This window comes from Triturus cristatus, chromosome 4_2 (assembly GCF_964204655.1).
Source record: "Triturus cristatus chromosome 4_2, aTriCri1.1, whole genome shotgun sequence".
In the NCBI taxonomy this organism is placed as follows: domain Eukaryota; kingdom Metazoa; phylum Chordata; class Amphibia; order Caudata; family Salamandridae; genus Triturus; species Triturus cristatus.
This window is the reverse complement of record NC_140586.1, coordinates 288,882,100-289,170,457: the sequence shown is the minus strand read 5'-3', so window position 1 is coordinate 289,170,457 and position 288,358 is coordinate 288,882,100. Positions and strand designations below refer to the sequence as shown.

At 43.8% G+C, this 288,358-nt stretch overlaps 1 pseudogene; it reads left to right on the top strand.

Moving 5' to 3' along the window:
* Positions 1 to 94,322: 94,322 nt before the first annotated feature.
* Positions 94,323 to 241,072, top strand: LOC146833666 (reticulocalbin-1 pseudogene; annotated as a pseudogene).
* Positions 241,073 to 288,358: the final 47,286 nt, after the last annotated feature.

Below are 288,358 nucleotides of genomic sequence, written 5' to 3'. Positions count from 1 at the left end.
CACAGTAGAAGAGGTCACGGAGGTGATTAGGTCGCTGCCGAATGGTAAGGCTCCAGGCCCAGATGGGTTCACATGTGAATTTTATAAGGCCTTCGTGGACCAACTGGCCCCTCGTCTGGTGGAGATGTATGGCAACGCCCACGAACAACAGCGCCTGCCGCCATCCCTACGGGAGGCATTGCTATTGGCGCTGCTCAAACCGCAAAAGGATCCGGAGCTCTGTGACTCGTACAGACCCTTATCCCTTATAAATGTGGACAATAAGATCCTGGCCAAATTGCTTGCTGCCCGACTTAACCTTTTAATGCCCAACCTGATCCTCCCCGATCAATCTGGGTTCATACCATCGCGCTCCACTGCGCACAATACACGAACACTGTTCGCGCTGTCGCACTATCTAACACCCGAGACAAAGGCGGCGGCGGTCTTCTTGGACACGGCCAAGGCCTTTGATTCATTGGAGTGGGCATATCTGAATGCGGTGCTGCGAAGGATGGGCTTTCCGCCCATGTTCCTCCAATGGATACAACTATTATGTGACGCGCCAGTGGCACGGGTTCGGGTGAATAATTATATTTCAGACTCCATCGACATTCGGAGGGGGACGAGGCAGGGATGCCCTCTGTCCCCTCTCCTGTTCGCGCTGGCGTTGGAACCGCTGGCGTGCAAAATCCGGCAGGGGCATCATTACTCGGCTCTGCAGTTTCCGCAACGGCCGCTGCACATATCGCTGTATGCCGACGATATGTTGCCCAAGGGACAACTTGAACCCGTTATTGAGGGACTATATTAAATTTGCGCGGCACTCGGTGTCACTATAAATTGGACCAAGTCCATGATCATTCCCTTGACGGACAGCACGCAGCCGCACCCCATGGACTACCCTCTGTAGTGGAAGACTGACCCGATAAAATATTTGGGAGTGTGGTATCACAGAGACCCAGAAATTGTGATCCGGACTAACTATGGGAGAGCGATCGATGCATTGGAGGAGAAAGTGGGGAGATGGATCCAATTACCACTTTCTCTGGCAGATCGCATTGCCATTGTCAAAATGGTAGTGCTGCCTAAGCTGCTCTATCTTTTCAATAACATCCCCATCCACCCTCCAGCAGAGGTATTTCGACGTATTACCTCGATGGTCCTCCGGCTCATCTGGGCGGGAAAGACGGCTAGGGTTGAGATGCGTACACTTACACTGCCGTACAGCCGGGGAGGGTTCGGAGTTCCCGATTTTTTACTTTACTACCTCTGTGCGCAAGCGCAATATGCGCATTTTTGGTACCACAAAGTCCCATTTCTCACCCATACGGCGATCGAAGAAGGAGACGCTCTGCCAATCCCGCTCGAAGCGGTTATAACCCATCGTAGGCCTCCCTTACACAAGAAAGACATTAACACAATAGATGCCACAAACAAAGCATGGCATATTATGGGCAGGAAAGCTAACAAACTACCGCTGTATGCCCCGGCGCTCCGGCTCAAATGGCACCCGGAAATTTCAGTCACGCAGGAGGACGTGGGGTTGGAATTGCTGCGCCAGGTGGGCATTGACACGTTGGAGGATTTGTACGAAGATGGGACTTTTAAAACTCTAGATCACTTGACATTCATTAGTAATATGACTGTACTGTTCCGATTTAACTATCACAGGCTGCAAAAAGCTGTGAAGCAGCTGTACCCAACATATCCGGCGGAACCTCCGGAATTGACCGCTCTGCAGTGGCTAATCACCACACCCGCGGCCAAGCACCTGGTATCTACACTGTATACGAAAATCCAAGCAGACATAGCGGCAAATACGAATGCCTCCATGGAGAAGTGGAATAGCTGCTTAGACACTCCACTAACAGAGGATGAATGGGCTACTGCCTGTACATTAACTGGCATGTTAACACCTAATGGCAATCTCCGCATCCTACATTTCAAGTATCTACACCAGACGTATTACACACCTGCCAGGCTACACAGATATGGGCTGCAGTAGGATTCTAGATGTGGGCGCTGTGGTGCAGAGGGGGCGGACTTCATTCATCTGGCATGGTCGTGCGGGGCAGTTGGGGAGTACTGGGCACAGGTGACGCAGCTGCTGGGGGCTATGGTGGGCGGGGAGGTGTGCTGTGAGGCCAAAACCTGTTTGCTGGGACTGCTGCCCGGGTTTAGGGCCTTATAGCGTAGATTCTGTGTGATAGCGCTGCTAATGGCCAAAAGGAGGGTCTCGCTCTGTTGGAATGGCAGGCAGATCCCGACATCTAAAGAGTGGCTTGCGGATTTAACGTACTGTAGAGATACCCTAAGGACCTATGAAGAAGAACTTCCTACCAGATCGAAGCCAAGAGACTACTGGACGTACCTAACCCAATATTTGCAATTGCACCAAGGGAACTAACCGCTGTTATTACAAGCGATAAGGGGCGGTGGGCGCGGGGGACCTCTGATAAGGAATGGTAAAGCAAGAATTGGACGACGGATGCTGTTGTACTGTGACCAAAATGTTATGGTTGTATTTGATTGTACACAATTCAAATGCTAATAAATAAATAAAAAAATAAAAAAAAAGATTCCATCAGACAGGCTGACACCTCTTAATAAATTCAGTATCAATGGATGTTCACCTACTGAAGTGCAGCCCACAGGAATGTGGCTGCAGCGATGGCAGACCTAGTAAGAGTAGACCACCCTGTAAGCCAATCCGTCTGGACCAGTTGCTACCCAGAGATTTGTAACATGTCAAGCAGCGCACTGAGAAAAGGTCACACCTTAGTTCAAAATATCCCCTTGCACCTCTAGTACAAAGCACTGAGCTCACACAAAACAAGCTAGGCACGATTGAGTTTCAAAACCCAAAACCAAATAGAGCATGGAGCCATAAACCAGAAATATTACATCTCCCCCCTGAAGTAACCCAGTATGTGATTATCTTAAAAGGAGCCACCCAAGCTAAAGAATCCTGGAAAGAACTAATAAATAAAGTGGTACACCGGATGGCTAGCTTTAATCTAAACACCAATCTACTCTGTGAGGAAATCATAATGGTGAGACATGTGAATTGGGTGGTATCTACTGAAAAAAGGGTACTGGGGATTGCATAGTCATTAACTTTCGACACCCACAGGTGGTAAGTTTTATACTAAACAAGATCCAATCTAGACAACAGCATATGACCAATTGGGATGAACTAGTGACTGCCGTCCCCCCTATCTGTTAAACCTTTCACTTCTAGAATGCCAAACCCGGTACAAACATTTAGTATGAGACCTAGGGTATCCTGCTTTAACCGCTATGCTCCACTCTCTAGTTTAGCTGAACAGGATTGACAAAATGATCAGGGGGAGACAGTAACAAATCGTAGAGGGATTACCCCACAGAAGTACACTAATGATGAACATCAGTTAATAGCTACCGAAAAAAGAACACAATTTAAGACTAGGTCATGGAATATAGCCGGGATCAAAAATAAGTTAAAAGATAAAGAATGGCTTGATAGCATTAAACCACTCCAATTATTATGCCTATAGAAGACCTGGCATACCCAAGAGCCATATATTGATGGCTTTGCCACCGTCTCAACCCCAGCTGCACTATCAGTCTCCGGCCGAGCAAAGGGAGGTCTGGCAATTTTTATTTCTACCACAGCACCAATAGAACTCAGAAAGATGTATATTGGCTCCCCTTATTTCCAATTAGTCCTATGAATAATGGAGAAAAATCAACCCTTTATTGTGGTGAACTTTTATGATAACATATTTAATGCTACCCGTTTTGAAGTTGTGAACAAATTGGAGAGATTACTGGACACGTTTATAAAGGGAGTGGACCCCTCATACATATGTATCTGGGTGGGGGATTTTAATACCTGTAAATGTAGTTTTTCAGGAATGAATGTCTGTGGATTCTCAGATATAACGGGGATTCATTTACAACATTTCACTCATGATAGTTATGGAGAAGCCCTAAATTAACTCCTATGTAAGCATAGCCTGGAAATATTAACTTCAAAAGGAGATGATGGAGAAACTACATATCCAACTTTCCAAGGCAGTGGAAATCCAGCATGTATCGACCACATCATAGTGTCCACTTCTGGCTTTACATACTGTGGCTTACCAGATAGTGAATTCACTAGCTTTAGCGACCACACTTCGCTGACTCTGCCCATATATAATATAACTACCGGGCCTGAGGATAAATTAATGTTGCCTAATGTAGTGGCGACCGGAAACAAAACTGTTAGTATAAAATAGACAGGTATCAATGAAGACACTATGCTGCAAAAGGTAATTAATGCTAATAATTACATTTTTTCCATCTGCACTGACAATAATTCCTCCCCCAAAATGATTAGGACCACCTATGAGAGAATCACTGCGGCAATATCTAGCAATTTAAGAAAAGAAATTATAACAGGTTAACGGCTGGTTTAATCATGATTGCACGCAGGCAAAACAAGACTTAAATAAGGCCCTACATACAATACCTAGAGATAAAACAGAAACCAAGCAACTTAGATTTTTATATAAGCAGGCTTTAAAAAACATGAAGTGGGAGGTGCAAGAGGAGGTCTGGTCGAAATTGAACCAAGCCTCAGACACTTGGGATTCTACCCTTTTCTGAAAAGTGATAAACTCACCTATGTGGATGGATGATTAAGATACCATCATTGTAACAGTTATCGCCCCAAATGACTGGCTTACCCATTTTAGTGGGATTTTTAATGCATCTACTAGTATTATAGAGTAGCCCCTTTCTATAGCTAGGATACTCCTCCAATAAATTAGGCTGTAGGAGGTAACCAAAGCAATAAATAAGATGAAACAGGGCAAGGATCCAGGACTCAACGCGGTCCCAGCCGATGCATATAAAAAATATGCACAGTTTTGGGCACCCATTTTACCCAGGTGTGCAATGCAGCTCTTAAAGGCTGCGTCCCCAAGACTTGGACAGATAGTGTTATCATCCAAATTTTTAAAAAGGGGAGTCAGGGAGGCGCGAGATGCTACCGCCCCATTTCCCTCATAGACTCATCGGTTAAGATCATGGGGCGAATAGTTCTCGAAAGACTAGAGAACTGAGTCAATGATAATAATATCTTGACTGAAACCCAATATGGCTTTAGGGTAGGGGTGGGCGGAATTTGCGAAATTCACTTTCGCAAATTATCGCGAAAATGTTAAAAATCTCCGCAAACACGCGGTAATATCGCGAAGATGCAGAAGTTTTTTTCCCGCCCGTTCGCTGTATTTTCTACGTGGTCGCGGCTCGCCAACTTACCCATGCGGTTGCTCACGGGCGCGGCCATCTTGTTTTCACTTGTGTCGCCGTGCATGATCGCGAGAAGAAAGACGTGATCGCGCGACGAATGACGTTACTGCGGGCGCGAACTGTCGCGAGACATCGCAAATGGCTACCAACAATCCAACATCTCGTGGAGAACGCGACCGGATCGGGAAAACTTGTCGGCGAACGCGGGGATAGAGGTAAGGCGATCGCGCGCACGCGATAATGTATTATTTTACAGCGCGAGCAAGCAAAAAAGTTACGGTAAAATGCGGATTGTGGAAATTTTGACATTTTCGCGCTCTCTGCGGAACGCGAAAATGTCAAATTATCGCAATTTCCGCTGAATTTTAGCCCAGGCCTCTTTAGGGGGAGATGGGGACGGTAGAACAGTGCATAAATCTACATCTGATTATTGATAAATACACGATGTCTAAGGGAGAACATAGCAAAAGATGTTCAAACAAAAAGTTTGAAAAAAGGCGCACTATCCACCTGCCCTATAAGGTGCACTAGTAGATCTGTACAAGTGAACAAGTATATTGGTACATCGCTGTACTAAACAAAGGTAAACGAAGAGCACCTAATGTGCCTTTTTTGATTCAAGTGTCATAGGTAAAGAATAAGGTGAACTAAACCCCAGGTATGAGTTGAAACAATTTGACAATTGGAATTGCATCAATAACAGTAGTAAAGATAACTTAGAAACAAAACAGTAGCAGAACAGTAGTTTGTGAATCTTCATAAATTTCTGAGATTCATCTTTATTTTCTTAACGTGTTCAGAAAGAAGAACGTCTGGTGTCCCAATGCATTTCGGTGTGACACACACCTTCTTCAGGGGAATACTGTAACAATATATACATGTAGGTATATGAGTCACTTCAAAATGAACAAAATGCAAGTATCACAACAAAATTATATATATGTCTAACTATAACATTGTTTGGTATTTTATGAACCTTAATATCCAGTATCTAACCAGCCATTGTCAGCATGCAACTGACGTAAGAACCGTTTTTTAAAAAACTAAGGAAAGGATATAAAAAGGAAGAGGAAGAAGATAAAGTTTACTGAAGATTGACAACCGATAAAAAGACAAAAGGGGAATAGAAGATACCAAAGTGACACCAGTGGGTGTTGAATCGAGATGTCTATTACGAAGCGACTAACTGTCTCGCAAGGTGCCTATCCAAGTGAAAAGTGAATTCTAATGCATCAAGTGCTCCAGTGAACCAAAAGAAACACCGTGGTCTGACCATAATAACCTGTGGAGGACTCACCTCCCAACGTTCAAGTGTAAAAAACGAAACACAAGAAACCGATCGGGTCATCGCTCACACAACCTGAGTTTCAGAGATTAAGAAAAAGAAAAACGTTCTAGTGTTACCAAAAATAAAACAGTAAAAAGAAAACAGTAAAAAGAAAACAGTGTGCTCGACTCAAAGTACAATTTACTTCACCTCGTTCATAATGAGTACGCATCCACCTTCAAAACGACATAAGCGCTGTAATTAACCATGTCCAAAGACGTCTAGAAGTGAAAAAATAGTGCAAACATGGTGCCGTTAGCTTGCTACATATAACGACCAGGCTTTAAAACAATTAAGGTTATCCATTGAAGACCAGTAAATCGCCCCCACTACACATACCTTTAGGTGTGCTGTGCGACCTGGAAAGAATCCTATCTTGGAACGGCAAAGATTCGGTGTTGCTAGACGCGTACGGGTGAATATGTAAAAGCCGCAGTGCTCACGTGACAAAGAGGAAGCTAGTGAACATCGAAAGAGGACTATTTCGGGCGCCATGTCTAAACGGTCATAACCACAGTCCCAGTGAAAAGTGAAAGTGGACAATAAAGTGTGAAAGGAACAAAAAAAACCGTTTCAAAGGTATCTAAAAAGCCAGAGAGCTAAGTACAGAGTTTACTAAAGTAAGCAAACCAAACACATGGTTGAGATAACAATAACATACATGGAGCAAATGTAAAACAAATATGAAACAGCTATAGAGCAGCTATAAAGCAAAATGCAATCTTCAATATTTGACAGTAAAATGACTATAAGCTGTTTTAATCATGCAACCATACTGTATCACAGAAAATGTATCAATTCTATTTTGTCATTCAAACCCCCGGGGCTCATGGTCTGTAAAAAACGTATCCAGAATGTTTCTCTTTGAGCCAAGTGCCTATTGGGGTCAGCATGTGAAAAATCGGATATGTGCTCAAGAACAGTAAAACGAAGTTGGGGTATGGTATGCTTATGTGTATTCCAATGTAATGCTAAACACGATTTCTGATTGAAAGTGCGAATGGCACTTTTGTGTTCAGTTACCCGTATTTTTACTTTCCGGGTTGTTCTCCCCACATAAACTTGGCCACAGGGACATTTGATAGCATATACTACCATAGCTGTGTTGCAATCTGAAGAGTGTTTTAACTTAATAGATTTACCCGTATGTGGATGTGTAAAGGTGTCGCCCACCATGACATTCCCACAGTGACCGCAGTTGTAGCATTTACGCATCCCTGAGTGTTTAAGCATGTGTGATTCGGGAGTTCTTTTGGCCAAAATTTCTCTGATGTTCTTAGATCTAGAAAAAGCAAAAATAGGTTTGGCATGAAAGACGCTCATGAAATCATTTTCTTGCTCTATAATCTCCCATCTCCTCATAATGCTGCGTTTGATCGCCATAGCTGAAGTGGAAAATTTTAAAACACAAACTTCACGTTTAGACTCAGGTTTTTCAGTTCTTTTCAATAATTGCATTCTGTCCATACTGTAAGCCTTAAGTTTCGCCGAGTCCAGAACGGGTGCTGGATAACCTCTGTCTAAGTATTGTTGATACATGATATCAGTGTCAATTTTCCCTTGGTCATCATCAGAACTGATTCTACGCACCCGGATAAACTGAGATAAAGGTAAGTGATTTTTCAGGGATTGTGAATGAAAACTCCGGAAATGTAATGCATTATTTCTGTCGGTTGGTTTCTTGAAGATCCTAGTTGTTAATGTAGAGTTACGTTTTTCAATCTGGATATCCAAATAATTGATGGTGGTGTCACTGATGGAGTGTGTAAATTTGATGTGAGGATGACAGTCGTTCAAGCTTAGAATTGCATTCTCCAAAGATTCTTTCGTACCCCGCCATAAAACCAAGATATCATCAATGTATCTGAGATACAATAGTAGATGTTCTGTCCATGAACTGTTGTGCAAGACGTGCTCATCCTCGAATTTGGCCATGAAAATGTTGGCATACGTGGGTGCCCCAGTAAAACCCATTGACGTGCCAGTCTTTTGCAGATAGAATTGTTGCTTCCAGGAAAAATAGCTGTGGTATAGGCTGAATTGAAGTAACTCCAGCAAAAAAATGTTCAGGGTTTCTGCGTAGTCATAACGAAGCAACATCCATTCAACCGCCTCAATTCCTTCCCCGTGGGGGATTGAGGTGTAGAGGGCTGTAACATCTATGGTAGCCAGGAGCACATCTTCTGTGTTGGGTAGTATGACTTTTTGAAGTTTATTGAGACAATCCGTGGTGTCTTGTACATATGTCACCCATTTCTGAACCAACGGTTGTAAGAAATGGTCGATGAATTTACCTAATGGTTCATGTAACGACCCGCAGCCTGCCACAATGGGGCGAAAAGGGGGGTCTACCGGGTTCTTATGCATCTTGGGAAGCATATATATGTGTGGCCTTTTGGGGTAGTTGTTACTTAAGAATCTGAAAGTATTGTCATTGATCCAATTTAAATCTTTGGCTTTTGTCAGTATCAACGACAAAGTTTTTTGAAAGGTGTCAGTGGGATCTGTGTCCAAAACCAAGTACGTGTCAATATCCGAAACATGCTGATCCACTTTGGCCTCATAAAAAGTAGTGTCCATAATTACTAGGGCACCACCCTTATCTGCCGGTTGAAAAGTTAGACTTCTGTTGGAGGCTAAGTTTCTGAGTGTTGTCCATTCTTTTTGACTTAGGTTGCTCTTCATCGTTGTAGCTTGATGAGAATGTAGAAGGTCTTTTTTCAAAAGAGTTTCAAATAAATCAATAGCCTTGTGACTGGTCGGTGCCATGAAAGTGCTTTTGGGCCTGAATTTTTTTGATGCGATATCCTCTGCTAAGGTACTGGATGAATCCTGTGCGATGTTATGAAAGAACCACCGTAATCTTAGTTTTCGGGTGAATTTGAAAAGTGCAATTTCTGTTTCCAGTGCATGAGTGCGATAGGTTGGCACGAAGGACATACCCTTATTAAGTAAGGTTTTCTCGATGGGTTTCAGATGGACACTAGAAATGTTCATGATTAATTCCTCCGAGGATTCCGTCGACCTCCGTTTGTTGTTGTCTTTTTTAGTGCCTTTTCCCCTCCTGATTCGCCTGTAACGCCTCCCGTTGTTGAGGTACTCTCCGGGGGATGGTTGGATGTCCGACCCAGGTCTAAAAAAGGTGTTTGTTTGCTCGTACCGCTGGTGGAAGGAGTGCTCTCAGTAGTGGTAGTGACTAAAGGAGTGCGAGTGGGAAGTGTGTCTTGTTCAGTCGCAATGCTCTCTTCAGAGGTAGAGGCCTCAGGTTTACGGAAAGTTCTTCTTTGGGCGTACACCTCTGCCCAGGTGTACACCTCATCGAGCTTATAGTCAATAGTGTCCCTGCGAAATTTCCGCAATTTGCGGTCATGCACTTCTTTTGCGTGTTCATCCAGTTTATCGTTCATATCTTTTAAGGTTTGTTGTAATTCCTCAGACGTTAGTCTTTGTGAGAGGTCATCTTTTAGGTCCTTAATCTCTACTTCTTTTAGAATGACTGATAGTTCCTCAACTATCAATAAAATCAGATCTAAGGAGCATTTATTCAAAATTGCGAACCATTTATTCATGAACGGTTTATTGAATTTGAATAACATAGGTCTCAGTGCTATGCGTAATCCTCTTGGGATCCGCTTGGCCTTGTGATACTGGATAAGTGTGGTTGCATGTAGCCTTTGGTTAATTTCCCGCCTTAGTGTGTAGTGTAGTTGTTTGAGTAATTGGCTGGTCGATCCGGATGGGGCTTGAAAGGCCCGTGTCTCATCTATGAGGGAATATATGTTTGCTGCTTCTTCAGCAGAATAGCCTTTCGTCTCTGCTTGGTTAGTGGTTAAATGGGAAATGTCATCGAAATCCATGTTGGGTGCTAGTTGTCAAAAGGGAGGCTGATAAGTAAATGACAATAATAACAGATTTAGACAAACTGCACACCTCCTTTTAAATCCTGATTAATCAAAGAGTACTAGCAGTAATCATAAGTTAATCAAAGGTGCTGCCTTTTTGTAGCCAGTGCAACCCCTACACTGGCCCTAGAAAAATAGCAAAAGATGTTCAAACAAAAAGTTTGAAAAAAGGCGCACTATCCACCTGCCCTATAAGGTGCACTAGTAGATCTGTACAAGTGAACAAGTATATTGGTACATCGCTGTACTAAACAAAGGTAAACGAAGAGCACCTAATGTGCCTTTTTTGATTCAAGTGTCATAGGTAAAGAATAAGGTGAACTAAACCCCAGGTATGAGTTGAAACAATTTGACAATTGGAATTGCATCAATAACAGTAGTAAAGATAACTTAGAAACAAAACAGTAGCAGAACAGTAGTTTGTGAATCTTCATAAATTTCTGAGATTCATCTTTATTTTCTTAACGTGTTCAGAAAGAAGAACGTCTGGTGTCCCAATGCATTTCGGTGTGACACACACCTTCTTCAGGGGAATACTGTAACAATATATACATGTAGGTATATGAGTCACTTCAAAATGAACAAAATGCAAGTATCACAACAAAATTATATATATGTCTAACTATAACATTGTTTGGTATTTTATGAACCTTAATATCCAGTATCTAACCAGCCATTGTCAGCATGCAACTGACGTAAGAACCGTTTTTTAAAAAACTAAGGAAAGGATATAAAAAGGAAGAGGAAGAAGATAAAGTTTACTGAAGATTGACAACCGATAAAAAGACAAAAGGGGAATAGAAGATACCAAAGTGACACCAGTGGGTGTTGAATCGAGATGTCTATTACGAAGCGACTAACTGTCTCGCAAGGTGCCTATCCAAGTGAAAAGTGAATTCTAATGCATCAAGTGCTCCAGTGAACCAAAAGAAACACCGTGGTCTGACCATAATAACCTGTGGAGGACTCACCTCCCAACGTTCAAGTGTAAAAAACGAAACACAAGAAACCGATCGGGTCATCGCTCACACAACCTGAGTTTCAGAGATTAAGAAAAAGAAAAACGTTCTAGTGTTACCAAAAATAAAACAGTAAAAAGAAAACAGTAAAAAGAAAACCGTGTGCTCGACTCAAAGTACAATTTACTTCACCTCGTTCATAATGAGTACGCATCCACCTTCAAAACGACATAAGCGCTGTAATTAACCATGTCCAAAGACGTCTAGAAGTGAAAAAATAGTGCAAACATGGTGCCGTTAGCTTGCTACATATAACGACCAGGCTTTAAAACAATTAAGGTTATCCATTGAAGACCAGTAAATCGTCCCCACTACACATACCTTTAGGTGTGCTGTGCGACCTGGAAAGAATCCTATCTTGGAACGGCAAAGATTCGGTGTTGCTAGACGCGTACGGGTGAATATGTAAAAGCCGCAGTGCTCACGTGACAAAGAGGAAGCTAGTGAACATCGAAAGAGGACTATTTCGGGCGCCATGTCTAAACGGTCATAACCACAGTCCCAGTGAAAAGTGAAAGTGGACAATAAAGTGTGAAAGGAACAAAAAAAAACGTTTCAAAGGTATCTAAAAAGCCAGAGAGCTAAGTACAGAGTTTACTAAAGTAAGCAAACCAAACACATGGTTGAGATAACAATAACATACATGGAGCAAATGTAAAACAAATATGAAACAGCTATAGAGCAGCTATAAAGCAAAATGCAATCTTCAATATTTGACAGTAAAATGACTATAAGCTGTTTTAATCATGCAACCATACTGTATCACAGAAAATGTATCAATTCTATTTTGTCATTCAAACCCCCGGGGCTCATGGTCTGTAAAAAACGTATCCAGAATGTTTCTCTTTGAGCCAAGTGCCTATTGGGGTCAGCATGTGAAAAATCGGATATGTGCTCAAGAACAGTAAAACGAAGTTGGGGTATGGTATGCTTATGTGTATTCCAATGTAATGCTAAACACGATTTCTGATTGAAAGTGCGAATGGCACTTTTGTGTTCAGTTACCCGTATTTTTACTTTCCGGGTTGTTCTCCCCACATAAACTTGGCCACAGGGACATTTGATAGCATATACTACCATAGCTGTGTTGCAATCTGAAGAGTGTTTTAACTTAATAGATTTACCCGTATGTGGATGTGTAAAGGTGTCGCCCACCATGACATTCCCACAGTGACCGCAGTTGTAGCATTTACGCATCCCTGAGTGTTTAAGCATGTGTGATTCGGGAGTTCTTTTGGCCAAAATTTCTCTGATGTTCTTAGATCTAGAAAAAGCAAAAATAGGTTTGGCATGAAAGACGCTCGTGAAATCATTTTCTTGCTCTATAATCTCCCATCTCCTCATAATGCTGCGTTTGATCGCCATAGCTGAAGTGGAAAATTTTAAAACACAAACTTCACGTTTAGACTCAGGTTTTTCAGTTCTTTTCAATAATTGCATTCTGTCCATACTGTAAGCCTTAAGTTTCGCCGAGTCCAGAACGGGTGCTGGATAACCTCTGTCTAAGTATTGTTGATACATGATATCAGTGTCAATTTTCCCTTGGTCATCATCAGAACTGATTCTACGCACCCGGATAAACTGAGATAAAGGTAAGTGATTTTTCAGGGATTGTGAATGAAAACTCCGGAAATGTAATGCATTATTTCTGTCGGTTGGTTTCTTGAAGATCCTAGTTGTTAATGTAGAGTTACGTTTTTCAATCTGGATATCCAAATAATTGATGGTGGTGTCACTGATGGAGTGTGTAAATTTGATGTGAGGATGACAGTCGTTCAAGCTTAGAATTGCATTCTCCAAAGATTCTTTCGTACCCCGCCATAAAACCAAGATATCATCAATGTATCTGAGATACAATAGTAGATGTTCTGTCCATGAACTGTTGTGCAAGACGTGCTCATCCTCGAATTTGGCCATGAAAATGTTGGCATACGTGGGTGCCCCAGTAAAACCCATTGACGTGCCAGTCTTTTGCAGATAGAATTGTTGCTTCCAGGAAAAATAGCTGTGGTATAGGCTGAATTGAAGTAACTCCAGCAAAAAAATGTTCAGGGTTTCTGCGTAGTCATAACGAAGCAACATCCATTCAACCGCCTCAATTCCTTCCCCGTGGGGGATTGAGGTGTAGAGGGCTGTAACATCTATGGTAGCCAGGAGCACATCTTCTGTGTTGGGTAGTATGACTTTTTGAAGTTTATTGAGACAATCCGTGGTGTCTTGTACATATGTCACCCATTTCTGAACCAACGGTTGTAAGAAATGGTCGATGAATTTACCTAATGGTTCATGTAACGACCCGCAGCCTGCCACAATGGGGCGAAAAGGGGGGTCTACCGGGTTCTTATGCATCTTGGGAAGCATATATATGTGTGGCCTTTTGGGGTAGTTGTTACTTAAGAATCTGAAAGTATTGTCATTGATCCAATTTAAATCTTTGGCTTTGTAAGCATAGCCTGGAAATATTAACTTCAAAAGGAGATGATGGAGAAACTACATATCCAACTTTCCAAGGCAGTGGAAATCCAGCATGTATCGACCACATCATAGTGTCCACTTCTGGCTTTACATACTGTGGCTTACCAGATAGTGAATTCACTAGCTTTAGCGACCACACTTCGCTGACTCTGCCCATATATAATATAACTACCGGGCCTGAGGATAAATTAATGTTGCCTAATGTAGTGGCGACCGGAAACAAAACTGTTAGTATAAAATAGACAGGTATCAATGAAGACACTATGCTGCAAAAGGTAATTAATGCTAATAATTACATTTTTTCCATCTGCACTGACAATAATTCCTCCCCCAAAATGATTAGGACCACCTATGAGAGAATCACTGCGGCAATATCTAGCAATTTAAGAAAAGAAATTATAACAGGTTAACGGCTGGTTTAATCATGATTGCACGCAGGCAAAACAAGACTTAAATAAGGCCCTACATACAATACCTAGAGATAAAACAGAAACCAAGCAACTTAGATTTTTATATAAGCAGGCTTTAAAAAACATGAAGTGGGAGGTGCAAGAGGAGGTCTGGTCGAAATTGAACCAAGCCTCAGACACTTGGGATTCTACCCTTTTCTGAAAAGTGATAAACTCACCTATGTGGATGGATGATTAAGATACCATCATTGTAACAGTTATCGCCCCAAATGACTGGCTTACCCATTTTAGTGGGATTTTTAATGCATCTACTAGTATTATAGAGTAGCCCCTTTCTATAGCTAGGATACTCCTCCAATAAATTAGGCTGTAGGAGGTAACCAAAGCAATAAATAAGATGAAACAGGGCAAGGATCCAGGACTCAACGCGGTCCCAGCCGATGCATATAAAAAATATGCACAGTTTTGGGCACCCATTTTACCCAGGTGTGCAATGCAGCTCTTAAAGGCTGCGTCCCCAAGACTTGGACAGATAGTGTTATCATCCAAATTTTTAAAAAGGGGAGTCAGGGAGGCGCGAGATGCTACCGCCCCATTTCCCTCATAGACTCATCGGTTAAGATCATGGGGCGAATAGTTCTCGAAAGACTAGAGAACTGAGTCAATGATAATAATATCTTGACTGAAACCCAATATGGCTTTAGGGTAGGGGTGGGCGGAATTTGCGAAATTCACTTTCGCAAATTATCGCGAAAATGTTAAAAATCTCCGCAAACACGCGGTAATATCGCGAAGATGCAGAAGTTTTTTTCCCGCCCGTTCGCTGTATTTTCTACGTGGTCGCGGCTCGCCAACTTACCCATGCGGTTGCTCACGGGCGCGGCCATCTTGTTTTCACTTGTGTCGCCGTGCATGATCGCGAGAAGAAAGACGTGATCGCGCGACGAATGACGTTACTGCGGGCGCGAACTGTCGCGAGACATCGCAAATGGCTACCAACAATCCAACATCTCGTGGAGAACGCGACCGGATCGGGAAAACTTGTCGGCGAACGCGGGGATAGAGGTAAGGCGATCGCGCGCACGCGATAATGTATTATTTTACAGCGCGAGCAAGCAAAAAAGTTACGGTAAAATGCGGATTGTGGAAATTTTGACATTTTCGCGCTCTCTGCGGAACGCGAAAATGTCAAATTATCGCAATTTCCGCTGAATTTTAGCCCAGGCCTCTTTAGGGGGAGATGGGGACGGTAGAACAGTGCATAAATCTACATCTGATTATTGATAAATACACGATGTCTAAGGGAGAACATATCCACATTTGCTTTGCAGATCTAAGTTCTGCTTTTGACTGTGTAAATCATGCCAAATTGTGGGAAGCTATGATGGATATGGGCGCTCCTGACGATATTATTTCCTTCCTATCACAATTATACTCGAGACAGACATCCAGAGTGAGGTATGGAAGGGGAGGTGAGTGCACCCCAAACTTCAAGGTATCCAGGGGAATAAGAGTGTTGTGTCATCGCACCACTTTTATTTTCATTATATATAAACGGGATCGATAAAACCCTTCAGAATTTAAACACAGATGCCCCGAACATAGATGCGAGACCAACCCCGCTGCTTCTGTATGCAGACGATGCAGTTCTAATCTCGAGAACTGCAAATGGACTACAAGAACTAATTGAAGCCTTCGTCTCATACATGGAGCAGAGAGATTTAAAATTAAACCTTTCCAAAACGTTTGTGATGACCTGCGGCCAAGGTAGGGCCAAAAGAAAGTCCCACTTTGTTAGGAACTACAAGTTAAAAGAAGTCAAGAATTTTTCCTATCAAGGAATTTCCTTTTTGTTTAGCAGTAATTGGGCTTACCATTTAGACCAGTCTAGACTTAAATTCATCAGAACCATAGAGGCAATTTTTAGATTTTGTAATAAGATATGTAGTAAACCAATCCATGATATGCCTAAAATTTATGGTAGTAAATGCCTATATGTAGCAACCTACGGCTCTGTAGTGTGGGGCAATGCTAATCTTAATGCATTGCAATTGTGTGAAAACTATGGGGCCGATTCACAGAACTAACTTAAGATAAAATCCTAAACTTACTACTTTTGGTATTCACAGAAGTTAGGATTTTGTCTTAAGTTTGTCTTAAGACAAACTTAAGACAGACTTAAGACAGTCTTAAGACAGACTTAAGACAGTCTTAAGACAGACTTAAGACAGACTTAAGACAAACTTAAGACAGACTTAAGACAGACTTAAGACAGACTTAAGACAAACTTAAGACAAAATCCTAACTTAAGTCTGTCTTAAGTCTGTCTTAAGTCTGTCTTAAGTCTGTCTTAAGTTTGTCTTAAGTCTGTCTTAAGACTGTCTTAAGACTGTCTTAAGATTGTCTTAAGTCTGTCTTAAGACTGTCTTAAGTCTGTCTTAGGTTTGTCTTAAGACACACTTAAGACAAAATCCTAACTTCTGTGAATACCAAAAGTAGTAAGTTTAGGATTTTGTCTTAAGTTAGTTCTGTGAATCGGGCCCTATGTTCTTTGTCGTATACTGACCGTACCAAGATCTATGTCAACTTTTCTCTTACATAAAGAATTGTATGTATCATATGTCACCGACTTAATCAAGTAAGAGCGTTGTGCTCATGTCACAACATTTGGTGCAAGGAGGGCCCAAAGTTTACCAGGGATATTATTAAGGACTGTTTGGCTCTGGAACACACTAATAAAATCCCTTGGCTAGCATACATGGACAACCTACTAAAGAATATCGATAAAGATCTATCAGCAAAAAATCCTACAGCTATTTTGCAATTTAGCACAAATGACAATAAAAAATTGTATATGGAGAAACTAAGCCAAGAAAGAGCTAGGAGAGAGGAAGGTAAAACAAGCGTAGTAAGAGATATGGCTAGCATTGAGTTGACTGGTCTACCAAACTACCTGGTAAAAGTTATGAATACCCAAGATGGATTTTATTTGACAAGACTGTGTCTGGGTACAGTTCATGAACTAGTGGCTTTCCCAAAACTTGAAAAATGGCAAAAGATTGTACACAAATGCCCATGTGATGGAAAAGCTAACCAGACCACTATGCATTTTATGCTGTTTTGTAGGTTTTATCAAGATATTAGAAAAACTTTTTTATGGCCAATTTTTATTGTACAGAATTTTTTTTTTTATAAAAAAGCTATGAAATTCATCTGTACCCTTGATAATGAATTAGCCTGTTGTGCTGCTGTCGGTTTTATAAGCCGGGCCATACAAAGAAGAAAATCTCTTATACTTTTAGATCAATTAGTTTATGAAACTGAATGAAGGATGACCCCTGGCCGAAAAGTAATAATATAAATTGGGACAACAAGGTGATGTGTACAGATGAAGATTTAAATGTAATATTATGAAGTTTTAAATGTAATATCATGTAATATATAATATCGAAAATAAGATCTAAATTGTTTGTACTTTTATGAATCGAAAAAAGATATGAATAAAGTTAAATGAAAGAAAGAAAGGGGCATATTATCAACAGTTGTATCGCCACATTTCCTGCACTTATCGTTGGAAAATCTGTGCTTTTCCTATCGCACAATCATCAAGGCGTCGCTAACATGCATTAGCACATGTTAGCTGCCGTTTTTGTAACGCTTCTCATGTTAGCGATCTACATCGCTAATGAGATGCAAAATAGGCGTTCCTACGAAAAACAACATGAAAAAAGTTGTAAACACGACTGCAGTATTTACAACGCGGTCCCGGAACCGCGGAGCGATAACAAAAGCCGCGGTAATCGCGGTTATCACCGGATTCTTACGCCTGGTAAAAACTTTACTTAAGCATGTTTTGTATGGGAGGTGGATTGTCTGGTTAATTCCACACTCCCCTATAAACAAGCTTTTCATTAGCGCTGTGAAATCATCGCTGGATTTCACACGCTAATGATGATTATCGCAGTTTATCGCTGGATTGTACATCGCCTGTTAGAACAGCGTTGCTAATACACTGCTAACATGGCGATGTAATTCAGTGTTAGAGGGCGATAATGAAAAACGCGCTAAGCGCGATTTGCTATATTTATCGCGTGTTCTTGGTTATATGCCCCAAAGAGACTAAACAGCATATCTCTTCCTTCTCCCAATCCAAAGCAATCACTTATTAAATCTAATAAGGTAACGGTAACCCAGTGTTATTCAAGGGAGGGGTAGGCCTTACAGTAGTAAAAATGACTTTGGGAGTTTTTCACTACCAGGACTTGTAAAACTTAAACCCACGTGTCCTACTTTTTCAATACTCTGCACCCTGCCCTAGAGCAGTTAGGGCCTACATAAGTGGAGACTTATAAAGGAAGGTTTAGACCTGGCAAAAGGTTTATTTTGCCAGGTTGCAATGGCAGTTTAAAACTGCACTGCAGACGTCAGTGGCCTGAGACATTTTTCAAAGTGCTACTTTAGTGGGGGGCACAATGAGTCCTGCAGGCCCACTAGTAGCATTTGATTTACAGAACTGGGGTACATGCAGTACAAATTACCAGGGACTTACATGTAAATAAATGTGCCAATTAGTTGTAGTCCAATTTTACCATATTTGGAGAGAGCACACGCACTTTAGCACTTGTTAACAGTTCAAGACATCAGGAGGGGTGAAATCAAGAAGTCTGTGGTAATACCATGCCAGTGATGTCATGTCTCACAGGGATGAATATTAAACAAACACTGTTGTTGGGCCTAAGAACTTTTTAACACTGTTTATTGGTATTTGGAAAGCACAGGGGATTCCAGTCTGAGAGCAAAGAATGATTCGAGCCTGTACATCTTTGAAAGATGCCAACGCTGGAGAACTAGAATTACAGGTAAATAAGTATTTTCATATTTGGCATGGATCCAGCCATATTTGACCTTTGTTTGACACTCCAGTTAGAAGACGCTGATTTAGCCAATAGGACTTTATAGGCATGCTAGCTTCCTTGCCCCACACCCACAAACACATATCCCTATAAAGACTACTTGCTGTTGTTACTTGGCTCCTGACTGGCAGATGGACTATGGGGCTGGCCGGATATGGGTCAACTAATCAGGAGTTCTAGATACAAGGGCAACAGGTCTTTTCTTCAAGGAAAGAAGTTGAAGGTGAAGGTAGTGGTCCATTTGTGAAAGCATTACATTATTTTTCAAATCCTTTCACCAGAAGGTTCTCTTTGAAGGTTAGGTTCAAAGTGATTTAATGTATTGTGGGTTGATATGTTTATCTTTTTCTAAGCTTTAGAGCCAATGGAGGTATACCGACAATGCCACTTTCTTACTGAATATTTGTATATGAGTCAAGTCACGATTAATGGGCTTTGGTTTGGTGTTTCTCATTCTCTTCACCAACTTCATCAAAGGTACTCAAACAAAGCCCTTTAAATACTATACAGTTGAGCAACCTTCTTAAGCAACAGTCATACAACCTCCAACCATGGTACGAAAAGGTGCTGTGGGTAGGTGAATTGCATGCAGAAGAGAACATATTATCCACATACCAACTAAAGCCTCAGGTCACCACAAGGTATTCAATGTTCAGCTGGGGCACAAACCCTCACACCTTTTTTTGAATGCTGAAGCTTAAAATGCCAAACCCAAAAGAAACAGATAGCATTTGGCAAACATTAGGGCTACTGTTCGGCTTAGAAGCTGAAATAACTTATTTCTTCCCTCTATTTTAGGCTTAGGTTCACCCACACAGGTATCTGCAAGACATGTTACTTACAATTTATCTACAGTGGGCTTTGAGGCATCCCCTTCAACCATTAACTTAGTTGGAACTGCCTCTTTCAGCCATTGGCTTGAGACATTGCCAAGACATTAGCGCAGTCCAGTACTTCTTGCTCACCTTCATGATATTTGCTGTTTGTGCATAAATCCACTGTCTCTGAAGTGCTTAAATTGCAATGCATGAAGGATTATTTGAGATCTAAAAAGTACTTTTTGTTACATTCAATTATTTATCTCAAACATGCATTGTACACAGGAGCAATCTTTTTCTAACTGCATCAAATGTTCTATAATGCTTTTGTTAGGACCTTCTAGTCAGGATGACCCTAACATGGCCTTCTCTTTGATTTTTGTGTTTATAACATTAGATATGAAACTCATAGAAGGTGTTGGGAGTAATGCTTGCAATTTGACTAACCACTGGCGATCTTTGCTCAGGTTGGCATTGCAACCCATTGTTCTTTTGATCACCATGTCACCTCTGTTAGGATCCCCGACATATGCAAATCACTCTTGAACTTGGAAACAGTCCAGCCCAAACATCCAGACCTGGTCTTACCTGAACCAAAATACAAGCAGTCTAGGACTGGTTTTGCCCTAGTTATGGGCTCATCAGCCGGGTACTGCTTGGTTCCAGTGAAAAAGTGAGCACAGGACCTGCGTCTGGGCACACCCATGCCACTTAGGGTGGAACATGAAACAAACAAAAGGTGATGGGAGGAATGCTTGCAATTTGCCTAACCACTGGCACTCGCTCAGGGTAGCATCCCAACCCATCGTTCTTTTGCTCACTATGCCACCTCAGTTTTGAACCAGCCCATATCTGGGGTGAAATCAGTCCTGGGTTGCCACTAACACCATTACCACACCACCACCAGTAATACCACCACTAATCACACCACCACCATTACCACTACAAATACTACAATACCATCACTGCCAGTACATCACTAAAATTACTAGCAAGACCGCTAACAATACCACACCAGCAGTGCCACCATCATCAGCCAATAGCAGCACTACCAATAACACCACCACCAGTATCACCATCAATGCCACCAACACTACCACAAATTAACCACCACCAATATCTCCACTACCTCCACCACTGCTACCACTCATATCAGTAACCTCTCCACCAGTACAATTACCACCAAATAAAATTCCACATCATCACTACCAACACCTCTAGCACTGCTACCAATATGATTCAAATACCGTGTCACCAACACCACCAATAATTCCATGTCCACTTATGCCCTCACCAACAGTACCAGCACAATCAACACTACCACTACCAATATCACCACCACTACCAATCCCACACAACCATCAAAACCTAGGATTAGCAAGGCAGTTGGTAAGTGTGAGAAAGTGCCCTCTTTCTTGCATGGTATGCCCATGCTTTTTGCTGAATTGCTGATGTACTTTGACTGAGTGTGCCCTGGGCTCCTGCCAATCAGGTACCCAGGGCCTGGTAAATGGTACCATAGGTACCCAGGGCACTGTGACCAGAGAAGGCCCCTAAGGGCTGCAGCACTTATTGTGCCACCCTTAGAGGCCCTGTACCCTGACACACACACACTGCCTTTACAGGCTGAGTTACAGGCTGAGTGTCTGGGTGCAGAACAAAACAAAGAGACAACATGGCACACAGCCCTGTGTAATATACTATGAATGGATGGGCCTGCACTCCTGTGTAACAGTTCTATTATGCTGTTAGTGTAATATCAATGGATCGTGTGTCTCCTTGTTGGCGTGCTATCGCGTTGTGGGCTTTTAGCCCTGACCCCTATGTGGTAATGAAAAAAACTCAAAGTTTGGGGTAACCCAAACCTACGTGATGCACAGCTAAAGACGCTAAGGTCTCAATGGGTTTTACAAAATTATTTTAGAAAAAACTTAATATAACAATGCGTGCAAACAAACTGAACCACAATTTCAGTGAAAATTAAAGAAGAAGACTTATATTTTTCATGAATGCAAATGACATTATTCAAACATAATTGCATCCTCATGGGTTGATGAAATAATGCCATACAAAACTCATTATATCAATGATACAAGAAGATGAAATCCACATTTCAACATAAATTCCATTTTTAAAAAAAGTCCCAATGCATTTCGGGTTATTATAAACCCTTCTTCAGGGATTTTTTGACATCATCGAAAGGAAGCTGATTCTGAGGGAGTCCACTGTTCAGAACTACAACAAAAATGAGAATCACTCATGAGGGTTCCTATATAGTACAATTGAAATATCTGAATTAGGATTTGCACTCAAAGTACAGGACTATTCCACTTATCCCCGTGCGTGAACAAAATTATGTGAGAATGTGCTCAGTGCCACTGAAAGTGAGTCATGCATGACCTAAATATCTAGCGAGAAAAAAGGGAAAGAAATCAGCTCGTGAGAGTAAAGCGGTGCTGAGATTACAGAGTCCCTTGTGCATGTTATCGTGCTTATCCGACGGAAATAGAGTGCTAAAAAATCGTTGTATGTGGGATCTGCGTATTAAGACGTCTAGGCACGAAACGCCTAGAGTAAGTTAGTGCAAGAAGAAGAAGGACGAGAAGCCGTGCAGAGCTAACAAGAGGACGACGCCCACTGACTTGGCCCCAGCCCTACAGGCCTGTCTCCCCTCGAACGTGCTCCTGCAAAAACCCAGCGTGTCCAGCAGCCAGCAACCTCAAAAACCCCAGAGGACCTGCCTGCATTCCTTTTCCAAGCTGTTTCTCCCGTGAACACCGGACGTGTTTGAACTGCAGCTTCCGGTGCCAGCCAGGACCCGCAAATCCAGCCCACTCTGCACCCGCGGAGCCCGGCTCGTGTTTGAGTGAACAAACACCACGAGGAGGTGCCCCTGTCGATCCTGACCCGAGATCGGCGACCCCTGACCTACCTCAAGCCTCCAGACGTCGCCTGCAGCCCCAATCCAGGAGACCCCCCTACCGCGACCAGAGCAGGTAAGAAAATCCGGCGTCCAAAGGCACCCCTGCACCCGTCGCCCCACGGCCTTGTGTGCCCAACCCAGAGGTGCCTAACCATCCCTCTACATCCCAACTTACCCCTCGAAGTGGTGGTCACTCTTGGAAGATCTTCGTCCCCGAGCCTGCAGTTTTTCTTTGTCCCGGAAAATCTCCATTGAATTCAACGGGGCACCCGACCTCAAAACTGCACCCTGCACCCGGCTGCCCTAGCGCCGCTGAGGGTGTCCCTTTGGTGCTAACTTGGTCCCAAACGTGCCCTGAGCTTAACCCTAGAATAGCTTTGCTCCCACAACCCTGTGGCCTGCTTGCCAGCAGCCTCCAACCAGAGTCCCCCTATCCCCCATAGGATAACATTGGGCCTCAACACTCTGCAACCGGCTGCCCGAGTGCCGCTGAAGGTGCAACAACAGTGCATCACTGACCCTGGGAGACCCCTGAGTCTAACCCCAGAACCCTAACTCAAAAGACCGATTACTTACCTTGAAACCGATAACTCATTTTTCCTCATAGAATAACATTGACACTTTTTTCTCTCAAAAAGTTTCTAAGTGTCGACCTTTGAAAACTGCAAATATTCCTTAAAAATCAGCCAATTAACCAAAACGCACTTTCTCAACTGTTTTCAGGAAATGTACCAGTGCTGAATCCAGGATCCAGCACTGAGTAAGAACAAGTAACGATAACCTAACTTACCTGCTAAGTGAATCTCCTCCCATAGGATAACATTGGTAATTCTATGTGAAAAAGTGACAACTTTTGAAATACAATAATATTCCTTAAAAATCATACCTTTAACCAAAACACATTTACTTAACTGTTTTCAGGAAATGTCCCAGGGCTGAATCTATGATCCAGTCCTGTGGTTAGAAAAGTAATCTGAAAAGTAATTAACTGCATTTTACTTAAGAAGCCCATTCAATTGAATGTACTACACCTGCAATGTGTTGCAATCTGCTTTCTTAAACCTGTAATCAAAACCAGTACCAGTTATACTGCAATTCTGAACTGTGTTCAAACAAGTCAATTACTTCTGCAACGTTTTATATGCTTACCTGTACCAGGCTTGCTTGGTTCTAGAAATAAACAACAGTATATTTGTTTATACAAAACAATTGGCCTAGAGTTCAGTTCTTGAGTGTGTGAGACCATTCGCTGACTGAGTGTGTACATCAAATGCTTTACACTGTCCTCTAATACTGCCTTACTGCTCGACCAAGGTACCACTTTAGAGAGTCAGGTTCTATCTAACTTTACCTTCTGCCAAACCTCTGGAGACTCTTGGACTCTGTACACATTATACCTCACTTTGGTGCAGTATATATAGAGCCAGTTTCTTACAGTAAGGCATTGATGTGCTGTTGCATTGAAACATCATTTGGCCATGCCTGTGCCAGAATAAATTCAGACCTAGTGCCTTTGCTAGTCCTTGCTTTGCATCAAGAGTGATGTAAGGGGCAGCACGTACTCTAACCGCACTTAACAACTTTTTCATTTTTCATTTCTTTGTAATCAGGGTTACGCCATCCATTTATGCAACTTATAACTTTTTTAATGAAGCCCTTTCCTCCACCCCCTTTGCTTGGTTGTGAACAAAAAACACTAAGGGCCATATGCACAAAGCATTTTTGCGGTTGAAAACGGCCTGATCTGGCTGCTTCTGACCGCAAAAATGCTTTTACAAATGTTCAAAGCACAAATGGGTATTCATTACTGTTTTGCAATTTGCGTTCGTGATTCGGTATTGGAAGGGGCGTATTTTGGGTGTCCCTTCCAAATACCAAGTCTGAATGGGATGTATTAATGTTTTGCAAACACATTCCGTTTGCAACACAATAATACTTTACTGATTCCTTGAAGGAGGTGGTAACCGAATCGGAACCGGTTCCAATGGGACCCTTTCCCCTTACAGAATAAAAAAAAAAATTTAAGATCATGCAGTGGTCCCACGGACCACTTCCTATTCTTACAAAATGAAACTTCAAAGATTCGTTTTCTTTTTTTAAACATATCCTTTTTCCTTTAAGGCAAACGGGTTGCATAAAAAAAAAAGATTGCTTTATTAAACAAGCATTTTCAATGCAATAGGTCTTGCATTTACTAGAGTTTGAGCTATTGGCATTGTAAATGACAATACTTTTTATTTACTTGTTGAATATTAAAACATAAATAAAATGCATTGTTATTTACAATGCCAATAGCTTAAACTCTCACAAATGCGAGACCTATTCCATTGCAAATGCTTGTTCCTCATATGTCATTGAGTGGACGGCAGACAAACGGGAGATAAGCACTTTCACCTCCCCCTTTGACATAACCCACGTATCAGGAATGTGCCAGCAGCTTCCAGTCTGTGGATAGATGGGCGGATCCCAGTGCATTAAACCAACCAAGGCACTTGTTTGGTCTACCCCCCACCCCTTCCGCCACCTGTTAAACCTCCCAACCCCTTCTTCCCCAGAGTTGCCAGCACCCATGCCCCCTCTGTCTCGTGTTCTGTCACTTAGCTTGTATAAATCGGAGGGGGTTTAATAAAACTCTACATTTAAGATGCAGAAATGTGCCCCATTTCATCCAGGTCCCCTGCTCTTGGGTCCCAAGAGTCACTCCACGAGGAGAGATTTCACGCCACATAAACGAGACTCCTCTGCAGTCCGTGTCCGCATTTGTGTGTGTGCATGCATGTGCATGTACTTGCACGTGTCTGTGCATTTGTGTGTGTGTGCATGAGTGTGCGTGCATGTATGTGTGCATGTGTGTGTGTGTGCGAGTGTGTCTGTGTAGGTGTGTGTATGAGTATGTGCATGCACGTGTGTGTGTGTGCGTGAGTGTGTGTTCATTAGGGGTGGGCGGAATTTGCGAAAGCGACTTTCGCAAATTATCGCAAAAATGTTAAAAATCTCCGCAAACAAGCAGAAATATCGCGAAGATGCGGAAGTTTTTTTCCCGCCCGTTCGCGATATTTTTTGCATGGTTGCGGGTCGCTAACTTACCCCTGCGGTTGCTCGCGGGTGCGGCCATCTTGTTTTCAGTTGTCTCGCGGTGCATGATCGCGAGAAAAAAGACGTGATCGCGCAACACATGACGTCACTGCGGACGCGAACTGTCGCGAGACAGCGCAAATGGCTAAAACAATACAACATCTCAAGGAGAACGCGACCGGATCGGGAAAACTTGTCGGCGAACGCGGGGATTCAGGTAAGGCGATCGCGCACGCGCGAGAATGTATTATTTTACAGCGCGAGCAAGAACCAAATTATCGCAAAGCTGTGGAATGCGGAAATTTTGACATTTCCGCGCTCTCCGCAGAACGCGGAAATGCCAAATTATCGCAAATTCCGCGAACGGAACGGAAATTTTGCCCAGGCCTAGTGTTCATGCTTGGGTGTATGTGTGTGCATTTGTACGTGTGTGTGTGTGTGCATGAGTATGTGTGTATTGTGTGCGATGCCGCGAGCTATCTCCTAACCACGCTTCATCCCTTTGTCGGCCGGGCCAAGAATGATCCATCACACACTGTTTTATCTGTTGCTCAGGAATGTGTAATCATAAAAAAATCACAAAGGCTACAAACCCTTAAATCATTAAAAAGTACTCCGCTTGAGTTTACAAGGCAATAAAGCACACTCAATATTAAAAATGCTCGTGTTAGCCCCCAGTTGAAAATGAGACACCACTAATAGCCATCCGTTTTCCTGCACTGTTGTATCTGCAGTTCTACCAACCTCAGTAATGCAGGTCCCCTGCTCTGTGGTCCCAAGAGTCGCTCCACGAGGAGAGATTTCACGCCACATAAATGAGTCTCCTCTGCAGTCCGCGTCCGCATTTGTGTGTGTACATGCATGTGCATGCACTTGCGCGTGTCTGTGCATTTGTGTGTGCGTGTGTGTGTGCATGTGTGTGTGTGTGTGCACGAGTGTGTCTGTGTAGGTGTGTGTATGAGTATGTGCATGCACGTGTTTGTGTGTGTGATTGTGTGTGTGTGTTCATGCTTGGGTGTATGTGTGTGGGTGGGTGTGTGTGTGCGCATGTATGCATTTGTATGTGTGTGTGTGTGCGTGAGTATGTGTGTATTGTGTGCCATGCCACAAGCTATCTCCTAACCACGCTTCATCCCTTTGTAGGCCGGGCCAAGAATGATCCATCACACACTGTTTTATCTGTTGCTCAGGAATGTGTAATCATAAAAAAATCACAAAGGCTACGAACCCTTAAATCATTAAAAAGTACTCCGCTTGAGTTTACAAGGCAATAAAGCACACTCAGTATTAAAAATGCTCGTGTTAGCCCCCAGTTGTAAATGAGACACCACTAATAGCCATCCGTTTTCCTGCACTGTTGTATCTGCAGTTCTACCAACCTCAGTAAAGCAGGTCCCCTGCTCTGGGGTCCCAAGAGTCGCTCCACGAGGAGAGATTTCATGCCACATAAATGAGTCTCCTCTGCAGTCCGCGTCCGCATTTGTGTGTGTGCATGCATTCGCATGCACTTGCGCGTGTCTGTGCATTTGTGTGTGTGTGCATGTGTGTGTGTGTGTGTATGCACGAGTGTGTCTGTGTAGGTGTGTGTATGAGTATGTGCATGCATGTGTGTGTGTGTTCATGCTTGGGTGTATGTGTGTGGGTGTGTGGGTGTGTGTGTGTGCACATGTGTGCATTTGTATGTGTGTGTGTGTGAGTATGTGTGTATTGTGTGCGATGCCGCGAGCTATCTCCTAACCACGCTTCATCCCTTTGTAGGCCGGGCCAAGAATGCTCCATCACACACTGTTTTATCTGTTGCTCAGGAATGTGTAATCATAAAAAATCACAAAGGCTACGAACCCGTGAATCATTAAAAAGTATTCCGCTTGAGTTTACAAGGCAATAAAGCACACTCCATATTAAAAATGCTCGTATTAGCCCCCAGTTGTAAATGAGACACCACAAATAACCATCCGTTTTCCTGCACTGTTGTATCTGCATTTTTACCAACCTCAGTAATGTAAGCATGCACAAACCTTACCGTATCACAAAGAAGCGCCTCTGGTCTCGTAAAGTATGTGAAGCACTGTGCTGATAACCCGGGCAGATGCAGAGTAACCTATTGCGATACAGATCTGTCAGTAATAAGACAAAGTGACATCTGTCGACCGCTACATCGCTCATAGTAACTCCAGAGAAGAGCTCTTGTGTTACATAGCTCTGGAACATTCTCTGCAGACCAGGGCTGCCCCTCAGTATACAAAACTTTAAATAAAGACAGGCAGCTGGGCTTTCTCCGCTACAAAATAAAAACATGGCCAGAGTCCTGAGTCCAGTTCTAAACTTTCACTCAGAGTGACTCTGTGCTTTCGCCTTTTATTATGTAATTTTAGTTTCCAATTGCAAATGCAGAGAGCTGCAGGTACCATAATACGAAGCAGCACATGCTAAGAAAACAAGCGGCAGTGAAATGTAAGAAAAAAAAAAAACCACTGCGAGGCACATGTTTTCAATTATCGCGCCCGTGTATGGGCACGATAATTGAAAACATATGGGCTTTGGTGCACGTAACAGACACCAATAGGCCATCGGCGGAGCAATGCACCCGCCTTTGGCCTATTGCGTGCTCTGTTAACAAAATACACGCACTCAAAGCCCAATCACAGAAGAGCAGACAAAAAAAACACGCACGAGCGTGTGCGATTCCAGGGTCCATTTCTGAACCCCGGACAAAAAGACTCTCGCCTGCACGAGCACTGCTGCGCAGTGCAACGTAGGTCGCGAGACCTAAAAACGGTCACAGAATCACAGACATGGTGGTCTGCTGACCCCAGCAGGCCACCATCCCTGTGATGCCTATCATTCTTAATGGGTCTCAAATTGCGACCTAACTCATTAATATTCATGAGGTAGGTCAATTTGCGACCCACTGGGAATCGCTATTTGAAAGATGTGTGTTTTCTTACATCTGGAATTGCGATTTCTTAATTGCAATTCGGTTAAACTCGCAATTTAAACATTTTGGGCATGTGGCACTAATTTCTGATTTTAATGCAGTAATTTTGCAGCCCATCCCACAAAAAAAAGGAAAATAGAATTCTCTTTTCAGTCGTTTTGCTTTCAAGATTTTTTGAGGGTGGTGTCTGGTTTAATCCAGAATTCCTCGCACGAGGGCTAAGGAGGTGTTTAAAATAGGGGAAAGAAGATAGCTGAAAGATCGTGCTTACTTGCGGCCCTAGAGGGACAGCCTTTGCATCCTGTGTTGCTCCTATCGAAGAAGAGTGATGCCACAGAGGAACTGCTTGTGAAGCCTGTCTAGTCATAGAAATGGGCACCAGTACTGCAGTTCAGTTCGCGTCTCTGCAGGCACAGTCTGCATCTGTTGACTTTATAACAAGCGAAGGAGGAGGGCAGAATGGGGACCTTAGACACCCCTCCCATTCCCTTTTGCTTGTTCTTTATTCCTGCTAATATTAATTTCTTCAAATTTGTGGTGCCTTCATTCTTACACAATGATTGCTTATTGACATCTCCCATTTTATTAGAAGACTGGAGGTTCTGTTAAAACTTCTTTAGTCACCGCTTTATTTTGGAAGTTACCTGTCTTTGACATTGTGGCTGTACATCAAATTTTTGATATCTGTGCCAAAGCAATCAAGATAACCTTTTCACTTTTTTAGATCTCGATATTTCTTGGTTACACCTTAGAGGAAAAGTTCAGTAATTTGATAGATCAGGATATCAAATTGGAAGCAGAGTCAGTAAAATTTAAATTATACACTTTTTGGACCCCTTATTGTCTCAATCCACACAAAAAGCTATGTCATTGCCTTTTAAGTATGTGCCTTCTGACATAGGTACGTCCATAGCCAAGGTGCTTTCTAACAAGCTGACCCTACCTGCTGGTAGTAGCAGGTTTCAAATACACCAAAACCTATATCACCTGGTGGGCTAGTGCAGTGTATAATGAAGTGCACTAGTACGCAGGAATGGTAAAACAACTCCGATGTTTATTTGTAGATGTAGAGTTCTTCAATAATGTCGCCCACGAAGAGCAGGCAGGAGCCTCTGGGAACGCTGCTGTCCTGGCCAAATATCCAAAGAGAATGTCAGAGGCATGGCAGCGGCAACCAAGGCAACAGAATACACAGTTAAATGTAAACATGTAAAACATTGCGTGCACATTAGTAATGGAAGCCAGATTCATTCATGCTCGCGTGCTTAAATGATATAAACCCCAATACAACAGCTAACCACTACTAAAAGTGGGAGTTTTTGGTTGTAAGTGCTGAACCTTTCATTAAGGTATCAATGCTTAGACTACAGGGTGTGACTGGCGACCACCAACCGCAAGATGATACTGACTTTGATCTCAGTTTCTAACCTCTGGCCTGGAGATTGAGCGCAAGGCAAGTAAGCATCCTAGAACTTCAATTAAGAAGTCAGTGTTATCTGATGGTATTTTGTGTGATGATGCTGATGTTTTTGGCCTGAAATGCTTGAAAAGTAGAGATTGTTGACTCGGTCTTTTCATAGTAGTGTTGGCACTCAAAACTAACCTGTGATACCTTTTGGTACTAGCTTCCATTTTATGTTTGTCTCATACTTTTTTCAGCATGCTAATTCTTCACAATGGATCATTCCTGACCATGCGGCCAAATATTCTAGGAGCACATTGAGGCGCCTTTCGTTAAATCCACCTGATCTAAGACGAGGGGCAAGTGTCCACAACTTCGGATTCCAACTATACCAAATCTTGACCAGTAGATGATAACTTATCTCACCAGAGTGATTCTAGGATAGGTATCAATAGTGGACACAAGTTTGTGGGTGCTGTGGATCCTCTTATCAAAGTTCTGTTCCTAGTTAAACAGTCTAAAGTCAGTGAAGGCAGCGGATCTTGACATAATGTCTGATTGGGCTACATGTTTCTTGGAGAAGACCAACTCAGTTATGTCACTTGAAAGAAGAAAATGCTTGTTAATCAAAATTCACCCAAAATTGGTAGATTTAGCAGGCACAGAGTTTGGTCTAGAGGCCATTTTGGGGATCACTTTGTCAAGGACGTGGTCAAATATGGTTAGGCTTTTTCATCCTTGGATAAGGCACAGGTCTCCTTGGACCTTCTTTTTGGTAGATGAGTTTTGCCCAGGGACTGCAAATAAAGGAGCTGATTTGCTCGCCCTGCGCCTTCGAACACAGGTTCAAGTGTGGTGCCCAGTATTTCCAGTGTCACTGTTTTTTCCCCATGAGGAAAATGGCTGGTCAAAGAAGAAATAATACCACAAAAAAAAAAGCAAAATTCCTGTCACTGCTCTTGAAATAGAAGGCAGGATAGCTTCATGTATTCAAAACAGTCAGAAATTTCTGAAAATTCCTTGGTCCTTCAACCTGTCCAAGGATTTCACAGAGAGGTTTAAGCATGTCCAATTCACGATTCTTTTCCAAAACCTAATTTCTTGGAAGTAAAAATGAGTCTAATATGAAGGGAGATGGAATATTTAGTATTAAAAGGTGCAATAGAAAAATTTGCTATTAGTCCAAGGAAATTTGTGGAAAAAATAACAAGAAATTGAGTTGTGTCATAAATCTGAATGATTTCAATCAAACCATATTGGATCACCATTTCGAAATAGAGACTATAGTACATCTCAGACACATTCTTCTCCCAGTGCATTTGATTGTAGGGATAGATCTGAAGGATGTATACCTCTCAGTTCCTATTTATAGCCGACACAGGAACATTTTCCAATTCATCAGGCAGGATCAGGTGTACAGCCTTATTTCCCTTACCTTTGGTCTGCCTCCACTCCTTGGTGTGTCATCATGTTTCTGAAACCTTTTTTTGCAATACTCAGAGCACAAACTCTTCGAATAGGGCGAAAGGATGATCTTAGCCCAACATCAGATAACACTGGGAAGGCATATTCAAATAGCTATTCAGCTAATTCAGCATTTGGGTTTTGTGGTAAATTGTGAAAAGTTTGCTCTTTTCACGTTCCAAGAAATGGCATTCCTAGGTTTAATAGTAGTTTCCAAGGCAGACGTATTACTATTATGGCATGCCCCGCTTAGTCTATGCAAGTAACTTCATAGTGAGTAAGCCCGTAACTCTTAGTATGTCTGTGATTCACAGGTTCTCACTTTACTTCCAGGCACGTCAACATAGTGACCCTTCCCTAAAACTACCCAACTCTTCTAGTGCCAGTGTCATGACCTCTAGCCCCCATCTGCACTGGTACAAGAATCAACATTATAAATTGAGTTTCTTCTTGCCCTTCAAAAAACCCCTAATTTCTGAGTAGAATTACTGGCTCCGTGTCCTCTCACATCTCTGGTACAGTGGGACTCAAAGTTGTGTGAAATTCTGTGAGATCTCCAAATCCTGCGACGTATGGCAGCCATATTGAGCGCAGTCAATAAACACCAAACCAAGACCATGAAGCCCTGCTTGACTTCAAGAGTTTCATGTGTAGGAGGACCATGCAGTTCCTCTCTGGTGAAACTTACTTTTTCCTGGTCCAAGTCAACGTTGACGGGTAAGAAATTACTCTCCTGACAATGCCCACAGTGGTTCGGCCTTCTGAAGATCCAGTTTTGACTCTGATAGAAAGGAAAAACAAGAAAGAGCAAAGTCTAGTCAATGAAGAACACAAAAGACGACTTAAGGTCACTGCACTGAATCTTATAAGAGAATTCTTCTCCCGCACTAAAAAGGCAATTTTTCTGCTGTGCTTATTCAACTGTAAAGGATTGCAAGACAAATATAGATATATTCACTACTAGGACAATTTCCTTTATGATGTGATAGAGGGAAGATACTTCTCCATGTAAAATGGTATGTTGAGTTGTGATTAGTATGGAGTAAGCAATGAGGGTTATAGTGACATGATAGAGGTTCTTTTAACATGCTGTGGAATCTAATGTTGCCAATCTAGGTGCAGATGTGAGGTGAAAGCCAGTAGGTGCTGGTAGAATCCCCGAAGCCCTGTTGGGAAGAAAACAGAATTGTGCTCGGACCTTGAGGAGAGAGGGCAGGGCATCTTCATCAGCTGTCACCCAATCCCCAACCCACTTTCCCATAGGAATTAGCTGCCGACACTTGCTACACTTGTGTGTTGGGGTTAGTTTCAAAAGACATTAGGTGGACTTTCCAGCAGAGACCTGGTGTTCGGGTGAGTCAAATCTTGGCAATTATTGCTTCCATTGCCTAAATTGATCTTGATCAAAAGAGAACTGAAATGAGTTCAAAGTTTCTTTGTTATTTCTCTTTACCAGCTAGCCAAGTGGTAAGTCTGGTAGCCTCCTCTATACAGCAGTATTTAAGGGGCATCATTATTATCAGGCCGTGCAGCATCAGAAAATAAGCACATAGAAAAAGGCCTTTATTACTCAGAGCATATCCCTTTGAATTGCAAAACTCAAGAGGAACTAGCTTGGTGGCGCAATCTTTCGAGGCCTGGAATGGTTAAACTATTTTTTTTAATTCTATTTTTATTACATCATTATCAACTAACAACGTAATAGTGCATGGAATGTCATGACAAGGCATAACCTTCAAGCAGCTCATCTGCTCCAGTTGGTCCATCTGAAGAGATCCATATACTAATACAGCACCAGTCCGTCTATGTCGGCAAATCTCTGCACACTCCGCTGGCGGAGCAGAGTTCTCTGCCCGCCCTTAGAACTAAGTAGGAATCTAGAACTATGGAAAGAGCAGGTATTCTGGGGGTGCCTTTGTAGAAATATGTGTATATTCATGGAGGTTGTGTCATTTTTATATGTGCAGAGTAAGAGGTGTGCTCATTTAAGTGCTGGGTGATGGTAAATAGTGTGTGAGTGCAGCATGAGTGGTGCGAGTGTAGCATGAAAAATGTGCCGATGTGAGGGTCGGGTGAGCTGCATGTAAGCAATGTGAAAGGCGAGCTCATGTGTGTGTCGGGTGAGAGGAGTACATGCAGAGTGAGAGGAGTGAGTGCAGGGTGGTGTGAGTGGTGTAAATGCAAGGTGAGTGGTGTGCCTGAGTGTGGTGCAGGGAGAGTGAAGGGTGATCTGTGAGAGTGACTGGTGAGTGCACTGTGAGAGGAGTGAGTACAGAGTGAGGGGTGTGTTACTGTCCCTGTGGGCAGGCCCGATGAAGCGAGTGCCTGTATGAATGCAGGATGAGAAGTTTGTCTGTGTGAGTACAGGGTGAGAGGAGGAAGTACAGGGTGAGTGGTGTGACTCCAGGGTGAGTGATGTGCTTATTTGTGTGGTATTAGTGTAGGGTGAGTGGTGTGCCCATGTGAGTGAAGGGTGAGCTGTGCGAGTGACAGTAGTGTCTATGTGAGTGTACAGTGAGCTATATGACAGTGTGAGAGTAGGGTGAGAGGAGTGACTGCTGGGTGAGTGATGTGACATATCAGTTTGTGTGCGGATGAAAGTGCAGAGTAGGAAGAATGAATGCATCATGAGGGATGTGCTTGTTTGAGTGCGATTTCAGAGTGAGCAGTGAGAGGGACAGGTGAGTGAAGTGTCACATGATTGCAGAGTGAGTAGTGTGCCCGTTAAAGTGCAGGGTGAAAAGCGCAAGTGCATGGTGATAGTGTGAGTGCAGTGTGAGCGGTGTGTTCATATAACAGCAGGGTAAGTGGATGGAGAACGGTGTCAGTTTATGGCAAGGGCATAAGTGCCATGTGGTCGCTGTGACTGCAGGGTGAGTGGTGTGCCCATGTGAGCACAGGGTAAAAGGAGGATGAACAGTGTGAGTGTAGTCATCTCTGTGAGTGTAGAGTGAGCTGTGAAAGTGACAAGTGAATGGAGTATCATGTGCGTGCAGGGTGAGAGGTGTGCTTGTGTGAGTGCAGGGTAGGAGGAGAATGAATGGCGTGAGTGCATGGTGAGCAGTGTGAGTGCAGTTTGATTGCTGTGAGTGCAGGGTGGAGTTGAAAGTGAAGGGTGGGCGGTGAGAATGAGGAGGGAGTTGCAGGATGTATTCCCAGACACCTGGAGTAACTCAGCATTGTACTGACGACTGGCATAGGGTTTCAGATATAAGTTAAAATATTGCTATTATGGCATCAATCAGGGATTGAGGGTGGAGGAAATAACTAATTTTCTGATCCTGAAACAAACTTTCAGTCTCCTTAGGGTATCAGCTGATCAGATTTATACTAGCACCAATGGAATATTGATGTTCCAGCCAGAACAAAAATAAGCAATAACCTAAAGCCAGTATTTATAGCACTTATTTGTTCATACTTCAAACAGAAAATATAAATAGTACTTTTAAATGTGTTCTAAGGCTGCATTATTGATCCATGACTAATAATTAACCCTGGGCGTAGTTCGCGAAGTAGCACTTCGCGAAGCTACGCAAAGTGCACTTCGCACTACGCGTAGCACTTCGCGAACTGCGCAGTACCTTGTTCGCACTGTGCCAGATGTCGTTTTCAATGATTGCACAGTGCAGACAAGCAACCGGCACTGTGCAATCATTGAAAATGGCATCTTGCACAGTGCGAGCTGTAGTTTTCTGCTGCTCGAGTAGACTTTTACTCGAGCGGCAGCTTTCTCAACACGAACTGGTAGTTTCTCATCGCGAGCGGTCGCGTGCATACGCGACCACTCGCAATGAGAAACCTGACCTCCTCGCGTTGGGAATCTCGCCGGGAGGTTTATTTTCCATGCTTGCGATCGCCAACTTGATGTTGCTGATCGCGAACAAGGAAAAAGTCTCGCCGAGATGTCATTTTGCTTGCTCGCGGTCGCCAACTTGACGTTGAGGACCGCGAGCAAGCAAAAAATGACCGCAGCACTACGCAACACTACGCTACGCATGTTCGCCCTGTGCTACGTGCAATTCGCGTAGTGCGAAGTAGCGCGAACTTCGCAAACTGCCCAGGCTTACTAATAATTAGGGAAACAAAGATATAAAAGTCATGTTGCAAATTGATACATATCATTTTATTTACAGCCCGGTTTAGTGTCATGGCAAGGCCTTTGCAGACTCCTTAATAACAAATGGTTGCTATTTTTCTCTAGCAAAGGTGGCATCCCTACTCGTGAGATGCCTTTTCACTAAATGCTTCCTCCCACTGTGGCAGTAAAAATGAAATACAAATGTAAGGAATGTGCAGAGAGCAGACTCAGTGATACTGGAACCAGTGAAAAAACCCAAAGCCTTGTTAACTGGTTCACAGGGGCATGTAAATGGTCTTTTAAAGACCAGAGAAAACTTGGGTGTGGCTGAGGTAAGACTCCAGACACTGCCCAATTGAGTCCACAGCAGCTCGAGCTGCAACAACCTGGGCTGAGACACATGACAGGGGAAGGGGGGGGCTAAAGCCCTTGTAGCCCTATCGGCATTGCGCGCCTGCCCAAAGCTATCATAATGATGTGCACAACAGGTGTTATACATTTTTAATGTATATTGACTTATTAAACACTGCTTATCTCAAAATTTGACAGACAGATCCACTATGTGGTGGACTGTCACTAGAGCCCAAGCCGACAGTTAAGTGCCGGTGCTGAGCACTGGAAACACCAGCTCAAATTAAGCACTGTATATTATGCGCTTCATGAACGGGGCCGTGCTGGATGGATCTCCGAAAATATTTGGCTTGTTGCTGGGTAGTGCCAGGGATGTCGACTAGCTGGAGCTTGTGTTTGAGCGTCAAGTATTCTCAATTCTCTGTTTGAACCTCCAGGGTGAAATCTGGAAAACTGGAAAGGGTGTTGCTATCGTGGATCAGGTCTTGATTCTCCATTGCCTTGGGTAGAACAGTTTCACAATCCTTGAAGTTGAGGACCTTGCTAATATTGGTCTAGAAGGAAGCCCAGAGCGGGGGACTCGCTTCTCTATTGCAAAGTGGGGTGAGAAACAGGCTGCCCCAAATAAAGCGATGAGGAGGATCTCTATGTTTTCTGCCATATTCCTGGTGTTGTTGAACTCAGGTGCCAAGCAATCTAGTTTCTTGCGGTGCAACCTGACTTTCAGGTCTTTGTTCTTTGCCTGGATTGCTTTCAAGGCTTACGTCATGTCAAGGAGTTTGGCTCCGTGGCTTTCTGTGTCATCCTCCAGGGTTATAATTCGTGTTTCTGCATCCGAGAGGTGCTGCTTCTACCGATCCAATTTAGCAGATATCTTACACACCCTGGTAGCAAGAATATCCAATTTAACATCTATGGAAGTAAGGCTCTTTTGCCGCCTCAGTCGCTTGAGAGGACTCCCTCCCTCAGACAGGCAGCCCCTGCAGCGCTTCATGTCAAACTGCAGCTTGGCTTGTTTGTGGTTGCCATTGCCATTTGCTATGCTATGTTTGAGTTTGTCACTATTGTGGTGAGCCTTGTCAAGTCTGTATGTGCCACTGCAGACTGCCTGTTTGTGTGCCAAGGTGGATCATAGTACAAGCTATGTTGTGCTGTCAAGGGGTGCCTCTCAGTTCTAATATACAATTGCTGGCATACCCTTTGGCGATGTCCTCGCAGCACATTAATATCCCCCTTGTCTCATCAACTGCTCATAGTCCATGGGCTGGGGCCTCATTTTGCTGCCTCCTCTATGGTGGACCCAATTTCCCCAGTGGGCCTGGCCCCTGTGCCATGGCAGCAGCGCAGGCCCAGGCTCCTGCATTCAGACAACACAACTGCCCAACGTGAGTCACAGCCTACTTCGCTGCCTTTCAGCCGCCACCCAGCTGGCCCCTCCCACCTCCGCTCCTTTAAAGCGTCATGCAGCTCAAGGGTTGTGCTCCGTAGAGCCAAGCCAGTGAATAAACTCCACGCTGCCGTCACCTCACGGGCCACCATTTTGCCTGGGCCCGGGACAGTCACCAGCAGCAGCTCGATGCGGGCAAACCTGTCCCACTCAGCACTTCCTTGCGGCTCCACTGATCCCCAGAATCCTCATGAGAGGGCCACCGGCCCCTCACCTGTTGCAGTGTTTGACTTTAATGCACTGAGTTACAGTACGATACACTGCAGGCGCCATAATTCCTGTCTGAATTAATACACTCTTTTGGTCAATATCAATTCTGATTTGCATATGGATGGGTTCAAACTGGAATGGCATGGCGAGCAAAAAAACGATGGATTTATGCCCAGATCTCTGTACTTGGGTGAATCTATGACATTATTCTGCATTCTGTCAATCAATTGTTGTTTTTGCATTTGTCACCCAGAGTGGGACGGATATACCCAGACGAGGGTCCCGTGCTCTCCATGTCACTGGAGTCAAACTATCCTGGCTCATGAGGGGTGAAACCCCAAAACCGGTCCTAGGATGCTTGTTTCCAGTCCAGGGAGGACCTGGCGTGGCAGTTCGGGCTGGACTGTTTCCATGAGGCACAGGCTCAAGACTGATTTGCATATGGCTGGGTTCAAACTGGAACGGCATGGTGAGCAAAATAACGATGGATTTAGGCCCAGATCTCTGTACTGGGGTGAATGTATGACATTGTTCTGCATTCTGTCCATCAACTGTTGTTTTTGCATTTGTCACCCGAGTGGGAAGGGTATGCCAAGACGTGGGTCCCGTGCTCTCCATGCCATTGGAGTCAAGCTATCCTGGCTGAAGAGGGGTGAAACCCCGAAACCGGTCCTAGGATGCTTGTTTCCAGTCCAGGGAGGACCTGGATTGGCAGTTCGGCTTGACTGTTCCCATGAGGCACAGGCTCAAGACTGATTTGCATATGGCTGGGTTCAAACTGGAACGGCATGGTGAGCAAAAAAATGATGGATTAAGGCCCAGATCTCTGTACTGGGGGGAATGTATGACATTGTTCTGCATTCTGTCCATCAACTGTTGTTTTTGCATTTATACACCTACATATAAACAACAACTCCTCATCATTGAAAAGGTTCAACCTTTCTATACCCACATTTCCAGCTGTCATCTCTTCCAACTCCACTTTCAATCTGTAAATATCTAAGATCTTTGGTGTTGAGCTTTGTTTTTCTATTACCTGTGTCATTCTTTCTAAATCTTCTGGAGTGACCCCTGTTGAGCTTCTAGTTCCTAAAGGTACAGTAGACCCTTTTTCTTTCGAATTTCCAGGTATGGCTCTTTTTGGGGTTTCAATTACAGGTTCTCGTATTAGAAGGTCCATTAAGGAAATGACTGAATTGCACTCACTGGCTTTGTTGTTACAGCTTGAGGTTTTGGGCAACTTATTTTATCTCCATATAAAGGGATAACAGGACCTATAGTCACTGGTACTGTCAAAGCTTCAGTATTTAAATTCAATTGGCTTATTTTCTGTACTACTTCTTCCCTAGTTCTATTCAAGGCTTCTCTTTCTTTATCTTGAAGCACCCTATTAAATGATGTATCATGTAAAATTTGTGGAATTAAGGGTGTTTATTTTTTTTAATTTTTATTTATTTTTATTTCTATTGTTTTATAGAGCGCGAACTTGACCCGTTAGGGTGACAGAGCGCTTTACAGGGGATCATCGCAGTGTACAATAGGCACGGAATCACATTAAGGGTAGAGGACACGTATGTACAGTTTACATTTAAGTTACTTAAGATAAGGCCCCAGATTTCTTGAGGAGGTAGCTCTGTACCCTGAAGGGAGGCGCTAGTCAGTAGTTGGTCAGGGTCTCTGTGTTGGTAGGAGGCAGCATTTAGGAGAGGAATTTACCCATGAGGAAGGTTTTGGCCTCCTTTTTAAAACGTGCCAGAGAAGGGATTCTTCTGATGGCGGGCGGGAGAGAGTTCCATATTCTTGGGGTGGCTCCAGAGAAAGCCCGGTTAAAAGTTTTTTTTTCCGGAACCGTGCAGGTGGAGTTAGAGGTCTCTGGTGGACCGGGAGTTTCTGATTCCGCCGGATACCATAAGTTTCTGTGCGAGATAAGCAGGGGAGTTTGAGTATAAAGCCTTGTGTGTAATGCAGACCAGTTTGAGTTGTATTCTGGTCTCGAGGGGAAGCCAGTTCGAAACTGTCAGGTGTGGAGAGATATGGTCACATTTTTTTGAGCTGTAAGAAGTCTGGCGGCAGCATTAATGGCAGGCTTTTAAGAGTGCCAGGGAGATCTTGGGTTAACCTGAGAGAGAAGAACAGCCATATTCCAGTCCGGAGATTACTAGCGCTTGGACTGCGCTTTTTAGGTCGGCAGTGTCAAGGAAGGGTTTCAGTTTCCTGAGGTAGCTCAAGTGGAATCTGGCTGATTTGGCCATCGATTTGATGTGGTCTTGCATGTTCAAATTGCAGTCAAGGGTTATTCCCAGAGATTTTGCTGAGTCCACGATGGTCTGTGGGCAGTCTAAGGCTGTGATAGCCTTGATCCATATCTGCATCTCGGGATTGGTTTTTGGAGAGGAAATTAGGAAAAATTCTGTTTTCTTAGCGTTGAGTTTAAGTTGATTGGAGGTGAGCCAATGGACGGTTGATTTCAGGGCCTCATTCAGGGAGAGAATCTCCTCGAGAGAAGAGGCTTTGATGTAGAGCTGAGTGTCGTCAGCATACATATGGTAGGAGATATTTGCTGTACGTAGTACTTCGGCAAGTGGTTCAAGGTAGAGGTTGAAGAGGGTGGGGGACAGGGTTGATCCTTGAGGGACTCTGACCTTGACCAGTGAGGGAGCAGATAGGTTGCTGTTGATTAGAAATCGCTGCGATTGGTTTTGGAGGAAGGATCTAAACCATTCTAGAATGGAGCCATCCAAACCCATCCTGAGTTTGAGGCTTTCGATTAGTTTTTAGTGGCTGACCATGTCGAAGGCAGAGGATAGATCTAGGAGGATTAGAAGGCATGATTTCCCTTGGTCCAGGGCTTGGAGGGCATCGTCAACGATGTGGAGCATGGTCGTTTCAGTACTGTGCCCGGGTCTGAATCCAGATTGGAAGTCATCGAGAAGGTGGCAGTTGTTGATGTGCTGACTTAGTTGCTGTTGTACACACTTCTCCAACACTTTGGCTAAGAGGGGGATGTTGGAGATAGGTCTGAAATTGCCAGGGATGGCTGGATCCAGCGACGGCTTTTTCAAAATGGGGAGGACTAGGCCGGATTTCAGAGAGTCAGAAATGGAACCCTGCTGGAGCGAGTCCAGCTAGGAATAATGGATTGGACGACTGTCGCTAGGCAGTTGGAGGGGAGCGGGTCGTTGAAATGGTTATTCGGGTTTTGGGACGATAGGATTTTAGAGACGGAGTCTTCGTCATAGAGGTTGAAGTCAGTTAATTTCCTAAAGCTGTGTCTTTGTCAGCGAAAAACGAGGAGAATTCCTCAGATGATATTAAAGACTTGGGGGTTTCTTTCGAAGTTTTGGCCAGTTTATTGGATTGATGTTTGACCAGATTAAAGAGCTTGCGAGGACTGTTCTTGGCGTTCTCAAGTTCGGATCTGAAAAATTATTTTTTAGAGTTACGGATGTTCTTGTTGTAGGCATTTCTGGCCTGGCGGAGAAGTTTTAGATGTGCGGCGGAGGGTTGCTGTCTCTAGATTCTTTCGGATTGCTGAAGGCATCTCCTCTCATTGTTGAGGGATCCAGTGAACCAGGGGTTCCTGTCTTTGGATTGGGTTCTTTTTAGCTTTAGTGGGGCTAGGCCATCCATAATGTTCGAGATAGTTGCAGAGTAGTGATTATTGAGGTCATTGACCATTGAGAAATGCGAGGGGGGGGAGGTCAGATTTGCAGCAAGCCTTCAGTTCATTGTGGTCCAGGTTTCTAGTGTCTCTAATCCGGCATTTAGGAATCACTGGTTGCGGCGCACTTATCTTGTGGGTGCCAGGTAGTAGGAATGCGATGGCGTGGTGGTCAGACCAGTTGCAGGGGTCTATGGAGATAAGCTTGACTGTTGATTCCTTAGAGATGATCCAGTCGAGGATGGCCCCTTTCGAGTGTGTTGGGAGTGAACAGGCTTGGGTCAGGGCTTGATCGGTCAGGAGGTCTTTGATGGCATTGACATTAGGGTCCTTGGGGTCATTCCAATGCAGGTTGAAATCACCCAGGAAGATATCTTTAGAATTTAGGGGAGAACTTAGCAGTAATGAGTTCCTTGAGGTGGTCAGTGAAGGACTTGTTCGTGCCAGGGGGATGATAAATGATGTGTAAATTGCACAATAGGGTGGAGTTGCAACAAATGGAGATGAAGAAACGTTGAGCCATGATTCTGTTAGAATTGCTAAGTCGAAGTTTTTGTTCAGGATGAGTGCAGCAATGTCAACGGCGTGCTTTAATGGCGATCTGCAGTTGATTAAGAGGCCAGACAGAGAGGAATCAGGGGGATTGTCGGGAGTCAGGGTGGACAAGTGTACAGGCGCTAGGTTGCTCTTGACCACACTTCTGTTGTGGAGGGTGGTAGATCTGTTGGTGTTGCTAGAGACCGTGCGGATGGCATGTTCGGCTCTCATGTCTAGAGGGCAAAGGGTAATTGGGGCAGAGTTGTAGTCACTGAGGATGGCAAGGATTTCCTCTTCAGTGAGGTCTAGCGGACTTGGGGTGGCATGCGTGGAGTTGTAGGAGAGGGCGAGAGCTAGGGTTTCTTCCTCCGAGAGGTGGCATGGTTGCTTGCGAGGGTGAAGATGTCTCAAGGGTAGAGGTAGTGGGTGCTTGGGGATCTCTGTGGTATGGGGAGGGGTGGAGTTTCACTGGGTTTTGAGGTTGGCGAAGGAGAGTTCAGCGAGGGGAAGGAGGTTCATTAGATCTAGTATGGATATATGGATACTCTGAGTTAGTTTGGCAGCTCTCGAGTGCAGGGTTTCGAAATCCCTATAAGAGGGAGGCGTTAGTGGGCAGGGGGAAGTAGCTTTGGGACAGTGCTATCAGACTCCCTGTAAGGGGGAGGCGTTAGAAGGCAGGGGGCAATAGTTCTGGAGCACTAGTATCGGCATGCATAGGAGACTGGGTAGAAAGGGCAGTTCGACCTGTATCGTGGGTTTCCAACGGCAAACTGGTCTCGTGGTCAGCGTGTGGGGCTGGCGGGGAGTAGACCAAAGGTCTTGAGACAAATCTATAGGCAAGGCTAGGAGATGAGTTAGTGAGGTTCGGAAGAGCGGTGGTGGAGACTCTTAGAGAGGTGGTTTGTGGGCTGGGCGGGCAAGTTCGATCTGTGTCACAGGTGTTTGGAGGTGTATCAGACTCACAGTTAGAGTGAGGAACTGGCGGGGAGGAGATCAGAGGTGCAGGGATGATTCTCCTGGTATGGTCAGGAGCTGTGCAAGAGGGGATGAGATGATCTGTGTTGGGAACCCTTGGAAGGGTGATTAGTGGGTGGCTAGGGACGCTAGGCAGGCTGGTCAGAGGGTCATAGGGGCAAGTGTTAGTTACCTTGTTAGTGTCACGCACATGGTTACTGAGGATGGTAAAAATGCTCACAAATTTGTTAAGGTTTCTGGATGAGGCTTGGATCAAGACAATGCCGCTTTTGTAGAGGGTGATTGTGAGGGTTGCAAAGGGTGCTATTGTAAGCTTGGTGCCGTGTGGAATGTTCCTGGTTGCACGTATGTTGAGGAGGTGCACAAAGGTTTTGCGCCAGTAGGGGGTTCTTCTGGAGTAGAAGATTAGGTCATTGATGACTGTGCCATTGTCCGTGCTATAACGTCGGTCGGAGATCAATGTCTCAGGGTGACTCTTCAGGGTGGAGTGTTTGAAGGTTTTTGCAGTGGCTTTGGAGAGATTGGGAGGGTAAACCAGAGTAAGAGGGATTTCCCCACTAGCACATAGGCTGAGGCCCAGCCATGCTGGCTAGAGTGGGTACTATAGAATCGACACAGGTCAGTTAAGCAGTTGAGCCGCAGTCTGATCGTTGGGGCAAAGGTCCACGCCTGCTAGCGATGATCTTAAGAGGCCATCTGCAAGGGTAGGGCTACAGTAGAGAACTGAGAGACTAGTCCAGTCACGAGGCCTGAGTCCTGGGTGATGCCAGGGCGGACAGGGGCTACTAGGCGTCGGAGCTCACCGGACCACAGGGGGTGCCGGGGTCCAGTTCCGGGGCAGTGCAGCAGAGGCACTAGGGAATCGTGTTTATAAGGCTCAGGAGACAGTTCATGGCTTCAGCAACTAACTGGGCTTGAGAAGCTGTTAGATACAGTAGCGATTCCAAAGGATAACAGGAGTGAGGGTAGTCATGTTGACTTATTACGCCGCCATTTTAAGGTCAGGCAATGGGAGGCAGTTACAATGTCCTCGTAAAGCCGCCATCTTAGGGTCAGGCAGTGAGCGAATTGCGGTGTTAGTTGGGGCCAGTCCTCGGTATGTGTCACATTCACAGAGGCTGGTAACGTTAGTGTCTAGATATTTGCTATTGTCTTGTTAAGTATGCGGCGACAGTAATGAGGGAAAATGGAGATCCTCGTAATGGCGAGGCGCCATTTTGGGTCCAGGTAGCCATCAACCAATACTCATATTAATAGCAATATTCCTCATTCACCCACCTCTGGTCCAGATCGAGCGCCAACCTAATCCACGGGAGCGCTGGCAGGGGGAAAGCCGCAGAGAGACGCAGGCTCCAAGGGGAGTTTGCCAAGAGCTTGCCGCCAGGGGTCACGCACTGTAGTTGCACAGTAGTGTTCCCCTTACTGGTGCACTTGGGGTGATTCTACAGGGTCCTTCTTGATATGGCGGAGGATTTTTAGTTAAAATTTCCTCCAATAATTCGTCATCTGATTCACCATATGCTGTCACATTCATGTGTTTTGTTTCTCCTTACACTTGCTTCCAGACTATTCCTCAGCCATTAACACTGGGTATAAACCTTCTGATACCATAGCTCTTCTCCATTGCTTAATCTGACCTTTGCGTGACTCATGCAAATATCTGGGAAAAAATCCTCTATATGTCTTACCACTAGGCCTGGGCGGTAAATTCCGTTCCGCTCGCGGAATTTGAGGAATTTGGGTAATTTTGCGTTCCGCGGAGAGCGTGGAATTTCCCAAAATTCTGCTTTCCGCAGCTTCGCGGAATTTTTTGCTTGTTCACGATCTCAAAATGCGTGTTTGCAAGATATTTCCCCCCGAGCATGTAAACAGCGGTCGCGAACAGGAAAAAAGCATTGCGAACAAGCAATGCCGCGTGTTCGCGGAATTTCTGCGTGTTCGCGGAGATTTTTAACCATTTCGCGGAGATTTGCGTAGCGCGACTACGCAAATTCCGCCCACCCCTACTTACCACCTCTGCATTTCCCTTGTTCAAATGACTCAGTCTCCCATTCTTCCAAAGCCTCATACTGAGTTAACCTAGGTCTTGGTTCCAAATCATTCATTCTCATCCTCAAATTCTGAAGAATTCTCCCATTAAACATACCATGTTCTGAAAAAGCTAGAACTCCATCACCTTTTGTATATTCTATCCAATTCTCCAGCCATACACAAGTATGATATCCTCTTTCCACCATCATAAAGGAAGCAGGTGTTTTTGGTGGCGGAATGGGAATTCCCTCTCTAGTCAACACAGGCTTATCTTTCTTAAAGAAATTCTTTATTTTCTTTCTCTTTTCTTCATACATTCTGGATGAACGATACGTGAAAGAATATTCCGCAAACCCTTGAACTCTGCTATCGGTGCGACTCACACCGGCAGTCAAATCAGAATCCAACATACAATTCCTTTTCGGCCAATCCTGATGCGGCTTCTATCTATTAACCAATCAGACTCAGGCTCACGCTTGTGGTCTGACCAATTGCAGCGCAGCCTTTTGTGACGTCAGTATTGCTCCTCACTATGGACCCCTCCTTTACAATCTGCTTCTGTCTCACACCCGCTGTTTCAACCAATCCCAGCGCAGCTCTCTGTGACGTCAGCACAACTCTGGCGACTGACTCTCCCTTCACAAGGTAATACGAAAACTTATTTCTTTACTTTTCTTAAAATAAAATCCGTTAGTAACAACGTAAAAACATTCGCTACTCTGTCTTTTCCACTAAACAAAAGATAGATTTCAACTTATTCTTGAGTTTCAGAATTACTCCTCTTCTACTGCGAGTAAAACCACTGTTTACCCTTCATTCAAGCTCGGGAGAACCTGTTACTCCTTCAGTGTTACCCCTACTGGGAAATAAGACCAAAGTTTCACCAGCAAACCCTCTGCTATCACTCACACTCTACTTTTATACAAAATAGTCCCTAGTTTAATACTGCAGCCCTACGTAGCTTCTCAGTATTATTCCAACAGATGAGTAACCTCACTGCAGTGTGGATTCTGTCACCACCCACTATTCATTTTCCCGGGATTTCCAGACAACATAAAACAAGACGCAAACTCTTTTGTTAAACATAAATCAATAATCAATATTTAGCACCAAACTAGTCAATAATAACCATAGCTCTGCTACCAGAAAACTGATCCAGCGGTTCAACAACAACAGATACTCTATTACCATATACTCACCTGGGCCCATAAACTCACAAGTAGTTAAAGCCGCTGGGTGTCAAGTTTATAATTTCCACAGTGTTCAGGATTAGTTACTTAATATTCCTACCTGTCCTTTCACTGATCAAAAAGTTATTTCCTCTGGTCGATGGACCATTATTTGAACTAATTGATAAATGACATGATTCAATGTAAATAACCACAAACTCAGGAAAGTTTTAAATCTTTATCTAAAATTTCAAACGCATGTGAACCATCTCAAATACACAGTGCAGTCACCATCATTCTTAGGAGAGAAAATTCAATTAAATCATCAAACAAATAACACACGGACTTACTCAATGATCAATGTCTAAGGAAAATGGAGAGGATAGAGAGAAAAGAACATCTGCAAAATAAGGCGAAATTATAATTACCAAGAATGGTATGAAGACCAACCCACTGGCCAAAGGGCTGGTAAGAGTCCCCCAGGATAGATCAGGCGACAAAGACTTCAGGACAGAAATCAGGACAGGATAGATGACCTCTCTAGAATACTGACGATTGCGTCGCACCCCTCTCTGACACTCTCTTCCTCCTCGATATTCTTCCGCAAATCTTCTGATCTAACCCAATTAAATTCGGATAGAAAGTTCTGCTTCAGGTTCTCCATTCGATTCTTCACCAGCATCTCACAGAATCTCTCCCAGCAGCATCTTCCACAGCAACAACAGCATCCCGATCTCTGCTAACTAACTAACTAAAGCTATCTCAATTATACCTTTCGTTCTTCATGTTCCACCCACTAAAGTTTCAATATCATGAAAACATGAAATCTAATTGGTCAAGATCATCACACCATGCTTACATGTCATTTAATTCAGTTATACCATTTTTCGCAAACCCATCCCTTTAATTCTTTATTCAAAATTCCATTCCCATCCACTACATGTATCCACTTAGAGACATTAATGACACTACAATGAATGGAACATCTCATTGCTGAACTCTGTACCATCCGTTCCCAGGATAGGACACTCGCGACCTTGGCATCTATTTAACCTCTTAAGTCATCATTTCGGGTTAGCTTTCAGTGGTCATGCGCAGTCTTTCTTTTACTTGGCTTACTTCAGTTATACATGAGGCCCAAATGCGCGCTAGTGATAAAGTCAAAAGACAGATGTTACTTTCACAAATAAAATGGTCACATTGTATACCACCCACCTCTACTCTATCCCAGTTTATTTATTAATCCTTTCCCCGCGTTAGCTTTACTAAAAACCACTCGATTTAGTTCAAACAAGCAGATGCCATGCACGCGAATCTTCAAAACTCCATTTTAGTATCTTCTGCTCATGTGCAAGAATTTCCCTCCAAGCGATAGCTCATACTGTGTAGATGCAGTTGACGCATGTGCAATAAAGATTCCCCATTTAAAGCGGTTTTAGTCCTTTGTTCATGTTATTCATATTAGTAAACACAAAAGCTAGCTTCACTAACCCGCGTATTCATGTGGTGCGCATTAGTTTTACACAAAACAATTTTAATAACTTTTTAGTTAGTTAAAGGAGCGGATTGCTTCTGAGCAAGTCTCTTTTCTATGAGTCCTTGCTCCATCTCACAATTGAATCAAGCAACCACTGAGTTATTATCGTCTCAACCATCACTTAAGCTGACATCTGATCCTTCTCAGGCCTCGAACCGGAATGGAATCAGTCAGCAAGACTTAGCCACACCTGTTACTACCGCATCTACCACATCTTCAATAGTTAAACCCACATCCTTACTATGTTCTGATTCATCTCCATTATCGGCACAACCTCCTCAGCCCCTTCCAATAGAGGCAACATTGCAGCAAATTCTAATTGAACTACAGGACATCAAGATGTCACAAGAAAAGACTCACATGAAAACTAATGAGCAGCTTGAACAGAATAATAATAACCTCCTCCAATTGAGTTCGCGCATGACCCAGGCAGAGTCTCGAATTTCTTCTGTGGAGGACTATTCTATGACTCAAGGTACAACAATAAACAAGTTGTGGTCAGATCTCAAAGAACTCCAAATTAACGTTGATGATGTTGAAAATAGGGCACGGCGCACCAACCTTCGGTTTGTGGGAATTGCAGAGGAAGCAGAAGCCGGATCTTCATCTATAAAGTTGATCACATGTATTGGTAGATAAGGCAGCTGTGGCGGAAGATCTCACTATCGTCAGGGCTCATTGCGTTCCTCCAACGCGTTTTTCCAATGCCAAATATCCTCGGACTATAGTGACCAGCTTTGGAGATGTGCGAATAAAAGAGCAGATTCTTTCTCAAGCTATCTCCAAAAAATCCTTTTCAACATCGGAGAACTTTTAATTTTGGATCTTTACGGATATGTCGATATTCGCGGCTCGAAGACGAAGAGAGTTTGATCAACAAATTCGAGAATGTGGGGGCACCTGCTGGAATTATGCAACAATCGAAATTAAGAGTGCTGTTCAAAGGACGGACACATTTTTTTCTATCCGTAGATCAAGCCAAAGAATTTCTACATTTAATTAAGCAGGGTGGCGGGTAAAAAGGAGCAGGGGCTCTTTTTCCTGTCTTTCTTTCTTTCTTCTGAGCCATCAACTCCTCCTCCAGGAGACAAGCTTTGACTACCATACTAAAGTACTCACTTAAGGGATGTAGGGGCACAGGGGGTGGGGGCGGTAAACCCTTTTTTCCCGTGACGGGTTGGGCAGTTAAAGAGGGGTCGGGTGGAGGGGGTGGGGTGCTTCACTAGGGTGTGTGGGGCAGGGGGTAAAAACAGAAAAATTGCAGCTAGTAAAAAGTTTGCTTACTATTTTTGAAAACATTATTTCACCAAGATATAAAATCATTTTGAACTCTGAGTTTTATTTTTCTGGTTTAATTTAAAATCCATATGTCTACATAACAAATTATTAGATTGGCTTCATGCAATATTAATGGGGCTAACAACCAGATTAAATTGAAGGCCATGTTACAATGGTTGGTCTCTGCACAAATTCAGATTATCCTTCTTAAGGAGACACATTTAAAAGGAGAAACATTTCCATACAAACTACCAAGTTTCATTTCCCAGGCCTTTTTTGCTTCTGCAGGGGTTACTGTTAGAGGGGTAGCAATATTGTTTATGCATCACTGTGTTGGGGAAATTTTACAAATTCAAAAAGATCCAAATGCTAGATGACTTATTGTAAATTGGAAGATGAGTAATCCAAACTTTTCAGATAGTTAGTTTTTATGGTCCAATTACGGATGACACATTCGCACTGGAGGGTCTTCAAGACGTTCTTTCTCCACTTCCAGGTCATATTATTATAGGGGGTGATTTCAACCTAATTCAGAATCTACAGCTCCACTCTTTCCGAAAGAATAAAGCTCAAAATAAACCGAGAGTAGCGAGATGTGTCACCACCTTTATACAAGAATTTGCTCTGTTAGATCCTTGGCGAATTCAGCATCCTCAGGTACACAAATATATTTTCAAATAGTTTGAACTTCAAAGTTGAAAACTGCCACCAATGAAGTGAAGCTAAACAGTGTGTGTTTTAATCGGAAACAGCCTTCTAGTGAATTAAACCCTGTAAACTTCCTGCTCTCTGCTTGCAAAGGTATTTGATGATGAGCTGATGGCGATCAGTCTTAGAAAAGTATTTTGCCCCCTTCATCAAACTAAGCATTTCAGCAAATGTTAGGTAGGGGGAATTGATGTACAATTATGTTGTTATTTAAATGTCAGAGGTTGATGCAAAGTTTAATTCTCCCATTGCTTCTGCGTGCTGTTCCTACAGGAGAAATCCAGTCAGTATCTTTTACTGTTTCATTAATATCAGATTCAATTAGTATATTTAACTCTTTGGAAACTTCATCCCTTACTGATAAGAGAACACAACTGACTTGATGTACTTTTGGGACTGCATTCTCTTTTAATATAATTTTAAGTTCTACATCAGATAATTCACCTTAAAGCCCACTAAACACTTTGGGAAATTTTCATTTGTTTTTCCAACCCTCCCCCAATCATCCACTATCAACATTTACTTTTTATTATTTGGGTCTAACACAATGTGGATTGCTCCTTGGTCATGCCATCCCAACACCGCTCGTCCCTTCATGGCTACATAAAATTTGCCAATATAGGAGCAGATTTACAAGCCCCGTACGCCACATTTGCGCCGCCGTTGCGCCACTTTTGTGCTGCAGCGGCGGCGCAAAGCCAGCGCCATGCTGCGGGGTATTTACATTGTGACGCATCTAGGGAGATGCGTCATGTTGTAAAGCCGTGCGCCACATGTGGGCGTTCCGGTGCAGGGGTTACTTGAAAAATGAAATGTACAACAGTGTCTCAGACACTGTTTGGAATTCCCAATGGGGTCGCAAATGACCTGCCTCCTTTTTATTCATGAGACAGGTTGCAATTTACGACCCCATTGGGAATGGCCAGCACTCAACAGGGATGATGGGCTGCCGGGATCATAAGACCACGATGTCTGTGACTGCTTTTTAAATAAAGCAGTTTTTTGTCAATGCTGCTCGCTTTCCTTATAGGAAAATGGGATGTATTTTAAAAAGAAAAATTAAACGTTTTTGTTACATTTTTTAAGTGTAGGCAGTGGTCCTTGGGACCGATGCCTGCTCATAAAAAATATTTTCTCTGCCAATCACAAAGGGGAAGATCCCCTTCTATTTTGCGAGTGGCTTACCACCTACATGAAGTAGGTGGTAAACTGCGAGTGTTTTGCAATCACAAATGCGGTCCCAAACAATGGTACATACCATTCTGACTTGCTATTAGGAAGGGACGCCCTTGCACACCCATTCCTAATAGAGACTTTGAAACACTATTTGGCGAGTCACAGACTCACAAAATAGCATTTGTACATAACACCACCCTTTTTCGCAGTCGCAAACGGTCCGATTTCCTGTTTAAGACCACAAAAAATGGTCCTACATCTGGCCCAAAGTTTTATACCAGAGTAATGCAATTTTTCACAACTAAATATTTATGGAAGTATATCTGGATTAAGTAACTTGACCGAGTTTTCTTTCTGAATTTATTTCTCCATATCTCCTCATTTATTATAGTATATGGAGGGCCAGAATCAGCATACATCATCAATTCAACTCCCCCAATACTTATGTTACAAATAATCTCATTCTCTTTATAATTTTCTTATGATATGTTCAAAAATAATATGTTCCTTTCAATATTTCCAACATTGCTTACTGTATTATCACATCCCTCGTTTTATACTTTACTTTCCAAAATCATCACTCTCTCACCTTTCTTTCTACATACCTTGTCAAAATGTTCTACTAAACCACAATGTATTCATTTCTGTTTGACAGCCGGACAATTCTTGCTAGAAGCAAGGTGACATCTACTGTCACATCTGTAACATCTAGCCTAATTTTTCATCTTTATCTCACCATTAAACGTTTAGTAGTCTTAACCAACTAGGCCATCTTCTCTACGTTTTACTTTCCCCACTTTCTCACACTCATTCATACTGTTTTTTAAATCTTTCATTACAGCCTTGGCACATCTTCCTGAGTCTTCATCTTTTCTAACAACCGCTAAAACATCCTTAAATTCAGAATACCCTTTAATCTATAGTCTCTTCTGAACAGTTGGATCCCAATTATGCATAACAACTAGGTCTCATCAATTCTTCATATATATTGCCAAACCTACAATTCAAAGGAATCTTTCTAAGAGCTGAAATACATACACCAATAGATTCGCCCTTTTCCAGTTTCCTATGAAAATAATGATATCTATTATTCCTATACAAAACTTTGGGACAAAGTATTTATCAAAATAAGCAATAGCTCTACTGAGAATATTGCTGTCCCCAGCTGCACTCCCTTTAGTCATATCATTGTAAACCTTTCACCCAGTCCGCTCAATTGTGTGTAACAAAATAGTTCTTTTCTGAGTTGCACACATGGCATTTCCTTCCTACAACACAGATAAATAATTTTTTTTAAATCTTTCCATTTTTACCACTTCATGTAGGGTCCACTCCATGCTGGCTAGAATAGTTGAGGTGGTGATATAGAAAAACTCAGAAAAGTCATGCTAATTGTCCTAATGGATTTAGTTCGATGTGCATGCTTCACCTTTTAGCAGAAAATGGACCAGCTCACTGTTCATTCTTCACCACCGGGTGAAAATTAACATGCCGGCATGAAAATAAGTATTTGAAACCAACTATAGTAAATGTAACGAATTCCTCAAATGTTAAATATGAATTTCTAATGCTGCAACAAAAAGAAAATGCATTATAAAGCATCCCACGTAGTACTTCACTATAGGGCATAGAGCCTTGAATGCGCTCATTATCTTCACCTTCCAAATTTTATGAAGTGCTCAACAGTAAATCTCTTCAAATGAACTGTTTCCCATGCACGACAAAGTATTGTTAATTTTACAATTAAAAAAAAGAACTTTCATAGAACTGTCAAGACTATTATTAATAAAGTCCAGCAGGAGGGGAAGCAGTAGGCGCTGGAGGACCTGGATGCTTTGGGTAGGAATAAAAGAAGATCCCGCCATCTCCTCTCATTGGCTAGCCTTGTTATGGGTCAGCCAATAAGGGGAGGTTTTTCCCTCACTCGTCAGAGAATGGGATGGAGTCAGTGAGAGCTGCTGCCTACACCCCACTCGTGATGAGGCGTCAGTGATTGACAGTCAGCCCTGGGCACTTCAGGATTTAAAACTGAGGCACCCAGGTCTGAGTCTATCACTGACGTGCCACTCATCATGAGGCTGAGGGGGTGAGGACCTCAAAGAGCTTTTCTGGGCTGAGGAGGTCATGCCCTCAGGGTTGCAAGATCCTCATTCCAGGAAAGTTTGGCTCAGGCTGCCAGGCACTTGCATATGTAGTGCATGTACAGCGCCTGGATGCCTGACCCGAACATGATGAGTGTTTGTCAGGCTGACCCTTACTATAGCCTTATAGCCCACCGTAGCGGGCTATACCGGCTATTAAAGGCCCGCTGCAGCGTTAAAGGCCCGAGCCGGAGGCGAGGGCCTTTAACAAAAGCAGCGGGACTTTAATAGCGGTATAGCCCCGCTACGAAGGGCTATAAGGCTATTAGAACATTCTGCCACTAGAGGGCAGAATGTTCTAACAAATTAAACAAAGGCTTCTCGAAGCTCGAGGGGATTTAAATCCCCTCGAGCTTCGAGAGGCTTTTGTAAAACATTGGAATGTTGCTCTGCGGGCATTTACCGGCCCGTAGAGGCACGGAGCACTCCATTGTCTACAATGGAGTGCTCCACATTCCAATGTTCTAATCAGCCTTACAGATACTCTCCATGCTTTGCAAAAGAGTGGGGGACTGGAACCTCTGCCCTTAATGACAGGCTGCATATGAATATTTTATTTACAATAAAAATGTACAATATCCTGATACTCTGCATAGTGCCATACAATCTCATCAAATTTTCATCCCTCCATGAGTTTTGTGGAAAATAAATCCTACGCTAAAGGCGATATCCTGCATGTGAAAATGTTGTTTATTTCAAGTGAAAATCCCATCTCCAAGCCAGAAGGCTTTTCAAGTTATGTGGGGTTTTTAAAGAAAAGTGGTCACTTTGTGTTAAAACTTTCTACTTGTAGTTGTGCCTTTAAAAAACAAGTGGAGTTTGCTTGCTTACAATTGTTAACAACTTTAATAACTTTGTCACACAGACAAATGAATGCTCTACTATTTCATGCCTGTGGTACATTTGGGAGTAAAAGCCAGTAAGAATAAGTAGGCAAGAATAGCTAGGTATCTAAAGGGCTGGTGCCATTACGTCCATAGTGCTTAATGGAGGTTTAGTGTTTCAAATATAAGCATCAAGTTTGGCTTGCTACAACATAGAATCTTTGCTCCATATACGTTCAACAAGCAATTTATTTTCAGAAACAGTAGCAATATTTTTCATAAATCAAACGCCAAAACCTACTAATTGCATTTGGATAATGCCAGGTTTTTGAAATACTTTTAAACAACTTTAATCATTTTAGAAATAGTAATTTTTTGTTACAACATTTTAAATCACCGTCATAACTTATATAAGCCAACATTTCTAAAATCTCCAAATAACTTTGATAGGCTTTTAGATAACACATCAAAGCTTGTTTAAAGTTCCGAAACCACAAGAATAAGGGCATTCTGTTTTTTCCCCTTACATGACAGTAGACCGCGAATAGAAAAAAGAGACATTCTCCAATCCTGCTTTGAAGAAACACTTTACCATATTTTGGCAGTATCCCTGTGGCGTTGTTGGTAGCTATTTCCATGTGTGGGTAGCGAATAAGCCATGCACAGCCAAAGGCCCTTTGCTCGTTCCTGAAGACGCCATATCACATCAGTATATGGGATCACCTCAGTCTCTCTTTTCCATCTGACATTCCGGCCCCAGCTCAGGATACAGAACACAGAACACCCACACATCATGGTGTCACAATATACTGTTGTGATCTTGCTTGTACAACTATGCTTATGTCAATATGTAGAACCTTCATGCACGGAGGTTCTGTTGTCAAGGTGCTCTCCTCGCGACTAGGGCAGCTGTGTCAGTTGCCGCTGGCCGTGGAGAGGAGCACCGCGTTATTCATGTGCTGTGTTTGAATAAACCTGTGCTTAATCGCTTTAGCCTCCGTGTTACTGGCTACAACATAATTTGGCGACGACCAAGAGCCAAGTGGGTGTGTAGCACATGACGCGTGTTGGTGGACCTTCGTGTCCAGGGAATCAGCAGTTAAGTGTTTAAGCGCGTGCAACGCAAGGGGCATTGACCGTGCATGCTCTTGACAACTGCTGTGCAGATAACGCATTATGGGCACTGTCCCGTCACGGAGCAATTAGTGAGTGAGCTCCGAGTCCCAAGAAGGCAGAGCAATGCATAGAAGCCGTGTGGTATGGCGTTAGCGAAACATTGGAATGAGGCCTGCCATTGAGGATGAAATGAGAGCGCCAATGAATGAGCCACCGTTGCGCAGAAGTTTACAGTAACACGCAGCGGCAAGGAAGCCGGTGTTCGTGGGAAAATTAGGCAGCTCACCTGCGTGTAGTGATGAGAAGCCGTGTGGTGCTGCCGAGCAGCTCAATGGCTAGAGCTGAATAGACACACGCCCACAGGGGGTGGAGCCAATATCCTCAAAGGAGCTTCATAAAATGTGATATTTAGAGTGCAGGCAAGCTGGCTGTGTGAGGCATCAATATCTTAAAGGGGAAGTGCAACTTACTTACACAAGGGTGTTTTTTTTCCATTTTTCCCCTTTGCTAGCTTTATTTGTATCGACATCCAGAGAAGTGGAGGGTTGGCAACCTATTTTGTTTTTATCATTTGGTAACATACTTGCCATCCTCAATCCTTGGAAATACACAATTGAGATGGATGTTACTGCTTTGGATGTCACAGCTGTTTCTGCACCGACACATTTTTTATCACAACCCGGCACTCCTTCCATTGAATGGAATGAATGGGTGGATATTTTTGACAACTATTTGGAAGCCTTGGATGCACAAGATTTTAGCTCAAGTAGGAAATGGGCGATCCTGCTTACAAGTCTGCGGAAGGAGGGTCAGCATCTATTTAAGTACCTCCCAGTGGCTGTGAATGATCGTGGACAACTTAACAAGGATATTTTTGAGGAGGCGTATAAGAGATTGGAGAAGTGATTTTCAAAAGAGACGAATGTAGTCATGAGAAGATTTACATTTTATACTCAACCTCAGAGAGTTGGAGAATCTATTGATGAATTTATCACAAGGCTACGAGAACTTTCACTCAAGTGTAGGTTTTGTGCGGTGGCCGATGAAATGATACGTGATCAGTTGATAGTCCAGTGTAGAAGCAGGAAAACACAGGAGCGGTTGTGGGCTGCCAAAGATCCGACATAGAAGGCTACAATCGAAATTGCAAAAATAGTGAAAGAATCTGAGTACTGTATGAAGGAGATGAACCGTAGAGACTCTAAGATGCGCACCACAAATGAGGCGGGAGCATTTGTGGTGGAGAGGGTGGATGGAGATGTAGCTGTGTTAACAAAACCTAATACAAAGGGGGAAAAGTAGTTTTCCAGAAATTAGAACTTTTCAAACAAAACAGGGGGTAGGATGTGTGGAAAATGTGGTAGTAGCAACCATACAGGGAATTCAAAACATTGTTGGGCTATTGGAAAGGATTGTAGGAGGTGTGGCCGTAAAGGTCATTTCACTAGGATGTGTAGAGGAACTAATAAAGGTAAAGTAGCCATGATGTCCGAAGAGGCATCAAGTGGTGACTAAACTGTTAAGCCTGATAGAGCCCTTTGGGTCAGATCACCCCAGGAGGATGAGGTGCTCAAGGAAGAGGTTTTGATGTCAGGAGGGTCAAGTATAGAGGACCGACGAAGGAACAGGCCAAGGCAGAGTTTTTCATCAGAAACAGGAGAGTTGACTTGATGGTGGATTCAGGGTCGTTAGATACCATAATACCCATAAGAGTATTTCAGGGAGAATGGCCCAATGTGAGGTTGTTGCCGAAAGACATAAATCCTGGTGGGTATCAAGGGGAACAAATAGATACTGTGGTCTACATGCTTACAGATATTTGTTTAAAAAAACAGATCAGTTAAAGGCAAAATTTGCATAGCTGAGTCAGGGCCACCTATATTAGGTTGGTACCAACAGTATGGTCATCACATTAAGATTGATCCCCACGCTGCAGAACAAATATTGATGGTAGACGACCTGACAGTGGACGATATTCTAGAGGAGGCTAAGGAGGTGTTCAGGGAAGAGCTAGGAAGCTTGAAAGTGTATTAACACAAATTAGAGGTCAGACCAGGAGCTGTACCAGCTCAACATAAGGTTCGGAGGGTCCTGATCCAAAGTAAAGAAAATGTTGGATGACATGTTGAGAAATGGTGTCATATAACCCGTGGAAAGTTGTGCTTGGAATTCTCCCATATTCATCATTGAGAAGGCTAATAGCAAATTGCACTTCTGTGTCAACTTGAAAAGTCTCAATCAGAACATAATTTCTGACACATTTCCATTACCTAACATAAACAAGCTGGTTTTAATGTTTTGTTTTTTTTGTCTTCAATTGTCAATATGCATGAACCATCAGGAAAGGAGTCCATTTCTACTAGAGCAGAGGTACCCAGTCACTCCGTAAGGAGGAGATGATCTAGATCATCCTGAGTAGCCATATAAAGGTTTTCCCCCCTGCCCGGTCGAAAAAGGCTAACTTCACTGACACTGGTAAAGATTGAGGTATAGACAGAAAGTATACAAGCCTATACAGCATATTCTTAATCATAGGACTAAATGATTTTGCAGAGGAGGGAAAGGATAGATGACAGCAGAGAAAGGTTATCTGGAATCCAATACTTATATCTGCATTCTAAATTGATAGCGAACATATCTACAGTCTATCTAATTTCTATAGGTTCCTATCCATTTATCCCATAGTTCCCAGAATTTTGTTTTTTTACTTAACTTAATTGCTCGGTCTAGACTTGCCACTCTTTGTACTGAAAGGATCCATTTCACCTCTGTCGGGGTACATGGAAGTATCCACTTAATGCACAATTCCCTTCTTGCCAACAATATTAAAACGAATATGACCGTTTTTTGATAGATATTAAAGCTCCCATTATCAGCCAATCCTGTTAAAACCCCAAAAATAATAATATCTAGGCTCACCTCTTGTCCCGCATGACCTGCATGTTCGGCTTGATGGCTTTTTGTGTATTCCCGGGGCCCTGGAACTCACGCGCCATAGCGAGTACCTGGCAAAGACACTCTCGGACCACAATCCCTGTCTGATAACGATACTCTGGTCACGGCAGCGGCAAGTGATTCCGACGTGGCGTCTGATTCTGCTAACGTTGGAGGACCCTGTGTTTAACGCGGAGCTCGGGGGGGGGGGCGTAGAGCGCTACTTTGCAGGCAATGCAGGGACGGCAACGAGCAGAGCCCATGAATGGGACGCGCTTAAAGCGGTGGTTAGAGGGATTTGCATTTCGGCTGTCGCCGGGACGCGCAAGGTACTGTTACAGGATATTGATCGAGCTGAGGCTCAGCTGCGCCAGGTGGAACTCGATGACCACACAAATGGGGGCGCCCGGGAGGAGGTGTTGGCGGCGCGGGAGAGGGTGGCCACTAAGGTGGAGCGGCTTCGTTGCTACGACTATAGGGAATATATGGTTCGAGCACACGCTGAACGGGACAAAGTAGGGTCATTGCTGGCCTGGCTGGCTAATCCGGTTGTTCGGGGAACCCCGATAGTGTCTCTATCGACCCCAGCATGGGGCCTGGTCTATTCGCAAAAGGAGGTCAATGACCAATTCCTGGATTATTACACTCTGCAGTATCAGAGTAGAATGAGGGACCTGCCTGACGGTCTGGATGCTTATTTAGAGGAGGCAGGGTTGCCGCACTTGGACCCGGACCAGGGATCTGCATTGGGGGCGGAGATCTCTATGGGAGAAATCAGGGCAGCGGTTAAACACATGACCAGGAAAAAGACTCCAGGGGCTGATGGCCTTCCAGTGGAGTTCTATGCAGCATATTTGGATACTTTGGCTCCGCGTTTGCAGGCAGTGTATAAGGAGGCGTGGGACTTGGGTAGGCTACCAAGCACTATGAGAGAAGCGATCATAGTACCGCTGCTGAAGAAGGATGGGGTGCCCACCTCCAGGATGGCGTACCGGCCACTTTCCATGCTCTCGGTGGATTATAAGATCCTTAGTAAGATCTTGGCCACGCGCCTCATGGGCCACATGAGCACATTGGTACACCCGGATCAATCAGGCTTCATTCCCAAGAGAAATACAGCGACGTGCATTCGACGGTTGGTGCGGATCCTGGGGGAGAGAGGGGAGGGCACATCGGAGGCCGTGGTGCTGTCGGTGGACATCGAAAAGGCATTTGACAGTGTGGAGTGGCCATATCTGTTTAGGGTGCTGAAGGGGTTTGGCCTGGGTGATCACTTCGTGCGATGGACCAGATTGTTATATAATTCCGCAACAGCGAGGGTCTGTACGGGACGTACTATCTCAGCGGCTTGCCAGGTGGGGAGGGGCACTCGTCAGGGTTGTTCTCTGTCCCCACTTTTGTTCGCGTTGGCAATTGAACCGCTTGCTGCACATGCACGGACGGGGCGCTCCTATGAGGGTGTTCAGCTGCGTGCAGAGCTCCATCATATATCCCTGTACGCGGATGATCTCCTGCTGTATCTAGCTGATGCGCGGGACTCCTTTCTGGGCGCCAGAGCCCTGCTCCGGGAGTTTGGCCGCTTATCGGGGTTGCAGGTGAATTGGGCTAAGACCTGCCTGTTCCCTCTGTCCTCCGGAGCTCGGGCGCCCTTGGCGCTTAACGAACTGCGTTGGGAACCTACCTGCCTACCGTATCTGGGCGTTCGCATATTTCATGCTCCTGCCTATCTGTTTGAGGGAAATGTGGGCGGCGCGTTGCGGGGGCTCCGGGGGAGTGTGGCGTTTTGGCGCACTCTCCCACTGTCGGTGGCCGGGTGGGTAGCACTGCTGAAGAAGGTAGCGCTGCCCCGATTGCTTTACTTTTTCCGTACCCTGCCGATATGGATTCCGGTCTCTTTTTTTAAGACGCTTCGGGCACTGATGACAGAGTTCATCTGGGGATCTAGCAGGCGGCGGGTGGCATTGGCCACTCTGATGAGACCAAGGGAGGAGAGAGGACTGGCGGCCCCAGATTTTGAATGGTATTATTTGGCGGCACAGCTACAATGGCTTACACAGGCTGTGGCGCGTGAGTTTAGAGGCTCTGAGGGCCCGCAGGGCAGGATCATCCCGCGGCATGTGTTGTCATTCATTGTGCTCCAGCAGAAAATCAGGCTGGACCAGCTCACCCTCGAGGAGCGCACACTCCGGCTCTGCTGGCTCCGCAGTCAGAATCGGGCAGGCTCCGTGGTCCCATATGCCCCGGAAATCCCTTTGGGCATGTGTACAGCCCTCCCACATGGTGGGGATTGGTCAGCGTTGGCGAGCTGGGAAGAGTGCGGGGTACGCATGGTCGGCGATTTGTACAGGGATGGTGTCTTGTTGCCATTTCAGGAGTTGCAGAGAGCCTTTGATTTGCCGAGGGGGGATTTTCTTCTTCACACCGCCTTGGTGTCAGGGATTCGGAAACACTGGAAGATGGGGCTGTCGGAACCCCCAACATCCCTGGGGTGTCAATACGTCACTATGGCGGCGGGTACATTTAAGGCCATCACCTGTCTCTATAGGCGGCTGTCCACGGAGAGGCTTCCTCCCCTAGATGCTTTGCGGGAGAAATGGGAGGGGGATCTTGGTAGGCCTATTCCAGAGACGACGTGGTCGCAGTTGTTGCGGCGAGCCTGGAAGGGCACGCGCAACGCTAGGTTTCAATTGGTCCAATTCTACACTCTCCACAGAGCCTATTTAACTCCGGCAAAGATATTGCGGTACTTTGGAGGGTCCCAATCTCCGTGTCCTAGGTGCAGTGCGGAGGGGTCTGATTTCGGGCATATGTTTTGGTCATGCCCGGGATTGGGTTCTTATTGGGTAGATGTGGTGACATGTTTGAATCAAGTGACAGAGCGTGCGTTGGAAGTGAAGATGGGAACTTGCCTTTTGCTTTGGTTTCCGCATACCCCCAGTACCAAAATCACGAGCAAGTTTTATGATTTGGGGTTGATAATGGCGAAGAGGGAGCTCACCATGCATTGGAAGGCAAGGGCTGGCCCGAGCTTTCGAAGGTGGAAGACGAGCTTCCTGGCCTGGGCAGGGAGTGAAGGGACGCTTTGTTTACAGCTGGCCAGGCGTGCCTCTAATGACAAGGCGCTGGACGCTGCCCGGACGTGGGGAGCGTTGGTAGAGGGGCTTCGTTGTCCGGAGGAACAGGATGGGGGGGACAGGGCTCCTGTGGGAGTGGACCAGAATGCGGAGATTGCGGTGGGAATCCCTGGGGCTGCTGGGGAGACTGCCCAAGATGAGGTCACCTAAGCACTTTCAGCGAGGAATCAGCATCTGCCCAATATATTGAGAAGGGTCGAGGGGTCAGGATGGGACCTTGGAGAATGCATGGGTGGCAGTGTAGAGCCTCCTGTCTCTTGTGAACGAGGATAGGGCCCGCACCATTGTTCTGAAATAGGGTTTTCTTGACGCACGGGGCGTTATATGCCCCAGTATGGGAGGGATTGATGCAGGCACACTGACAAGGGGGGGTGGGGGTAGAGAGGGGGCGGGGTGGGGGTGTTAGGGAGAAAATGCTGAAGATTGATTTCTCCTGATATGTCTTCTGATGATTAAGCCTCTTGCAAGAGGCCATTGCTTGAAACGTTGCCATTTTGTTATATTGGATGGAGGAAAATCAATAAAAATCTTTTACAAAAAAAATCTAGGCTCACCTCAAATTCTTGTGCCGTTACCTCTGAAATAATCTTACCCACTTTCTCCCAGAAAGACTGGATCGAGGGACACTGCCAGAACATATGTGGTTCATTCGCGTTGTTTTCACCACATTTCGGGCATTTTCTTACTGACCGACTTCCCATCTTTGATAGCCTTCGGGGAGTCCAGTATGCCTTATGGACAGTAAAGAGATGGTTTTTTCTTAATGGGGCAGATCTCACATAACGCCATAAGTAAGCCATTGATACTTGCCATAATATTTCTTGGTCTTTTTCAGGCAGTTCCCTTTTCCAGTTTTCCATCAATACTTTCTGGGGCCCATCTTCTTCCTGAATAAATATCCAGTACCATTCTGCTATTTCTTTGGGAGCTTTGGGTCGTGATTTTATTCTTGTTTCAACCTCCGAATTTGAATCACCCTTTTTTTCTATTGTCTTTGTCCAACTAGCCAGTTGGTAGTACTTGAATTTAGAAACAGTATTATTGGTTGTCTCGGACATTCTCTGCCATGGAATTAAGTTGAAATCTTCCAAAATTTGACCCCACAACTTGAATCCATTCTCTCGAAACGGAGTTGCTAAAGAGTCTAAAAGGCAGGCTGGCGTACCCGGGGAATCCCAAATAGGGGCAGAATCACTATAATAGGGTATTTGTAGGGTAAGTCTTGTGTGGTACCAAATCTTAGCTGCATATTGCAGAATCTTTAATTTAACCTTTTTAAAGAATTTGGGGTGGCCAAATTTACACAAAAAGAATTCAGGATGGACTTGGGAATCCTTTACTTGTGCTTTTAGATAAGGGGTTAGACAGGAACTATCATTTAACAGCTGACGAAAATTCTTTAAGTTAAAGGCTCGGTAATATTGATACAGGTCAGGAGTAGCTATACCGCCTTGCTCTTCTAAGTTTTTGGAGGGAAATTCTAGGGCATTTATTACCCCAAATAAACCTGGTAAATTCTCCTTGAATTTTTTTAAACCATATTTTATTAAACTCCAAGGGGATAGTATTAAAAAGGAAGGAAAACTTTGGAAGCACAGACATCTTTAAAAGATTAGATCTGCCAAGAAAAGACAATGGCAACACATCCCAGGCCTGCAGTTGCTTGTTTACTGAAGCCACTAGCTTATCAAAGTTTGTCTGTGCTAACGTTTCCAGATTTTGGACAATTTGTATCCCCAATTATTTTATTTCTTTCCTTGCCAAACTATTACAGTGCTGTATGTTCCATTGCATCAACTCCGTTTTTTGTTGGTTTACAGAGTATCCTGAAAATCCTGAGAAACGATCTAATGTTTCTCAAATAGCCTGAAGAGAATTGGGGAGATCACTTATAAAAATCATTAAGTCATCGGCATACAGACCAATTTTTTTTGACCATCCGTTACAGGAGAAAGTATGGATGTTTTGGTTTGCCCTCAGTTTACAAGCCAAAGGCTCTATATACATGTTAAAAAGAAGAGGGGAAAGAGGGCAACCCTGTCTAGTCCCTCTCTCTATTTTATTTGGTTTAGTCAGATTCCCGTTTACCAACACCTTTGCGACTGGGTTGTCGTATACTGCTTTAATTGTTTTAAAAAAGTTTTCCCCAAGGTTAAGGCGTTCTATTGTTTTATACAGGAAAACCCAGCTAACTTTATCGAAAGCCTTGGCCGCGTCCAAAATCATTATTGTGAGGGGATTCCCACTCGCTTTCGCCAAGTCGATGGTAGCTATCAGTTCATGGGTTAGCTCATGAAGCTGCCTTCCCCGAATAAAAGCTTTTTGGTCAGAGTGGATTAAAGACCCTATCACCTTATCCAATCTCTTGGTTAAAGCCAAAGTGAAGATTTTATAGTCACTGTTGAGGAGAGAGATTGGCCTATAGGATTCCCATGCCCTCGGATTTTTATTTGGTTTTAAAAGTATGTGTATTGTGGCCATATTCCAGGACGCTGGAGGGCTCTGTTCGTCCAAGAAAATAGGAGTAGATTTCATTAGGGATGGCATCTGGTCCTGCAGCTTTCCCCTTTTTTAGACCCTTAATGATTAAAGTGATCTCTTCCAGACTAAAAGGACTATTTAGTCTCTCTTTTTCCATTTCTTTTTTCGATATCGTTAAGGTATTCTTCGATTTTTTTATTTTCAGCGTTGACATCTTCTTTGTAAAGGTCTTGAAAAAAGGAGACAAATGCGTCCTCAATCTCTTCTTCATTCGAGATTATGTTGCCCGAGTTTTGACATCTAAGATCTCTTATTTGGTTTCTTGTCTGATTCCCTTTGGCTTTCCATGGCAATAATTTACCACATCCCTCTCCATAGTCGTAGTTTGAAATTTTACTGGCTTCCCATTTTAAAAAAATAATTATTTCAAAATATTCGCTTAACTCCGATTTTGCCTCTTACAATTTTATCTTTAACTGTGCCATATTGGTATCACCCAAGTTTTGTTCAATTTGGTCTTGTATATTTTGGATAGTATATTCTAGTTTATTTATAGCACGTTTGACCTTTTTGTTGTGATCAGAAGCTAGGGACATTACCATACCTCTTATATAGGCCTTATAGGTATCCCAAACAATTCCAAGTGGAGCTGAATCCTTATTAAACGAAAATAATTCATTAGGGGACTTTTTTAGTTGTTCCACCACCCTCTGCTCTAATAGCAAAGATCTATTTATTGTCCACCTACTAGAGAGTGATCTTGATTTCAGTGTTACCTCTAGAGTGACTGCTGAATGATCCGAGAGATGTTCTGGGGCGTGAGTTACATTATTTGTTATTTTACTAATGTAGTTATCAACAAGAAAACAGTTGATTCTAGATCGATGGTTATACTTTTTATTATGAAAAGTGAAGTCACCCCCGCATGTCTGGGCATTCGTTTTCATCAACCTCCATATATCTATGAGGCCCAAGTCAGACATTAATTGCATTAAGCTTCTCCTCACCCCGTGAGTTGCCTCGCTTCTTTTTGAGGTAGTATCTGTGATTTGATCTAAAACCACATTGAAATCACCACCAAGTATAATGGGGGTTTTAATATCTACCAATTGCAACAGTAGAGATTGTAAAGGGGAAGACTCGTCTATGTTGGGGCCATAATACCCCACAAAGGTCAACCAGGACCCCTGTATTTTAACTGTGGCTATAACCCATCTGCCCAGAGGGTCGACCCTCCATTCTCCCAGTGTAGTTTGATTGGATTTTTTAAACAGTAAGGCAACTCCCTTAGTCTGGCATGTTTGAGTGGTACACACATAATGTTCCACCCACTTTTGTGTTTTAAGTATTTCGGACCATTCTTCTCTCAGTAAGTGGGACTCTTGTATTATAAACACTTCACTATCAGAAAGTCTCAAGAATTCTAAAATCTTCTTCCTTCTTGAGGCTACTCTAAGACCATTAACGTTCCACGATAGAACTTTTAGTTTCTTTGGTCTGTCTAAGTTGGCCATGCAACTCCAAAGATTTTGGTGTGGCACAAGCAATTATATATCCTTAAGAAGACGGAATTGTGCATACTTCTGACTAAATCATTTTGACTAATGAGGTTTTTTTAAAAAATTTTATCCTTATGCTCCCCTCCCCTATATGTGCGCTTAAAACATTTTTTGTTTTTTATTATACGCTAGTGACCCTTCATCCCACCCCCCTCACCCACCCTAGGGAACCCTCCTACTACTACTAGAGGTATCTTGAGGATTACCCCCTATTTGAACTCCATTACACCGGGTGAAGATAATGGTGTGTATGTATATATATATATATATTTTCTTTTTATTTATGTTGTGTCTTTATTTGTTCGATAAACTTGGAGCTCTAAAATTTTGCATTTTGTTATCCCACATCACTTTGAGGGCAGCTGGAAAACGTAAGTTAGCGGTGTCACCCAGACCTCTCAACTCAGGAATAAACCTCCCCATCTCCCACTGCTTATCTTGGGTTGCACGAGAAATATCGGATCTCACCTTAAAGGACCAGTCACCTTTCTTATAGATGTTTGCTTTGAGGCCTCCTGATAGTATTTTTTCTTTCAGTGAATAGGATTTAAAACTAACCAGAAAAAAAAAGCTGGTTTTAATGTTGCTAGGTGGAAAGTACTTTTCCAAATTGGATCCCCACCATGTGTGTCATCAAATTAGATTGCATTACTCTTCTAAGCATCTAATAGCTTTCATTACAATGGAAGGCAATTTTCAGTTTACCAGGATGCCGTTTGGGCTATCCTCAGCTGCAAGTGTTTTTCAGACAATGGTGCCTGAGGTGTTGAAAGGTCTAAAGAATGGCATCTATTTCTAGGATGATGTCTTAGTATTTGGCGATAGTGTGAGCACTCACAATGTGGCTTTAAAAGAAACACGTGCAAGGCTGTTGGAGTCTAGATTAACACTATGCTGGGAGAAATGTGCATCCTTAGTTACTGAGGTGGAATATTTAGGACACAATATTTCTTTAGAAGGTGTGAAACCCAAAACAATATACTTGCCTCAATAAGATTGGCTCCAGTCCCTTGCAATTAGGACCGGTTGCGGCCATTCCTCGGACTAATCGAATATTACTCAAAGTCTGTAAAAAGATTTGCAAGTAAAACCAAACTATTGAAAGTAGTCACGAGGAACGGTGCAAACTTTTCATGGGGACCGGGACAGCATGAGTGTTTTAAATCCATAAAAGAGGAGATCTGTGGTGCAGGCATTCTTGTACCTTTAAATGTTAGTGGTAACACTATTGTGACAGTGAGTGGATGCAAGTGATAGAGGCATTGGTGCAGTTTGTCTCAAAATGTGGATTCATCAGAAAAAACAGTGGCTTTTGCTTAGCGCACACTGACTGCTTGTAGTAAGGTTCTTGATAAATAATGAAGGAACTCCTTGTAGCTTGAAGTATAAGATTTATTCAAGTACAACAGACCCACAACAGCTCCCACAGGCAGCAGGACAGCCAATGAGAAAAGCACTTAAAGAATCTAGAATCACTGATGACTGTGACCCAATACATTCAAAGGGCATCACATTCTAAGAGCACATAACTAAATGGCTAGCAAATACAATATGTAAACACAATGTACCAACCAACATACTACACACCCCCTTCTTATAATAATACAAATAATATTATATATATATATATATATATATATATATATATATATATATATATATATATATATATAAACAATTACCGTCAGGTCCTTCCGGGATGAAAACCCTTGTCAGGTGGTGCGTTGTCCGGTGAACCCACGCCTGGATAATCCAACAAAGTTCAAGGAACAAGAAAAACGCACACTCGGAGGTTATACTCGTATTTTACTGAGCTATCGTTCGTTACGCGTTTCGACACAGCAGTGTCTTGGTCACACGATATCAACAAAGTTTTCAAACAACCATATATGCACACAAAAATAGAAGAAGTACTACCATTTCCTGTGATTTCAATATTGCAACTGGTCGCCATTTTGGAATGGGTTACAAGCTAGATCTCCTACCGAGATTCATGCGTGTTCTTAAGTTAATAAACCAAAAGATCTTTACAAAACATGATATAAAACCAAATGTATCATAGTATTTGTACATACATATTTGCATATTTCATAAACGAGTCTTGTCCCATGGTCTACATTACTTGAAGTTCGATATAATTGAATTTGCCAATCTTTATCGATTCAAACACACATGATAACAGACCAAAGCTATAGCAGCAGTATATTCCGGTACAGAGCAATATGCCAGTCGGACTAGTGCCATGAAACGTAAGTGCAAGTAGGTGTCGTGTGAGCATGCTGTGAGTCTCTGGAAATATCCAGGCTATATACACACACACACACACAAGAGGCACTACGACAACTATCTGATACAAAATGTTATACCGGAATAACTAAGGATGAATATGTGGATAGGATCAAACAATATCATGTGCTGATTCAGAAATGGGCAGATAAACACATGCTTGACGACAATGAATATACATTTCTGACGTGCCCTCATCCTGTGACATCATCATTTTATCACCTGCCGAAGATACATAAGGACGCCCTTCGACCTTCGACCACCAGGTGCCCAATTGTTTCTTCGAAGGGGTGCCTGACAGAATCAATGTCCCAATATATTGATTTCTTCTTTGCAGAGTTTGTGAAGATGTTGCCTTCGTATATACGAGACACCACTCATTTCATCAGGAACATTATGGATATATCTTGGGAACCAGACATCCTGATGATTGTTCTCGATGTTCCAAGTCTATATACCTGTATTGAACATACCAACGGACTACGGGCCTTAAGGTATTTTTTAAAGGGAAGATCATTGAGGTTCACGGAACATAATGAAATGTTAATTGAATTTGTATGGTTCTGTTTCACAAATAATATATTTCTATTCAATAAGCAATATTATCGTCAAATACAGGGCACGGCCATGGGCACCTGCTTCGCCCCCAGCTAGGCGAACTTATTTGTTGGCTGGTGGGAGAAGCAGGTGGCCTGGGCTGACAAATACAATCATTGTGTCAGATGCATAACAGGATGGTATAGATATATCGATGATCTATTCATATTATGGAAGGGTCCCCAAACTGATGCAGAGAATTATATAGCAGAACTTAACAATAATGATCTGAATCTACAATTCAGCGGACATTGCAGCACCACAGAAGTATCCTTTCTAGATCTGAAAGTTTTTGTTAGGGATGGAAAGATATGTACCTCCCTATTTAGGAAGGAAACTGCGGGTAATTCCATCTTGGAAGCACATAGCAGCCACCAAAAATCTCTGAAGAACAGCATACCGTATGGTGAGCTACTTCGTTTAAAAAGAAATTGTTCCCTAGAGAGTGATTTTTATGCTGAAGCGTTACCAGCTATAGAGAGATTTAAGATACATGGTTACTGTCCAGATCTATTAGCGAAAACTCTATCTAGAGTAGAGAACATTCCGAGACACCGTTTACTACGGGACAAAGAGAAATCTAATAGCAAAGAAGGTGCATCCTTCAGATTTATCACCACTTTCTCGAACGAGGCAGGCACATTAAGAAAAATATTGTGTCGCAACTGGCATATTTTACAAACCGATTTGGTGATAGGGAAAACCCTGCCGGATTATCCACAAGTGACTTTTAGATGTAGTAGATCGCTAAAAGATGAACTCGTTAGAAGTCACTACGAACCCATTCCGTATAATCCCAGAATAAGTACACTAACAGGTTTTTTCCCATACTCAAAATGTAAAGCATGCAGACAGAGTTCCAAAGTTTTAACATACACAATACCTGGTATGATACAACCTAAGGTCATTAATACATTTTGACCTGTAATACTCCATTTTGCGTGTACTGCTTGCTATGTCCTTGTGGGAAGCAGTACATCGGCAGCACTATACACCCTACAAACAGGAGAATTCTAGAGCATGCAAGAGCAATAGAGAAGAAAGATTTCACTTATCCCGTAGCGCGGCATTTTGCTAAATTTCACAACAGCGAGAGAAGTTTATTGAAATGTTTCTGTCTAGATCATGTACCAATGAGTGACCAGGGAGGAAACCGCAAACTTAAACTGCGTAGGCTGGAATCTAGATTCATAATTGATATGCAAACTACCATCCCGAATGGTTTAAACACTGAAGAACAACTTGCAATCCATTTAGGGTGAGGACCTATGATGCTATGTCTCAATAATTTTCTGTATATTCAAGTTGGTTTTAATAAGAGTACTGTAATGGAGAATGTATATAACTGTAGAGTGATCACACATCCGCCATATAGCCCACTTAGGACTCATATTTTGTATATAATTTTGAGGCACTAATTGTCATGTATGTATTTGGATGTGCAGAATAGGATGTAATGAAGTGTCATATATTGATACGCAATAGCACTAAATATAGAGTTAGTGCTAATGGAATGTGCTAAATTGTTTTTCTTGATGAACTTTTTCTTTTTCTTAATTCTTTTTTAGGGTAGTGCCTCGATTTTGCTCATCCAGGGCTCTATGTTGATATATTGAGGTTTACCTTTGTGTGAGCGAAATGGATACATAAATTGATGAATTGAATGAATTTCATGCTCACTAGCCCGTCCAGGGCTCAATTGTGGTATAATAAGAGGTATCTCACTAAGGGAGCAACAAGAATCATGAATTAATGAATTATGGTAGAAGGATTACTGAATGTATTAAGGTTTTTCAAATATATATGTAAATAATTTCGAGTATTTTTCTTTACTAACTAACATGTGTTAAGATGGCATCTCCCTTTACCTTATGATTTGGAGTCCGTTGTTTGTGTTGATGTAGATTGCACTGGAAGTCTGATGTGCATAGCAGGATATAATTATGTTTGAACTTACGGCACTTTTTGAACAGTGGGAAAAAGGCGTGAAGCCAAAATGCGTCCTGTGTCTTGTCTCGGTGAAATAAAATAACCGAGCTGCAACCTCGACTGAGTGCGGTCCCTTCATTTTCCTTCCGGGGATGATGTTTTGAATTTGATATATGTATATATATATATATATATATATATCAAGTCACGTGGGGTGTTCTAAAGAAACGAGCAGCACTCGAGACACGGACCTCTTGTTCCCCAGCAAGGCATTTAATGGCATTGGCAGAACAGCAAACCAGTTCATTCAAAGGCAGCTGACCGCCACCTGACGCGTTTCAAGTCAATCTCTTCCTCAGAGGCGGTTCCGGTCAGAAGGCACAAGGCGGGCTGCAAACTCCTTAATTAGCAATATCGTATGTCCTGATTGGACGGCTCTAATGAGGCAATACGTGGCATTATGGGAGTTGCAGTCCCAACATTCCTTGTCCCTTAAAAATGTCTGCCAAATCTCAAGCTCTGGATAAGCCCCAGCCAGCATTTCTGCCATTAATCCATAGTCCGTGCTCCACAAGCAACCCCCGCTGTAACGAAGATCTGTGGCCCCCTTCACCTGGGGTGGTGCCAGCTCAGCGGCAGAACAACCGCTCATACATCAAGTCACGTGGGGTGTTCTAAAGAAACGAGCAGCACTCGAGACACGGACCTCTTGTTCCCCAGCAAGGCATTTAATGGCATTGGCAGAACAGCAAACCAGTTCATTCAAAGGCAGCTGACCGCCACCTGACGCGTTTCAAGTCAATCTCTTCCTCAGAGGCGGTTCCGGTCAGAAGGCACAAGGCGGGCTGCAAACTCCTTAATTAGCAATATCGTATGTCCTGATTGGACGGCTCTAATGAGGCAATACGTGGCATTATGGGAGTTGCAGTCCCAACATTCCTTGTCCCTTAAAAATGTCTGCCAAATCTCAAGCTCTGGATGAGCCCCAGCCAGCATTTCTGCCATTAATCCATAGTCCGTGCTCCACAAGCAACCCCCGCTGTAACGAGGATCTGTGGCCCCCTTCACCTGGGGTGGTGCCAGCTCAGCGGCAGAACAACCGCTCATACATCAAGTCACGTGGGGTGTTCTAAAGAAACGAGCAGCACTCGAGACACGGACCTCTTGTTCCCCAGCAAGGCATTTAATGGCATTGGCAGAACAGCAAACCAGTTCATTCAAAGGCAGCTGACCGCCACCTGACGCGTTTCAAGTCAATCTCTTCCTCAGAGGCGGTTCCGGTCAGAAGGCACAAGGCGGGCTGCAAACTCCTTAATTAGCAATATCGTATGTCCTGATTGGACGGCTCTAATGAGGCAATACGTGGCATTATGGGAGTTGCAGTCCCAACATTCCTTGTCCCTTAAAAATGTCTGCCAAATCTCAAGCTCTGGATGAGCCCCAGCCAGCATTTCTGCCATTAATCCATAGTCCGTGCTCCACAAGCAACCCCCGCTGTAACGAGGATCTGTGGCCCCCTTCACCTGGGGTGGTGCCAGCTCAGCGGCAGAACAACCGCTCATACATCAAGTCACGTGGGGTGTTCTAAAGAAACGAGCAGCACTCGAGACACGGACCTCTTGTTCCCCAGCAAGGCATTTAATGGCATTGGCAGAACAGCAAACCAGTTCATTCAAAGGCAGCTGACCGCCACCTGACGCGTTTCAAGTCAATCTCTTCCTCAGAGGCGGTTCCGGTCAGAAGGCACAAGGCGGGCTGCAAACTCCTTAATTAGCAATATCGTATGTCCTGATTGGACGGCTCTAATGAGGCAATACGTGGCATTATGGGAGTTGCAGTCCCAACATTCCTTGTCCCTTAAAAATGTCTGCCAAATCTCAAGCTCTGGATGAGCCCCAGCCAGCATTTCTGCCATTAATCCATAGTCCGTGCTCCACAAGCAACCCCCGCTGTAACGAGGATCTGTGGCCCCCTTCACCTGGGGTGGTGCCAGCTCAGCGGCAGAACAACCGCTCATACATCAAGTCACGTGGGGTGTTCTAAAGAAACGAGCAGCACTCGAGACACGGACCTCTTGTTCCCCAGCAAGGCATTTAATGGCATTGGCAGAACAGCAAACCAGTTCATTCAAAAGCAGCTGACCGCCACCTGACGCGTTTCAAGCCTTCTGACCGGAACCGCCTCTGAGGAAGAGATTGACTTGAAACGCGTCAGGTGGCGGTCAGCTGCCTTTGAATGAACTGGTTTGCTGTTCTGCCAATGCCATTAAATGCCTTGCTGGGGAACAAGAGGTCCGTGTCTCGAGTGCTGCTCGTTTCTTTAGAACACCCCACGTGACTTGATGTATGAGCGGTTGTTCTGCCGCTGAGCTGGCACCACCCCAGGTGAAGGGGGCCACAGATCCTCGTTACAGCGGGGGTTGCTTGTGGAGCACGGACTATGGATTAATGGCAGACATGCTGGCTGGGGCTCATCCAGAGCTTGAGATTTGGCAGACATTTTTAAGGGACAAGGAATGTTGGGACTGCAACTCCCATAATGCCACGTATTGCCTCATTAGAGCCGTCCAATCAGGACATACAATATTGCTAATTAAGGAGTTTGCAGCCCGCCTTGTGCCTTCTGACCGGAACCGCCTCTGAGGAAGAGATTGACTTGAAACGCGTCAGGTGGCGGTCAGCTGCCTTTGAATGAACTGGTTTGCTGTTCTGCCAATGCCATTAAATGCCTTGCTGGGGAACAAGAGGTCCGTGTCTCGAGTGCTGCTCGTTTCTTTAGAACACCCCACGTGACTTGATATATATATATATATATATATATATATATATATATATATATATATATAATGTATGTATATATATATGTAGATATATCTGCAAATATCACACGGTGTGTTGAAAGTATCAAAATGTGTGTTTGGCATCACAGGAATCCATATTTGTACTCGTCACAGATACAAGCGTTGCAGTGCAGGAATCCAAATGTGTGCTTGTCACAGACACCAGCGTTGCAGTGCAGGAATCCAAATGTGTGCTTGCCACAGACACAAGCATTATAGTGCAGAAATCGAAATGTGTGCCTGTCACAGATACAAGCAAGGCAGCAGAAAATACTAAGTGTAAATGAAACAGGCGTTGTAAACAAATGTCAAATGTGTACCTGTCACAGAAGAAGCTTCATAAGTAATACAAGTATGCAGGAAGACAATAAATATCCAAGCAGGCAAGCGTTCCAGTAGGATGCGAAGCAACAGTCAGCCGGTTGCTAAACAACGAAGTCAGCAGGAAGAGAACAACGTATGTGCCACAGAAGTAAATGAGAACAGCTCACACACTCAAGATGGCCGCCAAAAACGTGACACGTGTGTGATTCACATAGTTTCTAAGGCCGATAGAAGTTGTACAGGGTGCATCACAGAGGAGCTGCTGCCCAGGAAACACAGAGTGCACACACACATTGGAACTCAGGCGAAAAAAGACATCATGGCATCACAGAGGCCATGGAAACATCAGCGGGGTGATTGCCTCTCAAGTGCATGCAGCTTTCAAAAGCAAATACCCGCAAACGGCTGAAGACAAACAGACGCTGCGGTGAGATCCAAAGTCAGAGGAAAGACATTTTAGGCAATTTTACACATAGCAAAGACACACGCATAGAGAACGTGAAACGAGAAACATAAAATTCACATGTCTCAGACGGTGATCAAGCGTAGAATCCGAAATCTAGTGGAAATCTATAAAAGGAGTATTTCTGGTGGTCGGTGGGTCCGCCTTTGAGGTAAAATCGTCGACAATAAATGGAGTAAGGTTCTTGATAAATAATGAAGGAACTCCTTGTAGCTTGAAGTAGAAGATTTATTCAAGTACAGCAGACCCACAACAGCTCCCACAGGCAGCAGGACAGTCAATGAGTAAAGCACTTAATGAAAGCAGAATCACTGATGTCAGTGACCCAATAGATTCTAATGACATCACATTCTAACTGCACATAACTAAATAGCTAGAAAATACAATATGCAAACACAATATACCAACCAACATACTACACTGCTGCTGAACAACACTACTCTGTTATAGAGAAGGAGACCTTAGATGGGACTTGGAGTGTAGAACATTTTAGGCCATATGTGTGGAGATTCAAAATTATTATTTGCACTGGTCAAATGCCTCTGTTAAAAATGTTGTCACCAGGTGAGGTGGGCAAAGGATCGCTGATTTACAATGATACTGTGCACCCTGGTGTTTTCCCTAGCGCTGCCACAAATTTCAGTTGCTTAACGTCAACGCAGGCACCATTGCACCATAGTGCAAGGGTGCCTTCGTTAAATGAATGATAACACATAAACAATCACTAATGGTGATTTGTAACTCCCATGTGTGCTGCATTGTGCAGCACACATGGCAGTTGAAAATCGTCATTTTTTTAACGATTGGTTATGTGCAGGAAGAAACACTTTCCGGCACATAAACAGTAATTCATGGCAATTTGCTGTTTCTTTGCAGGCCGCACAATGCAGCACACATAGAAACAGCAAAATCGAGGAGCAATTGATCATCTCTCTGCGTTTTGCCATGTTAAAACCATGTTTTTTAGGGGGACTGCCCCATATTTACACCACCTTTGTACATAGGGGGCAGTGTCAAAAAGCAATGGGTGTTGTGGTGGAATGCCCACCACAACACCCATTGCTTGCCCCTTTTGTGCTAAGTGCTGGGTGAATGGGAGCCTTATTAATAAGGAAGCATTAAGCCACGTTAAGTGATGTGTCAGCTTCCCAGATACAAATGGTAGTTGTCGAACACGCACTACAGCATAAACTAAATGATTAGTTTGTCGTGTGCGTCAGAGGTATCACTCGCTGATCCTCGAGTGTGAAGCAAATAACTGGAAGGTAGCAGTGCCTGGGTTAGGCACCGTCCCCCTGAGCACAGCGGAAAATCGCAGGAGGGGTGGACAGAATTTGCGAAAATCACTTTCGCAAACTATCACGAAAATGTTAAAAATCTTCGCAAACACGCGGAAATATCGCGAAAACGCAGATGTTTATTTCCCGCCCGTTCGCGGTATTTTCTGCGTGATCGCGGCTCACCAACTTACCCATGCGGTTGCTCACGGGCGCGAGATCTCAATCATCTCATACTCTCGCGGTGCATGATCGCGAGAAGAAAGACGTGATCGCGCGACGAATGACGTGATCGCGTGACAAATGATGTTAATGCGGGCGCAAACTGTCACGAGACAGCGCAAATGGCTACCAACAATCCAACTTCTCATGGAGAACGTGACCGGATCGGGAAAACTTGTCAGCGAACGCGGGGATTCAGGTAAGGCGACCGCGCGCACGCGAGAATGTATTTTTTCACAGCGCGAGCAAGAAAAAAATTTCCGGTTATGATGCGAATTGCGGAAATTTTGACATTTTCGCGGTCTCCGCGGATTGCGAAAATGTCAAATTATCGCAATTTCCGCGAGCGGAACGGAATTTTAGCCCATGCCTAGTTATCAGAGGGATTTATACAAATGTGTTGACTCCAATCTTCAAATGAAATTTTTATTTAATATATCGATATTATAATCATCATAATACAGATTCGTTTATATCAACTTGACAGCATGATTGAGAACGTTCGGTGTCACCAAATGCATTTCGGGCACTTGATGTCCTTCATCAGGGGAAAATTTCTGCGAATAATAATGCAAAGTAAATTCAGAAACCAGTTGAAAAAATGGCGGTTCTCCATCTTCTCCCAGGTGTAATAGAGAGTGTTGCATGCAGCGAGCACTAAGCCGTGCTCGTGAATATCTACGAACTAAGAGTATAATAAAAGAGGAAAGAAAACGTTCACAGGACAAGTCCGAAGTTCATGGGCTGCGTATGTAATGTCATGACTAATGGACAAAGTATGAAGTGAAGATAGTATTAAGCGTGACACATGCTGTAGCTTTTACTGATACCTCCAAGATGTGTATTACTCTGCAATCACGGATCTAATGGGTGCAAAGGTAGGCGTTCACTTTATACATAATACTATGTGTATACTAAAAAAAGTGCTGTGAGGCGTGCTGTGAAAGTGACAAATTATATGGATGGATTTACTTACAAAGACTCGGTTGATGACTCGCACCAAAACGCCAGCAGTGTGTGTGCGACGGTTGTAAACCGGACACTATTATTTAGCGCCGTTGTGAATGACGGATTGGCTGTTCAGTGAAACACGTGGTGATAAATGTGAACGCCATATTGGAAGGGTGTAATACATACGTGAGAAACCAATAAACCTGGGGCGAAAGGCAAAATTCAAAGGGGTTTGGTAAGGTAGCAAGTCAAATAAATGGTGGATGCTAATGAACAACCAACGATGCATAAATCACTAAACATCGTGATAAAAAATTTATTAACGAGTGTGTGTCACACTGAACTAATATGCAACAATGATATTTATGATAAATATATGCAATACCTCAAGCGGATGGAGAAAAAATGTATCATCCTAAGAGCATGACTAAAGAATTGTATACCGACTCCAGCGGATTGTCATAAAGGATGTGGAAAGTAGGCAGAAAAAGTTGCAGACTAACGATATTACGACAGGCACAGAATGTCATAGTACCACTGTTGGACTTGACCCTTTTTGCAGGGTCATCCCTGAACGTTTTGCCTTCCTCCTAGCCCTTTTTTCTGGCATGGTGTTGGTGGTTCTAGGACTCTGGGCACTTTAGCACTGCTGTCCAGTATAAAGTGCGTGTGCTCTCTGCGGTAAACAAAGTAAGATTGTTCTACACCTGTTTGGCATATTTAATTTACCTGTCAGTCCCTTGTAAAGTGGTATCTCGGATACCCGGGGCCGGTAAATTAAATGCTACTGATGGGCTTGCAGCGCTGATTGCGCCACCCACCAATGTAGCTTTTCAAACCTATCCCAAGCCTCTGCCATTGCAGGTCCTGTGGGCGCAGTGTTACCGCCACTGTGGCGTGGCACCTAAAGTGTGTACCATGTCTGTGACCCCCCTTTTACTGCATGTCAGTCACCCCTAAGGTAGGCCCTAGCTAGCCCTATGGGCAGGGGGCATTGTAGGTAAAAGGTAGGACATGTACCTTAAGTGCGTGACATGTCCTGGTAGTGACAAACAGCCATTTTTGGTTTCTCACTGCTGTGAGGCTGCCCTCTCATAAGAATGCATTGGGAATTTCCTGATAAGTCTTTCAGCGGTAATTCTTGCTATGAGAGGAGCAGCGTGGTCAAGTTCGGTATGGTTGGAATAGTAATAATAAATGCTGCGCAATGGTGTGCGCAGATTTATTACAAAAACTCCTAGGCAATATCAATAAAGTAAACAAATTACACAATATCTACAACAATAAGAAGACCAAGGAAGACGGAAAAAGTATGTTAAAATTTGTTACTATTTTTATAATTTCTGCTCATATTATTTAAACAAATGATATTTATACAAAGCATCTAAAAAATGAAACAATATTTAACACATTACATTTAATCAATATGTATAAATAAAAAGTTAAAAAGTGGCAATATCTTTATTAACTCGACGCGCGTTTCGACGCATCCAACGCGTTCTTCAGGAAAGCCACACAATTATCTAAAAATAAAAAACATACTCAGATTTCATCAGTGGTTGTCCATATCTTGTTATGTATTCTCATGAATAACATCTATTTAAACAATACATATCTTTTTTTAAACATATATCATAAAAAGCACAATATGTATCAATAGCAACAATCTATATACATAATCTGACGGTCTTCCTATGTATCACACATTACGATTTTATTTTTATTTACGGTGCTATATCTGAGTGCTCAAAAATGAAGTTTAATGAAAGAGGTCTATTAAATAGAAAAGGCCTGTAACATTATATAATCCAGAAACAATAAGATAGAAAATAAGTAGCCAATCACTCACAGATCCCGTTTCAAGGTGATGAGTTCCTAGTGATTAAAACTTGCAACTCCATAGTTGGTGGATGTCTTTAATTCTAATAAATGGCTGAAAAGAATGTATGTATCACCATTATTATAGACCTGTATGATAGGGTCTAATCATTAATGTACATGGTAGCTGCTGTTTGTATACGCTATTTATATGATTTCATTTTGGGAAAGAAATCTAACGAGATTTATGCTCGTAAGATATGCAATTAAAACTAATAAATCAACATTAATAATTCAATAAGATCACAAAGAAATAAGAACTGTACTCTATTCAGTAACAGTGTGAGCAATCATCGTGCTCCAAAATTCGGACTGATGTTAGCGGACCGGAAAACTGAGATTTGTTATGAAAATCAAAGTATCTAGCATTAATCTATCACAATCGGTCTTAATTCACTAATATTATGAATGTTCATTAAGAACAGATAGACCACAATGACGAAAGGGATTACCCGATTAAAATGCAATGCACCGGATGTGCAACGATGTCTTATTAATTTTAAAATCAACAGTTTCTCGAAAAGGTCTGATGTCTACGAAAGAGAAGAGTAAAAAACGACTATTTTTAAAAGTAATTAGATTACAAAGAGATAAAAATATCCTTAACATTAAATAACTGTAGGTTTCTATTATCTTTTGATCTAAAACGAATTTTAAAGGTCAATACCTGGTTGTCAAACAAGCTTCATATAGGTATATTGGAAAAGCGGCCTGGTCCTACTTAATGATAAAATCAGTAAAATTATACTCTGGAAAGCCTCTGAAAAAACAATTCACAATCTATTGTCAAAATCAAGACCTTATAAAGGAAAAAAGGATACATTATAAATCGGAGTAACAATGAACCCCGTAATTACCTTGCAATAGAAGAAATTCAACGAAGAAACTGGAACAAGCACTGGATATGTGATAGTGTTCCAAATATGTAGCTCAATAAGCATACGCAGTAAAGGACTTATCTAAGAAGGAATGTAACAATATATATCTATGCGCGTGTAAAACTACAGCTTCAGAGTGAATCAAAGTTCCTATAGCTACAAACTAGTAAACATCTGATAAAAGGAGGCTTCAAGTAGGACCAGGCTAAGGATGGCTGCCGGTGATGCCTTCGGAAAAGAGTATCAAATGTGTTGGTGCCATTCTACACATTATATACTCTATGGCTAGTCACATGATAATCATGTGATTCTAAAAAGTTTCATGTGACCAAGTTGGTGGTGGTCAGAGAAGACAGACTGAAGTGAAAATGGTCAAAGAGAACAGACTATATTGAAAACCATGGAAACTTTGTTGTTCTGTCTGACAAAATTTCAAAGACTTATCAAACTGTTTGGTATTATAGATATCAATTACTATAATAACCTTGTATTATTTCAAAAACCTACTGGCCTGATATATATTATGTAACAATGAGTGATATATGATAAGTTGAGAATTATGAAGATAGTAACCAAAACTTTGTCCGAGTTGTAAAATCAACACAACTAAACGAAAGTTAAATTCAAAAATAATATCAAATGTCGGATGATGTTTTAAAGGTATCTACCTATCAGATTTGACTGGTATTTCCATAAATGTTTATATTGATTAAAAACGCAGTGGCCTAAACAACTTGAATTTGTTTCAGTATATCCAACATCCTATTATAAGATGCGATCCCCACTCAGGATATTTCACTATTCAGGCCATTCCTAAAAGTGTTAAGAGTAAAAATCCAAAAAACTTCTAGTTTTTTACGTATTTTGAGACCCCCTTTATTGTAGCCATAGAGTATATAATGTGTGGAATGGAACCAACACATTTGATACTCTTTTCCGAAGGCATCACCGGCAGCCATCCTTAGCCTGGTCCTACTTGAAGCCTCCTTTTATCATGTATTTACTAGTTTGTATCTATAGGGACTTTGATTCACTCTGAAGCTGTAGTTTTACATGCTCATAATATTGTTACATTCCTTCTTAGATACGTCCTTTACTGTGTATGCTTATGGAGCTACATATTTGGAACACTATCACATATCCAGTGCTTGTTCCAGTTTCTTCGTTGAATTTCTTCTATTGCAAGGTAATTACGGGGTTCATTGTTACTCCGATTTATAATGTATCCTTTTTTCCTTTATAAGGTCTCGATTTTGACAATAGATTGTGTATTGTTTTTTCAGAGGCTTTCCAGAGTATCATTTTACTGATTTTAACATTAAGTAGGACCAGGCCGCTTTTCCAATATACCTATATGAAGCTTGTTTGACAACCAGGTATTGACCTTTAAAATTCATTTTAGATCAAAAGATAATAGAAACCTACAGTTATTTAATGTTAAGGATATTTTTATCTCTTTGTAATCTAATTACTATTAAAAATAGTCATTTTTTACTCTTCTCTTTCATAGACATCAGACCTTTTTGTGAAACTGTTGATTTTAAAATTAATAAGACATCGTTGCACATCCGGTGCATTGCATTTTAATCAGGTAATCCCTTTCGTCATTGTGGTCTATCTGTTCTTAATGAACATGCATAATATTAGTGAATTAGCACCAATTGTGATAGATTAATGCTAGATACTTTGATTGTCATAACCAATCTCAGTTTTTCGGTCCGCTAACATCAGTCCGAATTTAGGAGCACAATGACTGCTCACACTGTTACTGAATAGAGTACAGTTCTTATTTCTTAGTGATCTTATTGAATTATTAATGTTGATTTATTAGTTTTAATTGCATATCTTACGAGCATAAATCTCGTTAGATTTCTTTCCCAAAATGAAATCCTATAAATAGCGTATACAAACAGCAGCTACCATGTACATTAATGATTAGACCCTATCATACAGGTCTATAATAATGGTGATACATACATTCTTTTCAGCCATTTATTAGAATTAAAGATATCCACCAACTATGGAGTTGCAAGTTTTAATCACTAGGAACCCATCACCTTGAAACGGGATCTGTGAGTGATTGGCTACTTATTTTCTATCTTATTGTTTCTGGATTATAAAATGTTACAGGCCTTTACTGTTTAATAGACCTCTTTCATTAAACTTCATTTTTGAGCACTCAGATATAGCACCGTAAATAAAAATAAAATTGTAATGTGTGATACATAGGAAGACCGTCAGATTATGTATATAGATTGTTGCTTGTGATACATATTGTGCTTTTTATGATATATTAAAAAAAAAAAAATGTATTTTTTAAATAGATGTTATTCATGAGAATACATAACAAGATTTGGACAACCACTGATGAAATCTGAGTATGTTTTTTCTTTTTTAGATAATTGTGTGGCTTTCCTGAAGAAGGCGTTGTATACGCCGAAACGCGCGTCGAGTTAATAAAGATATTGCCACATTTTAACGTTTTATTTATACATATTGATTAAATGTAATGTGTTAAATATTGTTTCATTTTTTAGATGGTTTGTACAAATATCATTTGTTTAAATAATATGAGAAGAAATTATTAAAATAGTAAAAAATTTGAACATACTTTTACGTCTTCCTTGGTCTTCTTATTGTCGTAGATATTGTGTAATTTGTTTACTTTATTGATATTGCCTAAGAGTTTTTGTCATTACTATTCAAATCCCTGTTCTAGGAATTGAACTATCCATTGTTCAGGGGGTCCTTGTTTTTTCTCATTTGTGCGCAGATTTATTACCACTATTTTAGAAATGCCACTTTTGGAAGTTGGCATTTCTGTGTGCTATGTGTCTGCCTGCCTGATGTGTATTGCATGTCTGGCTCTGAAGTGACAGGGGCTGGTGAGGTGTTTGTGGCTCCAGGGAGGGCAGGGTGAGTCAGCGTGAGGCTGAATAGGAGATCTGCATTTGAAGTAGTGGGAGGAGTAGTCCCCTGACCCTGAATAGGTCTGTGCCTGCCTGGGTGAATGCTGGCTCTGCCCCCATATGGTGGTCTAATGACTGATCCCCCATCTGACAAAGGAGGGTGTGAGCACTGTACACAAAGTGCTTCAACACCCCCAGAACCAGTTGAGGCTGGTTCCCAAAGCCGCGTGCCAAGGACCGACCAAAGAAAAATGTAGTATAAGTACTGGGGTTGTGGCCCCATGTTTTTTGTTCTTTCTTGTGACTTGGAGGGGACATGCTGCTGCTGGGGCCCAGGAGGAACCGCTACGAGGTACTGCCTCCCTGCTGGAGGGCCCTGTGAGCTGGTCTGTCTGGGCCCAGCCTTGTACCCCTGAAGCCTTTGCCTGAGCACCTTGTGGGCACTTTATTCTTCTCTACCAGGACGGGGAGAGTGCTGGTGCGTTGCAGCGGTGAAGCTGCAATATATGGAGAGGGAATCCCAACGTGGGGATTCCCCTGCAATTGCTGCCTTGAAAGCGGGAGCCCACCCTGCATTGCCGTCACTGAAAGCGGGAGCCTACCCCGCTGATTTGGGATCCTGACAGCGGGAGCCTACCCCGCATGGTGGGTGCATCTGCAGCACAGCGGGAGCCCACCCCGCACTGCCGCTGCTGAGGAGAGCGAGAGCCCACCCCGCACTGTGGTGAGCTGAGAAGAGGAGTGGGAGCCCACCCCGCGTTTGTGCATTTTTAACGGCGGGGGCCTACCCCACATTGTGCGCTCCTTTTGGGAAAACAGGAGCCTACCTTGCACTTGAGTGAGGAGAGGGAACTGCCGTGGCCCGAGACGGAAATCAGGCAGACTACCTGGTTGTGGGCGGGGCCCCCTTCCATGCCAGTGGACCACTCTGGGCGAACGCAGTGGCAGGAAGTCAGGCGACACATTCCTGCTTGTAGGCGGGGCTCCTGTTTACCGGTGGGAGCCCCACAAGTCATATCCTGCTAGAGTGCGGGCGCCAGAAGAGACTGGGGAAGTGAAGAGAGGCCCTGGGAGCAGGAGTCTGCCGAGGCACATTGTCGGTGCCTGGAGCCAGCCGCGATCTGTCCCGGTGAGTGGGGGCAGAGCGGAGCTGTGTTGACGCTCCTGAAGGCACCGTGGTGCCTGTGCCGAATTCCTCTTTGGGCCCTTTTAGGTCTTAGAAGCCCCGGAGTGGGGCTCCCGTGGCATTGATGGTGACAGTGCCTGTTTGCCTTAGCGGTCCCGCAGGAGTGCGGGCCGCTGCAACGTGGGGGGCACGTTTGTTGTAGGAGCCCCCAGAGTGAGGCTCCCCAGGCACAGTGGTGCGAAAACCCATTTCCTACGGCTGCCCCGCCGGACAGATGGAGCTGCAACAAAGGGGGCATTTTGGTTTTCATGATGAGGAGGGGGAGTTACACTCCCCGCCCCCAGCACATTCCGCACCTTGGTTCCCCTGACTTTTGGGACAAAGGGCCTTTGGGCCCTAGTGAAAGGCCAGGTGGCCTGGGGTCATTTTTATGGTGAGGCCCAATGAGATGGTATAAGGTGTTTATGCCTAATATGATGATTATATAATGTGTTTATGCTAATGTGAAGCCTAATGCAAATGCCATGCTGTGATGTTTAGGCCTAATGAGATGGTATGTGTTTATGCGTACTATGTTTTATGCCTAAGGTGATGCTAAGTACATTATTTTACCAGTAGTCACTGGTTGTGTTTTATATGTGCTACTAGTGCTTTCTAAAGGTTCTGACAGTGGCCCGATTGGCCCTGTCCTGTATATAATCCCCTGTGAATATTGCCTAGTGCCAGTTGGCACAGTGTATATTGTGTGATTATAATTTTAATATGTTTTGGATAATACAAAGGCTATTTTTTTTATAACCTTGTGTGGAGTTTCTTTTGTGGTATGCCTAGTGTGTAGCTGCTGTGTGTGTGCGTTGCACAAACGCATTACACATTTCCTCTGGGATAAGTATGACTGCTCGTGCCAAGCTACCTAGGGGTGAGCAGGGGTTATCTTCAGCGTGTAACTCCCTTGCTCTGACTAGGGTGGTGGTTTCTGCCTGGCTTTGGCGCATGCCCTAGCCAATCAGAAATCCCAATTCTAACAACCACTTAAACAAATATGTCTATACTTAGCAATAAAAAACATTCCAACTTCACTGAGCCTGGAGGTAAATGTAAATGTAAATGTTGTAGACTTGTAAAGCGCACAGCTGCCCCAGCAACAGGACGTCCCGGCGCTGTAGACCGCTGGGGAACCTGTCCTGGCTATCCCTGTGAGATGGTCCCTTTCTGGGTATCTCCAAGGTGAAACCAGGCATCCCCGGCGTCTGTGGGGGGCCGTTGTAGAGATGAGGCAAGCTTAATGCCCAGAGTTGCCGAGTGTGTTCGTGGTTAGAGTAGGTACCGAGGCGAGAATTATCGAGTCCGTTTTGACCCTGGTCCACGACCCTGCCGCGTCGGGAATTGAACCCTGGTCCCTGGCCGATTCTCTGCTTACGGGTTTGCCGCCTCTAACCAGTGAGCCACACCTCTCCACAAAACAGGGTGAACAAATACTATTACATACATGTTCATAAAACCAATATGAAATTATTTGGACTGGCTCAATTTGAAATGCCCACAAGTACCAATGAACAAGAGCTGTACCAGCTGAAAAAAGAGCTCACTAATGTTGTGTACAGAAGTGAAAGTATATGGGGAATGAAGTGATAGGGAACGATTTGTGAAGAAATGGTGTATGTGAACGATCCAAAAGACGTTCAAGTGGGATTATGCGAATGGTGACAATGGAGAGGGAAAAAACTGCCAGATGAAGGAAGAGAGTATTTGCTAAGATAAGAATGAGAAATGCAGAAGCGCAAAAGGAATGAGAAATGCTGAAAGCAACAAAAGAGAGAGTACCATAGATACCAGTGGAAGAAGAAAAGATCCCGCACAACCTGTTGAATGAACAGACAAATAGAAAATGACTGAACCAACAATGGACGGAATATATCAAAGAAAACAACAATGCACTCGATAGGAGAATCATAAATAACAAGCGAATTCCATTCGGTCATTGAGACCATGCAGTTTCATAGAGTCCAAGAATGTGATCCAGTAGTTCTCTCTTTGAAGCAGGCGGTTGCTATTGTCTCTGCCCTCCACTTTTTCTACAACTTCCAAAATAGTAAATTTCAACTGGCTTATGTTATGATTGTTTTCCACAAAATGAGCGGCCACCACAGATTTTACGTTTTTAGTGTGTATGCTGCTCTTATGTTCATGTATACGAGTTTTAATTTTTCTTTCAGTTTTGCCTACATAGACGAGGCCACACGGGCATTTCAACAGATAAATTACGTTGGTGGTGTCGCAGTTGGCAGTCACGTGCATACGAATCGTAAAACCTTTCATAGGGTGAGTTATTGTGGCACCTTTGATCAAGTTATTGCAGTTACTGCAGTTGTAGCATGGTGAAGATCCTTTGTGGGTTGCAGCTGTTATATTTTTCGATGGTTGTGTAATCAACTCTTGAATGTTCTTGCCTGTGTTGAATGCGAAAATAGGAGTTTCACGAAAAATGTCCTTAAAATCTGGTTCCAAAGCTAAAATTGACCAATGATTGTTGATGGATTTTTTGAAGCGTTTATTCATGGTGGAGTACTTAGATACTACGCCCATGCGAGTTTGTTCATTCTTCTTAGTGTGTATCATCAAGTCTAACCTGGATTTGACTGAGCTTCTCGCTCTGGGTTGTTCGAGAATGGTGAAAGGATAGCCTCGTTGGCAAAACCTGTTTAACATGCTCTCGGTTTGTCTTTTCAAATCCGTGGCATCAGATCCAAATCTTTTGATTCTGAGTAGTTGTGAACATGGTAAATGATTTTTAAGAGAGTTTGGATGAAAGCTATGGTAGTGCAGGGTGTTGTTCCTGTCCGTAGGCTTCCGGTATACTGTGGTTTCAAGTCTGTCATTAACTCTGTTGATCTTTACGTCTATGTAAGGTATGCTGGTTTGTTGAATGTCAAAAGTGAATTGAATTCGGTCATTAATAGTGTTCAACAAGTTGAGGGCTGTAATAAGAGAACTGTGTGTCCCATTCCAAATGATAAATATATCATCAATATATCTCCAAAAAAGAGTTGCATGTTCTTTCCAGATGTCGGTGTTCAAAATGTATTTCTCTTCGAATTTATGCATAAAAATGTTGGCATAGGCTGGAGCAGCACGATTGCCCATTGACGTACCAGAGAGCTGCAGATAACACTGGTCCTCCCATTTAAAATAACTCTGATAGAGAGTGAAATGAAATAGTTCCATGAGGAATAGTTGAAAAACTTGGTCTAGATCAGAATTCAGTAGAATTTCTTCAATGGCTTCCAAATCTAGGTTATGGGAGGTGTAGAGGGACTTAACATCCACAGTTTTCTTAAGAAAATCGGTCGTGTCTCTGATGTAGGTGTTCATGTTGATGACAAATGGATGCAAATGTTTATCCAAAAATTTGCCCACGGGTTCATGCAAACTCCCTTTGGTGGAAACAATAGGGCAAAACGGAGGATTCCGTCGCTTCTTATGTATTTTGGAAAGCATGTAAATCATTGGTGTTTTTGGGTTGGTTTGCATCAAGTACTTTCATACTTTGTCATTGATGGTACCATCCTCAGTTTGATTCTTCAGTAAGATGTTAAGGAGATTTGAGAACTGTTCAGTAGGATTATGGTCGAGTTTGAAATAAGTTGCAGTGTCGCTGATATGATTCTGTAATTGAGTATTGTAAAAGCTGGTATCCATAATTACTAGTGCTCCTCCTTTGTCTGCATTCTGGCATGTGATGGTGGGATTGCTAGCGAGTTTCTTTAAAGTGTCCCGTTCCTTATTAGAGAGATTTTGCAATTTTGATCTGTGCTTGAAATTGAACTTGCGAATATCATTCTTCACTAGATTTTCAAAGGTGTCTAAACTTTTGTGGCTGATGGGTGCAATAAATGTGCTTTTGTTTCTCAGACCCCGAAGCGGTCTTCATCTGTATTGTCCCGTTTTTCAACAGTGTGTTCAAAGAAATGCAGGAAAGGTTATTTACCTGTCGTAATCCATCTTTATCTGAGGTAATTGACATAGTCAAAAGTATTGAGCACTCCTTTGTTTCTACTCAAGCTTTGGCTAGACACGAAGGGCGTTCTCCAGTTTCTCTTATCACTGATGACAATGCTATCTCTGCTATGAAATCTGGTAAAGATAGAAGAAAACAAATTGTGTGTTATCGTTGTGACTCTTGGAGTCACACTTACAACAGTCCCTTGTGTCCCGCCATCGAAAAGAAATGTGTAAAATGCAAAAAATTTGGACATTTCCTATCAGTTTGTAAATCCCAGAACATTATGGGTAAAACCAGGATACATAATGTTGATGTCCAAGAAGTAACTAGTAGGAATGTGTCTGATAATGATATTCAGGACTTTCCCTACAATTTATCCAATGTAGCCTTGACAATTGACAACGCTCATGACATGGTCAAAGTAGAGGTCCCTTTTTCAAGCTGTCATTGGGGGCAAACCTCTCTAAGTCATGGCCAACTCAGGTGCCCCATTACAGTTTTGGCATACAGCATTTTCTATTCATCATCGTCGATTTCCTTCAAACTTAATGACCCTGATATATGTGCCAAGGCATTTGGTGAGAAAGAAATTGACCTCCTTGGATTTTTTATACTGATTTGCAAATTTTAGGCAGAATTGTTCACACTAAGATTTATGTGGCCCTTAACAGAAGAAACCTAGTTGGTTGGATGAATCTTACAAAGGTGGCTATACATCTTAGACCAGGTCATAAAATCCCCATTGTTCTTGGGGAAATGCCTTTACTTTACTTTCTGATGATTGCACTGTTGGTATACTACCTGGTTTAATGCGCAAATTCCTGAATGTGTTCAAAGATGTGATGGGCACAGTTAGACGTTTTGAGCACAAGATCAGGTTGAAGAACAATGCAGTACCTATTGTCCACAAGGCCAGACCTGTCAAATCAGTGTTCGAAAAGACTTGGAAGAACTACTCAATAAATTGACCAAAGAGGGTATTATTATTTCCATCAATTCTTCAGAATGGGTATTTCCCATTGTTTTAGTGAAGAAAAAAGGGGAGATCTTCGTCTCTATGTGGACTTGAGATCTTTGAACCGCAACATAATAGTCTATTGTCACCCGCACCTTCACATTCTAGAATGTTTTCCAACATAGGTCAAGCCAAGTATTTTTCCACAATAGATCTACATGCTGCTTACCATCAAATAGCCGTGAGTACCAAGTCCCAAGAGCTCACCACATTCATAACACCATGTTGTCCACCTCAGTGGACAACATTTTTCAGAAGGTTATGGACATTCTTTTTAAAGGTCTCAAGAATGTCCAATCCTTCCAAGATGACATTCTCGTCTTTACCAAGACTAGAGAAGAACATTTCGTAATTTTAGGCAAAGTACTCAGCATTCTTAGTTCTAGAGGTATAACTATTAAGCCTGAGAAATTTACATTTCTTGTTCAACATTTAGATTATCTTGGACACACCATAACCCCTAACGGCATCAAACCTAAATTCTGCAATATCGAGGCTATCTCGAAAGCACCTTCTCCATTTAACAGAGATGCTTTGAAGTCATTTCTATGTCTCTGTGAATATTATGTGCGCTTTGTACCAACATATGCTTCAGCTGTTCAGGCCTTGAGAAAGGTGTCAAATTCATATAGGAAAATGGGCAAACGACCTCCAGGGATCCTCCTGAAGATCTACCAGGCAAAATGCGTGAGCATTGCGACATATGGGGTGGGAGTCTGGGGTTCTTATGATGTATCCTCTATTCAACGCGTGGAAAACGCTTTATTAAGGTATATTTTAGCTGTGCCTGTTACTTCCCCAGTTTTTAACTGCCATAGAAAAGTAGGTATTTCCTATATAACAGATGTGCTTAAAGTACAACCGGTGCTTCTTTGACATCGTGTTTGGACTTCCAGTTTTACTGGCCTAAATAGGGAAGTCATCAAGGACTCAATGAATTTGGATCATGCAAGTAAGATTACTTGGCTGAAATACTTTAAGAATTTCATGTTTGATTTGGGGCACCAAGAATATTACATTTCCCCAGAGTCAATGAATTCTATACCAAGGAAGGATTTTAAAGTAATGTGCATGTCCCATCTCGAGTCGCTTAGAATGGCAGCCAAGATGAATAAATGTATGGTAGTCCAACATCAAATTACCTTGATTACTTATGAAATCCAACCGTATCTTTTATGTTGTACTGGGGGATATGACAGATATCTTTTAACATGTTTTTGGTTTGGAATTCATCGTCTAATTAGCCACCCAAGAATGAATGATTGGTCTAGTAACCTCAGCCTCTGCCCTTGTGACAACATTTCCCCTCAATCCACTATCCATGCGATTTTATTCTGTAAATACAATGGTAAGGAAAGATTAAGATGGTTTATGCCTCTATTAAAGGTGGGAGGATGGAGGCAATGTGTCCTGCCTTTTTATATTTGCAACTGTTGGATAGCGCTTATTGTACTGATGTCATGGCTGGCTTTCTAAAGAACATCTTGAAAGCAAGGAAAATGATAAATAGCTAAACTTTCTATATAGATGAATTTGTTTGTACTATTAGCCGTAGCGTTGCCTTGTTTTTATATGTATTAATATGATCAGCTTATCACTGGTTTTTAACAAATGAACTTTGTAATATGTGTATATTTGTATATATGTATTTTATCTGTTTTCCTTTGTGATTTTAATGGTTAAAATCAAATAAAGCATATTCTGACCATATGGGCTGATGAGACTAGCGAGGCTTTCACCAATGTCAAACAACTTGTTGTGAATTATCTGGTCCTTAACCCTTTTGTTGCAGATCAACAGTGTTTAATTACCATTGATGCCAGCACGAAAGGCGTCAGTGCTGTGTTTGGGCAAAGAATTCAAGGAAAGGAGATCAACATAACGTTTGCATCCAAAACCCTTTCAGAAGCAGAGACACATTATAGCACCATAGAAAGGGAGCCGTTAACTTTTCTGGGCTGTCCAGAAATTTAAAGCATATTTTTGGGACTGTTAATTCAAAATCTGTGCTGCCCACATACCACTTGTTTTTCTTCTGCAAGGAAATGGTCTAGGTAAGGCATTGTCCCAACTTGTATGTTTGCTTTCTGAGCTACAAGAATATGATTTCACCATCAAGTATATACAAGGTGGGAAATATTTTAGGGCAGATTGCCTTTCACATTTACATATACCCACTAATGATGACATCCATGAAGACTGTGAATGTGTAGGAGGTGCTTTAGATGCTGCCTCTGCTTGCAATGGTGTTGTTTATGAAAAGGACTGGTTGGAAGTTGTCTTTCAAGATGAGGTACTAAAACGGTTATGGAATACATTGGGAAGGGTTGGCCTCCCTTCTGTGTTCTTTCTGATGATTTGAGACCTTTTGCTCAAGTCTCTCCTGAACTTTCTATTGAAAGCCAAATATGCACCAGAGAAGGAAATGTTATTCCTCCTAATTTTTTTATTTTTTTTTGGTTTTAAACAATCTTTATTCAACATTTAGTCACATTACACAGCTTATGCCTACAACCTCAGGGGCCGGCAGCGTGGCAGGAGAAAGAAATGTAATGGTGTACACAGCGGTTCATCCACAACCCGCAAGGGGCCGGCCGCGTCAATGTGTGTAACAAAACGTAGGGTGATTAATCGAATGAAGGCCGTCTGGCTTCTTAATCCATGTCTTGGTCAGACCATACCGGGCAACAAATATTGGCGGCAACCCCATCCCGTCACATGTCCCAGTGGCGTATTATCTCCCCTTTTGGTGCGTATTAACCAGTGACTAATGGACTCAATGAGGGAACCCCACCCATCCCCTCCTTCTGGCATTCCCTCTGCCCGAGTCCCCGAAGTGCGGAAGTGGTATCTCTCAGCCGTCACAGCTGGAGGCTTCTTTAAATGTAAGTAGTGGTGCAGCTGTATCTGCCTGATCCCGTCTTCTAATGCTATCTTTTATACAGGTTGGACCCATTGGGTCGGTGTCCCATGATCTATTCAGTAGAACCTTGAATGATGTGTTATGTTATGGGGTGTGATAGCAGGTATGTCGTGAGAGGGCTCCATATGTCCAACGGGCGAGAGGCCGCGGGCAGTAGCTCCGCGTATAGGAGCAACGTCTCCTGACATTTCACCATGTTACTGATCCAGTCTTTGAATTTCGGGGCTCTTCCCCTGCCCCATCTGCAAGCTATCAGTCTCTTAGCCATAAGAAATGCGATTGTGGCGAAGCTGCGCACAGACTTTCTAATGGTTTTTGTGTAGCCCAGTAACGCCTGCACCGGAGATGGTGACAATGGTGTATTTATCATCTCCGAGAGGCCCGAATATATCAGACCCCAGTATTCGGCCACCTCCCGGCACCCCCACGCCACATGTAAGAAATCTGCTGCGGGTGCATGACAGCGCCAGCAATGGTCATCCTCCCGAAGGCCGAACCTATGCATGCGGGCTGGTGTCTGATAGAGTCTATGCAGAAACTTGTAGTGAATGACCCTGAACCTGCAGCTGGAAGATATTTGTTCGGTTTGTGTGCAGCAGAACTCCCAGATGTCGTCTGCAATGGGGTCTCCTAGTTCTCCCTCCCAGCAATTGCGCGCCCTACAATGTTCCAACTCCGGCCTAGCGTGTGTTAAATGATATAGGTGCGAAACCGCATGCGCAGGGGTACTAGCTTTGAGCAGCTGATGTAGAGGGGCTAGTGTGGGCGGCTCGGCCGGATATTCCTCTGTTAGCGCTCTAATCCCGCTCCGAAGTCGTATATATATAAATGTATCCATAGGTGTGGGTGTAAGGTCAGCGAACATGTGTGACTGCGACCTAAACCGACCATTATGGTATAGGTCTCCCCACGTTTTGATGTTGAGTTTGTTCAGGAAGATTTTGAATATACGTTCCTGCAGAAGAGGTATAGCGGGATGGTACGTCAATGGAAGTAGCGGCGAGTACGGTAAGGCTGTGTTAGTTTTTTCCGTGATGCGACGCCACGTCATGACTGTGCTAGAGACCGTTGTAGCGTCCGCAATCTGGGTCATGGGTGCACTAAATAAGGCACCTTCCAGCGGAATCGGGTCTGCCAACCAATGCTCCACCGCTACCTGAGGCAGAAAGGGCGTGGGGCGGATCCAATAGTGTATATAGTGTGCTTGGGCACTGTAGTAGTACAGTTCGAACTCCGGTAGGTCAAAGCCGCCTTGTGCGAATGGGCGAGTCAAGACATCCCAGCGCAATCTTGGTTGTTTTCCCCCCCAGACCAATCGGATGAGTTCAGAACGCAGCAGTTTGAAAAAGGGCCTACCGGGGTAGTATGGAATGTTGAGAAAAAGATAGAGGAGTTTAGGCAGGATCACCATCTTGATGAGGGACGCGCGTCCGGCGAACGAGAGTGGCAATGTGATCCATCTGGTCACGCAGCTTTGGATATGGTCAAGTGCGCGGCCATAGTTCATCCGCATTAGTTCGTCCCGGTCTCTAGTGAGATCTATGCCCAGATATCGGACCTCTTCTGCGCACCATTTCAGAGGATAATCGAGGGTGAATGGCTGGGCCGCTGTCGTAAGCGGGAAGATAGTGGATTTTCCCCAATTGATATGAATACCCGACATTCCGGCGAACCTGATGAACTCTCGCAGCAGGGGGTTTAGGTTAGCGCTGGGATCTCGTACATATAGCGTGATGTCGTCTGCGTATAGGGAAACGAGGACCTCTCGCTGTAGGCAGCGTAGGGCCTTCTCTCTGTGGTGCTGTCGGAGTCTGGCCGCCAGCGGTTCTATCGCTAAGGCGAACAGTAATGGAGATAAGGGGCACCCCTGACGTGTGCCCCTGGATATTACAAATGCGTCCGATATCCGACCATTTACCCCAACCCGGGCAACTGGTTGACGGTAAAGTGTGCATATCCACTGTGTGAAGCCTATCGGCATTCCCATGTTCCGTAGTATGCATAGGAGGTAGTCCCATTCTAATGAATCGAAGGCTTTAGTGGCGTCTAAAAACACCGCCACCATTGGCAAACCGGGGTCTACATTTTGTAATATGGAGAAGAGCGTGCGTAGGTTGTATGAGGTGGCTCTGCCCGGGATGAAACCCGCCTGGTCCGACAGCACCAACCCCCCCATCAGCAGCTGCAGGCGATTGGCCAGGACCTTGGATAGGATTTTAGCATCACAGTTGATTAGGGACAGGGGCCGGTATGAGTCACAACTCCCGGGCGGTTTACCGGGCTTCAGCAGAGAAATGATTAGGGCTTCCTGCATGGATGGGGGAAGGATTCCCGACTCGTGGGCCTCCAGGTACACCTCACGGAGCACCGGTATCAGGATATCTGCGTAAGCCTTATAGAAGTCCATAGGCAGCCCGTCTAGTCCAGGGGCCTTCCCAGGTGCCATCTGGTTAATAGCATCCCTTATTTCGTCTTGACTTATGGGTTCTGCCAGGAATTCTCTATGCCTGTCCGGAAGCCACCCTAGAGTGAGCTCCCTCAGATAGTCATCCATTTCTAGGATTCCCGTTCTGGTAGTAGCATATAGTGCGGAGTAGTGGTTGACAAAGGCACCTAAAATTGAGTGTGTATCTCTTAATGGCTGCCGTCCGTCTCCCTCCAGCTCCAGGACGAAATTGGAGCCACGTCGGGGACGAATAACTCCCGCCAGGAAACTCCTGGGGCGTTCCCCCTCTCCATAAGCTCTAGCCCTGGAATGTATTCCCCGAAAGTTTACCTCCCAGTCTGCGGTGGTAGTATATTCTGACAACGCTTCTCGATACCGCGCCTGAGCAACGGAATCCGTGGGAAAGTCCGGCTGGGTTTCTAGTGTGCGGAGTGTGTTTTCCAATGTGTGTAACGTGTTGCGTAAAACCCGCAAGACGCTCGAGCCCTTGGATATGCAACTGCCGCGGATCGTAACTTTCAACGCCTCCCACAGTGTGGCTACCCGCTCTACAGAACCCTTGTTATGGGATATAAACTCTTCGATATCTTGACGTATTTCAAGGCGGAATAGATCATCCAGTAGTATGTTGGGTGGAAGACGCCAGGAAGGGGGTCCTCCCAGTATGTCCGGCAATCGGAATCTAGTCAGCACCGGTGAGTGGTCGGAAAACGTGCGGCTTACATGTTGTGCGGCAGCCATGGAAGGGGCCAGCCCCCGAGACACCAATATGTAGTCCAGGCGGGCCCAGGTGGCATGAGCCATGTTCCAATGTGTACCTTCCCTACCGATCGGGTGTAAGTGTCGCCATGTATCTACCATCTCCTGATGATCACAGATGTCACGTAGGTATCTATGTGTGTTGGTGTAGTGGTGCGTGGAAGGGTTAGACCTGTCCAGAGTGGGATCAAGGACCGCATTGAAGTCCCCTCCCCATTTGAGATGTGTCGAACCTACCTCCCTGATCTTGTTCCAGAGGGCAATGAAACTACTCGGGTCATCGCAGTTCGGGCCATAGGAGCATGCAAAGGTGATGGTATCTGCACCCAGCCTTCCCCAGGTGACGCAGTAACGTCCCTCTCTGTCCGATGCATCCCCCAGTGGAGCATAGGGGACGTTATTCCCCCTTACTTGCTGAGGCCAAACTTGCTTGAAATTGCTCATGAAGGGTACTTGGGAATCACGTTCACATGTTAAAAACCTGAGGGAATATTCTTGATGGCCTGCCATGAATGCGCAGGTGTCTTCACTCGCTTGTGGACTTGTGTCCCCAGTGCACTCTGCCTGAAACGCACTTGAAGACTGCACAAAAACCTTTGCATCTTTATCCTTACCTGATGGTCCTTGGATGAAAGTAGCCCTGGGTTTTGCTGATCCTTTCACTCTCCTACCTCCCTGCAACAAATTTCTGTTAGTTCTTATTGACTACTATTCCAGGGAGAAATATTTATCTTTTGTTGAGTCATGCAGTCTGTTTTAAGTTTTCTTTAACATGTTTTTTCTATTGAAGGAACACCAAGAGAAATTGTGACAGATAATGGCGCCCATTTTGTCTCCTCACTTATGAGACACTTTCTTGTGGATTTTGATGTAAAACATCTTCAGGCTGCTCTGTATAGCCCTTCAGCAAATGGTTTGGTGGAAAGTGCTACTGTTTCATTAAGGATGGTATTTAATCTGCCCTTTCCTCAGGTCTTGATGTTAATACATTTTTAAGAGATAAAATCAATGCATGTCACACCACCTCTCATTCTACCACTAGTTTCACTCCCTTTGATTTGTTAAGGGGAGGAAGAGCAGGTCTAAGATCCTACCAGGTTGTTTAGATGCTCAGACTGATATGAGAAATCAAAAAAACACTACTGTGCCTTCTTTGCTTTAAAATGTTCTTTTGGAACAAAAAACCAGAAACTCTACTTTAATACCACTAAACAAGGAAAGGGAATTTCTGGTGTGTTCATGGGTTCTCATCAAGAAGCCTGCTAAGGTCAAGAAAGGGGAATCTGTTTTCTTTGCTCCTTGTAAAGTTGAACGTGCAACTACAAAAGGGAGAGATTGGTGGAATAAAAACAGTTTAATACCCATCTCTGACTTTCAAGTGGAAATTTATCAGAGAAATCATGCCCCTCTTGAGGAGTATTCCATTCTATATGAGTCACGTTTTTCCAAAAGTGGTCTAGGAATTCCACAATGTTCGTTTTTCAATGAAAATTCCCCACGTGCATCTGTTGCACCTGCTTCTGTGTCACATACTGCTTCTCCAGGAAGCTCAAAGTGCCCAGATATTTCAGAGTCCACTTCTAATCCAGATGTTTCGTCTACCAGAAGGATCTCTAGGTTACCAGTGCGTGTTTTAGTTTATGATTTATCTTAACATATTGTTTGCTTTTTATGAGGGGAAGGTGATGTAGCATTCTTATCTTTTGGTTTATGCAATGTATTCTCTGTGCTTTTATTACTTTTTAAAGTGCTAATATGTCAGGTATGGTATCTATGTTCTTTTTGGAACCTTTTCTTGTTGCCAGGAGAGGAGTCAGTTGTCTCTGACTCTTCTCCTGAGTAACTGGATTCTCAGCCGTGGGTCCTGTTACTTGTATTCAAGAGAACAAGGGGCATATCATCAAGGCCCTGCGATAAAATAATCGCCGCTTTAGTATCCGTTTTCGGGCGAAAAGCAGTGATAATTTTATCGCCCTATCAGCAAAGACATGCTAGCACGTGTTTCAATGCCTTTGTGCCCGTTTCCTCAACGCCCATCTTTGCATCGCTAATAAGATGCAAAGTGGGCATTCCTCCTCAAAAGAACGTGAGAAATGTCGCTAACAGACATTTCTCCTATCAGCAAACTGCACGCTAACCTGCGTAGCAATAAGAAAAGTAGCGCTAACCGTGGTTATTGCTACTTTCCTTACGCCTGCTTTCAGTCTGACTTAGCCATTATATCCAATGGAAGGTGGATATAATGGCTAAGTCTGCCCTGCCCTATCATCAAGCTATCGCCAAAACGTTTCGCGATTATCGCTGGATTTCCAGCGATAATCGCACATTTGGCAACTTGCGCTTGGAATTTTAGCGCTTAGAGATAAGCATCACTGATAGCGTGCTATCTCAGCGATAAAATTCAGCGATAGCCGGCGATAATTATCCTCGCGCTAAGCGCGCTTAGCGATAATTATCGCCGGCCCTTGCTGATATGCCCCCAAATACTTTGGAAATATAGCTACGGTCTCCTGCCTCTGATGTGTCAGCTTCCGCGATACTAAACTCTGCAATGAGAATTCTCATTGTGGCGATTCTGCTCTGAGTGCGGGGCCTCCGTCACCGGTTGGAGGCCATTTGTGAATCAGGCGCAAAGCGTTCTAAGCCCAAATACTAATGTTAAATGGCTGTTTATGTTAAATACATTTAACATCTGCCTGGAAAGACGGCTTTCTCTTTGCCCTCAGGGTGGAGGAGATAGAACATCTAAAGGTTGAGAAATAGGGTTTACTGGTGCTTGTTAGTTCAACCTCAGTCACAAATCGGCATCAATGTGACAGGAGCTACAACAGCTTCTCTAATAGCCTGATTACTATATATGATACATCTGGTCACCACTTGAAGATTATCTCCTTGCAGGCAGAAGATGTTGGTTTTTCAGCAGATGCATATGCTGTGTTGATTAAAGGTGTTTTGTAATCCTAAACTGTGCTCTTTGAGTAAGGCAGAACATGTACAAATTATGTGGGCCATGGCTTCCTTTTGTCTGTTACAGAGCTGACATTCTCGGTTTTCCTCTTATTTTGGCAGAAAATCAAAGATAGAAAAGAGCCCAAAGTATATAATTACAACAAACTAGATTTCCAATATGATGCAAAGGTTTCAGAAAGGGAGTTGTGTTGGTGCAGCACTTTGTATAAAAGTAGTACTAGCCATGCTGGTACTAAATTCGTTTACTTAAGATAAATGTATATGCTGCAAAAACATGCTGTTTTGTCAATTTATGTAGGAGTTTCATAAAGCAGGCATATGACCAGGGCCAGCCTTGGGCATGGGCGAGCTGGGCCCAGCTCAGTGCTTAATTTGTAAACAATAAGTGCGGGGGCCCTCGTCAGGCGGCCACTGCAGCTTGTTCCACGCATTGCCCCTGCTATGCTGCCAAGGATAGTAACAACACAACTACTAAGCATCACACTCATAGAAGTGTGACAATTTGGGCTATTTCATGGCTTGGGCGGCAGGTAAAAGTAATTTTTCATGTATATTGAACTAATCATAAACTGTTGCTGTGGTCATCCCTAAATGAGCCAGACAGCGCCACCTTGTGGCAGACTGTCACAAGCGCTGGTGTTGGTAATTAAGTGCCGGTCCCAAGCACTGGACACCACCAGCCCAAATTAAGCACTGGCCCAGCCCAGGGTGCCAATATTCCGTGGGGTGCCACAGGGACCAGCCTGACTTAATGTTCTGCAAAGAACTGTAAGTTTATCCCACTTGGTCTCAAACGGACCTGTTGAGACTTTGTAATCAGCCCTTAATGTGCCTCAGTGTAATTGTTAGCACCACATCAACCTCATACCCTCTTCCCATCTTCCTCACCCTTCCTGCCGTCACACCGCAACAGCCCCCTGCCCCACAACAAACACCACATTTTCTTTCCACCCAGAGCGCTGTCCCAGCCAATCCAATGTAGGGACGGCCCTGCATATGACAGCCCTTGCTCCACCGAGTTTCTGATCCTAATGAGGTTTACTCAGTTGCCATACCAGTGCTTATGCACCAGCACTTAATTATCTTCGCCGGCGCTTATGACAGCCTGCCACACGGTGACTCTGTTTGTTAACTTTCGAGATGAACACACTAACAGTTGTTCATGAATTCAATATTTATTCAAAGTGGCCTATACCAGCTGCCCAAGACATTCATATAGCTTTTGGAAGTTTGGAATAATATGAAATGCCACACTTGTAGGAGTCTGATGGTTAATAGTTGTGTTGGCACTGTCATTTGTAGCGCTGGCAGGGCAATGGGTTGTGCAAGCTGCAGTGGCCTCGCCACAAGCATTCGGGCACTTTTTTTTACAAATTAAGCACTGTGCCATATATTTCAACCATTGGTTCTTCTGCTATTTCCTGAGCCACCTGTTGGTCCATCAATCCAAAATTCTAAACTGATCTGCATTAAGGATGAATTTTACAGCAGCTTAAACAGTAACCTCTAAATATTACACTGTCATTGAGAAAATGTCTGAATGTGTTCGGATAGTCTCAATGCAGTGTGCCACAGTTGGAATAAGTTTTTCTTTTATTAATTTGAGAATGGGGCAAATGAAGGGTTGCTAATTTGCGCATCAATTATTGGAAGGCAAAACAGAGGAGGCAGCCTTTGTTTGTGGCACGTATTTAGGTGCCCACGCAGAGACACGTCTTATACAAATGCGTTAAAAGGAAGGTAGATCTTGTCGTCTCCTCATTTCAGCAAATACCTTCATAGTTGGTCTTGATGTGAACAAGTCCTCGCCTCAAAATATACATATTTTACAACGCTGTTAACATTGGTTCACATTAAATACATTGTGTGTAGCGCTCGGATCTCCTCACTTCATTATACGTAAAAGTGCATTTAATTAATACATCAAAACTACACTACATCGACTACTAAATTAACGCTTCGGCAAGATGCAATTACACAAAAGACTTCCTTTTAAATGACGATGTCATATCAAGGCTTAGTGCTCTCAGAAAAGTAAGTTAAAAAATATATTATTCAACCAGTGAACCCTGGAATCACGCATCGCGGGTTGTTTATACCGCATTGTATTTAACCGCATGAAGAGGCGTAATGTTTTAAACCCCCAACCCCCCAAAATTATAAATAAATAACTATGAGTCAGTGAGTCATTGACGCATACCTCCATTCACTCAAACATACGGTAGTGATTTAGTCATTGACGAAAACTTTGCTTACTCAAACACACACTATTCATTCACTCAAAGTCAAAGTCAAGTCAAGTATCTTTATTTCGCTATAATTACTATAGCATGTAAAGTACACAAAATATATACATCAGTTATTATTAAAACACAAACACGGCTGAAAAACACATTATCAGAAATGATTATTATTAAAAGCAATAATAAAGAGGCCTCCATTATAAAAATACATTTCAGATAGCATTACTCTGTTACAATGAAAATCAGTATATCAATAATTCATAAACCAGCACTGTTTTGCTTGTCAAGTAGTAGTCTCGTACTTTTACTGTACATGCTGCCGGCCTTGTGTCTAAGATATTCAATGACATGTAAACAATGCTAATTAAGCTGTACGAAAATTGGGTGCGGCACTGCTCGACACCCCACCAATGCTGTTCTGCTAAATGTAATGTTGATACCATGCATAATAATGACACCAAAGTTGGAGCTATATATAACTAGCTGAAAAATTAATAAAGACAATTTAAAAAATAAAGTTGTAGTCTCCTACTTTTCAGAGAGGACCATAAAAATGATGCCAACGAATAACAAACAATAGGGTCTGCTAACTCTTGGATAAAATACAAGGCTACCCGGCATTGTCTAAAATTATATCTATGCAGAAGGGGTACAATGAATCTTTTCCTCTGGCCATGATAGAATCTACAAAGGAATAACATTTGTAGGATTGTTTGAGGAGACAGTCTATCACAGGGACATGATGGCAAGACTCCCACAGAGTGGACATTACTCGGATAGCCCAACATTAACGGAATGTAATTTAATCGTAATCTCACTAAAATGAAACGGTGCTCGGGGTTTGTACTCTGGCTAAGTAAGAATGCAGACCCTGTGTAATAAGAGGAGTTGTAAGAAATGTCATCACTGTAGGCTTTGTGCAGTTAGCCTCCATTCTCTCTCCGAAAACATTTCCTTAATTCTCGACTTTGAGATTAGGGACCAGTTTTGTGGGTTCCCATAGAGCTCCAATAAGCACAGTGACCTCCATGAGTATTTTACATATTGCAATCACCTTATTTTGTGTGCAATTTCTGACAGTCCCTAATAATACTCTGATTCAGATTTACCATCTCCCTTCTCCAGATTGAATGCCACAATAAAATGGGTGCTAGTGGGACTAACTATAAATTGCGCTCTGAGTTCAGCATGGCAATTAAAATTCTTGCAGTTGCTGTGAAGAGCTATCAGCCTTTTATGGAAAACCTGAGTTTCTTAATAAAAGTAAAACTTGCTGTTATGCTTTTTTCCAATAACAAAGCTCTGTTAGCTACCATGTTATTACAGGTTTGTTTGGCATCAAAAAGAATCCTTAAATAGGAAAAGGTATCTACCACCTCGAGCCTTTGTGTATTTATAGAAAAGGCTGACAATTTCTTCGGGCGACTTCCTGAGACTAGTACAAATGTTTTTGCTTCATTAACTCAAAGTTTCAGGTTATACCCCAATCAGTGTATGCAGCGCTTTTCCAGATATAGCAATTAGCACGGCATCATCTGAGTAAAATAGTATTGGGAGGAGGGCAGAATTGATGTAGGGGGCGCCAGGTGTAGATCTCATCAGTGCGGCCTGCACCCCATTAGTGTAGATTGAAAATTAAAACGGGGCAAGAACACATCCCTCTCTGATGCCCTTCATAATCTCAAATGATCTTGTACAGTCCCCCTCCCTTCCAGGAGGCAAAGGCCTGTGAGTACATCTGACGAATAAAAGCTATAATGGTCTCTTCTATCCCCATTGTTCACATAATGGACCATAGTTTGGAATGAATGACACAGTCAAAAGCGGCTGAGAGATCCATGAAGGACATATATATTTGGCCTCTCTTAGCTGCTGTATATTTATCAATAATCAAGTTCAAATTTAAGCATTGATCTATGGGCCCTTTCCCCTTTTTAAAGCCATATTGCGATGTTAAGCAGTAGCCTCCCCATTAATTTGGCTGTGCGTCTATCAGTGATATAGGTCTATAATTAAGAGGCTTAATGTGGTTTTTTTTCCAGGGGTCTGGGGGGCCAACCTTGGCTATGACATTCAATATATTGGTCAATAATGGAGTCCAGAGCTCTTGGTGTACTAAAAAGAAGTTTATAAGGACCCTGTCCGGGCCGGCCACTTTTTCAGAACTACACTGCGCTATCCCGCTCCCTACCTCTGCCAGATCAAATACCGGATGACACCTTGGGTCAGCCATCTGCAGGATGTTTGGGGGGCCTCCTCACTGCCAAGTGCCCCAAATATTTTCGTAAAGTGCACCACCCATGCTTCTTCTGCCACACGTAGATCTAAGGTCAGGTCTTATTTTTAAAGAAGGGGGTGTTTGCCACTTTCCAGAATTCCTGACTGTTCTTCCTGACTGCTGCTGATCTCTGATTCTCACATGCTACTTCCCTCAGAAACCTAATCGAGCATTCCAAGCTTTCGTGTATTGTATATGCAGGCTCTGCTCTAAGGCTCTGTTTCTAGGGAGCATCCTAAGGGCAGCATGGAGGTTCTTTAGGGACTTTGAGCAAGTGGAATCAAACCAGCACACACTTGGTGACTTATTTACAAGCCCCTTGCGCTGCTGGTGCAGCACTTTTAATATGGGAAAAAGTGACATACTGGCGGCGCAAGGGGCTTGTAAATAAGTCCCTTGGTGTCTGGTTAGTTGAACAAGGCCTCTTCAGGCTACTTTTTATATAGTCCAGGATTTCCTCAAAAGCTCTCATCGATCCTGCTGGTCTGAATTGGAGTCTAAGCATGTTAAAATCTCTATCTGCTTTTGGGCCTTATCCCCTGATAGCTTATGCTTGTCAACCCAATTCATTAGGCATCAAAGGGCAGCATGATCACTAAAAATTATGGATTTCACTTCTACATGAAGGACCTGTTCAGATAAAACATCTGATGCCAGGATATAATCAATTGTTGAACCTCTCTCTGGGCACCCTAATGTCTTTATTAATTGGCCTGTATGTGTGTCTCTCAAATTAATTATGTTTAAATTCCTAATAAGTAATCTCTTGAGTGCATTGCTATATTTGTTATAGACGAAGTGGGAGGTTACCCCTCCCGCCCCGTCAACTATCCCTCATACTGGCCTAGCAAGCTTTTTACAACAGTTCACATTAAAATCACCTACCCATAAAATATTTAGCCGGTTAGGGTGTGCTGCACAAATTAGATCTATCTCAATTTCCAGTAGATCAACCACTTGAGCCATGTTACCTTCAAAGTTGTTGTTATAAAAGTTAATTAGGATCCAGTCCCAATCATTGAGGTCTTTGCATAATAGGATGTGAAAAAAGTGGATTCATTCTGAAATTTTAGGACCTTTTATACTGCGGTTATTGGCCATCAGAGTTATAATACCTCCTCTTGCTCAACCCGCCCTTGAAGGCATCGCTAGGGTTTGGAAAGAACGATAACCATCTAAAAGATGGAACCTGTTTCTCATGGCTCCTAAAAACATAAGTTGTCATAATTCGTCAGTAGGTTCACCCAATCGGGATTGCCCAATTATTGTCTCATACTGCGACATTCCAAGTAATACATTTTAACCTGTACGTACCCTCCTCCCTCATCTTTACTTCCTTTTGACTCCTAGGTTCAGGTCGATTAGTTTCTTGACAACCCTCCAGATCAGTGCCCAGTCAGTCACACGTCTCCAAGCCCTCCAGTGGGGTGAACCGATTGTTGGTCCTTACTTCAAATGTAGTGGGCTCTATAATTCGGGGGATGGTGATCGAGAAGAAGTATGTCGGCCCAACCTAATCTCTGGGACCGTCATTTTTGAAGGTCTATATAAAAAGCCCAAGGCAAGGTGAACATTTGAGAATTAAATGAGGGGTATTTGATAGCATTCTCAATAAATCCCCTACTAATCTGTGTTAATTAAAATTTATCACAATACAATTGCCTCCAAATGACTTTGGTGCAGAGCCCACTGAGTCTATACTCCATGCCATTATGATGTATTTACTAAGTACACAATCCTTCCTGACAAATCTTGTCAGCCAGTGAAGGGCTTTTGTTCATTCACTCATCTTTGCTTACCTCTGCTCACGATACTCCACTCATTCAGTCAATGATGTATATTTCCGCTCACTCAAACATACGCCATTCATTTAGTCATTGATGCATATTTCCGCTCACTCATATATTCAGCCAGTGATGCATACCTTTATTCACCCATTCATATCCCATTCATTCAATCATTGATGCATACCTTCACTCACAATACCCCATTTATTCAGTCGTTGATGCATACCTCTGCTCACTCAAACATACACTATTCATGCAGTCATTGATGCATACCTATGCTCACTCAAATATACCCCATTCATTCAGTAATTGATGCATACCTCTGCTCACTCAAACACACCCCATACGTTCAGTTACTGCTGCATACCTCTGCTCACTCAAACATATCCTCAGGTAACCATCCAATTAATCAGTCATTTCATTGAACTATGGCTCCCTTTATTCACCCACATGCTGTCACTCATTATGTGGTTCGCTCATTTATTACCCATTATTCCACTTGAGTATCATCTCCCCATCTCTGTGCAAACTTCTCAAAACAATCATTCCTGCATTCCTACCAAGACATTCTTCCACTGATTCACTCAGTTCAAATATCCCTGTCCTTCCATCCATTACTATAGCGCTCAACCACTCATCCATCCATTTATCTAAGAGATGCTCACGCCTGCACTTCCTCTTTTAAATGCACAATAACTCACCTATTATTGAAATCACATTCCCATTCCTGCACATAATTTCACCCAGTCTGCTTTTTGATGTTTGATATACATATATACATACATAAACATGACACTTAGTAAACTTTCTATAAAAGTATATATATATATATATATATATATATCTCCTCCAGACTTAGGTACAGCCGCCGCAGCACCAAAACAGCGGGTGCATCGTCGTAAATGGACCACCCAAGCACGGTCCGTTAATAACTGCAATTTTCCTTGCGAAGCAAGGACTGACGACGCCGTGTACGGGCCAGAATTTGTTTATTCAGTCAGCTGGTAGGACGCGTTTCGCCTGACCAGCAGGCTTGTTCAACATCAACTTTACCGTTTCAAATCGGCCATTTTAAACGAATTGCTACATAGCTTGTCACATGGCATGACTACCCAAAAAGTGCATTAGACAACAGACTGGTAGTTTTTGCATACTATTCTTTACAATACGCGTTTCAATTAATAAATCATTTTTTTAAATGCATTTGAACTGCCAACAATATTAAACCTGTCATCAGATAAACTGAATAAAAATACATTCATTATTCCAATAACCATTTTCTGAGTTGTTTATTATTTTAACAATCCCTCAGACACACAATGCATGACACATCTTCCTCTACTATTTAGTGTCGTTACTTGAAAGCACGCTTTAAGCAATACAGTGTCACCCGTTATCCGTGTCACATTCTGCTACTTATATCTTCGCTTCGTATAATAAACAGAGGCATATATTGCATTTCACATTATGAAGATTTCAGCGGCTACTCATTACTATAACCCAAGTGGGTATTTTACAAGTTCTATTCAAATGCTTTCAACCAAATCATGACATTTTATGTATCAAGATAATAACGCCCCAGTGGGCAGTTATTCATTTTTATGCAATCCCTGCCTGTTTGTTAAATTAATGTGTTAAAACCCTGTGACAAAATTAATACCAAAACAAAATGGTTTAAAACAGTTTCATAGAGGTTGCACATTATTTTCTCTATACAAAACTATTATTAACTATTATTAACAAAGACACCTGGAGTGGATTTACAGATGTGTAATCAAGTCCTCTTCCATATTTAATCCTGTCAGGATTTTTGTGTTTAGTTCCAAGATATAACAGGACCCAAGCCTTCTAAGTTTCTTTTCCCGATTTCCCCCATGAGCACTTGGCGGGATGCAATCGATTACAAAGTATGTTAAACCTTGTGTATTTTTCTCGTGATGGGATTCAAAGTGACGCGCTACTGGGTAGGTCCTATCTCCATTGCGGATGGCCCTAAGATGTTCCAGAAACGCGTCCCACCAGCTCACTGAATAAACTAATTCTGGCCAGTGCACGGCGTCGTCAGTCCTTGCTTCCCGAGGAAATTGCAGATAGATAGCTATTTATATATATATATATATATATATATATATATATGTGTGTATATATATATATATATATATATGTATATTTATATTCTTCCAAAAACGCCCACAGTTGAAAGTGCACTCGAAGAACAGGCCGACCCAGCTCTTACTTGCAAGGTCTTTATTTCATTATCAACCGGCAGAGTCCTTGGTGTGATAGTCCAGCCCTACGCGTTTCAAAGCTAAATGCTCCTTGTTCACGGGCAAAGTGGCAAACGGCGGAAGAGAGCACCTTGCGTCATGATTTAAATATCGCCTTCAGGTGGCTTTGTCCCCAGTGCCTCATGGGACATGTAGTGCTCGTATAGGTTTTTCTACGATAGATTTCCGCCGATCACACAAAAATAAAACCCTGAATGGGTCCCAAATGATTCCGCCAGTTGATTATATTTTCACCTGTTCCTCCGTGAAACGATTGAAGTCGATCTACAATCCACAGTCCATATTTAATTCTTATGGCGGTGCACATTTCCCGACTTGGACAGACCGGTATAAATTCTTCCAAAAATGCCCACAGTTGAAAGTGCACTCGAAGAACAGGCCGACCCAGCTGTTACTTGCAAGGTCTTTATTTCATTATCAACCGGCAGAGTCCTTGGTGTGATAGTCCAGCCCTACGCGTTTCAAAGCTAAATGCTCCTTGTTCACGGGCAAAGTGGCAAACGGCGGAAGAGAGCACCTTACGTCATGATTTAAATATCGCCTTCAGGTGGCTTTGTCCCCAGTGCCTCATGGGACATGTAGTGCTCGTGTAGGTTTTTCTACGATAGATTTCCGCCGACCACACAAAAATAAAACCCTGAATGGGTCCCAAATGATTCCGCCAGTTGATTATATTTTCACGTGTTCCTCCGTGAAACGATTGAAGTCGATCTACAATCCACAGTCCATATTTAATTCTTATGGCGGTGCACATTTCCCGACCTGGACAGGCCGGTATAAATTCTTCCAAAAACGCCCACAGTTGAAAGTGCACTCGAAGAACAGGCCGACCCAGCTGTTACTTGCAAGGTCTTTATTTCATTATCAACCGGCAGAGTACTTGGTGTGATAGTCCAGCCCTACGCGTTTCAAAGCTAAATGCTCCTTGTTCACGGGCAAAGTGGCAAACGGCGGAAGAGAGCACCTTGCGTCATGATTTAAATATCGCCTTCAGGTAGCTTTGTCCCCAGTGCCTCATGGGACATGTAGTGCTCGTGTAGGTTTTTCTACGATAGATTTCCGCCGACCACACAAAAATAAAACCCTGAATGGGTCCCAAATGATTCCGCCAGTTGATTATATTTTCACCTGTTCCTCCGTGAAACGATTGAAGTCGATCTACAATCCACAGTCCATATTTAATTCTTATGGCGGTGCACATTTCCCGACCTGGACAGACCGGTATAAATTCTTCCAAAAACGCCCACAGTTGAAAGTGCACTCGAAGAACAGGCCGACCCAGCTGTTACTTGCAAGGTCTTTATTTCATTATCAACCGGCAGAGTCCTTGGTGTGATAGTCCAGCCCTACGCGTTTCAAAGCTAAATGCTCCTTGTTCACAGGCAAAGTGGCAAACGGCGGAAGAGAGCACCTTGTGTCAGGACTCTGCCGGTTGATAATGAAACAAAGACCTTGCAAGTAACAGCTGGGTCGGCCTGTTCTTCGAGTGCACTTTCAACTGTGGGCGTTTTTGGAAGAATTTATACCGGCCTGTCCAGGTCGGGAAATGTGCACCGCCATAAGAATTAAATATGGACTTTGGATTGTAGATCGACTTCAATCGTTTCACGGAGGAACAGGTGAAAATATAATCAACTGGCGGAATCATTTGGGACTCATTCAGGGTTTTATTTTTGTGTGGTCGGTGGAAATCTATCGTAGAAAAACCTACACGAGCACTACATGTCCCATGAGGCACTGGGGACAAAGCCACCTGAAGGCGATATTTAAATCATAACGCAAGGTGCTCTCTTCCGCCGTTTGCCACTTTGCCCGTGAACAAGGAGCATTTAGCTTTGAAATGCGTAGGGCTGGACTATCACACCAAGGACTCTGCTGGTTGATAATGAAATAAAGACCTTGCAAGGAACAGCTGGTTCTGCCTGTTCTTTGAGTGCACTTTCAACTGTGGGCGTTTTTGGAAGAATTTATACCGGCCTGTCCAGGTCGGGAAATGTGCACCGCCATAAGAATTAAATATGGACTGTGGATTGTAGATCGACTTCAATCGTTTCACAGAGGACCAGGTGAAAATATAATCAACTGGCTGAATCATTTGGGACCCATTCAGGGCTTTATTTTTGTGTGGTCGGCGGAAATCTATCGTAGAAAAACCTACACGAGCACTACATGTCCCATGAGGCACTGGGGACAAAGCCACCTGAAGGCGATATTTAAATCATGACGCAAGGTGCTCTCTTCCGCCGTTTGCCACTTTGCCCGTGAACAAGGAGCATTTAGCTTTGAAACGCGTAGGGCTGGACTATCACACCAAGGACTCTGCCGGTTGATAATGAAATAAAGACCTTGCAAGTAACATCCGGGTCGGCCTGTTCTTCGAGTGCACTTTCAACTGTGGGCGTTTTTGGAAGAATTTATACCGGCCTGTCCAGGTCGGGAAATGTGCACCGCCATAAGAATTAAATATGGACTGTGGATTGTAGATCGACTTCAATCGTTTCACGGAGGAACAGGTGAAAATATAATCAACTGGCGGAATCATTTGGGACCCATTCAGGGTTTTATTTTTGTGTGGTCGGCGGAAATCTATAGTAGAAAAACCTACACGAGCACTACATGTCCCATGAGGCACTGGGGACAAAGCCACCTGAAGGCGATATTTAAATCATGACGCAAGGTGCTCTCTTCCGCCGTTTGCCACTTTGCCCGTGAACAAGGAGCATTTAGCTTTGAAACGCGTAGGGCTGGACTATCACACCAAGGACTCTGCTGGTTGATAATGAAATAAAGACCTTGCAAGGAACAGCTGGTTCTGCCTGTTCTTTGAGTGCACTTTCAACTGTGGGCGTTTTTGGAAGAATTTATACCGGCCTGTCCAGGTCGGGAAATGTGCACCGCCATAAGAATTAAATATGGACTGTGGATTGTAGATCGACTTCAATCGTTTCACGGAGGAACAGGTGAAAATATAATCAACTGGCGGAATCATTTGGGACCCATTCAGGGTTTTATTTTTGTGTGGTCGGCGGAAATCTATAGTAGAAAAACCTACACGAGCACTACATGTCCCATGAGGCACTGGGGACAAAGCCACCTGAAGGCGATATTTAAATCATGACGCAAGGTGCTCTCTTCCGCCGTTTGCCACTTTGCCCGTGAACAAGGAGCATTTAGCTTTGAAACGCGTAGGGCTGGACTATCACACCAAGGACTCTGCTGGTTGATAATGAAATAAAGACCTTGCAAGGAACAGCTGGTTCTGCCTGTTCTTTGAGTGCACTTTCAACTGTGGGCGTTTTTGGAAGAATTTATACCGGCCTGTCCAGGTCGGGAAATGTGCACCGCCATAAGAATTAAATATGGACTGTGGATTGTAGATCGACTTCAATCGTTTCACAGAGGACCAGGTGAAAATATAATCAACTGGCTGAATCATTTGGGACCCATTCAGGGCTTTATTTTTGTGTGGTCGGCGGAAATCTATCGTAGAAAAACCTACACGAGCACTACATGTCCCATGAGGCACTGGGGACAAAGCCACCTGAAGGCGATATTTAAATCATGACGCAAGGTGCTCTCTTCCGCCGTTTGCCACTTTGCCCGTGAACAAGGAGCATTTAGCTTTGAAACGCGTAGGGCTGGACTATCACACCAAGGACTCTGCCGGTTGATAATGAAATAAAGACCTTGCAAGTAACATCCGGGTCGGCCTGTTCTTCGAGTGCACTTTCAACTGTGGGCGTTTTTGGAAGAATTTATACCGGCCTGTCCAGGTCGGGAAATGTGCACCGCCATAAGAATTAAATATGGACTGTGGATTGTAGATCGACTTCAATCGTTTCACGGAGGAACAGGTGAAAATATAATCAACTGGCGGAATCATTTGGGACCCATTCAGGGTTTTATTTTTGTGTGGTCGGCGGAAATCTATAGTAGAAAAACCTACACGAGCACTACATGTCCCATGAGGCACTGGGGACAAAGCCACCTGAAGGCGATATTTAAATCATGACGCAAGGTGCTCTCTTCCGCCGTTTGCCACTTTGCCCGTGAACAAGGAGCATTTAGCTTTGAAACGCGTAGGGCTGGACTATCACACCAAGGACTCTGCTGGTTGATAATGAAATAAAGACCTTGCAAGGAACAGCTGGTTCTGCCTGTTCTTTGAGTGCACTTTCAACTGTGGGCGTTTTTGGAAGAATTTATACCGGCCTGTCCAGGTCGGGAAATGTGCACCGCCATAAGAATTAAATATGGACTGTGGATTGTAGATCGACTTCAATCGTTTCACAGAGGAACAGGTGAAAATATAATCAACTGGCTGAATCATTTGGGACCCATTCAGGGCTTTATTTTTGTGTGGTCGGCGGAAATCTATCGTAGAAAAACCTACACGAGCACTACATGTCCCATGAGGCACTGGGGACAACGCCACCTGAAGGCGATATTTAAATCATGACGCAAGGTGCTCTCTTCCGCCGTTTGCCACTTTGCCCGTGAACAAGGAGCATTTAGCTTTGAAACGCGTAGGGCTGGACTATGACACCAAGGACTCTGCCGGTTGATAAAGAAATAAAGACCTTGCAAGTAACAGCTGGGTCGGCCTGTTCTTCGAGTGCACTTTCAACTGTGGGCGTTTTTGGAAGAATTTATACCGGCCTGTCCAGGTCGGGAAATGTTCACCGCCATAAGAATTCAATATGGACTGTGGATTGTAGATCGACTTCAATCGTTTCACGGAGGAACAGGTGAAAATATAATCAACTGGCGGAATCATTTGGGACCCATTCAGGGTTTTATTTTTATGTGGTCGGCGGAAATCTATGGTAGAAAAACCTACACGAGCACTACATGTCCCATGAGGTACTGGGGACAAAGCCACCTGAAGGCGATATTTAAATCATGACGCAAGGTGCTCTCTTCCGCCGTTTGCCACTTTGCCTGTGAACAAGGAGCATTTAGCTTTGAAACGCGTAGGGCTGGACTATCACACCAAGGACTCTGTCGGTTGATAATGAAATAAAGACCTTGCAAGTAACAGCTGGGTCGGCCTGTTCTTCGAGTGCACTTTCAACTGTGGTCGTTTTTGGAAGAATATATATATATATATATATATATATATATATATATATCTTAACCACTCGTAAGCACACTTCCTGGAGGGAAATCACGAGCGCAGACCTCTTATCGTGCCAACAGTTTTATTTATTTGCAATCCCCATAACGGATGTCAGGACGCGTTTCGGCCGTCACAGCAGCCTTGGTCACCTGACCACACATCCGTGCAGACCCAGTATTTAAAGTGCAAGTGCAACAAGTTTTTTTGCTTTTTTGTCATAGACATAGTAAACATGTAGACACCAGGAAATACTATATGAGAACAATGCGTTTGAAATGGAAATTCAATTTTCACAATTTCATAAATTGTATTGCATTGCAACTGACAAAATAAAAGCCTAAATGCATATATTAATATCAGTAGAAAATACTTCAATTGTGTCTCTTTGTATCACGTCATAATATGTCACATTGATATTTGTATAAAGCGCTCACCGTGTTAATGTAAAAAACCCAAAATGAGGGACAACTTAAAAAGAAAGGAGAGAGAGATGGAGCCTAGCGCGCATCCAAGATGGTCGCGTGAGCACAGGGCTCCCCGGACCCTCGCTGCTCCTCGGAATTTATCCTGAATTTATCCTGACTTGGCTGATGGAATCTGGAAGGCGAATTCTGGCTGAACATTGACCTTCTTTCAGAAATCGAATCGGACCTGGGAATCCTGATCTAAGGTGGTTTGAATTTTTGAGGCCCAATCGATGGCTGTGCCCGGCGCGAGGGTGAACTGTGGAGCCGGGGCGTAATTGAACAACAGCGGCAGCGGATCTGTGCCAGTGGCCGCTCCATTACTTTCGGTTTCACTTTTGGATCTCTGAGGGGCTGGAAATTGTCACCGCTTGGTGCGGCTGGGTGTTTACCTCTGCTGGATGCCTCTGTCTCCGCCTGCCACCAGTGTGCCCATTGACTTTGGTCCCCTTTGCCCGGCCACATCACGGTCTCTGGTGCGGCTCCTGACTGAGTTGCCGGTGCCCCCTTGACGCTTGGCCGGTGGTCCCCTTTGGTGAGCGTGGTTCTCATGGGTGGCAGGGGGGGCCCCGAGGGGCGTAAGACTAAGACATCCCTCCGCGGGGGACCGGTCCAGACGAACAACATGGACCGCTATACTCAAGGAAGAGGGTCCCCTGGAGCGGCCGGTGCCCCCCCGGACGACGCTGGTGGTGGCCCGTCCGTTTCTTCGGATCTGTCCCTGCAGGACATTATGGGCGCCATTAACGGCATCAAGGAGACCATCGCTACGCAGTACGAGGCCTTGGCCCATAAAATCGACACGGTGGCCATTGATGTCGCACTGATTCGGGCGCATCTCTCTAAGACCAACGAGAGGGTTCAATCGCTTGATGTGCGGACGTCCACCCTGGTTGCGGATGTGTCGGACCAACGGGCCACTCTCGGCGACCTCAAGTCGGCCAACGATCAGATGGCCCGGCGGCTGGAGGACTTTGAGGGACGGGCCCGCCGCAATAACATCCGCGTCATAGGCGTCCCGGAGACCTCCGACAACCACCCGGTTGATCTCGTGGTGGAGGAGCTCATCCTCAAGCAGCTTGCCCCCGCTGGCCTGAGTAAGTTCTTTGCCGTGGAGCGGGCCCATCGAGTTCCGGGCGGTCGGCCGCGGCCGGGGGCCCCCCCGAGGCCTATTGTTGCCAAACTTTTCTACTACAGAGACCGAGATGTGATTTTGCAGGCCTCGCGGGCCCATGGCCCGGTCCGCCATGAGAATGCGTCTATTAACTTTTTCCCAGACTTTACCCAACTTGTCCAGAAACAGAGGATGGGTTTCCAGGGGGTAAAGCGTCGCCTCCGAGACCTGGGTCTCAAGTACTCCATGCTTTTTCCTGCTAGGCTCCGAGTGGAACACGAAGATCGGACTACCTTTTTTGACTCTCCCGCGACTGTGAGTGACTGGCTAGACTCGCTGCCGGGCCGGGGGGACCGGCCTGGGCCCTTTGCTGGTACCGAGGGTGGCGGGTCTCCCTCGGAGTGACTTTGGTCCTTGACTTTGCCATTTTGTACTGTTCGGCTGGGTTCAACTTCTTTTGTGCATTTTGTTTCATTATGATCTCTGTGGGGGGCGGTCGGGGACGGGTCCCTCTCCTCCTCCGGGGTCTTTCCGTAGACTGGGGTTTGTGGGGCGACAGGCACACTGCAAGTTGGGGTGGTTTTTTGGGTCGCAGGGGTGCAGGGTGGGGGGAGTTGGAACTGGGGGGGGGGTTGGGGGGTTTTGATTTGTGTGTTTTGTTTTTAATGCGAGGTCTTTGTTCTGTTCCAGTTTCGGGCGTTGCGCTATCTGCTGGGGGACCCTTGATCTATTGGAGGGGATGGGGGGGGACGGGTTGAGGTTGATGTCATGGAACGTCAATGGATTGGGGGACCGTATCAAACGGGGTGTTGTGCTGCAGTATTTGCGTCGTATGTCTCCTGATGTGGTGTTTTTACAGGAGACGCATCTGGTGGGTAACGTTTGTCATGCCATGAACAGGGGGGGTTACCGACTCGTGGCCCATTCTGGTTTCACCACTGGCTCTAGAGGGGTAGGCATTCTCCTGCGTTCTTCACTTCCGTTAGAGATCACCAGGGTAGTCCCGGACGATAGAGGGCGCTATGTGGCTTTGACTGGGCGGTGGGAGGGGCAGTCCCTTTCCTTGGTCTCTGTCTATGTTCCCCCGGGCCTCCAGAACTCCACCTTTTCAGACTTGGGTCGTATGCTGCTGGAGCTTCCTGATAGTCTTCTGCTTATGGGTGGGGATTTCAATTCGGTAGTCTCGGGCGACCGGGATCGCCACCCGCCCAGGGCCCTCCCTGCTGCCCAGGCGTGGCTTGGCGGATTCTTGGAGACCTTCGGTCTGGTGGATTGCTGGAGGTTAATGCATCCTACACAGTGTCAGTACACCTTTCACTCTGGGGCACATGGGAGTCTCTCCAGATTGGATTACTTTCTTATGCCCGCGGCCCAGACTGCCCGGATTCGAGAGGTTAAGCACCTGGCCCGGGGTATTTCTGATCATTCCCCACTGTGGTTGCTTTTTGACACTGGGATGCGGTCTGCTGGGCGGATCGCTCCTATTAACCCATGGTACCTGCGGAACCCCACGATCCGCGATAGCCTGGTCAAGTCGATTGACCAATACTTCCTTGAGAATGATGGGTCGGTGTTGTCCGCAGGGTCCCTGTGGGAAGCTTTTAAGGCAGTACTCCGCGGGCAGGCCCTATCCCAGATAGTGGTGGCTAAGAAGGTTAAGATGGAGGCGGTGGTGCAGCTGGAGACTGACATATTGGGGTTGGAGGCGGCCTTGGAGACGGGTGTCACTCCGGATGGGCTCCATGCCCTCAGCCTGAAGCAGTTTGAGTACAAGTCCCTTGTCACTGACGCTGCCAAGACCATGTATAGGGAGCAGCAGGGTAGGTTGTATGATGCCGGGGACAAGGCTGGTAAATTGATTGCTTGGCGGGATAGGAAGGAGAGAGTGAATCGTGTGGTCCCAGAGCTCCGGGTTGCGGATGGAGTGTGTGTGACTGAGCCTGGCGAGATTGTGGAGTGTTTTGCTGATCACCTCCGGGCGGTGTATTCCCCGGTGTCTGATAGAGATGAAGACGACTCTCGTCTTCTACTACGGGATATTGCCCTTATCCGTCGCGGACCGTGAGCAGCTGGATGCCCCCTTGTCTGTCGATGAGATTGCTACTGCGATTTGCTCCCTTCGCTCGGGCAAGGCCATGGGCCCCAATGGCCTGCCGATCGAACTATATAAACTACGCCCGGATAAAATCGCGCCCTTCCTTCGTCGTATGTTTCAGGAGTCGATCGAGAGGGGTTCCCTTCCCGCCGACCAGCGTCTGGCGACTATAGTCGTGATTCCCAAGGATGGTAAACCACGAGACCGCTGTGCTTCATATAGGCCTATTTCCCTCTTAAACGCAGAACCCAAAATCCTTGCTAAAGTCCTCGCCAATCGCTTGCTGAGCGTTATCTGTGATCTGATTCACCCGGATCAATGCGGCTTCATCCCCCACCATAATACCGCTCTTAATCTGCGGCGTCTGCACGGCGTCCTAGCTAGGGCGGAGTACTTCTCTGAACCAGCCGTATTGGTTTCCTTAGACGCCACAATGGCCTTTGATACCATCGAGTGGCCATTCCTCTGGGCTGTCTTGGAGAAGTTTGGCTTTGGGGAGGGATTTCTTAGCTGGGTGAAGCTTCTTTATGCCGGACCAATGGCTCAGGTGGTTGTCAATGGGCGGGCTTCTCAGCCTTTTGCTCTCGGGAGGGGCACTAGGCAGGGGTGCCCGTTGTCCCCTCTGCTCTTTGTTCTTGCCTTGGAACCGCTCGCCGCCTGGCTCCGCTGGGAGCCCTCGATCAGAGGGATCCGGTGGGCCCCGGGCTTCGAGGATCGGGTCTCGTTGTACGCGGATGATATTTTTTTGTACCTCACCTCGCCGCGACAGTCGCTTAATGTTCTCTTTGATGTCCTTACTTCCTTTGGGAGAAACTCGGGTCTGATAATTAACTGGTCCAAATCTTGCGTGTACCCTATCTCTGGTGGCCCTCCCCTTTTGCCGCCTCTACTTCCTATCCAAACGTCTTCATCCGGCTTTAAGTACCTGGGGGTATATGTTTCGCTGGACCCGGCGGTCCGCTATGAGCAGAACCTCCTGTCTCCACTCCGACGTTTGAGGGTGGATACGGCTCGGTGGTGTAAGCTGCCCCTGTCTCCGCTTGGTCGCGCGGCCCTGTTTAAAATGATGTCCCTTCCCAGATTTCTTTACGCACTTCAGAACTCCTTTGATGTCATTCCGGTGGCCTACTTTCGGGAGGTGGAGAGTCTGCAGAGGAGACTGGTTTGGGACGGGCGGGCGCGTATCGCTCTGGCAAAGCTCACTCTCCCCTGGTATGACGGGGGCATCGCGCTTCCTGACATTAGACGGTACTATTGGGCCTCCCAACTGTCGGCTATTAATCATGCCACGTATGCCCCTGGTTTGAACCCGGCGTATGAGATGGATAAATTCCTGCTTCCCGGCGGTAATTATAACAGAGCGCTTTACTCCCGATCGGCTGGTAGGACCCTCACGGGCCCTACTAGGATTGCGGTACGGGTGTGGAAGGCGGCGAATGTAGCGATGGGCTGGAGTGAGCGTTTAACGTGTGCTACTCCATTGTTCGCCTCAGACCGCCTGGGGAGCCTCTGGACGACGAAAGGCTTTGAGCACTGGGACACGATCGGCATTAGCAGAGTGGGGGATCTGTGGGTTAAAGGCGCGGTCAAGACCTTCGCGGCGCTCCGGGGCGAGTATGAGCTTAGTGAGAGGGAGTTTTTCCGCTACGCCCAGGTTCGGCATGCCCTGCTCTCGGTCTTTGGGGAAGGGACCAAGGTCCCTGTTTCTTCGCCCCTCGAGGACCGCATACTCGACGGTCACGTTCCCGATAGTACTATTTCTCTGATCTATAAAAAGCTGATAAATAATCGGGCTGACCTCTTGGTGCGTCTACGGGAGGCGTGGACGGGGGATGGGGTTGAGTTGGACGACGAGGACTGGCAGTCCGCGCTGTCATCCCCTAAGGAGGTTGCCATCCCGGCCCGTCTCCGTTTGGTCCAGCTTAAGATTCTCCATCGCGTTTACGTGACGGGTCCCCGATTGGTCTCGATGGGGTTTTCTGATGACGGGCCCTGTAAGCGTGGCTGTGGGCTCAGTGCCACCTTTCTCCACATCCTGTGGGAGTGCCGCGAGGTGGTGGAATACTGGCGTCAGGTGCATGAGGTTATGATGCGAGTCACCGGGGTCACGCTGTTGCCGGAGGTGCGTCGCTGTGTTCTGAATGTGTGGGAGCCCAATGACTATAACGCGGCCCAGACTCGGTGGGCGGCCCTGGGGAACATTATAGCAAAGAGGGACATAGCGCAGCTCTGGGGTTCACAGCGGCCCCCCACCGTGTCTGTCTGGAAGGAGAACATGGACTGGTGCATGTTCAGGGAAAAGACCGTGTATGTGGCTCGTGGTAAACCCGGGGCTTGGAGTAGAATTTGGGGGCAGTGGAATGTGTATCGTGGAAATATTTGTGCTCCCCCCCTGGTGGATACGTCTGAGGTAGCCTTGTCCCCCTGATCCTTGATGGTTCCTTACTTATCTGGCACATCTGAGTATAGATTTGGTATTCCCGTTTCCCCCCCCCCACCTCTTAGTTCTCCTTCTTCTTGACTGCCATCGGGTGGTCGGGTATGGAAGAGCCCCTGCTGTGGTCCGACGCCCATCTCATGTCTTCTTGCCTCGCTTTTTGTTTTTAGTTGTTATTTATGTTAAAAGGGTGTATCCTGATTTTCCTTTATGTGCAGTCTGATCTTCTGTAAGGTGCGGAGCCCCGGTGGGCCAGTCATTGTGTTTGCACTGTTTGAGCTCGTTAACTACTAGCGGCCGGCCCAGGCGGTTGTAGGCCCGTGCTTGTACCCTTCTTTCTGCACAATAAAATTTTCAAAAAAAAAAAAAAAAGAAAGGAGATAACCACAATAGTCCGTCTGAGAATTCAGGCAACAAGTATGTTAAAGTGCATAAATGCCACACTAATGGAAGGACATAAAGTGGCTAGTGCTGATCAAAATAGAATGAGGCGGACAATCATATAAAATCAAATAAGGTGCATAGTGCAACAGTACTTGATAATCTAGAATAACTAATGCTACTAGTGCGTGTCAGACTCTATGTACAATGTCAGATAAAGTGCATAATGCAACAGTACTAAATAACATAAAGTGACCAGTGCAACTAGTGCAAAAAAACACATCTCGGCAATCAACTAATGGAGACTACCGTTCAAAAGATACAATTAAATCCTATTATATAAATATATAAAAAGGATGAAGAAAATTTCCTATAAACAGATCCATTTTTTGCAATCAAATTCATCAGAGTCACGAAAGGTAAAAGAATATACAGAAAATACATACGAGAGATAAAAACCAGTGACATAATTAAAATGATCAATAAAAGGAGATGGGTATATAAGATTATTAATACTACCCTACAATATCCTAAAAACCAATCATTAAAATTCGCACATAGGGTCCCAATATGCATTCTACCTATATTTTTTGTGATGGAACTAAGGAATGAGGAAATGTCAATGTGTTTGCCTGTATAAAATTCAACGAAAGGTGTAAAGATCCTCCGTGGCATTGAGGCCACCTGGCCATTTCGAATCAAACTCTAAAATGTATTGAGTTTCCAAACGACGAAGTGTAGCCTCCCTATTGCCACCTCGTTTTCTCAGTGGTACAGATTCGATGGCAAAATACTTCAGGCATTTAGGGTTGCTGTTGTGTACCTTTTCAAAGTGCCTAGCCACGGGGTAATTTTGATCCTTATTGTTAATAGCTCTAATATGCTGCAAAATGCGTTTATGTACCGCCAACTTTGTGCTGCCAATATACTTTAAAGTGCAGTCACATTCCAGGACATAGACACAGTAGTCCGTTTTGCACGTGAGATGTTGTTTGATTTCCCGTTGTGCATTGGGGAATTTCGTGCAATAAGTTTTGGTATTTGTACCAAATTGGCAGGCCTTGCATATAGAGCATTTATAAAAACCATTTCTAATAGGCAGCCACATTTGTTTGTTGGAGGTATCTTGGCTATTGCCAGTTAGCATGTTACCCATACTTTTTGCTTTGCGGAAGGTGATAGAGGGATTAAGTGGCATAAGTCCCCCTATCACTGGGTCTTCACGTATAAAATGCCAATGTTTCCTCATGATATTCCTCAATTCCTTTTCCTGTTTGGAATATGTTAAAATGAGGCGTACTGGTTCATTATCAGTATTTAAAACCTCATTTCTGTCTTTTTTTCTGTATTCCAAAATTTCCTCTCTTGGTTTTAGCTGGGATCTTTTCATGGCCGCTTCCACTACTTCCAAACTATACCCTCTATCTAAAAACCTAGTCATACATTCTTTTTGTTTTATTTCCATATCCAGAGGGTCACTACATATACGTCGGATACGGAGCATCTCCCCATACGGGATGCTTTTAATAAGATGTGGGGGATGCGCACTAGTTGCATGAAGGAGTGTGTTGCCTGCCGTAGGTTTTCTAAAAAGGGTAGTAGTTAAAATGTTGTTGTTAACTAAAACCTGTACATCTAAAAATGTCACTGTCTCATTACTGACATTTGATGTAAAAGAAAGATTAAAATTATTACAATTGATTTCCTCTACAATATAAGGTAAATATAAGGTAAATTCCGTTCCGCTCGTGGAATTTGCGGAATTTGGACAATTTCGCGTTCCGCAGAGAACGTGGAATTGCCCAAAATTCTGCGTTCCGCGGCTTTACGGAATTGTTTGCTTGCTAGCTTTCTCAAAATGCGTGTTCGCAAGATATTTCCCCCCGAGCACGCAAACAGCATTCGCGAACAGAAAAAAAGCATCGCGAACAGGCAATTCCGCGCGTTCGTGGAATTTCTGCGTGCTCGCGGAGATTTTTTACCATTTCGCGGAGCTTTGCATAGCATTACTAGGCAAATTCTGCCCACCCCTAATATATAGGTCGCGATCAGGACGCGACCGGGGCCGGTAGCTATCTCCGACCACCTAGCCATGTGATCACTACCTATTCTCGAAAGGAGCTGCTGTCTCTGAAACCCCCTCAGTGCCTTATCTGCCTTTTCCCTTCCTCTGACGTTCAAGGCATCGCTCACGCTTGCTCTGTCTGCAATTTCTCTCTTCCCTCTCCTGGCTACACTATCAGAACGACTCACGTCCTGATTTCCCCTCCTTCACGCGGTCTACCATCCCCCTCGACCCTCCGAGCTGCTCTGATCAACTGCAGATCCCTGAGTAAACACGCCATTGACATCTGGCAGTCCCTTCAGGACAACGACTGGGATCTGCTTTTTTTGACCGAAACATGGCTAAATGACACCACGAATCCCGCCATTACCCTCGCACTTCCGGAGGGCTACAACATCATCTGTGCAAACAGACCCAACGGTAAATCCGGGGGTGGTGTTGCATTAATTCATAAATCCAAATGGGCGGTCTCCCTTCCCCCATTTGACCAAATTGACAGCATTGAAGGTCTCCCCTTCAACGTCCAAATCTCCCCATCCTCTTCTTGTTCTGGAATTCTTATTTACCGCCCCCCGCATTCCAATGTCTCTCACTTACTGGCTCTGGCGGACTATCTTACTCAGCTCAGCACACGATACGCCAATTTCACCGCTCTAGGAGACTTTAATCTCCACGTCGATAATGATTCCTGCCCCCACAGCAGTAATTTCATTTCGACGCTAGCCGCTTGTAAGCTTGTCCAAACAGTTACTCTACCTACCCATAAAGCCGGTCATACTTTGGATCTGATCTGTTCCAATCTACCATCTATCCGAGTCACATCTCCCATCCCGGTTATATGGTCGGATCACTTCCTCATCCCTTTCGAGATTGACATCACCTGCCACGCTAGACCTGCCATCACCCCTAAATCATCAGGTAGAAACTGGAGTTGCATCACTCCCGAATCACTCCTGGGACACCTCAAAAACTTTCCTCCTTGTCTGTCGTCCGATCCGGACATATTGATCGATAATCTGGACTCATGGATTACTCAGGCCTTGGATGCCTTAGCTCCCAGCAAACCCATAAAAACCTACAGGGCGACACCCTCCGCACCATGGTACTCTGATGAGCTGCGGCAGAAAAAGGCCTCTTGTAAATCCCTCGAACGCCTTTGGAGACTCAACTTCTCCCTTGACAGCAAAATTACCTACAAATCAGCCCTTAAAGAATATCGGAGAATGATTGAAAGACACAAACGTGATTTTCTGGCATCCCGAATCCAACTTGCCAGTAATGGCCCTAGGGAAATTTTCAATATAGTGAGATCCTTCACAAACCCCATTGCGCTGACTCGTACTCAGCCTGCCTCCCAGTCGCTTTGCGACAAACTCTCTAAATTCTTTGAGGATAAGATTGAGGACATCTACTCCTCTTTCCCCCTCCCCAAAACCGCAGGGCAAAAAAAGAAACTTTCTACCCCCTCGCCCCAGCTACCTACCCTATTCGAATTTGACACCATATCAGAAGTAGACTCTCTGGCCGAACTAACCAAATGCAAATCAGGCTCACCCAAAGACCCCTGGCCTGCCAAGTTCTATAAAAAACATGCACCCCTTCTCAACCCCTACCTCAATCTCATCTGGAATGATTCATTCAGAACGGGCTGTTTCCCTGCCAAATGGAAACATGCCTCCTTAGTTCCCATCCTAAAGAAACCTAACCTAGATCCAGACAATCCCAGTAATTACAGGCCTATTTCTCTCCTGCCTGCCCCAGCTAAGATCTTGGAAAGACTGGCACATTCCCAGCTGTCGAAATACATTGAAACCCATGGTCTTCTCCACGACTCCCAGCACGGCTTTAGGTCGGGCCACAGCACCGAGTCGGCCCTTATCGAAATGGCCGACTCGGTGAGGTGGACGCTTGACCAAGGATCGAGGGCGGTGTTGGTGCTGCTAGATTTATCGGCAGCATTCGACACCGTCTCTCACAAAATCCTGCTGGGAAGACTGGAGGACCTTGGGCTGGGTGGAGCTGTCCTGAAATGGTTTTCATCCTACCTTTCGGACCGCACACAGCAGGTTTTCACACCCCCTTTTTCTTCTCTGGCCAGACCACTCAAATGGGGAGTCCCTCAGGGCTCTTCCCTGAGCCCGCTCCTTTTTAACGTGTATTTCACCCCTCTGGCCAAGTTGATTGCACAGACGGGGATCAAATCTACCTCCTACGCTGATGACATCCAGCTTCTTTTCACTTTCGATTCTCACTCTGCCTCTGCTTTTGATCCTTTGAAATCCTGTCTCAGGGACATCTCGAGCTGGATGGATACCAATTCCCTCCGGCTCAACGCCGGTAAAACAGAGATCCTTTTTTTCAACACATCATCTCCCTTGGATTCCAATATATGGTGGCCAGAAGACTTAAGCCTAGCTCCCATCCCTAAAGACTCGGTGAGAAATCTCGGAGTCCGCTGGGACACTCAACTTAGCTTCAAAAATCAGGTGCAAACAGTAGCAACCTCCTGTTTCGCCAAGATTAGAATCATAAAACGCCTCATCAATTATCTGCCGGTAGACTGCCGTAAGACTGTGATCCAGGCCCTGATCATATCCCATCTTGATTATGCTAATGCTCTCTACCTTGGTATCACAGCGGGCCTCTGCCACAAGCTCCAGACGGTCCAAAACGCCGCCGCACGGCTGGTTGAGAGAATCCCGGCCAGACACCATATTACTCCTCATCTCCGTAAGTTACATTGGCTGCCCATAGCAAAAAGATGTGTATTCAAGGCCATGACTCTGGCCTTTCGAGCTTCAAAAGGCAAGGGATCGGCACACCTCAAAAACATTCTTCGACCTTATGCCAACTCCAGGACTCTACGGTCCAATACCCTCCATTTCCTGGAAACCCCCCGATGTAAACGATCTCGGGCCGGTGGCAAAACCTTTGAGGTCTGTACCTCTCAGTGCTGGAACAAACTTCCATTAGCCTTACGCACCTGTCAGACTGAATTAGTTTTCCGTAAATCCCTGAAAACACATCTGTTCTCCTCATAAATTTGGATATCTGCCCCTACGACCTCCCTTTGTTTTTCATTGTTTCAGCGCCGGGACGCCCCATTGGGGCCGCTGTGCGCTCTATAAATTTCTCAAATAAAATAAATAATAAAATATATATATAGGTCGCCAGTAGATAGTTATAGTTACAACCTAGTTTCCATAGGAAATCTCAAAATTCTATTTTGAATAACTTTGGCGCCGGTTGACGAATCCTCGCGAAATTTTCAAAACTAATGGGGCGCTCTGTTCAGCTCCTACCCTGAAAGTCTCGGGGTGATTCGTCAAGCGGGGGCCGAGAAAAAGGGGGGGGTCCCAAACACGTTTTCCCCATGCATTTTTCCATAGAACCTTTAGTCGCAGCTACAGCCCGAACGGCTGAACAGAATTACGTGAAATTTGGCAGAGAGGTAGCCATAAGGTCAAGGAAGTGCCTTTTGCAGGTCTGGTGTAAATCTGTTCAGTATTTCCTGACAAAATAGCATTTAAAAGCATATCAATATCTATACGCGCGCACCGTGCGCGCCCTGTGCGCGCACCCTTCCGTGCGCGAGCGCAATTCTGATTGGTTGTTAGATGTCGGTAAACATTCAAATCGGTCGAAACCAGGAAGTGTCAGCCGCCATTTTGTCTCTCGCAGTCTGAGGGGGTGAAAAAAAAAGGTGGAGAACGTGAAAAGGGGGCAGAGTGGACAGTTCCTGACCCCCTAGCCTTGGTCAGGGGGTCACAGAAGGACCCCCAAGGGCGAAAAAAATATATATTTTTTTTTTTTAAATTGCGAGGTGCGAGCACGGCGAACCGTAGGTGCTCGGTGCGCGAAGCGCACCGGGCGCCCACTGTGTGCGCACGATGCGCGCACGGTGAAAAACCTGAAATAAATAAATAAATAAATAAATACTTAACTTAGCATTTAAAAAAACGTACAAATTCACTGAAAAAACCATAGGTTTCACACACGTTATAGTTACGAATTAGCATTTAAAAAACCTTGCAAATTCACTTAAAAAAACCATAGGTTTCACACATATTATAGTTAGCTGGACATTTCACTCGTATAAAACCAATGAAATTCCCCCGTTATAGTTAGTGCAGGCAACTATAACTCACGCGACCGCAATCCTCTGCTGATGACGTCAGATATTACATCACTGATGACATATGTGTCTTTATCAAAAATAAATATTTGTAATATATGTATAGCTAAAGATTAATGGAAGAAGACATGGGTAAATAAGTGTCTAAATACAGTGATGTAATATCTGACGTCATCAGCAGAGGATTGCGGTCGCGTGAGTTATAGTTGACTGCACTAACTATAACGGGGGAATTTCATTGGTTTTTCACGAGTGAAATGTCCAGCTAACTATAACATGTGTGAAACCTATGGTTTTTTAAGTGAATTTGCAAGGTTTTTTAAATGCTAATTCGTAACTATAACGTGTGTGAAACCTATGGTTTTTTCAGTGAATATATATATAGATAGATATATTTACTGAAAAAACCATAGGTTTTACAGACGTCATAGTTAGAAATTAGTTTTTAAAAAACCTTTGAAATTCACTGAAAAAACCATAGGTTTTAGGGACGTTATAGTTAGTTGGACATTTCACTTGTAAAAAAACAGAGAAATTCCACCGTTATAGTTAGTTCAGCTAACTATAACTCGCACCCCCGCAATGCACTGCTGATGACGTCACATATTACATCATTCATGACATGGTCAGTGACATCACTGATGACATCTCAAATGACCTCACTGATGACATCATCCAGTGAATGTGTGTTTCTGTAAAGTTTAAATATGTTTTATATATATGCCAAGGTGTATTGAAGAGTGAGTGGGTGTATAAGTGTCTGGACGGATGATTTATTTGTTGCGTAACTGACTGTTTAAGTGACTGATTAAATGTGTCTTACTGAATGCATGGGTTAGTAACTAAACTGTGTGAATGTCTGTATCAGTCTGTCTGATGGTGTGTAAGCGGCTGCATGGGTTGGTGAGTAGCTACATGAGGGTCGATATGGATTAATGATTGGTTGTCTGAGTATCTGTATGTGTACCGAGTGTCTGTTTGGGTGGGTGGGGGGGGTGTGACTCTGTGCATAGATGTGTGAGTGGATGATTCACTGGGTGTATGGGTTGAAGAGTGCATCTGTGAAGGGCTGTATGGGTGGCTGAGGGTGTGTTTGGGTGTGTTGGTGTGTGAGGAGATGCCTCAGTGGTACATATGTGAGTAACTGCATATTTGAAAGGCAGTATATGTGAGTGTTGGAGTGTATTGATGACTATATCTGAGAGTGAATGATTGTTAGAGTGGCTGTATGGATGAGAGTGTGCTTGTATTACGTATTGTATAAGACTGTAAGTATGTGTTAGTATATGTTTGAGTAAGTGAGGTGGTGTGTGTATATCTGTATAGGTGAGTAAATGGGAGTGTGATTGATTTTTTGCATGACTGACTAGGTGTGCGAGTAATTCTATGGGTGGCTGTGTGTGAGTGTCTGTATAGATATGTGAGTGCATATGAAAATGCCGTATTGATGATTCTTTGCATGTATGAGGTATGTGTGTGGGTAATTGAGTGGATGTGTGGGAAGACCTAGGAATTAGTGAGTGGGTATGTACTGATTGGTATTGGTATTGGTGGGTCTATGGTTTTAAAAATGGTAGTCTGTATTTTAGAGTGGGTGTATCAAAAGTTATATTAGGGTATGAGGAGGTACATCAGATTATCACGTGGATGATGTCATCAGTAATGTCATCAGTGATATCATTTGAGATGTCAACAGTGATGTCAAAGACCATGTCATGAATGATGTAATATGTGACGTCATCAGCAGTGCATTGCGGGGGCGCGAGTTACAGTTAGCTGAACTAACTATAACATTGGAATTTCTCTGGTTTTATACAAATGAAATGTCCAACTAACTATAACATCCCTGAAACCTATTGTTTTTTCAGTGAATTTCAAAGGTTTTTTAAATGCTAATTTCTAAATATAATGTCTGTAAAACCTATTTTCTTTTCAGTGAATTTCGAAGGTTTTATAAATGCTAATTTCTAGCTACAATGTCCCTGAAACCTATATTGTTTTTAATTTAAAAAAATGTAAAAGTGTATACTTGTTGTAGTGAAAAACTAACTGTAACAGTAGTCTGTTATAAGTTATAATTTAACAATGTTTTAAACTTAATTAGCACTAATTAATTTCTATGTGTGGAAAAAGTGTGACGCAGCAGCTATGATACCTGACTTCGAACAACAGCGTTCACAGTTCGATTCCGGGCTTCGGCGGCACGTTAGCGCACCACTATGTCACAGTGGGAAATACCTTGCTAAATCTTCCCGATGCCCCCCAGTGCCGGGACACCTCTCTGGAGGTAGCTGTACGCTTTACAAATACTGGCATTTTTTAATTTAAAACCACAGTGATGAGAAATATTAGCACATATTTTTTTTCCTTCTATTGTGAACAATATTTTTTTTATATCCTCTATTTAGAATTACGGCAATTAATAGATGTTTTTAGTTACGAGAAAGAAAATGACACTGTTTGCCGGGTAACAGTGTTTAAGCTCTCCAACATATGTACATATTAAGGAGCTTATATGTGTGAGGATCGAAATCGAAACCTTTATCGCTTCAAATTTTTTAACTTTTCCCAACACTTGGCCAAGTTAAACAGTGAAAACGTGAGCACGTGTCAGCTGTAAAACGTGACATCTAAATGGGCGGAGCTGCATGTTTCTTCCATAGACTACTCAAAAACCAAAAAGTATATAAACCACACCCGTTGATCCATTAGTTTCGTTTTTGCGAGTTATTTACGCATGTCTATTATGTGACGCAGTTCCGTTTCTAGCGTTGAATTCTTCTTTTGCGACAGCAAAACATATTACGGAGTTGTAAGTTGTTTGATTATGGCATAGCAGATATTTATAATACGTAGCTATTTGTGATTATTTAAAGATTTGTATTTAAATAGCACACTTGTTATATTGGACACCTTTGGTTTCTTTCTGGGTTATTCTTCGCTATGTATATGGAGCACACCGCATGTATATAGTGTACAGTATTCATCCTGTTACAGCCTCAGTGTAAGCATCTGTTATATGTTTGAAATTATGTTACGTGATCTTTTTATTCAGTGATTCAAGTGGCTTCTCCTAAAGAAGGTGTAGTTCACGCCGGAACGCGTGTAGAGAATACAATCTATATCTACATAGTCCAGCCACCTGTGGTTTATACCACTTTAAAATGAATGTTTGTTTCTTATGTTGTTGAGCCAGTGGCTCTAGGAATGTATGTAAATGTATTTTTTATTATATGTCATGTTATAGTGATTGTGATGTTAATTTTGTCATTATGTATGTGATTTTTGAAAACTCTTTGTTTATAAAACAATCTTTTGTATGAATAAAAATGAACTGTTTTTAACAGCTTTATGGTAGTACACTGAGCCTGTCTTTATCAGTTGGTATATATAGGACCTGATTTTTGCCAGGTCTCCAGTTGCCTAGGAATGTTGTTATTATAGGAATTGTTTCCCTGTCCTAGGAACTTCTATTAGTTTCAGGGGGTCCCTTTTTTTGATTTAATCTTATTGTTTGTTTTTGCCATCTATATGTAATGTCAGCAGCTTGTATTCAGAAACAGACAGAATTGAGAAAACACTGTTCCTGTTCTGGCTCCTTTGAGCTCATATAGTGTGACTTTGTATATTATAATATTGACACTATACTTGACCTCAGAGGTGTTGGTGACCCGTGGGCGAGAAGACTAAAGATTTATACGTAACGTCAGCAGCTTCTGGCTCTTACTCTGTTTCCCCCCTGGGATCATATAGTGTGAATATGTATATTGTAATATTCACAGTCATTATGATCTCAGAGGAGTTTGTGATCCGTCGGCGCGAAGACAAAAGATTTCGAAGTCCCGGAGAAAAGAAGCTTTGAACATATTCAACGCTGGAAAATATTTTGTTATTGATCTTGTTTTGTGTTCATGACTTTGTTTTCCTTTTCCTTTTTGTGTGGCATCAGTGACACTCTCTATATTGTAGTACAGTGTCATATTTTCATACAACAGGAATTGGAGATTTGTCGGTGCCAGGAGTAAACCATTTGGAATACAGCTTACTGACCTTTAGAACATACTTGCGCAGATAGTTTTACAGTGAGAATATGTTTCAAAATTGCAGTTTAAAAAAATATTGTTTGCATAGATACTTTCTTATGGAATGCCTTTGATAAACCCTACATTTCTGAATGATATTTTGGTATTTCTCCTTTTCTCTGTTGTGGTTCCTATTCTCGTTCTCCCTATAGAATATATAGGAATAGTAGTGTATATATTACTACTATCCTATATGGTCTTAAAGGAGTACGTGATCTGTTAGCGGAGCAGTGAGCGACCTCTAAGCACTACGACAGAACTTTCCAGACTTCTACAGAATAGAAATTGTAAAAAAAAAAAAAATTTTTGTTGTGGTCGTTATTCTTCTTCTCTTGTGGAATACTATAAACTCACCCTGTACATTTTAATACTGTGAGTTTATAGTACTTCAAAGGGGTTGGAGATCTATCTGTGCGAGACATTAACAAAATATCCTACAATTATTTCTGTTGATAACTTACTACCTCACAGTTTGTAACACCACTAATATTTTATAAAATAGTAGTCTCTAAAAAGAAATTGTATATATAGTGCTTCATTTAATGTTTTGATGAAATGTACATTTCTAGGTAATATGACGTCATTTGTGTTTAACTGTTTTTTACTTGTTATTGTTGTTGTGACCTGAGATGATGTAGTGCGGGATTGTTTCTTGTAGCACTTCTTTTCTACTTTATCTAAAAGTAACTAATGCCCTCTTATATTAACAAGAATATGGGGCAGCACTTTTACAAACTATAGGCGACAAAAGAAAGGAGGGTGTGGCCATGCTTAAGGGATATTTTATGAATTGCATTTTTATTTGTCACCCCTCTGATATATACAGCTACACTTTCCTAAGAAAGTATATTAGTGATTGCTTAATAAAAACGGTTTCAAACCTAGACTGTAATTGTTGCAGCGCAACCACACCTACTATTTTGCTGCAAGGAAGTAGCACTCCCCGCGACAGAAGTAAGCACCGCACTATAACTATACATTATAAGTAAACATTGCTCCCGAGAAGAAACCTACTCAGAACCTTATTTAAATGAAGACCGCAACAGCGTACTTTGTATTTGCAGCCCCCTCCTCCATATTATAATATTTGCTCCCAAGATGTAGCACTCCCCGTCCAAAAAGTAAACACCACATTATAAGTAAATACTGCTCCTGGGAAGTATCCCACCGGCAGACTTACTAAAAAGAAGACCACAACACACTCTGTTATTTTCCCGTCGTGATTTGTAGGCCCCATGCAAATTATATAAATGGCCCTTAACCCCTTCAGCGCGGCGCGGATTACCGCACTGTGCTGAAGGGTTCGTGCGCGGGCAGGGCCATGACGGAGCGGTTCCTTCATCTGCACAGCGCAACCGAAGCGCATGACGGAACCGCTCCGTCATGAGCATCGAAAGGGTTAAAATATGTAAAAAACAATTTTTACCTTCACAGTCCCTGTCCACCACCTTGTGACCACTGTACAGAGTTAATAGTGTTCCTACCCTCCCCTCTATTACTTTTTTTTCCTGTACTCCTTTGAAGTGCGTCACAAAATGGCTGACAACAGTGAACTATTGCCACCCAATAAGGTGCAAAATTGTACTCGGAACACTTTAGTCAATACAATGTCAATGGTGTTCCACAGCGGGGGAGGGAATGGCTGCCAACACTTCTACTTTTAATGCTTCTCAGCCAATGAACATTAAGCTTGGCTAAGGTCCTGCTTGGAACACGTTACCCAATCAGATGTCCCTGATACTCCGCGGAGGGGGAGGGAATCGCTGACAACACTTCTACTTTCAATGGTTTACAGCCAATGAACATTATGCTTGGGAAGGTCCTGCTTGGAACACGTCAGCCAATCAGATGTCCCTCCTACTCCTCAAAGGGAGAGGGAATGGCTGGCAACACTTCTACTTCAATGGTTCGCAGCCAATGAACATTAAGCTCGTTCTTGGAACACCTCAGCCAATTAAACGTTAATTTTGTTCCACGCACAGGGAGAGAACACGCTCTCCCACATAATATTCAATTTCCTCTAACAAAGTGACACTATCCGTGATAAAAGTGAACACCGCATTATAAGTAAACATTACTGCGCATTATATTAAAGGAAGGCCGCAATACGGCGCATTGTTGCTTTTCCGATATGATTTCCATAGCCTATTGAACATTGCCACAATACCGTGCATCGTTGTTTTGCGGACATGATTTGGAACACGTCAGCCAATCAGATGTCCCTCCTACTCCGCGGAGGGAGAGGGAATGGCTGGCAAAAAATCTACTTTCAATGGTTTGCAGCCAATGAACATTAAGCTCGTTCTTGGAAGACCTCAACCAATTTAACGTTAACTGTGTTGCGCACAGGAAGAGAACACACACTCCCACATAATATTCAATTTCCTCAAACAAAGTGACACTATCCGTGATAAAAGTGAACACCGCATTATACGTAAACATTACTGCGCATTATATTAAAGGAAGGGCGCAATACGGCGCATTGTTGTTTTCCTTATATGATTTCCACAGCCTACTGAACATTGCCGCAATACCCCGCATTGTTGTTTTGCGGACGTGACTTCCACGGCCTACGCAACATTCACACTACCTGTGTGTGCACCCTACACACTGATTGCCGCAATACAGCACATTGTTTTCCCGACGGGCTTTCCAGAGCCTACGCAACCTTGCCACAATACCGCGCACGTTGTTCTGTGGACGTGATTTCCACGGCCTACCCAACATTCAAACTCCCTGCCACTGCACCGTACAGACTGCTTAAACTAAGTCCACAGTGTTCCTACTATACCCTCTTATACAATTTTTCTTTTTTCCCCCTACTCCTTTCAACTGAGTCACAAAATAGCTGCCAACAATTCCTAGTATCAACCGTTCACAGTCAATGAGCCGCAAGCTAGTGCTCGTAACGCCTCAGCCAATCAGATGTCAGAATTCTCAAATATCGATATCTGTAAATTTTGATTTTTCTCAAAAACTAATAAACAAAAGCATCCTTTCTGGACCAAGACCTTTCTTCCTGCCAAACTTGGCGTAATTCCTTCAGCAGCTTGACCTGTAGCCTTGTCTAAAGTTTCCTATGGAAATTACATGGAGAAAACACGTTTTGGGACCCCCTTTTTTCTCAGCCCCCCTTGACGAATCACCCCCAAACTTGAAAGATAGGAGCTGATCTGAAAAAAGAAACTTTTTGGAAAATTTCGTAAATATTCGTCAAACGACGCCACAGTTAAAAGCACATAAAAAAATGCTTATATATATATATATATATATATATATAGATATCCTACTGGCAGTCGCCAGTAGGTAGTTATAGTTGGAACTTAGTTTCCATAGGAAAAGTGTTTTTAGATTTGCCAATATCTTTGGTGCCGTTAATGAATCTTCGCGAAATTTTCAAAACGAATGGGTCGACGCTCTCAGTTTCTCTGTTGAAAGTTTTGTGGTGATTCGTGAAGCGGGGGCTGAGAAAAAAGGGGGGTCCCAAAGTATGTTTTCTCCATGTTAATTTCCATAGGAAATTTTGGAACAGGCTACAGCCCGAACTGCTGAACGGATTACACTAAATTTGGAAAAAAGGTAGCTCTTGGTTCAGAAAACGCCCTTTTTTTTAAATGGTGTAAATTCGTTCAGTAGTTATTGAAATATTAAAGGAGAAAGAAATATAGACATCTGGGCGGAGCCTAACCACACATCTCCTCCCGAGCATGAGCTTCATTCTAATTGGCTGCCAACACTCCAAACCAGGAAATGTTGGCAGCCATCTTGTGACACGGTAAAGAGTCACAAGAAAAAGGTAAAAAACAAGAAAAGGGGGCAGGGGGTCCCACAGGCCCAAAAAACCCCATTTTCTTTTTTTTTAAACGGCCGAATTTGTGCTGCTCCCGCACTTTGTTTTCTATAAGCCCCTGGGTGAGTCAGGTCCTGGGGGCAATCACCAATTAATATGTGGGGGCCCACGGGGCCCCTGCAGCTCTGGGGACCACCACATCCCCAGGGCTTAGTTAATGCAGCCCCCGGGGACCGCCACCTCCCCGGGGCTTTTAATAATTATAAGCAGGGGCCTAACGGCCTCCCAAGCCCCGGGGACCACCACCTCCCCGGGGCATTTAATATGCTAATAGGGAGGTCCGTTATGGACCCCTGGGCCCCAGGGACCACCACTTCCCCAGGGCTTTAAACAGTAAGGGAGGGGTGCCGCATGGCCACCCTCCTGCAGCCCTTGATGGCCCTGGGGACCGCCACCCACCAGGGCTGGCTCAAAGCTGTTTGCTATGGCAGGGCGGGAGCACGGCTCCCCCCTGCCATAGTAAACTCTGCTTTGCTTCATTAAAGCGAGAGCAGGAAACCTGCTCTCGCTTCAACGAAGCAAAGCAGAATAGCTTTTGAGCAAGGGGAGCTGCATGTCAGCAGCTCTCCTTGCTCAAAAGCAATGCCGGCTCCCGCAGGAGGTGCTGAGCCAGCAGAACCGTGGAGGCATTGGGGCTCCCCCCACGGTCCCCAACAGTGAGGCCAGTCCCTGGGGGATGGGGGTCCCCGGGGCCAGAAGTGGCCTTGGGGAAGGGGGCCCCATGGCCCCCTCCCATAATTAAAACAATCAACAAAAGAGGCCAGGCCCCGGGGGGTTGGGTCCCCGGGGCCAATAGTGGCCCAGGGGAGGGGGCCACGCAGCCCCCCTCCCCTAATTTTTTTTTTTTTTGAAAGATGCCAGGCCCCGGGGGATGGGGTCCCCGGGGCCATAATTGGCCTATGGAGGGGGGACGCGCGGCCCCCCTCCCTATAAAAAAGAAGGCTGGCCAGGCCCTGGGGGATGGGGTCCCCGGGGCCATAATTGGCCTCTGGAGGGTGGCACATGGCCCCTCCCCAAAAAATAAATAGCAAAAAACAAGGCTGCCAGGCCCTGGGGGATGGGATCCCCTTGGGCCAAAAGTGGCCTAGGGAATGGGGACCATGCAGCCCCCCTCCCATAAAATAAAAATAAAATAAAAATAAAAGTTAACCGGCAACTCGCCGGAGACCCTGTTCCCTCCCTGCATGACTGTGCAAATGCGCCCCCTGGTGCGTTCGAAGTTGGGGAATTAAGTCCCCTTGAATACTGAGGGTCCCTGGGGGGTAACTAGCCCACCAGGTACCTTCAGTAAGCGCCACAGAGCTGGATTGCTGAGAGGTGGTCCGAGTCCACGGCCCTTTTTACAACACTCTGCAAACGTGCCTCTTGGTGCACTGCTGGTGGGGCGATGAGGTCCTCTTGTGTCCTGAGGCCCTCAGGACACTGGTGGACTTCATCCCCAGAGCAGCAGTGCACCACGAGTCGCGTTTGCAGAGTCGTGTAAAAAGGAGGCATGGCCTTTGAGCACACTCAGCAATCTAGCTGTATGGGGCTTACTAGAGGTAACATGTGGGCTAGTTGGCCCCCAGGGACCCTCAGTATTCAAGGGGACGTAATCCCCCAACTTAGAATGCGCCAGGAGGAGCGTTTGCAGAGTGGTGGTATGGCCTGTGTCCAGCTTTCAGCAATCCCACTATTTGGGAAATACTGGAGGTATCAGGTAGGCTAGTTTGCTCCCAAGGACCCCCAGCAGCGGAGGGGACTTCAATCCAAGTGCGCGCCAGGAAGTGTGTTTGCAGAGTGGTGGGGAAAGGGGGCATGGCCTGCTATGCCAACTGAGCAGTCCTGCTGTGTGGGACTTACTGGAGGTAATAGGAGGAGTAGTTGGCCTCCAAGGATGTCCTTGGGGGCCAACTACCCCTCTTGTTACCCCCAGTAAGTCACGCACAGTGGGATTGCTCAGACGACTTCAGAGGCCATGCCCCCCTTTCTCCACCACTCTGCAAACGCACCTCCTGTCAGAGTACGGGATGGGGATTGAAGTCCAATTTACTCCTGAGGGACTTTGGGGGCCAAGAAGTCCTCCTGGTACCTCCTTAAGTCCTACGCAGTGGAATTCCTGAGTGCTAGTCGGCGGCCCAGCACCCTTTCTCCACCACTCTGCAAACGCGACTACTAGTTAAAGAAGTGTTTGCAATGTTATAGGTTTCGCATGTGCAAGAGTTAGAGCCATTGGCAATGTAAAACATTTTTATGTTTGCAGTGAAATTATGTGGATAAAAAGTATGTGGTATTTATTTTATAGGAATTATGTAGAGTGGAATGATGTGTTATGGAGAGTAATTATGTGGTATGGTAGTCTGTGTAGTGGAGTGGTAATGTCAGGTTTAGTCTTCCTCATTTCCATAGAAGCTCAACTATGAACTCAGTGAGACAAAAAAAGAAGGAATCACTGAGGAGCACTTGTGGACCTAGTCAGAGGTATGAGCAGGGCCACTGGAATTATGTGACTGTTTGGTTGCACCGACTTTCGCACAATTATACATTTTATGAATTAGCCACATAATTCATCATCTGCTCCCTAATCTGCAGATTTGAACAAAAAAAGCCTTGTTTCTAGTTCAAGCGGCTCAAGCGTTACCAAAAATGCAGCGACAAGTGTTACAGCGTGGTGGAAGTCCCTTTGCAAACCTAGAATGGTCACCTGTTACTTATTGCTAAATGTGGGTGTAAAATTGCTACTAATCGTGTGCAAGCCACTCTTGCTTCCTTCTGCGCCTCTCTCTGCACTTCTCTTGCCTCTTTCTGCAAATCTCTTCTACTTTCTGCATCTCTCTTGCCTCTTTCTGCATGTCGGTTGCCTCTTTCAGAACCTCATTTTCTTCTTTCTGTACCCTCTGGCCTCTTTTTGCACCCTTCTTCTCTCTTTCTGCACCTCCCTTGCCTTTTTCTGCACCCCTCTTATGTTTTCTGCACCTTATTTGCCTCTTTCTACACCTCTGTTCCTTCTTTCTGCACTTCTTTTGTTTCTTTCTCTACCTGACTTGCTTCTTTCTGTACCCCTCCTGCCTCTCTCTCCACCCATCTTCCCTCTTTCTGCCCTTCTGTTGTTTCTTTCTGCACTTATCTTGCTTCTTTCTGCATCTCACTTGCATCTTTCTGTGCCTCTATTGCCTCTTTCTGCAGTTCTCTTGCCTCCTTCTGCAATTCACTTGCCTCTTTCTGTAACTCTATTGCCTCTTTGTGCACCTCTTTTGCCTTCTCCTGCACCTCACTTGCTTCTTTCTGCACCCCTTTTGCCTGTTTCTGCACCCTTCTTCCCTCTTTGTGCGACTCTCTTGCCTCTTTCTACACCTCTCTTCCCTCTTTCTGTACCACTCTTGCCTCTTTCTGTACCTCTGTTCCTTCTTTCTTCACCTGTCTTGTCTCTGTGTGACCCTTTGTGCCTCTTTTAGCACCTCTGTTGCTTCTTTCTGCAGTTCTCTTCCTCTCTGCACCCATTCTGCCTCTCTCTGTACCCCCATGTCTCTTTGTGCACCTCTCCTACCCCTTTGTGCACCCCTCTTGCCTCTTTTTCCTCCTCTGTTGGTTCTTTCTGCACTTCTTTTTCTTCGTTCTGCGCTTCACTTGCCTCTTTCTGTAACACTCTTGCCACTTTCTGCACTTCTGTTGGTTCTTTGTGCACTGCTCTGGCTTGTACCTGCACCTCTGTTCCAAATTTCTGCATCCCTCTTGCCTTTTCCTGCACCCCTCTTCCCTCTTTCTACACCTCTCTTGCCTCAGACTGCCCACCTGTTTCCTCTTTCTGCACCCCTTTTGCTTGTGTCTGTAACTCTCTTGCATCTTTCAGCAGTTCTCTTGCCTCCTTCTGCACCTCACTTGCCTCTTTTTGCACCTATGATGGTTCTTTTGCACTACTCTTCCTTCCTTCTGAACCTCTCTTGCAAATGTGGGTACCCCTCTTGCCTCTTTCTGCACCTCTGTTCCTTCTTTCTGTACCTATGTTGCTTCTTTCTGCACTTCTCTTGCCTCTTTCTGCACCCCTTTCCATGCTTCTTTCTACACCTGTCTTGCTTTTTTCTACCCCCTGTTGCCTCTTTCTGCATTCGTCTTCCCTCTTTCTGTACCTTTCTTGCCTGTTTCTGTATCTCACTTGCCTCTTTCTGCACTTCTCTTGCTTCTTTCTACACCTCTGTTGCCTTTTTCAGCAATTCTCTTGACTCTCTGCACTTCACTTGCCTGTTTCCACACCTCTCTTGCCTCTTTCTGCACCTCACTTGTTTCTTTCTGTATCCCTGTTGCCTCTTTCTAAACCCATCTTCCCTCTTCGTGCAAGTCTCTTGCCTCTTATTGCACCTTTCATGCCTCTTTCAGCACCTCTGTTACTTCTTTCTGCACTTCTCTTCCTTCTTTCTGCACCCTCCTGCCTCTTTGTGTACCTCTTTTGCTCTTTGTGCACCCCTTCTACCTTTTTCTGCACACCTCTTGCTTCTTTTTGCACCTCTGTTGGTTCTTTCTGCGCTGCGCTTGCTTCTTTTTGCACCTCACTTGTCTCTTACTGCACTTCTCTTCCCTCTTTGTGCACCTCTCTTACCTCTTTCCACACCTCTCTTCTATGTTTCTGCACCACTTTTGCCTCTTTCTGTACTTCTTTTGCTTCTTTTTGCACTTCTTGTGCCTCTTTCTGCACCCTCTTGTCTCTTTCAGCACCTCTGTTGCTTCTTTCTGCACTTCTCTTCCTTTTTTCTGCACCTCTCATGCCTCCTTCTGCACCTCTGTTGCCTCTTTCAGCACCTCTGTTGGTTCTTTCTGCACTGCTCTTGCTTGTTTCTGTACCTCACTTACCTCTTTCTGCACTTATCTTGCTTCTTTCTAAACCTCTGTTACTTCTTTCAGCAATTCTATTGCCTCCTTCTGCTGTTCTCTTGCTCATTTCTGCACCTCTCTTGCATCTTTCTGCACCTCTGTTGCCTCTTTCTGCACTTCACTTGCTTCTTTCTGCATCTCTCTTGCCTCTTTCAGCACCTCCGTTGCTTTTTTCTGCAGATCTCTTGCCTCTTTCTGCACCTCACTTGCCTTTTTCAGCACCTCTGTTGCTTTTGCTGCAGATCTCTTGCCTCTTTCTGCACCCCTCTTTTCTCTTTCTGCACCTCTCTTGCCTCTTTCTTCACCCCTGTTTCTGCACCTTTCATGCTTGTTTATGTACCTCTCTTGCCTCTTTCTGCACTTCTCTTGCTCTTTCTGCACCCTTGACACCTCTTTCAGCACCTCTGTTGGTTCTTTCTGTACTGCTCTTGCTTTTTTCTGCACCTCACGTGCCTCAACCTGCACTTCTCTTCCTTCTTTTTACATCCCTCCTGCTTCTTTCTGTACCTCTCTTGCCTCTTTGTGCACCCCTCCTACCTTTTTCTGCACCCCTTTTGCCTCTTTATGCACCTGTTGGTTCTTTCTGCACTGCTCTTGCTTCTTTCTGCACCTCACGTGTCTCTTTCTGCACTTCTCTTGCTTCTTTCTACACCTCTGTTGCTTCTTTCAGCAATTCTCTTGCCTCTTTCTGAACTTCTCTTGCTTCTTTCTACACCTCTGTTCCTTCTTTCAGCAATTCTCTTGCCTCTTTCTGCACTTCTCTTTCTTCTTTCTGCACCACTCCGGTCTCTTTCTGTACCTCTTTTGCTTCTTTCTGTACCCTCCTACCTTTTTTTGCACCCCTCTTGCCTCTTTTTGCACCTCTGTTGGTTCTTTCTGCACTGCTCTTGCTTTTTTCTGCACCTCACTTGTCTCTTTCTGCACTTCTCTTGCTTCTTTCTACTCCTCTGTTGCTTCTTTCACTAATTCTCTTACCTATTTCTGTGCTTCTCTTCCTTCTTTTTGCACCCCTCTTGCCTCTTTTTGCACCTCTGTTGGTTCATTCTGCACTGCTCTTGCTTCTTTCTGCACCTCACTTGCCTCTTTCTGCACTTCTCTTGCTTCTTTCTACACCTCTGTTGCTTCTTTCAGCAATTCTCTTGTCTCTTTCTGCACTTCTCTTGCTTGTTTCTGCACCTCTTTTGCACATTTCTGTATCCATCTTGCCTCTTTCCGCATCCTCTTCCCTATTTCTCCACCTCTATTGCTTCTTTCTGCACTTCTCTTGCTTCTTTCTGCACTGCTCTTGCTTCTTTCTGGCGCGTTTGCAGAGGGGAAACGAATTCCCCTTCAATACTGGGGGCCCCTGGGGGCCAACTAGTCCACCAGGAACCTCCAGTATACGCCAGGGGGCTGCGTTGCAGAGAGGTGTAATGAGACCACGCCCCTTTTTACACCTCTCTGCAACGCAGCTCCCTGGCGCTTACTGGAGGTACCTGGTGGGCTAGTTGGCCGCCAGGGGACATCAGGATTCAAGGGGACTTAATCTCCCAACTTAAAACGTGCCACAGGGTGCGTTTGCACAGTGGTGAAGGTAGGGGGCGGGGCCTGAGGGGATACTGTGCAAACACGCCCTGTGGCGCGTTTTAAGTTGGGCAATTCATTCCTCTTCAATCCAGAGGTCCCTTAGGGGACAACTAGCCCATCAGGAACCTCCACTAAGCGCCATGGAGCTGCGTTGCAGAGTGTTGTAAAAAGGGGTGTGGCCTCTGAACACCTCTCTGCAACGCCGCTCCCTGGCGCATACTGGAGGTACCTGGTGGGCTAGTTGGCCGCCAGGGTACCTCAGGATTCAAGGGGACTTAATCCCCCAACTTAAAACACCCCACGGGGCACGTTTGCACAGTGGTGAAGGTAGGGGGCGGGGCCTGAGGTGAGATCTGTGCAAACACGCACTGTGGCGCATTTTAAGTTGGGGAATTAATTCCTCTTCAATCCTGAGGGTCCCTGGGGGCCAACTAGCCCACCAGGTACCTCCATTAAGCGCCACGGAGCTGTGTTGCAGTGTTGTAAAAAGGGGCGTGGCCTCTGAATACCTCTCAGCAATGCAGCTCCCTGGCGCATACTGGAGGTACCTTGTGGGGTAGTTGGCCCCCAGGGGACCACAGGATTGAAGAGGAATTAATTCCCCAACTTAAAATGCGCCACAGGGCGTGTTTGCACAGGTCACCATAGGCCCCTCCCCCTTCCTTCACCATTGTACAAATATTCCACTAAAATCAGCCGAACTACGAATTCCGATTTACTCACCTGTAATCAGGAGAGAACCCAATGCTGCATCTTTTAGCCCAGCACTGACCCTGAAAAGTAATTCTAAGCGTACTTACCAGTAACTTGTATTTCCTTCCATAGGAATCTATTGTGTGGTTTTCACCAGAAAATTTTCTGTGTCCATTTTTGAAACGTACAAATATTCCTCTAAAATCAGCCGAACTACGAATCCCGGTTTACTCACCTGTTATCAGGAGAGAACCCAGGGCTGCATCTTTTAGCCCAGCACTGACCCTGAAAAGTAATTCTAAGCATACTTACCAGTACCTTGTATTTACTTCCATAGGAATCCATTGTGTGGTTTTCACCAGAAAAGTTTCTAAGTGTCTATTTTCACAAACTAAAAATATTCCTAAAAAATCGTCTGTGTGACTTAAACACATTCTTTCAACTGTTTACAGGAGGTTGGCCAGTGCTGGATCCAGGATCCACCACTGAGTAAGAAAAAGTAACGATAACACTACTTACCTGCTAAGTGAATTTTCTGCCATAGGATAACATTGGTGATTCTATGTGAAAACATTTCTAAGTGTCAACTTTTAAAATATGATAATATTCCTTAAAAATCACTACTGTAACCAAAGCGCTTTTACTCAACTGTTTACAGGAGATGTCCAAGGACTGAATCTAGGATCCAGTCCTGTGGTTAGAACAGTAATCCATAAAGTAACTAATTGCATTTAACTAGAAATTCACATTGAGCTCAATGTTGCTTTGTGTTTGAAATTGTGTTGCCCATTGCAACAACTTTAACTACTGTACTTAAAAGTCTGTTGCCTATTTGCCAAGTATTTAAACTAAAGTAATTCATTTTGAGAAAGTATATTTTGTATTGTAATGTATAATGTAATTATAATGTAATTAAAAAAATATATCTAAAAATAAATAGTTTAAAAAATGTAGTAAATCAGTATCAAAAAAATGAGCATAACAATTAATACATTCAAAATTGTCATTTACAGAACCTTTGAAATTCACTGAAAAAACTATAGGTTTCAGGCCTGATATAGTTAGGAATTAGCACTTAAAAAACCTTTGAAATTCACTGAAAAAACCATAGGTTTCAGGGGCGTTATAGTTAGGAATTGGCATTTAAAAAACCTTAGAAATTCACTGAAAAAACCATAGGTTTCATACACGTTATAGTTAGGAATTGGCATTTAAAAAATCTTTGAAATTCACTGAAAAAACCAAAGGTTTCAGGGGCGGTATAGTTAGGAATTGGCATTTAAAAAACCTTAGAAATTCACACAAAAAAACATAGGTTTCAGGGGCGTTATAGTTAGCTGGACATTTCCCTCATACAAAACCCTAGAAATTCCCCTGTTATAGCTAGTTCAGCTAACTATACCAGACCTAAGAGTCAATGAGTGGGTATGTAGTTATTGGTATATCTATGCTTTTGAAAATGGCCGTCTGAAATTTTGAGTCGGTGTATCAAAGGCTATATTAGGGTGTGAGAAGATGCACTAATTTATCACATGGATGACGTCATCAGTGATGTCATTTGAGATGTCATCAGTGATGTCACTGACCATGTCATGAGTGATGTAACATGTGATGTCATCAGCAGTGCATTGCGGGGGCGCGAGTTATAGTTAGCTGAACTAACTATAACAGGGGAATTTCTAGGGTTTTGTACGAGGGAAATGTCCAGCTAACTATAACGCCCCTGAAACCTATGGTTTTTTTAGTGAATTTCTAAGGTTTTTTAAATGCCAATTCCTAACTATAACGCCCCTGAAACCTTTGGTTTTTTCAGTGAATATATATATATATATATATATATATATATATATATATATATATGTTCACAATGAATATGCATTATGTATGTTAGAAGATGGTGTTCAAAATGACCTTTGTCAGTTTTTATGTTTTATTCTGATCACATTTTAAATAATGGATATGCAATAGCGCTCCCCTGTCGTCAACAAGGTTGCAGGGAGCAACCAAAACATGTTGACTAGTGCTCACCCAGTATAAACATACTGGCTCTTTTGCCGTGCTTGTTATCTTGACTGCAAAAACGAGAGTGCTTTGAATATCTATATATATATTTTTTTGTTCTGTTTTTTTGTTTGTTTGTTTGTTTTACCTACTGGCGGTCACCAGTAGGTAGTTATAGTTATGGTTAAGACAGAGTTCCCAACAAAAAGGTGATTTTCAGTTGCCTATATCTTTGGTGCCGGTGGATGAATCTTCATGAAATTTTCAAAAACAAATGTGCCCGGTACCTCAGATGGAATCTGGAAACTTTTGGGGTGTTCAGTGTTGCGGGGCTGAGAAAAGGGGGTTTCAAAAAATGTGAGTTTCCCATGTTAATTCTCAAAGGGCCTAGAACAAGCCCAAACCGTTGGACGGAGTTACACCAAATTTGGCAGTAAACTTGATGTTGGATTTGGGGTAAATCTGTTCAGTAGTTTGGAAGATATTAACCTGAAAACACATTTTTATATCTAGTGACGCATTGCCTCCGTGGATCCAACTGTCGCTGATCTGTAATCTGATCGACTGCAAATACTTCAACCAGGAAGTGTTGTCCGCCATCTTGGGACTCGGCTTGAGCCGAGTCCCACAAAAAACATAAAAAATAAACAAAGATGGGCAGGGTAGGGCTACACACACCCCCTAAAACTGGTGACGAGGTCCCACAGGGACCCCGCTGAGGGTTAAAAAAAAAAATTAAATCAATGTTGCTGCAAATTCGTAAGTGGATCAGCGGATACGCAGAAAACATTTAAAAAAAGAAGTGGGGGCTTCTTTTAAAAAAAGCCCAGAGTGGGCCACATTCCGGGGGCATTAGAAACAAGCATTGAAAATGCAATAGGTCTCGCCTTTAATTAAGTTAAAGCCATTTGCTTTGCTATGCAATACTATTAGCAGAGCAAATGGATTTAACTTAATAAAAGGTGAGACCTGTTGCATTTTCAATGCTTGTTTACAGATGAAGCACTGACATATTATGTTATATGTATTTGTAAAGTGCACTATCACTCACGAGGCGCACTCACACATAAGTCCCTGTGACCTCACTGGGCTCCACCCTTTGACTGGTGGATTTGGGACTTCCGGTGATGATGACATCTTTCCCAGAGAATGTTGGAACTCCTGCTCGGTCTCTGTACTGACGGCTCCACGTTGAGAGGTGGAGGCGTATGATGAGAGCAGCGCATGCGCGCTGCTTTCGCCAGCCCAGATCTAAAAAGACAGGCCAATGCCAAAAATACCCACATGGCTTGAGCAGTCAGTTCCTGGTGTGCTGGGTCTGCTATTTCAGATGCAATGGCCTGTCAGTGAATCTCCCAGACCTTATCAGTTAGTTCATCCAGGGTATTAACTGCTCTAATTTATACGAAGAACAAAATATTACGTTGATAAAAGAAAATGTGTTCGTCTTTTGGGAAAGTGTCATTGTGCAAATTGCATTACAGAAAACAATACGATTTCATTTGACTATTTGGTCCGGTGCGGGAGTCGGGACTTCGTGATTCCGCAAGTGACAGCTGAACAACCAAGCCACATTCCAAAACCCGGCCCCAAAGTGTTTGTACATTAAGACTCAACTGACAGGACCATTTGTCAACAGGAATTCCAAAACAGAGATTATTCTACAGTTAAAAATGTCTAGAGAGAGCAGGCATCGCATTACGTCACTTGTGGTATGCGGAACACATTGTTATGCAACCCCTGTGAACATGCTTAGGAATGTGTTTTTTCTAAGTGGGTGAACCTGCTTTCTAGAATGGACAAGTTTTCAGCACATCCACTTCCATGAGACCAGATTTGAAAGCAATCCTCCTGAAACGTGATCACGCACTTAAACTGAGCTAATTTGCGCATATTTTGTTGACATCCCTACTTCAAGCGAGTTAATGCTTTAAATTTAAAGACACAGATAAAGCTGTTTCACCAACTTGACTGATTGCCAAACACACAGTCACAACACTGCACTGGGCCCTAGGAGAATTATTACCGCATCACTAAGTATTAGCGGGTGCTATGGTTTCTATGTGGACAGGCTGCAGATAATCTGGAGAGGAGCAAAAATATCCATCAAAAGCCATCATCATCTGCAAAATCAAGAAGTCTGACTACAAATAGCGTTAGCTGTCTGGACGACCTGCCATCCATTCTTCAAAGTCACTAACAAAAACAATGCACCGAGAGAGTGGGCTATGGTTTAACCCCGTTCAGCCATTGCCTTCCACACAGTTTTCATTCTTTGACATTGGGTGGAAGGGCTGACCATCAAGGCAATGCCATTTCGTGGATGGTGACATACATTTCCATTAGGTTTTGGTGATGGGGAGTTGAGTAGTCCTGTTTATTATGGATCGTGACATGGAGCGTGTGATTGAGAGCCAATAAGTGTGGTTTAACTAATTTACTTTGCTGAAACAACAACAACATTTGAATTGCTCATTTATGTCTTTTTTGTTCGGAAAGTGTGGCCCAGGATCATGTTCATATCTACTTTACTGGGAGTAAAAAGGAGTGCAAAAGGCACACTAGAGGGCGCTCAAACACAAGTTAATGCAATAATGAAACCATAAGATGCGGATCCAGCCACACCACCACTCACATGTCTCCCCGTTCCCTCGCAGCGCCGCGGAAGGCCATCGGCTAGTAGACAAGCAAAGTACATGCACCCGGCAAAACATATATGATAAAAACAAATTCAAACAAGCAACGCCCAGAGCTTTGTGGGTGCATCGGGAGAGCCGCTCAAAGAAATTGCACTGGGGCATGGAGGTCAAGGCTCACCTGTGACAGATAGTGTGGAGGAGTGTGGCTCAATGGTTAGAGCGGCAGACCCTGAAGCAGAGTTCTGGCCAGGGACCAGGGTTCGATTCCCGCCTCGGCGGGGCTCGGGCTCAATTTCCTCAGACCTGTCTATTCTCGCCTCGGTGCCTATTCTAATCATGGGCCCCACGCTGCAACTGTGGGCAATAGCTTGCTTAGCCTCCACACCGGCCCCAACAGCGCTAAGGATGCCTGGCTTCACCCTGGGGGTGTCCAGGAGTGGACACTTCACAGGGAAAGCCAGGAGGGGTTCCACAGCGGTATGAGTATCAACGCCAGGAAACCGCAAAGGTGACACCGTAAGGTGGCCGTCTGGTGACAGTGCGCTCTATAAGTACCTTGACATTTACATTTACAGATAGAAGCCACTCCGAGATAAAACCGCAAAGTCAGCCGCGTGTTTATTTTCGCATCGCTCTTTCACTTTGAGTGAAAGTGCGATGTGAAAATAAACACGCGGCTGACTTTGCCAAAGCCGAATGAGAAGAAAAAAATGCACACCGACTAATGAAGGAGTGTGCGTACTGCCGCCGGTAAAAGATCAAATCCCGGTGGGCAGGGCCAAAAGGAGACAAGGCGGCAACAAGTAGGGACTAAGAAGCCTCCTTTACAATTAAAAGCCAGCGTTTTGCATACAAGATGACGCAAACCAATCAAAAAGATGGGCGGGGCTTCAACGCCGCCTCTGAGAGCTTCAGAATCTGTATTGATACCAAGAAGCTCTCGAATGACAAGAGTAGCGTATACGCTCCGCTTTCGCCAGCCGAGACCTAAAATAACAGGAGGGTGCACATGAAGCTTCCCTCCAAGACTTTGTAAAAGACCCGGGGACCACCACTTCTCAGAGGAACTTGTTTTTGTTATGTGGGGGATGACCGCTCAGCACTCCCCACTCCCCACACCTCGGGGACTACCACCTCCCCTGGACTATTTATAAAGTTAATGCGGGGAAGGCCCGTATGGCCTCCCCCACAGTATGGGGACTGCCACTTCCCCGGTGCTAATTGTAATAAAATCATGGGGGTCTCAGGACCCCCGTGCCCCGGGGATCACCACCTTTCCATGGCTGTTTAATTTTTCAAATGGGGGTCTTAATTAAGACCCCCCCAAAGGGCCCTGGGGACCACTAACTCCCCAGAACCAAAATCAGTTTTTAAAAATGGGAGGCTGTTCTCGTCTCTGGGAACTGCCACCTCCCTGGAGGAGGACCTCATACAAGAAAGGAGGGGGACCACACAGCCCCCCTCCTGGAGCCAATAATAGCCCTGGGGACCATCACCCTGCCTCCTGCTATGTCCTGAGTGCCCACCCCGAGACATGGCTCTTTGCTGTGGTTTGGCTGGCACTTTACCGCTCCTGCCAAGCCATTGCAAATGCTACACTTCTAGCAAGCAGGAGCATTAAAAAAGCTCTTGCTTGTGGGAAGCGGAGCAAAATTGCTTTCACAGACAGGGAACTGCCTTTCAGCAGCTCCCTGTCTGTGAAAGCAATGCCATCTCCAGCAGGAGGCGAGGAGCCGGCAAGGACCGTGGAGGCCTTCAGGCTCCCTTCGCAGTCGCAGTGGAGAGTGGGTACCCTGGGGCACCCACTTTAAAGATTGCCAGGCCCCAGGGATGGGGCCCCCAGGGCCTGAATACAGCACAGTGAAGGGGGCCGTGCAACCCTCTCCCCATCTATAACTAACCGGGTCACCAGGACCAAAATAGGCCCGGGGAGGCGGCTGCACGGCCCCTCTTCCCAAGTGCTATTATAAAAAACTAAAAAACGGGCAGGCCCTGGGTCATGGGGTCCCCATCCAATATCGGCCCAGGGAGGAGGGCATGCGGCCCCCTTCCATATCATAAGCAGGCCGGGCCCCGGGGGATGGGGTCACGGAGGCCCAAATTGGCTAAGCCAGGGCTCCGTGCACCCTCTTTCCCATTCCAAAAAGCTTGTCCACAATGCCTCGTTTCCTAAAAAAAAAAACATTTAAAGAAAAAGCAGGCCCCAGCAAGTTGCCTGAGTCCTAGTCCCTTTTCACCACCACTCTGCAAACGCGCCTCCTGGTGCACTACTAGGTGGGGGATGCAGTCCCCTTGCGTCCTGAGGGTCCTTGGGGGGTAACTATCCCCCCTGTTACCTCCAGTTAGTCTCACATAGCAGGATTGCTGAGAGGTCATCGTAGGGCATGCCCCTTTTCTCCACTACTCTGCAGACGTGCCTCCTGGCACACTACTGGTTGGGGGATGGAGTTCCCTTGGATGCTGAGGGTCTTTGGGGGCCAACAAAACCCTCCTGTTACCTCCAGTAAGTGCAAAACAGTACGGTTGCTGAGAGGTCATCGGAGGCCACGTCCCCTTTCTCCACCACTCTGCAAATGCCTCCTGGTGCACTACTGGTTGGGGGATGAAGTCCCCTTGGCTGCTGAGGGTCATTGGGTGCCAACAAGCATTCCTGTTACCTCCAGTACGTCCCACACAGCGGGATTGCTTAGAGGTCTTCGGAGGCCACGTCCCCTTTCTTCACCACTATGCAAATGCAAGTCCTTGTGCAATGCTGGTTGGGGAATGATGTCCCCATGGATGCTGAGGGTCCTTGGGGGCCAAGAACCCCTACTGTTACCACCGGTAAGTCCCACACAACAGGATTGCTGTGAGCTGGTCGGAGGCCCCGCCCCCTTTCTCCACCACTCTGCAAACGTGTCTCTTGCTGCACTACTAGTGGGTGGATGAAGTCCCCTTGGATGCTGAGGGTTTTTGGGGGCCAAGAACCCCTCCTGTTACTTTCAATAAGTCCCACACAGTATGTTTGCTGAGAGCTGGTCGGAGGCCCTGCTCCTTTTCTCCACCGTTCTGCAAATGCACCTCCTGCTGCACTACTGGTTGGGGGATGAAGACCTCCTGTATACTAAAGGTCCTCGGGGGCAAAGAAGCCCTCCTGTTGCCTCCAGTAAATCTGACACATCAGGATTCCTGAGAGCTGGTCGGAGGCCCTGACCCCTTTCTCCACTACTCTGCAAATGTGCCTCCTTGCACACTAGTGGTCGGGGGATGCAGTCCCCTTGGATGCTGAGGGTCTTAGGGGGCCAAAACGCTCTCCTGTTACCTCTAGTAAGTCCCACACAGCAGGATTCCGGAGAACAGGTCGGGGACCCCGCCCCCTTTCTGCACCACTCTGCAAATGTGCCCCCTGACGCACTACTAGTTGGGAGATGGAGTCCCCTTGGATGCTGAGTGTCTATGGGGTCCAAGAACCCCTCATGTTACTTCCAATAAGTCCCACAACACGTGTTTGCTGAGAGCTGGTCGGAGGCCCTGCCCCTTTTCTCCACCACTCTGTAAATACACCTCCTGGCACACTACTGGTTGGGGATGAAGTCCTCTTGGATGCTTAGGGTCCTTGGGGGCCAAGAAGCCCTCATGTTGCCTCCTGTTAGTCTGACACATCGGGATTCCTGAGAGCTGGTCAGAGGCCTGCCCCCATTCTCCACTAATCTGCAAATATGCCTCCTGTCACACTATTGGTTGGGGGATGAAGTACCCTTGGATGCTGAGGGTCCTTGGGGGCCAATAAGCCCTCCTGTTAAGTCCGACACAGCAGGATTCCTGAGAGCTGGCCGGAGGCCCAGCTCCCTTTCTCCACCACTCTACAAATGCCAGAGGTTACAGGGATGTTGTAGTTAGGAAATTGAATTTAAAAAAAAACCTAGAAATTCACTGAAAATACCAAAGGGTACAGGGACATTATAGTTAAGAAATTGAATTTTTGAAAAAACACAGAAATTCGCTAAAAAAAACAAAGGTTACAGAGATGTTATGGTTAGGCTGACATTTTACTTATTCAAACCAGAGAAATTCAGTAGTTATAGTTCGCTGAGCTAACTATAACTTATGCCCAGCAATGCACTGCTTATGACCTCACATATTACTTCACTCATGACATGGTCAGTAACATCCTTCATGACATCACTGATGACATCTCCAATGACATCACTCATGACATCACTGATGACTTCATCCACAGAACCACTCACACTCCTACTTACACCCCAATACAACCTCTGATACACCCACTCCCATACTATTTCACAGACCCATACAAACACTTGCACACTAACTCACTGATCCATAGACCCAACACTAACTCACCCATACAGCCACTAAAGCAACCACTAACTCACATATACAGCCACTCATGTACATACTCACTGACCAACACAGCCGCTCACACATCCAGTTATACAGACATACAAACACTTACACTCCCACTTATATACCCATACAGCCACTCACACACTAAATCACTCACCCATATAGCTACTCACATACCTATTCACTCACCCATACAGTCACTTACACAACACTCACTCACCTATACAGTTACTCACATACCCATTCACTTACTCATACACATACTAACACATGTACTCACTCACCTAAACAGTGACTGACACAAGCACATACTTTCCCATACAGCCTCTCTCATACTCACTTATTCATCCCTACAGCTACTCACACCAATCAGCCATCCATACAGCCACTCACACACTACTTACTTACCCATAAAGGCAATTGCACACCCATTCATACACTCCTAAACGCACTCATTTATCCTCTCAATCATCCATACATATACTTTTATACCTGTTCAGTCCCCCATACAGCCTCTCATGGTCCGTCTCTTTCACCATTTACAGGTATTGATACACATGCACACTTAGCCATACAGCCACTCATTTACCCTCTCATTCACCCTTACAGCCACTTACACACCCACTCACTCACCCATAAAGAAAGTCACATAGCCACTCATTACTAAAACAGCCAAAGGCTCACTCGCTAACTCACCAATGGAAAAACGTACACACCCACTCACTCATCTATACAGTCTGTCACATACCCACTCATTTTTCTATACGTCACTTACACACCCACTTAGTCACCCATAAAGACATTCCCACAGCCACTTACCTTAGTATGTATGTTTGACACAGTTACTGGATGATGTCATCAGTGATGTCATCTGAAATGTCATCAGTGATGTCATGAGTGATATCACTGACCATGTCATGAGTGATGTAATATTTGAGATCATAAGCAGTGCATTGCGGGGGCGTAAGTTATAGTTAGCTCAGCTAACTATGACTGCTGAATTTCTCTGGTTTTGGACGAGTGAAATGTTAGCCTAACTATAACGTCACAATAAACTTGGTTTTTTCAGTTAATTTCGAAGATTTTTTAAATTCTATTTCCTAACTATAACGTACCTGTAAACTTTGTTTTTTTCAGTGAATTTCTAAGGTTTTTTAGATTCTATTTCCTAACTACAACATCCCTGTAACCTTTGTTTTTTCAGTGAAAATATATATATATATATATATATATATATATCAAACAAAGTTTGCCCTTCATTAAAAGCGCACTCTCGAGGCAGTTTAACTCAGCAGAGTCCTTTATTTACGGCAAACAGCATTCAGCATTAAAGATAGATTTTCTCGCCTTACGCGTTTCAAGCATCATCGCTCTTGATCACAGGCATTTATGCAAGGTTCTGGCAGCACGTCAGATATATATATATATATATATATATATATATATTACCTACTGGCGGTCGCCAGTAGGTAGTTATAGTTAGGACCACGTTTCCATAGGAAATCCGCAACATTCTATTTTGAATAACTTTGGCGCCGGTCGATGAATCCTCGCAAATTTTTCAAAATAGGTGGGGCGCTACGCTCCGCTCCTACCCTGAAAGTCTCGGGGGGATTCGTCAAGTGGGGGCTGAGATAAAAGGGGGGTCCCAAAACGCGTTTTTCCCATGCATTTTTCCATAGGACCTTTAGACACAGCTACAGCCCGAACGGCTGAACAGAGTTCCTTGAAATTTGGCAGAGAGGTAGTCTACAGGTCAAGGAAGTGCCTTTTGTAGGTTTGGTGTAAATCTGTTCAGTAGATTCTGAGAAAATAGCCTTTAAATCAATATATATATCTGAGCCAGCTTACGGTGCGCTTACGGTGCGCTTACCGTACGCGTACGGTGACGTGCGCGAGCGCGATTCTGATTGGCCGTTAGATCTTAGTAAACATTCGAATCGGTCGAAACCAGGAAGCGGCGGCCGCCATTTTCTCTCTCGCACTCAGACAGGGGGTTAAAAAACAAAGTGCAAAAACATGTAAAGGGGCTGTTTAGACAGCTCCCAAGCACCTAGCCATGTCGAGGGAGTCCCCAACGATCCCCCAAGTAAAAAATGGCAATTTTAATTTTTTCGAAAATTTCGCCGATTACGCTTATTGTACGCGTACGGTAATAAATAATAAAAAAAATATATATATATACACATTCTCCCCACCCCATGTGCAAATGGTGCCCAAAGTGCACCCTTTGTGCATGGTCCATGACAGCAAAACAAAACATATATTTAACCTGTCACAAGGATGCTCATCATATGTCTTCCATGTGCGCACGGTGCGCGAAGCGCATCGTGCGTTCATGGCCCATCTAGCGTAACGTGGGCGCACGGAACGAACTGCGTTAAGTGGGCGCGCACGCCACAAATGGCGTAAAGTAACTTAGCATTTAAAAAACCGTACAAATTCACTGAAAAAACCATAGGTTTCACACACGTTATAGTTAGGAATTAGCATTTAAATAACCTTGCAAATTCACTGAAAAAACCATAGGTTTCACACATGTTATAGTTAGCTGGACATTTTACTGATAAAAAACCAATGAAATTCCCCCGTTATAGTTACTGTAGGCAACTATAACTCACGCGACCGTAATCCTCTGCTGATGACATATGTGTCTTTATGAAAAAAAAATATTTGTAATATATGTATAGGTAAAATTTAATGGAAGAAGACATGGGCAAATAAGTGTCTAAATACAGTATTAGCATCAGCAGAGGATTGCGGTCGCGTGAGTTATAGTTGCCTACAGTAACTATAACGGGGGAATTTCATTTTTTCTGCCTTTACCAAAGTTTGCATTTTTCGGCCTTAGCCATGCAGTTGGCAGTTGGTCCTTGTGCATTTCTCCTAGACAGCCACACACAATAAAGAGCTTAGGTATGCCTGGATGGTCCATCACTGGCAGGATGAGAGGGTAGAGTTAGGCACAGCCGCACTTACTCCTGAATAGACTGTGTCCTGTCTTCACACAAAGTATTGAATACCCCCTGCAGTTAGTCTGTAGCCAGGGCAGGAGAGGTAAAAAAACTGAGCACTTCAAAGGGTATCCTCTAGAAGTTTCTTCGTTCAAAAAAGCCACCAGTTACAAATATTGGACCTCAGACAACAACTCTTCAGTACACTCCTGGATCTGTGGTTACTGCAGAAGAAGAACTGTTGTGCTACTTTGCTGAGAGAAGGACTGCCACTCTGCTGCCTGCTAATCTGCTGCTCTGAGCAAGAATGAACCTGCACCCTTCAACCCAGGCTGAAGTGACTCCAAGCGTCAGCCAGCTGACCTCCTGTTCTGAGGTACAGAGACATAATAAGCTCCATTTGCTCCCTGCAGTGCTCAACTTATCTGCTGTCTGGACATGCAACTGGACCTACCTGAGCCCTGCTGGCCTCTGCTGGTGTGAGTTCCTGACCCTCTTGGTGTGGCCTCTGTTGAGCTCCGCTGCAGTTTTCCAGCTCTTCGCACCTGTTTGCACCAAGATCTTACCACCTGTGATGCCCAACAACGTGAAGTGCCAGCGAACTCCAACTCCCAGCCTGCTCTTCATGCTACATTGAGGACCATTTGCAATGCTCTCATTGCTCCATGCAGCCCCTTTCACAGCTAACAGAAATCGTTCTGCTGGACTTGGGAGGCAACTCTTTCAGCAGGACTTTCAGCAGGACTAACCTGGTCCCTGTATCCCACATGCGCTCCATTGTAATTGGCCTGAACTTTTGACTTTCACACAGTCTCACAGGACCAGATGGCCGCAGATGGCCATTTGTGATTTTTGGCACTATTTTCACTCAAATCTTTAAAATTAAATGCCTCTGGTTCTTCTAATTAGATTGTTGTTGTGTTTGTGTCAAATAATGTATTAAATTGTAATCTATTTTTCTAAATTAGTGTTTGATTTTTGCTGTGTTTTCACTTTATTACTGTTTGAGGTGCTGCAAAAATACTTTACACGTGGCCTCGAAATTAAGCCTGACTGCTCTGTGCCAAGCTACCAGACAGTTGAGCACAGGTTAGTTTGGGGTTTGATTGTGACCAATTTCTTACTTATATGTACATACATGTAATCATTTTTGCATTGTCAGATATACACATGTATGTTGTGAACACATCTAAATAGACTTTTATTTATATCTAGCTATATTGTTAGGTACCTTTCCTATAATCATATTAACATAAATAATAACTATAAAATGAATATGTATAGGAATAGAGACATACCCACACATCAAACTCTATACATGCATACATACACACATATACACAATAATCTTTCTGAACAGGGCATAAATTCCTGTAAATATAGCCATATGTGTGTACATGTAATAATATTTACACTGTCAGAAATGCACATGTAGGGAGCGTGGCAGGCATATAGGGGGTTCTGACAGGGTCTGTTTAAGTGTGGGAGTGGTGATTTCGTAGTTGTGAGGAGGGTGAGTAAGAGGTTTAGATCTGGTTGATGGCCATAAAAGCGTTCTTGCAGTTCTGATTGTTTTTCTGCTTTAAAGTACTGTCCTCTGTAATATGTCATGTATGTCTTATGCTATTCGATATGCCCTGATGAACGTTTTTCTGTAGTGAGCATGTTTATAATAAAAATAATTTTAAAAAAAGATATACACATAGGTTGTGCATAAATCTATATGGACTTTTTTCATTCATGTATCCGAAACACTGTCTTCATTTATAGATATGTACTGCACATGTACAACATTTAACATTTGGTTTATTATAGTTTGATAGCACATCAATTGTTCATGAATATGTATTAATGTGATGTATTCATCTGATTTATAATGTGTGATAATATTTAGTGACACTGCAACACAATTTATATGCTAATTGTTGCATTTTACATCATTCATCAAGAGGTGTCCCATTTTCAAAATAATCATAAAAGTGTATTTAAGCCTGACAGAGACATGCATTAGGCAGGGAGGAATCTTTAGCTTCCTGTGTGATCGATTGTGTGAGCTGAGCTTAACATGGAGCCAAGAGCTCCTTTTTAGCTCAGAACACCATAAAAAGAGACAGAAAGTGATCCTCTTCAAGTACAGAAACTAACTATATGACAAGCCTGTTCAGCTAAAGTATATGCGCTATATGCCACCTAGGGCAGCGATTCCGCCACCGGAGTGCGGGCGGATCACCTGGAGTTGGATTTCGCCCTGCTCCGATTGAGCATCAAGAAGATCTCGGCGGTGACGTCCCAGGCAAGTGTGATACTGGGATGGCACCCAGGGAGCTGTGAGAACGCGCCCGGTGCCGATGGAGGTGGACTGCGATGCAGCCGACCCCTGCTCTATCCTGCGGACAGGAGTGGCTGCTGTGAGCCGCAGTCTGGTCCTGATACCTTGGACAGCTGATTGGGACGAAATTGGACATCCGTCTGTGGGAAACTTCAGCTTGGGATGACGGGACCCGAGAGCGGCAGAGTTTCCTCAAGATGGCGCTGCAGGCTCTCGAGGTTGCCGGATGAGATAATCTGTGGCATGCATCCAGTGTAACCCACGGGGAAACCGAGGCGACTGGAGGCAGACTGTCCTTTCAGCAGGATCGGTGGAGAGCTGAGAGAGTGATTGTTGGCAACGCCGCAGGTGTCCCTCGGGAGCCGCTTGTGCGGCGAGCTGCGTTCCGGAGGCACTTCATGACGTTCTGTGGGAGCCTAGAGACGGTAAGTGAAGGGGCAGCCAGGATTACCAGCAATACCCTTGGGAAGCCAGGGGAGATGAGAGAATCTTTAAACATGGCGCCCACCGCTTTCACCCTTGAGTGCAACTTTTGGACTAGGACTTGTATGCACCCCGCCATTTTGTGACCTCTCCTAAAGACACTCTTGTCCTATCGGCCATCTTAGCGGCCTTGGTCGGTACCTCCTGTCCTGCTGGTCTCTAGCTGGACGACCTTTCGATCGTCTATCTTCTCCACAGATCTACTCATCTTTTGTGAATATTGCTGATGCCCCTGATCCCATCACTCATCACCCCCTCCCTCTACCCTCCCTCACTCTCTTTCTACCTCCCCTATTCCTTTACCTCTTGATATGATTTTATAAAAAGCTATAAAACCTATTAATGGCAATTAATGATTTTAATATGTATATTATATTTTCCTCTACGGATTGTTGAATTTTATCGAAATTGTTATGGTTTTAATTAACTTAAACAATAAAGAATTTCACACTGTTTCATTATTCCTTTCCTCTCTCCCCTGACTTTCTTTCCCCTTGCCTGCTTTTTTCCCATGCCTGAGCCATGCTTCTGTAACTCATAAATGTATATATATGTAAATATGTAATATATAATTGTCCAAGCCTAATCGCTGTTAAAATGTAATCCTGTGTGAATTTACTATTTGTATATACAGAACTCTAACCACTAGTATATGTAGTAGACCTTTGTACTACCATTCCTATGTGATTTTGAGTTTTTCCGTTTGTATCTCTTCCTTGAGTGACTTTACAACTTGTACATTTGAAATTTTTTCTGTTTGTACCTCTTATGAAACTCATGCAATCCAAAGTCCTTATGTAACGCAACTGGTTCTTTTGTACAGCGCTCTGACACTTTCGGGTAATGTTTGCGCTATATAAAATCGCATTAAATAAATAAATATAGTCCCTTAAAGAAACTCAGAAAGGTAGTGTTGTGTTAATAAAGGTTAAGTAGGGGCTAGAGGGCACAGGTTGTTCACCAAAGACGGATTTTATAATTCATTTAACGGAATGAGTTATTGAAATACCATCCCCATGTTGCACTATTTTGTTGATAAATCACTTTCATTGCCTGTGGTGTGTTTATTTTTACATCTCTAAATATTAGCCGAACTAGATTAGGACACTGATTTTTAAAAAGTTTTTAAATTACATGGTGTTTATTTCTTGTGTGTCCATCCATGGTGAAAGGAGCTTCGGAATCACCAATTCAACAAATATTCCTATAGTATCACAAGAGGAATCATTGCCCATTAAACGCCAACGTCAAATAATGCATAGGTGATTCGTGGATTACAGTCCGCCAGATTCTCGGGCTCAAATTATTGAATTGGCTCAGCCTGCGCTTTGCCAGGCGATTAAGGTTTCTATAATTTGCACCTCATTTTGCAGCAGAGCAAAAGACATTTCAATCTAGCTGCTTTACCCATGTAAGCTTTCAGGGCCAATAAATCTTATATAGGGACAGCAGGGTCCACGGTAAAGAAACTGCACTGTCTGTGTTAAGTAGCGTAGGGACACACCCTCCTCACATGTTGCATGTCTCATACTGTCCCATGTATGACTGAGGACATGTCATCCATGCACAAATTAAAAGATAAGGGCAACAACACTCTTGCTGAACTCACTGCCACATTTAAAATGGAAGTAATAGTTGACAAACAAAAGCTTGGCCTCACTATCACTGCACAGGGTCTTTATTCACACCATCAAAGATTCTATGAACCACTAGATGTCCAGGAAAGTTGAAAGCAATTTCTAACATATGGAATTAAATGCCTGTCGGACAGTAGTAAACACTAGATACACAGAAGCTGTAGGATAACATACTTCAGAGGAGCCACATTCAAAACCAGATATTGCTCTATAGTGCTGATGTAATGTCTAAAACCTACCAGGACTGCCAATAAAGGTTTTCGTCATCCAACCTCTTCTGAATTCGAGGAAAGGGAGCTGTAAAATGGAGCTTAAAGTGTGAACATAAAATTGTCCCATAACAGGCAGGATTGTGCCTTTACCCCTTTAAAGGACCGAATGTATAAGGAGCATAGCTTCAGTAATGACATTCCTGGTGCTTTCCAAAAGATTACTTACCTTTAGAATATTCCCCAGATGCCTTCCTGTTCTGGAAAAGCTCTTCCCCAAGCAGAAGCTTTCAAGCACAACCAAGAGATTTCATGTGGCTTCAATCACAACTATGATCACCAGACATGCCATCACTGATATATAATAGGAAGAAACCTGCCAGATCTTGTCAGTTTTTCCACGCCCCAGTGAGGCGTATGGAGATTAACTGAGAAAGATTAATTACATCGACAATAACAGCACATATCACATTTGCGTATCTTGGAATCTCATTACATAGGTCACAGAATCATCAGGGAGAAGAGGTAGGATGGTGAAGAATCTGCAGGAATAATATAAAGTGAACAGAAATATCATTGAAGGTAGTAACATTTACCTTTAGAGTGTCACAAAGCAATACCCTTTGGGAGGTGAGCATAAGAGGTGGTACTTAATCTAGGAAGTCATGCATCACAGCTCTTTGTGGAGTGTTAATCTCTATGTTTTTGGGCTGTGAGGCAATACTGTTTAGCAAACGTGTGCAGGGATGACCTTGTGGCCGCCAAGCAGATGATAATCACCTGAACACCTCTGATGTGAGCTGTGGAGGCAGCAGGTCCTAGTGGAGGATCTTTCTTGGCTAAAGCATAGCAGATTTTGATTCATAGGTCAACCAAACATGAAATGGTGCATTTTGTCGCTGCTTTGACTTTCTTGGCTCCAGCAAAGCCCACAAAGAGCAGGTAATCCTCTTGGTTCTGCCAAGTACTGCTGGTGTAGTAAGATAACTGAGGCCTGGGATCCAGTATATGCAGTCTCTTCTGCTCTTTGGTGTGATGAGGGGCAGTAAAGAAAGTTAAAAGAGAGACAGACCATGTCTTAGGAGAGGCCAAAACTACCTTGGGTCAATGCCTTCACTCAACAATTCATCTAGTCAAGAAGATATCCACATATTCATCCAACTACTTACTCTGCCATCTATAATGCCATTCTTCCACTTATTCATCCATTCCACGGCCTACTCGCCTACCTGTCCATGTGCCCATCTGTCTCTCTTCATCCCTTTTTCCCTCACTCCCACCATAAATACCCCATCTCATCTTCTGCATATATGTCTCTTCTTCCATCTCTTCACTCACCTACATATTCATCCATCCCTTTACATTTCCAACCACTTCCCCATCTATTCACTCATCTATCCACCTGCACATCTATTTAATCAGTTCATCATCCAATCAATTCACTCCTCCATCCACCTCACCACCATTCACTGATCCCCATATCCCTCCATTCATGCATCTCTATCTATCTATCTATCTATCTATCTATCTATCTATCTATCTATCTATCTATCTATCTATCTGCTCATTTTATTTCCACCCATTCAATCTTTTGCAAGTCAATTCATACACTCATTGATCCATCTCTCCAGCCATTCGCTCTGACACCCATCTTTCCATCCATTCAGCGACCCATTTATCTCTTTATCTCTTTCATTCACTCATCTATCCACAAACTTACCAGCCCATTGATCAACACATCTATCGCTCCTTCTGTTCTCTCCTTAAATCCAATCCCATGCCTTAACTTCTCTCTCTCTGCCTCTCCTTACTTTCACTTATCCTCCCCTCTCTGCAACCAGTCACTCATCCACCCATCTCTCATCCCTTCACTCACCCAACCTGTTCTCCATCTTTTCACCCATCTATCCACTTCTCCATCCACTAACTGGTCCAACAATCTCTCGATCCATTCACCCCTCAATCTCTTCATCCATTCACTCCTTCATCCATCTCTCATCAATTCAATCCTTCTTCCACATATTCATCCATTACCTTCTCCATCCATCTCTGCATCAATTCATCTTTTCAGGCATAGATTTGTCATCCACTCACTCGCCTATCCATCTCACCACCCATTAACTCATCCATCCACCATCCATCTATTAATTATTCCATCCATCTGTCCTTCAGTTGATCATCTATCTCTCTCTGTCCTTTCATTCCGCCGCCCATCTCCCTGTCCATTTACTAATTTCTTCATCTCTACAGCCTTCCACTTCTCTATCCTTTTTTCCATCCACTCAACCATTAAGCAATCTCTCCATCTATCCACCCATCTATCTATCCATCAATCCATTATCCGTTTCTCCTACAGGAACAAATTAAATTTGTAGGCTGTGAGAAACAAGGGCATATATACAAAGAGTTCATACAATTCAGCGCAGCAAGTAAAGTAGCTGCATGTATGAATAAGCGAGAACAGAACTGCGCCATATATGTTTTGAAGTGGTGCAGTTCTGCTCTCTCCCTGTGCTGGTGCACTTGGACAGGCCTTGTGAGGAGTTCTCCACCCGAATGTGGAGTCTCTACACTCGTAAACTTACTATAAAAATGCAGTTTTGTGAACACTGACAAAGTGTGAACTTATACATATATATACGTTTACTTTTGTGAATCAGGCCCTCCGTGATTAGTTGCAGCACTGAACGTTCAAAGGAATGTTAAATGAAAGAATGCAAAAATCTTGGTCTTCTGGCAAGAGGCAAACACCGCCTCTCTGCATTTTCTCTGAGCGGCTAAGACAATCCCAGCACTGTGGAAGAACAACAGGCCTGTATGGCATGTCGGAGATATGATAAATCCCTCTGACTGACTTCTATATTTTTAAACAAGGTTCTGTTTGGAGTGGCCCGGATAACAAAAGGGAACAAGCATTGAAAATGCAATAGGTCTCGCCTTTGATTAAGTTAAAGCCATTTGCTCTGTACCCATGGAAAGCATTGTTCCTCCTTAGAACTCTCAAGCCCTCTTTGCAATACTGCTCGATAAATACATACATAGGTTGCTTGCCACGTACATTGTTGGTTCTATTTTATATAGCGCAGTTATTTTTTCTATAGCTCAAACTCGACCCGCAGAAATCGGGGCACTCTATGTGATCACCAGTTGCGTTGCTGACACATTCATTTTTAGGCACGGAGAGATCTGCCCAGCTTCACAGGATGTTGAGCCTCACGCCGAGACACGGACCCGGTTCCTCGGCTTCAAAGTAAGCCGCTCTAGCCGTTACACCTCTATTAAAAGCCTCTGCTAGTGACTGCCATTTTATGTACAAATGCATCCAAGTTGGCCAGTCCGCCTGTCACTGGACTTCTGCCGGGAAACAGAAACCTGTTCCGCTCTCCGATGCTCACCTTTCGGGGTTCGATGTTAAAACATCAACACCAAGCCCCAAGGCCAACTGTTTGGTGAAAGCAGCCAATTGACAATGTCTATTGTCCTTATAATGCCTCTTTACCATCGATGGTTCTATGCGCTTTTGATATATGAACCTCACTGCTTTAAAAAAACAAGCACGGCCGCAAAAGTGAATGTGCTGCAAATAAAAACAAGTATCGATCTCCTGTCTTTATGGGGCCATGTGTTTCTAATAAGAAATACATGGCCCCATAAAGATAAGAAAGTGCTCTGCGACAGCAGCAAAGCAGGTGACCCAGTCCGGATTGGAGGCGAAAGGGCGTCAACAAAAAACCCTCATGTCCAATGGCAGGCCACCGTTTAGCATAAACTGTGACGCCGGCAATGGAAATGAGGGGCGGGACTTCAAGCCCTCTTCTCAAAGTCCTCGTTCATAATAAATCTCGCTGAGCGAGCAACGAATGTGCTGCAACGCTAGGTGAGACCTAAAAAGGGTCTTTCAACAAAAAGACTACATGAAATATCATGCTACTACAACCTGGCTAGAGAACCTGTTGCAGCAGGTGAGAGAGCAGTATAGCGATGAATGAAGAGTGAAATGAGTGGTGCAGGTTTATCAAGCACCTTATGTGGGCACGAAATTAATGTATGGGCATTCTGCACGTGTATCTGTATTTTACTTACACAGCGCATGACCACCAAAGCTTCTTGCCGCTGGGAGGATATACCACAACAAGAGTGAAAGGAGCAAACAAACAATATTGCAGGTGGGAGTGGTAGGGTCAAGACAAGCAACAAAGTCGGAGGGGGAGGGAAGGACAGGACAAGTAGTAATGCGGGAGGGTAAGGACAAGCAACAACGTGGGATGGAGCAGGGGATATGAGACAAGCATCAACACAGGCGGGTATTAAACAACAGCGTGTAAGGTGGTGGTAGGGATGTGGCATGTAACCATGCAGGAAGGTGGTGGCGACGGGCAAGCAACAACATGGGAGAGGACAAATGCAAGCTACAATCTGGGGGGGCGGCGTGCAAACACAGGTGTTCTTATATAGTGCTGAAAGTAAAATAAAACAGTAGCTTCAAAAGCGCAAGCAGAGGTGGGACGCTGGGCAAGGAAGCAGTACTTGAGCCATGCTCCAGGGGAGGGACAAGCACATGGAGAAGAAGTGTAGTCCTCACGCCCTGACCAAAGAGAAGCAGGGAAAGTAAAGTGACGATAAAGCTAACCAATGATATGCAATGAGCTGGCTCTATGACCCTTGGGAGTAAACAAAATGTTTTGCAAGCGAAGAAGCATTAGCTATCTCAGGAGAGACCTAAAAATGCCTAAACCCAGATCTTATGTCAACAATCGGTCTAGAAACCTACTACCAGCATTAGCAAAACATCGGGAGTACATGGCAGCCAACCAGCTATCAATTTTTTCATGAAGAACATAATAGATGACACTCAAGTAGGCTATCGATACAATGAAAGCAGTGAAACTGCCCTTATATCAGTTCCTGATTAACCTTCATACTGCTTCAGAGTGTAGCCACATATGCATGTTCATTTTAGTAGTTTTGTCAGCTGCATGTGACAAATTGATCATAAAATACTGATCTCAAGACTTAATAGCTGCGGTGTCAAAGGAAATATCCTCATATGCATCTCATATTTTTAGGAGAAAAGATCATGGAGAGTTCTCCTTGACAACTACACTTTGTCTCATCTTCCTACACAATAAACCAGGTGTACCTCAGGGCGCTATTATTTCCCTTAAACTGTTTAGAGTTTACATCTTAGGGTCACATGTCTTCTGTGGGGAATCTGCTGCTATATCCCAGAACAAGTTCTTAAATATCTTCCCCATACACCAGTGCTGTCCAAAATAGACTAGTGTCACTTTCTCCTGACCAAAACCCATCTCACACCCCTGAAAACAATTCTACTCAGCAGCCCGAGGGGCCAAAGGAAATAACCTCATTACCACCATGCTGATCCCTCTCCGATGGTTGCCAAAGGAAGCAAGGGCTATTGCAAGACTGCCAGCATCACCCATACAGCCCTGCACACATCCACTCCCTGTTAACTTAGGCTATCGGGTGGCTCCAAGCCATCGCAAAACGTAAAAGCAATGCCCCTTGAACCTTCCTGTCCTTTAAGGTAATAACCGATGGCACAATCTTTCTTAAGAAGTGCAACTAGAATCTGGAATTCACTACCTCCAAATCTGCGCACAACTACCTCGCTAACAACTTTTCAAAATGGACCTGAAAGCTCTCCTCTTACAATCTTATTTTAGCTAAAACGCTGTAATCAACTCTTGATACAGACCTCTATACTACCTCAAAATGTTTACGGCGGTATGCTACCACAAACTCTTTACAGTCATATTTTGTACGTTCTGTTTTATGTAAGGATCTATCTTGTTGTACTTTCACCCTTTGCAATTATTTACAGCTGTCCTGTCTATCTTAAACCATCTGTAACTTTCACGTAATTAAATATTTCTCCTGTAAAGTGCTCCAGCTCCTTTGGGTAATATCCACACTATATAAATATGCATAAAGGAATAAATAAATAAATAAATTAGGAAGTTCAACTGCAGGTTCTATAAGTACGCCGACAAAATAGGTTATTCATTTGCCTTGAAAGAACTGAAAGCAACCCTGACATGCTAATAGAGTGTCCTTGCAATGTGGAAAGCTCGGTAGATAAAAATTGGCTTAGAATTAAAATGGAATAAACAAGATTAAGTTGGTAGGGAAAAAACCCTCAGTGCGGTGTTCTATTCTTTGGCCAGCCACCTTGGGTCCGTCCCGTCCACCCAGCTCACCTGTGAATACGTTATGCATCAGAGTAGATACCACACTGACCACAAATATGCAGGTCTCAGCTGTTGCCTTCTCTTGCACCTTGTCCATGCGTAAAATGAGAATTAGCCTGCCACTTGTCTTCGAAAAAGGCATATGATCCGCTGTAGCTGCCATAGAAAGTTCTAGATTGAACAGTTGTAATTCCTTTAGTCTGGGAATGTCGACACTTCAAATGCAAAGGCGTCAAAAAGTTCAAAACCAAACTGCTAGACTGGTGCTCTTGGAAACCCACTTTACCAGAGCTAGGTCAATCCTAGACAAACTGCATTGGCTTCCAATACAATTGAGATCAAAATTTAAAACTTTACACCTAGGGGCATATTTACAAGCCCCTTGCGCCACTTTTGCGTCACTTTTCCCATATGTTTCTACAGGCCATCCAACGCCGCAGATCTTCAGTGGAAAATCCAAGGGTACTATGGCAAGGTGCAATTGCAAAACCATGAAAGGATACTTATTGACCCTGAGGGGGGCCCTCATTTTGGAAGGGTCAACTTCTTGATTAGAGAGAAACAGGAAACGTCCAAAAATTTGGCTTATGAAGATGGGTTACATGCCCACTCAAATTCATTGAAATTCACCGCTCCTGTAGTTTGGATCACACTGGCAGGCGATTAGAGGCTTTGCTCAGTTTAAAGCACAGCAAATCTTCAAATACTAGTGCCATAAGTTAATAACCATATTACATGAAAGTTGTTATGTGAATAGCCCACTGCCCCTGACTGTGAAACAGTGAAGGAAAGGTTAGGAAAGTATTTCTTCAAAAAGAAACAGGCCACTTATGGCATCGCGGATTAGAAAAAGGAAGTATACTGCAATTGGGAGGACGTTGGCTATGATTATCCAACAAACACTGAATGCAGATACATCCCGAAGTACAGTGAAGCATCCAAATATGCCTCAAGAACATTGACTATTGGAGTCATGGCTAAGCGGCCAACATGGCGGGCACTTGTAGTTCTAGGGTGAACTCGGCTAATCCTACCCGATACTCCCGCGGGGCACATCCATTGACACTCACTGATTGTTTTGGCTACTCCTGAGACCCACGTGATCACTGCCCCAGTGTTGTCTGCACCTGAGCCTTCACGATCTGGCTGATTGGCCTGCCCAGCGTGGATCCGGTCTGGGAGGTGCAGGCTGCGGAGGCTGTGGACTTCCCAATGGCCTTGGCCTTTGGGGACCGTCCTGTGTGGAAGGCTTATTGAGGCATAGGCATGCTTCAAGCCCCCCACCCCCACGAGCAACAACAGAAGCATTCTGGCCGCATGACTGACGATCGTTTCGCAGCGCTGGTGGTCTTCCATTCCGCCTAGGGTCTTAACCAGAGACTGTATTGGGACCTGATCAGCGCTGGAATGCACCAAAGCAGATTATCCTCTGAGCCAGGTCTGGAGCTTTGTGGCCCACTAGAAGACATAGTGAATCATTGCCTAGTTGATGTGGGGCTGAATCTGACTACAATCAATCCACATGAGCGGTGGTGGAGTTGGACGGGGGCTGCAGCAGTGACCTAAAAACTGTTTGGTAGTGATTCAATTTGAAGGAGGTGTTGTGCCACAGGCCTGTGTTTGGTCTGCACCTCCCCCTGCCCCCATGGTGAACCCGTTCCTCCGTGGTGACAAGTTTTTATATTGCGTCTTACAGAGTGGCGCCCCTGCCTCCTAAGGAGACATTAGGGCTTGATGGTGCTGTGGCAGGGGTGACCCGAGGAGGCCCATTACTGCTTTCTTTTGGCTGCCTCTCACTTGGGCCTGGGGTAGGATTCAAACCCTGAGTGACTGTTTCTGAGGCCCCCTGCCTTTGGACCTGAGCTCGGTCAACTGGGCCCCCTTGGTTGAAAGCTGCAACCTCCCCTGGTGACTATATGGTACGAGACAAGGCTGAGCCTGGGCAGTTTCTGGGCAAATTGATACATTTACTAGTGCGGTGTTGCCTGGAGGTCCAAAGCTACGAGATGAGACAATGTTGGGATCAGAGGCATCTGAGGGACCCTCAGCTGCCTCTAGTGACACAGCAGCCATCCTGTTGGAAATCACTGATACTAAATGCAGTCTTGAGACCCGAATAGGCGAACTGGGCTCAGATGTTCTGCTACTGTGACAATACTTGCAGACTGCCATCAACAGGGTCACTGAGGCAGAGGGCCGGACTGGGGAGCTTGAGGGCTTAGTACTTGACTTTAAAATGGAAAAGTGCCGACTGGAGGCATCAAATCATGGTTTTCTTGACAGGATGGAGGATGCTGAAAACAGATTCCGCTGCAACAACATCCATCTTATGGGATTCATAGGGGGGATTGAGGGCCAACACCTTAGCAGTTTCTCAGGATGTTGGCTGGTTTGGCACCTGAGTCCCAGCTGAGGAGTTGTCACCATGCTTTATTATAGAAATTGGGCCTTTATGGTGCACCCACCACCGGGAGCTTTCCCCAGAACGATCATCGCCACGATCCTCAACTTTAAAGACCAGAACGTTATCCTTCAAGAAAAAGGGACCATATCACATATGAGTCCAGCTAAATAGTGATCTACCCGGACTATACAAGGATGGTCCAGCAGAGCGCCAGTCATTTCACATGGTCAAACAGAAGCTGCAAGCAATGAAATTAGAGTACTGGTTGTTTTACATGGTTAAACTTAAGACTTTTTACTTTTGAACCGCGAAGTGGCTTGGGTCTGGGTGGCCGAACAAAAGACAGTCTGTAAGCCTTGTTCCCCGAACCGCTAGGGACCTGACAGTACCATTCCTCTGTGGCTGCGGCCTAAGGAACAAGAGGCAAGGGGCCGCCGACGCCCTGGGAATTGCAAGGTTGAAAGTGGGACGACCAGGGGCTCTGGTGCAGGAACCGACCAGATACTCTGATACCCAGCAAAGACATTTAGATACTCTTTGAATGCATCGGGGGGATTTAATGGTTGACACGTGTTTATCTTTATACCCAGAGCACAAGTTCTGTGTTTTGGGAATCTGGTCCCATTGGGCCGGATGTGTCTCCTATGTTAGAGGTGTTCTTGTACAATAGCCATACTTACTTTCTCTAAACATGGCAGGGTGGAGAGGTTGCCCTGCGGAATTGGATTTCTCCTATGGTTAAGTTGGGACTATGGTTTTGTCGTGCTAAGTTAGGAGATATAATGTCACGCTTCGTTTTGGGTTAAATTTTTTCTTATTTAAGAAAGCTTTGGGCTGTTGCAGGGATGGGCCTTGGTTTCTCTGGCCACATCACCAATTGACCTAGACAGGTGCTTCTGGTTCTAGAGGTATAGGGTTGATGGAGGGCAGTTGATCAAGTTAGTGGCTGTGTTTTGCTGTTTGTTTGCCTGATTAACCTGTGGTCTGACCCACAAGCTGCACATTAAGTGTACTCACACAGGCAGTGCAAATGGCGATTGATGCGTCCAGGGTTACTGCTCCCTCCCATTTTCATGTTCTCTCTTTAAATATTATTGGTCTACTGGAAATCTTAAATAGGGTGTAGTCTTAAAGACAACCAAATGCTATGAGCTGGATATTCTTCTCCTCTAAGAGACTCGACATCTAGGTACTAAGTGCCCCTCTCTTAATGGGTATGGCTATGACAGGTTGTTTCACGTTGACTTTGTTAGAGGCTCCTGAGGGGTCGCAATTTTCCTCTAGAGCAGATAATCTTTTATTCACACACAGACTTCACAGGGCACTCAAAGCCATTACTGGGACTATTTGAGAAACCCGATTTTGGTGCTCAATCTGTATGTTCCGCCCCTTTATCTCTCTAATTACTTGTACCTCCCAGCTATATAAGTTCACAACTCCTGGAGGGTCTCCTAGTGGTTGGCAGAGTCTTTAATGGGGTTGCAGACTTGACACTGGATAGATCCTGTCTGTGTGAGGAGTAGGGGTGGGCGGAATTTGCGGAATTAACCTTCGCAAATTATCGCGAGAATGTTTAAAATTATCGCAAACAAGCAGAAATATCGCGAAGATGCGGAAGTTTTTTTCCGGCATGTTCGCGAGATTTTCTGCATGGTTGCGGGTCGCCAACTTACCCATGTGGTTGCTTGCGGGCGCGGCCATCTTGTTTTGAGTTGTTCTCGCGGTGCATGATCGCGAGAAGAAAGACGTGATCGCGCGACGCATGACGTCACTGCGGGCGCGAACTGTCGCGAGACAGCGCAAATGGCTAAAAACAATACAACATCTCATGGAGAACGCGACCGGATCAAGAAAACTTGTCGGCGAACGCAGGGATTCAGGTAAGGCGATCGCGCACGCGCGAGAATGTATCATTTTACAGCGCGAGCAAGAAACAAATTATCGCCAAGCTGCGGAAACCGGAATTTTTGACATTTTCGCGCTCTCCGCGGAACGCAAAAATGTCAAATTATCGCAATTTCCGCGAACGGAACGAAATTTTTGCCCAGGCCTAGTGAGGAGGCCCTGTAGGTCCCCACTACTCTGGGGCGTTTTATGGGAGCAATGGGGTTGTGTGACACTTGGTGTGGATTCCACTCCCAAGAGGGAGGGTACACCTTCTACAGTGGCCTACATGGCACGTACTCTAGACTGGATTACCTTATGGTGCGTGAGGATGACACAAAACATGTCCTGCCCATGGACGTCTTGGTCCATGGCCTTCCTGATCATTCACTAGTCAAACTCGCACTGAGGGGAGTGGCAATAAGTGGGAGAGTTGCGTGATGACTATGAGTGTGGTGGCTGATGGGGAGTTTCAAGAGCATATCCATGGAGTGACAGATGGATATTTTTCACAAAGTGCTGGCTCTGGAGCATCTAGTGTCATCTCATGGGAGTCCTTCAAACACATGCATGTGGTAGATGTATTAGCTACCTGGCTGGATGCAAAGTGCAGTTTAACCTACGGATTAATGACTTGGAGTCCAGGCTATTGGGAATGGAGCTGATAGACCTGATCTGGCACATTTAGCACATTCAGCACAATATTGATCATCTTAAAACTAGAATACAGCAGTTATTAATGAGGGAAGCAAAATCTGCTTGGCTATCTTCCCAAAGCTGGGTTTACGAATGTGGTAACTAATCTTCTAATTTTCTCCATGGGTTGAGCTGACATAAAGAATCCCTCGGACATATAGTTATGATCTGTGGTGCTGGTGGATAAGTGGTGCAAGGTCCAAGGGTCTTGGCTGAGTTTGCATCCCTTTATTCCACTCTTTAGGCTAGGTGTGTTCTTCTGGATTCAGCATCTTGACCGATTTTGTTTGGGTCCTGCCACTCCCACTTCTTTCTGATGGGTCATGGGTCACGGACCCAGTTGGAGGGTGTGATTATGAGACAGGAGCTAGCAGATGCTCTATCACATTTTCAGGTCAGGAAAACGCCAGGCCTAATGGACTGCTGTCTAAGATTTTAGGCTCATGGCCTCGCCCTCTAGTCCCGCGATCAAAGCAGTGATTGACAAGGCACTGGAGGTTGGAACTCTTCTGCGTGACCTTCAGCTTGCTGACATAGTCATAGTTCTCAAGCCTGGGGCCACTCCAGACCTATGTGGGTCATAACACTGCAATTCGCTCATCAGTGTTGAGGTGAAGCTTTTCCCTAAGGTGTTGGCAACCCAACTTTCAGCGCTGATAGAGTCCTTGATCCACAAGGACTAGTGTGGTTTTATGCTGGGAAGATCGACTGGACACATCTGCAGACTTCATAATGCTATTGCCCTGGTTGACAGATTGCGGGGCCACTTGGCGCTCCTCGTGGTTGATTTCGAGAAGCCCTTAGATTCAGTGGCTTGGGACTACTGGTTTGTGATCCTCCAAAAGGACGGCCTCTGTGACACATTTATTTGGTAGAAAGACTCCACTACACCGACTTCTGGGCAAGAGTTCGAATTGCGCTGGAGGTCACTGCAGAGTTCCCTGTTAAGCGAGAGAGATGAGACAGGGATGCCCCCATTGCCCCTTCTATTTGTGTTTGCCTTTGAGACTCTTGCAGCATGGTTTCTCATTGATGCACTGGTAAGAGGGTGTGATTGGTCTCAGGAGTCTGGTGAGAGGGTCCTCCGGATATTGCATATTTTAAGGTAGGTTTACTGGCCTGATTGTCAACACAGCCTGTTGTTAGGTTCAACAGAGTCCGCGTACAAGTCTTTTAGTTGAAAGTTTGAACTTGACATCATTTTCTAAACTGTGACTTTTACATGCCTTTCTCTTACACAGCAACATACCTAGAAATTATTCTGCTTGAAGCACATTTTCATAGTAAGCATTTTATCATGTTGTTCTTACACTCTGTCAGAGGCTAAGGAACACTGAAAGTGATGCTCTTGCATTTCCTTGTCTGGTTGGAGATAGCTCTGTGTCACAAAACGAATAATCACATCAGCGCTGCACCTCTGACACAGTGCAATCGGAACAGTGCTTTTATTATATAGACCACCTCTGAGCCAAATTCAGCAGAGAAGCACTTCTGTGGATTATCCTGGAATGCTGTGCCTGTGACTGAGGTGCAGCCCTGCTGATTCTAATCTCTATCCTGCGGAGGAATGTAGCCTGCTGTATACCAGATCTGCTTCCTCATACATCATACACAGGTATTGGGGGTTAGGTTGTCCGAAGAGATCTGGTAGAGGGTACTCCAACTATGCTCTTGATAGTGTAGTTAGTATTAGGTAGGAGTATGATTATAAATATAATCATAATCACACTGTAATGTTATAATGGTTGAATTGTTTATCTTTTCCACCATTCGTGTAATGCTGGTTACCATGCTTTGTTTTATCCTACTAATAATTGCAGCTCACTCTTTTTACGCAAGAATCCAATTGTTTCAATATATGTTTGAAAAGCCAATTTGCAACATTTGTGTGTCTGCCTTGGGTGTGCCTAAGTAACAATGAAAGGATAGATCTTATTCATGAATTCCTTGGGGAATTAGAGTGGTCATGTTCTGAGGTTGCAGATACCATCTGGTACCTTAAAAGGTTAGGGGTTCAGGTGGCGCACTGTGATCTCTCCTTCACTTAGGACTGTTGGTTGTGAAGAGAGACATCGGCAGAGACTGGGGTAGTGTATTGTGTCCCTCTTTGAAAAGGTGGGCCTGTGACCTGGATCATTGAATGGATTTAGAGCTATCGATCTATGAGTCCTGGGGTTGCCCTGGTTGCCCTAACAAACACAGCAAGATCTGGGCAGACTGACAGGAGTACAGAGGGGTTCTGTGAGGATTGAGGGGACCCGTGGGAGCCAGGGGAATAGGATATTTACTGCAGATAAGATTGTCCCCTGCTCCAAGCTTGTGTGAAATGTGGTTTATTTGAGTGTGTTTTATACCTCACATACAGGTACATCTCCTTAAATTGGTGCGACTTGGAGAAGACTTAGATTGGGGAATGTTATAACTGTTTCATATTGTGTTTTGAAAAAAAGAAATATTAAACCTTCAATAAAAACAATTCTATAAGACAAAAAGGAAGATTGAATATTGGGCAAGAGACAAAGGAGACAAGACAACTAAACCTGATTTAATACAAGAGGAGAAGTCAAGAGTATGGGCTGTATGTCATAATATCCGATACAGAAATACATAAACATCCTGTTCTAATTTATGTTTGAAAAAATGTAATCAGATTGGGTGTAGATCTTCTATTTACTCAATGGGGCAATATTTTTGTAGACAGTATTTAGGACACTATATTAAGGCCAGGTGATGTTCTGACAACAGTATTCTAGTACGACACCTATTAAATGTTTTGGTGGGTTTTATAGGCTGAACAGGATTAATTGTCGGCTTAGATCACCGCTCTATGATGAGACTTGCAGATTTTAGCATGTTTAACTCAATTTGAGGAAATGTTATATATATAAAACCATATATGACTGATATATACCTATGTAGTATATACATTTATATAAATAGTTATAAAGTATATACATATACGTTTTAAAAAGAAAAAGTTCCCAAATCAATTCAGATTTCAGTTCCCAAAGTAGTTTGCTATCTTTCAGTTACCTCACCTGGTTGTTATGAAAAGTAAACTTAGTGATAGATGAAGGCTCCTGGCATTAAAGATTAGGATTTCTCAGTGTATGAAGCGTTGCTAGAACCTGATTCCAGAGATTAGGTTAAAAGTCCAAAGATTATATATTTAGATTTTTTTCAAATTCACTCTGCCAGCATTGACAATTCATTCAGCTAGCAGAGCTGTCATTAAGATGCTCTAATGATAAAAAAAAATCACAAAACGAGAGTGACGATCAAGAAACAGTTGTGTAAAAAATGAATCTAAGACAATTGGTACAAATGTGACCTGTGATCCATTGCATAAGCTTGAGTTGGTGGCTTCGAGGCTGTCTTTCAGCACTTCCTCTTGACGCATGCCTGCCAATGTAAGATGTGTGACAGCGATTTGTGCAGACTCAGTCATTCGGGTATTGAAACCTACAGCCTCAGTTGGCATACAACATTGCGCCTCCCAATATCAAACACAGAAACACCCCCCATCCCCACCCACCAATGGACAGAAAATGCCAATAATTTTTTTTGAAAGACGGGTGTCAACAATACCACACCTATGGTTACTCCCACAGACCTGTTTCACCTGCTTTATCTACCAATTACTATGTTGATGATGTATACTTGTTAACCTAAATTACATCACCCAACAGGTTGTGCAATCAAAGACTACTTACCACCAGAATGTTTTGTTTTTAAATATCCTATACCCAGTCCTCCAGTACTAAATACTGATTCCTCTACAGCTATTGATCTATTTCCAAATACAGCTGCAGAGTCAATACACTATTTTGGGGCATAGATCTTGAAGAGTTGTGATGATTATTGTTAACACTCATGATTCCATGAATGGCCTCACTTGTCATTAGAGATGTCCCTTGGCATTGCAGTTTAAAGAATCCACCAACCTATTTTTTTTCTAGTTGCAGTGATCTGATGGATTTTCCAGTTTGTTGTCCATTAAATATCCAGAGGTCGCAGAGCGAGGAAGTGATAATCTGGGAGTGATCAATATAATCAAAATGATGAGATGGATAGACTAAACTCCAGAAGTTAGCTCCACAAAATGGTTTGCATTGTCAAATGCAGTTGATAGATGACATTACAGTATAGGCATTAGTGGCATCAATTGAGAGCCACAGTCATCCAGTTGTACTAGACGTTGTGATTGGATCCCTCTAACAGGCATAAACCTGATCTGATACTATTCCAGCCAGTCTGATAATTCAAGTAACTGTCTAAGTTGGGTGACAACATTTTCAAGCTCCTTAGAAGTGATTGAAAGAACTGAAATTGCACAAAAACTGTGGCACCCACATACATTGTCTCTGCACTGCAGATTTCTGAGTCATTTGGGCTATCCCAGAAACTAGTGAACAATTTACTATTTGAAGTTGCTGAGGTTGCACACTGTGTAACACGCCTTGGATCAGAGGGAGAACCTGATTAAATCTAATCAATCATCTTTCTTAGTTTCTTCCTAGACAGAGTGGAAGCATAGGATAAAATGTACTCAGGGCTGAATGATCATTGCTGATATCAAAAAATTAATACGTTTAGTACTTCGTCTCACCACAAAAGATTTGGGGTCTAAAAATCTGAGGTTATCACATAAAGATTAACTGTGTGTGATCTTAGTTACAGTATTAATAATCATTGTGTTATTTTCAAGTGTTTTTTGATTTGCAGTACAAATATTGTGGGAAAATGTAGATTGAAAAAAGTAGTGTCAAAATGTGTTATACTGAAAAAAATGAACGACAAAGGTTGTAGCTACAAAAATAATAAAAATTGTCATGCCTTATAGGGCAAATGTATGCATATTGGGAGCAGCGGCAAGAGGGTATCTTCCTGCTAAAGTTGGATCTACAGTAATGTGGGGAAGGTTGCAGAGGACTAGTATTCAGGGAAGAGTACCGGGATTCAGAGAAGAGTACCGGGATTCAGGGAAGAGTACTGTTAAGGGGAAGTAAGGGTTTATAGGGTTCAGGGAAGGGTAGCATTAAGGGATGGTTCGGGATTTTTAGGTTTTGAGTATAGGTCGCATTTATGGGTTGCAAGGGTTTCTAGAGCTCCGGGAAGGGTATTACTAAGGGCTAGGAAGGGTTTTTAGGGTTCAGTGAAGGGCAGCAATAAGGCGAAGTAAGAGGTTTTTAGGTTCGGGAAAGTGTCGCATTTAGAAATATCTAAGGGGTTTTATGGTTTAGAAATCGATAGCATTAAGGGATAGTAGGGGTTATAGAGTTCAGGAAAAGGGTTGCATTAAGTTGTAGTAAGAATTTTTTAGGGTTCAGGGAAGAGTAGCGTTAAGGCATAGTAGGGGGTTTTTAAGGTTCCGGGGAGCCTAGCATTATGGAGTAGTAAGGGATATTTAGGCTTCAGGGAAGGGTGCATAAAATGGTAGTAAGGAGTTGGTAGGGTTTCAATGAAGAGTTTTATTAAGGGGTAGTATGGAGTTTTTATGGTTCAGGGAAGGGTAGTGTTAAGGCATAGGGAGGGGCTTTCAAGGTTCAAGGTAGAGACGAGTTTCAGGGTACTGAGGGATTTTTAGGGTTCAGGGAAGGGTGCAGAAAAGAGTAGTAAGAAGAATTTAGGGTTCAGGAAGGTTAGCGTTAAAGAGTAGTACAGGGTTAGTAAGGGTCAGGGACCAGTATCATGAAGAGGTAGTTGGGAGCTTTTAGCGTTCAGGGAAGGATAGTGTTGAGGAAGTAGTAAAGATTTTTAGTCTGGGTTTTAACTGTTCAAGTATTGAAAGCATTAAGGAGTACTAAGGTGTTTTTAGGGTACAGTGGCTAAATTAAAGAATGAACTTATTAAACATCACTTTCAAAATTCTACATTTTTGGCGTGGTCATAGTACACAATGAAAAACATGACCTTTAACTTATTCCATACAAATTTATTTTTGTCTGAGCTTGTGACTGGAAGGATAATGTTTTTCTTTGCATTAGCTTTTTAACTATTAAACAGATCTTATACTCAGTATAAAGATGCCAATCTTAATTTTACTGCCATTTCTGTTCTGCAGTCTTGATTTCTGTTTTGGCTTTTGCAAGTTCAAAATTATGCATGCTAAATTACTTCTGGTGTTCAGTTTAAGGGAGACTACTACATTAAATAAATGTGATAATTTAGATTTCTTCATTAAATCAAAGGGTAATATCAAAATATAATAAACTAAACCTCAGAAGCAATACAAGTGTTATTACAACACCGAGGTGTGGTATTATTTCAAATACTCAGATGTAGTACTCATATTATAATAATTGGGAGTTGTGTTATTAACCCTGTATTTAATTTAAGGTTTTCACATATTAATGGAAAATAAGTTGTAGAAAGGATGTATTGTATTTTTTTTTTTGGTGGCAACAATTTGGACTTTACTACAGAACTCTGTGGTACAAACAGGACACGCCGCCCGCCCGCAACTTGACCCGACACGAAGAGTCCCTTCGATACTACGTGGGAAGAGTGCCGCTTACCTAGGCAGCACACTTGGGTGCGAGTTGGGATCGGTGACGGCGGAGTGAGGAACACGTTAAACTGCTACACCGCCCCCCTGCAAGAACTCGGTGAGCACTGCTGTGATTAGGGCTGACACCGCCCACTTGGGACTGCACTGGCTCTTAGGTGTCTGCTCTATGAGAATCCATTGTGGGTTTTCGTTTCCACAGTGCTTTGATCACCTGGAGTGTCCTGACCTATCAGAGTAGGACTACTGACTCAAAACGAGGGTGGGAGACCCACTTGAGGTAAATCCTGGCAGCATTGATAAAGTTTGGATAAAACGAAACGTGTCTGCATAAATGCCGGAAATAAATGGATTTTTAACAGTTTTCCCTGGAGTCTCGTTGGTGTTCCTCTCCTTGTTAATTCAGGGGGATTGGCGCAGATATATATATATATATATATATATATATATATATATATATATATATATATATATATATATATATATATATATATATATATATATATATATATTATCTACTGGCGGTCGCCAGTAGATAGTTATAGTTAGGACCGAGTTTCCATAGGAAATCTCAAAATTCTATTTTGAATAACTTTGGCGCCGATTGACGAATCCTCGCGAAATTTCAAAACTAATGGGGCGCTCCGCTCCGCTCCTACCCTGAAAGTCTCGGGGTGATTCGTCAAGCGGGGGCCGAGAAAAAGGGGGGGTCCCAAAACGCATTTTCCCCATGGATTTTTCCATAGGGACTTTAGTCGCAGCTACAGCCCGAACGGCTGAACAGAATTACGTGAAATTTGGCAGAGAGGTAGCCATAAGCTCCATGAAGTGCCTTTTGTAGGTTTGGTGTAAATCTGCTCAGTATTTCCAGAGAAAATAGCATTTAAATCAATATATATATCTGTACGCGCGCAGCGTGCGCGCTGGGTGCGCGCACCTTGCCGTGCGCGAGCGCAATTCTGATTGGTTGTTAGATCTTAGTAAACATTCGAATCGGTCGAAACCAGGAAGTGTCGGCCGCCATTTTGTCTCTCGCAATCTGAGGGGGTGAAAAACAAATGTGGAGAACGTGAAAAGGGGGCAGGGTGGACAGTTCCTGACCCCCTAGCCGTGGTCAGGGGGTCCCAGAAGCACCCCCAAGGGCATTTTTTTCGAAAAATCGCCGAGTGTGCGCACCCTGCGCGCACCACCCAAACGGAAAAAATTCTGCGAAGTTCGCGCAGCGTGCGCGCACTCCGCGATTTTTCGAAAAAAAAAAAAAATGTATTCGGCCCTTGGGAGAGAACCGCTCCGTGCCCACTGCGCGCGCACGGCACGGCGCGAAGCGCACCGTGTGCATACGGCACGAACTGCTTAAAGTGGGCGCCGCGCGCCGTGAAAAAGTTTTGTTTAAAAAAATATATTAATAAATACATAACTTAGCATTTAAAAAAACGTACAAATTCACTGAAAAAACCATAGGTTTCACACACATTATAGTGAGGAATTAGCATTTAAAAAACCTTGCAAATTCACTTAAAAAACCATAGGTTTCACACATGTTATAATTAGCTGGGCATTTCCCTCGTAAAAAACCAATGAAATTCCCCCGTTATAGTTAGTGCAGGCAACTATAACTCACGCGACCGCAATCCGCTGCTGATGACGTCAGATATTACATCACTGATGACATATGTGTCTTTCTGAAAAAAAAAAATGAAATATATGTATAGATAAAGATGAATGGAAGAAGACATGGGTAAATAAGTGTCTAAATACAGTGATGTAATATCTGACGTCATCAGCAGCGGATTGCGGTCGCGTGAGTTTTTTACGAGGGAAATGCCCAGCTAACTATAACATGTGTGAAACCTATGGTTTTTTCAGTGAATATATATATATATATATTACCTACTGGCGGTCGCCAGTAGGTAGTTATAGTTAGGACCACGTTTCCATAGGAAATCCGCAACATTCTATTTTGAATAACTTTGGCGCCGGTCGACGAATCCTCGCGAATTTTTCAAAATAGGTGGGGCGCTGCGCTCCGCTCCTACCCTGAAAGTCTCGGGGGGATTCGTCAAGCGGGGGCTGAGATAAAAGGGGGGTCCCAAAACGCGTTTTTCCCATGCATTTTTCCATAGGACCTTTAGACAGGGCTACAGCCCGAACGGCTGAACAGAATTACTTGAAATTTGGCAGAGAGGTAGTCCTCAGGTCAAGGAAGTGCCTTTTGTAGGTTTGGTGTAAATCTGTTCAGTAGATTCTGAGAAAATAGCCTTTAAATCAATATATATATCTGAGCCAGCTTACGGTGCGCTTACGGTACGCTTACCGTACGCGTACGGTGGCGTGCGCGAGCGCGATTCTGATTGGCTCTTAGATCTTAGTAAACATTCGAATCGGCCGAAACCAGGAAGCGGCGGCCGCCATTTTCTCTCTCGCACTGAGAGTGATGATGAAAATACAAAGCACAAAAACATGTAAAGGGGCTGTTTAGACAGCTCCCACACACATAGCCATGTTGAGGGAGTCCCCAAAGATCCCCCAAGGCCAAAAACGGAATTTTTTTTTTTCGCTAATTTCGCCGATTACGCTTACCGTACGCGTACGGTAAAAAATTATATAAAAAAAAAAATTATCCACACTCTCCCCACCCCGTGTGCAATTGGTGGCCGAAGGCCACCAATTGTGCATGGATTATAATAGATGAAATAAACTATAATATTTAAAAAAAAAAAAAAGAAAAAAAAAATTATCCACACTCTGTCCACCCCGTGTGCAAATGGTGCCCGAAGGGCACCATTTGTGCATGGCTTATAAAAATTACGAAAAATTAAAATATTACCTTTCAAAACGAAGTGCATCATATGTCCTCCATGTGCGCACGGTGCGCGAAGCGCATCGTGCGTACATGGCCCATCTAGCGTAACGTGGGCACGCGGTGCGCGTAGCGCACCGCGTGCCCACTGTGCGTGCACGGCACTAACTGCGTAAAGTGGGCGCGAGGTGCGCGAAGCGCACCGCGTGCTTACTGTGCGCGCACGGTGCGCGAAGCGCACCGTGCGCGCAGGGAACGAACTGCGTTAAGTGGGCGCGCACGCCACAAATGGCGTAAAGTAACTTAGCATTTAAAAAAACGTACAAATTCACTGAAAAAACCATAGGTTTCACACACGTTATAGTTAGGAATTAGCATTTAAAAAACCTTGCAAATTCACTGAAAAAACCATAGGTTTCACACATGTTATAGTTAGCGGAAATTTTACTGATAAAAAACCAATGAAATTCCCCCGTTATAGTTAGTGCAGGCAACTATAACTCACGCGACCGCAATCTTCTGCTGATGACATATGTGTCTTTATGAAAAAAAAATATTTGTAATATATGTATAGCTAAAAATGTATGGAAGAAGACATGGGCAAATAAGTGTCTAAATACAGTATTAGCATCAGCAGAGGATTGCGGTCGCGTGAGTTATAGTTGCCTGCACTAACTATAACGGGGGAATTTCATTGGTTTTTTATCAGTAAAATTTCCGCTAACTATAACATGTGTGAAACCTATGGTTTTTTCAGTGAATATATATATATATATATATATATATATATATATATATATATATTATATATATATATATATCACTCCAGAATCTGCTCAGACTTTTGCAATAAAACTAAAGATAATTCCACTTCTAATATCAGTCAACCAGAAAATTGATTCCTAGATTTGGTAGTATAAAGAACCCACAGCAGGGAACACAATTTTGCATTAAAAAGGTTTTTCTCCGGCAAAATTAAAGCAAAGCATTCCATTTGCGGAACATCTCCAAATGAAAAGAAATTGTAGTGAGGATGGCACTTTATATGAAGCACAAGAAGAATTAGAAAAGAAGTTTATTGAAAGAGGCTACAACCAACTAGTTTTAAAACAAGCAAAAGACAAAGCAGGGAGAGTGCCTAGAGAGTCTCTATAATTTCCTGAAAGTGAAACAAAGAAGAAGAAAACAATGGGGCACAGTAACAAGGCTAGTATGATAACAGGAAATAACACCTGCCGTCAGAAAGTAAGACAAATTCTAACCAAACACTGGCATTTAATCAGGAGTGACCCTGTACTGGATGTGATGTCACAAATAAACCTCTACTCACATTGAAGTGGGCCTCATTGCTAAGAATTGGTAGTAAACAGCCCAGAAGTGCAAGAAGTAGACAGATGGCTGAAAGGCAACCCAGGATTCTGGAAGTGCCAGAAAGATTTCAGCTCTTGTGTCAATCATTAAAAAAGCCTGTCGCATTTCTGAGCTAATTGCTCTTCTTCAGAGGAAAAGTTTGTGTAGTATGACACGCCCACGATAATTAATAACTGCCCTCAGATACACAAACGTGTTAAACGCAACGTTCACTGGGCCTTGTAGTCAGAAACGCGTCAGGCTTTTTTATTGCTCGACACAAGAGCTGAAATCTTATTGGGGGACGAATCCCAACCTTGCCTGAGTAAACACCTGTGTGCGGGCTGCTGGTCGAGTGCACTATATATATACCCTACTGGCAGTCCCCAGTAGGTAGTTATAGTTAGGACCTTGTTTCTATTCAAAAAGCATTTTTTGTTTTCTTAATAACTTTGGCGCCGGTTGACGAATCTTCACAAATGTTCACAAAATGTTCAAAACTAGCTGGGCGCTCCGGTCAGCTCGAATCCTGAGGGTCCGTGGGGGCCAACCAGCCCACCAGGTGCTTCCAGTAAGCGCCACTGTGGTGCATTGCAGAGAGGTGGTCCAGGTCATGCCCCTTTTTACACCACTCTGCAACGCAGCTCTGTGGTGCATGCTGGAGGTACCTAGTGGACTAGTTGGACCCCAGTGACCCTCAGGATTCAAGGGGACTTAGTCCCCCAACGTAAAATGCACCAAGGGGCGCGTTCGCACAGTGGTGAAGGGAGGGGGCGGGTTCTGAGGTGACATGTGTGCAAACACGCCCTGTGGTGCATTTTAAGTTGGGGAATTAATTCCTCTTCAATCCTGAGGGTCCCTGGGGGCCAACAACCCCACCAGGTACCTCCAGTAAGCGCCCGCACTGCGTTGCAGAGAGGTGGGCTAGGCCATGCCCCGTTTTACACCTCTACGCTACGCAGCTCTGTGGCGCTTACTGGAGGTACCTGGTTGGCTAATTGGACCCCAGGATTCAAGAGGACTTAATCTCACAACTTAAAACGGCCACAGGGCGTGCTTGCAAGCATGTCAACTCAGGACCCCCCTTCATCACTGTGCAAACGCGCCCCGTAGCACATTTTAAGAGGTAGTTTTAATCCCCCTGCCTTATTATGTACTAGGGCCCAACGCATAGTGTTCCCTCGTGTATGTAGGTGTTTTCACTGTATTCTGTGTGTCTTTTAGCATAGCACTGGCTCTAGGCCTGGTTAGTCAGAGTCAGTTACCACCAGTACCCGTTCGAAAAAGTTGTGGGCACAGGGTGATTTTGCAACAAGGCCTCTTTCTGCTCCTCTGTTGGTTCTTTCTGCACATGGCTTGCTTCTTCCTGCACTTTTCTTCGTCTTTGTGGACTTCTGTTGCTTCTTTCTGCATTCCTTTTGCTTCTTTCTGTGTTTTTTTTCTTCTTTCTTCACATGTCCTACCTCTGTAGGCATAGTTAGAAACTAGCATTTTAAAAACCTTTGAAATTCACTGAAAAAAACATAGGTTTCAGGCACGTTATAGTTAGAAATTAGCATTTGAAAAACCTTAGAAATTTACTAAAAAAAACATAGGTTTCAGGGGCGTTATAGTTAGTTGGACATTTCACTCGTACAAAACCCGTGAAATTCCCCCGTTATAGTTAGTTCAGCTAACTATAACTCGCGCCCCCGCAATGCACTGCTGATGACGTCACATATTACATCACTCATGACATGGTCAGTGACATCGCTGATGACATCACTGATGACATCTCAAATGACATCACTGATGACATCATCCATGTGATCATTTCATGCATCTTCTCACACCCTAATATAACTTTTGATACACCTACTATAAATTACAGACTGCCATTCTCAAAACCATAGATATATATATATATATATATATATATATATATATATATATATATATATATACACATATATATATATTTTTTTTTTGCCAACAAACAGTCCTGGAGGAGTGCGCTCTTTGTGTAGTGGGTGCCAGTGTCGAGGGTGGACTACCCCCCGTTTACTTGTGACTCCACACAAACGCGTTTCAACCCACACGGGTCTTGCTCACGGTAATGTGAGTCCGTTCCCCATTTCCAAATTTATAGTATTAACCCATTCTTGCCTATTATGAGGCATTATGGGACATGTAGTGTTCCATATTTACAATTACTCGTTTGTTTGTTACAAATTTATCAAATAACGGTAGATTCTGCCACAGTTCATGACGCATATTACAATTTCAAAGCTCACAGTTCTGAAGTTTATTCAAATTGTTTTTGGAAATGTTCCAGATCGCAATTTTTTGTTTTTTTGTTTTTTGTTGATGCACTATTTTGCATTGCTTGGGCATGTTCCAATCCCAATTATATATCATCGTTCAGAATCTTAGTGTTCCTTTGCTGTTGTTTCAGTAATGCTTTATTGACAATCCTTGTTTAGTCAATAATCCTTTGTTCATGGTGTGTTTAAGGCATCCACTATGGTTCACTCTGCGGCGCATAGTGTATTGGTTTTTCCACTGTTATGCAGGTTTTCCTCAGTTTGTCCCTGCTTAGTGCATTAATATTCATCAAATAGTGTACAGGTCTTTCCCCGTTAATTTGCTGCTTAGTGCTCTAAGTGCCCTTCATTCTGCACTTGTTTATTCGATAAAGTTTCTTACGGATGTGCCTTCTCCATGTTTGTTTTTCTTACACTTCTATTCTAGTAAATGACTATCATTAGTAAAAGCTAAGTGCTATATATTTTTAGGATTGTTTATTTTGCACCATTTTAAGCGATTACCTTGAGCAAGACCCGTGTGGGTTGAAATGCGTTGGTGGTGGTTGATGGTGTTTAATTGCACGTTTGCAATAAATCTTTAAAAATAGTGATTCTCTTGGAGTGCAGTTATTTCCAGTGTGGATAATTTTGTGGAGTCAATATAAATACATATTTACAAATTACATTTTTTACCCGTTACCTTTTTTTTATACTGGGGGAACACCCCCAAACCTGGTCTTCTTTTAATTACCCTTGCCACCCTGTACTTTTACCGGCCATAAACCTTAAAAATACTCCTACCAACCTATACCCCACCCATCCCTAAATCCTAAATATACCCTTACCACCACACACACTTACCCACCTCAAACCATAAAAATACCCTTACCCAAACCTTAACCCTAAATATTATACACACACCAACAAACACACACACACTCTTACCTTAAATATAATGTAAAGACATATGCATAGTAAAGGTATGGTGGTAGTGCCTTTGTATGGTAAAGGTATTGTGTGATAAAGGCATTGAATGGTAAAGACAGCATTGTAAAGGCTGTTTCCCACCATCAGGCTGGCTTTTTATCAGCTTTACCAGTATTTTAAGGTCTCTGTCGGTACAAAAAATTTGTAAAATTGTTAAAACATGTTTTTTTCCCCTATCAGTACACATTTTGTAAATATAAAAAGAAATGACTTTAACATGTATTTAAGACCCCCCCTTAATGATCCCTGACTGATATTTAAATTAAACAAAGACAGAAAAGCATGTTACAAATGAATACAGGTGATTTTATTTAAAATCTGAGCCTTTGTAGAATCTTAAAATGTGAACATAAGGTCAGTATATTTCTCTGGGAAAGATGGCAGCCATGCACATGCTACTGGGTCCCTTGAAAGGTTTTCCTTTAGTTACACAAAGCAAACCAGGTGCAGCAAAACCACCAACCGTACACAGAGTAGTTACTGTCAGGAGTTGTTGTTACAGCCATTTGGCAAATAAAGCAGTTGCCTAGGGTGACATGCACATTCAAGGGAAAAATCTTTGCCTAGATCTGTATGGATGTGTATGTGTAGTATTTCATTAGAGCAAGCCCCGTCAAAAGGTAGTGGAGTGCTGAACTGGGTCAAATGCAAAGATACAGTAAATTAGTGATTAGAGGCATATCTGAATTCTGAGAGAAAAAGTGAACTTGTATGCTGTGCTATAATGTTCTTTAAAAAGGTGTGCCTCCTTATTTTCTGAATATGATTGGGACGTTGCTGACGGATATGGGTATTCCAGTCCAGAAAGTGGGTGCATAGATGGGGAAGGCTGGTTGCCTTGTGTTTTTCTTTTTCTCCTCCAGTATTATGGTGTCCTTGCTGCAGGAGATGGTGTGAGTTTTCAGATAGACAGAAACGCTGATCATGATGGCTTTGGTTAAGATGCTGCTTGTTTTGCAGACAGTACAGGCAGGCCAGAGTAGGCAGAGGAGTTGCAGTAGGGTAGGGGTGATGTGGTCATATTCCTTTAGGCTCTTGATAAATCAAGACCTCATTACCTTACCTGGCTTACCTCATTTTTGAAAGATAGAACCTTTCAGATTTTTGATGGGGGTTGTACTTTAGAAAGCCTCCCCCTTGAATGCAGAGTGCCCCAGGGCTCTTTGTTGAGCCCTTTTTATTTATATATGTGACCACTGGCTGATGTTGTCTTCCCTTTTGGGATTTCATTGATCTCATATGCAGATGACACACAGCTGATATTTTCTTTGTCACAGACCGATGGCCGTGTTTCCATCTCTTTAACTCTCTCTGTCTAGAGAAGGCTGCCAAATGGACGGAGATCTCATGGCTTAAATTAAGTGGTGAGAAAACAGAGGTTATGCTCTTAGGTAACAACCCTTTCCCACTTTTACATCTCGACTGGCCAAATCGCCTGGGCCCTTGTCCAACTCCAAAACCAGCCATTGAGAGTTTAGGGGTGTGGATGGGCGAGTCTTTGAAATTCAACTCCCAAGCCTCAAAATTAGCATCCACTTGCTATGGTATACTGAGGATGCTGCTGAAAGTTCTTTCTCTCCTGTCCTGTGCTTTTAAGAGATTTGTAGTCGAGGTGCTCATCCTCGCCCGCCTGGACTACGGCAATTCACTTTATCTAGGAACTCCTAAACCTACTATAAAGAAACTGAAGATGGTTCAGAACTCTGCCGCACGAATACTATATATTATACCAAGAAATCAATCGGAATGACAATCCCTTCACCTCCTTCATTGGGTCCCAGTGTCAGAGAGGAGAAAATTCAAGTCTCTCTGCATCGCTTGTAGAGCATCGAGGGCCATCGATCTCTCAGCCTCTGCTTTCCGCTTATAGATCGGGTAGATCCTTGCGTTCCTCCAACGCCCATTTGGCGAAGAGCAAAAATGAGATGAAGATCTGGTGAAGTTATGGAATAGCCTCCCCTACGCGCTTCACTCTGTTGATGGGGAACTTTCTTTCAATAAATCATTAAAGACATGGCTTTTCCAGAACATTTCTCCTTAATTACCTATTTGTGGCATCATTTCCAACAGTGCTTGGATGCCTATGGGTAGCCATGCGCTATACAAGTGAACGTAGAATAGAATAGAAATGATTAAGTGTTCTGCAGTGCCAAGGATACCCTTAAGGGGCGTCTGTGTGCTCTCTGGGAGCCCATGGAGTTGGCTATTGTCACCATAAAAAAGTTAGAATATGAGGTCCCTTTCTGGAAAGAATGGATTACCTTTTGTTGATAAAGGGAGCTAGTAGCAGGCTGTGTTGGTTTTCTTTCCACTATGTTCCTTAAGGGTGAGGTCAGTGTCAAGGGTGAATCCGAGTGACTTGGAATCTGCTGAAAGTTGTAGTTCAAATCCATTAAGAACCTTGTTGTTGAGACAGGTTTGCACTAGTTGTTGTTCTAGGCAAATAGCTGAATTTCACTTGTAGTTGTGCTGAACTTCAAGTAGGTCTTGGATATCCCAAGTCTCGATGACGCCAGGCAGTGTTTGAGACATTGGATAACTGCCCAGAGGAGATTTTCAAATAAGAGTTATGTTTCATCAGCATATGTAGTGTGGTGTTCAGTAACTTAGAGACCTGGGATGCTGAGGTGCATGACCAGGGTATTTCACAATGAAGCATGAAGCTCTGACGCATTAGTGTGTTGTGCCAGTTTGATTTCTGTTCCTGTCTGCTGTCTCAGATGAGCAGAGGTGGAGTAGTCATATTTATTAGGTGCACTTACATTTTTCTTCATTCTTCACTTATTATTGTCTGTAGACCCCCCCTTATGATTAAGTTCATTAGTACCCAAGAAATTCTGATTTGGCTCTAACTTTGACCTATGACCTTTTCTAGCACAAACAGAACAAATACAGCAGGTGCTAGTGGGCACCATATCCTAATTAGATGCAGATGTCATTGTTGTGATCCCACTATCACAACATATTGGGACAATAGCTGTATTTGATAGAACATCTATAGCCAGAGAAATCAATGACATATTAATTTAAAGATGTGCGAACACTGCTCTGCTCACTACGTCAAGGGCAAGATGTGCTAAATCCAATCATAAGACTGCTCTGCTCACTAAGTCAAGGCCCTAGGTAAGGCAAAGGTAAAAATGTTTTTCCCTGATCTCGACCAGCTTGATCCCTAAAACTTCACTGGAATTTAAATAGTCAATTTTACCATGTTTTAGGGATTAGAGCCCATACACTAGGCACTAAACAACAGTGCTCCACCACTAAGAGTGGAAAAAACAGCAATATCAATCAGTAAAATTGGGGTTGTCTGCTGAAAAAGAGGCACTTTCTCACATAAAATGATATACATAACATTACTATACTTCCATGTGATGTGCTATGGCTGGAATTGGTATAGCAATGTGAGAAATAAAAGTGATTGCATCTTATGGGGATTCAAGTTGAAGAAATGTATTTATAGTTACAAGATACAGCAGAATAAAAATAGCTGCTATGAAATAATATTGCTATGCTATGTTATGTGGATTTGTAGAGAGTGGCTAATTGCCCGTGAGGGCATCGAGGCTCTGAGTTTAGACTATTGACTTATATTATAAAATATTTAAAAACATACATTTGATATTTTGGCAAACATATCATGGTTCTAACTCTAGAGTTTACATAATTTTAATGTAAACTTCAAAACTATCTTCTTCAAAAAGTTCTGGAATCTGTGGACACCTAGCATTCCCCTAAGTATTCTAATAAAAATGGTACATCACTTGTGTGAGTAGGCCTAGTGTCCAGGACAGGAAATGCCTCGTAACACTACATGGACACATCAAATGTTTCTACTGAAAACTGACCCTCCATTTGCAATATGGGAAGCTGTGGATTTTAGACCCTAGCTCAGTTGGGACCTAGTGGTACCTAGCAAACCTGCAAACTTTTGAAAACTAGACATGTGAAGGAATCCAGGGTGGGATGGTTTTTTGGCTTGCACCAGGTTTTCTCACTCAAAGGCCCTTGCAAACCACAAACTTTGTCTAAAAACAATTTTTTCTCAAATTTCTGTGATGGAAGGTTCTGGAATCTGTGGAGAGCCTCAACAATCCTACCACCCTGTATTTCCTTAAGTCTCCCGATAAAAATAGTACCTCACTTGTGTGGGTAGGTCTAGCGCCCACAACCCGGAAAGGGTCCAAAAAACAATGTAGAGACATCAACATTCTTAGTCGCAAAGATGACCTGATTTGGCAATGGAGGTAGCTGCAGTTTTTGGGCCAGGGCTCAGCGAACACCAAGCGAAACCTACCAAAGCTAAACATTTTAAAAAACTAGACAACTAGAGAAGACAGAGGTGGTGTGCCTTGTGTGGATCTCACAAAGTTTTCTCACTCACAATGCCCTGCAAACCTCAAACTTTGCCTAAAATTATGCATTATCCTTGCATTTCTATAATGTAAAATTCCAGAATCACGAGGACCCCAAACAATCCACAAAACTCTTACCACCCAGTGTTCACCTACTTGTTTCAATAAAGATGCTACCCCACTTGTGCCCCTGTGTGGGCCTAGTGACCAGGACAGGCATGCATCAAACCGAGGTCAATGGGAGCCCCGAGGGGTGACTCTCATTGACCCTGGTTTGATGTGTACCTGTTGATGGCACTACATCCAGCCATTCAAGTGGGGTAGCATTTTTATTGGGACAAGTTGGGAAAAGCTGGTTGGTAGGAGTTTTTTGGATCCCCGTGGGTTCCTGCCATTTCTGTTACAGAAATAAAAGAAAAATGTTAGACAAAGTTTGAGATTTCCACAGCATTGTGGGTAATAACATTTTGTGGGATCTACATGAGGCACACAATTCTGGACTCCACTGGATGACTAGTTTTCAGAAATGTCTGGCTTTGGGGGGTTTCCCTGGGTGGCCACAGAGTCCTGGCCCAAACACCAGGGCTAGCCCAATGCCGCTTTATCCACATTGTGTTTTGGGGTAAATACCCTTAATCCCGGTGGGGACAGAAAGATTGATGTACCTATTCAGGCTTGGGAGCACAACGTGATGACCCCACATAATTTTTTGGCCCCAAAAAAAGGTGTGGGATGTGCTCAGCCAGGCATCATACCATGTTCCCACTGCAGAACAAGAGTATCAGTGTTTTCCCCTCCTGGTATGGATTGAGGAGGTTAACCAAAAATTTGCCCTTGGGGCACAAAAGGCTACTAGACACCAGAAGAAAAATATTTCCCACAATAAGAACAAGCATTGGCATAGCCAATAGGTCTCACCTTTGGGACCTTATAAGTGTTTGGCCATGCAACAGTTGCATAACTAAATATTTATAAGGTCCCAAAAGCGAGACCTATTGGCTATGCAAAGCGGCCGCAAAAGTAATCAGGATCACACATCAAAGCGGCTGTGCGGCCGCGAAAGTGAAAGTAATCGCGGCAAAGCACGGTGCGCGCGCCCGCGCACATGCACTGTAGAGCTAGGCTGGCCTGGTAGCACTTTTTGGAGCCCTCTCAATAAGTCTCGCCAGACCAGCGCATGCGCTAGGTCAGGCGAGACCTAAAAAGGTGGTTGGATGCCTAAACCAGGCATTGAACCGTACTACCTCTTCCTCCTTTACCCCCCATCCCGCCTCCAGAAAAGGTGCATCAGTCTTTCTGCCCCCAGGGGACAGAAAGGCCACTAGCCACCAGGGGACAAATATTTTTAAAAAAGGAGTTGGAGCAACTCACCCAGTGTTTTGGTGCGCAACAGGGCCCACTCTAAGCCTCCATTTTAGCTTCACATTTTAGCTTGACATCATTTTCTAACGATTACTTTTTACACAATAATGCAATGAGAAATTATTTTACCTGCAGTTCATTTCTTAGCAAACATTATTATCATATTATTCCTTCACTCTGTCCAAGGCTAGGCACATAAAACGTGATCCCCTTGTATTTGATTGCCCGGTTGAAGCAGCTTTACGGCTCCAAAATAATCATCACATCATCTATGCACCTTAGACACAATGTGATTGGAATAGTGGTTTTATTATATAAACAGCGTCTGCATTATATTCCGGCGAGGAGCACATCTTCTGAGAGTAACCTGGAACGTGATGCACTGTGACTGAGATGAAGTCCTGCTGACTGTGACCTCTTTCCTGCTAAAGGCGAAAGCATGTTCGGCACGGAATGGCTTCCTGATACATGATACTCAGGTATGAGGAGTTAGGCTATCCCAAGGGATCTGGCAGATGGTACTCCCACTATGCTCTCAATAGTATAGGTAGTGTTAGCCAGGAGTATATTCATATAATCACACTTGTAATGCTGGTTACAATGTTTTATTTCATATTGCCTAATAATGGTAGCACTCTTTCTATACAAGAATACGATTGTTCCAATAAATATTTAAAAAGCCAGTTTGTATCTTTCTTGTGTAGATCAGTTTCCATGTGTCCCCGGGGGAGTAAAAGAGTAATCATGTTCGTGGTTGATACCATCTGGTACACTGGTAAGGTTAGGGGTTCAGATGGGTCGCTGTGAACTAACAAGGAACCAGGCAAACATTCTCTGATGAAATGTTAACTAAGTTCCATATTCTGAATCTTATATTGTCCAGATACACAATTCTACTTAATTCGTAGGAACCTTATCACACCAGGGGGTCGATTCACAGAACTAACTTAAGACAAAATCCTAAACTTACTACTTTTGGTATTCACAGAAGTTAGGATTTTGTCTTAAGTTTGTCTTAAGACAAACTTAAGACAGACTTACGACAGTCTTAAGACAGACTTAAGACAGTCTTAAGACAGACTTAAGACAAACTTAAGACAGACTTAAGACAGACTTAAGACAGACTTAAAACAAACTTAAGACAAAATCCTAACTTAAGTCTGTCTTAAGTCTGTCTTAAGTCTATCTTAAGTTTGTCTTAAGTCTGTCTTAAAACTGTCTTAAGTCTGTCTTAAGACTGTCTTAAGTCTGTCTTAAGACTGTCTTAAGTCTGTTTTAAGTTTGTCTTAAGACAAACTTAAGACAAAATCCTAACTTCTGTGAATACCAAAAGTAGTAAGTTTAGGATTTTGTCTTAAGTTAGTTCTGTGAATCGGGCCCCAGATATTGTGCTGTGCTTCCATTCTAGAACAGGTGCATCAATTTTCTGCTCCAGGGGTAGATTGAGGGTGTTTACATAAAATCCATCTCCAGAGAACACAAAGGACACTAGACACTAGGGGAAAAGCATATACAAAAATAAAAAAGGGATGGGGGACTCAACCGAACATTGTGCTGTGTTCCCATCCTAGAAAAGGTGTAACAGTCTTTCTGCCCCCCCTGGGGGTGGATTGAGGATGTTTACTTGAAATCTGGCACCAGAGGACAGAAAAACCACTAGACACTAGGGGAAAAATATTCCCAAAAATAAGAAAAAAGGTGTGGAAAGAGCTCACCCAGGCATTGTGTTGTGCTCCCACCCCAGAACAGATATTCTGCACCCTGGGCTGGATTGAGGGTATTTACTCAAAATCATCGGGCCCCAGGGAACAGAAAGGCCACTCAACACCAGGGAATAAATAGGCTAAAAAAGGGGCGGGGAGGCTCTTTGCCTTTCAGCCCGTTTTTTATATGGCACAAAAAAAACTCCCTGGTGTGTAGCAGGCTTTTTGACCTCCCCAGGGACAGATTTGAGGTAAAGACCTCCTATCTGCCCCTGGGAGGTGGGCAGAAAGATTTTTGTGGCTGGGGAGGGGAGTAGCACAAGCCCAATTTCAGGAGACCCCCCCTCAAAAAAAACTACTGCCTGGGGTCTATTGGGCTTTCTGAAGGAAAACAATAAAACATCTCTAATTTGCACTTGAGGGGGAGCAGAAAGTCTGTTGCTAGTTATATGAGGGACAGAGGCTAAGCCAGATGCATGCGCTGGAAGTTCCTATCCATGTGTCTAAAAATAAAAAAAATCCCTGGTGTCTAGTGAGCTTTTTGCGATGTGGTGAGCACAATCACGTGCTAGGCGGTCCCCTTCACTATAAAACTACTCCGTGGAGTATTGTATTGTATTGTATACAGTATTTGTAGAGCACGGCAAACACCCTACGGGTACCTCGGCGCTAAAGATACGTGAACACAGACCAACACAAAGCAGGAGAAAAGAGAGTATAGTAAAGCCTAGGAAGAGCGGTACTCAGCAGTGGCAGGATCAATTTCTAGGAAACAGCCATGTTTTGATCCTTTTCCTAAACAGGGACAAGGTACTGCACTGTCTGATTGCAGGTGGAAGCTTAGTCTAGTGGGCTTTAAGTTTCTACACCCCCCTCGCCAGGAGCAGATTCAAGGAAAACACCTCCTGTCTGCCCCCGAGGGAGGGGGAAGAAAGACTCTTACAGGTGATTTAGAGGGGTGGGGGCTAGGCCCGATGCTGGGCAGTTCTACCCCACCCATTTAGGTATAACAAAAACAAACAATTCCTGGTGTCTAGTGGGTTGATTAAACCCCCAGGAGCAGACTGGAGGTAGCAACCGACAATCTGTCCTTGGTATGGGTCAGAATGACTTTTGGGGCTGGGGGAGCCATGGGTGCCAATTGTCATTACAGAAGGAATAAATCTGTCTAGGTTGCTGGGGAAGCTCTTCTGAAGCAGCGGAGGCTGAAAATACAGAAATAAACAAAAAGGAAATCCCTCTGGTGTGAGCACCAGAGGGATTTCCTCCCTTCGGTGCTAGAGCGTGCTGGAGCCGTCCTCAACAGCTGAGCAGCAAAATAACTAAAATACATAATATTGACAGATAAAATAAAAAAATACACGATATCATCATACAATGAATACAACCAAAATATCAAAGATAACAATATAATGTTTAATATATCAACAAATATTACTATATTTAAATTAAATTACTTGACTTGATTTTGACTTGAAATTAAATTAAATATCTATTTAAACATTAATTCTAATAAATAAATAACTATTTTAAACATTTAAATATTTTTATTTAACATATAAACCCACAATAAATTATTTATGATTATGTTTACCAAAACAAAAAAGGTAAAAGGCAAAAGGTAAGTAAATGTACATAAGTACAAACACATTTAAGGCTTTAATCCGAGTATGGCAGCTAACAGACCGCAAGACTCACGGTGGCGTTCTTCCAACTGCCCCATTACAACCACGGCAGTCGGTCGTGTGGCCCTGGGACCACTGCAACTGCCAGGGTTTAGAGATCCCTGGTGGTGGCGTGGCAGTACTGAGGCCGCAATATGCTTGGCAGGGCTGCTGCGGCCCTACCAACTATATTACGAGTTTTCTCACCATCAAACTTTTCATGGCGGTGAGGAAACAAAGGAGGCCCTGCGGGCCCCCTGGAGCATCCCACCATGTGTATGCAAATAGGGGGGACCCAACATGTGCCCCCCGTGTTGCATGCACGCCAGTATCTGCATGGCATGGACTGTAGCAGTCCTGCTGTGCAGGTACTGCCTTTGACGTTCTCATTGAGGTGCCTATTTTTTAGGCACCGCCCTTGGAATGCCAAAGACCCGTTCGCCAAACATGAGAAAACTTCTAATCTGGCGGGCGGGTTGTACATGGGTTTGGCGATGCTGGAGCAGAGGGGTCCCGCTCTCGCACCGCCAAACTCATAATATGGCCCTTTATATGAGAAAAGCCATAAACCAACAAATACTAAACAATAAGCAAATACATTATTATTATAACCTTAAATAAATAAACTTTTGAAGAAAAAAATATATATATATCTAAAGGATGACTCATTGTACTGCGGATGAGGAAGTTCAAAGACAATTACAAGACATTGCATGTTACACTAAGGCCACTGAAGTACAATGGTCCCAAGTAAAAACTGACATGAAGGAACAGCTCATGGAAAGGCGAAATTAAGGATTGTTAATGCAGGAGGAATACAATTTCCTATGCAATGATCATTCTAGGATGCCTATAATGTATTTTATCCCAAAAATCCACATGGATCACATCAAACCGCTAGGACGGCCTAATATCTCGGCCATAGGGGTATTACATATGAATAAGTCAAAATACATTGACAATTTGTTGCAACCATATGTGCATAAATTACGCTCCTATGTAAAAGATACGAGCGAATGTCTGAAAGTTATCCATGATATGGCGTGGGAAGATGATTTAATCTTGATGTCCCTGGACATTACTTCGCCATATAGCAGCATTCAACATAGCGATGGACTAAAATAGATTGAACATTATCTCAGAAATAGACCATTAGAATTACACCAACATACTACCATGCTAATGAAGATGGTTCAGAAATGTCTATACAATAATTATTTCCTATTTGACAAAAGCATATAACATCAAACCAGGGGGACCAGGATTAGAGCCTGCTTCTCCCCCAGCTACGCCTGTCTTCACATGGGCATGTGGGAGGAGCGGGTTTTCAAAGTGGAGTTTTCCAGTGAATGGGACAATAATTTAGCAATTTGATTGTGCTACACTGATGACCTTTTTGTTATTTGAAAGGGGTCAGAACAAAGCGCCAAAGACTACCTAGAACACATAAATGTGAACAATTTAAATTTGCATTTTTCAGGTAAAGTCAGCAAAAATGTGATACATTTTTGGGACGTGGAAATATTTGTAAACGATGGAAAACTTGAAACACAACTTTATAGAAAAAACACAGCAGGTAACTCACTTCTGCATGCATCTAGCTTTCACACTCAACATTTGATAACAAGTATCCCTAATGGCTAATTTATATGCCCCAAAAGAAACTGCAGCTTGCCCAAAAATATTATGGCCTGTCAGAAAGATATGACACTATGGTTTTTACAAAGAGGTTACAACACAAGAATGATCAATACTGCTCAAGAAAAGATCAATCACACTTTGAGGGAACACATCTTGTTTGGCCAACAAAAGAAAACACTTGAATCAGTGTATATCGTCAGGCTAATCACTACATAGAGCAACAAACATAAAAAACTAACTAAGGCAGTTAATAAGAATTGGCATTTAATTCTCTACGATTCGACCATAGGAAAGATGGTCCAGTAAGACCACAAATAACTTATCGGAGAGCCAGTTCAATGTGAGACAGTTTGATGAGATCGAGTCCTGAAATGAGAAGGACAGGCAATTGGATGACTGGGTCCAAAGGGTTTCACAAATGTTACAAATGCCGAGCCTGTACCGTAGGTAGAAATACCAAGGAATATTGCTCTCCCTTTACATACTATCCAATTCATTTCAGAGGCAGGTATAACTGCAAAAGTGAATTTGCGGTATATATGTTCTAACATGCAGTTGTAACTTAAGATATGTGGGCAGCACAGCGAAGCAAGAACACAAGTGCATATTATAACATATGCGGGCCATTAAACAAGGATTTAACGTATCCAGTGGCCAGGCACTGTGCTGACTTTCATCAGAGCATCCATCACATATATTATACTTTGTTATAGACACAATACTCCATCACATCACAGGAGCAGACAGGGTGAAAGCTATAAGAAAAGTAGAGAGTGAGTTTATACTTCGGTTAGATTCTAAGTCACCCCCAGGGCTTCAATATGGAAGAAGCTCTATACAATTTCCTATGAGAAAGGAAAAAAGTGACACAAGTTGGAAGGCTGAATTATGTCTATCTAGGTCAAAATCTCTTTAACCTCATGTAGGCCGCTTTTTGTGGAAGAGAAAATATTAGATCATAAATATGGGGACAATTAGTCCATTTGTGGACATGAAACTCAAGGAGAAATAGGATCACACAGCTTATCTGCAAGGCAAAAAATGTTAAGTGCAAAATGCCCACCTTTTTTTCACCAAAACAGAAGCTTGTATTAGAAATTGGTTTTGTTTTAACAAGGCCATGGATGTCATGAATACTCTCATAATAAGTATTGTTCTAAATCAACATTATTTTGAAATGGACAAACAGTGCAAACAGAGAAGGTTTGGCTTTGAAATTATGTTTTAGCAACATATGTTAACCTCTTCAATGCCCATGACGAGCTGGTCTCGTCATGGGCCGCGGTTGCGCTGTGCCCATGACGAGACCAGCTCGTCATAAACCCTGCCCGCTAATGCAACGGCCGGCACAGGGCGGGGAAAGGGGCGGGCACTGAAGGGGCTAAAACAAGAATTAGAAAAATCATATGTAAAAATGATATGTAATAAGTTACAAAAAGAGGAAGGAAATAATAAAGACATTATGTTTACTTATATACATATATATTTTATCTCTGTTTTTTAAAAAATTTTAGAGTTTTAAATAGCGCAAACTTGACCCGAAGATATCAGGTATCAGAGCGCTTTACAAGAGAAACCAGTTTTGTTACAGATGGACACATTCATTTTGGTTAGGCGTGGGGAGATTAAGTGATTTGCCCAGAATCACAGGATGTTGAGCGTCCCTGCCAAGACTCGAACCCAGTTTCGAGGTTGACCGCTCTAGCCGTAAGGCTACATCCTTTCCATGTCTATTCACTTACCTGATACTATATAGATTCCATCGATGGTGCCGCCGCGTTAGTGTGAACAAGGTCGTGGCTGCGTCCGAAACGCGTAACGGCGACTCAGCAACTACAATAAACAGCGTTAAGCAGCATTTGCGGACTGTGTTTAATTCGGTGCTCCAATACGCCCGAGCAAGAATTGTTTCATCTTTTTAGATTATATATATTTATATATATATTACCTACTGGCGGTCGCCAGTAGGTAGTTATAGTTAGGACCCCTTTTCCATAGGAAATCCGCAACATTCTATTTTGAATAACTTTTGCGCCGGTCGACGAATCCTCGCGAATTTCTCAAAATAGGTGGGGCGCTCCGCTCTGCTCCTACCCTAAAAGTCTCGGGGGGATCCGTCAAGCGGGGGCTGAGATAAAAGGGGGGTCCCAAAACGCGTTTTTCCCATGCATTTTTCCATAGGACCTTTAGAACGAGCTACAGCCCGAACGGCTGAACAGAATTACTCAAAATTTGGCAGAGAGGTAGTCCCTAGGTCAAGGAAGTGCCTTTTGTAGGTTTGGTGTAAATCTGTTCAGTATATTCTGAGAAAATAGCCTTTAAATCAATATATATATCTGAGCCCGCTTACGGTACGCTTACCGTACGCTTACGGTAAGCTTACGGTACGCGTACGGTGGCGTGCGCGAGCGCGATTCTGATTGGCTCTTAGATCTTAGTAAACATTCGAATCGGCCGAAACCAGGAAGCGGCGGCCGCCATTTTCTGTGTTTCACTCTGAAAAAAAAGAGTGAAAACAAGAAAAGGGGGCAATGAGGAGAGTTACAGACCCCCTTACATTTGTGAGGGGGTCAAAGAAGGACTGTAAAGTACAAAACAAACATTTATTGATTTTTAAAAAAAATCACGGGGTACGCGTACGGTAAGCTTACGGTAAGCGTACGGAAGAAACATGGCGTGCGCGAAGGAGATTCTGATTGGCCCATAGATCTTAGTAAACATTCGAATCGGCCGAAACCAGGAAGCGGCGGCCGCCATTTTGTGTGTTTCACTCAGAAAAAAAACAGAGAAAACAAGGAAAGGGGGCAATGAGGAGAGTTACAGACCCCCTAACATTTGTAAGGGGGTCAAAGAAGGACAGAAAAGTACAAAAAAAACATTTATTGATTTTAAAAAAAATCACGGGGTACGCGTACCGTAAGCTTACGGTAAGCGTACGGTAAAAAAAATAAAAAAAAATAAATGAAAAGCAGATTAAAGAGTTTAGAAATTAGGGAGCTCTAAAAAGAGCTGTTGTGTTTATGAAGTCATTTTTTTAGTGGTACCTACAAGTAAGTACCGATGCAGAGTCTAAGGTTCAAGAGGAAGACTCTGTTCCCTTCATCATTGAAGTGCACACCATCTCCTCTATAAATGTCTTGCATGTCATAACGCAAGTTGTTGTGGTAAATGGCACCCATACCATAGTCACGGAGGAAAGCAGAAACAGATTTGTTGACGTGCTTTCTTGCTTTGTCAATCTGCGGACAGAAATGATTGGACCAGTTCCATTTTTGCCTTTGGCATATGTTGGAAAACACAAAGGCAGTTTTAGGGAAAAGTGTAAACAGTTGTGCAAAGGTGTCCTTCATAAGCATTTCCAGACCTACCCCAGTCAAAGTGCCTAGGTCATTGCCACCACAGTGCACTATTATGAGGTCAGGGTGTTGGATTTGAATGAAGGATTTCACCAATGGCATCAATTGGTGCCACTTTAACCCTCTCTGACCAATCCATTTAATGTCTACATTTGGCAAAGCAAGGTCTCTCACCATACCTGTTTTCTCTGCAAACTTTTCACTCCAGAAGACATAGCTGTGCCCTACAATCCACACTGTGAACATCTTCAAATGAGAACTGGATGCACTCAGGAGGTGTCTTTCAGTAGAATGGCAATATGAAAAGAAAGACAGTTTGGAAATGGAGGCATACATATTTTTTTCAAAACAAAAAGAACTGATTGGCTGTTTCATACCATTCTAGAATAAAAACTAGGCTGTATGTGTAAATTAATAGAAGCATGTTTTGTATTGGTACAAAAAAATGTGTAACCAAAGAACAGTACTATGGATTTGCTGTAAGGTTTGAAAAGTCAAGCACTCTTGCTCTGTGGAATTGAAACATTGTGTGTCGAACTTCTGACCTAACTCTACACAGCAGTGTTCCATGAGCTGTTGCTATGGTAGCAGGCAGAAGTCAAGTTGGGGGAAGGGTACTAGGCAGAAGTCAAGTTGGGGGAAGGGTACTTTTGGAAAAGGGTTGGTTTTCAACCAATAGAAATGTGTGATTACATTTGAAAAAAAGGGGGAAGCACTGAGATTTGAAACTTACATGTATATGTGTGGAAAAATAGAGGGAAAGTTTGCCATTATCTGGTTCTGCTGAGAGGAGAGAGGTGAACACAACAGAGATCCTGGCTCTGATAATCTGCTGTTTGAGTGTCACATTTCTTTCACAACTAACTAATTTTAAAGGTGAGTTTACAGTTTGAGAGGGGATGTATGTGGTAACTTAAGAAATGAATAATAGAAATGGGAATTGTTTTTGTTGTAGTTACACATGGTGGTTTCATAATGTGTCAGTCTGTAAAAGTGATTTTCACTTGGCCCGAAAAAAAAAAGAGCAGTAAGTGTGCTTTCAAAATGGCAAAGAAATTTCGTTTTGGGACTAATGTGAAAACATGACTCTGTGTGCATAGAGGAATTATAGGCAGAGATTTATTGCGTCTTGCTCTGGTGATTTCACAGTTGCATTAGATGGAAAGGGGGGCGAATTTTTGGGGGAAGAAGCAGAGTCTTAGCACACACCCATGTGCTTGCCATGTATAGTCATGCACAGTATTTAGAAGCGAGTGGGGTTTTCAGGTTTAAGTCTGTAATGCAAATACATTCAGCATCACTAAGGCTGGTTGCCCTTGCTGGAGTGTAGGCAGTCACAGAGAATACACATGGTGGTGGTCTGAAAAAACAGCTTGGACATGTGCATTTAAATAAATCAAAAAAAGTGGTTTCATAATGTGTCAGTCTGTAAAAGTGATTTCCAATTGTAAAAAGTGATTTTCACTTGGCCCGAAAAAAAAAAGAGCAGTAAGTGTGCTTTCAAAATGGCAAAGAAATTTCGTTTTGGGACTAATGTGAAAACATGACTCTGTGTGCATAGAGGAATTATAGGCAGAGATTTATTGCGTCTTGCTCTGGTGATTTCACAGTTGCATTAGATGGAAAGGGGGAGCGAATTTTTGGGGGAAGAAGCAGAGTCTTAGCACACACCCATGTGCTTGCCATGTATAGTCATGCACAGTATTTACAAGCGAGTGGGGTTTTCAGGTTTAAGTCTGTAATGCAAATACATTCAGCATCACTAAGGCTGGTTGCCCTTGCTGGAGTGTAGGCAGTCACAGAGAATACACATGGTGGTGGTCTGAAAAAACAGCTTGGACATGTGCATTTAAATAAATCAAAAAAAGTGGTTTCATAATGTGTCAGTCTGTAAAAGTGATTTCCAATTGTAAAAAGTGATTTTCACTTGGCCCGAAAAAAAAAGAGCAGTAAGTGTGCTTTCAAAATGGCAAAGAAATTTCGTTTTGGGACTAATGTGAAAACATGACTCTGTGTGCATAGAGGAATTATAGGCAGAGATTTATTGCGTCTTGCTCTGGTGATTTCACAGTTGCATTAGATGGAAAGGGGGAGCGAATTTTTGGGGGAAGAAGCAGAGTCTTAGCACACACCCATGTGCTTGCCATGTATAGTCATGCACAGTATTTACAAGCGAGTGGGGTTTTCAGGTTTAAGTCTGTAATGCAAATACATTCAGCATCACTAAGGCTGGTTGCCCTTGCTGGAGTGTAGGCAGTCACAGAGAATACACATGGTGGTGGTCTGAAAAAACAGCTTGGACATGTGCATTTAAATAAATCCAAAAAAGTGGTTTCATAATGTGTCAGTCTGTAAAAGTGATTTCCAATTGTAAAAAGTGATTTTCACTTGGCCCCAAAAAAAAAGAGCAGTAAGTGTGCTTTAAAAATGGCAAAGAAATTTCGTTTTGGGACTAATGTGAAAACATGACTCTGTGTGCATAGAGGAATTATAGGCAGAGATTTATTGCGTCTTGCTCTGGTGATTTCACAGTTGCATTAGATGGAAAGGGGGAGCGAATTTTTGGGGGAAGAAGCAGAGTCTTAGCACACACCCATGTGCTTGCCATGTATAGTCATGCACAGTATTTAGAAGCGAGTGGGGTTTTCAGGTTTAAGTCTGTAATGCAAATACATTCAGCATCACTAAGGCTGGTTGCCCTTGCTGGAGTGTAGGCAGTCACAGAGAATACACATGGTGGTGGTCTGAAAAAACAGCTTGGACATGTGCATTTAAATAAATCCAAAAAAGTGGTTTTATAATGTGTCAGTCTGTAAAAGTGATTTCCAATTGTAAAAAGTGATTTTCACTTGGCCCGAAAAAAAAAGAGCAGTAAGTGTGCTTTAAAAATGGCAAAGAAATTTCGTTTTGGGACTAATGTGAAAACATGACTCTGTGTGCATAGAGGAATTATAGGCAGAGATTTATTGCGTCTTGCTCTGGTGATTTCACAGTTGCATTAGATGGAAAGGGGGAGCGAATTTTTGGGGGAAGAAGCAGAGTCTTAGCACACACCCATGTGCTTGCCGTGTACAGTCATGCACAGTATTTAGAAGCGAGTGGGGTTTTCAGGTTTAAGTCTGTAATGCAAATACATTCAGCATCACTAAGGCTGGTTGCCCTTGCTGGAGTGTAGGCAGTCACAGAGAATACACATGGTGGTGGTCTGAAAAAAACAGCTTGGACAAGTGCAATTAAATAAATCAAAAAAAGTGGTTTTATAATGTGTCAGTCTGTAAAAGTGATTTCCAATTGTAAAAAGTGATTTTCACTTGGCCCGAAAAAAAAAGAGCAGTAAGTGTGCTTTCAAAATGGCAAAGAAATTTCGTTTTGGGACTAATGTGAAAACATGACTCTGTGTGCATAGAGGAATTATAGGCAGAGATTTATTGCGTCTTGCTCTGGTGATTTCACAGTTGCATTAGATGGAAAGGGGGGCGAATTTTTGGGGGAAGAAGCAGAGTCTTAGCACACACCCATGTGCTTGCCGTGTATAGTCATGCACAGTATTTAGAAGCGAGTGGGGTTTTCAGGTTTCAGTCTGTAATGCAAATACATTCAGCATCACTAAGGCTGGTTGCCCTTGCTGGAGTGTAGGCAGTCACCGCGAATACACATGGTGGTGGTCTGAAAAAACAGCTTGGACAAGTGCAATTAAATAAATTAAAAAAAAAGGTTTCATAATGTGTCAGTCTGTAAAAGTGATTTTCACTTGCCCCGAAAAAAAAAAGAGCAGTAAGTGTGCTTTAAAAATGGCAAAGAAATTTCGTTTTGGGACTAATGTGAAAACATGACTCTGTGTGCATAGAGGAATTATAGGCAGAGATTTATTGCGTCTTGCTCTGGTGATTTCACAGTTGCATTAGATGGAAATGGGGAGTGAATTTTTGGGGGAAGAAGCAGAGTCTTAGCACACACCCATGTGCTTGCCGTGTATAGTCATGCACAGTATTTAGAAGCGAGTGGGGTTTTCAGGTTTCAGTCTGTAATGCAAATACATTGAGCTTCACTAAGGCTGGTTGCCCTTGCTGGAGTGTAGCACTCTGGACATGGGCTTTTTAAAAAATCTGAAAAGTGGTTTCATAATGTGACAGTTTGTAAAAGAGATTTTCACTTGCCCAAAAAAAAGAGCAGTTTGTGTGCATTCAAATTGGCAAAGAAATTTTGTTTTGTGACTATTGTGAAAAGAAATGTAGTAATATATTTAAATACAATAAAGGATTTTTTTTTAGTTTTTTTCAGGTATTGCTGAAGAACAGTGAACAAAATTTAAGATGCCTACAAAATCTCGAGTTCAAAAAACGCAAAAAAAAAAACTATATTTGAAGACAACTGGAGGACCAAAGTTAGTAGAAGATGCTCATGTTGGGAAAAAGAAAAAATCTTCTGGTAAGCAGAAAAAACAATTTCTTAAAAAAATATTCAAAACAAAGAAAAATGTACAAAATGTCTGTCCTGGGAAGAATGTAACAAAACGAAGAGAACAGCAAAAAATTGAGAATTTAGTTAATGCAAATATACCTTCTGCAACTGAAAAGTTTTACATAAACAGAAAAACAGCATTTAAAGAGATACGTAGAAAAATGTTTCAGAGAAGAGTTATGTCCAATTTGATAAAGGATGTGAAGAAATATAAGCAAAAGGCAAAATATTACAAGAGAAAAAAAGAAATTGAAGCCATTGCAGCAAAAGCATTAGAATTAAAAAGGAAACTATTCATATTAATTTTGAATAGGATGCGTACATTAGATAAAATGGTTAATGTACTGAAATCACAAAGCAAAAGCAAAAGAGTAGTGAACAGAACAAACTTTTGTAAAGTGTTTTTAGGAAAGTGGATGCATAGTTCAAGTAGTGAACCTTTTTTTAATGAAGAGAGCTATTTTCAAAGTAATAGTTTGCTGCATGCAGTTGACACCAGAGGTCGTTCATACGAAGTAAAAAATGGTTGCATAATGGAGAAGGAGATAATGGTTCCAAGAGATGAGGTACAAGTGATGGCAGATGAGGCAATGGGGAGACGTCCTAAAGCCCCAGTGTACACTTGGAATTGTAGTAGTATTTGCACTGTGCGTCAGGAATCTATTGACAGATTTCGAGAGTTTCTAGGAGAATATAGTAAAAAAAGTGTAAAACAGAAGATTAAGGTGCTTCAAAGTCTGGATCCATGCAGAGTGAGAGAGAATACTGGTTTGCAGGGTCATTCTCTGGCTTGTCTATCTAGAAAAGTGTGCAATAGTGTTTTCCATCATTTTAGGATGCTGGCTGTTCATCATACTGAAATGAGAAAGTTTGTGAGACGGTTGTATTTTGTCAAAAGTCCAGCAATAAAGTTAAATGAATTGAATAGGGCTCTGTTCCGAGGAACGGTATCAGATGTAGAGAAGGTTGTTGATGAAATTCAGTTTTGTTACTTTGGTCCTGAACAAAACAGTGCAGAGAAGGACACAGTAAATGAGGAAGAAGTGGAAGAGAATGTAGAACCTTCTGTAAGTAAGACATTTAATGATCACATAACAAAATTTGCAATAGTCTCTAATGAAAGACCAAATGTTACTTGTATTTGTTGCCGCAGAACTCATTATAGAAAACAAACTAGGAATGTTGATCTCTACAGAAAGAGTGAAAATGAAGATAATTATAAGTGGATGGATTTTGCCACATACATATTTCTTGAAAATTGTTTTGAATTGGGTGAAGATCAGCATATTTGTAAATACTGTTACAACAAGTTAGAGGAAAATAGAATGCCGACCAGAGCTGTACATAATAATTTAGAATTGGATGCTATTCCTGCTGAACTTTCTGAATTAAATACATATGAGTCTATACTCATTCAATGTGTTCATCCGTTCCAGACCATAGTACGTATGGAGCCCAAAACTGGTAAATTACCTCCTTCAGATTTACTGAGAGGTTTAAAAGGTAGAGTGGTGTATTTGCCCTTGGATTTGAAAAAAAATATGGAAACTATTGATGCGGATACTTTGGAAACTGAACCATTAATTATTCTGGTTAATGGTGTACCTACAAAGAATAAGAAGATTTGGCAGGAGCTGGTAGATGTGCGGAAAGTACAAAGAGCAAATTTGTATTTGAAAAAAAATAACAAATTGTATGAATCAATTTATATAGAAGAAGAAGAAGAAGACGAAGATTTTCAAGAAGACACAGAAACACCAACTGGACAAATTGAAAAAGTGGACAAGACAAAGGAAGAAGAAATTTATGAACATTTTAGCATACATCCTCTTCATTCGAAAGAAGTTATGGGAGACAATATTGATCTCTTTCAGATGAAGAAAGCAAAAGGAACTCCAGTGAGTGTATGGGAGGAGAGCTTGGAAGCTCGATGTTTTCCCCAGCTGTTTCCTACGGGAAAAGGAGGACGATACGATGAACGTCCAGAACAGATTCCAGCTTCAGAGTATCGGACTACAAGACTATATGCTGAAGATCCCAGATTTCGACAAAGTATTCCTTATTTGTTCCATCTTTTATTTGAAAGCGACTTGTCTGCACTGTCTTATGCAGTAAATCACATTTTAAAAAGTGGAGTACATTTACAAAATGTGTCTGCTAAGGATTTTATGGAGAAAGTGCAGCACCGAGATGATCATTTGGAAACACAACTGATCAATCTGATGGCTTGTCAGCGTGGGACAAATGAATATTGGTACCGACGCCATGGTGAACTAAAATGCATGTTACGCAATTTAGGAACACCAACATGGTTCCTTACCCTAAGCTGTGCCGAGTACGCTTGGGATGATTTACTGGATTTTCTACGAGAGGCCAATTCAAACATTAAAAACATCGAATACAAGACAGCAGGAGAACTGTGCTCATTGGATCCGGTTAATGTTTGCAGATATTTCAATCATAGATTTGAGGCTATGATGTCCTTCATCTGCAATAAAAAAAATCCACCCCTTGGAGAAGTAGTGGATTTCTTTTGGAGAAAAGAGTACCAGGCAAGAGGTGCTCCTCATATTCATATGCTGTTGTGGATCAAGGATGCCCCAAAGTTTGGAACAGATACTGATGAAGCAGTGTTATCTTACATTGAAGAATATGCAACATGTGGTATACCAAAAAGCACAGAAGAGAACAAGTTAAAGGAGCAAGTTTTACGTTTCCAAAGTCATCGGTGTGGAAAATACTGTCGACGGAAATACAAGAGCAAAGAAAAATACTACACTAAATGTCGATTTGGATTTCCTAGACCTGTTCTTTCAAATGGAAGAGTAAACAGTTTTATGTCAGCTGTGAGACATACTATCACAAGAAAATCACCTAAGAATACCTACAACCTTAAAAGAAAAGAAGAATCAAAAAATATAAATGACTACAACCCAGTCATTTTATCCATGTGGAACGCTAACATGGATATACAGTATGTAGCTGACAATTCCATTGCTGTTGCACGATATGTAACGTCTTACATTACGAAATCAGAAAAAACAGAATTGAAGGAAATGTGGGAAGAGATTTCTCATGAGAAGACTGTTAGTAAGAAGCTGTACAGTTTCAGTTTGAAGATGTTATCGCATCGAGAAATTGGATCCTACGAATGTTCAGATAGGTTATCTTCTGCAAGTCTCTACTCAAAGTCAAGAAGAATAATTTGGGCAAGTTTAGGCCTTGCAGCAATGAGAAATCGGGTACTGAAATCTGTTGGAGAAATTGAATATTTGGCCGAGAATGACCCAGAAAGTACAGATATATTGAAAACAAACATGTTGGACACATATTATCCCAAGAGAAGTCATCATCTGGAGAACATGTGTCTCTATGAAGTGTTGCAGAACTACATTTATTCACGGAAAGCTGCAGAAGACATTAATAATGGAAAATATAAAGTTGTTGGTGAAGAAGGATGTTTGGTGAAGCAAACCAAAGGAAGTTTGATAAATCACCGGAAGCTGAGTTGCGACACTACCGACAAGAAAGAATTTTACTACTTGGCTCTTTTACAGTTGTTTAAACCATGGCGTACAGAGGATGAACTACTGGGAGAATTTCAAAGCTATGAGGATTCATTTAATGCTTGCAAAGACAGCATACAATGCAATACATTCACAACTTATCTGCAAATGTTAAATGAAGAAATTGAACAGGAAACTACAATTGCAGCAGAAATAGCTAGAGACAGTTCTCAGGACAGCCAAAGTTCAGGAACACACAGTCAAGATCCCCTAGGACAACCAATCGTTGAAAATGAAGCATCAATAGCCATGAATGAAGTGGAAACAGCTATGAATCAAGCTCAAGAAGAATTTATAGACTTAGAAAATTTGGAAAGACAACTGAATCAAGAGCAGCAACAAATTTATGAAGAGATCAAAAACAAAATTGATCACGGATTTCTACATGTAAAAAAAGAGTGCTCATGCACATCATTTCATCCAATCAGGATGTATGTAAGCGGACAAGCTGGCACTGGAAAAAGTTTCCTAATTAAAGTCATCAGAAGCTACCTAAAGCAAAAAACGGATTCTACGTTGTCTTGTGTGGTTACTGCTCCAACTGGGTTAGCAGCATATAACATAAAAGGAATCACCTTACATCGTTTGCTAATGTTACCAGTGGAGCATGAGAACAAAATACAATTCAACAAGCTAACTGGAGAAGCATCCTTGAAAGTTTCACGAGTATTGAAGAAGATGCAAGTTCTCATTATTGATGAGGTGAGCATGGTATCAAACTTAATGCTTGCCTTTGTGCATTTAAGAATGCAGCAAATTTTGAAGACAGACTATGACGTGTTATTTGGTGGAAAACACGTCATAGTTTTTGGAGATCTTTTGCAACTTACTCCAGTTAAAGGACAACCAGTGTTTAATACTGTGACACATGAAGACACGAAGAAGTCATTGGGAAGCATCGGTAATACAAATATTTGGTCCTTCTTTGAGTACAAGGAACTTACAACTAATATGAGGCAAGCAAACGATGAAGAATATGGAAGTATTCTGAAAGATATCAGGATTGGACTACTCACAGAAGCTGGCAAAAAAGCATTACAGACTCGGCTGCTACATAATTTATTTCCAAAGGAAGAAATAGTTGCAGAGAAGATATAAAAGAACATTGCAGAAAACAAAAGTGTCATCTGCTTAATGCCTACTCTACGTGAATGCTCAATATTCAATGAGGAGCTTTTGAAATTGGAAAAGGAAGAGATCAGGAAATTGGAAGCAGTGGACAAAATTGAGGATGGAAGAATTACTGTCACAGTAACAGGCAAACTGAAAAATAAATTGGACTCACTAGAGAAGAACATCTCCAAAACAGCTGGATTAGAAAAAAATCTATATGTTTGCATGAACTGTAGAGGGTTTTTAAGGAGAAATTTGGATGTTGAGAAAGGTTTAGTTAATGGAGCGATGGGAAGAGTTGTGGGTTTTATTAATTATCAGAAAAAAGAAGGAATTGAATGTTTAAAAATAAAATTTGATCAGATAGATGAAGTTAAAGATATTTGTCGTTGTACAGTTCGTTTTATGCTTGTGAAAGACTTATATGTACGTAGGAAGCAGTTTCCGTTTTCTCTAGCATATGCTGTAACTATTCACAAGTCTCAAGGATTGACTGTAGATTGTGCATTTGTGAACATTGGTTCAACTGTGTTCAAAGAAGGTATGGCATATGTTGCTTTGTCACGAGTCAAAACATTATCAGGTTTATTCATGATAGACTTTGAAGAATCAAAAGTTAGTGCTGATACAAATTGTGTAAAGGAGTATAATAGATTAAGAAGAAGCTATGCTCCTCATTTAGGTCAGTATCCTGTGTTGGAGAAACGTGTAGTTTCTCGTAAAAGAAAAAATGAGAATATCTGTAGTGAAGATGTAGAGAAGAGGAAAAAAAAGAGGAGTGATGTAATTGCAAGCAAAAAGAAAAAGGAAAATGAAGAACAGGTTGTAGGATGTCATTTTGAAAATAGCTCTGGTGTCAACTGCTACGCAAATGTAGTGCTGAATGTTGCATTTTATCTGGAAAGTTTGCAAGAGCAGATAATAGTAAATCAGGGAAAAAGATTCTGTTCAGAGCTGAGTCTCCTTTTTCAAAAGTTGAGTAAAGATAAAACTCAAATAGAAAGTGCTACTGACATTAGAAAACTTTTAGATGTATGTTCAGGACGAACACAGTTTTCTCAAAATGAACAGCAAGATGCACATGAATTTTTGATGTATTTTCTTCAGGTAGTGGAAGAAGAAGGAGTTCCCATTGACATTTTTTTTGGTCTCTCTTATAAATGGGAACATAGTTGTGATAATTGTTATAATATATGTGGCTCTATTGTTGATAATGAAAGGTTTATTTATTTGACATTGCCAGAGAGTAAAACAGTCACTTTTGCAAAATTAGTTAAAGATGCTAATCATAGCATGAAATGTGGTGAGTGTAATTCTGACATGTTTTCAACATTAATTTTAAAGGAATACGGACAGTATGTAATTTTAATGATGCAACGATGTAGAGCTGATGGTTCAAAATTGGATACTTTAATAAAGAAGTTTACAGGACAGCAATTATCAATTTCAGGAAAAACTTTTGTAACTGTTGCAATAATTTTCCATGATGGACCTACTGTTACTTCTGGACATTACACAGTTTATCTAAAATGTGAAAAAGGCTGGACACTGTGTAATGATTCCCAATTGATTTTCAAACAACGTTTGCCTTTTGATTTAGCAAATTCCTATCTAATCTTCCTGAAACCTAAATTTTAGAGAGACTTGGCAAGATCTGGACAAAATAATTTTACCATTTTACTGGATTACCATTGCAATTTTGTAAAAAAAAGATTTTTAAAATTATCATTTGGCCTAATGGAAAGATAACCAATTGTAATGTGGACTTTTTTAATTTTTAATGCAATTTTGAAAAACCAATAATTTAGAGATTATCGGTAACTTCTGCACATTTTAAATTTTGGAATGTTATTGGACTGCCATTGGAAATTTTTTCAAAAATGATTTAAAAAATTACTATTTGGCCATGTGGAAAAGTAACCAATTCTATTGTGGACTAAATAAATTATTCAAAAAATTTTCGTGAACCAAAATGTTACAGAGAATCGGTGAGATCTGGACAAATTAAACTTTAGAATTTTATTGGATTTCCGTAGGAAATTTATTCCCAAAAAAAAATTAAAATTACTATTTGGCCTAAAGGAAATGAAATCAGATGTATTTTGGAGTTATTTGAGATATAATATTGTGATTATAGTTCTGAAACAAACATATCAGACGGTATTTTAAAGAAATAAGTATTGGTATTAGATGATATTTTTTTACAATATTATGCATTTCTATAATGTTAAGTTTAATTAAAAAAAGAATCAGGGCTTTTTTAATACAATCTTTGTGATTGGTATTTTTTTTTGCCCGCTGTAAAATGATGAATGCAATTGCTTTCACAATTTATAGTGAAATGCAATATATTCTGAAAACAGCAAAAATAAGGCAAAAAGATTTTTTGGTAAAAAATGTAAATATGTGTACTGTATTATAAAATGTTTAAAAAATATTAATACTTTTTTCTTTTTTTCCAGATAGATATAGAAAATTTTCGAAAACTACAAACATTTTTAAAACTATTTTTTAAAAAAAGAAATGAATAAATATTTTTTCAGTGAGTATGGTAAGTCAATAATAATAATTGTAGTCTCTCAAGGACAATGTAATGTGATAAATGATTTTTAGTGTACGCGCACCGTACGCGTACGGTAAAAAAAAATAAAAAAAAGTTTTTAAAAACATATGTAAAAAAAAGATGAAAGATAAGGTTGGCTCTTAAAAGAACCGTTGTGTTCATGCAGGGACAGAGGAAAGGAAGCATGGGAAAATTATTCAAAGCGACAAATGTGCTGATCTATTTTGTTGTTCACTAGGGAAACACTGGTCTCCCTATGGCAAATTAGATCTTTACAAAATGTGCAATGAATATCAACCTTCCGAAATCGAGGGTTCATTTCCAGAGGGCCAGCAAAAGGAGATTCTCCCCCCACAGATGAAGGGCTCACCTGACCTGCAGAAGAAGGAGTAAGCCCTGCAGGTGATGGTCCAGGCTGAGCTGCTGTGGATGTACTGGCTCGTCTTTCTGAAGAGTTACCTCCAAAAAGATGACCATGTGTCCTTCTGTGTACATCCTGGAGGTGTCTCTTCATGGTGTGATTCCCAAAGGAATACTTCCTGTTAGGATTACCTCTAGAAAGTACACGCTGACACAGCTTGCAAGTAACTAAGGGTGCATTCACCTTTTGCTGGCCTTCTGGAAAAGTAAAATAATCCCAAACATAAGAAGGCTTTTGTTTCCTCGATCTCTGCCTCAAGACAGTGCTGCTAGTGCTAGCCTCACTCTCAGAAGAGCTCTGCTGTTCTGCCATCGTATCCCAAAGACAAACCAGCTCCTTCTCCCAAGGGATCACAAGCAGAAATGAGGGGAATGGGTGTGGTGTAGGAGAGTTCTAGAACTGAAAGTAGTTTCAACCAATCAAAAGTTGTGTTTCAAGATCACATGACCTACCGTACGCTTACGGTACGCTTACGGTACGCTTACGGCAAAAAGTACGCGTGCGCGTAAAAAAGACACGCGCTTGCGCGCATGCGCATAACAGTCACTCCCCGGCACTTCCGCGTAACGTGCGCGTGTGGCGTAAGCGCGCACGCGTCCCACGCGCAGTACGCGCGGCTACGCAAAGTGCGTAACTATACGCAAGCAGCGTAGATAGATTACGGACGTTGCGTAAACCGTACGCTTACCGTGAGCTTACGGTACGCGTACTAAAAAAAAATAAAAAAAAAAAAAAAGAACTGGAAATAAATTTTACATGTTTATTTTAAAAAATATATTAAAAAAAAATATTTAAGGATTTTAAAAATTAAAGCATAGTCTTTATAAAAGGTAAGAAAATTAAATTAAAAATATGTTTGAAAAAATAGAAGAATAAAAAAAAAATTAGCATTTAAAAAACCTTGCAAATTCACTGAAAAAACCATGGGTTTCACACACGTTATAGTTAGGAATTAGCATTTAAAAAACCTTTGAAATTCAGTGAAAAAACCATAGGTTTCACACACGTTATAGTTAGGAATTAGCATTTAAAAAACCTTAGAAATTCAGTGAAAAAACCATAGGTTTCGCACATGTTATAGTTAGCTGGACATTTTACTCGTAAAAAAACAATGAAATTGCCCCGTTATAGTTAGTTCAGCTAACTATAACTCGCGCGCCCGCAATGCACTGCTGATGACGTCACATATTACATCACTCATGACATGGTCAGTGACATCACTCATGACATCACTGATGACATCTCAAATGACATCACTGATGACATCACTGATGACATCATCCAGTGAATGTGTGTTTTTCTGAAAATTAAATATGTTTTATATATGTATATCTCAAGGTCGATGGAAGAATAAATGGGTATATAAGTGTCTAAATGGATGATTTGTTTTTGAAAAATTGATTGTGTAACTGACTGATTAAGTGTATCATAGTGAATACATGGCTTAGTGAGTAATGTTTAAATATGTAAATATCTGTATCAGTCTCTCACTTTGTGTATAAGTGGCTGCATGGGTTGGTGAGTAGCTACATGGGTGTCTATATAGGTTATTAGTTGATTTTTTGAGTATCAGTCTGAGTGTCTGCATGGTTCGGTGGGGGGTATTACGTAGTGCATAGGTGCATGAATGAGTGACTCACTGTTTGTATGGGTTGAACACAGCATGTGTGCAGGACTGTATGGGTGGATGAGTGTGTGTATGGGTGTGTTAGTGAGTGAATGACTGTCTCAATATTGTCTTTATGAGTAACTACATATGTTTTAAACTAGTATATGTGACTATTGGTGTATATATGTGAGTATATGTGAGAGTGAGAGATTGAAAGAGTTCCTGTATGAATAAGTATGTGTTTCTATAAGTGATTGTTTAAAAGACTAAGTATGTGTAAGTTTCCGTAGAAGTAAGTGTGGTGGTGTGTGTATAACTGTATATGCAAGTAAATGTATGTTTGATTCTTTGTTAGCATGAGTGACTATGTGTGTGAGTAACTCTATGGATGAGTGGCATTGTGTAACAGGATGTATAGGTGTATGAGTACATATGATGAGTGAGTACATGTATGAGTGACTGAATTGGACTGTTGGTGAATGAGTGGATGTGTATGTGGATCTTAGAATTACTGAAAAGGTTGTTTTAACTGGTATTGGTATGTCCATTGTTTTGAACATTGTAGTTTCTATTTTTGAATGTGTGTGTCAAAGGTTATATTAGGGGAAGAGGAGGTCTGCCACTCTATCACAAGGATGATGTCATCAGTGATGTCATCAGTGATGTCATTTGAGATGTCATCAGTGATGTCATGAGTGATGTCACTGACCATGTCATGAGTGATGTAATATGTGACGTCATCAGCAGTGCATTGCGGGCGCGCGAGTTATAGTTAGCTGAACTAACTATAACGGGGCAATTTCATTGGTTTTTTACGAGTAAAATGTCCAGCTAACTATAACATGTGTGAAACCTATGGTTTTTTCACTGAATTTCTAAGGTTTTTTAAATGCTAATTCCTAACTATAACGTGTGTGAAACCTATGGTTTTTTCACTGATATATATATATATATATCCACAGCAATCCTTATTCCAGAAAGAAGAAGGCACGCAAACGAAGGCTGAAGAAATAAGGCTTCTTTATTTAAAAGGGCCTCCCTCGACCCAGAGAATGAGGAGACGCGTTTCGGCTGACTCAGCAGCCTTTATCAATCTGGTTGGCACCATTTTGTTTCAACATTATATAGCCCACACCTAGTAGACATGGAAAAAATCCTAATCACATAATGTGAAATAATAAAGTACTTAAAATGGAAATATGTACATTAGACATGTATATATATATATATATATATATATATATATATATATATGGAACAAACAATTCCCCAAAAAACATAGAAGATTGGGGAATTGTTTGTTCCATATTTCTAGTGCTTGCGGTAGCGCTACTTTTTGTGCACCACCAGCGATCAGGCAGCACGCCAGCAAAACCGCACATTTTTCTGGATATATATATATATTTCTGTAACCATAGTGCCCCAAAGCAATGAAAGTGCACTGCTGCATATGCTAATCACCCATGACTAAGAGGCAGGAGCCTCGAAATGCGTTGGAACAATCCACTTGAAAAGTGATGCCTGTTCTTCTTTTAAATAAAACCGGAGTCGTGAGCGCTTTCATTGCTTTGGGGCACTTTGGTTACCATATATGTATATATATATATCTATATATCTATATATATATATATATATATATATATATATATATCCAAAAACAAAAGGCTCAGCCTGCAAGGACGCACTCGGGAGGTCACAATCATCCAAGGGCGCTGCCAGCACCACGACCACAGAGTACGCCTGACGCGTTTCGAGTTTCCCCTTAATCATAGGCAAAAGTACTCGTTTTTGCTCAGCTGCAGACAATTTATTCAAAAATGGTGGCCCGCCAATGGGCTTCTAGATAGAAAGTCCTGGAGATTTATGGGACTTGTAGTGTTGCAGCCTGAATCCTGACCCCAATGGGTATGGTATGCAATCATATTAGACATCAGCCTTGAATAGGCTGCGAGGCAGTGGCAGTGTCCAAAATCCATGGGCGGCCTCCCCACAATAGCGCAATAACATCTATTGCGCCCGTGGCCCCCTACATGTCCTGGGGTGGTGCATCCTCCACGCCCGGAGCCGGCGCGTTTAACATCCAAAAACAAAAGGCTCAGCCTGCAAGGACGCACTCGGGAGGTCACAATCATCCAAGGGCGATGCCAGCACCACGACCACAGAGTACGCCTGACGCGTTTCGAGTTTCCCCTTAATCATAGGCAAAAGTACTCGTTTTTGCTCAGCTGCAGACAATTTATTCAAAAATGGTGGCCCACCAATGGGCTTCTAGATAGAAAGTCCTGGAGATTTATGGGACTTGTAGTGTTGCAGCCTGAATCCTGACCCCAATGGGTATGGTATGCAATCATATTAGACATCAGCCTTGAATAGGCTGCGAGGCAGTGTCCAAAATCCATGGGCGGCCTCCCCACAATAGCGCAACAACATCTATTGCGCCCGTGGCCCCCTACATGTCCTGGGGTGGTGCATCCTCCGCGCCCGGAGCCGGCGCGTTTAACATCCAAAAACAAAAGGCTCAGCCTTCAAGGACGCACTCGGGAGGTCACAATCATCCAAGGGCGCTGCCAGCACCACGACCACAGAGTACGCCTGACGCGTTTCGAGTTTCCCCTTAATCATAGGCAAAAGTACTCGTTTTTGCTCAGCTGCAGACAATTTATTCAAAAATGGTGGCCCACCAATGGGCTTCTAGATAGAAAGTCCTGGAGATTTATGGGACTTGTAGTGTTGCAGCCTGAATCCTGACCCCAATGGGTATGGTATGCAATCATATTAGACATCAGCCTTGAATAGGCTGCGAGGCAGTGGCAGTGTCCAAAATCCATGGGCGGCCTCCCCACAATAGCGCAACAACATCTATTGCGCCCGTGGCCCCCTACATGTCCTGGGGTGGTGCATCCTCCGCGCCCGGAGCCGGCGCGTTTAACATCCAAAAACAAAAGGCTCAGCCTGCAAGGACGCACTCGGGAGGTCACAATCATCCAAGGGCGCTGCCAGCACCACGACCACAGAGTACGCCTGACGCGTTTCGAGTTTCCCCTTAATCATAGGCAAAAGTACTCGTTTTTGGTCAGCTGCAGACAATTTATTCAAAAATGGTGGCCCACCAATGGGCTTCTAGATAGAAAGTCCTGGAGATTTATGGGACTTGTAGTGTTGCAGCCTGAATCCTGACCCCAATGGGTATGGTATGCAATCATATTAGACATCAGCCTTGAATAGGCTGCGAGGCAGTGGCAGTGTCCAAAATCCATGGGCGGCCTCCCCACAATAGCGCAACAACATCTATTGCGCCCGTGGCCCCCTACATGTCCTGGGGTGGTGCATCCTCTGCGCCCGGAGCCGGCGCGTTTAACATCCAAAAACAAAAGGCTCAGCCTGCAAGGACGCACTCGGGAGGTCACAATCATCCAAGGGCGCTGCCAGCACCACGACCAAAGAGTACGCCTGAAGCGTTTCGAGTTTCCCCTTAATCATAGGCAAAAGTACTCGTTTTTGCTCAGCTGCAGACAATTTATTCAAAAATGGTGGCCCACCAATGGGCTTCTAGATAGAAAGTCCTGGAGATTTATGGGACTTGTAGTGTTGAAGCCTGAATCCTGACCCCAATGGGTATGGTATGCAATCATATTAGACATCAGCCTTGAATAGGCAGCGAGGCAGTGGCAGTGTCCAAAATCCATGGGCGGCCTCCCCACAAGAGCGCAACAACATCTATTGCGCCCGTGGCCCCCTACATGTCCTGGGGTGGTGCATCCTTCGCGCCCGGAGCCGGCGCGTTTAACATCCAAAAACAAAAGGCTCAGCCTGCAAGGACGCACTCGGGAGGTCACAATCATCCAAGGGCGCTGCCAGCACCACGAACACAGAGTACGCCTGACGCGTTTCGAGTTTACCCTTAATCATAGGCAAAAGTACTCGTTTTTGTTCAGCTGCAGACAATTTATTCAAAAATGGTGGCCCACCAATGGGCTTCTAGATAGAAAGTCCTGGAGATTTATGGGACTTGTAGTGTTGCAGCCTGAATCCTGACCCCAATGGGTATGGTATGCAATCATATTAGACATCAGCCTTGAATAGGCTGCGAGGCAGTGGCAGTGTCCAAAATCCATGGGCGGCCTCCCCACAATAGCGCAACAACATCTATTGCGCCCGTGGCCCCCTACATGTCCTGGGGTGGTGCATCCTCCGCGCCCGGAGCCGGCGCATTTAACATCCAAAAACAAAAGGCTCAGCCTGCAAGGATGCACTCGGGAGGTCACAATCATCCAAGGGCGCTGCCAGCACCACGACCACAGAGTACGCCTGACACGTTTTGAGTTTCCCCTTAATCATAGGCAAAAGTACTCGTTTTTGCTCAGCTGCAGACAATTTATTCAAAAATGGTGGCCCACCAATGGGCTTCTAGATAGAAAGTCCTGGAGATTTATGGGACTTGTAGTGTTGAAGCCTGAATCCTGACCCCAATGGGTATGGTATGCAATCATATTAGACATCAGCCTTGAATAGGCTGCGAGGCAGTGGCAGTGTCCAAAATCCATGGGCGGCCTCCCCACAATAGCGCAACAACATCTATTGCGCCCGTGGCCCCCTACATGTCCTGGGGTGGTGCATCCTCCGCGCCCGGAGCCGGCGCGTTTAACATCCAAAAACAAAAGGCTCAGCCTGCAAGGACGCACTCGGGAGGTCACAATCATCCAAGGGCGCTGCCAGCACCACGACCACAGAGTACGCCTGAAGCGTTTCGAGTTTCCCCTTAATCATAGGCAAAAGTACTCGTTTTTGCTCAGCTGCAGACAATTTATTCAAAAATGGTGGCCCACCAATGGGCTTCTAGATAGAAAGTCCTGGAGATTTATGGGACTTGTAGTGTTGAAGCCTGAATCCTGACCCCAATGGGTATGGTATGCAATCATATTAGACATCAGCCTTGAATAGGCAGCGAGGCAGTGGCAGTGTCCAAAATCCATGGGCGGCCTCCCCACAAGAGCGCAACAACATCTATTGCGCACGTGGCCCCCTACATGTCCTGGGGTGGTGCATCCTCCGCGCCCGGAGCCGGCGCGTTGAACATCCAAAAACAAAAGGCTCAGCCTGCAAGGACGCACTCGGGAGGTCACAATCATCCAAGGGCGCTGCCAGCACCACGAACACAGAGTACGCCTGACGCGTTTCGAGTTTACCCTTAATCATAGGCAAAAGTACTCGTTTTTGCTCAGCTGCAGACAATTTATTCAAAAATGGTGGCCCACCAATGGGCTTCTAGATAGAAAGTCCTGGAGATTTATGGGACTTGTAGTGTTGCAGCCTGAATCCTGACCCCAATGGGTATGGTATGCAATCATATTAGACATCAGCCTTGAATAGGCTGCGAGGCAGTGGCAGTGTCCAAAATCCATGGGCGGCCTCCCCACAATAGCGCAACAACATCTATTGCGCCCGTGGCCCCCTACATGTCCTGGGGTGGTGCATCCTCCGCGCCCGGAGCCGGCGCATTTAACATCCAAAAACAAAAGGCTCAGCCTGCAAGGATGCACTCGGGAGGTCACAATCATCCAAGGGCGCTGCCAGCACCACGACCACAGAGTACGCCTGACGCGTTTTGAGTTTCCCCTTAATCATAGGCAAAAGTACTCGTTTTTGCTCAGCTGCAGACAATTTATTCAAAAATGGTGGCCCACCAATGGGCTTCTAGATAGAAAGTCCTGGAGATTTATGGGACTTGTAGTGTTGAAGCCTGAATCCTGACCCCAATGGGTATGGTATGCAATCATATTAGACATCAGCCTTGAATAGGCTGCGAGGCAGTGGCAGTGTCCAAAATCCATGGGCGGCCTCCCCACAATAGCGCAACAACATCTATTGCGCCCGTGGCCCCCTACATGTCCTGGGGTGGTGCATCCTCCGCGCCCGGAGCCGGCGCGTTTAACATCCAAAAACAAAAGGCTCAGCCTGCAAGGACGCACTCGGGAGGTCACAATCATCCAAGGGCGCTGCCAGCACCACGACCACAGAGTACGCCTGACGCGTTTCGAGTTTCCCCTTAATCATAGGCAAAAGTACTCGTTTTTGCTCAGCTGCAGACAATTTATTCAAAAATGGTGGCCCACCAATGGGCTTCTAGATAGAAAGTCCTGGAGATTTATGGGACTTGTAGTGTTGCAGCCTGAATCCTGACCCCAATGGGTATGGTATGCAATCATATTAGACATCAGCCTTGAATAGGCTGCGAGGCAGTGGCAGTGTCCAAAATCCATGGGCGGCCTCCCCACAATAGCGCAACAACATCTATTGCGCCCGTGGCCCCCTACATGTCCTGGGGTGGTGCATCCTCCGCGCCCGGAGCCGGCGCGTTTAACATCCAAAAACAAAAGGCTCAGCCTGCAAGGACGCACTCGGGAGGTCACAATCATCCAAGGGCGCTGCCAGCACCACGACCACAGAGTACGCCTGACGCGTTTTGAGTTTCCCCTTAATCATAGGCAAAAGTACTCGTTTTTGCTCAGCTGCAGACAATTTATTCAAAAATGGTGGCCCACCAATGGGCTTCTAGATAGAAAGTCCTGGAGATTTATGGGACTTGTAGTGTTGCAGCCTGAATCCTGACCCCAATGGGTATGGTATGCAATCATATTAGACATCAGCCTTGAATAGGCTGCGAGGCAGTGGCAGTGTCCAAAATCCATGGGCGGCCTCCCCACAATAGCGCAACAACATCTATTGCACCCGTGGCCCCCTACATGTCCTGGGGTGGTGCATCCTCCGCGCTTGAGCCGGCGCGTTTAACATCCAAAAACAAAAGGCTCAGCCTGCAAGGACGCACTCGGGAGGTCACAATCATCCAAGGGCGCTGCCAGCACCACGACCACAGAGTACGCCTGACGCGTTTCGAGTTTCCCCTTAATCATAGGCAAAAGTACTCGTTTTTGCTCAGCTGCAGACAATTTATTCAAAAATGGTGGCCCACCAATGGGCTTCTAGATAGAAAGTCCTGGAGATTTATGGGACTTGTAGTGTTGCAGCCTGAATCCTGACCCCAATGGGTATGGTATGCAATCATATTAGACATCAGCCTTGAATAGGCTGCGAGGCAGTGGCAGTGTCCAAAATCCATGGGCGGCCTCCCCACAATAGCGCAACAACATCTATTGCGCCCGTGGCCCCCTACATGTCCTGGGGTGGTGCATCCTCCGCGCCCGGAGCCGGCGCGTTTAACATCCAAAAACAAAAGGCTCAGCCTGCAAGGACGCACTCGGGAGGTCACAATCATCCAAGGGCGCTGCCAGCACCACGACCACAGAGTACGCCTGACGCGTTTCGAGTTTCCCCTTAATCATAGGCAAAAGTACTCGTTTTTGCTCAGCTGCAGGGGGAAACTCGAAAAGCGTCAGGCGTACTCTGTGGTCGTGGTGCTGGCAGCGCCCTTGGATGATTGTGACCTCCCGAGTGCGTCCTTGCAGGCTGAGCCCTTTGTTTTTGGATGTTAAACGCGCCGGCTCCGGGCGCGGAGGATGCACCACCCCAGGACATGTAGGGGGCCACGGGCGCAATAGATGTTGTTGCGCTATTGTGGGGAGGCCGCCCATGGATTTTGGACACTGCCACTGCCTCGCAGCCTATTCAAGGCTGATGTCTAATATGATTGCATACCATACCCATTGGGGTCAGGATTCAGGCTACAACACTACAAGTCCCATAAATCTCCAGGACTTTCTATCTAGAAGCCCATTGGTGGGCCACCATTTTTGAATAAATTGTCTGCAGCTGAGCAAAAACGAGTACTTTTGCCTATGATTAAGGGGAAACTCGAAACGCGTCAGGCGTACTCTGTGGTCGTGGTGCTGGCAGCGCCCTTGGATGATTGTGACCTCCCGAGTGCGTCCTTGCAGGCTGAGCCTTTTGTTTTTGGATGTTAAACGCGCCGGCTCCGGGCGCGGAGGATGCACCACCCCAGGACATGTAGGGGGCCACGGGCGCAATAGATGTTGTTGCGCTATTGTGGGGAGGCCGCCCATGGATTTTGGACACTGCCACTGCCTCGCAGCCTATTCAAGGCTGATGTCTAATATGATTGCATACCATACCCATTGGGGTCAGGATTCAGGCTGCAACACTACAAGTCCCATAAATCTCCAGGACTTTCTATCTAGAAGCCCATTGGTGGGCCACCATTTTTGAATAAATTGTCTGCAGCTGAGCAAAAACGAGTACTTTTGCCTATGATTAAGGGGAAACTCAAAACGCGTCAGGCGTACTCTGTGGTCGTGGTGCTGGCAGCGCCCTTGGATGATTGTGACCTCCCGAGTGCGTCCTTTCAGGCTGAGCCTTTAGTTTTTGGATGTTAAACGCGCCGGCTCCGGGCGCGGAGGATGCACCACCCCAGGACATGTAGGGGGCCACGGGCGCAATAGATGTTGTTGCGCTATTGTGGGGAGGCCGCCCATGGATTTTGGACACTGCCACTGCCTCGCAGCCTATTCAAGGCTGATGTCTAATATGATTGCATACCATACCCATTGGGGTCAGGATTCAGGCTGCAACACTACAAGTCCCATAAATCTCCAGGACTTTCTATCTAGAAGCCCATTGGTGGACCACCATTTTTGAATAAATTGTCTGCAGCTGAGCAAAAACGAGTACTTTTGCCTATGATTAAGGGGAAACTCGAAACGCGTCAGGCGTACTCTGTGGTCGTGGTGCTGGCAGCGCCCTTGGATGATTGTGACCTCCCGAGTGCGTCCTTGCAGGCTGAGCCTTTTGTTTTTGGATGTTAAACGCGCCGGCTCCGGGCGCGGAGGATGCACCACCCCAGGACATGTAGGGGGCCACGGGCGCAATAGATGTTGTTGCGCTATTGTGGGGAGGCCGCCCAAGGATTTTGGACACTGCCACTGCCTCGCAGCCTATTCAAGGCTGATGTCTAATATGATTGCATACCATACCCATTGGGGTCAGGATTCAGGCTGCAACACTACAAGTCCCATAAATCTCCAGGACTTTCTATCTAGAAGCCCATTGGTGGGCCACCATTTTTGAATAAATTGTCTGCAGCTGAGCAAAAACGAGTACTTTTGCCTATGATTAAGGGGAAACTCGAAACGCGTCAGGCGTACTCTGTGGTCGTGGTGCTGGCAGCGCCCTTGGATGATTGTGACCTCCCGAGTGCGTCCTTGCAGGCTGAGCCTTTTGTTTTTGGATGTTAAACGCGCCGGCTCCGGGCGCGGAGGATGCACCACCCCAGGACATGTAGGGGGCCACGGGCGCAATAGATGTTGTTGCGCTATTGTGGGGAGGCCGCCCATGGATTTTGGACACTGCCACTGCCTCGCAGCCTATTCAAGGCTGATGTCTAATATGATTGCATACCATACCCATTGGGGTCAGGATTCAGGCTGCAACACTACAAGTCCCATAAATCTCCAGGACTTTCTATCTAGAAGCCCATTGGTGGGCCACCATTTTTGAATAAATTGTCTGCAGCTGAGCAAAAACGAGTACTTTTGCCTATGATTAAGGGGAAACTCGAAACGCGTCAGGCGTACTCTGTGGTCGTGGTGCTGGCAGCGCCCTTGGATGATTATGACCTCCCGAGTGCGTCCTTGCAGGCTGAGCCTTTTGTTTTTGGATGTTAAACGCGCCGGCTCCGGGCGCGGAGGATGCACCACCCCAGGACATGTAGGTTGCCACGGGCGCAATAGATGTTGTTGCGCTATTGTGGGGAGGCCGCCCATGGATTTTGGACACTGCCACTGCCTCGCAGCCTATTCAAGGCTGATGTCTAATATGATTGCATACCATACCCATTGGGGTCAGGATTCAGGCTGCAACACTACAAGTCCCATAAATCTCCAGGACTTTCTATCTAGAAGCCCATTGGTGGGCCACCATTTTTGAATAAATTGTCTGCAGCTGAGCAAAAACTAGTACTTTTGCCTATGATTAAGGGGAAACTCGAAACGCGTCAGGCGTACTCTGTGGTCCTGGTGCTGGCAGCGCCCTTGGATGATTGTGACCTCCCGAGTGCGTCCTTGCAGGCTGAGCCTTTTGTTTTTGGATGTTAAACGCGCCGGCTCCGGGCGCGGAGGATGCACCACCCCAGGACATGTAGGTGGCCACGGGCGCAATAGATGTTGTTGCGCTATTGTGGGGAGGCCGCCCATGGATTTTGGACACTGCCACTGCCTCGCAGCCTATTCAAGGCTGATGTCTAAGATGATTGCATACCATACCCATTGGGGTCAGGATTCAGGCTGCAACACTACAAGTCCCATAAATCTCCAGGACTTTCTATCTAGAAGCCCATTGGTGGGCCACCATTTTTGAATAAATTGTCTGCAGCTGAGCAAAAACGAGTACTTTTGCCTATGATTAAGGGGAAACTCGAAACGCGTCAGGCGTACTCTGTGGTCGTGGTGCTGGCAGCGCCCTTGGATGATTGTGACCTCCCGAGTGCGTCCTTGCAGGCTGACCCTTTTGTTTTTGGATATATATATATATATATATATATATATATATATATATATATATATATATATATATATATATATATATATATATATATATATATATAGACATACGCATACATATACATATATCTATATATATCAATATCTATATCTATAGATATCTATATATATATATATATATATATATATATATATATGTATATATATATATATATATATTCACTGAAAAAACCATAGGTTTCACACATGTTATAGTTAGCTGGACATTTTACTGATAAAAAACCAATGAAATTCCCCCGTTATAGTTAGTGCAGGCAACTATAACTCACGCGACCGCAATCCTCTGCTGATGACATATGTGTCTTTATGAAAAAAAATATTTGCAATATATGTATAGCTAAAATTTAATGGAAGAAGACATGGGCAAATAAGTGTCTAAATACAGTATTAGCATCAGCAGAGGATTGCGGTCACGTGAGTTATAGTTGCCTGCACTAACTATAACGGGGGAATTTCATTGGTTTTTTATCAGTAAAATGTCCAGCTAACTATAACATGTGTGAAACCTATGGTTTTTTCAGTGAATTTGCAAGGTTTTTTAAATGCTAATTCCTAACTATAACGTGTGTGAAACCTATGGTTTTTTCAGTGAATTTGTACGTTTTTTTAAATGCTAAGTTACTTTACGCCATTCGTGGCGTGCGCGCCCACTTAACGCAGTTCGTTCCGTGCGCGCACGGTGCGCTTCACGCACCGTGCGCGCACAGTGAGCACGCGGTGCGCTTCGTGCACCGCGCGCCCACTTTACGCAGTTAGTGCCGTGCACGCAGGGTGGGCACGCGCACCGCGTGCCCACGTTACGCTGGATGGGCCATGTACGCACGATGCGCTTCGCGCACCGTGCGCACATGGAGGACATATTATGCGCTTCGTTGTGAAAGGTAATGTTTGATTTTTTGAAGTGCAATATTAATACTGTCTAAACGGCCCCTTTATATGTTTTTTGTCTTTGTTTGTCTTCCACCCCCTCAGAGTGCGAGATAGAAAATGGCGGACGCCGCTTCCTGGTTTCGACCGATTCGAATGTTTACTAAGATCTAACAGCCAATCAGAATCGCGCTCGCGCACGTCACCGTACGCGTACGGTAAGCGCACGGTAAGCGCACCGTAAGCTGGCTCAGATATATATATTGATTTAAAGGCTATTTTCTCAGAATCTACTGAACAGATTTACACCAAACCTACAAAAGGCACTTCCTTGACCTGTAGACTACCTCTCTGCCAAATTTCAAGGAACTCTGTTCAGCCGTTCGGGCTGTAGCTGTGTCCAAAGGTCCTATGGAAAAATGCATGGGAAAAACACGTTTTAGGACCCCCCTTTTATCTCAGCCCCCGCTTGACGAATCCCCCCGAGACTTTCAGGGTAGGAGCGGAGAATAGCGCCCCATTCGTTTTGAAAATTTCGCGAGGATTCGCCGACCGGCGCAAAAGTTATTCAAAATAGAATGTTGCGGTTTTCCTATGGAAACAGGGTCCTAACTATAACTACCTACTGGCGACCGCCAGTAGGTAATATATATATATATATATATATATATATATAAATATATTACTCCCCACTGACAAAGTTAGGAAAACACACACTCCGGTATGTTGAAAACTCTGATGCGTTTTACGTTTCATCCACTGTTCAAATCTAATTTATTTCAGCGCCATCATACAAAGAAAACAAATGCAAGTTTAAAAAATGTATACAACCATAAAAATACCACTCGTTTTAAAATATTAAAATAAACATATTAGAAATTGCTTTATTCACTGCTTTAAAATAAATATAAGATATAAAATAGAAATATATATATATATTTTGAAATAATACCGACATATTTCCAATAACAAAATAATTCCCAAAATAATAATATATTATTTACAGTCAACACAATTATGTAGACATATATCACAAAATATAAAATTAAAGCAGTATAATAAATATTAAAAAATTACGTTAAAAAAATACAAACACTACAATGCTTAGGGGCTCATTATGATGGCGGAAGGACCGACACCCCCAGGTCGGTCCTTCCGCAATCATAGTGAATCACCCTCCGCCAAATTAGGATGGCGGTGGGTACCGCCAAAGGCAATCGCACCAATTGCCTGGCGGACAGAAAAGGCCCACTAATATGGTGGCGGTGCCTAGCAGGCACGATCCGCCATATTAGGATGTATCCTGGAAGAGGCCTTTCCATGGCAGCGATGCCGCCATGGAAAGGCTGGCGGGAATTGGGTTTGTGGGCCCTTTGCGGGTCCCCCTTGTTTGGGGGGTGGGTCACTGCACTGGGGGTACCCATGGAACCCCCCTGCATTTCCATGCACCAAGTGCCAGGCACCACGTGGTGTCTGCCACATGGTGCAGGGAAATGTGGTGCAAGCACCTTTAACATTGCGCACCGTGCTGCAGCCAGCAGCACCGCCCCCAATGTTAAAGGCCCAGGATGCGCCACCAGTATGGCGGGCACATCCTATTGGCAGTGGTGGGACCGCCGCACATCTCACGGGGGGTCCCAATCACCGCTACGGTCTGCCATCGTAATCACCCCCTAAGTGTTGGATTTCAAAGGCGTTAAATTACAAATATTCCAACTCCACTCTAATCAACAGTAGGGAAATGTTAGACTCACAAGGGGTTAAAGTTACTATTCTGACTTCAGTCTACGGGCCTGATTACGATCTTGGTGGACATGGTAACTCAGTCACAAATGTAATGGATGTCCCGTCCACCAAATTGCAATTCCATAATATCCTATGGAGCTTGTAATATGGCAGATGGGATATCCGTCATGCTTGTGACAGAGTAACTTTGTCCGCCAAGATTGTAATCAGGCCCTGAGCAACAGTAGGGAAAGTGTTGAACTCCGGCAGGGTTAGACTTACTATTCCCACTCCAATCCAAGCAATAGTAGGGCAATTGTTAGAATCTGGAGTTATTAGATTTTGTATTTCTCTCCAGTCTATGCAACGGTAGGGAAAGTGCTAGACTCTGGAGATGTTACATTTACTCTTCCCACTCCATTCTAAGAAACAGTAGGGAAAGTGTTGGACTCTGGAAGGGTTAAAATTATTATTAAATATACACTCCAATTTATGATACAGTAGAAGTCAGGTTTACAATTCCCACTGCAACATACGCAACAGTCGGGAAAGCTTTGGAATCCGCACTGGTTAGATTTACTATCAACACTCCAATCCACACAATAGTGGGGAAAATGTTGAACTCCAGAGGGTTTAAATTTACTATTCATACCACAGTGTTCCCAACAGTACAGAAAATATAAGATTACAAATAACATTTCACCTCCTAATCATGTTGTGCAAAATATATAAATGTCTAAAAAATATATAAATTACAATTACATATTATATACTACAAATAAACTTAAACAGTAGATAATCAAATTTATACCTACAAATACAGGAAACACCCCAAACAGTTAACTAACTATTTGTAAATCATTAATTTTACAAAAAAGTCATTAAAGAGTAACATTTACAAACATCATTATTATATTATCACTTAACACTTACGGCCTCATTAGGATGACGGTCGGATCTACGCCCGACAGCCATCCATTCGGATATGGGTCCGCAGGACTACAAGTCAGAGATCTCACCAGGTGAATTAAGAGGATGCGACCGCCACCACGGTGTTCGCAATGTCTATATTTTGTATTGCGGCAGGTGCTGAGGGCTGCAGCACACACTGCAGTAGAAAAAATTGACATTACCCATATCTCTGCACTACGTGGCAGGCACCATGCAGTGCGTGCCACATGGTGCAGGGATATGTAGGACCCAAAGCTGAGGCCCAGGGGTGAATGGGGGTCCTTTACAGGCCCCCACTGTCCCTTTCCGCCAGCCTTTTCATAGCGAATTCACAGCCATGAATGGGCCGGCGGAAAGGAACATTGTAATACCTATGGCGGTGCCAGGCATGCACCGCCACCATTGAAGGTATTACTGCACCTCAGACAGAACGACGGGCTCCTTGAGCCAATCTGATCCGTGGTGGTCGGTCCCACTGAACGCCAAAGAACTGCCCCCCATTATTGTAAGGCGGGTGGTTATGCAGTCATGGGTGGCGGTGAGACCCCACCAACAGGGTGACGGCCCACCACCATCCTAATAAGGCCCCCAGTGTTTTTTGAATTGCCAATAACTTTGGCACAGTTTGACGAATCTTCACAACATTTTCTAAACTAATGGGTCAGTCACTTCAGCTGCCGTCTTGAAAATGTTGGGGTTATTGGTCAAGCGGGGGCCGAGTAAAGGGGGGTCTCAAAACACTTTCTCTCCATGTTAATTTCCATAGGAAACTTGAGACACGGCTACAGCCTGAACTGCTGAACGAAATTACACCAAATTTGGCAGAAAGACATCTCTTGGTCCGGAAAGCACTCTTTTTGTTAAATGGTGGAAATCCATTCTGTAGTTCCTGAGAAATTTAAAGAGTTCTCAGATATACAACTGTACCGCGGTGGATTTGCAAACCCTCCCGATCTCATGGCTGAGATCTGATTGGCTGTCAACATTTCAAACCAGGAAGTATTGGCAGCCATCTTGTGACTCAGTTGTACAGAGTCACAAGCAAAAATATTTTTTTTTAAAGAAAAGAGGGCGGGGTAGAAACACCCTGACCACCTAGGCCTGTTCAGGGGGTCCCCAAGGGACAAAAAAAGCATTTCTTTAAAATATTTCGGCAGGATTCGCTTTGGATCTACAAATCCAGACAGTTAATTCTTTTTTTTTAAACGGAGCGCGGACTTCCACGCTTCAATTAATTTAGGCCCCCGGATGGGCCAGATCCCAGGCGCAATAAAAAATAGAAATGCGGTCCCCCTGGGACTATATTCAAATAAGATTTGTGGGGGGGCTCCAGCCCCCCATGCAGCGCCGGGGACCACCACCTCCCTGGGGCTAATTGTTTCAAATGCGTGGGGCCATGTGGCCTCCCTGCAGCCCCGGGGAGTGCCACCTCCCGGGGGCTATATTCAAATAAGATGCATAGGGGGCTTCAACCGACCCATGCAGCCCAGGGCTAATTGTTCCAAATTCAGGGGGCCACACCTCCCACCCGCTGCCCTGGGGACCACCACGTCCCCGTGGCCTCCCTCCTGGAGCCGTAAATGGCCCTAGGGACCACCACACCCAGGGACGGCTCTAGCAATGTCCCGGGAAACATGGTCGTAACTATAACTACCTACTGGCGCCTGACACTCAGATATGTGTATATATATATATATATATATATATATATATATATATATATTATCTACTGGTGGTCGCCAGTAGATAGTTATAGTTAGGACCGTGTTTCCATAGGAAATCTGAAAATTCTATTTTGAATAACTTTGGCGCCGGTTGACGGATCCTCGCGAAATTTTCAAAACTAATGGGGCGCTCAGCTCCTACCCTGGAAGTCTCGGGGTAATTCGTCAAGCGGGGGCTGAGAAAAAAGGGGGGTCCCAAAACGTGTTTTCCCCATGCATTTTCCCATAGGACCTTTAGTCGAAGGTACAGCCCGAACGGCTGAACAGAATTACTTGAAATTTGGCAGATAGTCCTCAGGTCAGGGATGTGCCTTTTGCATATATGGTGTCAATCTGTTCAGCAGTTCCTGAGAAAATTGCAGTTAAAAGTACATAAATATCTATAAGCGCGCACCATGCGCGCACCGTGCGCGCACGGTGCCGTGCGCGAACGTAATTCTGATTGGTGGTTACATGTCAGTCAACATTCGAATCGGTCGAAATCAGGAAGTGTTGTCCGCCATTTTGTGTGTGACAGTGAAAAAGAAAGGTGGAGAACGTGAAAAGGGGGCAGGGTACACAGTTCCTGACCCCCTAGCTTTTGTCAGGGGTTCCTGAAGGACCCTGAAGGGTGAAAAAAACATTTTATTTTTTGTTTAAAAATCGCACGGCGGGAAAAAAATCATTAAAAAAATAGAATTAAAAATCAAATTTAAGAGTTTAGATGTTAGGTGGCTCTAAAAAGAGCCGTTGTGTTAATTGAGGAACAAAAAAATGACAAAAATTATAGGGTCCCGCATGTGTGCTGCTGTATCTTGCTCTCTATTAGGGGAATGCTGGTGTCCCCATAAGAGAGAAGAGCATTGCACGCATTGCACCGTATATGCACCCTCTTAAACAGAGGGTGTATATCCAGAGGAACAGAAGCAGGTGAAGCTGCCGCCACAGATGAAGTGCTCGGCTGAGCTGCCGATGATGTGCTCGGCTGAGCTGCTGTGGATGTGCTCGGCTGAGCTGCTGGAGGGTTTTCTCTAGCAGCTCGAGCATAAGCCACAGGATGTACATCTCTAACGTGCCTGATCATAGTGAAGATACTAAAAGAGTATTTCTTTTTAGGATCTCCTCTTGATAAGACACCACCACAAATAGTGCAGGTGACTTTTGGAGCATTCACCTTCTTCTGCCCCTCTGGAAAAGTGAAAAATTGACATATAAAAGAGTTTTACTGTTTCCTCTGTATCTGTGGCACAAGGGTCTCCTGCTCACTCCCAGAAGATGACTGCTTCTCTGCCATTCTCAAGTACTGGAGTACTGGAAAAGCTGCTCAGCTCCTTCTCTCAGGGAATCAGAAGTAATAATGAGGGGAGTGGGTGCGGTGTTGGAAGTTTCTGGAACTGAAACTACTATAAACCAATGAAAAGTGTTGTTTCTGAATCACATGACCTGAAACTACTATAAACCAATGAAAAGTGTTGTTTCTAAATCACATGGCTTGCCGTGCGCGCATGGTGTGTGCACGGAGCATGCACGCATGCGTGTACGGAGCACGCGCATGCACACGGAGCACGCACGCATGCGCGTATGGAGCACGCGCGTACGGAGCACGCACGACGTACGCATGCGGAGCACGTACGCATGCGTGCACCGTGCGCGCACCGTGCGCGCACGGTCAAAAACACTTACAAAAAAACTGTTTATAAGTTTATAGCAGATATTAACTATGCTGTTCAACTCTATCCAAATAAAAAAATAAAAAAACTGAGCCATTCCATATTACAGGATAAAGTTAATCTATAACTATATATATAGGTAGCTTATTGTAAAATAAATATTTAAAAAATATAATAATACATTCATAAATTAGCATTTAAAAAACCTTGCAAATTCACTTAAAAAACCATAGGTTTCACACACGTTATAGTTAGGAATTAGCATTTAAAAAATCTTGCAAATTCACTAAAAAAAACATAGGTTTCACACACGTTATAGTTAGGAATTCGCATTTAAAAAACCTTTGAAATTCACTGAAAAAACCATAGGTTTCACACACATTATAGTTAGGAATTAGCATTTAAAAAACCTTGCAAATTCACTGAAAAAACCATAGGTTTCACACATGTTATAGTTAGCTGGACATTTCACTCGTAAAAAACCGTCACTGATGACATCTCAAATGACATCACTGATGACATCACTGATGACGTCATCCATGTGATAAATTACCACATCCTCTCACACCCTAATATAACCTTTGATACACCGACTCAAAATTTCAGAGTTCCATTCTCAAAACCATACATACTCCAATACCAATAACTACATACCCACTTATTAACTGTTAGGTCTACATACACCTCCACTCATTCACCTGTACAGTCACTCATACTTACAATCACTCTATACAAGACTATCATATGCATTTATACACCTATATAGACACTCACACACTACCAATCATCCATAGAGGTACTCTCACACCTACTCAGTCATGCAAATAATCACACTCCCGTTTACTCACCTATGCGGTTATACACAATCAAGTTCACTTAATCATAACAATAGTACCACATTCTTACGCTCTTATAGAATCATTGATACAAGCACACACTCATCCATACAGTCACTCTCACAATCACACACTATCACATCTACCCACTTATATACTCTTACACGCATATATACTGCCTTTCACATATGTAGTTAGTCACAAATGTACCACTGAGATATACATTCAATCCCTAACACACCCATACATACACTCACTCAACCATACAGTCCATCACAGATGCACTCTTAAAACCATGCACCCATAGAATCACCCACTCACACATCTATGCATAGAGTCACACACACCCTACCCACACAAACACTCAGGAACCCATACAGATACTGAGACAAGCAATCAATAACTCATATAGACACTCATATAGGTATTCACAAAACCATGCAGCCACTTATACACCAACATACAGAAACATACAGACATTTACACAGTTTAGTCACTAGTCTCCAGTAAGATACATTTAATGACTCACTTATAGAGTTAGTTACGCACCACAGAAAATCATCCATTTACACACTTGTACACCCACTCATTCTTCAACAGGCCTTTCCCTATATATATTAAACATATTAAAATTGTTAAGAAACACATACTCAATGGATGATGTCATCAGGGATGTCATCAGTGATGTCATTTGAGATGTCATCAGTGATGTCATGAGTTATGTCACTGACCATGTCATGAGTGATGTAATATGTGATGTCATCAGCAGTGGATTGCGGGCGCGCGAGTTATAGTTAGCTGAACTAACTATAACGGGGGAATTTCATAGGTTTTTTACGAGTGAAATGTCCAGCTAATTATAACATGTGAATTTGCAAGGTTTTTTAAATGCTAATTCCTAACTATAACGTGTGTGAAACCTATGGTTTTTTCAGTGAATATATATATATATATATATATATATATATATATATATATATATATATATATATATATATGTATACACATATATATATATATATTATCTAATTTTCAAAACGAATGGGGCGCTCCGCTCAGCTCATACCCTGAAAGTCTCGGGGTGATTCGTCAAGCGGGTGCTGAGAAAAAAGAGGGGTCCCAAAACGCGTTTTCCCCATGCATTTTCCCATAGGACCTTTAGTCGCAGCTACAGCCTGAACGGCTGAACAGAATTACGTGAAATTTGGCAGAGAGGTAGCCATAAGGTTAAGGAAGTGCCTTTCGCAGGTCTGGTGTAAATCTGTTCAGTATTTCCTGAGAAAATAGCATTTAAAAGCATATCAATATCTATACGCGCGCAGGGTGCGCGCACTGTGCACGCACCCTGCCGTGCGCGAGCGTAATTCTGATTGGTTGTTAGATGTCAGTAAACATTCGAATCGGTCGAAATCAGGAAGTGTCGGCCGCCATTTTGTCTGTCGCACTGAAAAGGAAAGGTGGAGAACGTGAATAGGGGGCAGAGTAGGGAGTTCTTGACCCCCTAGCCATTGTCAGGGGGTCACAGTAGGACCACGAAGGACCAAAAAAAAGATTTAAATTTTTTTTTTAAAACATCGCGAGGTACGCGCACTCTGCGCGCACCCGAAGAAAAACATTAAAAAAATAGAAATAAAAATCAAGTTTAAGTGTTTAGATATTAGGTGGCTCTAAAAAGAGCCCTTGTGTTTATTGAGTGGTTTTCGGTACCTACAAGTAAGTACCGATGCAGAGTCTAAAGTTCAAGAGGAAGACTCTGTTCCCTTCATCATTGAAATGTACACCGTCTCCTCTATAAATGTCTTGCATGTTGTAACGCAAGTTGTTGTGGTATATAGAACCCATACCATAGTCTCCGAGGAAAGCAGAAACAGACTTATTGACGTGCTTTCTTGCTTTGTCAATCTGCGGACAAAATTGGTTGGACCAGTTCCACTTTTGCCTTTGGCATATATTAGAATATACAAAGGCAGTTTGTGGAAAAAGTGACATCAATTGCACAAAGGTGTCCTTAATAAGCATTTCCAGACCTACCCCAGTTAAAGTGCCTAGGTCATTTCCACCACAGTGCACAATAATAAGGTTAGGCTGTGGGAGATGTAGAAAGGTTTTCACCAAAGGCATTAATTGGTGCCACTTTAATCCTCTCTGACCAATCCATTTAATGTCTACATTTGGCAAAGCAAGGTCTTTTACAATACCTCTTTTTTCTGCAAATTTTTCACTCCAGAAGACATAGCTATGACCTACAATCCACACTGTGAACATCTTTGAAGGAGAACAGGATGCACTCAGGAGGTGTCTTTCAGTAGAATGGCAATATGAAAAGAAAGACAGTTGAAAAATGGAGGCATACATACTTTTTTTTAATAAAAAGAACTGATTGGCTGATTCAAACCATTTTACAGTTAAAACTAGGCTGTATGTTTACATTTTTAAAAGCATGTTTTGGATTGGTTCAGAAAAATGTGTTCCCACAGAATATTACTTTGGATTTGCTGTTAGGTTTGAAAAGTCAAGCACTCTTGCTGTTTGGATTTGAAACATTGTGTGCTGAACTTCTGACCTCTCTGCTCACACCAGTGTTCCATGACCTGTTGCTATGGTAGCAGGCAGAAGTCATGTTGGGGGAAGGGATGATTTGGAAAGGGGTTGAAAGTTGCAACCAATAGTAATGTGTGATTCCATTTGAAAAAATGTGGGAAGGACTGTGATTTTACATTAACATGTATATGTTATGTTATGTTATGTTATTTTCATTTATACAGCGCACAGCTACTCAGAAGTGTCCCGGCGCTATAGACCGCTGGGGAACCCGTCCTGGCTATCCCTGTGAGATGGTCCCTTTCTAGGTATCTCCAAGGTGAAACCAGGCATCCCCGGCGTCTGTGGGGGGCCGTTGTAGAGATGAGGCAAGCTTAATGCCCAGAGTTGCCGAGTGTGTTCCTGGTTAGAGTAGGTACCGAGGTGAGAATTATCGAGTCTGTTTTGACCTTGGTCCACGACCCTGCCGCGTCGGGAATTGAACCCTGGTCCCTGGCCGATTCTCTGCTTACGGATCTGCCACCTCTAACCAGTGAGCCACACCTCTCCACTATATGTGTGAAAAAAGAGAGGGACACATTGCCATTTACTGGTTGTGGTGAGAGGAGAGAGGTGTACAGCTCTGAGTTTCTGGCTCTGATAATCTGCTGTTTGAGTGCCACATTTCCCTCTCAACTAACTAATTTTAAAGGTGAGTTATGAGTTTGAGAGGGGATGTATGTGGTGATTTTTTATATAAATATTAGAATTGTCATTCTTCTTTTAAAGTTGTGTTTTACATTTTGTGTTTTAGGAGATATTTAACTGTCTTGAACTTGTAAGATATTATGGAGTATGTCTTCAATGTAAGTTAAGGAGTAGTGGTATCACTGAGGAATACTGTTTTGTGCCTAGAATCACATCATGAGTCTGTCTGCACACAGGATTAGTTATCGGAGATTTAATTTGTGTTGCTCTTGTTCTGTTAGCCTTGCACTCACAGAAAAGGGGCAGTTTGTTTTCTAAAAGTGTGATGGTTAGCATTCAGCAGAAATCAGTTACTCACAAATGAGAGGCAAATGCAAACACATTTGAAAATAGCATGGTACATTTTCCTACCACTTTAAAAGTTGTGCTTTACATTTTATGTTAAGGAAGATATTTAAGTGCCTTGAACATGTTAGATATGATGGAGTATGTCTTCACTATAAGTTAAGGTGTACTGGTATCACCCAGGAATACTGTTTTCTGCCTAGAATCACACCATGAGACAGTGTGCACACAGGAATTGTTATCAGAGATTTAATTTGTGTTGGTCTTGCTCTATTACCCTTGCACTCGCAGGAAAGGGGCAGCTTGTTTTTTGTAACACATGGTCATGGTCTCAAGGAGCTGTTAGGACATGTGCTCTTTTCTGCTTGTCTAAAATATAAGAAAAAAGTGTCAGGCTGTCACAGTAATTATCACTTACTCCACCACAGTACTAAATGTGCTTTCAAATTGCCAAAGAAAATATCGCTTTGTGGTTAGAATCACACCATGAGTCTGTGTGCACACAGGAATTGTTGTCAGAGATTTAATTTGTGTTGCTGTTGTTTTGTAAAACATGCACTTTTAAGAAAGGGCAGTTTCTTTTCTTCAACTGTGTTGGTTAGCACTCAGCAGAAATCACTATCTCAAAAATGAGAGGCAAATGCAAACACATTTGAAAATAGCATGGTACATTTTCCTACCACTTTAAAAGTTGTGTTTTCCATTTTATGTTAAGGAAGATATTTAAGTGCCTTGAACATGTTAGATATTATGGAGTATGTCTTCAACATAAGTTAAGGTGTACTGGTATCACCCAGGAATACTGTTTTGCGCCTAGAATCACACCATGAGACAGTGTGCACACAGGAATTGTTGTCAGAGATTTAATTTGTGTTGCTGCTGTTCTGTAAAACTTGCACTCGCAGGAAAAGGGCAGCTTGTTTTCTTAAACTGTGATGGCTAGCACTCAGCAGAAATCATGATCTCACAAATGAGAGGCAAATGCTAACACATTTGAAATCAACAGGGTAGATTTTCCTTCCAATCTTGTAATGGGTGAGGTAGTTCCTACATGTTCAAAACTCCAATTAACCTTTACCAAACATGTACTCTTACACACATATCTGCAGTCTTCATGCAGTTGAAAAAGTCTCCATGCAGATCTCTCTTGCAACTGACAATACACAGTCTCCAGAAACACACTCTTTGCACACATGCAGCAGCTTCTCCTACACTCCCATGCATAATACTCAGCTCTGTGTTGTGTTTCAGATAGCAGTGTATAATGCAAACACATTCAACGTCACCAAGGCTCATTTCCTTTGCTCTACTCTAGTCACTCACCCTGTAACACATGCTGATGGTCTCAAGTAGCTGTTAGGACATGTGCTCTTTTTTGCCTCTCTAAAATATAAGGGAAATGTGTGAGGCTGTCACAGTAATTATCACTTGCTCCATCCACAGTACTAAATGTGCTTTCAAATTGCCAAAGGAAATATCGTTTTCTGCCTAGAATCACACCATGAGTCTGTGTGCACACAGGAATTGTTGTCAGAGATTTAATTTGTGTTGCTGTTGTTCTGTAAAACTTGCACTTTCAGGAAAGGGCCAGCTTGTTTTCTTCAAATGTGTTGGTTAGCACTCAGCAGAAATCACTATCAAAAAAATGAGAGGCAAATGGTAACACATTTCAAATCAACAGGGTAGATTTTCCTTCAAATCTTGTAATGGGTGAGGTAGTTCCTAAATGTACAAAACTCCAATTAACCTTTACCAAACATGTACTCTTACACACATATCTGCAGTCTTCATGCAATTGTAAAAGTCTCCATGCAGATCTCTCTTGCAACTGACAATACACATTCTCCAGAAACACACTCTTTGCACACATGCAGCAGCTTCTCCTACACTCCCATGCATAATACTCAGCTCTGTGTTGTGTTTCAGATAGCAGTGTATAATGCAAACACATTCAACGTCACCAAGGCTCATTTCCTTTGCTCTACTCTAATCACTCACCCTGTAACACATGCTGAAGCTGTTAGGACATGTGCTCTTTTTTCCCTCTCTAAAATATAAGGGAAATGTGTGAGACTGTCACAGTAATTATCACTTGCTCCATCCACAGTACTAAATGTGCTTTCAAATTGCCAAAGGAAATATCGTTTTCTGCCTAGAATCACACCATGAGTCTGTGTGCACACAGGAATTGTTGTCAGAGATTTAATTTGTGTTGCTGTTGTTCTGTAAAACTTGTACTTTCAGGAAAGGGCCAGCTTGTTTTCTTCAAATGTGTTGGTTAGCACTCAGCAGAAATCACTATCAAAAAAATGAGAGGCAAATGGTAACACATTTCAAATCAACAAGGTAGATTTTCCATCAAATCTTGCAATGGCTGAGGTAGTTCCTACATGTTCAAAACTCAAATTAACCCTTACCACACATGTACTCTTACACACATATATGCAGTGTTCATGCAGTAGTGGAAGTCTCCATGCAGATCTCTCTTGCAACTGACAATACACAGTCTCCAGAAACACACTCTTTGCACACATGCAGCAGCTTCTCCTACACTCCCATGCATAATACTCAGCTCTGTGTTGTGTTTCAGATAGCAGTGTGTAATGCAAACACATTCAACGTCATCAAGGCACATTTCCTTTGCTGTAGTCTAATCAGTCACCCTGTAACACATGGTCATGGTCTCAAGAAGCTGTTAGGACATGTGCTCTTTTTGGCTTGTCTAAAATATAAGGGAAATGTGTCAGGCTGTCACAGTAATTATCACTTGCTCCATCCACAGTACTAAATGTGCTTTCAAATTGCCAAAGGAAATATAATTTTCTGCCTAGAATCATACCATGAGTCTGTGTGCACACAGAAATTGTTGTCAGAGATTTAATTTGTGATGCTGTTGTTCTGTAAAACTTGCACTTTCAGGAAAGGGCCAGCTTGTTTTCTTCAAATGTGTTGGTTAGCTCTCAGCAGAAATCACTATCTCAAAAATGAGAGGCAAATACTAACACATTTCAAATCAACAAGGTAGATTTTCCATCAAATCTTGCAATGGCTGAGGTAGTTCCTACATGTTCAAAACTCAAATTAACCCTTACCACACATCTACTCTTATACACATGTCTGCACACTTCATGCAGTTGTGCAAGTTTCCATGCAGATCTCTCTTGCAACTGACAATACAGTCTCCAGAAACACACTTTTTGCACACACGCAGCATCTTCTCGTACACTCCCGTGCGTACTACTCAGCTGTATGTGGTGTTTCAGATAGCAGTGTGTAACGCAAACGGATTCAATGTCACCAAGGCTCATTTCCTTTCCTCTAATCTAATCACTCACCCTGTAACACATGGTCATGGTCTCAAATAGGTGTAAGGACATGTGCTCTTTTCTGCTTCTCTAAAATATAAGAAAAATGTGTCAGGCTGTCACAGTAATTATCATTTGCTCCTCAACAGTAGTAAATGTGCTTTCAAATTGCCAATCAAATATCGTTTTCTGCCTAGAATCACACCAAGAGTCTGTGTGCACACAGGAATTGTTGTCAGAGATTTAATTCATGTTTCTCTTGTTTTGTAAGACTTGGACTCATAGGAAAGGATCAGCTCATGTGATAGTATTTGAAAAGCTGAAAAAAAATTGTAATGAATTAAAATTACATAAAGGTATTTTTTTTTAGTTTTTTGCAGGTATTGCTGAGCAACAGTGAAAAAATTTAAAGATGCCTATAAAGTCAAGAAAGAGAAAAGAAAAGCAACACCAACTATATTTGAAGACAACTGGTAAAAAGAAAATAGGAGGAGAAGCTTGTGTTGGAAAACAGAAAAAGTCTTCTGGTAAGCAGACTAAAGAATTTTTAAAAAATATCTTCAAAAAAAAAAAATGATCGAAAGATAAATTCAAACAGTGTTTCAAGTACAAAACAACAACAGAGTCGACAGCAAAAAGCAAAATGCTAATGTAGACTCAGAAGTAAGAAAGAGTGACTTAACAAGAAAAATTGATTTTAAAAACATTCGTCGAAAAATGTTTCAGAGAAGAGTGATGTTAAATTTGCTAAAGGATGTGAAAAAATATAAGAAGAAAACCAAATTTTATAAGAAAAGAAATGTATTGAAAGTATTGTTACCAAGGCATTAGAAATAAAAAAAAAACTATTTATTTTAATTTTGAACAGGATGCGTAGATTAGATAAATTAGTCAATGCAATGAAGTCACAAAGCAAAAGGAAAAGAGAAGTGAAAAAAAATAACTTTTGTAAAGTGTTCTTAGGAGAATGGAAGCATAGTTCAAGTACTGAACCATTTTTTAATGAAGAGAGTTATCTTCAAAGAAATAGTTTGTTGCATGCAGTTGACACCAATGGTAGAGCATATGAAGTAGAGGATGGTTGTGTAATGGAAAAAGAGAAAATGGTTCCAAGAAATGAGGAAGAAGTGATGGCTGCTGAGGTTATGGGGAGATGTCCTAAAGCCCCAGTGTACACTTGGAATTGTAGTAGTATTTGTACTGTGCGTCAGGAATCTATTGATAAATTACGTGACTTTCTAAGAGAATATAGTAAAAAGAGTGTTAAACAGAAAATTAAGGTGCTTCAAAGACTAGATCCATGCAGAGTGAGAGAGAATACTGGTTTGCAAGGACATTCTCTGGCTTGTCTATCTAGGAAAGTGTGTCAAAGTATTTTTCACCATTTTAGGATGCTGGCTGTTCATCATACTGAAATGAGAAAGTTTGTGAGAACATTGTATTTTGCTAAAAGTCCAGCACTAAAGGTAAATGAGTTGAATAATGCTCTGTTCCGTGGATCTGTATCAGATGTAGTGAAGGTTACTGATGAGATTCAGTTTTGTTACTTTGGTCCAGAACAAGAAAGTGCAGAAAATGACACAGTTATTGATGAAAATGTGGAAGAGAATGTAGAACTTACTGTTAGTAAAAGTTTTGAAGATGAAATGACAAAATTTACTATCATCTCTAATGAAAGACCAAATATTACTTGTATTTGTTGCCGGAGAAGCCATTATAAAATTCAAACAAGGAATGTTGAAAAAGTGAAAATGAAGATAATTATAAGTGGAAAGATTTTGCAACATATTTATTTCTGGAAAATTGTTTTGAATTGGGTGAAGATCAGCGTATTTGTAAATACTGTTATAACAAGTTAGAAGAAAATAGAATGCCAGCAAGAGCTGTAAATAATAAATTAGAATTGGTTGATATTCCTCCAGAACTTTCTGATTTAAATATGTATGAGTCTATACTCATTCAATGTGTCCATCCGTTTCAGACCATAGTGCGTATGGAGCCAAAAACAAGTAAATTACCTCCTTCGGATTTACAAAGAGGTTTAAAAGGAAGAGTTGTCTATTTGCCATTGGATTTGAAAAAAAATATGGAAACAATTGATGCAGATACTTTGGAAACTGAACCATTAGTTATTCTGGTTAATGGTGTACCTACAAAGAATAAGAAAATTTGGCAGGAGCTGGTGGATGTACGAAAAGTACAAAGAGCAAATTTGTATTTGAAAAAAAATAATAAATGGTATGAAGCCATTTATATGGATGAAGATGAAGAAGAAATACTAGAAGACACAGGAATACCAACTGGGCAAATTGAAAAAGTGGATAAGTCAAAAGAAGAAGAAATTTATGAACATTTCAGCATACATCCTCTTCATTCTAAAGAAGTTATGGGAAACGCTATTGATCTGTTTCAGATGAAGAAAGCAAAAGGAACTCCTGTGAGTGTATGGGTGGAGAGCTTGGAAGCTCGTTGTTTTCCACAACTGTTTCCTACAGGAGAAGGTGGACGATATGATGAACGTCCAGTACAGATTCCTGCTTCGGAGTATCGGACTACAAGATTATATGCAGAAGATCCCAGATTTCGTCAAAGTATTCCTTATTTGTTTCATCTTTTATTTGAAAGTGACTTGTCTGCACTATCTTATGCAGTAAATCACATTTTGAAAACTGGAGTACATCTACATAATGTGTCAGCAAAGGACTTTATCAACAAAGTGCAACAGCGAGATGATCATTTGGAATCTCAATTGATCAATTTGATGGCTTGTCAGCGTGGGACTAATGAATATTGGTACCGACGCCATGGAGAATTGAAGTGTATGTTACGGAATTTAGGAACTCCTACATGGTTCCTTACCCTAAGCTGTGCTGAGTACGCTTGGGATGATCTTCTGGATTTTCTTCGAGAGGCAAATTCAAACATTAAAAACATACAATACAAGACAGCAGGAGAATTGTGCTCATTGGATCCGGTTAATGTTTGCAGATATTTTAATCATAGATTTGAGGCTATGATGTCCTTCATCTGCAATAAAAAAAATCCACCTCTTGGAGAAGTTGTGGATTTCTTTTGGAGAAAAGAGTACCAAGCAAGAGGTGCTCCTCACATTCATATGCTGTTGTGGATCAAGGACGCCCCAAAATTTGGAACAGATGCTGATGAAGCAGTTTTATCTTTCATTGAAGGATATGCAACATGTGCTATACCTAAAAGCACAGAAGACAAAAATTTAAAAGAGAAAGTTTTACGTTTCCAAAGTCATCGATGTGGAAAATACTGTCGACGAAAGTACAAGAGTAAAGATAAATTCTACACAAAATGTCGATTTGGATTTCCACGACCTGTTCTTTCAAAAGGAAGAGTAAACAGTTTTATGTCAGCTGTGCGACATACTATTACAAGAAAATCGCCTAAGAATACCTACAACCTAAGAAGAAAAGAAGAGTCAAAATATATAAGTGACTACAATCCAGTCATTTTATCCATGTGGAATGCTAACATGGATATACAGTATGTGGCTGACAATTCTATTTCTGTTGCTCGGTATGTCACATCTTACATCACTAAATCTGAGAAAACGGAATTGAAGGAAATGTGGGAAGAGATTTCTCACGAGAAGACTGTCAATAAGAAGCTATACAGTTTCAGTTTAAAGATGTTATTGCATCGAGAAATTGGATCCTACGAATGCTCAGATAGGTTATCATCTGCAAGTCTGTACTCGAAATCCAGAAGAATAATTTGGGTAAGTTTAGGCCTTGCAGGAATGCGAAATCAGGTACTGAAATCTATTCGAGAAATTGAATATTTAGCAGAGTTCGAACCAGAAAGTACAGACATTTTAAGAACAAACATGTTGGATACATATTACCCACAAAGAAGTCATCACCTTGAGAACATGTGTCTCTATGAAGTGCTGCAGAACTTCATTTTTAAACGGAATGCCACAGAAGATATCAACAATGGAAAATATAAAGTCAGTGGTGAGGAAGGATGTTTGGTGAAGCAAACAAAAGGAAGTTTGATAAATCACCGGAAGCTGAGTTGCAACACTCCTGACAAAAAGGAATTTTACTACTTGGCACTTTTGCAGCTGTTTAAACCATGGCGTTCAGAGGACGAACTACTTGGAGAATTCCAGAGTTATGAAGATTCCTTCAATGCTAGCAAAGACAGCATAGAATGCAGTACTTTCACAACTTATGTTCAAATGTTAAATGAAGAAATTGAACAAGAAGCAACAATTGCAGCTGAAGTAGCTAGAGACAGTTCTCAAGACAGTCAAAGTTCTGGGACATTCAGTCAAGATCCTCTAGGACAACCAATCGTAGAAAATAAAGCAGCAATAGCCATGAATGAAGTGGAAACAGCTATGAATCAAGCTCAGGAAGATTTAGTAGACTTAACATATTTGGAGCAGCAACTGAATGAAGAACAAAAACAAATTTATGAAGAAGTCAGAAAGAAAATTGATCACAGATTACTACATGAAAATAAAGAGTGCTCGTGCACATCTTTTGAACCAATGAGAATGTATGTAAGTGGACAAGCAGGAACTGGAAAAAGTTTCTTAATTAATGTAATTAGAAGCTACGTACAGAAGAAAATTGATTCCATTTTGTCTTGTGTTGTTACTGCTCCAACTGGGTTAGCAGCGTATAACATAAAAGGAGTTACCTTACATCGTTTGCTAATGTTACCAGTAGAGCATGAGAACAAAATACAGTACCACAAACTAGCAGGAGAAGCATGCTTGGAAGTTTCAAGAGTATTGAAGAAATTGAAAGTACTCGTTATTGATGAGGTAAGCATGGTATCAAACTTAATGCTTGCCTTTGTGCATTTAAGAATGCAGCAAATTCTGAAGACAGAGTATGACGTGTTATTTGGAGGAAAACACGTCATAGTTTTTGTGGATCTTTTGCAACTTACTCCAGTTAAAGGACAACCGGTATTCCATACACTTACACATGAAGACACGAAAAAGTCGTTAGGAAGTATAGGCAATGTAAATATTTGGACATATTTTGAGTATAAGGAACTCATTACCAATATGAGGCAAGCCAATGATGAGGACTATGTAAGTATTCTGAAAGATATAAGAATTGGACTACTCACAGAACATGGCAGAAAAGTATTACAGAGTCGATTGCTGAGTAATTTGTTTACAACAGAAGAAATAGTTCCAGAGAAAATTTACAAGAAAATTGCTGAAAAAAATACTGTAATCTGCTTAATGCCAACACTACATGAATGCTCTGTATTCAATCAAGAACTTTTGAAATTGGAAAATGAAGAGATCATAAAACTGGAAGCTGTGGATAAAATTCAACATGAACGAATAACTATTATATTGACATGCAAATTGGCTACTAAATTGGATTCTCTGGAGAAAAACATTTCAAAAACAGCTGGTTTGGAAAAGAATCTTTATGTGTGTATGAACTGTAGAGTAATTTTAAGACGTAATTTGGATGTAGAAAAAGGTTTAGTGAATGGAGCTATGGGTAAAGTTGTGGTTCTGTAAAGTACCAGAAAATAGATGGAATTGAATTCTTAAAAATAAAATTTGATCAGATTGAAGAGGTTAAAGTCATTAGTCGTTGTTCAGTTTGTTTTTTGCTAGTGAAAGACTTATATGTACGTAGGAAGCAGTTTCCGATTTCTCTAGCATATGCTGTAACTATTCACAAGTCTCAAGGATTAACTGTTGATAGTGCTTTTGTAAACATTGGATCTACTGTGTTTAAAGAAGGTATGGCACATGTTGCTTTGTCACGCGTGAAAAAATTATCTGGTTTATTCATGATAGACTTTGATGACTCAAAAGTAAGTGCTGATGCAAACTGTGTAAAGGAGTATAATAGATTAAGAAGAAGCTATGCTCCTCATTTAGGTCAGTATCCTGTGTTTGAAAAACGTGTTGTTTGTCGGAAAAGGAGATTTGAGAATATCTGTAATGAGGATGTACAGAAGAGAAAACAAAAAGACAGTGATGTGACTGCAAGCAAAAAGAAAAAGGACAGTGTGGAAGAGGTTGTTGGTTGTCATTTTGAAAATAGCTCTGGTGTCAACTGCTACGCAAATGTAGTGCTGAATGTTGTATTTTATCTTGAAAGTTTTCAAGAGCAGATAATACTAAATCATGAAAAAAGATTCTGTTCTTTGCGGAGTCTCCTTTATGAGAAGCTGAGTAATGATACAAATAAAATAGAAAGTGCTTCTGATGTTAGAAATCTTTTAGATGTATGTTCTGGATGTACACAGTTTACACAAAATGTCCAGCAAGATGCACAGGAATTCTTGATGTATATCCTGATGGTACTGGAAGATGAAGGAGTAGAAGTAGAAAATGTATTTGGTGTCTCTTATAAATGGGAACATTGTTGTGATAACTGTATGAACACAAGCAGTAGTAATGTTGATTCTGAAAGGTTCATATATTTACCAATACTGTCTTGTGCTTCTTGGCGCTCGCCACGTCAGTAGTTGTGTCCAAGCCCACCCAAGAGAAGAAAGGTAGGGTCCACCAGGGCAAGGACCTGAGTGACCACCAGCACGATGACAACAAGGACTTCCAGTACGACCATGAGGCCTTCCTGGGTAAGGAGGAGGCGAAGACCTTCGACCAGCTGACGCCGGAGGAGAGCAAGGAGAGGCTTGGGAAGATTGTCACCAAAATAGACAAAAACTAGGATGGCGTGGTCACCCACCAAGAGCTGAAGGACTGGATCCAGCAGACGCAGAACCGCTACATCTATGAGAACGTCAATAAGCACTGGTCTGACTACGACCAGAACGGGGACGACCGCATCTCTTGGGAGGAGTACAAAAACACCACGTACGGCTATTATGCAGGTGAGGAATTTAATGACCTGCCGGATAAGGAGACATACCGCAACATGATGAAACGGGATGAGCGCCGCTTCAAAACAGGCTGACAAGGATGGCGACATGATAGCCACGCGCGATGAGTTCACCGTGTTCCTGCATCCCGAGGAGTTTGACTACATGAAGGACCTGGTTGTGAAGGAAACCATAGAAGACATTGATAAAAACGGCGATGGATTTGTGGATGTGAATGAATACATAGGTGATATGTATTCAACTGAGAGCAACGAGCCTGAACCAGACTGGGTGAAAAGTGAGCGTCAGCAGTTCTCAGACTTCCGTGATCTAAACAAGGATGGAAAGATGGACCACTCCGAAATCAGCCACTGGATTATGCCCCCTGACTATGACCACCCAGATGTAGAAGCAAAGCATCTCATTTATGAGTCCGACAAAGACAAGGATGACAAGCTCACCAAAGAGGAAATCCTGGATAATTGGAACATGTTTGTTGGGAGCCAGGCTACCAACTACGGGAGGACCTGACGCGCAGACACGATGAATTTTGATCAATACTAACCATCCACAACAATCAGACGTGCTAACCCCACTGCGTGCGGTCGTACAGTCAACATTGCTAATTACTGCCCCTCAACCGTTACTAATCCAATGGAAATAAAGAGGGGGAGGGGCAGGCAAGGGTAGGGGTGGGATCTGTTTTTTTATTTTATTTTAGAGGGAAGATATTTTGTACAAGTTAAAATGGTGGGGTGGGGGGATGGGTGGCTTATTCATGGTGGACGGGGGGAGGTAGGAGAGATGGCAGTGGCACAAAGCGTAAGAGTTATGTTGATAAGTTGGTCCCTCCAATTGATGTAGTATCGAACCACAAGCGAATGCTGAAAGTAAGTGTGCCTGATTTCATGTATGTATAATTATAGGAAAAGGAAAAATAAGAGAGGCACGATAGGATAGTGCTGCCGCACAGTATGGCTGAAGTGGTTGCAGGCTTCGACATTGGTGTGTGGGTGGCATGGGGAGCTTTAAGGGAAGGATCACTTGTTACTGGCACCAGGGTTCAAGTGGTTGTCTCCGATATAGGTAAAAAACCCTCAATCACGTCAAGATATGTTTGGGCGGTATATCTTGGTTCTCCGCCTTTAGATACGTGATAGCATCATCATTGGGTTGATTCTATGCATCCTCCACCTGGAGGGAACCACTGAATTCTCCAGCAGTGATCAGGGAAAAAAGTGAGGAGTGCTCAAGTGTATGATAAAAAGGGGGGTTGCTCCTCATGCTACCTATAAAAAAGACTTTATTCTGATAGGTGCTGGGGAAACGTTAAAAAAGTCAAGTTGCAGATTGGGTGTATAATGAACCCTCTACAGCATTAAACGTGGTGATTGGTCGACATGTTTCAGCTCATATAAAGCCCATAGGTCAGGGAGCTTTCTTCAGGACCACAGGTGAATAATGTGAATTGAATTTAGTCAATTGCAAGTAGAAGTTCCAAGGTTGATTCAGATGGACTTCGTCAGGACTGTTACCTATATACAGAGACAAACGGTGGGACAAAACTCCTTAATAATTCAAAGGGGTAGAGAGGTGAGGTAGGTGCCAAAAGGAGCTAAAAAGTGAACAATATGAAAGCAAATATAAATGGCAAATCTTTATATACTTATTGGTATACATTTTGATCAGCAAGTGAAGTTTCGAACCATCGCTCTTACTTAGGAGAGCACAAAACGCAATGTCCCTAGGAGACAAAGACTGGTTGAGGAAAAATCGACATACAACAGATAATCAGACATACAAATTGAATCAACCAAATAATTCAGCAGGAATATATAGCAGCGGAGGTGATTAAGACTGCTCGTAATGTATAATGGATGCGAGTTTAGTCCGCAACAGGGCTATTGTTCGGGTCAGGCTGGGAGCGTGTTGTGATCAAGCTAACTCCTAAGGTTGCGGCTGTTAACATAGCTGAAAATCAGTAGCGAAGTATGGCGCGCTATTTAGAAGGAAAACTATGTCAAGTTTGCCTCTCGTGTTTAGAAATGACGTACAGTATTTCACTAAAGGAAAAAATACCTGATAGTTTCAAAGTACGGGCTCCGTACGAGGATACAGGCAGCGTTAGTTACGCAATGGTCGGCTACGACTTGTGCTGACTCTAGTTTCCTGCCTTGGTTGATTCAATTTGTATGTCTGATTATCTGTTGTATGTCGATTTTTCCTCAACCAGTCTTTGTCTCCTAGGGACATTGCGTTTTGTGCTCTCCTAAGTAAGAGCGATGGTTCGAAACTTCACTTGCTGATCAAAATGTATACCAATAAGTATATAAAGATTTGCCATTTATATTTGCTTTCATATTGTTCACTTTTTAGCTCCTTTTGGCACCTACCTCACCTCTCTACCCCTTTGAATTATTAAGGAGTTTTGTCCCACCGTTTGTCTCTGTATATAGGTAACAGTCCTGACGAAGTCCATCTGAATCAACCTTGGAACTTCTACTTGCAATTGACTAAATTCAATTCACATTATTCACCTGTGGTCCTGAAGAAAGCTCCCTGACCTATGGGCTTTATATGAGCTGAAACATGTCGACCAATCACCACGTTTAATGCTGTAGAGGGTTCATTATACACCCAATCTGCAACTTGACTTTTTTAACGTTTCCCCAGCACCTATCAGAATAAAGTCTTTTTTATAGGTAGCATGAGGAGCAACCCCCCTTTTTATCATACACTTGAGCACTCCTCACTTTTTTCCCTGATCACTGCTGGAGAATTCAGTGGTTCCCTCCAGGTGGAGGATGCATAGAATCAACCCAATGATGATGCTATCACGTATCTAAAGGCGGAGAACCAAGATATACCGCCCAAACATATCTTGACGTGATTGAGGGTTTTTTACCTATATCGGAGACAACCACTTGAACCCTGGTGCCAGTAACAAGTGATCCTTCCTCTTTTGATTATTTATGACTAGCCGGAAGCCGGTTGGATCACAGCTTCTCTTTCCCTACTTTGATTGTATCATCGAGCTTTAAGGGAACTCAGGCGAGCCTCCTATCCTGTTTGCATCATCGGGGATCTAGAAGAGGACTCTTTCTTGCTTGACATCCTAGATGTGGCTGGGGGATTTGATGGCCCCTGTTAGGACAGGAAAGGGCTTTACCACAGCCAGTAATGTGTTCAGGCCACTGTGTCATAGGCTTGGAGTTGGCACAGCAGACACACATGGCTTTATGTAAATTCAGAGACCGGAAAAATATTGACCACTGGGCTAAATGTCTCTGCTATTTTACAGTGCACCTTAGCTTTGGGGAAACTGGCCCAACCTGGTCTGACACGGCTCACAGTCTGTGGATAGACTACCTGATTTGTTTAATCGTGTTCTCAATGCATAACCAGAATCCGAGAGAAAGCTGAGGTTATCCGAAGCATATTGAATTGTCTGTAGTTGAAGAATGATTCAGGCTTCAGATTGGCAGATGAAGTGGATCCCACTGTTTGGCAAGTCTCTCGAGATCATTTATAGTGGGACATGGATAGCCATGTAGAACAGAAACTGGTCATTCTCGTGTGGCACGTTGTACCGTGTCTCTTGAACTCTTCAATGGTGCTTTGGGAATGTGCATGTTGTACAGTGTCTTTGTAGGGGTGTGAGTTTAGCTGTGTAGTAGCATAGAAGTTGCGTACTTTTGCAGTATATGCTTTCTTTACAGAGTGTGGTTATTGTACAGTAGTAGGCCTGTTTATACACCACTTTGCGGTACATGGGTCAAATGTATTCAAGAGCCTCGCGAATCGTTGTGGTATGGAAGCAGCTCAGTTACTCTAGGGCTGTCCTATAGTGCTGTCCAGGTAGAAACGTGCCTCTCTATTGGAGTATTGGTTAGGTATGTAGTTGATCAGTCTGTGTAGTTGTTGTGTAGAGATACAGCAGAGTACATGTCCGTGTGGCTGTTGTGCAGTGGTACTAGGGCATAGGCATGTAGGATTGAAAAAAGTGCTCTTAAGTCTGAATAGTACCTCACATTCCCTGTTCTCCCCATCAGGACGGAAAGCTCTCCAAGGAGGAGATCCTAGAAAAATATGAAATGTTTGTATCGAGCACCCTGACTGGTGATTATGGCCACATGATGACCCAGCATGAGGAGCTGTGATGCTGGCAGAGTTAATCCAAGGTCCTTCACTAGTGCATATCAGGAGGTGAATCTCCCTCTTCTCAGCATCTCAGCAGATGACTCTCCATGGTCCAGGCTGGTGTCACACCACTAAAGATATTTACCAATACCAGAAAGTAAAACAGTGACTTTTAGTAAATTAGTTAAAGATGCTAATCACAACATGGAATGTTCTGAATGTAAATCTGAAATGTTGTCAACGTTATTTTTAAAGAAATATGGACAGTATGTAATTTTAATGGTACAACGTTGTAGAGCTGATGGAACAAAATTGGAAACTTTACTAAAGAAGTTTGTTGGTAATCAATTATCTATATCTGGAAAAACTTTTGTAGCAGTTGCAATAATTTTTCATGACGGTCCTTCTATAACTTCTGGTCATTACACAGTTTATCTTAAATGTGAAAAAGGATGGACACTGTGTAATGATTCTCAATTGATTTTCAAGCAACGTTTGCCTTATGATTTACCCAATTGTTACTTAATTTTTCTGAAACCCAAATTTTAAATACTAAATTCAGCATCTGAACAAAGCATTATTTAAATTTTAAAGGATTTAAATGGAATATTTCACTCAAACAGGATTTTAAACTTACCATTTGGCCTCAAGGAAAGGTAAAAGAAACAGTTGTGGACTTCTTTGACAGATATTATTTTGGAAAATGTTCTTTTGCAACAAGGTTTACAGACGTTATTTCTTGAAAATTGTTATTATACTTAAAAGGTATTTTTGACATTTCTATTAAGGTATGTTTTAGTGAGGATACATTTGGGGCTTTTTTAAACAATCTTTCAGATTGTTTTTTTTTTTTGCCCGCTGTTAAATGATGAATACAATTGATTTCACTATTTTCAGTGAAAATCAAGACATTCTGAGAACAGCAAAAAAAGGGCAAAAAAATGCTTTGCTAAATATGGAAAAACATGTACTGTTTAATAAAATGTATTGTTGAATATTAATACTTTTTTTCTTTTTTTCAGAACTAGAAAGAAAATTTAGAAAATGTAATTCAGTTTCCTTGCAATTAAATAAAAACATTTATTTCTAAATAAGTTACTTTGATGGTCAGGTAAGTTTAAAATATCTGTATGTGTCACTGCTTTTGTTTCATGCTTCCTTTTCTTCACCTCTCCTTATTCTGCTTTTCTCATTTCTCTTCTCACTCTCTCTTCCTGCTTTACTACTCCTTTGTAACTCCCTCACTCCTTCTCTACTACTCCCCTACCTTTACTACCTCCATCACTAATTTTTCATCCATGTTTCTTTCTCTGTATCCATATGTCTTAGTCTTTTTAACTGCCTTACTCCTTCTCAGTTGTTTGCTTTCTGTCTCTGTCACTCTCTGTTTGTCTGTTTTACCCTTAACTTCCTTAACATCTCTGGGGCAGATTTACAAGCCACCTGCACCACCACTACATCACTTTTCTTGACGTACTAGTGGCGCAGGGTGCTCTTTCATATTTACAAGGAGAGAATAAGCCACTCTGTGTGTCTTTTCTTCTCCTTGTAAATACAGCCAATTCAAACGCAGCTCTAAAATGAGCTATTATCTTTTTTGATAGGTTTAGGGTACCTATACGTAAGTACTGATGCAGAGTTTAAAGTTTAATAGGAAGACTCTTGTCCGTTTATCTGTGAAATGTACACCATCTCTTTTTTAATTACTTTGCCACTCCCCTCTCTTTGTCAGGGAGTCCCTGAAGGTTTACTAAAGGTGAAAAAAATGATTTTTTTTTAAAAAACATCATTGGGTGCATTGTGTTTAGATTTTAGGTGGCTCTAAAAAGAGCCCTTGAGTTAATGTAGGGACAGAGGAAGAGAAAAACAAAAAAAATAAAATAAAACTATAGCCTACTGCAATAGTGCTCCTCATATTTTCTCTGAATGAGCTCAACACTGCTCTCACCCATAGTAATAAGAGTACCACAAACCATGCAGCGTGTACTCATCCTCCCAAAACAAGGACGAATATCCAGAGGTGTGTAAGAAGGTGAAGGCACCATCGCAGAAGAAGTGCTCGGCTGAGCTGCCAAAGATGTGCTCGGCTGAGCTGCTGCAGATGTCGTCGGCTGAGCAGGTGGAGGGTTTGCTCCAGAAGCTTGACGAAAAGTCACAGGATGCATTTTCTCAACGTGCCTCAACATTGTGTGAATACTAAAAGAGTACTTCTTATTAGGATTCCCACGTGATAAGGTGCGGTGACAAAGTATGCAGGTGACTTTTGGTGCATTCACCTTCTTTTGTCCCTCAGGAAAAGTGAAAAACTGCCATATAAAGGAGTCTTTCTGCTTCCTCTGCCTCTGTCTCTCAAGAGTGTCCTGTTCACTCTCAGAAGATGGCTGGTGCTCTGCCATTGTCTCACAAAAACAGAGTAGCTCCTTCTCCAAGGGAATCAGAACTAACAATGAGGGGAGTGGGTGTGGTTTTGGAAGAATCTGGAACTGAAAGTACTTTGAACCAATGAAAAGTGATATTTCTTGATCACATGACTTGCCATGAGGGGATTGGGTGTGGTGTTGAAACAATCTGAAACTAAAAGTAATGAAAACCAATTAAAAGTGTTGTTTTATTAATCACATAACCCGAGGTGCGCGCACGGAGTGAGCTCAGAGCGCGCACAGTGCAATTGCGCATGCGCAAACACGTACGCGCGCATGCGCATAAGTATTATGCGCGTACGTAATGCGCATACGCAGCACGCGCGCATGCACGAACGTCAGCGCGCGTACTCTGCGCGTATACACGAGTGTAGCGCGCGGAGCACGTACGACGCACGCAAGCGTACGTACGCTTGCGTACTGGGTGCGCGCTGCGAGTGCGTACTAAAACGTACGTATGCGTACGTATATAACGTACGCATGCATACACAAAAAACGTACGCATGCATACTAGGTGCGCGCTGCGAGCGCGCACTAAAACGTATGTATGCGTACGTAGATAACATACGCCTGCATACATGAAAAACGTACGCAAACGTACTAGGTGCGCGCTCTGTGCGCGCACCCTAAAAATTTATAGAAAAAAAAAATAGAAATAAAGTGGACATAAGTTAATAGAAGATATTAACTATGCTGTTCAACTTTATCCAAATTCACAGTAAAAAAAAAAATGACCCACACCAAATTAAAGGATACAGATAATTTATAAATGTATACATAGGGAAATTTTTGTAAAAGAAATATATAAAAAATATATTGAAAAATTCTAAAATTAGCATTTAAAAAACCTTTGAAATTCACTGAAAAAACCATAGGTTTCACACACGTTATAGTTAGGAATTAGCATTTAAAAAACCTTGCAAATTCACTGAAAAAAACATAGGTTTCACACACGTTATAGTTAGGAAATAGCATTCAAAAAACTTTACAAATTCACTGAAAAAACCATAGGTTTCACACATGTTATAGTTAGCTGGACATTTTACTCGTAAAAAACCAATGAAATTCCCCCGTTATAGTTAGTTCAGCTAACTATAAATCGCGCGCCCGCAATCCACTGCTGATGACGTCACATATTACATCACTCATGACATGGTCAGTGACATCACTCATGACATCACTGATGACATCTCAAATGACATCACTGATGACATCACTGATGATGTCATCCATGTGAAAAATTAGCACATCTTCTCACACCCTAATATAACCTTTGATACACCAACTCAAAATTTAGGAGTTCAATTGTCAAAACTATACATACTGCAATACCAATAACTACATACCCACTTATTAACTCTTAGGTCTACATACACCTCCAATCATTCAGCTGTACAGTCACTCATACTTACAGTCACTCCATACAAAACTATCTTATGCATTTATACACCTATATAGACACTCACACACTACCAATCATCCATAGAGGTTCACTCACACCTAGTCAGTCATGTAAATAATCACACTCCCATTTACTCACATATGCGGTTATACACACTCAAGTTCACTTAGTCATAAAAATAGTACCACATTCTTACGCTCTTATAGAATCATTCATACAAGCACACACTCATCCATACAGTCACTTTCACAATCACACACTCTCACATCTACCCACTTATATACTCTTACATGCATATATACTGCCTTTCACATATGTAGTTAGTCACAAATGTACCACTGAGATATACATTCTATCCCTAACACACCCATACATACACTCACTCAACTATACAGTCCATCACAGATGCACTCTTAAAACCATGCACCCATAGAATCACCCACTCACACATTTATGCATAGAGTCACACACACCCTACCCACACAAACACTCAGGAACCCATACAGATACTGAAACAAGCAATCAATAACTCATATACACACTTATATAGGTATTTACAAAACCATGCAGCCACTAATACACCAACATACAGACACATACAAACATTTACACAGTTTAGTCACTAGTCTGCAGTAAGATACATTTAATGAATCACTTATAGAGTGAGTTACGCACCACAGAAAATCATCCATTTACACACTTGTACACCCACTCATTCTTCAACAGGCCTTTCCCTATATATATTAAACATATTTAAACTTTACAGAAACACATACTCAAATGGATGATGTCATCAGTGATGTCATGAGTGATGTCATTTGAGATGTCATCAGTGATGTCATGAGTGATGTCACTGACCATGTCATGAGTGATGTAATATGTGACGTCATCAACAGTGGATTTCGGGCGCGCGAGTTATAGTTAGCTGAACTAACTATAACGGGGGAATTTCATTGGTTTTTTACGAGTAAAATGTCCAGCTAACTATAACATGTGTGAAACCTATGGTTTTTTCAGTGAATTTGTAAGGTTTTTTAAATGCTATTTCCTAACTATAACGTGTGTGAACCCTATGGTTTTTTCAGTGAATATATATATATATATATACACATACACAGATATATACAGATATATATTATCTACTGGCGGTCGCCAGTAGATAGTTATAGTTAGGACCCTGTTTCCATAGGAAATCCGCAACATTCTATTTTGAATAACTTTGGCGCCGGTCGACGAATCCTCGCGAAATTTTCAAAATAGGTGGGGCGTTGAGCTCCGCTCCTACCCTGAAAGGCTCGGGGGGATTCGTCAAGCAGGGGCTGAGATAAAAGGGGGGTCCCAAAACGCATTTTTCCCATGCATTTTTCCATAGGACCTTTAGACAGAGCTACAGCCCGAACGGCTGAACAGAATTTAATGAAATTTGGCAGAGAGGTAGTCCTCAGGTCAAGGAAGTGCCTTTTGTAGGTTTGGTGTAAATCTGTTCAGTAGATTCTGAGAAAATAGCCTTTAAATCAATATATATATCTGAGCCAGCTTACGGTGCGCTTACCGTACACGTACGGTGGCGTGCGCGAGCGCGATTTTAATTGGCTCTTAGATCCTAGTAAACATTCGAATCGGTCGAAACCAGGAAGCGACGGCCGCCATTTTCTCTCTCGCACTCTGACAGGGGGTTGAAAAACAAAGTGCAAAAACATGTAAAGGGGCTGTTTAGACAGCTCCCAAGCACCTTGCCATGTCGAGGGAGTCCCCAACGATCTCCCAAATGAAAAAAGGCAATTTTAATTTTTTAGAAAATTTCGCCGATTACGCTTACCGTACACGTACGGTAATAAATAATAAAAAATAAAAAAAATTATCCACATTCTCCCCACCCCGTGTGCAAATGGTGCCCGAAGGGTACCATTTGTGCATGGCATATTATCGCATAACAAAACATATATTTTACCTGTCACAACGATGCTCATCATATGTCCTCCATGTGCGCACGGTGCGCGAAGCGCATCGTGCGTTCATGGCCCATCTAGCGTAACGTGGGCCCGCGGTGCGCAAAGCGCACCGCGTGCTCACTGTGCGCGCACGGAACGAACTGCGTTAAGTGGGCGCGCACGCCACAAATGGCGTAAAGTAACTTAGCATTTAAAAAACCGTACAAATTCACTGAAAAAACCATAGGTTTCACACACGTTATAGTTAGGAATTAGCATTTAAAAAACCTTGCAAATTCACTGAAAAAACCATAGGTTTCACACATGTTATAGTTAGCTGGACATTTTACTGATAAAAAACCAATGAAATTCCCCCGTTATAGTTACTGTAGGCAACTATAACTCACGCGACCGTAATCCTCTGCTGATGACATATGTGTCTTTATGAAAAAAAATATTTGTAATATATGTATAGCTAAAATTTAATGGAAGAAGACATGGGCAAATAAGTGTCTAAATACAGTATTAGCATCAGCAGAGGATTACGGTCGCGTGAGTTATAGTTGCCTACAGTAACTATAACGGGGGAATTTCATTGGTTTTTTATCAGTAAAATGTCCAGCTAACTATAACATGTGTGAAACCTATGGTTTTTTCAGTGAATATATATATGAATACATATACATATTCATATATATGTGCGTGTGTGTGTATATTACCTACTACCAGTCACCAGTAGGTGGTTTTTCCATAGGAAGAGCGTTTTTTGTTTTGCCAATAACTTTTGCGATGTTTTCAAAACTAGTTTACTGCTCACTTCAGCTGCTGTCCTGAACGTTTTGGGGGTATCCATCAAGCAGGGGACAGAAAAAAAAGTGGTTTTCCCCATGTTAATTTCCATTGGAAATTTTAATAAGGCAATAGTCCAAACTGCTGCACGGAATTACACCAAAATCTGGCAAAAATGTAGCTGTTGACCACAACCTTCCCAGGGCTGTGTCCTGTAATGGAGGGGTGTCGCATGCCCCCCCTCCTGGAGCAATAGATGGCCGGTTCCAGCAAAGTCCTCAGGGGCCCACCTCAATGCATTGCTGTTTGCTACAGCTTGGTAGGAGCTTTACCACTCCTGCAAAGCCATAACAAACTGTGCTCTGCTTCGAGAAAGGGAAAAAGCGAGAGCATGCAAAATGCTTGTGCTTATTCAGCAGCGCCCTCTGTCCAAAAGCAATGTGAGCTACTGCAGCATGCAGGGAGCTAGCTGGGACCTTGGGGGCCTACAGGCTCCCCCTACGGTCTCCAACGAAAACAACTGGGTTCCCTGGGTGGGACCAGGGCACCCAGTACAGCGGCCTGGCCCCTGAGGATGGGGTCCCTGGGGCCAAAATCACCCCAGGGAAGGGGGGCCACGTGTCCCCCCTTTCTTTATAAAAAGAATTCAGAAAAGAAAAAGCCAGGCCACGGGGATGGGGTCCCCGGGTTGTAATTGGCCTAGGGAGGAGACCCACGTGGCCCTCCTCCCCATTCTAAAAAAACCCTGGCCCCAGGAGATGGGGTCCCTGGGGCCCAAATTGGCCCAGGAAAGGGGGGGTCAAGCACCCTTCTCCCATGATACCTTTTTAAAAAGTTGCAGGAGGGGCAAGTCACTGGAGGCCCCACCCCCTTTCTTCTCCACTCTGAAAGCGCGCCTCTTGGCGTACAGCTGGTTGTGGGATAAAGTCCCCTTAGATGCTGAGGGTCCTTGTGGACCAACAAGTAAGTCTGACACAGTCTGATTGCTGACAGTTCTTCGGAGGCTATGCCCCCTTTCTCCACCACTCTGCAAACGCGCCTCCTTGTGACTGCTGGTGGGGGGATACATTCTCCTTAGATGCTAAGGGTCCTTGTTGGCCAACAAGCCCTCATGTTACCTTCAGTAAGTCCCACAGAGCATGCTTACTTAGAGGACTTCAGAGGCCACGTCCCCTTTCTCCACCACTCTGCAAACGCACCTCCTAGCACAGTGCTGGTTGAGGGATGAAGCCCCCTTAGCTCTAAAGTGTCCTTGGGGCCAACAAGGCCTCCTGGTACCTCCGGTATCTCCCACACAGCGGAATTGCTGAGATGTCTTCAGAGGTCATGCCCCCTTCGTCCATCACTCTATAAACGTGCCTCCTAGCATGCTGCTGGTTGGGGTATAAGGTCATCGTGGATGCTAAAGGTTCTTGGGGGCCCAGAAGCCCTCCTGTTACCTCCAGTCAGTCAGACACAGCAGGATTCCTGAGAGCTGGTTGGAGGCCCCACGCCCTTTCACCACCACTCTGCAAACAGAACTGCTAGTTAAAAAAAACATAGAAATTCCCTTAAAAAAAACAAAGGTTCCAGGTGCGTTACAGTCAGGAAATAGATTTTGAAAAACCTTAGAAATCCACTGAAAAAATGAAAGGTTACAGGAATGTTATACTTAGGCTCAGATTTCACACAACCAAAATCCAGCAGTTAGAGTTACCTGGGCTATAACAATGACGTACACATCTACAATGCACTGCTTATGACCTCACATATTACATCACTTATGACATGGTCAGTGACATCACTGATGAGATCTCCAATGACATCACTGATGACATCATCCACAGAACCACTCACACACACCCTCACACCCCATCCCTCGCATACGCCCACTCCCACTCCTACACAACCATTAACATACACATTCACAGACCCATACCAGTACTCAGAGACCGATACACTCCTCCATAGAGGCAGTCACACACCAACTCACTCACTCGTATAGCCACATACACAACAATTCACTCACTCATACAACCACTCAAACCAGTCACTCACCTAACAGCCACCCACATAGCCACACACTCACCCATTCAGCTACTCACACACCCACTTATTCACCTTCACAGTCACTCACATACCACTCACTCACCCATACAGCTTCTCAAAACAGTCCCTCACTCACCCATTCGGGCACTCACACACTCACTCACAGACCCACACAACCACTTACATACCCATTCACACATTCATACAAGTACCCACGCATCCAGTCACTCACGCATACAGCCATTCAGACAGACACTTACTCTCCAATACAACCACTCACTCACTGATACAGCACCCACGTATCCAGTCACTCACTCATACAGGCATTCAGACACCTACTCACTCACCCATATGGTCACTACACATCCACTAACCCACCCATAGAACCACTCACCTTGCCACTCAATCACTCATACAACCACTGGTTCACCCACTCACTCGCCAACACCACCACTCAGACAGCATCTCACGCATGCACCCACTTATACACCCATACAGCTACTAACATACCCATACACACATGGATACATACAGTTACACAGCTACTCACTTAATATATCTTAGAAGTAGTATCACGCAGTAGTAGTGCTCCTAGGATACTAATTTTACTTTTGCAGAAGGTTAGTATATATGTTGAACAGCCATAAACTCTTTAAAACACTTACACTCACTTGATGATGTCATCAGTAATGGCATTTGAAATGTCATGAGTGATGTCACTGAGCATGTCAAGAAGAGTGATGTAATATGTCAGGTAATAAGCAATGCATTGCGGGGGCGTAAGTTATAGTTATAGCTCAGGTAACTATAACTGCTAAATTTCACTGGTTTTGAACGAGTGAAATCTGAGCCTAACTATAACGTCCATGTAACCTTTGTTTTATTCAGTATATATATATATATATATATATATATATATATATATATATATATATATATATATATATATATATATATATATTATCTACTGGCGGTCGCCAGTAGATAGTTATAGTTAGGACCGAGTTCCCATAGGAAATCTGAAAATTCTATTTTGAATAACTTTGGCGCCGGTTGACTTATCTTCGTGAAATTCTCAAAACTAATGGGGCACTCCGCTCAGCTCCTACCCTGAAAGTCTCGGGGTGATTCGTCAAGCGGGGGCTGAGAAAAAAGACGGGTCCCAAAACGCGTTTTCCCCATGCATTTTCCCATAGGACCTTTAGTCGAAGGTACAGCCCGAACGGCTGAACAGAATTACTTGAAATTTGGCAAGGAGGTAGTCCTCAGGTCAGGCATGTGCCTTTTGCATATATGGTGTCAATCTGTTCAGTAGTTCCTGAGAAAATTGCAGTTAAAAGTACATAAATATCTCAAATGTGCGCGAGCGTAATTCTGATTGGTGGTTAGATGTCAGTCAACATTCCAAACGGTCGAAATCAGGAAGTGTCGGACGCCATTTTGTGTGTGACAGTGAAAACGAAAGGTGGAGAACGTGAAAAGGGGCAGGGTAGAGAGTTCCTGACCCCCTAGCCTTTGTCAGGGGATCCCTGAAGGACCCCGAAGGGTGAAAAGAACATTTTTTTTTTTTTTTTTAAATCGCGGGGTGCGCACACGGTGCGCGCACCCCCCAGCCGCCATTTTGAGTTTTAGAGGCAGAAGAGAGCTAAAAACACAAGTGGAGAACGTGAAAAGGGGGAAGGGTAGAGAGTCCCTGACCCCCTAGGCCTTCTCAGGGGGACCATGAAAGACCCCTAAGGTCCCAAAAAAAAAAAAAGTATACATATTGCGCGGTGCGCGCACGGTGCGCGCACGGTGGAGCACTGTGAAAAACCCTTAATAAAAATAAAAAAACGTTTTAAACTGTTTATAAGTTTATAGAAGATATTAACTATGCTGTTCAACTTTATCCAAATAAAAAAAAAAGAGCTGAGCCATTCCATATTACAGGATACAGTCAATCTACAACTATATACATAGGTAGTTTATTCTAAAATAAATATATAAAAAATATAATAATACATGCATAAATTAGCATTTAAAAAACCTTACAAAATCACTAAAAAAACATAGGTTTCACACACATATTTGCAACCACTCAGCATTGCTACATTTCTCCACATAGAAAATGGAACACAACTGGTATAGCTGGGACTGGCACCTGCGATAGGAAAGTGTACAAAATGTAACTTTGACAAACATTTTCCCGACTCAAAACCACAATTTGTTTTGTACTGTGGGTACCTGGGGATTTTGAGCCGTGACCCGATGTTGCAGTGGGAATGCTACCGAACCCACACATTTCTGAAAACTAGTCACCCGGGGTGGTATCCCAGGGTGGTGTGCCTTTCATGGATCCCACAATGTTTTCTTAGGCTATGCGAGGATCCCCTTTGGCCTTGGTTTGTTCCGTTTCTGTCATAGGCACTAGGCCCAGTGAAAGAAGTGGTGCAGCATTAATATTGGGACATGCGTAACACTAGGTGCCGATTCGGATCCTGGAGAAACCGGGTTCGTACCCGGTTGTAAAACTTTACAAACATGCAAGTACGATTCGCACGGAAACACTATTTCCGTACGATTCGTACAAAACACCAACCGAGGAAAATAAACATACAAATGACATCCGGAAAAGCGCCGACGTGACGTCGGGACGCATGCAGCCTGCGTTCCACGAACCAGGAAGTACGATTCGCACCGACGTCATCCCGCACGGAGAATATTTTCCGGCAGCCAAAAACTGCCGGGAAATCAGGACGACGCGCACAAGGAGCACCTGTACGCGACGGACAGACATGGACCCGAACCTACGTGTCATCCCGGCCCTCATAGCAGTCGACCTCCTCTACAGGTACCGACGCAGACGCCGCAGAAGGTCAGAACAACACCCAGGGGCAAAGGGGGGGGGGGGGCAAGGGCAGGACACAAAACCCCCACCCAAGTCACACAGCACACATGCCCTGGACATACCTGACCTCCAGGCCCTGGTCACTTCGAGGGGGTGGGGGCGTGTCCAGCAACGCCAGCGTCCGCCACAACGGAAGTGGGCGACGACGCGAACCGGCAACACAACAATATAGGTACGTGCCGTACCCATGCCTTAAGAGCATGGGTACGAGTCGTACCACGCCCACACCCACGTCACCCCAAAAATGGCGGTACGGCCCGTACTCATGTGCCAAAGGCCTGGGTACGGGCCGCACAAGCATTCCACAGTGTGGGCACGGGTACGTATGGACCGTACCCTCACCCGCGTATGTATGGAGCATACCCCCACCCCAACAGTGTATGTACGGACCGTACCCTCACCCGCATATGTATGCAGCGTACCCCCACCCCAACAGTGTATGTACGGACCGTACCCCCACCCGCGTATGTATGGAGCGTACCCCCACCCCAACAGTGTATGTACAGACCGTACCCCCACCCGCGTATGTATGGAGCGTACCCCCACCCCAACAGTGTATGTACGGACCGTACCCCCACCCGCGTATGTATGGAGCATACCCCCACCCCAACAGTGTATGTACGGACCGTACCCCCACCCGTGTATGTATGGAGCGTACATGGCCAGACGCAGGAGGGGTGGGTGCAGAGTCCTCCCAGCAGTGCCCAGACGCAGGAGGGGTGGGTGCCTATCACTCCCAGCAGTGCCCAGACGCAGGAGGGGTGGGTGCCTATCACTCCCAGCAGTACCCAGACACAGGAGGGGTGGGTGCAGAGTCCTCCCAGCAGTGCCCAGACACAGGAGGGGTGGGTGCAGAGTCCTCCCAGCAGTGCCCAGACACAGGAGGGGTGGATGCAGAGTCCTCCCAGCAGTGCCCAGACACAGGAGGGGTGGGTGTAGAGTCCTCCCAGCAGTGCCCAGACGCAGGAGGGGAGGGTGTAGAGTCCTCCCAGCAGTGCCCAGACACAGGAGGGGTGGGTGCCTATCACTCCCAGCAGTGCCCAGACGCAGGAGGGGTGGGTGCCTATCACTCCCAGCAGTGCCCAGACACAGGAGGGGTGGGTGCAGAGTCCTCCCAGCAGTGCCCAGACACAGGAGGGGTGGGTGTAGAGTCCTCCCAGCAGTGCCCAGACGCAGGAGGGGAGGGTGTAGAGTCCTCCCAGCAGTGCCCAGACACAGGAGGGGTGGGTGCAGAGTCCTCCCAGCAGTGCCCAGACACAGGAGGGGTGGGTGTAGAGTCCTCCCAGCAGTGCCCAGACGCAGGAGGGGAGGGTGTAGAGTCCTCCCAGCAGTGCCCAGACACAGGAGGGGTGGGTGCCTATCACTCCCAGCAGTGCCCAGACGCAGGAGGGGTGGGTGCCTATCACTCCCAGCAGTGCCCAGACACAGGAGGGGTGGGTGCAGAGTCCTCCCAGCAGTGCCCAGACACAGGAGGGGTGGGTGTAGAGTCCTCCCAGCAGTGCCCAGACGCAGGAGGGGAGGGTGTAGAGTCCTCCCAGCAGTGCCCAGACACAGGAGGGGTGGGTGCCTATCACTCCCAGCAGTGCCCAGACGCAGGAGGGGTGGGTGCCTATCACTCCCAGCAGTGCCCAGACACAGGAGGGGTGGGTGCAGAGTCCTCCCAGCAGTGCCCAGACACAGGAGGGGTGGGTGTAGAGTCCTCCCAGCAGTGCCCAGATGCAGGAGGGGAGGGTGTAGAGTCCTCCCAGCAGTGCCCAGACACAGGAGGGGTGGGTGCCTATCACTCCCAGCAGTGCCCATACGCAGGAGGGGTGGGTGCCTATCACTCCCAGCAGTGCCCAGACACAGGAGGGGTGGGTGTAGAGTCCTCCCAGCAGTGCCCATGGAACGCAAAGGGTGGAGTACCCACAGATACAATGCCCACAAATGTCAGTCAGGTGCACAAAGACCCTGCAGTACATGTACCACATGTGTGCGAGGCTGGGAGTATACACATGCATGGCGCCTAAAAGAGAACATGTCCACATGAAGTCATGTCAACAGTCTACATACACAAGTACAGTGACCACCAAGGATGCCACGAATGATGCAGGTGGAGACATCGCTCAGCATGCATGTGAATGAATGAATGAAAAAGATATTTGATAAAGCGCACTGTGGCCACGCGGCTTCCTGGCGCTGAGGGCTCCGACCAGCAATCACAGAAATAAACCAGAGAGATTAAGAGGAATACGCCTGAGAAAACAAGAAAGTTTTCAGGGCTTTGCGAAAATGTGAATAGATGGGGATAGCACGTAAAGACATAGGAAGACTGTTCCAGAAACGAGGGGCCAGAACAGAAAAGCGAGTGCCTCCTGTTCTGGATTTGCGGAAGCGGGGGACATTGAGAAGGGCCAAGGAAGAAGAACGAAGAGGACGGACAGGACTGTAAGAAGAAATGAGAGAGCAAATGAAGGCCGGAGCAGACCGAGCCAGGGCCAGGAAAACCAAGCAACCCAACTTGAAGAGGGAACGCTGATGAACGGGGAGCCAGTGGAGAGACTTAAGTGCAGGGGAAATGTGATGAGTGCGAGGAAAATGAAGAATAAGGCGAGCAGCCTGGTTCTGAATTGCTTGTAAACGGCGAGTTTCAAAGGCTGGTATACCCACATACAGGCTGTTGCCGTAATCAAGACGGGAAGTAATCAGAGCCGAGATAATAGTTTTAAGAGCTTCAAAAGAAAAAAAACGAGAAATTTTCCGGATAAGCCGAAGAGAAAGAAAGCAGGAGGAGACAACAGAACTAACTTGAGCGTGCATTGAAAGATCCTGACTAACCTTGATGCCTAAGGTCCTAACAGAAAGAACTGGTGTAGGAGAGGGACCTAAGGCAGGGGGCCAAAAGGCAGAGGACCAAGGACTGGATGAGCCACCCGTCAAGACCAACTCGGTCTTGTCCGGGTTTAACTTGAGATGATTTGTGCTCATCCATTCATAAATGAAAACCATGGTAGAGCGGAACTTAGAAAGAGACATAGAAGAAGAGGAAAGATCAAAGACGAGCTGGAGGTCATCTGCGTAGTTATACACTGAGACCCCCAGATCAAGAAGAGAAGTGATGAGGGGGTAGATGTAGAGATTAAAGAGAAGAGGAGAAAGAGAGGAGCCCTGGGGAACTCCACAGGAAACTAAGCGAGCCGGAGTAGAGAAACCGGAGAGATGAACCGCTTGAGAGCGATCAGAAAGAAAGGATGCAAGCCAGGAAAATGCGGAGCCCTGAATGCCCGCTGCGCTGACACGGTCGAGAAGAATGGAATGGTCAACCGTGTCAAACGCAGCGGACAAATCGAGAAGAACCAAGGCTTGAGGAAGGGAGGAGTCGGCTTTCGATTTCAACTCGTCGAGGACTGCAAGGACCACCGACTCCGTGGAGTGGCCCGAGCGGAAGCCTGCTTGATGGGAAGCCAGGAGATGGTTCTCCTCGATGTAGGAGGAGAGGCAAGAGGTGACGTAGCTTTCCAGAATCTTGGCCAGATAGGGAAGAAGTGAAATAGGCCTAAAGTTGGAGGAAAGAGAAGGATCTAAGCCAGATTTTTTAAGGATAGGCAGCACGATGGCAGATTTGAAAGAAGATGGGACTAAGCCCTGGGAAAGAGAGGCATTAAGAAAGGAAAGGAGGAGGACAGAAAAGTTAGAAAAAAGAGTTCTCAAGATACGTGCCGGGGCACAGTCAGCCGGAGAACCAGACTTGACTTTTGTAAGTAAAGAGAGAAAAGAGTCGAGGGGAATAGAGGGAAAAGAATCAAGAACAGAGCAGGGAGCAGGAGGAGGAGAATAAGAAAAAGAAGAAGAGACAGGAGGGATGTTGGATTTAATCTTAACGATCTTCTCAATGAAAAAATCGTTGAGTGAGGAACAAAGAGCCTGGGAAGGGATGAGATTGAGATTGGCGCGATCAGAGAGCGCCAAGTTGTTAATCAGAGAGAAGATCTCTTTGGATTTGTTGGCGGAAAGGGCAACAAGCTCAGAAAAATACTTTGTTTTGGCCGCAAGAACAGCTCTCTTATAATCATTGAGGAGAAGTTTGTATTTAGCCCGGAGAGCTGGGCAGTAATTGCGTCTCCAATGACGCTCAGAGCGTCTAAGGTCCAATTTAAGGGCTTTAAGCTCATAATTGAACCATTTGTGGGCGTCATGAGGGCGAACGGCCCTGATTTTCCTGAGCGGGGCAACCTGATCGCAGGATGAAAATAGCCAAGAGTTAATTGCTTCGGCTTGAGAGTCAAGAGAAAGTTCAGAAAGAGCAGGAGTAGAAGAGGCAAGAGAAAGAGAGAGAGAATTGAGATCAACCCGGTTCCAGCTGCGTGCGACCATGTTCTTAAGTGCAAAGGATTTGTGAGAGACACCAAGGTTTACAGAAAAGGATATAAGGGAGTAATCAGACCAGACACAGGGAAGAATACTAGGAGAAAGTACCGTGCAGCAAGATGACCAAATTTGGTCTAGTGTATGACCCAGGATGTGGGTAGGAGCAGTGACATGGGACAAAAAATTGAGACACTGAAGAGTGGCCGAAAAATCTTTGGAGGACGAATCCTCCTTAGGATCGCCCGGCCAAAAATTATAATCTCCCAAAAGGAGAACAGAGGAATTGTTGACCACGAGAGTGGCAAGGAATTCCTGCAGGGTAGCTACAAACGAGGGCATATTCTGGGGAGGACGGTACAGAAGGACAGTTGTAAGGGGAGCCGACAGATTGAGAGAGCGGGCCACCAAAAAGTCCACGCTAGGTATAGGGGGGTGGGGGAGAAGCTGGAACTGCAAGTTAGAACGGACAATCATGGCCACCCCCCCGCCTGCTTTGCCGTTTGGGCGATCCGCCCGGAGTGCGTAGTAGGAGTCGGGGAGAATGGCCAGGACATCTGGAAGAGAGTCAGAGGAAAACCAAGTTTCAGTAAGAAACAGGAAATCAGGAGACTCGGTGTTCAGAAAAGTATGCAGTTCCAGTTGGTGCTTGCCAGCCGAACGAGTATTGAGAAGATAAGCAGAAGCGAGATAGGAACTGGAGGGTGTGTGAGCAACAGTAGGGGGGTTTGCACTACAGGAAGGAGAATGCAATAGAGCGGAGGGCAGGGGAGTGTGACCAGATGAAAGGATGCCCAAAGAATCAAGGCGCTGCAGCAGTAAAGGAGGGAGGGGTGCTGTAACAGAATAAGACAACAATTGGGCAACAGAATATACCACTAAAGGAACAAGGGCAGAGGCCCCTGGTCCCGGCCTGTCGCGGACGGGCGCAGACGGGCTTAACTTAGGTGCAACTTCGGCGCGCCTCCGTCGCGCCCGCTGCGCTCGTCCGCTGCGCTGCCGATGTTGAAACGTCATAAGTAGGCTGTGCAAAGGTACAATGTGGGCGTGGCAGGGAGGGGAGGGTCCAAAAGGCTGCACCACCGACCAGAGACCAGCCCAAGATGGCGAGCTCGCCCGTCCCCGCTCCAGCAGCCAGAGAGGCGGGGGGGAGGAGCGGCCGGCAAGGGGCGTCCAGGGCCAAGTGCAGACAAGGTGAGGAAAGTTAAAATACGGGGAGTGCGCAAATCCAGAGCGCAATCACACCGGAGACAGTAAAAAGCAGCAGCCAGGCAGGTAGCGGTGCTCCCTCTGTGAGATCCTCGGGAGAACTGCAGAGCCTGATCAGAGCGGAGCACAGACGCTGTCCGACCCAGGATATGCTTGCCAGGGGGGGAGGGTCCAAAAGGCTGCACCACCAACCAGAGACCAGCCCAAGATGGCGAGCTCGCCCGTCCCCGCTCCAGCAGCCAGAGAGGCGGGGGGGAGGAGCGGCCGGCAAGGGGCGTCCAGGGCCAAGTGCAGACAAGGTGAGGAAAGTTAAAATACGGGGAGTGCGCAAATCCAGAGCGCAATCACACCGGAGACAGTAAAAAGCAGCAGCCAGGCAGGTAGCGGTGCTCCCTCTGTGAGATCCTCGGGAGAACTGCAGAGCCTGATCAGAGCAAAGTTGAAGGAGTCCGTCACACACCCAGCTGATGTAGACACAGCTCAGCACCACATATTGGAAACACCCTGCAGGGAAGATGTCAGGTTATACAGAGGAAGGAACACACCTTGGGACGATGTCACCATGCAGTAACTGCTTACATGAACAAAGTAATTTAGCCAACAGCTTGTGATGGCACACAGATACCAGGGTCCACCCTATGACCAGCACAAGACTACATTTCCCACACACCCAACACATTATCACCACCCAAAATCATGGAGCAGGTCCACCAACAGCAATACCAGATAAACAGTAGGGTTCCATGGAAAAAACAAATTGCTTTATTCAGCAGGATGTAAGTAATAATCATCATAAATGTCAATATATACAAGGCCCATAGGGCAGTCCATGACTCAAATCCGGATGGGGGACACAGTGGTACGTGTGTCCCCTAGCTTGCCTGCACAGTCAGACTCCTTTGTCTTCCACAGGGGGGGGGGGGAATCATGTTGGGGGGAAGGACCAGGCACCGCAGGGACAGGAGGGGCAAGGGTAGGTGTTGTGGGTGCAGGGACGGATGACTCCAACACAGGGGGTGGGGCAGCACCAAAGGTGGATTCGAGCACGGCGCTGCACACTACTGCCAGGTCGCCCAGCGTCTCCCCTGCACCCGAAGGAACCACAGGCCCCAAGGAAGGGGGGGGGGGTCACAGGGATGGGTCGCAGCGCTACCCGGGGAGGGTGTGGACAGGGGGGGGACTCAACCACCCTGACCGGGGACTCCTTTGACCGCTTGCGGGGTGGTGTCACTGTGGGGCTCAGGGACGGAGCGGCCATGAAGGAGTCCTTGCTGGATTTGTGGCCAGGAGAGCTGAGGGGAGTGGATTTGGAGGGAGTGGATTTTGCAGAATGCGGACTCCCACTCTGGCTGCGTGTCTTACGTTTGCCCCCCGACCCAGTGGGTGTGCCTACTTCACCCTGTGTGTGCGTGCCAGGAGGTGTGCGCTTGTCCTTCCCTGCTGGTGTGGTGCCTGTGTCTGGTGGGGTGTGTGCATGCTGACGTCTGGGTGTACGTGGGACAGGCATGGGAGTGGGAAGTGTGGATGGGGCATGGGTAGGGGGTGGGACGAAGTGCTGCAGGAGACCCACTGCTGCAGTCAGTGTTGAGTCAATAGACCGCAGCAAGTTGCGTTGGTCAGCCTGCGATGCTGAAATGCCCTCCAAGTATGCCTCCATGTTGTTGAGCACTCGGCTGTAGCCATGGAGGACATTAAGCATCGCAGCCTGACCAACCTGCAACTGCCGCAGGATGTCCACAGACTCGGCATTGGTGGCAGCAGTGGAGACAGGGGCAGGGGGTGCGGTGCCTGGCAGGAAGGAGACACGTGGTGACCTAGCACGCCGGGAATGGACACGAGCAACTGGGAGGCCGGTGATGGCAATGGAGGGGGCGGGGAGAGATGTTGTGCTGCTGTCAGCTGTTGGAGCAGCCTCCGCCCCCTCGGAGAGCTCAGCCTCGGACCCGTCAGCTTCATATTCTGTGGTGGCAGTGGACAGGTCCTCCGGCTCACTCCCCTCGGCCTCAGTTCCACTCGATGATCCAGCTAAGATGTCACTGCTGGCACTGGTGCTCGGTCCCTCCGCACGGTCCGTGCCGGTGTCCCCATCCGTGTCCCCCGACGATGCTGTGGGCAAGGTGAATAAATAGGAATTAATCAGACACCTGTATACATATGTCACATGAGTCAAATCTACATAGGTTACAGTGCATAGCCTGAAAAGAAAGATGAGTAACATCTACAATACAAGGTACATATATAGGCCCTGCAACACACAGTTGGTTCACCCACCATGCCACTGAGAAACTATGGAGAGCATGACACATTTGCAAATGACATGATATGGATTTGGACAGAGGAGCCAGGCTCTGGGGACAATCCAGCACTGCATCTGCACCACACAGCGTTGCCGTAACTAGGGATGAGCAGGGACCATCTCCATGAACTTGAGGCACATGCTGTAAAGGTAATACTTAAAGACATGCCCAACATGAATGAGTCACTGCACCTTGAGTGTATGTCCAGACAAACATCACACACTGGCCAGACCGAGCAATGAGATTTCAGGTGTCGACATGTAGGCCTTGCCCGCACCAACCACCCCCTACATGAGACAATTTGATGAGACACAGGAAGCACTTGCATCTCTTAGTCTGGGAGAAATACACATGGGCTGCCAGAAACCCATATTGGACCCAAAATACCCCATGTGCGCCTGTACAATGATCTCATTTACAAATGGCCATCATCAGATAATTGTAACAAGACACACAGGCACTGGCCACCGTGAGTATGAAAGAGGAAAATTAGGTCAGGCTGTACAGTGGACACTTGTAGAACACGTTACGTAAATATACATGGTGCCAGGGGACAATGGCATAGAGCACATCCTATGCTGTAGACACTGAGAGTGTCCACATATTGCGATGACACACATGATACCTAGCAAAATATGCCCCAGGGGACAGTAGTGGCCACAATATTCCATGGTCCTGAATGGTAATGACTGCAACACAGGCCACCATCCCTGCACTCTGCGTATCGCACACTCATGCACATCATGTCACAGGCCACAACATAGGACATGCTTGCTGTAAGGCATTACACTTCAGAGACATACTCCTATGTCTGGACTCAGCATCAGTGCCAATTGACATGGACCCCACAAGTACTGAACTGGACAGGGCACAGGCAAGGTCCCAAAACCTGTTACACACCACCCCCACACATGATGCTGCAAGCATTGGTCACGTGGATAAACTGCCAGCCCAGATGACCTTGTGAAAGAGTGACTACACACAGACCAGGGAACACATGGCAAGGAGGGGAAGGGAGGAAGGACAGCACCGCTATACTGTGGGTGACAGGACCTGCACCGCACATTTAAACACTGGCAGTGTATCCATGCAACTGCGCACTTACAAATGCTGGTGACACACAACAAACACACATGTACCTACCCCCTTCCTGCTGCTGCTTCTCCCGTAAGCGCCTGTCCATGTCAGGAAAGACCACCGCCAGCACACGCTTGTGGATGTGGGTCAGACGGCGACGCCCATGGTTCTTCGGGCCCACAGGTGAGTCCCCCAGAAAGACCCGTGCGATCCTCCGCGTCCAGCACCGGATATCCTGCCAGCGTTTTCTCACCTGGGCCAGGCGCCGTTTGCGACCATCCGTCCTCCTCACGGCACTGACGGCGTCCCTCCAGATCTGCTCCTTGGCAGAGGCGCCTACCTGTGGGGTTGAAAAAGTGAGACTACATCAATACACCTGCCACATGTCACAGAGACACACATTAGAACAATTTTACTGGTTTCAACAAGGCATAGTATGCAGCCAAAGCATTGCACCTTTGTCATAGGGACATTTTTCTCTGTGTAAGGGCAAATGCACCACGTGCCATTGAAAGTACACAGGTGGCATGAGGGGTACGACACAATAAATGATCCAGACTCACACTGCGCATCAGAAGGTACACCAGGATTATGTGCAGCACCTCAGCAGAGTACACAGACACACACAGGCACAGGACATTCACCTGCCATTGCCAAATGCAGCTACAAACCTCACTCTGCACATGTGCCACTAGACTGGGGGGGCTCACAGGTGTGGGGCTGGCTCTGCACGTCAGACACACAGCACTGCTCCCTGCTCACATCAGATGGGCAGGGTATATCCATCCCTCATGCAGCTGGGGTGCTACACTCCACATATGCACCCACCCACATGACAGGGGACTTACACACACACCGATGTCCAGGGTACGAACACATCATGTGGACACTCTCAGCACAGGTACACTGAACAAACGCACATCTGTGGGTACAGTCACCTGTCACACTGGGGTGACCACAGAATCACATGAGGACTGTAGAAGCAACATTCCCAGGAGGATTAGACAGGCAGAATGTGGCATGCACCATGCAGTGATTGTCACAGTAAACACAATGCAAGTGAGGACGGCAGACATGCACCACAGCATGCTCTGGCTGGGAGACATTAGGCATTCCCCCCCTGGGACCCACCCTACAGTACAATGCATGTGTGTCACACCTGGACACAATGCCAGAAGTCACAGTCACAAAAAAGGGCCACAGTCTGTGCTAGTGGACTCAGCACTCACCTGAAACCCTGGTCGGCCATACAGCATGGGGTACTGTGGGAGGATGACATCCAGCAATGCCACATTCTCCTCCAGGGTGAAAGGCTGGGCCCTCTCCACAGACCTTGACATGGTGCCAGGGAATCATGAGCAGCAGCAGTGTTGTGGAATCAAAAGATGTGCAGGCAAGTGCTCTCTCGTGGGACCTGGCTGCCTTATATCTGCCTTGCTGGCCTGTTTCATGCACAGGAGTACAGAGTGATTGGTCACTCACATTTGCATCCTATGTTTCCTCCAATCCATTTAAACCTACCCCTGTGAGGGGGTTAGATTTTTTTAGAATTCAGCATGATGTCATTTCAACAACAACTTTGCAACAAAGTAGATTATTTCAAACCGACTTTTGCAGGCCACCTCATTCAACAAATTCAAAGTTTAAACTCGGTCTCCATGGCAACCAGCATGCATCTCTGGCTTCATACTTGTCCCTCATGTGTCCCCTATGTAATTTGGAGATTCACACACAGGTACGGTGCGTTCCGGGGCCCTAGGGTACCCCAAATGCATAGCAACGGGCCGTACAGGCGTGTGTACGGTCCGTATCACTATGGGTACGCATACGCGAGCAAACCCATAGTGATACGGACCGTACACACGCGTGTACGCTCACTATCACTATGGGTGTGCTCGCGTATGCGTACCCATAGTGACATGGACCGTACACACGCGTGTACGCTCACTATCACTATGGGTGTGCTCGCATATGCGTACCCATAGTGGCACGGACCGTACACACGCCTGTACGCTCACTATCACTATGGGTGTGCTCGCGTATGCGTACCCATAGTGACACGGACCGTACACACGCCTGTACGCTCACTATCACTATGGGTGTGCTCGCGTATGCGTACCCATAGTGACACGGACCGTACACACACCTGTACGCTCACTATCACTATGGGTCTGCTCGTGTATGCGTACCCATAGTGATACAGACCGTACACACGCCTGTATGCTCACTATCACTATGGGTGTGCTCGCGTATGCGTACCCATAGTGACACGGACCGTACACACGCGTGTACGCTCACTATCACTATGGGTGCGCTCGTGTATGCGTACCCATAGTGATACGGACCGTACACACGCCTGTACGCTCACTATCACTATGGGTGTGCTCGCATATGCGTACCCATAGTGATACGGACCGTACACACGTGTGTACGCTCACTATCATTATGGGTAGGCCTACGGCAGCACTCCCATAGTGATAGGGAACGTACACACGCCCTCAGAGCGAATGTACGGTGCCTTTCACACATAACAGTGGTGACAGGCAGCACACAGAAAGGAATAGAGCTGACATACTTGTCCATGGATGGACATCAAGGCATTGTCTGTGCAGTACTACATGTGTGGGGCACAGGTGTGAAAGGCTGTGATGTGGCACATTACTCCTGAGTTGTGAAGGCAATAGATGTATGATGAGATGTGTACAGATGTTATGTGTGATGGTGCACTATGTGCCAGACATGCTCTTCACTCCTTTGACATGTGTGCATGTCGTACAGAACACTTGAGATAAGCGTCACTGGCATGGCACAGTCAACAACACACGCAAGTGTCCCCTGATGCCCGCTACAGGGGTTACCAAACCTGACATGTGACTACCCACGTTGCACGATGTGACTATGTCATGTATGTGTGGTGTGTTCCCATTAGCTTGATGTTGGTATTCCCTCAAATGCATCTGCAGTTGCTGCAACCAACATGTGTCTGTGTGTAGATGGCCATGGCACACTGTTACGCACAACGGCCACATGTGGTATTGGATGTAAGGTGTGTATGTATGCATGGGACACGGAGTAGCGTAACAAGGACCTGTCTGCATACTCTCAATGTATGTGTGATCAGTCATGACATGTACACCTTCATGGCAAGGTGTGTGGGCTGTCCTAGTGTTATGTCATGTGACCTGTGGCTCTAGTGTTCCGCTACCTGTCTCTGCAATCAACATCCTAAATCTGCTGATATGTTGATGTATGTCACTCCTGTATTGCGTCTGGCTGTTCACTTACACTGGGACACAGCTAGTCCCATGCCATGGGATGTGGAGGTTCACAATCCCCGTGTGTAGCTGGGTCTTGGTAGGAGTGTCACCTGGCAGCCATACGTGTCCAGGGCATGTAGCACATACCTGACTCCGTATGTAGCATATGTAGCATATGTGTATTGACAGATTAACATGTGCTCAGTACATATAAATTGTGGTTGTGGTGCACTCACTCTTCCTTGTCACTTCCAAATTACTGCAGAGGGCCGCCTCTTCCCCGACCAATTCCGGACGTGGCTGACATGCGGGAGAATGACTGTATACGCTGCTACCGCTTCCCCCAACCATTGATTGAGGAGTTGACGGCAAGGCTGGCACCACACCTGCAACCGCTCCACAGGTATCCTACGGCACTGACACCCAAGAAGGTAATGGCAGCCCTACATTTTTTTGCCACGGGTACCTTTCAATATACCATAGCTCATGTTGGTGGCATGTCCCAGACCATGTTCAGCCGTGTGCTGCATGATTTTTTAGAGGCCATGTTGCTTCACCTGGATGAGTTTATCCATTTCCCAACTCCTGAACAGTTGACAGGTGTCACGCGTGGATTCTATGCCCTGGGAGGGATGCCCCATGTCATCGGATCCATAGATGGGACACATGTGGCTTTGGTACCACCACAGGCACAGGAGGTAGCGTACAGGAATCGCAAGCACTACCACTCCATCAATGCCCTTGTGGTGTGTCTGTCCAACATGGTGATTTCACATGTCTGTGCTCGTTTTCCAGGATCAGCACACGATGCCTACATCATGAGGCGTAGCAGGGTGCCTGAAATGATGACGCAGCTGCACAACGAACGAGCATGTGTTGTTGGTGGGTGTCCTGTATTTTGCGTAGACTTCCTGCCCGACTGCTTCTCCTGTCCTACTTTTGTCCATGTGGTTTCCATGTAGGGGACGCTGGCTATCCCAACATGCCATGGCTGATCACACCTCTCCGCAACCCCAGCACGCCGGCCCAGCTCCGCTACAACACCGCCCATGGCCGGACAAGGCGAGTGATAGAGAGGACATTTGGCCTCCTGAAGAGCCGATTCAGGTGCCTACACAAGACCGGCGGCGCCCTCCCATATGCGACGGGGAAGGTCTGCAAAATCTTCATGGTCTGCTGCATGCTGCACAACATGGCAGTTGAGAAAGCTGTGCCACTCCTCCTGGATCAAGATGATCAGGACCATCCACCCGTGGAGGACGAAGGGCTTGGCAATGGGGCTAGTGATGTGGAGGATGTGGAGCCGCAAGAGGACATCCGGAGTCGGCTCATACGCGACTTCTTTGCTTAGTGGTGAGTACCAGTGTCTGAGTGTGCACGCATTGGTCCTTGTGTGGCATGTGTTGCAATGTGTGTGTCCATCTGCATGTATGCCACGTGAGTTAGAGGTGTGTGTGGATGTGTCACTCGAGTGATGGTGCCAGTGATGAGTGTATTTCCGCAGTCATAATTGTGACCTAGCATGTTGTCATCCTTATATGTATCGAGTACATGCACATGCAAGTGGATGAGCTTTTTGTGGCTGACTTCTTGTGTGTCTCTCATCCCCAGGTACTTGCGCATGCCGTCTGCTGGTTGCATTGTTGTGGCACTGCTATTCCTCATGGACACGTCATCGTGTGCTGACTCAGCATTACACGCACGGACAAGTTTGGAAGTCTCCTTAGGGTAAGGGATGCATCAGGGGTGTATTGGGTGTGGCAGTTGTTTACGATGTGTGCACACTGCCCCTGTCGATGTTTGGTTCCTCTGCAGACATGTCGCATCACCATGGGACACATGACATGTAGCTGGATTCACCTGAATAGATGGTCAGACTTGTTGACAGTCATCTGTAATGGGATAGTGGATTGTGATGAAGGCATCAATGTGTGTAACACTGCCCTCGGACACATACGGGTTGCATTGGCTTGACATGGTGTGGGACTTCCACATCAGAGGATCAATGGTGTATGGCAGCCTCTCCGTGAGCAGCAGGGGGTGTTCAGCTGTTACCCGACACTTGTGTGCCAGTTCCATGGATATCAAGCATTTGTGGTGCAGAAGGGGGTGCCAGTGTTGGACCCACATGTTACTCCACATGACCTGTGTATGTGTACTCCGAGTTGCCTCTGCATTCCGGAATACATGACTAATAAAGGTGTCCCTATGCCTCCAAGGTGCCTCTTCTCAGTCAATGCTGGTGTGTTGCCACGGTGCATACGGCATGTCTGGCATGGTTCTCAGTGATAGTGGCTATGTGTCTATGTGTAGAGTAGCAAGATGCAAGCTGTTTGTCTGGGATTAGACTCTGTATTGTGCATGATGTCCATGACTGTGTGGGTATTGTGACATGTGCCATCCCCATGCATCCAACGTTGGCCAGGCCACCATTCTCTGCATCCACCTGACTCAAGCTTGCAGGACATGGTTCTGCCACCTGTCTACACATACCTGAGTGCCCCCCAGGACACTCCACATGATCCCTGACCTCTGCGCATGACTGTTGCTGTACTCAATATGTCTGTCGGCACGGTTGTGCGGCCACCCCCTCAGCTGGTTGGGCCCATCACGGGTGTGTATGGTGCTCCATGTCTGTCTTGCCTAATACATTGTGACCCATGTGTGTCCTGTGCCAGACTCAGGCGCCAGGGTATGGATGGTTGAAGTAATATGAGAACTCAGGCATGGTTAGACTTTACAAGACACATGTAATGTAATAATGCAAAATGTAGGCATCATCTCTTGATCGTGTAAGTTTTTATTTGTGTTGGGGTACGTGTTGGGGGGGGTATGACAAGAGGGGCTTTCCGGGTGTGTGGAATCCAAAGTTCACTGGGGGAGTTGGTATCCTTGCCATTGGAAATCATCAGAGTCCATGCCACAGTGTTCATCAACATTGGTCAGACAGTGACCAGCAAGTCCATGTGGCAGAGAATGTCATTTGCTGATGTGCTGCTGTTGGGCCAGTGGGCCAGGTGCCAGGCCAGGTGTCCTGGGAGATGGTGCGGTTGCGCCGACCCTCACGGTCTTTTCCGTGGACGACCCGCCCTCCTGCGGGAACCCTCAGAAGCAGGCCGTGACGATGCTTGGGATGCTCCGTCGGATGTATCCTCCTCCTCCTGATCCCTCCCTGTGGGTGGTGATGTTCTTCGCCTGGTGGCACAGGGAGGGTTGCCCATGTTGTCGGCTATCCGACGGAGTGAACGGTTAATTCCCGTGAGCACCGTCACGAGCTCAGCCTGTCTGTCCTCCATCCGTCCTTGGTGTCACTGTTGACAGGCATGTTGCTCCGCATGTTGCTGGGCCTGCTGGGTCTTGATCTCCTCGAGGGTCCCCTTCATCTCGTTGAGGGTGGACACAACCTGGCTCATGCCCGTGGTGTCCTGCCGGTATGTGTCCAGGATGTTTCTTACATGGGAATATACTGGTTCCGCAGCCAACTGGTCAGGCTCGCGCCTCCGCCGTCCTCCACTCCCACCACCCCTGCCCACTTGCGCCTGGCCTGCCCTTGTGGGCACATCAGGTCTCCGGGACCCCTGAGGGGTGGCATTTGCGTTGTCGCCTGCCTCCTCCTGGGTGCCCGGTACACCGTGTCCCTCCTGGTCAGCCTGGCTGCGTTGTGGTGGTGGGGCAGGGATCCTGGGTGTCTCCTGGGATGTGGCAGGAGTGGGGGTGGTGGTTGGCCCAGTTGTACCTGACGCAGGTGCTGCAGGTGGTTGGACACCAGAGGGGCCAGGTTGGTCGGGGTCGTTCACAGAGTGGTGAGAGTCGTCGCTGCCGGTGGGATCGTCATCCCGCAGAGACAGGTCCTGTGAGTCTTCCCCCCAGTGTTGGGGGGTGATCCACGACGTTGACCTGTGTGTGAGAGAGACAATGTTATTTTTGTTCCATGCAACATCCATGTTTCATTCGTTTCAAAGTTGGCACATTTCCTCTGGGTATTTGGATATGTCTTGCATTCCACTCACAGTGCACTTGTGCATGGGTATGTCCCTTGGCCACAGCTTTTGAGACTTTACGTATGTGTGACACAGTCTTACTTGCTGCGTCAATTGTGACTGCAGTCAGCAGTGGAGTGAGCAGGTGTGGCGAGCCATGCATTGGCGCCTTCCGTGTTGCACTGTACGTGGGCAAATGGAGTTGTTCCACACACTTATATAATGCAGGTAGCTGGCGTTGTGCTCGTGCACAGGTTGACACATGGCCCAGTGTTTTGCCATGGAGAAGAGAGGGGGATTCAGGCACTGGCCACCCTTGTCTACATGCACGCAGTCCACCTGCTGACGAGCAGACATTCCCACACCACCCAAGGCTGAATTGATCTCCCTGTGTCTCCCTTTCTCACTCCCTCTCTGTCCCCCTCTCCCTCCCTCCCTGTGTCAGCCTCTTCCCTCTGTCCGTCTCCCTATGTCTCCCTCCCTCTCTCTCCCCCTCTCCCTCCCTCTGTGTGTCACCCTCTGTCACCTCAGCCCAGCTTCCTAGGCACACACTGTTTGCAGATCTTTGAATGGCCCTTGGCTTGTTCATGTGAGTTTGTTTCTGATCTCCAGGCACCCATTGGGTGTAGTGTCTGTGTCTGCGCTGCTGCTGTGGTGGTGTGTGCTGCCACTCTTTCACAGTGTTGGCTGTTCATTAGCTGCTGTCATGTGCAAAAAGTGCCTTCACCCCCATGTCTTCATGCAAGGCGTCCGCCATTTGCAGGCAAGACTTTCCTGTGTGGGGACACACTGTTTGTCTGGCTGTGACCTAGGCCATATGGGCTGAGGGCATTGTTGCCTGCTTCTGAGTTGCACTATGTGATTTTTGAGGCCCACACTCCCGCCATCCGGATTACCGTGTCTTGTGTTGGTGTTTTCTGTGGCCTGTGACTTGGCATTGTCTAGCTGGGTGCATGGGGCATGATGGCGCTAGTGGCATGTGCGTGTTTATGGAGTGTGGTTGAGTCATGCGATAGCTTTGGGGTGGTTGCGTGCATGATTGTGAGTTTGGTTGTGGATGGCGTTCCCCCCATGTGAGGTGAGTTGTTTGTGTACTCACCAGGCTCTCGGAGTCCTTCTACTCCCTCCACTCCCACCACCGGCAGTATGGCCATCACCTTCTCCTCCCAGGGATGGTATTGTACGCGTCTGCGGGGCGGCCCTTCTCCAGTGGTGTTGGCCTGGTTGTGGTCGTCGGTCATTTTGCGGCGGACCGTCCTCCGCAGATCGTACCACCTGGCTTGGCATTCATGCCTGGTCCTTCTGGTGGACCCAACAGCATTCACAGCATCGACAATCGTCTGCCACATGGCTGATTTTTCGGAAATGCTGGTCTGTCTGACCAATGTTCCAAAGAGGTGTGGCTCGACTCTGATGATTTCGTCGACAAGGACCTCCAACTCTCGGCTAGTGAACTTTGGATTCTTGTTAGTGGGCATGGTGAGGGGTGTGGGTGTGGATGGTTGTGGGGGGTGTGGGTGTGGATGGTTGTGGGTGTGTGGGTGTGGTTGTGCAGGTGTGTGTGAATGTGATGAGGGGGTGTTTGTGAAGGTGGTTGTGTGAAGGTGTGCAGGTGTAAGGTGTAGTGGAGGTTGTAGTATGGTGCAGTTGTTTCTCTGTGTGGTCTGGCAGCAGTGGGTCTGTTGCAAAGGATCATGGTTTGTGTGTGTTGGGCCTTTTTATTGGTCCATTGGTGGGTGTGGCTGTGTTTGAACTTTGGGTGGGTGTGTTATAAGGAGTGGTTGTGTTTTGGGCCTCTGTTTGGGAGTTTGGCAGTTGCAGGTCAGTGAATAGGTTGTATTTGTGCTTGTTGGACATGTTTTGTGGCTTTGTGCGATTCAAATGGAGTCTTCTTGTGTTGTTTTGCTTTGTCCTGGTTGTGTACGTGTGTTTTTAGCATCTGTACGGTGCGTACATCGGCCATTTTGTTGTACAGTGCTGTCCTTGTCTCTGGCTTGGTACGACTCATACATGCGCGATGTTGGGTGAGGGTGCTGGTGTTGGGGCCTGGGGTGCGCTCCGTACTTAGACTGGTGGGTTGTGTGTTCGCTCCGTACATACACGGGTGGGGGTACGGTCCGTACATACACTGTTGGGGTGGGGGTACGCTCCATACATACGCGGGTGGGGGTACGGTCCGTACATACACTGTTGGGGTGGGGGTACGCTCCATACATACGCGGGTGGGGGTACGGTCCGTACATACACTGTTGGGGTGGGGGTACGCTCCATACATACGCGGGTGGGGGTACGGTCCGTACATACACTGTTGGGGTGGGGGTACGCTCCATACATACGCGGGTGGGGGTACGGTCCGTACATACACTGTTGGGGTGGGGGTACGCTCCATACATACGCGGGAGGGGGTACGGTCCGTACATACACTGTTGGGGTGGGGGTACGCTCCATACATACGCGGGTGGGGGTACAGTCCGTATATACACTGTTGGGGTGGGGGTACGCTCCATACATACACGGGTGGGGGTACGGTTCGTACATACACTGGTGTACATACACGGGTGGGGGTACGGTCCGTACATACACTGTTGGGGTGGGGGTACGCTCCATACATACGCGGGTGGGGGTACAGTCCGTACATCCACTGTTGGGGTGGGGGTACGCTCCATACATACACGGGTGGGGGTACGGGCGGTACATACACTGTTGGGGGTACAGTCCGTACATCCACTGTTGGGGTGGGGGTACGCTCCATACATACGCGGCTGGGGGTACGGTCCGTACATCCACTGTTGGGGTGGGGGTACGCTCCATACATACACGGGTGGGGGTACGGGCCGTACGTACACAGGTGTATATACACGGGTGGGTGTACGGTCCGTACGTACGGGGTGTACATGCACGGGTGGGGGTTTGGCGCGTACATACGGGGGCTGGGGGGGGTGTTCGGCACTATGTGGGCACATGTCTCCATGGTTGCTATGGGAGTTCGGTGTGGACGGTGTTTTTTCCATACGGTTGTAACATCGGACGCACGGGATGGATCGTACTTGCGCGGTCGAACTTCACTTTTCACATTTGTACGGTAAATCGTACGGGGACGTGTCGGACACATTTTCCGACCCGAGGACGTGTGGGGAATTATTCCCAATGCGATTCGTATGGACTTTTTCCCATGCGAATCGTACTTGGCAGTTTGTACGGCACTTGTACGATTCGTACGGTAAAAAGACCGGATACGAGTCGTACGGGGAAATTTTTTCCAGGATCCGAATCGGCACCGAGGTGGTAGATATTTTGTGGATTCATGTTGAGCCCGGAAGTTTCCCTCACAGAAATGTGCTGAAAATGTGCATTTTTATCCAAAGTTTGAGGTTCGCAGGGCATTGTGGGTAAAAAACATCATGGGATCCATGCAAGGCACACCACCCTGGATTACCCTGGTTGTCTATTTTTCTAAAATGTCTGAGGTTGGTAGATTTCCATGAGTAGTGGCTGAGCCCAGCCCCAATGGCCCCCAGCTACCCATCTTGCACAAATGTGGTATCATTTTTATTGGAACATGTGGGGGGAGGCTGGGTTGAAGGACATTTTTGGATCTCGCACAGATTCCAGTACTTTCTCTCACAGAAATGTGAGGAAAAGGTGTGTGCTTTTTGCACTTTTTGAGGCTTGCAAGGGCTTTGAGGCAGGAAACTACCATTAGAAGCTCACAAGTCACACCGACCTAGGCCCCACCTGGTGTCTAGTTTTCAGATACATCTTGGTATGGTAGGTTTTCCTGGGTGGCATCTCAGATAGGGCCCAAAATCCCCAGCTACCCACATTGTAAAAAAAAAGCATAGATTCTGCTGGGTTAAATATGATGTCTCCAGGTCACATTTTGGGGTATTTTAGGGCATTTTGGCGCTTGCCCCAGCCACACAAGTTGAGTACTGCTTTTATTGAGAAACATCTGGGAATACAGAATTGTAGAACATTGATTATTTCCAGTTGGATTTCTCTGCTTTTGTATCTTCCACATGAAAAGACAGTGTGAAAAAAAAGATGTTTTGCAAAACGCCCTCTGAATCAAATGCTAGATTAGGGACCCACAGATTCAGATATGTACAAATAACCACTTCTCCTAAATTCAGTATCTGATGTTCATTAGGAATACATAGGTTTCCTTCATACTCATTTTTCACTATTTATATTTTACCATATGAATTGCTCTAAACTCAGTACACAATTAAAAAACATTGTAAGGTGCAGTTCAGTTTTTGGCTCTGGGTACCTCTAGTTCTAGTAGAATTTACAAACCCTTTATATCTCTATGACGAAAAGGGTCTATCTGACATAACGGTATATTTCTTTTGTAAATTAGCCATCTTGGCAAAGAATGAACAAGCAAAACTTTGGCACAAATGGCTGTTTTTCCAGCTCTTTTCTCTATTTTATTTTATTTCAACAGTTAGTTTATTTGGGCAACTCTTGAGGGATCTACATAAATAACCCCTTGCTGAATTCACAATTATGTCTTCTTTTCAGAAATGTATAGCTTTCCAGCACCACCCATGGGTTGCACACCGGTTTCCATCAAAAACTGGAAGCAGGTTGAAAGGATAAAAATAGGAAATTGGAATACCACTTAGAAAAATGCCAAAACTGAGAAATAAAATGTTTTTTGATACAGCTCTGCTTGTTCTTGAAATCTAGGGAGATGGTGATTTTAGCACATCAACTTCTTCGTTGATTGCTTTTTTAGGAAAAGAACAGACACTTTCTTGCACAACAGTTTTCCCATTTTTCCCCCCAAAAATGTATCTATATTTTGGCTTTTTTCTCGGTCCCCTCTAAGGGAATCCACAATTTCTGGGTATCTTTAAAATCCGCCATGATGTATAGAAAAGGGCACAAATTTGGTGTGGATGCCTTATGTGGGAAAATGTTATAGAGGAGCAGGAGCACAGTATCCAAAATAGCAACAAAAAAAAGGGCTTAGCACTAGGGGTGAAAAGCCTCAGCAGTTAAGGAGTTAATTATGTAAAGTATTTAATTTTCTTAATTATTTAATAAATACTTTTCGTTTTAAAATTGTGATTTTCTTTTTGGATTGTTGATTGGCTAGACAGATAACTGAGTTTTTAAATTATGTGATTGATTATAATACATTATATATTAATTAGTTGTATTATGTTTTACATTTGTCATATAAGAATTTATTTTATAGTTTGTATTATTTTTCAAAATAATGTGTATTGTTAATATTTTACTACTTTTATTTTAATTTGTTTATGTAAGGGTTGGAATTTCAGAGCAATAGGATGGGAAGTGTTTCTAATCGATTCGTTATTTTTTAATTGGTAAAGTGTTTTAATACAAATTAATTTTAATAGTATTTCTTAATTTAGTATTTTTTGTTTTTTTTGTTTTTAAATATATAAATTATATATATGTATGTATATGTATGTGTGTGTTTTCCCTTATTTTATATTATATGTATATTTTTGTTTTCAAATTTAGGAGTGGCAATAGTAATTTTGAACTTTCCAAAGACGACCACTTTACTTACTGTTGCTTATGTTGGAATAGAAATAAAAGTACTTCTGGCTCTCCAAAGTTCAACACTTTCTGTACAACGGCCCCCACAACGCTAAGGATGCCTGGCCTCCACCTTGGTGGTGCCCAGGAGTGGACGCCTCACAGGGAAAGCCAGGATGGGTTCCACAGCGGTATTCATACAAGCGCCTTGAGACCCTTGCGAGTGAGTAGTGCGCTATACAAGTATCAAATTTACATTTAAATTTACATTTACTGTTGCTTGCATTGGAGTGTGAATAGTAAATTTGAACCCTCCAAAGTCTGACACTTTCCTTACTCTTTGGTTAAGTTGGAGTGGAAGTAGTGTATTTCACCGCTTCAAATGTACTTTTTACAGTGATTTATTTAATATTTCCGTGATTTATTTCCAAAAGTTTCTTTAATTTATTTTTGGAGTGATATTTGATATCATGTTTTTTTTTAATTTTTATTTTTAGAATTGTTTTAGTGTGTATAGTTACAATTAAGTACTATAATTTTATATAATTATTTTAGTTTATTTATTAACTGTATTTATTTAAGTATTGTTTATAATTTTTTCAATTTTTGTACAATATATATTTTTATTTTATGTTTCTAAGTAACTTTTTGATATATTTTTGATATTATTTGTATGTTTTTAATGTAATATTTTCAATATATATTTTCACGTTAATATAATATTAAATAGTTACAATTTAATAGACTTATCTATTTTACACTGAATTTTTGCTTTCTATATTTTTGCAGTCAATTTTTTTTAGTTTACTGAAAATATCTAAAAGTCAATATTTATGTAAGCGATATTCTGCGAAGCTGACACCACCATGAGAAACTGAAAGCAGCCAGCTTTCAATTTCATTAGTGGTTGTGGAGCATAATAATGGTCCCAGAGCACTGATCAGTGTGGAAAGGGTGTCATTGAAAAGGAGGCACTGTCCTAATTCCAGCTGTACCTCTCTTTAGTCTATCCCTGCATGGGGGTCGCCCTGGTGGGCAATCTCAAAGAAGGGATCCATCCACTAGACACTGGGATGAGCAGCCTCCCCATGCATGTTTCAGTGCTCTCCCAATTAAAAAAAATAGTATTTCTTCCCCCACCGGAAATTGTGGGATTTGCCCTGAATTGCATCCCCAGGAGGAGGGCACAAAGCCTACTAGGCCCCAGGGAAAATACATTTAAAAACAGAAGTGGTGAGAGTGACCTGTCCAGGTAACAGACCATGCCCTGACATCAAAATGGCCATAACAGTCTTTCTGGTAAACTCGGCACGGCCAGTTCGGCCCTGCTTCAATCCAAAGCTTATTGGACACTATGGATTTTATTTGAAAAGTAAATGTTGTGTGGAGGTCTCCCAAGCATTGGACTGTATCCCCACTCCATAACAATCCCCAGCAGTCTTTCTGTTCCCCTGTTGAGCAGATTTAGGGGTTTACAATGGTCAGAGAGTGAGACAGCCCACTACACCTATAAATGTTTAAAAAAAAGAATAAGGTTGGGGTTACCCCATATTGGTCCATACTTCCCACCCCTTAAGCCCCAACAGTCTTTCTCCCCACTTCCTAAGGGACTAAAGGATTTGCTTCCAATATTCCCCAGAGTGCAGAAAGCAAATTGGATGCTAGTGATATTTTTTTTAATGGGGTGTGGAGCTGCCTGTCCTGAAATCAGGCCCGCCAACACCGCTAAAGCCCTCATTTGCTTTTGGTCATCCTGGGAGCTACAGCATCCTCGTGGCAAGTGTAGTTTTGATATATGGGGCATTAGAAAGGGGATAAATAATGCTTTTTTCTCACAGTTCTGTGAAGGAACATTCCGAATTTTGCAGCGATCAACAAAATATCTACCACTCTGCACTCCCATGTGTGACTGTTCAATGGAATAGTGCTTTATAGCTTTTGCATTCATAAAATTATGATTTTGTTTGTCGTTTTATAAAGTACAAACCTGGCACAAGGGAATTAGAGTATTTTACATGAACACCAGATTAGATTACAAAAGGACAGATTCTGTTTTTAGGGGATTTTGTGCCTTTTTGGGCACAGCAAGATTAAGAGACTTATTAACAAACTGCATTTTGCAGTACATTCAGTACTTCTACAATTAGTACTACTAAAGCATTGCAAAATGTTATTCACAAACCTGCGAGTATAAATCTCCACCTCCACCTTTCCTATATTTTCTATGGGGACATCCTTAGTCATGGAAGAGTACATAGGGGTCGATTAGGATGCAGTTTGGAAGGACTTCGAATCGGATTTGGGTTTGCGAATCCGATTCGGAACCCCTGTTTCCGACCGAATCATACACACTTCCCAACGACCGATTATGATGCACAGAAACCGTTAGGGCTGTCAAAATCGGTTCCGAAAGGTATTCGGGCAGGTCGAGTCTTTCGGAGCCGAATCGTACAGATCTATGGACTCGGTTTCTGAGCAAGCGATTATGATGAACGATTCAGACAGCCGTTCCGATTCGGTTTGCCCAAAATGAAACGGCTGTCGGAATCTGTCTTTGGGGGCCCGTAGCAGGCCCCCCTTAATCTGGGGCCTTCTGAGTTGGGCCCGCAGGGTGCACGATTCTCCCCACCCACCCCTTTTGTCAATGGGAGCCTGTGTTCTCGTTCGTAACACAGGCTCCCATTGAAGCCAATGGGAGTCCAACCAAATCGTATCCGGATGTATCAAAATCGCTCGGGGTGACTTCCCTGATCCAAGTTGTTCGGAAGCATTCCAGAACCGAATCAGTTGGAATGCTTTCCAGACAAGATTGAATCGGACCCTTAGTAGTAAATGCCCTAGGGACATGCACCCATCCACAAAAGAGTACATATATTGCTATTCACAAACTCCACTTCTGAAGGTACTACAGCAAAATAGGGACCTAAAACAGTAGTAAATTAATATCAAACACCTGGATAGCCTCATGGATGACTAGCGTGCTCTGCAAATTGACATAACATAGCTCAGACGAGGAGTATGTCCAGCACCATTTTCATTACCAGCCGCTGCCCATATAGGTAAGAGAGGTGGGGCCGGGTGGAGGGGATTGAGACAGACGACGATGGTGGAAAATGAATTATTTTTTTATTTTTCCCTCATGGTCGTCTGTCGAATCCCCCCAACCCGGCCCCACCTCCTCACTGCTCTTACCTGCACAGGCCGCTCCTGGTAATTACAACACCCCTGAGCAACTATACACGATTAAATAGTATATGATTACTGCATGAATAGGCCAAAAAACTGATGATCAAAAAATCAATTTACTTTATTATTGACTTGACATCTTATTTTTATTAAAACTTAATGTACACAATATAGAGATACAGTCACATATATAGAAAAGAACAATCACATCTCAATACAGTCACACATGCACACAATAGTACATCATCAGTACGTAGTGCCTCTAATGACTTGATCTAACTTATTTCTCTCAAATCAGGGCAGCAATAGTCCAAGATCATGGATGAGCAATACATCTCAGGGTTAATTTAGTGTCACAAATAACATGGTTACAGAATTTGTGGTGTGAATTATTGCTCAGTCTTTGTGAGATCTACATGCGTTTCGGCGACAGCGGCGCCTTCATCAGGAAAGCCACATGGAGGACTGTAGAAAACCAAAAGTAGAAAATGGAGATCGCTTGGTAAACGCTAAAAACAGGAAAGGCACAGGTACAGCGACACAAACTGACTACTTAATTCATAGATACAGGCGGCAGTTAGTGTGATGCAAAAGAATAGCATGATATCAACATCACATCTTCAGAGGTTTCAGATTGACAATGCGGTGACAAAAATGTTATTTCAAGAAATTTTGTGATAAAGTTCCATCTAGTGCACCTGCGGTGTAGCCAATTCAATTCTCACGATTTGATGGCAGTCCAGCAGCACCACATTTGATCAATGAGTGGTATATCTTCTCATAGACAACAAAGGAATAAAACACTATTGGAAATAATGATAAATTAAACTACACCATTTAAAATAGTTAAAAATATAAATAAATATAACTTAGGGTTAAACAAATCACAAAATAATACATATCTATTATTATTATATAAAATATTTGTATAACCGTTTTTAATTTACAAATTAATCAAACATTAATCTTTATAAAAATTCAATTCCATTACTTTAAATAACGTTCATACATCAGCCTTAATAACTAATAATGCCTATTTGTGTACCGTAGTTGGAAATGTATTGTTCATTTAAACGTCAGCAAAATAATTATTTATTTAATTCAATATATTTAAAGATTTGTTTCAAAATTAAGTTACTAGTGCTGTAGCATTTTTCCTTTTGCTCTACATTTAAAAAAAATATATATATGATGAATTTCCATTAATATTTGAAATAATATTATTAACTTTTTTTTTGTTAAATAAACTGTTTTACTTTTCCCCATACTTTACCATAGCGAGACAACAGGCCAGTGATCTCCATATGGTAAAACACAGAATTTTTTTTAACTTTATTTAACTAAAAAAAATAGTAAGAATATTTTATGTTAAATATGAGCGTAAATTCATTTTATGTTTATGTTAAATGTAGAACAAAAGAAAAATGCTATGGCACTATTAACTTAGTTTCTAATCAAATAATTAATTTATATATATTACATTTCAATTCAATTCAATCAATGCTTTATTCAACAATACAAGTCATAAAAGCATATATTAAATACATGAGCACTCATACAAATGCAACCTTATATAGAGCATTATAAAACAGTATAAAATAGAACAAAATCATGCATTACAAAATATCATTAATGAATAAATAAAAATGTGTTAAGAGGTTGATTTAACAGCCTGATCCTCTATTTACATACAGAGATCGGAAGAAATACAACAGAGTAAAACAAGTTCTTTTTCAGTTCAAGGGGCATATGTGGAGTTGTTAAGGTGATCACCATTCATGTATTCACATTAAGTAAACTTGGACAGATGAAGTGATGACTGCTTGAGCAGTACAAAGGATGTCAGTATAATCAGGCAGCCCTTATTATAGTTTTTGAGTGAATAATCCACATTTGACCCAAAAACTTGGCAAGAGGACATACAGATGTCTGGTTCGGGTCTGATCTAAGTATCCTGAGGGCAGTTTGGCTACAGCAAGGCCCCGCATTACATTTAACAAAAGTAAGGTTTCTGAATTTTAACTGTAGAAAATAAATTTCTAATATATTTTGAAAAATTAATAAATGTACTAATGAAACCAGATTGTTACCAGTTTATAACTGTTTTTTATGTATTCCTGTTGGCACACAATACAATCCTCCTCAGATTGGGATGAATGAATGATATTACTGGGTTTTAATCAGGATACGTAAGATATTATTATTCATTATATTAGATTTTCTTGATAGCCTATTACTTGGTCCAAAGGATACCCTTTTGATTCACTTTACAGTGCCCTACTCCTTTGGTCTAGAAGGGGCCCATCTTTTCTTAGACAGAAAATAAATTCCCACCTAAAGTAATTTTTTATTATGCATTAGAAATTATTAAGAGTGGTCCATAGAATGAATTAAAACAAATTCACTCCCCAGGCACTCGGTTCCCTCCTCCCCATACCTCCCTTGCATTACTTGGCCTCTGTACAGTTCTCTCTGCCCCCTCCAACACTCCTATCACCTACAAGTGCTGCCTCAGTACTAATAGGTAGGGAAAAGAGACAGTAAAATCATTATTAAATGTGTATCTCTCACTTCAAAATAATCCTCACATGGAACGCTAGCAATATAGTTGTAGTGATGTAGGTAACATAAATTCTTCCAATATAAGTGCCCGCTATTTTGGGTAAATGTCTGAAAATTCAATAGAAGGATGTGCGAATGATGCTCTATAGATTTTTAAGACATCCTGTATCAGTGTATGTTTTCGCAGGGCGGAGAAACTTTGAAATTGCACTCTTGGGGTGAACACTTTTCAGGGATCCATATTAACCAATCAGAAACGGGGAATAAAGCTATCTTAATGCGAAGAATACAGCACTATGTTATAAAAGCTTCATAAAATATTAAGTTAACAATTCAAATAATTAATTTTGGTGGAATTGCCTTTGCGATCCACAAAGTGACATTACAATTTTTTGGGATCAATTGCATGTAGTATCAGTGAAGCTGTGCCGCCCCTTTTCATTATTACGATCGCTGCTTTATTTTTTATTTTCTTCTTGGTGTACCAATTCAGCTGCTGATGTGCTGCGTGAAATAGCTATTGTGATTGCAATCGATAATTGGCTTTGTTTAATGTTTTTTAGACATATTGCACAGCAACACAGGCTGCTGTGCAACATGGCTCAAAGAAAAAAGAGCTCTATGACGCGGTGAACACTGGCCACATCATAGCATTTCTATTTTTACCTTAGGCCGTGTTGTACAGCGGCCTGCGCTGCTATGCAACATGACAAAAAACATTGACAAAGGCAATAGATCGTGCATAGGCAAAACCTATTGGCTTTGCCAATGCTTGTTTGGCAATAGTAACTTATACTCATAACTTTGACTCTACCCCCCTTTTCAGGGGGTACAGATGTGTAAGTCTACACTTTTAAGAAACTTCAAACCCATATTTTGTGAATAGCCAAAAGCAATAAAGTTACTCAAAAGTGTAAATGTAAATTACAAATGTTAATTACTCACAAGTGTAATTTATCTTTATGAATAGCCCGATCAGTCATTGTGAACCTTGTGCTCCAGTTCCAAAGTTAGCAACACTGGCCATTAGGTAACATCTCCTCTGATATTCATATAGTGCTTCGTAATGCACTTATGCAGTTTCTATGCTGCCCAGTATATTGGTACTCAATTTAGTGACCCTGGAGGGATGATAGGTTGATTGTGCGCTGCTGGATTAAAATTTGTCAGCAGATTATTCACATTTCATTGGTAAGTGTACAGCTATGCTTCCTATTTTTGTAAAGCGCGAACATATCACCTCCTTAAGGGTTTCAAGGCGCTGGTGGGGGCAGTCAGGGAGATTAAGTGAGCTATTGCTCAAAGTCACATGATGCTGGGCTGAGGTGCCGCCAGTACCGAGGATCGAACCTTGAGCCCCTCTCTCTGGAGTCAACTGCCCTGGCCGCTGCGCCACACCTCTGCCATTGTTGACTTGCTTGTTGTTATGCACAGAAAAACAGAAAGCTTCATGCTCACTAGTTTGAATAATAATCTAACCATGGGGCTCTCCAGAACACCGGTTAACCATATTTCCTGAAAAAGTATTTCCATGCCTCTTCACGCCTTCCATAGCATCATGTTTGGGGAAGCATAGAAAGACACATAGGCACCAACATATGAGATGCAACAGTATTTCTAAGCTTCACTTCCGGGAGGCATGGACCGAAGGGGTAGTTTATATTTCTTTCTGATGTCTCAAGCGCTTCCATTAACTCCAAATATCTCCCACTTAGTGCATGTTGTGTCGACAGCAAAGGTCGGAAACACAAAGAGGCAATGACTACCTTGTGTTTCCATAGCTGCAAAGTTTTCAGTCCACTTATATGTGACATTACCACGTTTTCAGTGTACTTATGTGTGACATTTCCAACCTTATGTGTGACACTTTGAGTGACGCTTGATTGCGAGTAGAAAACTCAGTTATCTTCAAATAAGGACGCACATTTCTAAAACGACACCCTTTTGTGAAGTGGAAGTGGTCTAGAAATAATCTAAAAATAGCTGCAACACTTCTGAAAGAGCGTATGCAAGAAGGCCATGACTTGTTTTCACTCCTTACCATGTATGCAGAAAAGTCCCAGGGGCATATTCACAAGAAAATAGCGGAACACCGATCTGCACCAAACTAGTGAGCACAACGCTCCGACAATTTCAAAACGGAGGATGCACCGTATTTACAAGAATATGGCACTCCTGTTTTCCCTAGTGCTGGCACTAAAATTAGCTGCCTAGCACCAACGTAGGCACGCTTGCACCATAGTGCAAGGGTGCCCGCATTGCAGGGAATAATTGTGTATATGCAGGAAAGTGTCCCTTCCTGCACATAAACAATCACTAATGGTGATGTGTTGCTTCTATGCGTGCAGCAGAATGCAGCACACTTAGAAGTAGCAAATAGTCATTATTTCATGTTTTTTTATGTGCAGGAAGGGACACCTTCCTGCACATAAACAATCATTAATGACATTTTGCTCTTTCTATGTGTGCCGCAGAATGCAGCACACATAGAAAAAACAAAAACAAGGAGAAATAAAGGCAGTTCTCCTGGTTTTGCCATTCTCCTGCTCTTACTTGGGGTTAATTTTTGGTGCTGACTCAGATTTACACCTCCTTGTAAATCTGGGGCAGCGGCAAAAGGCAAAAGGGGTTCTGGTGGAACGCTCACAGCAACACCCATTGGATGCGATTTACAACCGAGCCAGTACGATGCACGCGTCGGACAGCCTGTGCGAGCCGGAGTGTCCGGCTCGCAAAATCTCCCGGAGTCGGACTTTGGGGCTCCGCGTCGGACCCCCTGACACCCGCAGCCCTACGACTCGGATACAGGGGGAGACCTATGGGTCTCCCCAACACAGGCATGTACAGTGCGGATGGCACCGACGCATACCCACTGTAGGGGGTGCACTTGTTCAAGACGTACCCATTCAGTCAATGGGAGCCCATGTACGCGTCGTACGACTAGCTCCTATTGACTTCTATGGGAGTCCGACCGAACTGAGTCCGACAGCATACGTGAGCATCGTACTCGCTCGGTCGGACTGTAGGGGTCTGGCTCGGTCAGAAAACACTCTGGATCCGACTCGGTCGGAGTGCTTTCCGACCCGGATCGGAATCGGCCCCTAAGTGATGCGTGTAGGGGTCTTATTTACTAGGAGACAGAAAGCCACAAAAAGTGGCTCAACACAGCTTTGTAAATATGGAGAAGGGCATATCGCCACCAGACCATCGCTAAAAGTGACGTTCTGGTAGTGATATCCTCTTATAAATATGCCCCCAGGCTATTGTCTAGCCCACAGGACCTGCCTGGAGTGAAGGATGCAAAGGGAGAGAGGTCCAGCATCTGCCACCCTCCCAGAAAAACCTCCAGTAATCTAATCTAGTTTTTTGTACAGACAATCATTCAGTTTGTAGAAGTAAAATCTGATGTTGGTGGTGGACAATTACAAAATATGTGCCCCTTTTGTATGAAGCATGATATTCAACAGCACATTTAACCCATTTAAATCATACAGAAAACCTCTTAGCCAGTGACTGAGTGCTGGAAGGCATCTGCTGCAGTGTACACAAAAGGCACTTAAGCTCTGGGGACCCCATCGCAAAACCCTCGGGGTCTCCCATCCACAGCCACCACATCCTTGCTGTAACAGAGTAAAAGTCAGGTATGTGATGGAGAGCATGTGGCCTAACGGCTAGAGCGGTTGATCCCGAAGCTGGGGAACACGGCGGCAGGGAAACTCAACATCCTGAGATTCTATGCAAATCACTTAATCTCCCTGCGCCTAACAAAATTAACGTGTCCATTTGTAAGGCAACTAGTGCTTATGCAGAGGGCTCTGATACCTTAGGGCCAAGTTACCGCTGTATAAAGCTCAGAAAGGAAATATGAAAAGCAGATACTGTGCAGGTCGTTCCTGCTCAGACTAACACATAAAATGCACCCTGGCATGCCACTGCAACACTCTGAGTGCTGGAGAGTCTGTGTGTAGGACTTTGATCAAGAGGTTTTTGTAGGGGTCTTGGCTTTTTAGTCCCAGGGAGTGGCTCTAGTGTCTTCCTTGAGTGCGCTAATGTGCTTCGGGCTCTCTCGAGATGTTCTGTCAATGCGGTTCTCCACCACAGATGCTTCTCTTCTGTATATCTCTTCTACACTATTCAGAGGGGTCTCTGATGGTTGTCTCTGCTACATTACTCTGGCTCAGACAGGTGAATGTAGAGCCTGGCTCTCTATGATACTGTGACCCAGAGCTGTCTCTCGCTGCTCTGTCCCTTGCCTGATCCTCTTTTCAAGCATAGCCTTTGTATGGTCTGTCTCATCCACAGTATTCTCTACCATGTGTGTGTGCTGCGCTGCTTTGCTCCAGAGAGGTGGCCATAATATCAGCCTCTGCTACAGTATTTTGCTGTAGAAAAGTCTGCGTTTTGCTTGTTTTTTTGCAGTTTTTGTACAGCACCAACTCGGCCCAAGGGCATTGGAGCACTTTACACGAGAACCAGGTTTCTTTAGTTTTTTGTGTGTGTTTTAGGAGCTGGGAGATTCAAAAAAATTTCCAGAATCACAGGATGTTGAACTGACGCTGGGAGTCAAATCTCGCCCCCCGTTTCCATGATTCTGCACTAAGAGCTCTAACATGAAATGGAGCATCTAGGATGTGACCCACTGAAGGTCGCTGCCCTCTCAGGTTTTTTTCAGGGCTCCCCTGTTGAAGTGCCCATACTGAAATAATTAAAGCACCCATTGTTCAAGGGAACATGGATAGGTAGAAGACATTTTAATGGAAAAACCTATGGGCTGAGATTTCACAGAACTAGGCTGAAACCAGCTGTAATATTCTAAGTAATATGTCCAGTGCTCCAAATTGAAAAATAGAAGAGCAGGTACTCTGTAACAGAGTACCTGCTTGTTTCCCAGAAGTGCCGGTACTTATCAATTAAAAGTATTACGACTCTCTTGAGAAGTGGCGGTAACCTCCCTCTCAAAATAGGAAAGTGCCGGCACTTCGTACAGGACAGTACTGGCCCATTTAAAGCACTGAATACGTCTTCAATTGCTCGTTGCTAAACCACTACATTGAGAATACGGAGCTGCGGCGCAGATGTGTTTCCTGCAGCAGAATTGGACAGATCGGGTACATTTTTACACAAAAATGATTCCTCGAGGCCCCGCAAGAGCACAGCTCACCTCTGATCAGTAGCTCACTTGATGGCCCAGTCAGGCAAATTTAAACCAAAGGCGCTGCCCCCGGCATCAGCGTCCGCCTGCGTCAATCCTCTCCCTGCGTGGTGGTTTT